General features: G+C 38.6%; 3 protein-coding genes across 5 annotated transcripts; 1 reads left to right on the plus strand and 2 right to left on the minus strand.

Annotated features, from left to right (window-relative positions):
* The first annotated feature begins 472 nt into the window (after positions 1 to 472).
* Map3k15 (mitogen-activated protein kinase kinase kinase 15) lies at positions 473 to 113,770 on the plus strand. 3 transcript variants are annotated; one of them, XM_078035058.1, is made up of 29 exons: positions 473 to 1,075; positions 21,762 to 21,901; positions 24,545 to 24,568; positions 39,805 to 39,998; positions 43,096 to 43,264; positions 45,519 to 45,625; positions 62,123 to 62,293; positions 65,412 to 65,524; positions 65,763 to 65,922; positions 67,434 to 67,584; positions 69,276 to 69,383; positions 78,637 to 78,686; positions 80,418 to 80,513; positions 85,372 to 85,459; positions 86,976 to 87,109; positions 90,351 to 90,478; positions 92,409 to 92,539; positions 92,745 to 92,850; positions 100,039 to 100,196; positions 104,291 to 104,474; positions 105,253 to 105,418; positions 106,009 to 106,183; positions 106,994 to 107,179; positions 107,774 to 107,879; positions 108,768 to 108,984; positions 111,385 to 111,497; positions 112,497 to 112,597; positions 112,676 to 112,752; positions 113,245 to 113,770. In XM_078035058.1, exons 1-29 carry the CDS (start codon positions 718 to 720, stop codon positions 113,324 to 113,326), a joined length of 3,993 nt encoding a protein of 1,330 aa, XP_077891184.1. In that variant the 5' UTR covers positions 473 to 717; the 3' UTR covers positions 113,327 to 113,770. The 3 variants fall into 3 exon arrangements, with proteins under 3 accessions (XP_077891184.1, XP_077891182.1, XP_077891183.1); XM_078035057.1 differs by lacking the exons at positions 112,676 to 112,752; positions 113,245 to 113,770 and having other exon boundaries at positions 475 to 688; positions 112,497 to 112,621; XM_078035056.1 differs by lacking the exons at positions 24,545 to 24,568; positions 112,676 to 112,752; positions 113,245 to 113,770 and having other exon boundaries at positions 474 to 1,075; positions 112,497 to 112,621.
* Positions 55,557 to 57,907, minus strand: LOC101977428 (telomeric repeat-binding factor 1). Its single transcript, XM_021720731.3, has one exon. It carries the CDS (start codon positions 57,834 to 57,836, stop codon positions 56,646 to 56,648), a length of 1,191 nt encoding a protein of 396 aa, XP_021576406.2. The 5' UTR covers positions 57,837 to 57,907; the 3' UTR covers positions 55,557 to 56,645.
* Positions 112,368 to 129,108, minus strand: Pdha1 (pyruvate dehydrogenase E1 subunit alpha 1). The gene is made up of 11 exons (XM_005341152.5): positions 128,938 to 129,108; positions 122,085 to 122,144; positions 121,409 to 121,582; positions 120,410 to 120,536; positions 119,665 to 119,756; positions 118,722 to 118,814; positions 117,930 to 118,085; positions 117,616 to 117,687; positions 115,863 to 115,930; positions 114,739 to 114,847; positions 112,368 to 114,278 (listed from the first exon to the last, which is right to left on the minus strand). The coding sequence occupies exons 1-11, from the start codon at positions 128,992 to 128,994 to the stop codon at positions 114,114 to 114,116; spliced, it is 1,173 nt and encodes a 390-aa protein (XP_005341209.1). The 5' UTR covers positions 128,995 to 129,108; the 3' UTR covers positions 112,368 to 114,113.
* Positions 129,109 to 288,358: the final 159,250 nt, after the last annotated feature.

Raw genomic sequence — 288,358 nt, forward strand, 5'->3', positions numbered from 1 at the left:
TTACAGCATTCCATAGAATCTATTTTCAACAAACAAGGTTTGTTGCTGGTGCCTCCTAGTGCTTTGTCAAGGTCACAGTGAAAGTCAGGACAAACTGGACTCTAGGACCGGGCTCAGGAAGGCCATGCATTTGGCAACTGAGGATAAAACGAAGCATCTGCTCTCACCAATGCTGAGTTCAAACTACATCTGTATTTAGTTTGGTATTGAATATTAACGTCAAATCTGTGCTTTGAAAGAGTCTTTACCCTACTTGAAAGCTTCAACTTGTTTAAGAAAAAAGTAATCGGGGCTCCTAATAGTGGTCAGACTAGAGGGATGGAAAAAAAGAAAAGAAAAGAAAAAAAAGGCTTGAAATTCCTGGCTCCGCAACTCCAGGAGCTGCCCAGGGGAGGCGGCAGGGGGCGCCCTCCTTGTTCCTGCCCCGTCGCCCGTCCCAGCCGCCCCCTCCGCTTGCCCTGACGTCCCCAGCCCCCGCCTCTTTCTCGCGGGCCTTCAAAGGGCGCTCGGGGCAGCTGGGCTGGAGCTTCAGTCCGCCTCTGAGGGGCCTTTGGCGTCACCTGGCCGCCGCCAGGCCACCTGTTGCTCTCTGGGTCCCGCGTCCCAGGAGCAGGTGCCGGGACTGCACGGACGCTGCAACTTGTGGCCCCCAGCGGACTCCCAGCCGCCAGCCACTGGCTCTGAGGAGGTATCGGGGAAGGGCACGCCGGCAGTCACATGGAGAGCGGCAACGGGACGCCCCTGGCCGGGGCACTCGGGGCGGCGGCCGAATCCCCCCAGTGCCGGTTGCCGCCTGGAGGGGAGGGCGCGACGGGGCTGGCTGAGCCCGACCGAGCCGCGGAGGACGCTGCAGCTGGCAGCTGCGGCGGGAGCGGGGGCGGGCCACCGCGGGCTCTGCGGGCAATATACGTGCGCAGCGAGAGCTCCCAAGGCGGCGCCGTCGGCGGCCCTGAGGCCGGGGCGCTGCAGTGCCTGCTTCGGGCCTGCGAGGCTGAGGGCGCCCACCTCACCTCCGTGCCCTTCGGGGAGCTAGACTTCGGGGAGACGGCGGTGCTCGATGCCTTCTACGATGCAGGTGAGGGCGGGTGCCCCCTTTGTCCCCAACCCACTCCAGCTTTCCTTATCCTCCCAGAAGCCATGGCACTCCCTCCCTGGGTCGCTACCCTTAGTTCTCCTCCCCGCTCCCCATACTCCCTGAATTTTGGACCACTAAACATAATAGAGGCCACTGGCATTTAGACCCTTTATCCTTCAATCTTTTAAAATATCCCATAACCCAAGAAGCAGCCAGTAACTCAGATGATGCTGAACATCCACACACACACACACACACACACACACACACACACACACCAGCCACAACCCCAGTTCTCCAACTTTTCTCACTCCTGGCATGCCCCATACTGGCATGGGTCCCAGTTGCAGGATTCACATTAGAACCACCTGGGGAGCTGTTAAAATTCTCCATGCCCACCCCAGGCCAGTGACAACACGGAAGCCTCAGGGGTGCTTAATGCTTGCTTCCCAGTGATTTCACCTCACAACCAAGAACTGGAATCGGTGTCTTACAAGTGGTGTGGTTTTGCCTCTTAGAAATACTCCAGTATTTTTTTGCACATTTTAATTCCTGGCGCCAACACACACTGATGGTGGGGTGTATTCTACCACAGTGCACAAGCATTCAGGGGTTCAAGGTCTCCATTGCTGGAGTGGCATACTAGGTCTCTAGGTAAGTGTGCCCTGTCAATTCAGCCTTCAAATCAGTACATCAAGTTGGAAGAAATTTCTCCAGGTGTGCAATGAATTGTTTTTTTCTTTTAATTTTTTTAAGTTGTAAATGAACACAATATTTTTATTTTGTTTATTTTTTATTTTTTTTTAATTTATTTTTTAGTTTTCGGTGGACACAACGTCTTTATTTTATTTTCATGTGGTGCTGAGAATTGAACCCAGCGCCCCGCACATGCCATGCGAGCAGCTTGAGCCACATCCCTACCCCTATTTTGTTTATTTTTATGCGGTGCTGAGGATCGAACTCAGTGCCTCACATGTGCTAGGCAAGCATTCTACCACTGAGCTACAGCCCCAGCCCCTGAATTGTTTTTTTTATGGTGCAACTTTGGTGACAAGCTTTTAGCATTTGAGTGACATTTATAAGCATTAGATGTGAGATAGTAATTACCTGGGAATCCTTGTCTTCCACTGATCAAAACAGAGTAACAGTGTCTACCTTAAACCTAAAATCATATGAGAAGATCAGTGGGGGATTGCCCTTAAATTCTGGGCTTGCAGTCCTGTCATAGTATTTAATTGTATGTGTTTCTGTGTGGTGTTGGGGATGGAACCCAGGGCTTCATGCATGGTAGGCAAGCACTCCACCACTGAGCTACACCCTCAGCCCAGATAATTCTCTTTTTACTGGTGGCAGCATGGATGTGGTTCTTCTGCAGAGCAAATCCTCCCCAACTGTAAGGGGTTGGGGTGTCAGGCTTGTTTAAACAAGTGGCAGCTGGACCCATTGAGAAAACAGACATTTTTGACTGTACTGAGTATACCTTTCAGCACCTCATCTTTTTGAGAAGTTGTTCAGGAGGCCATTCACCTAGAACCATTTGGTTTTCTCCACTTCTGTTCATTCTGCTCTAAGGATAAAGCTTGAACAGACCCTTCTCTGAATGTCCCTTTTGCCATTAGGCACAACTCTGTCCTCCTGCCTCCTGTGCAATGGCTTTACTTTTGTGGGACTCTGTGTGTGTGGACACATGCATGTGTACCAGGTCTTCACCTGCTAATAGTGTCCCTTCTAACAGGTTCGGTGTGAAGGCTCAGATATCAAATCTCAGGCTTTCAATTCCAGAGCTACTGAACAAGGACATCAGCTTTGCTTGCTTGTGGTCTAGAGTGCCTTGAATTTTTGATAACATCATGTATCTCTTTTTGGTTAACCTTGTCCTGGTCTTGAATAAATTACTTCTCAATACCTTGTTATAATCAAATTATTTTTAAAAATATTTTTTGTAGTTGTAGATGGACAGAATGATCTATTTGTTTATTTTTATGTGGTGCTAAGGATCAAACCCAGTGCCTCACACATGCTAGGCAAGTGCTTTGCCACTGAGCTACAGCCCCAACCCCAAATTATTTTCATGGTTTTGAAAAAGGATACGTAGTAACTGTGATGAGTGCATTTATGAATTAAATAGATGATCTCCCCACACCCACACCCACTCCTGGCTTTTTTTTTTTTAAAGCATTCTCCTTTTTTTAACCTTTATTTTATTTATTTATTTTTTAAGAGAGAGAATTTTTTTAAAGAGGGGAGAGAGAGAGAGAATTTTTTTTTAATGTTTATTTTTTAGTTTTCGGTGGACACAACATCTTTATTTTATTTTTATGTGGTGCTGAGGATCGAACCCAGCGCCCCGTGCATGCCAGGTGAGCACTCTACTGCTTGAGCCACATCCCCAGCCCCTATTTATTTTTATGTGGTGCTGAGGATTGAGCCCAGTGTCTCCCATGTGCTAGGCAAGCGCTCTACCACTAAGCCACAACCACAGCCCCATTCCTGGCTTCTTGATCTCTATCCTCACAGCTTTTTTTAAAAAAATATTTGTTTTTTAGTTGTAGTTGGGCACAATACCTTTATTTTATTTATTTATTTTTATGTGATGCAGCACATAAAACGGAGTGACAGTGTCTACCTTAAACCTAAAAGCATATGAGAAGATAAGTGGGGGCTTGCCCTCAAATTCCGGGCATGCAGTCCTGTCATAGTAGTTTAATTGTGTGTGTTTCTACATGGGGTTGGGGATGGAACAGTCGAACCCAGGACCTTGCACGTGCTAGGCAAGCACTCCACCACTGAGCCACAACCCTAGCCCCATCCTCACAGCTTTTTGATATTTCCACCAAAAAGATATAAATCTGCCACTTTGGCTGTTGTATAAAATCCTTAAACTGGGGTTTTAGCATTTGGGTTGCTTCTACCTAGAGGTTCCAGTTTGGTAACCTCTAGCCATATGTGGCTCTTTACATTTAAATTAGTTGAAATGCAATAAAATAGAATAGTTCTTTAGTTAGACTAGTCCCGTTTTAAGTGTTTCATAGGCATAGGTGGTTACTGTGTGGAACAGCAAAGAGGTAATGTATTCCTCGTTGCCAAGGTACCCTTAGAAAATGTTTTTCTAGAAAAAGGAGGGGAGGGCAACTATTGAGCCATCCCAGGTGTGTTTTGAAGGGTCATAGAAGTGACACTTAAGCACTTCTTATCTCCTGTTCTCATAGCAAGTCAAGGCTGAGTTTGATTGTATCTTTCCATCTCCTTGTTCTGTCATATGTGGTTCAGTCTGGGATTGATTGAATGAGCTGAAGAACGTCACAGGCACCTAAGCAAGAACAAGTGGACACTGTTGGGGAAGAAAACTATCCAGCACCTTTTAAAAATCGTGGCAGTATGTGTGTGTGTGTGTGTATATATAAATATATAACAAAATTTACCAATTTAACTGTTTTTAAAGTGTGTGTTTAAGTGGCACACTTAAAATGTTATGCAATCTTACTATTTTAAGACTTTATTTTTCAGCCAGGCTTGGTGGTGCACGCCTGTAATCCCAGCAGCTCAGAATGCTGAGGCAGGAGGATTGTGAGTTCAAAACCAGCCTTAGCAATTCAGTGAGGCCCTAAGCAACATAGCAAGACCCTGTCTCAAATATTTGATAATATTTAGATAAATAAAATAAATAAATAAATAAATTAGATGAATAAATAAAAGGGCTGGGATGTGGCTCAGTGGTTAAACATCCCTGGGTTCAATCCCTGGTACCAAAAAAAAAAAAAAAAGAAAAAAGAAAAAAGAAAAGAAAAAAGAAACAAAACAAAACAAAGAAGGAACACTCTGAGGCTCACAGTAAAATTGAGAGGAAAGTACAGAAATTTCCCAAGGCCTCCTGCATTGCTCTGCTACCCACAATGAGCTCCTCCACTCTCAGCATCCTCCAACACAGTAGTACACGTACAATGACAGGTCATTATCACTCCAAGTCTTTAAATTATACTCTTGGTGTTGTATGTTCTGTATGTTTGGACAAATGTGTAAACATATGTATATGCCATTATCATATCATGGAGAGTATGAGAAAATCCTCTTATGCATATTGAACAATTTGGGTTTTATCATCTCAGATTGAAACTCTGTACCCATTAAATAATAACTCCCTATTATTCAGTTTCCCCCAACCCCTAGTAACCACTATTTTACTTTGTTTTTATGAATTTTTGCCTGCTTTAGATACTGCATATAAGTGGAATCATAGAATATTTGTTATTTTGTGACTGACTTATCTCACTTAACATAATGTCTTCAGGGTTCCCCCATATTTCAGTTTGTAGAAATTTTTTTTAAAGAGAGGAGGAGAGAGAGAGAATTTTTAATATTTATTTTTTAGTTTTCGGCGGACACAACATCTTTGTATGTGGTGCTGAGGATCGAACCCAGGCCGCACGCATGCCAGGCGAGCATGCTACTGCTTGAGCCACATCTCCAGCCCCAGTTTGTAGAATTGTTCTTAGAATTTAGTTCCTTTTTTGAGCTGGGGTTGTAGCTCAGTGGTAGAGCGTTCGCCTAGCTTGCGTGGGGCCCTGGGTTCGATCCTCAGCACCACATAAAAATAAAATAAAGGTATTGGTGTCCAACTACAACTAAAACAAAATATTTTTAAAAAGAATTTAGTTCCTTTTTAAGGCTAAATAATAATGTCACTGTATATATACACATTGTTTATCCATCAATGAGCATTTGGGTTGCTTCTACCTTTGATTATTGTGGATAATGCTGCTTTGAATATGGGTTGTACATTTATCTGTTTGAATCCCTAGTTTTGTTTCTTTTGGGTATATACTCACAAGTGGAGTTGCTAGGGCATATGATAATTCTGTTTAATTTTTTTGAGGAGCATCCCATTTACTTTTAGCAGAGCTGGTGGCCATCTCTTTGTATCCTTAGCTCCTAGAAAGATCATATTTGATTGGATTAATCTAGCATCTATCATCCATTGCAAAAAGGAGTCCTGAAAACTGTAAAACCTGTCGATTCAAGTGTCAATTGCCTGGTTATTTCCAGTATTACAGAACAAAGGATGTCCCTCTTTTCCTAAGACAAACTGCTTCAGGATATGCCTTTGGTTTGCCTATCTTGTCATTTTACTAGAATCCCTAGTTATGACCTCAGCTCGTGCAGTGTGTGCAGTGTGTTTGGTCTGTATTTTCCAGAGCAGCCTTCAATGCTTGTGAACATAAGACTGAGACATCCTGCAGTGAGGAACCCTATGTGATTTGGTTTCATACTTTCCAGCCATTTTGACCATGGAGACTAGTTCCCCTGGATGCTATAATTGAATATATTTATTATAGTAGCACATGTTGAAGTGAGCTCTGAACTGGTAGAATTCAACTTATTATCTCCCGGGAGTCCACCAAGTTATTGATGTAGCTTTACTCTCCAGTTAGTTTGGTGGTTAATGTCCAATCTAAGTGAAGGCCTCCACCTAGATACTAATTGGAAGCCTCCTTGAGTTAGCTATTAACTGCTCAAATGACAAGAACAGCCTTGTCCATAACTGCCTGAGGCACAAGTAATCTTCCATACCTATTGGGTCTGACTTTGCCTCACTTCTTTCCTCTTGGAACCTCATTTATTTAAAAATTATTATTATTATTTTTAGTACTGGAGATGTAACCCAGGGGTGCTTTACTACTGAGCTACATCCCCAGTCCTTTGTTTTATTTTATTATTTAAAAAAAATTTTTGAGACACGGTCTCACTAAGTTGCTTAGGGCCTTGCTGAATTTCTGAGGTTGGCCTCAAACTTGCAGTCCTCCTGCTTCATCCTCCGAGTCATTGGGATTATAGGCATGTACCACTGTGCCCAGCAGAACCTCATTATAAATGCCTTGCTTCTGATTTTTTTCTTCAATTATGCTTACAGTGATTTTTGTTGTTATTTGTTGGTACAGGAGATTGAACCCAGGGGCACTTAACCACTGAACCACATCCTCAGCCCTTTTTATTCTTCATTTTGAGACAGGGTCTCACTAACTTGCTTAGGACCTTGCTAAGTTGCTGAGGCTGGCTTTGAACTTGTGATCCTCCTGCCTCAGCCTCCCAGGCCACTAGGATTACAGGTGTGTACCACAGTGCCTGACTTTACAGTGATTTTTAAAAAAGTTGTGAAGTATTACTGTTTACAATGTAATGCTTGCATTTTTTAAACATAGATAAAAACCAAGACTAGGACTTTAATCTGCACATTAATCATTTGACTTTCCTCTATGCTGATACCCCCCCCTTTTTTTTTGATTCTGGCTGGCTTGTATAGAATCAGGGGATAAAAATTGTGGTGGACACATTCTATGATCATGTATATCTATCTAAAAAGAATAAATTAAAAAAAGAAATTGTGGAGAGAGCTGGGTGGCTCCCACATATTTGTGCTGCTAAAGTGACCATTACATTCCCTACCTAGGGAGATGTACCACTACTTCTGACCAATGGAATGTAAGTAGAAGTGGTGTTTGTCACTTTTTGGCCAAAGTGTTGCTGCATGTAGTAGGCCTCCCCAAATTCTCCCATCCTTTTTCATGGTCTGCATGGTGACCTTGGAGGCTTCATGTAGAAGACAGTGGTGGCACAAGATGGAAGGTGCTTAAATCCTTGGGTCACCTTTTGAAGGACAGCAGTTGCAACAGGAACATCCATTTTGGATTTTACATAAACAAGAGAGAAACTTTTTGTCTGTCAGTGTACTAAAACATAGATTATTTGTTATAGTGATAAGGTTGTGAAAATCCAGCCTAACTGCTAGACAATTGTCTGCCAAGACATACTTTGTCAAGAGAGAGCCATGGATTATCTCATGTCACGGATCCTTACTGTTGTAGTAGCGCCTCCATATGGGCTAAGAAAATACAAATGATATGCTTGAGGCATTAGGTTAATAACAGCCATGTGAGGGGAGGCATTTTATTTCCTTTCACAGTTTCATCAGTTTTGGAGGCTGAGTAAAAATTTCTTTTTTATATTAAATGATTCTGTAGTGACTGTTGGTTTTTAATCCAATAGTGATATTGGCTTTCTATAAAAATAGACATGTTGCCAGGCACGGTGGTGCACACCAGCTCAGGAGACTGAGGCAGGAGGATGATAAGCTCAAAGCCAACTTTAGCAATTTAGTTAGGTCCTAAGCAACTTATTGAGACCCTGTCTCAAAATAAGAAGAATAAAAAGGTCTGGGGATGTGGCTCAGTGGTTGAGTGTCCCTGGGTTCAATGCTTAGGACCAAAAAGAAAAAAAAAAAGAAAGAAAAAGAAAACCCAGGAGTTAGTCTTGACTCTATCATTGCTCATTGCTAAATCTGGTTTATTATTTCCAAACTGATTCTCAAATCTGCCCATTTCCCTTTGTGCCCTACTACCATCATCTGTCATCTAGGTTACTACCAACAGCTTTTTAACTGGTCTCTCAAAGCTGGGCTAGTCTTTTTGGGAGATGGGAGGTGGGATACCAGGGATTGAACTCAGGGGGACTTAACCACTGAGCAACATCCCCAGCCCTTTTTATACTTGGAGACAGGGTCTCACTGAGTTGCTTAGGGCCTCGCTAAATTGTTGAAGCTGGCTTTGAACTCACGATCTTCCTGCCTCAGCCTCTGAGCAGCTGGGATTACAGGTGTGCACCACCACACCTGGATCCTAGCCCTTTTAAAAAAATTTGAGATAGGGTCTCGCTAAGTTCCTTAGGCTGGTTTTGAACTTGCAATCCTCCTGCCTCAGTTTCCTAAGTGGCTGGAATTACAGGCATGTGCCACAGCACCCAGCCCTGGGCCGGTCTTGATATATTCAAATCCATGTTGTCTGCCTAGAAGCCACTGTAGCTAAGCCCCCCTCCTTTACCCTGCAGTCTTCCTCTGGCCAGTAGCTATTCAGCATTCACAGTTGAGTTCTTCAGGAAACCTTCTCAGACTCCTCTACTCCTCCCTGCTAGCTTTTGCATGCTGAGGGGTTCTTTCCTAGCAGATAAGACAATTGCAATTAAATGATTACTGATTTAATGATTGATCTTCTGCCAGAGAGCAAACTCTTCAATGGAACAGATGCAGTTTTCTTGATCCTGGGACTTTCTATCCTTTTTTTTTTTTTTTTTTTTTTTTTTTTGTACCAGGGATTGAACCCTGAGGTGCTTAACCACTGAGCCACATTCCCAGCCCTTTTTATATTTTATTTTTGAAACAGGGTCTTGCTAAGTTGCTTAGGGCCCTTACTAAGTTGCTGAGGCTGGTGTTGAACTTGGGATCCTCCACTCTTAACCTCCAGGGTGGCTAGGATTATAGGCATGTCACCATACTTGGCTTAAAAGAAATTCAGAATAGAGTTTCTGTTGGTGACCTTGTTGAAAATGGTGGCCAAGACATAGGCATTCTGCACTTATGCCTTTATTAAGAAATAAAGTATGTCGTAATGCTGTTTCTGAGTCTGAACCTTCCTCAGTAGTACATGTCTGATAGAAGAGACTAACAGAACTTACTGGACACACCGGAATGAAACACTGGCTGCATGTGTATGCTGGACATGCTGGTTCTTTATCTTTTTGTCCACATTTTTTATACTGTGTTATTTTCTATGATATGATTATGGTTTTACTTTAAACAAATATAATGGGAATTATAACTCAGAAGCTTTCTTGCTCTCTTCCTCCCTGCTTCAAAAAGTGACCTGGTACACAGCAATAATTTCACTCTCAGGGACCAGGCTGCAAGATCCCCTATCCAGACCTCAGCTATGTTCTGCCAGACCTGGGTACTGGCTGGACCACAGGGGTTGGGAGGGGTGGGGGGGTGCTTCCTTTCCATGCCACTGCTACTCCCACATTAAGCTGGGAACTTTCCTCAACTTTTAGTCACGTGGGCCAACTTTGATGAAAGAAGCATTTTACTTGCAGCATTTAGTTGATTCATTGCCAATCACCTTGAGCACATTTTAGAACTGACATTTGTGGGCTGGCCCGCTGCTTTATTAGCTATTATTTGTTACTAGGGCAAAAAATGTTTTCTTTTCAGTGGTCAGCTGGCATAGTTTTGGAATATAAGCCATAAGCTTTTTAAATTATTATTTAAAAGCCTTCTACATAACAGGTTTGGAGATGGGTGGTATTCAACTCTTAGTCAAATAATAGCTGGGATAGGACTGAACTTCTACAGAGTAGCCTGGAAAAATTCATGTTTCTCAATACTTTGTGCAGATTTTGAGCTATTGGGTGTGGCAGAACTTGGCAGGAATGCCTGATTGTTGTTGGGGTTTGGTTGTTGATGGTTGTGAGTTGGGGGGTGGTTGCACAGCAGAATGGAGTGGTGGGCCTTGGCAGGAAGTAGCGCTCATTTGGAAATCAGGGTCTGCAGGAGGGCAGCCCAGGGGCCAGGCAGAATTGAAGGGGAGGGAAAGAGAAGGTGGTGAGAAGTAGGAGCATTTGATGTAGATAAGTTTTTCCCTCTTAAATGTTTTATTTATTATGGAAAATTTCAAGCATGTATATTACCCAGCTTCAGCAATTATTAACATTCTGTTATTCTTTTCTCTTCCTCTACCCATTCACCACCCCTACTTGACTATTATACTTAAGTGTTTTTTTTTTTTAAAGAGAGAGTGAGAGATGAGGGAGAGAGAGAGAGAATTTTTAATATTTATTTATTTATTTTTAGTTCTCGGCGGACACAACATCTTTGTTGGTATGTGGTGCTGAGGATCGAACCCGGGCCGCACGCATGCCAGGCTAGCGCGCTACCGCTTGAGCCATATCCCCAGCCCCTATACTTAAGTGTTTTAATGCAAAATGTATATACATTGAAATACTCATCTCATCTGACTTTGAAAAATGATTAACCATTTGTAAACCAAACCCCATAACAATACAGAACATTTCTATCTTCCCAGAAAGTTCCCTCATGTCCCCTCTGATGCATTCCTTCCTTTACCCCCATTGTTGACCTCAAGAAATGATTCATCTATCACTATAGATTAGATCAGCCTTTTCTAGAGTTTATATAACTAGATTCACACAGTGTGTATTCACAAAGTGTGCCTGGCTTTATTTGCTTAGTATGATGTTTTTGAGATTCATCCATATTATCGCAGGTATCATAGTTTGAGTTTTTTAAAATGTGAAGTACTATTCCATTGTAATAATATACCACAATTGGTTTCAGCATTCTCCTATTTGATGGACATTGGGGTTGCTTCTAGTTTGGAGCTGATACAAATAAAACCGCTAGGAACATTTATGTGTAGGTCTTTTTGTGGGCTAATATTTTTTATTTCTCTTAAGTAAATACCTAGGAGTAGAATGGCTAGATCAAAGTATAGGTATATATAGGAAACTCTGTCCTCCCATTTATCTAAAGTGGTTGTACCATTTTATATTCCTAGCACCCATGTGTGACAGTTTCAGTGGCTTTACATCCTCACCAACATTTTGTATTATTGATCTGTTCAATTTTGGCCTTTCCAGTAAAGGAGGTAGAGATTTCTCATTATGGTTTTAATTGCCTTTCCCTGATGATTAATGATGTTGAGCACCTTTCCATGCACTTTTTTGACATGCAGATGTCTTCCTTTGTGAGGTGTCCGCTTGAGTCACCTACCCATCTAATTGGGTTGTCATCTTATTATTGAATTATGAATTCTTTATATTTCTAGATTTAAATGCTTTGTCAAAAGTATATTTTGTGAGCATTTGCTCCCAGACTGTGGCTTGCTTATTCATATACTCAGTGGTGACTTTTGATGAGCAGAAGTTTTTATTTTTGATGTAGTCTAATTTAGCATATTAATCTTTCATGATTGCATACTCTATCTGTCTTATGAAACCTCCCAGGTGATGGCTGTGCAAATAGTCTTCTGTGTACTTCTGAAAGCTTTATAATTTTATCTTTTACATTTACATCTGTGATTCCTCTCAAATGAAATTTGACACTGGAGACTTTGATAAACCAAGCCTGAAACCTTGCTTCAAACATATTGGGAGACAAGGCTTGGCCAGGATGAGCTTTCAAGGCACTTGGATTCCAGATCGTAGGACCACAGCTACCTCCTTTTCATCTCATCATCCCAAAAAGTTCTGGAGGCTCAGGTTGCCCTTTAGGCCAATGGCCCATCTGCCTTTTGGAGAAAAAACTTCCAAAACAAAACAACACATGTACTATCATTGTGTCCCACTGGCTCTGATAATACAAGTGGTACACGACAAAGGACATTGGTATTAAGCACCAGAGTTTGAATTTCTACCCTATCCTTTATCATTTATTGACTGGATGAGCTGGATAACTTAAAATATCTGAGTCTCATTTTTAAAATCTCCTATGTAGTGAATTAAGCTCAGTGTCTTGAACTTGGTAAGTGCTCCATAAATGCTGGTTATCCTTACACCCTTACCTTCTGCCCCCATCAATAAGTGTACCAGAGCTTCAGTTTATAGAATGAAAGATGCTTTGGGCAATAAAGATTAAGGGCTCAGCGGGCATGGTTGCACATACCTGTAATTTCAGCTCGGGAGGCTAAAGCAGGAGGATTCAAGTTCAAAGCAGCCTCAACAACATAGTGAAACCCTGTCTCAAAAAAAAAAAAAAAAAAAAAAAGATTCAGGGCTTGAATCCCTTGGACAGATGGCCCGTCATCAGGAAGTTGTGTCATATTATACTCCTGCAGTTTGTAAGAAAAGTTTAGAGGTTGGAGATTACATCCTAACTCCATTCTTTGTCCTGTGCTAAAGAATGGAGGTGAGGAAAAAGCATAAAACCCTACTTTGAATACGCCTCTTAATTTATCTTTCTATCGAGGTATATATATATATGTGTGTGTGTATGTATATATATATATACACACACACACACACACATATATGTATATAGTCTTGAGTGTACTTCTGAGTTTTCACTTACTGAACACATTGTATACCTAGCACCCAGATCAAGAAAGTGGATGCCAACAGCATCCCAGCATGTGATTGTTGCCCTTTTCTAGCCTTACCCCTGGCTAAGAGCAACCACTATACTGATTTTACAGCAGCATGGGTTAGTTTTGCCTGTTTCTATACTTTCTATTAATGAAATAATAGAGTTTGTACCATTTTAGTGTTTGGATCCTTTCATTCACTTATGTTTGTGGGATATCTCTATAATATCAATATAACAATAATTTGTTCAGTGTCATTCTGTATAGCATTGTGTAAGAGGATGCCACAATTTGTTTCTTTTGTAAATGAACATTAGAGTTGGTCCCAGTTTGAGACTTATAAATGGTGCTGCTATGAATATTCTAGTACTTGGTTCTTATTGGTTTTGACAGCTTTATTGAGATGTAGTCCAGTCATCTAAAGTATATAGTTCCATGGGTTTTAATATATTCAGAGTTCTGTAATCATTACCACTATCTAACTTATTATTATCCCCAAACAATAACCCATTCATGCAGGAACTACCTGGAGTCTCACAGAACTGTATTAATCCCTTTCAAGGGCAGCAGCTACAATGACCTAACCACCTTATACTAAGGTGCCCCCCTTAAAGGTTTCACTACCTCATCACCACTGCACTGGAGAGCAGTCCTCCAGCATATGAACCTTTTGGGGGCCACATGCCAACTGTATCTAAACCATAGCAGATGCTTAATTGGCCTCCAATGTATCCCATCAAATATTTTGTTATGAGCTTGCAGCAAAGACAAATTTTGATGTTTAGAATGATTCTTAGATTGGCATTGGATTTCACAAGGCTAAAGCTTCAAAACTTGTTGGATGAGTTTGTTAAAATGTGTTTTATGTCTTTAAGAATGAGACTCCTGTATCCAAAAGTGCTTCTGCTTTCTCAGAAGTAAATAATTACTGCAAAGTCTCTGGTTATTGAGGCATGCTTGATGCAAATCATAAATTTTGCACATTCACTGTCAAACGACCACCTAAGAAAAAGGAAATTGGTATGTGAAAAAAATTTAAGAAAACTTGAAGGGGTAAGGACAACAACTGATGGCCCCATATCCCATATCATGAGTCACCACCACTACCTGAACTCAGTTCCCCCCACAGTTGGTGGGGACAGACATCAATGAGGAAACACAGGACACAGAATAGGTGAAATCAGCATTCATGCAAATGTCTTGATTGGTTTATGATAATCTTTAAGGAGCAGTTGGTTTTATTAAGAATAAAAGGGTATTGTTGGAGAAGTAAATGTAAAAGCAAGCCATGAGTCTTCTGGTGTTGACTGATGTTCGTTTTAATGAGTCAGAGAACAACTTAAAGCAAAGTCCCTTTTCTTTCTTTCTTTTTTTTTTTTCAAGGACTCTTTTCTACAATTTTGTCACTATGAAAGAAAAACTCAGTGGTACGTTTTTCATGGTTTGCAGTGTGTGGTAGCACTACATCAAACTCTGCTGGGCTCTAAAATTGCATGTAGCTCAAAGGTGAGATAAAGAAGAGGTGGAAAGAAGAGCTTGTTATCTGCTGGTCAGAAAAGGTTTATAAGAAACTTGTCTCAAAAATTTGCCAAAGACATTTTTTGCTTTTGCACAGAAAATAAAACAATTAAAAGCATGAGGAGAGATCCTACTGAATGAGATCTACAGATCTTTGCCATCTACTCCTCAGATAGGGGATTAATAACTAGAATATTTAAAGAACTCAAAAAACTTAACACCCCCCCAAATAATTTGATTAATAAATGGGCAATATAACTACAGAGAGACTTTCTCTCCTCAAAAGAAGAAATAAATATACATGGCCAATAAATATATTAAAAACGTTCAACATCTCTAGCAATCAGGGAAATGCAAATCAAAACTAAGTACTGAGATTTCATCTCACTCCAATCAGAATGGCAGTGATCAAGATAGTGTTGGTGAGAATGTGGAGAAAAAGGTACATTTAATATGTTGTTGATGAGACTGCAAATCAGTACAACCACTCTGGAAAGCAGTAAGGAGATTCCTCAAAAATCTAAGAATGGAACTACCATATGACCCCGCTATCCCACTTTTCAGTATATATTCAAAAGATCTAATATTGGCATACTGTAGACATGCAGCCACATCAATGTTTATAGCAGTGCAGTTCACAATAACCAAGCTATGTAACCAGCCAGGTGCCCATCAACAAGCAAATGGATAAAGAAATTGTGGTATATATACACAATGGAGTTTTTATTATTTATCATTTTTATGAATTATGCATAACCAATATTTTGTATAACCATAATTCATTAAAAATTTGCCCAAGAAATGCATGGCAAAGTGATCCTGTTATAAAATGGTTGAAGAAACCTGAGAACAAGTCTTTGGGTGATGAAGATGAAAATTTGAGGTGGTGTGTTCAAAGGCTGCTGGGGAACCAAAGTTGGATCTGGGAGGTGTGAAAACATGGATAATATTGCTGTCATTTAAAGCAATGAACGCAACCTAGCTTGCAGTATAATGCAGCTCATTTTTTTTTGCATTGTTGGGTGAAAGACAAACGTGTTTGTGTGAAAGATAAAGCACCTGAAATCATACAATACTGTGTTTTACAATTATTTCACTGGGAGTGGTTTGAAATTAAGAGCCCACTAAGTCCATTTACCTCAATGAGTAAATATAGTTTGCTTATATATGCCATGTCTCTTTTGGAAAACCTAGTGGTGGATACATGTTGATCACACCTATATAGCTACAAAAATGATTTATATTGGTCATTCTTATAAGAAAAAATAGATACTTGGAAGCAAAAGATGGACCAGATATAGTTTTCTGGTGTCCCCACTCTTCCCCTTCCTCCTCCTAGTTAAACATCAATAGTCAAAGCAACTATTACCCATCTATTGTGGCACTAGGTAAGGACTTGCTGACCTCTTAACACTGAATTGGTAGGTTGACACATTTTCACAAGATTAGAAGATGAGATTTAAATGATAAAAAAATTCCAGACCACTGTTAAATTAGTGTCTTAGAAATTCTAAACCATGATAGATAGAGCATTCTTTCAATTGGCCTAACTTGAAAGAGTGTTAGCAATGAACAGTAATGGATAAAGTCAGATCTTTTTTGGTACTGGGGATTGAACCCAGGGATGCTTAACCCACTGAGCCATATCCCCAACTCTTTTTCTATTTTATTTTATTTCATTGTTATTATAATTTTGGTTTGTTTCTGGGGATTAAACTCAGGGCCACTTGACCACTGAGCCACATCCTCAGTCCTATTTTGTATTTTATTTAGAGACGGGGTCTCACTGAGTAGCTTAGCGCCTCACTTTTTGCTGAGGCTGGCGTTGAATTTGTGATCATCCTGCTTCAGCCTCCCAAGCCACTGGGATTATAGGCATTTGCCACCATGCCTGAATCTATTTTATTTTGACATGGGGTCTTGTTGAGTTGTTGAGGGCCTTGCTGAGTTGCTGAGACAGGCCTCAAACTTGTGGTCCTCCTCCCAAGTCATGACCAAGTCAGACCTAAATTATGGTAGGAGTTAGTCAATATATCTTCTGTCCAGTAAATTTGAGCTTTTTTAAAAGGGAGTTTTCAGATGTCCAATGTTGTAATTAAGTCCAATCAGATTTTTTAGAAGTGTCTTTGGTAGGAAACTTATTCTAAACCCCAGCTATTTACATTTAGACAAAACCAGTCTTACTTATATTCTTTATTTATTTTAGTCTGCTGGGAGGAAGATCGTCTTATGGGTAAGCTGGAGTATATTTAAAGATTGGCATGAACCAGTATGATTACAGAACTTCTCTGGTAAATCATTCACTAGTGACTATTGTATCATTTTGTTGACTAATGCTTTACTACAGAAATCCAATACTTATAAACCACACTAAAAATTATAGTCTTATAAAATATGTAACAAAAATTATGTTCAAGATGGTGTTCAAAATATTTTTTGTTGATTTTTTTTGTTTTTTTGTTTTTGCATGGTGCTGGGGTTTGAATTCAGAGACTCATGCATGCTAGACAAGTGAGTTGAGCTAACCCCAAGCCCCCCAAATTTGAATGAACTAAAAGCCCGTATATATTTGATCTTATTTTATATTAGCATGTTTTGACATGATTATAATTGATAAATTGAGGGGTGCTTCAATGTAAAATTTAAATGCTTTCCAGCTAAAGTGTACATTTTACTGGACTTGGCTTTTTGTAGTCCCCCATGGTATATCACTTTTTAAAGTGTGTTAAACCTTGGTAGATAGGGATGTGTTCATGCCTGCCTCATGATCAAGGAAGCTGGGTTATACTATGCAGGCTTCTTTGCCAAGGCTGGCCTATATCACTGGGAACTAACTGGAAAGTAATGACTGCTAGGAACATAGGGTATATATGGGAATGAATATCTGAATTTTATCTCTTCCTTTTAATCTGTGATCTTTTGCCTAGTATTTAGCCTGATATATCCATTGTCTTCCTCCTCAGTGGCTTGATTTTAGAAAGTGAGTCAGGATAGCAGTAAGTCTTATCCATGCACTGGGGAGAATAGGACTTGGGGTCAGGAAAGTGAATTTGAGTCCTGTCCTAGCTGAGTGAACTTGAGCAAGTCTGTTAACCAGTTTGCATTTAATTTGCCCACCTGCAAAATGAAGCCAGTATTTGCCCTGCCTGCCTCTCAGTGAGGTGCTTTTGAAATTCACCTGAGGTGTTTGGAAGGATTTAGTAAATGACAGACCATGTGACCATTGTGATCATTAAAGCTTTGAATGAATTGGTAGTCTCTTTAGGAAAACAAACCTGGAGGCTTTATATATGATTAAAAAAATTCAGACCACTGTTAAATTAGTGTCTTAGAAATTCTAAAAGCAAGCCAGTTGAATATTGTCTGGATATAAATTGCTTAAAATAGGGCTTGGTTTATGGCTCAGCGGTAGAGCGCTTGCCTAGCACAGGTGAGGCCCTGGGTTCGATCCCCAACACCACATAAAAATAAATACATTGTGTCCAACTACAACTAAAAAAATTAAATAAAAATAAGTAAGTAAGTAAGTAAGTAAATAAATAAATAAATAAATAAATAAATAAATAAATTGCTTAAAATCAATTCATGCTAGTAGCCTGTGTGACAAATGTCAAGCAAAAAAATTAAGTGTTAAATTTCAGACAGTTTTCCTACTGAACATGAATTGTTCTGACTTTTTATTTTAAGTAGCAGCATTGACCTATTTTAATTGGCACTGGAAAGTCACTACCTCTGGAGTGGAGACATAGAAGAACTTCTGGAGGTAGTAAGGTCCTAGAAGTACAGGTCTGGAGGTACTACAGGTCCCAGTATAGAATGTTGAGAAGGCATAAAGAGGAAGGTTTTTTGTGTTGCCAGATAAAAACTTAATTAACTTGGCAAAAAGCTACTCCACCAAGCTCCAGACTGCCTATAAGTCTATGGGAGTTGGAGGCTGCTGTCCTGCGACCCTGCACTCTGCCCTTCCCTACCACTTTCCTTTGTTTCCTCTCCTTTATTAACTAAAGATAGCAATCATTGTGGCCTTGGAATTGGTATCTTATGTTGCCACTTTTAAAATAGCATCAGTATGAAATTCTTCATTTTTAATTTTGAGTAGGTAATGGAGTCCAGGGAACAATCATATAGGCAGAATGTCTAATTTACTCAGCTGCAGTGTTATTTTTGACTCTGAGCAAACCTCTGTGGGGAGCAGAATTATCCATTTGAGATAAATTAGCCGAGCTGTCTTGTCAAGTGTTTCCTCAGCATATGCATTTGTCCTATCATTAGCAACAACCTCTAAAGGGTGAATTTGAATGTGATTGTCTCCTGTTTAAAACTTCTCTTGATTATTTAAAAAATAGTTTTGGGTGAGGCATGGATACTATGACTATTTTATTCTCTGAGTTCTCATATTGTAGCAATGCATCCTAAAATATTTGGGAATAAAAGGATATGGTAACTGGTATTTGCTTCAAAATAATATGGAAGGGGGTGATATGGATAGCACTGGAGTTATAACAGAGCTTATCATGAGATGATAATTGTTGAGGGTGAGGGACTCTTATGTGGGTTTCCTACTCTTCTGTCAACTTTTATATATATTTGTAGTTCTCCATTAAAAAAAAACAACCAACCTACCATTGTTTTCCATTGCCTCAAGGTAGAGTCCAGCCCTCTTAACATGCTTGGAAGGTACTTGCTAGCCCAGATTCATCTCCTAGGGTGTTCTGGCCAGGAAATTAACATACACAACCTAACTTGTCTCTGACCTTTTGCACTTGCTGGTCTTCCTACAGCATTCTTTCCTTCCCTTTCCATTCCTCCATTCTGCCCTCATTTACCTTCCTAACTCTTATAGATCCTCTGGCCACAGACAGCATCACTTCCTCCAGACTTTCTCTGACTGCTCTCCGTGCTTGAGTGGTTAGGCACCCTCCTGGGAGTTCCTCTCTCCCAGTTTCCTTCACTTTAGCCCCCTTCACAGTAGCTCTGTGTGCACTTCCTTCTAGTTCCCTGCATAGTACTGTACTTTTTTTTTTTTAAGAAAAGGATTATGCCCCATTCACACTTATGCCTGGTATATAGTAGGCAATCCATATATAAGAATAAAAGTGTCAATTGGTGACACTTGGCCTCAAGTCTCCCAGTGTCTCTGCAGAACCTGTGGAGCCTGGTGCTGATGTGGTTTCTACCTACCTTCTTTTTTTTAAATATTTTTTTTCAGTTGTAGTTGGACACAATACCTTTATTTTATTTATTCATTTCTTTTCTTTTAAAGAGAGAAAGAGAGAGAGAGAATTTTTTTAATATTTATTTTTTTTTTAGTTTTCGGCGGACACAATATCTTTGTTTGTATGTGGTGCTGAGGATTGAACCTGGGCTGCACGCATGCCAGGCAAGCGTGCTACCGCTTGAGCCACATCCCCAGTCCTTATTTATTCATTTCTATGTGGTGCTGAGGATCAAACCCTGGGCCTTGCATGTGCTAGGCGAGCGCTCCACCACTGAGCCACAACCCCAGCCCTCTCTCTACCTTCTTGTTTCCTCACACTCATACACTTGACACCCACAACTCACCTCTATTCCATTTCATCAGAATTTTCATTGACTTGCTGTAAGTCACAGTAATGTGAGCAGAAGTTTGGACATTATATTTCTGTATCTCTAGTGCACATAGTGGGGAACCTCCCATGAAATTTGGAGCTCTTGCATCATCTCAAAAAATTACAAATTTTGAAATGGTGTCTAATACTACTAAGCAAATTTAAATGTTTGTGATTGATACAATAATTTGCTCCTTTTTGAATAAGTTTTCATGACAGGACACAACTTTAGGAGACATTTTATATTGTCAAGTTGATGATGGATATGTGAATGAGGAGCTATGGCACAGAAATGTTTATTGTAGCATCTGGACATAGAAAAATAAAAATGAATAAAATCTCCAGATAGGATGGATAAAAAATTGTGATCTAATTGTGATTCAATGGAAAGCTATATAGAAGTGAAACTGAAGGAACTGGAGCTAGATGAACAAGTTGGTTGAATCACATCAAAAAGTAGCAAGTCAGGGCTGGGAGTGTAGCTCAGTGGATACAGTACTCACCTACTACACATGAGGCCCTGGGTTCAATCCTCAGCACCCCCCCACACACAGAAAATACACCTATCCTGAAACACATTAAACCTTTAAAAAGATTGCTTTAAAAAAATAGCAAGTCAAGGGGTTGGAGTTGTGGCTCAGAGGTAGAGCACTCACCTTGCATGTGCAAGGCCCTGGGTTTGAACCTCGGCACCACATAAAAATAAATTAAAAAAAAAAAAGTATTGTGTCCAACTACAAATAAAAATAAATAAATAAATAGCAAGCGAAAGAAAATACAAAAGGTACTATTTATATAAAATTCAAAGACATATAAAGATGAACAACATATTATTTAGGAGTTCATAAATAGAATATACCTATACATGTCTTTACATACTGTCTTAGCCTGTTCAGACTGCTATAACTGAATACCATAGCCTGAATGGCCTATAAACAACAGAATTTTACTTCTCATAATTCTGGAGGCTGGGAAGTCTAAGATCAAGGTACCATCAAATCCACTGTCTGATGAGAGCCCACTTGCTGGTTCATAGCCTGGATCTTCTCACTGTGTTCTCACATGGCAGAAGGGAAAAGTCAACTCTCTGGGGCCTCTTATAAGAACATTAAACCTATTCATGAGAGTTCTTCCCAAAGGCACCATCTCCAAATATTATCACATTGGGGATTAGATTACCACACACAAATTTAGAGGGGGACACAAACACATGTGCAGGGAAATGATAAATCCAGAAATGAGGATAGAGATCTCCTCTGGGCAAGAGGGAGGAGATGTGATCAGGGAAGTGTATATGTAATGACTTGGGCTTACCTGGGTTTTCATTTCATTATACAATATGCTTCATAAATAGGCAAACTATATTTGATATATATTTCATAAGAATAACATTAAAGATAAATTCATTAGCTGATTTTGAGACTATATTCCTATCACTTTAAAAAAGGAAGAGAGTTTTTGTTGTTTTTTTAAAAATGCTTACTTCTTTTCTCCCACAGTTCATGGGTTAAGTGAAATCAAATCATTCCCCAACTCTACCTAAAAGGTTAATGGTAGAAATACAAATTGCCATGGCTCCCTGTTAGTTATCAGTAACAAGTAGATTAAGTAGACAGATCATCTGTCCTCTCACTCCCATCCCTCTCTTGTTCATTTCAGATGTTGCTTTTGTAGACATGAGTGACTTCTCCAGACAGCCTTCCCTCTTCTACCATCTTGGAGTCCGTGAAAGCTTTGACATGGCCAATAATGTGATCCTGTACCATGATACCGATGCCGACACAGCACTGTCACTGAAGGTAAAGAACATCGTTCACTTTCCTCTGAGTGCATCATTTTGGAAAAGCAGAATTTTATGTCAAGCTGAAATGTAACATAGCACAGGAATTATATGTGAGAAAAGTAATAAAAATTGCTTTTGCAATACCTTTTTTCCTACCACTGGTTCTACCTCACACTTATAAATTTCTGGCTGCTCTGTGAGCATCGTTGCTACATTATGCTTTTGCAGGCAACCTGAGCACTTCCAGGCTCATTAGAGAAAAAGCAAAAAATATTCACTTCCATTGACACAAACATACTACTCTGAATCCCTTTGTGGACAATTTGATCCAAACTTACATGTTATAAAAATTAGTTCTTGACTTGGATAATGACAGGGATATATTTAACAGTTACCAAAATAAGCAGAAAATTTTACCATAGATATAATCGACATTTAATTTGTTATTATACTCTAATCTGAAAACCTAGCAAAACTGAAAACAAGTGTATTCCTATACATTTCAGTAATATTGAGAATTTCTGAAACATATTTTGGCAAGATTGAAACAAACATTTTTTGATAATATAGAACATTTTAAAAATATCTTTATTTATTATTTACGTGGTGCTGAGGATTGAACCCAGTGCCTCACACATGCAAGGCGGGTGCTTTACCACTGAGCTCCAGTCCCAGCCCATATAGAACATTTTTAAATGCTTATATTTGCAAAATATAAATGTCTGATGTGCGTTATTCTAAAATTCTGCTAATATTGTTGAATATCTTAGAAAATCCTGCTTTATGTTAAATTATTTAAAAATTAATAGTTTGTTTACAGCACTGTTTCTCAACCTTGATTGCACTTTAGAATTACCCAGAGAGCTTGTAAATATCCCAGGAGCCAGGCCACACCCCAAACAATCACGTCACAGTCTCTGGGGTGTGCTGCACAGGCATGGGACTTTTTTAAACCTCCCAAATGTGCAATCAGGTATGAGAACTAGTGGGTTTAGAGATTGGTCTTTATAGACATCCTTTTTAAGTGTCCAACTCCCTCAGTACTGTAACAAGACAATTTTATGCCATACTTGGGCTGTGTGTGTGTGTGTGTGTGTGTGTGTGTGTGTATGTATGTATGTATGTGTATGTGTTTCTTGTTATTTAATATTAACCAAATTTTTCTGGGTTCTATATTGGTTTGAGATTATTTCCTGATAGAAACACCACCTAACACCACCTGCTTCTGTTGTATAATCTGTATGTGTTAAACCTCACATGCATTTTATGTAGATAGGTGCTCTGTAGTTATAACACATAGTGTATTTGAAGTCATTTGTATGACAGTGAAAAAAAAGAAACTTTTATCAGTGTGCTTTATGTTGTAGAATAGTTTCTACAGTTTAGAAACATATTTATAGTCTATAAGCCAACCTAAATAACTTTAGAGATTTAGATATTAACTGCTGCTTTTACTGATTTTTCACTGTGCTTAGAAGTATTTAGAATACTTAGAATTTAGAAAATATGAAAGTATATAGATTATTAATCTGTACTTTGATGGGAAACATGAAATTTTAACATTTTTTCCTAATTCAATACATTTTTCCTCAGCTGTGCTTTAGAAAAGCCCTCTGGAAAGTTCTATGATCTAGATAATTTTAAAATTATTTTACAGGGCTAGAGATTGAAAATTTTTAATTTTTAACGAATCAGACAAATATTTCCTAGAATGGAAATGGGTAGTTAGTCATTCCAGAGGAAGCAATCTGAACTTCTTATCAAAAATAGAAATCTTGGGCTAGGGATGTGGCTTAGTGGCACAGTGCTTGCCTAGCATGTGTGAGGCCCTGGGTTTGACCCCCATCGATGAAAAAAAAGATTCTCTGATTATATAAAACTTGTTTTACAGGGCAGATATTTAATTATGTTTTCTCTTGCAGAAATGTTGGTTTCTAGCATATAAATAAATGATATATACTCAAGGTCTGCATAACCATCCTGTTGTTAACTGGCTAAAATGGACATGAATTTGAACCTGCCTAGACAGTTCTAATAGGGTGTCAGGAATACTTCCAGTAGTACTCTTTCTGTAGGAAGAGTGACCATGGTGTTTCTGCAGCCTTTGCATTGATCTATTCAAACCCCAGGATGGCACAGTGTTTCCCAAGTGCTTTCTTACTGTCACTGTCATTCTTCTCTGGGAAGGTGGGATGCAGAGCACTCGGTGCCCCAAATATGAGTCTCAAAATATCTTTTGGGGGGTTAGAGCTTTAGCTCAGTGGCAGAGCATTTGCCTAGCACATGTGAGGCACTGGGTTGGATCCTTAGCACTACACAAAAATAAACAAATAAAATAAAGACATGTTGTTCACCTACAACTACAAAAAGTAAAATAAATCTTTTGGATAAAAGTATTGTCACTGATATGGGAAAACCATCATAAGCAGAAATGCCCTCCAGTACTTCCAAAGCTAAACAATTATGATTGGTTTTCCATAGAATGTGAATTTTTTGATTATCAGAGGTTCATTTCTATTTGAAGCTTTCAGATGGTGGGGGTTCAAATGATTAATTCTTGTTTTAAGGTGGGCACTATATGATGTGGGGAATATTGACTAATGCTTATGAAAATTAACTGTTTAGAAAAACTATGTTCATCTTTTGTTTTTCTTTTCAGGATATGGTAACTCAAAAAAACACAGTAAGTATTACATTTTCAAATTTTTAGCCTCAAAAGTGTAAATTTTTTTTAAAATATAATTTTGTAGTTGTAGATATACACAATACCTTTATTTTATTTGTTCATTTTTATGTGGTGCTGAGGATCAAACCCATTGCCTCACACATGCCAGGTGAGTGCTCTGCCACTGAGCTACAACCCCAGCCCATAAGTATAAATTTATAAAATATTTGCCTGAAAATATCACAGGTAGCAAGGTGATTTCTAATCACGTGTTTGTTGTTTCTAAGGAGGACAGTTGGAAACCCTCAATCCACCAGTTAGCTTAGGCCCCACTTGGCCCTTTGAAAGTGTGGGACAGGAGGCAAGGTCAGACAAGTGTATATTCTTTATTACTTCATAGGGCTTTGAGCTTGGAACCACCTAGGTATATCCTGAGCTGGACCTGCACTCCCATGGACCACCAAGAGTCTTTTTACTGGAGTCAATACCTCCCATACTTCCTCACCAAAGTCGCCCTGATGATGAAGGAACATGAACTTATACCCCAGTTAACAAGGGGATCAAGCCTGAATTTCCCTGCTATAAGCTGAAAAGAAGTGGGATGAAATTCTACTTCCTTCTGCTCCTTCCTATTCCTTTATTATGTACTGAAGTTTCCTGATTCAGCTTATAAGTTCTTGTGATTACCTAGTCTTATTGCCATGTTGGTTTAGATAGTATAATGAAACTAGAAACTACCATCCTAAAAAAATATTTGAATAAGATCATGTCCTCAGAAATTGTGCCAGGGTTATCCTATACCATTGTATGTACCCCAAGCTTCCTATTCCCCTAGATCTGTGGTGGTGTAATTTGAGAATCCATGACCTAGACACTAGACAGGGCCTTGGTCCCCTTCCTTTGGATCTCAACATCCCTCTTACTAGCACTTCTACAAGGGAAGGGTCTCTCAGTACTTTTCCTATTCTAGTTGGAGTTCCTAGAGTGACCCAAGAAAAGGACACAGGAGGCGAAGCTCTCCCCAGGTTGCCCTCTGCAGGGGAGTAGGAGCTTTGCATGACTTTACCCCTCACAAAAGGCCCCTAGCAGGGGAGGGGGGGCTCCCCAGTACTCCACCTAACAAAAATACCCACCTAAGGGGGAAACTTGGACCCTCCTTCCCCACCAGAGGATGAAATTCTAGAAACAAAGCAAGTGAGGTAGTTCAATTAGCATTGGAATGTGGATTTATAAGCTGGTTTGTAAAATAAGGCAAGAGGTTCTGGTTTCAAGTTCCTCTTGGAAAAGAACAGGACAATGTGTCATTTTGTTTTGTCCCATTGACGTACTGATGTTTTTCCATTTATGGGAGTCTGTCCTATTCTTTCCAGATCTTGATTTTTCATTTTACCTCCTTCATGGAGAAATGGGGGAACAATCAAAGGAGATTGGGCTTGAGGCCCAGGAGGTGTAGTTGGAGTCGCATCCGTCTCTTAAGTCACATTGGGCAGTTGTTCTACCCTTGTCTGGGTCATATCAGTAAAATGAGAAATGTTGACCTCTGTCCTTTTGTTTGTGGATGCCTTCCAGTATTCAACATCTGTGGTTCCATATTTATTGCACAAGCAAAAAGTTGTAACTTGGATTTAATGCAAGAAATGCCTATGAAACACTATTCCTTAAAACAAAATGAGGTACATGAAGGCAAGAAGCTATCTTTTTTCATTTCTTACTGTTGGGTGTATATATATACTTCTATCTATCTGGATTTTCTTTTGTACTGAGTATTGAACCCAGAAGTGCTTAAACACTGAGCCACATCCCCAGCCCTTTTTTGTATTTTGTTTAGAGAGGGTCTTGCTGAGTTGCTTAGGGCCTTGCTAAATTGATGATGCTGGCTTTGAACTCACAATCCTCCTGCATCAGCCTCCTGAGTCACTGGGATTATAGGTGTCCGCCACCATGGCTGGCCTGCACTTTGAAATATTAAAGACTTAGTGTTATAATAAATGTTAAGTAGTGTTATAATTCTAGTGTTAGAATACTATGTAGTGAATTCAGTTATAATTCCACTATGTATTCTCCTTCTGGCAAATACTCCCTTCTGAAATACCCAGGAATTCCTTTAATATTAATAGTAATTCTAAGCACACTTTGGCACCATTCTTCCTAGGTGTTTTGATTGTTTGTTAGGAATTAATTTATTCTACAGGATTTGACAACTAACGTCTCTAAATTTCATTAGAATTCAGTGCCCAATATTGGTTATCATGCTTGGAAGGTGTGAAAAATTACAGCATTCAAAAGAATTTTATTTTATTTTTATTTTTATTTATTTATTTATTTATTTATTTTTTAAAGAGAGAGTGAGGGGGAAAGAGAGAGAGAGAGAGAGGGGGAGAGAGAGAGAATTTTTAACATTTATTGTTTAGTTCTCGGCGGACACAACATCTTTGTTGGTATGTGGTGCTGAGGATCGAACCCGGGCCGCACGCATGCCAGGCGAGCGCGTTACCGCTTGAGCCACATCCCCAGCCCTTATTTTTATTTTTTAAAAATATTTTTAATTGGGGGGATGGGGTTGTAGCTCAGTGGTGTAGAGTATTTGCCTAGCACACGTGAGATGCACTGGATTTGATCATCACCACCACATAAAATAAATAGATGTCTACAGCTAAAAAAATTTTTTTAAATATTTTTAATTGGCACATAGTAATTGTATGCTTTTATGGGTACAGTGTGACATTTCAATACATGTATACAATATGTATGAACAGATCAGGGTAATTGGCATGTTCATAACCTCAAGCATCATTTCTTTGTGTTGGGAACATTCAAAATCCTCTGTACTACCTATTTTGAAATATTCAATTAATAATTGTCAACTATAGTTACCTACTGTGCTATAGAACATTGGAAGTTATTCTTTCTATCCTGCTGCATCTCTATACTTTCTACTCTTCCTCTAAAGCTCCATTCCTCCTTTTTCACACCCTTCCTGAGTGCTGGTAACCACTCTTCAGAAGAATTTTGAAAGGGACCTGAGATAACTTGAAGGCTAGAAAATAGTACCAAAGAGTAAATGCTGAAGGGATGTAAACCTTGGAAGATACCATTAATGGTTATCCTTAAATGTTATCCTCTTTCTGAAAGTAAGGAGACAGTTATTTTTTCCGCTCCAGATGGAGTGGAAATAGGGCAAATAGAAAAATGGTTTGGATCAGCAGAATGAACAGCTTGCAGTTAATGGCGATTAAACATTAAAACAGAATGTCAAAGTAAATTGGGTGACTTTTAAGGAGAGTTTGCTTAGTTGTCTCTTGCATGTGGATTGGGATAACACTGGAATCAGGGAGCCTTTATGACTCCAGACGTTTCTGGAGACAATCTGATAAAATCATTGGTGATCATTTTGGAAAGATTTTGGTAAAACACACATAGATATAATGTAGCCAGAGTGAACTTTAAAGTTCTTTCAGTCAGGGGTACAGCTTACATGCTACTGCCTGAACATGTAGCCAGATATTTGTGTGATTGTGAATATATGAAAACCAAGGTGCTTTGAGATCTGTCTTTAGGGAGTTATGTGCCTGATGCCACATTGAATACACCTTTATTTGGCAGAAGGTTGGGCACATTCATTTCCGTTTCTAGAAGTAGTTGCTTAGCAGAGATGGAAAGGCTGGGAAGCTGATCTCAGGGCTTCAGGCTGGGCTGCCCATAGCCATTCTGTGTGCCTTTGCTCTTTGGAAACATGACATCACCTTTTGTGCTCACCTCTTTTTCAAATGATGCTCATATTCTTATGTACCAGGTTTTGTTTTTTTAAAAAAACTGCTTGGGGCTGAGGCTGTAGCTCAGTGGTAAAGTGCTTGCCTCCCATGTGTAAGGCACTGGGTTCAATCCTCAGAACCACATAAAAATAAATAAAGATACTTTGTGCTCATCTTCAACTAAATAAATATTTTTTTTAAAAAAACTGCTTTACAGCCAGGCATGGTGGCGCACGCCTATAATCCCAGCAGCTCAGGTGGCTGAGGCAGTTCAAAGCCAGTCTCAGCAAAAGCAGGCCACTAAGCAACTTAGTGAGACCCTGTCTCTTAATAAAACACAAGGACTGGGATGTGACTCAGTGGTAGAGCACTTGCCTAACATGCATGAGGCACTGGGTTTGTTCCCCAGCACCACATTAAAAAAAAAATACAACAATAACTTTACAAAATAAGGCTGGGGATGTGGCTCAGTGGCTGAGTGCCCTTGAGTTCAATCCCTGGTACCAAAAAACTGCTTTACTTAGGTATAACTTGCATACCTACAAATTCACCTGTTTTAAACACACATAATTCAATGACTTTTAAAAAAATTCTTTTAAAGAAAGAGTGAGAGAGAGAGAGTGAGAATTTTTTAATATATATATTTTAGTTCTTGGTGGACACAACATCTTTGTTGGTATGTGGTGCTGAGGATCGAACCCTGGGCCGCATGCATGCCAGGTGAGCGCGCTACCACTTGAGCCACATCCCCAGCTGAACTTTTTAAATTTTTACATAAACTTTTTTTGTAGTTGTAGATGGACAACATGTCTTTATTTTATGTGTTTATTTTTATATAGTGCTAAGAATTAAACCCAGGGCCTTACAAGTGCTAGGCAAGTGCTCTGCCACTGAACTAAAGCCCCCGTCCTAATTCAATGACATTTATTTATTGATTAATTTATTAAAGTTTTTCATGCCTCTTTTTTTTTTGAGAGAGAGAGAATTTTAATATTTATTTTTTAGTTTTCGGCGGACACAACATCTTTGTTTGTATGTGGTGCTGAGGATCGAACCCGGGCCGCACACATGCCAGGCAAGCGCGCTACCGCTTGAGCCACATCCCCAGCCCCAATGACTTTTAATAATCTGGTTTTGGAGCGTTTCCATTACCTCCTCAAATACCTTTTTACAGACCATGCCTGTTCCTACCTCCAAACCCAAACAACTTCTAATCTGTTTTATGTCTTATAGATTTACCTTTTTGGGCTTTTCAGGTGAATGGAACCATACCATATGAGGTTTCTTTCAATTAGCATGTTTTTGAAGTTTTTCTATGATGTAGTGTATATCAGTAGTTTTATCCTTTTTATTGCTAAATGACATTCTACTGTATGGATAGTCCACATTTTACTGGTCCTCTCCCCAGTGATGGGCTTTTGGGTTGTTTCCACTTTGGGGATACTATGAATAATGCTGCTCTGAACATATGTGTACATAAAGACGTACACATATTCATTCCTCTTGGGTATATACTTAAGAATGGAATTGTTGGATCATATGGTCTATACATGTTTACTTCTTAAGAAACTGCCAAAATGATTCCAAAGGAACTGTTCCATTCTAAATTTCCACCAGCACTGAGAGGTCCAGTTTCTTTACATCATCATCAATACTTGGTTGTGTCCATCTTTTTATGATAGCCATTCTAGTGAGTATGAAGTGATATCTTAGTGTAGTTTTAATTTGCATTTCCCTAGTGACTAGTGATGTTGAGCATCTTTTAATATTCTTATTAGTCATTCATGATCATCTTTGGTGAAATGTCTACTCATATATTTTCCCCATTTTAATTGGTTGTGTACTCACTGTAGAGTTGAAAGAGTTCTGGAAGCAAGATTTTTTATCAGAGGCTTCAGTTACTCAATTCAGTTATCAGTTATTACTTTTATGGATCAGGCCCTTTTTGTATCTAAGAACTTTTAGCTCAACTCAAGGTCAAGAAATATTACTCCTATATTTTTTAAAAAACTGTTAAACCTCCATTTAGGTCTCAGATCCATTTTGAATTCATTTTTATATTTGGTATGAGATAGGTATCCAAGTTCATTCTTTTGCGTGTGGATATTCAGTTGTCCCACCACCATTTTTTTTTTTTGAGAGGGCTATCTTTTTCCCTATTGAATTGTCTTGGCACCCTTGCTGAAATCAACTAAACCTATATGTAAGGTTTATTTCTGGATTTTCAGTCCTGTTCCATTGATATGTATGTCTAACCTTATATACAAGGCACACGGTTTTGATTACTGTTGCTTTGAAGTAATTTTTTAAATTGGGAAGTCTGAGTCCTCCAACTTTTTCTTTTTCATCCTTTCTTGGGACATTTTGGCTCCCTGCAATTCCATATGAATTTAAGAATTGGCTTTTCCATTTCTGCAACAGCAATAATAAAAACCCTCACCGTTGACAGGGATCGCATTGTATCTGTAGATTGCTTATTGATAACAATATTAAGTCTTACAATTTATGAATATGGACTGTCTTTCCATTTATTTAGATCTTCCGTAATTTCTGTCAACAATTTTTATAATTTTCAGCAAACAAGTCTTCACCTCCTTGACTTAAACTTATTCCTGGATATTTTTTCCTTTTGGATGCTCTTGTAAATGGAACTGTTTTTTAAATTTTCTTTTCAGGATTAAAAAGTGTTACAAAAATCTTGTGAATACTCATCACATTTTAATTCATAATTCAATATTTGATTGAGTTGAAATGTAATTCAGTTTTCAGCCAGAGCTTTACAAAAATGACTTTTTGCTTTTCCTGTATTTTTATCCATTTCTATTTTTATGCTGTTGCTTCAGACATAACAAAGGTAGTCAATCTTAGCATTTCAACAATTCAGAAAACTTGTTTATACAATGACAGATCAAGGTTGCACCTTCATGAAAGCAAAAGAATGAAAATGCAGCCAACCATGAGGCTACTTTATTGGTTAAACCTTGGAACTTCCTGATGGTTTGCCACTAGTGTACATAGTTCATAGGTATTCTGTAACTTCCTTTGTTTTCACTTTCCTTTGCAAGAATAACCAGTTTTGAATTTGTAGCATATTTCACAGATTGATTTCCCCTGAAGCAGAGTCTGAGATTGAATTTAAGGTCCAGGAGGTTCATTAAGGAGTGCCTTTGGGATTGACACTGGGCAAGGGGAGGGAATGAAACAGCACTGGGCAGAGGGAGAAATGGAGCTGTGATGCAAGACCAATGACAGCCTTGGCAAACCCCTAAAGGAAGTCAAGCTTGACTGGCCTTTCTGAGCTGTCCTGTGTGAGGATGAGATGGCCAGGGTTTTATACCCCTGCATCCATCCATCATCAAAAAGAGTGTAACCTTGGATAAGGTGCTTTCTGCAACTAAGGCAGTTCCAGAAGGGGCTGACAGTAGGGACTGCGGGTTAAAGAACTTCCAGTAGCTAGGGCAATATATCCTTCCCTGAAAGGGGGTCTTGGTAGCACACCTGAGTATCTATCACACATAATAATTTCATATGGAGAATATATAAATCATATATACCCCAGGACTAAAAAAATAGATCTTCAAGGCTGATAGGCACAGGAATAATATTTTCCTGTTGAATTGGTTGGTAATTACCTGAAAACTGCCTAATCTTGCCAGAGAGGAAACATGGGGACACGCGCATTCCCTGTCCCCAGGAGACTTACTGAGAGAAAATGAGGTGTTCCACCCAATACTTACAGTTGGAATTGTTAGAAGTATACTAGATCACATTTTCATTTGTCATGTCCTGAAGCCAGAGTTCACAGTTTTTTTTTTTTAAAGCAATGTTTCCAAGCTTGGATCACATTATTAAAAAGTACTTTATTAAAAACCATGTTATTAAAAAACTAATCTGGTTCCTGACCTCTGGACTAGGTGATTTTCTTTTTCTGGAAAATTGGTGAGATTTAAGAGAAACTTGTTCCCATTAAAATGGTTATCTTTATAATCCCAATAAATTGGAAATTCTTTGAGAAACACACATTGGCAATACTGAGGGCATTGTGTTCAATACTGAAGTCTTCCTCCTGGCTTGTGAACATGGTTAGGGGGTAACAGAATTTCTCCTGTTCTTTCTTTCTTGCTTTCCACAAGTCTAAAGTTTTCTATGAACTGGGCTCCAAAATTATTAAACATATAGAGTGTTTAGGGACAGTTTGGTAAAAAGTCAATTAAATTTCTTCTTTCTATGTCTTTTGGGTTTTCTGAGTTGAAAATTAAGTTTTCTACCACTTTTATTATTAAAGACTCCATTTCAAACGGGAAGGCTTCATCCCACAGAGATGGAAAGGAAGAATTTTATTTTATCCACAGAATATGAATCATGTAAAAATCTCTGCTCTTTGAGTATTTATTTAGCTTGTGTGGCTATTTTCTATCATTTCTACCTCATCTTAAATTCCCTATTACAGTCTTTTCGTTTTTTCCTGCGTGGCTATGTTTTCGCTTCTGTTTGTTCTCTTAAATTGAAGTACTCTAGAGGTGTGAAATATAAAACTTTGCACTGTACGTCTTGAATATCACAGGGGTAACATCAGATGTCACAGGACCAATGTCAGAACCACGTTATTGATATTAAATTCTGCCTACCAACTAACTGAACAAGTCCTTGGAATTCAGGACACCCATTTGTTTTCTTTAAATTAAGATATAATTCACATATCTTAAAATTCACTATTCCCTCATATATTTGTGTTGCAAATTTTGTGTAGCTTAATTTATTTAAGGGCATTTCAGAATTAAGTTGAAGTGACAAGAGTCCTAGGAAGGGAGAGGAAAGGCCTGAGATTTGTCCAGCTCTGTAAGTCATCTGTGTGCCAGTTGCTTAACATTCTTGGGTCTCAGATTCCTCCTCTATAAAATGAGACAATGGGGCTGGAGTTGTGGCTCAGTGGTAGAGTGTTTGCCTAGCATGTGTGAGGCACTGGGTTTGATTCTTAGCACCTCATATAAATAAATTAATTAAATAAACATCCAACAACTAAAAACTAAAAAAAATGAGACAATAGGGTGCTTTCTGAGATTTGTGCCAGCTTTGAAATAATTGTCATGTTATGAGAATCATTCAGTTGTTTGAACAAAGTGGATCAACTATTGCAATAGGTCAGTTAGCACTCCATGGTTTACAGCAGGGATATTTTCATTTACTTTTAAGTGGTACAGTAGCCTGATTTTGCTATTGAAATCATTATACAGCTTCTGTATATTTATTCCTCCTATGACCAGATAAATATGGAAAGGTAACAATGTGGAATGTTCTTTGCATTGATCATGAAAAACAAAAACCAACCTACATTTTTCTGGACATGCATATGTGCTGATTTTTTTTGGAGGGGGTACTGGGGGTACTGGGGATCGAACTCGGGGACACTCAACCAGTAAGCCACATCCCAGCCCTATTTTGTGTTTTATTTAGAGACAGGGTTTCATTGAGTTGCTTAGCACTTCGTTGTTGCTGAGGCTGGCTTTGAACTCGCAATCCTCCTGCCTCAGCCTCCCAAGCTGCTGAGATTACAAGCATGCCCCACTATGCCTGGCCATATGTGCTGATTTTTAAACTTCTCTCCTAACTGGCTAGACAAAGATATGTTTATGAAACTTAATTTTTTTGTGTGTGAAAAGTATTGCCCCATATTTGTTCCTTAGCTTGCTAAATTTTCTTAGACAGAATCTTCTGGGCTTTTTCAGTTTTGGTCTTCATTAAAGATTTGTGACTTATTTGCATTACAAGATCCAAAGAACCACATCCTGCCAGCAGGCAAGATGTGCATTCTTCTGCAAGTGCTCAGAACTTAGTTCATCTTGGCTGATATTAAACCACTGTCCATCTGCCATTAATGCTTTCCCCTCTCTTCTGATGAGGCCATGTGTTGACTGATTAAATGTTTGTATCAGTATAAAAAAATGTTCTCTGAAAGGTCAACCTGAAAGTCTCATTATGAAGTTCATCAGGAATAAACTCTAACCTATCATATTTTCTCCAAAGAATTAATTTATAAACCCTGTGCTGCTATTAACCAGCTATGCCACCAGCAACTAGCCATAAATAAAAAAATAAAAATAAAAAAATAAAAAAGTGCTGCTCTAACTAGGTCCCTTGGTTTGTGTTTCCATCTTGGCCTCCTTGGTTAGTGGCCATGATAGAACCTGATGGACAAGAGGAGGTTCCAACATACTCTGGTCTCCTGAGCTGTCCTGGATAATCCAGGCAGCTATTTGTGGATGAGAAATATGCTGAATTACTAGAAAGCTTTATTTGTGTATCCAATGAAGGAACATTGACATTTTTTGGCTACAGCTGGGATGTTCCATATGATGCCTCTGCAAAGAGTCCTGAGAGGCAGTGCTTAGCCTTTTGGGAACGTGGGATCCCTTTTTCATTCTGGAGGAGCCTATGCATTACTTTTGAGAATATGTTTGAATATGCTTAAATACAAAGGATTACAGGAAGACTATGTTGAGATAGATAAGTACATCTAGGTTGGAGTGGTACTAGGATTTAATCCTTGGCCCCCTGAATCCTTTGAGTTGGGATGAGACTGACTTCTTATTTCAATGCTAATAGGGTCTTTCTTGTTCACCTAATCTAACATATGTGAAAAAACAAAACACTGCTCAGTTCTGTTTAGAGGGTGATGAAATTGCTGGTGGGAGTGTAAATAAATTGCTTCATCTTTTATGACACCTAAGCCACACACATCAAGAACTTTATACTTGTTTTAGTAATTTCACTCCTGGGAAGCTATCTTTAGGAAAACACCATGGTACAAAGATGCTATATGCAAAGATGTTCATCTTAGTGGTACTTAGAAGGAAAATTTCAAATCAAACTGAAAGTAAAGCAATAGGAGAATGGTTAAGTGTATATAGTTAATATCATAACGTTTAAGACTATGTAATTAAGCTTTTTTTTAGTGATGATATAGGATGGTTTGTTCATGGTAGTGATATTTATAGATGGTATTAGTTCTGGGAAATTGCAATTGCTAGATTAGGAACTCAAAACTTTACAGTATCTTCCACTTTCTACCCCCACAGTGTCAGAGATCAGTGGTTTTTACTCTGCTCTCTGACCTCACTTACTATATGAGAATCATCCTTTTAGAAATATTTGGAGAGTGTTTAGAATAAGAGTTTACATATTAATGTGGCTAGAACACTGGTTCTAATGCTTCTTTATGTAGGAAACTAAGCTGCCTTTGTTAAATTTGTTTTAATGAGCTGGATTCTTGAGATATTTTCATTTAAAAATGTAACAATTAAAAATAGCTGATCCTCGTTCACTATTGAACATGTATTATGTTAATCATTGTTTTTCTTTTAAGTTTCTGGTCTCTCCACCAACAAAAGTTTGAATGTGGTCCATCATTTGGAGATGTTTGGGCCCATTCTTCCTCTTTTTAAGAATAAAAGTACTTGCACTCAAAAGCCTGTGCTTTCATTTGGAAGTTTATGAATTGCTTTTTAAAATGTAGTCATTAGTTCCAATTTCTTTCTGTCAGATTTCTTAAACTTTAATACAGTTTCTGAAAGATTTTTTCAAAGGAAGTATTTTTACCTTCCCAAGTCTCTAGATTCCTGCTGTCTCCTCAGTCCTGTTTATTAAACTCTCAGCTGGTTTCAGAGTTCATGCATTTCCTCTCTTTCTTCTCATTTTTCTCTAACTATGGCTAAAAATTGGCTCCAAAGATCACCTCCTATCCTAACTGCAGGGTCTCTGCTGCTGCTGCTCTGCCTCCTTGAACAACAACTTGTCACAGCACATATCTTATAGCTGTCAAAATCCTATTTTTCACACCTCATTATTTAGGGTTTGAGCAGGACTGGGACAAAGTTTATTCTTGTGCTGTTTGGGAAGACTAGGTTTGCTAAAGGAATAATGTAAACAAGATTTCAGTAGAAACATTTGTTTTGGAAACAGTTGAAGATATAATAATTCTTTACAAATAGATTTGATCGTTCACTTTCAATGTACCTATCTACCATACAGAGGCTTATGATTATTTATTTGTAATGTTTATGAATACTTTTGTTATAATTCTTTTGTGTGTGTGTTGTGCTGGGGATTGAACCCAGAGCCTTGTGCTTGTGAGGCAAACACTCTTGTCAACTGAGCTATATCCCCAGCCCACAATTATGTCTTTTAAAAAAATATATCTTTAAAAAAATACATATATATTTTTATTTGTAGTTGGACACAACACCTCCATTCCATTCATTTATTTTTATGTGGTGCTGAGGATCAAACCCAGGGCCCTGCGCATGCTAGGCGAGCTCTACCACTGAGCCACAACCCCAGGCCCCCCACCACCACAAAAAATCTTTTATTTTATTTATTTATTTTATGTGGTGCTGAGAATCGAACCTAGGGCCTCACATGTGCTATGCGATCGCTCTACCATTGAGCTACAACTCCAGCCGCACAATTATGTATTTTAATGAAACTAAGAAAAGGAAAGAGAATTAGGAGAGAGAGAGAGAAGGAGAGTAAGAGTATATGTGTGGTATCTATTTTTTATTTACCATTTTTTGTTTTTTTCATTTGTTCTTGTGGATTTGAATTACCATTTGGTGTCATTTCCTTATTCCAAAGCAATTTTATTCCCACTTGTGTGCTATGCTTTTTATTGTTATTGTCAAATAGCTTACATCTCTCTATATGTTATAAACTCCAAAATATGGATTATATACATCCTTTTCTACATTTAATTTTTAAGTTGGTTAAGAGAAGAAAGGAAAAGAAATTTATGATCATACTGCATTTTATAATTGCCTACGTAACTACTTTTATTAGAATTTTTTGACTACTCTCAATTTCTTCCATTCTAAAGAACTTCCTTTAGTATTTTTGTAAGATAGATCTACTAGCATAAATTTATCTCAGATTTTGTTTATCTGGAAATGTCTTTTTTTGATCTTCACTTTTTCAGCCTTAATCTTTTGGAGGGGGTACCAGGGATTAAGCTCAACCACTGAGCCACATCCCCAGCCCTATTTTGTATTTTATTTAGAAACAGGGTCTCACTGAGTTGCTTAGTGCCTCCGTTTTTGCTGAGACTATCTTTGAACTTGCCATCCTCCTGCCTCAGCCTCCCGAGCTGTGTGTCACTGCACCCAGCTGAGACTTTACATTTTTAAATGTCTTTATTAAAAAGAATTTTTACTAGTTATGGTTTTTTTGGGGGGGATAGAATTTGAGAAGCTTTTCACACCTCCAGCCCAGCTTAGTTAGGATTGTTTCTTCAAAGGTATTTTACCTTCTGTACCTCACTGATCCACACAGCCCTTTCTTTCCTCCCTCTCAATCTGAAATAGGAGGGCTTTTACCATGGACTTAACCAATTTCAGATAGAAGAAAAATATTTTCACTTCTGAATTTATAAATGGCATGTAATTTAGCAACATGGTTTTCCTGGCATGGATGAGGGAGAAACTTCTCTAACCTACCAAAACCTACTAGTTTGCTGGCTAGTTTGAGTCTCTTTGAGAATTCAAAAGTGTTGCAGGGAGGGGAAGGGTCTTTGTTCTTTTGGTACAGGCAGTTCCTGCTGATGAAGAAGTAGATCTGAGCCACCTTCCTCAGCAATCACCCCCACACACCTTAATTCTTGAGCCTTCTATTTATAACACTGGCATTTGTATTTTGAGGGGGTTAATGCCAATAGCTGGTACCCACAGGGATGGTCACCCAGCTGCTGCTTTGCAGCAGGTTCAATATTCGCAGAAAACCCTCTTTTCAGGGATAATGCAATACAAGAAAGTTTAGTCTAAAATGTTGACCCATCACCTGCTTTTGTATGGGTTGGGAGCTAAGAATAGATTTTTACTTTTTCATTTTTATTTTTTTTACCCTTTTAAATGGTTGGGAAATATGAAAAAAGAAGATTATTTCAGGACATGTAAAGACGTGAAGTTTGAATTTGTGTCCATATATAAAGTTTTGTGGACACATGGCCTCGCTTGTGTATTTGTGTATGGTCTGAGTCTGCTTTTGTGCTACAACAGCAGAGTGAAAGAGTTGCAAAAGACACTGAGATATGAAAGGCCAAAATATTGATCATCTGGCCCTTACAGGAAGTTAGCTGACCTGGTCTAAAAATGTGTTTTAGTGGAATAATACCAGTAATTTCTTTTAACAAAATATTTTAGGATTCAAAATGTGTCATAACAGGGCTGTAGAAGCCCACTAACATCCAAAAGAAAGAGGTTTCAATACAATTATTTATGTCTTAAATTAGGATAGAAATGTCTTCCTCTAAGCAGATCTTATTCAAAAGTAAAATTTCTTAAATATATATTTCATGTCATTGAAACTAATTCCTCCATATTGTAAGTTTTCTAACGTGGGCTGTTTGATCTGAGATCATGATATTCAGACAGTTTTCTGTGTAGCTAATGAATTGGTTTTTAATTTAGAAGAAAATTTAGTTCTTATTCTATGTCCCATTCTTGGAAAAAATATATCTGTCTATATTATGTCAAAACTACCTAGATACCTCCGTTAATTCATCTGACTTCTTACATTTTTTAAACTGAACTATTTCTGGCATCATATAAATTCTTCATGTAGAAATACAGGGATTTAAAAGTCTGAAATTTTAACTTAGTTGCATTTTATGATAGTGTAGGCAAAAGATTGATGATGATATAAGAGTGTTGTTAGAGAATTATATTTCAACCTTCAAATGTGCTAAAAAATTGAGCATAGATATAATGCTATTTAAAGATGTTTGTGCTTTATAAAGAATTATAATTTTTAGTCAAACTATAATTATTCCATAGAAAAAGTATACTGTTTTACCTACTATTAAAGGTAATTTGAATTTTTTATAAAAAAAATTTCAGTGGATCTTTTCAAAAGATCTCTAAGACTAATCATAGTTATTAATATATGCTTCCCCAGGGCTGGAGTTGTGGTCTCAGTGGTAGAGCACTTGGCTGGCATATGTGAGGCATTGGGTTTGATTCTCAGCACCACATATAAATCAACAATTTTAAAAAAATATATGCTTCACCTAAATTTTTATTAAACAAAGTTTATATTTCACCTGTATCAAATTATCAAATAATACATTTTCATATATGTTGAAAGAAAAATGATATGCCATATTGTAATCCTTGGTTCTCACTGGGTTCAAGTCCTGGTTTGAGGGCCATAAAAAGAATCGATTGATTTTTTTTTTTTTTTTTTTTTTTTTAAGACTTCCGACTCTTAACATTTCTGCCAGTGAAATTCATAGACATTTACAGGTCAGCTCAGCATTTGAAACCAAATGATAGAGCTTTTGAAATTGAGAGGTTTCCTTTTTTATGCCTAATAGACTTGTAGTGATATTGCATAATTTGTTGTTCATATTGAAATATCTTTTTCTTCATATCCCACCAGGTCCTACCTGCTCAAAGTCACAGCTGTGCTTCTGCAACAAGTACTTTCTGGATCATTTTTGTTTCTTTTTTTTTCCAGGCATCTAGTGGAAATTATTATTTCATCCCCTACATTGTGACACCATGTGCTGATTATTTTTGCTGTGAGAGTGACGCCCAGAGGCGAGCCTCGGAGTACATGCAGCCCAACTGGGATACCATTCTGGGCCCGCTGTGCATGCCCCTGGTGGACAGGTTCATTAGCCTCCTCAAGGACATCCATGTGACCTCATGGTAATTCTTACCATCCACCAACAGCCCTGGGAGCCTTGTAAAAATTTCCCTTTCCTTTCAGAGAGGTGGTACACCTTGAAATTACCAGTATGCCCAGAGAATAAGGAGCATTGGTCAATCATTTAAAAATCATCCTGGAATCCAGCCTCACTAATCTGAGTCACTGAGGTAAAGCCAAAAGAGAATAGAACTGGAATTAGGAGGTCAGAATTGGGCCTGTGTCTGCTCCTGACTCCCTGTGTGACCTTGACATATACCTTCTCTTCTCTGTGGCTGTTTTCTCCTCTAGGAAACAGGGAAGTTAAATCAGTGATTTTTTTTTTTTTTAACTATCTATTTCAACTTGGAGATTCTGTTTCATGATCACTTCTGAGCACAATTTTACATTCCCTTAGTTATGGGGGTTCTTAAAATGCCCCAGCAAGGTCATTCTGACCTTGAGTTCTCATATTCTTGAGAACCTACATATTTTCCTGACTTCAGGAGATGTACTGTGACATGTTCTCTTTGAGATTTATATCAGAGGTAGTATGCACTACTCAGGTAGAAAGGTTTGAATGTAAGTCCTGCTAAGATGATTCCTAGCTGTGTAGCCTGGGAAAGGTCACTTCCCTTCTTTGAGTCTCAGTGCTCAAGAAACTGTACCTTCAGTGTTCTTACTCTAAAAATTAAAGGCAGAAAAATTATTCTTAATCAAGCAATCCAGTTGTTTTGCTTGAAGCCAATTTAAAGGATTTATTCCTGTAAGTTGTGTCACAAGGAGGAGGATTTGTACTTCCAAAACAAATGAAAATCCAAAGGACTGGCAGAACTGGCTTATAATGAAATGTCAAGGACCTCATGTCATGTTTTGGCCCAAATCATGGCACCTTGAACCATGGAGGGTTACTACTGAAATATTGGCATGAAGTTCATACTTTGTTCTCCTTTTCTATGCCATTGCCTCTTTTCTGGATACAGACTTTCTTTTAGAGACCTTAGTGGGGAAGACGACTGGAAACCTAGACATATGTGACCATATGCCAACACAAAAAGCAAATGGCAAACTTTTTGTGACACAGTCCTAGCAAACCTCATTCAGTTTTACTTTGCTAACTTTTGTCTAATTGCAAAACAAACATTTTAGTGATGTTTAGGGAGAAAGTTCTCCCAATATCATATTTTCAGGTCTGACAAGGAGGTCGGCTAACTTGAATCTTCCAGATAAGTCATATCTTTGCAAGAAATGGGTTCAAGTTTGTTTCTCATTCGGTGTATGTATGTATTGGGAGGAAAAGAACTTTTTTGATTTGTTTTAATTTCCAAGGGCTTGAAATGTATATTAGTGGATTCCACCCCACAGTTGGCTGGGGTCTTGACAATAATGAGACAGTAAATGGTACTTGTGATTGCAAACATCTGTAATCAGGATGGCAGGTAAGTTTTAAGCTCATGAGCCAATTCTGATAGATTTATAAAGTATCTTGAGTCCTGTGCTATAAAGGGCTTTGAAGCCATTTCCAAGTTCATATTGATTAGCAACATCTTCCCTGGTTGCCAGAGGCAGAAATGGCTGCATGATTATTACATATCTGGAGTCCCCAAACCATAATCAAGTCAGTGTTTTATTTACCTAAAAAGTTACTGTTCTTATTAGATTTCTTCATTTATTAAAACTATTTTTCAGAATTACCCTTGAAAACAAGACTGAAGTATAACTTTTTACCATCAGGCCAAACTAATAACACTTTAATAGCTTTCATGCCTTTATAGTCTACCAAATGGGCAATGGCTGTCACCCAGTTTAATGACTCATTCAATTAATGACAGAATTTTAAACACTGGCAGAGTTTGCTGATTTGCTCATCATTGGGGTAATAGCAGTTGACAAATAAGGAAATAAAAATGAAAGCATTGCACTAATATTTTTACATCAAAACCCTTTCTGTGGGATATCACTTCATTCTTTAAATGTTAATTGAGGTCTTATTATAAGCATTGGACCAGGCTGTGTAATGTATGCACATTTTTATGGCATAGTTTTATAATTATTCAAAATAAGTATGATTTGTTCTTATTCTCTCTTGTGTTGTTTCTCTAGGAAAGATGATTTATCCTACTGTCTTTTTAAAGAAACAGCTTAATTTTTCTCTCTACAATTAAATCATTTCAGCTTCTTAATGGGTTGGCAGCATTACTGCTTGGCAGTGCTCATTCTCTGTTTAAAAATTAATTGGAAAATAGGCAAAATGTTTAAATCAATCTGTGGTCATTGTAAGTTGGCCTCTGTACACCAAATTAGGTTGTTTTTCAAGGTTTTATTCCAAGTATCAGATACTAGCATTGACTTGTAAGAGGCTATGGGCACATTTAAGTGTGGATTTAAACTGTTTTAAATGTTCTTACATATCCACATTATTATCTAGACACCCTCATAAAGGAGATTTTTATATTTTACATTAGGTTTTTATATTTTACATTATGGCAGTCAAATAAGACAAGGGAAGTGTGTGTGTGGTGGGGGGGGGGTGAAAGGCAACGTTTTCTGTAAGCTTCCTAGCATGGCTTCTGTGTACCCCCTTTGGATTGCTTGGGGACATGACACCAGTTTCCAGCTCTCCTTCAACTGGTGAAACCTTCATGACTACTAGGGACACTTAATAAATGAGAATATTTTTAAAATGAATTTCTGTGTATTTCATAGCTCTGGGAGTTTTGTTTGGCTTTGTGATTATCTGTTGCTGGTAGGGAAAAATAAATATTCAAGTAAGGTACCATCTTGCCTTCTATGTGGTTCAAAATACCAGAGGAAATAGATTGAGCTGTATAGAAAGTTCTGTATATTGTTTGAATATTTCAGCCTTGAAAATATTTTTAAGGTTGTAATGAGCTGGTTTTTATTTGTTAACATTATTGGCTCATTTTAGCAAAATATGAATAACAAGTTGAAGTGTCTTTAGTTTGCTGCATGAGGAGGCTCGGGTCTGGGCCAAGGTCTCCATGTGTTAGCCTCAGTCACATAAATAAGAACCATATTTGTTTGAGTGCCAAGGAGGAGGGTCCTGGATGCACATAGTCATATCTATATGACTGGAGGTTTTCCTGTTCCTCTGTCTAGTGTTTATTACAAAGAAACCTTGTTGAATGACATCCGGAAAGCCAGAGAGAAATACCAGGGTGATGAACTGGCAAAGGAGCTGGCTCGGATCAAACTCCGCATGGATAATATTGAAGTTCTGACATCAGACATCATCATTAATTTACTCCTGTCCTACCGTGATATCCAGGTATGAAATGTGCCTAACTGAGGCTAGCATATAGCAAAATTTCTCTTGGCATGAGGAACTCCTCAGGTGAGTGTATTCTCACTAGGTGTATGGTGTATTCTCACTAGGTGTATTATTTTACTAGGTGTATGGTGAAGTAGCTATTTTATATAAATGGATCTGTGACCAGGTCAGAGGTCATCCAGCTTATCCATCAGGGTGAGAATTTTAGAGAAGAGTTTTTCATATTAGGGCTGGTGTGAATGCTCCAACAAGAGACCACATATATGGCACTGCTTAGTATAAATAATTAATAATTTAACACTTTATGCTATGCATAGTTCCAAGCCTTTTGCTAATCCTAAATTAATTCACTATTCTTAACAAACCTATGGTGTAGGTTTATTTTGTTGATCCCCATTTTTTGGAGGGGGGATACTGGGGATTAAACTCAGGGGCACTCAACCACTGAGCCACATCCCTAGCCCATGGTACCACATCCCACAAGTCCTGTCTCTAGAACTCTTCAGTAGCTTCTAAGGTCTGTTTTAGACTAAATATCTATATTCTCTGAAATATAGATTCTCTGAAAACACAGTAGCCATTTCCTGGTTGCTAGGCTTAATTTTTTCTGCCTTTGGATGAGTGATGGTAAATAAGAAAAGTAACAAAGGCCTAAAGGACATAGCAGAGCAGAGAAGATAAGAAGGACAATGGAGTCAGTCAGCCTCAGTCTAAATCCTGACTTCACTAACTGCTGTGTGACTTTGGGCAAGTTATTTAATTTCTCTGTGCCTCATTTTTAAAATATTTAGTCTAAAACAGGCCTCAGAAGCTATTGGAGAGTTCTCAAGATGGGGCTTGTGGGATGTGGTACCATGGAGGAAAATCAACATTTCCTCTTCTGAATTTAATGCCTTTGAGACATTCCTAAGGGAGTCTGCCTCCCTTTCCTGTGGCACACGGGGTAATGTACAATACTTATAGACTCCTATAAAGCTACATTGGAAGTTGTTGGCCATGTTTCTTTAAATCTAAATAATGGAGATATCCATTTATGCCTTGGACCAAGAAGAGTCAACTGCTAAGGAACTCATACTCCTAGTGATGAACAGATGCAACTAACTGATTTTAGTAGCAGGTGCCATTAGGGATTGTGATAATGATTAAAGCATGCACCATGACCAAGGATTAACCTTTCTTGAAGGTTTTCTTCCCTTGAGTTCCTGGCTTCTGGTTTCCTTCTGCCCTTGCCTTCATGTATTATCGCTTTCTTTCTTTTTTTTTTTTTTTGTATCCTTTCATTTCTTAACCTTTCATTGATGGGCCTCTTGGGCTCAAATGTGAGCCAAGAGATCTGTGGAATCCACTACTGTCATCTCTTTCCTAGGCCAGTAGTATCAAATGCAGAGCCATAAGACAGGTTTGGGATTTTAGTAGGAAACCCTCCTCTTCAACCATAGCTGGCAGCAAGTTGGCTAATACCAATGATTGTAAGCCTGGCTAAAATGTTAACTGGTAGCGCTACTAAGAGGGGACCCAACTGAGACACACATGGTAGCAATTTTTCCCTAGATGATTATGTAGCATTTAGACCAGTGGTTCTCAACCAGGAAGCATCTGATAGCATCTAAACACATTTTAGTTGTCAAAACTCTGTGTGTGTGTGTGTATGTGTGTGTGTGTGTGTGTGTGTGTGTGTTTGTATATGTATGTATGTTTTGCTAGCTTCTAATGAGTAGAGGCCAGAAATGCTACTGCCTTTCCTATAGTGCACAAGTCAGCATCCCACAATTAAGAATATTCTGGTTTAGATTAATTTTACTGATTATGATAAACCAAGAAGGGCTAAGATATTTTTTCCCTTTACATGGGAAGTTAACTGTAGATTTTCTTATGTGTATGTCTAGCTCATTTTAAAATAGCTTTTCTGGGTGGTTTTAATCCTTTTCCACTGAAAACATAGTAGCCATTTCCTGGTTGCTAGGCTCACTTTTTTTTTCTGCCTTTGGATTTAACAGTTTTTCTTCAATCCCTTTGTCCTCTTTGGTAACAGGAATTTCTTTTCTGCCCTCTCTCTCATTTATCTTATTTTCTGTTTTTTGTTGTTGTTGTTGTTGTTCTAGTGAAGGTTACAAGTAACTTCACTAAACACTCTATGCAAGGAAAGGTTTGTCTTAAAATCTGGAGACTGGCTTATGTTTATAACTATTCAGAAAAATCTACAAAGACCTGTATTTCTTCTCTTTTTCACCTTGAGATCTCTCGCCAACAGGACTATGATGCGATGGTCAAGCTGGTAGAAACTCTGGAGATGCTGCCTACATGTGATTTGGCTGATCAGCATAACATTAAATTCCACTATGCATTTGCAATGAATCGGTAAGAATGATAATGTATGTGTAGGGTCCCGTGTCCCCCCCCCCCCCCCCCCCCGCATACCAGTGATTGAACCCAGGGCACTTAACTACTGAGCCACATCCCAGCCCTTTTTTGTATTTTATTTACAGACAGGGTCTCACTGAATTGCTTAGGGCCTATGCTAAGTTGCTGAGGCTGACTTTGAACTTGCAATTCTCCTGCCTCAGCCTCTTGAGCCACTGGGATTATAGGAGTATGCTACCATGCCTGGCTGTGTAGGGTTTTGAAACATGCTACCTATTGAATTCTGCTTCCTTCTTTTGTTTAACATTCAAGTATAAGCCAGGTCATGTGCTAAATGCCAAGGTCACGGAGATAGACAAGGCACAATCTTCCTTCAGGGACTTAGTCTTTGGAACATGTATTCTAGCTGTGAGATCAGACATGTAAAAAAATCCTAATAGCTCAAGGTGGTACATTGTTTAATGAAAGTTTGCCCAAAGTGATAAGGAAGTATAGTAGAGGGAGGGAACCATTCTACTTGGGGGTTTTAGAGAAGCTTATTCATGGGGACAGTGAAAACATTATTTCATTTGGCCAGACCAGAATATGAGCATAGAGTTCTTCACACACAAAGTGCTTTCAAGGAACATCCATTGAAACTAGAACACAAGATACAGTGTGGCAAATGCAGGTGATGAAGCTGAGACCATGGATGGAGGATGGGACCACGTCTTGAGAGGACTTTGCATGCGTGAATAAGGAGTTGATATTATCTTGTAGACTGTGGATGACTAGTTTAAGTGACCGGATTGATGTTGTATGTAAGGAGAAAGAACTTGGGAATTCAAACTTCTGGGCTAAGCAGAGTGTGAAACTTGGAAATTCATGCTTGGAGATCATAAGCCTCAGAAACTTCACTGGTAAGGTATTAGCTAAGATTATATAACAAAAAAGCCACAAATGCAGTAATTTAAATTAGATTGAAATTTCCCTTTCACATGGCAGGCTAGAGTGAACCAGCCTAGCACCCAGCCTTGCTTCAGGAGTTGTTGAAGCACTTAGCATCCAACTACTGTAGCTCTTTTCATCCCCTGGAATGTTGGTCTTTTCTGCGTAGTTGAAGCTAAGTTACCGCCACTCAGTGTTCCACCCCGACTCCATTCCATAGGTAGGAGAGGAAACCCAGGGCAAGTCATTTCCTTTAAAGCAAGTAGAATTTACACATGTCACTTCTATCACATTCCATTGGTGAGCACTCAGTCATATGACTCCATTTAATTACAGCGGAAGCTGGTAAGTGTAGTTTGTAGCAAGGTAGTCATATACCCAGCCAAACTTGGCTACTATGGATTTGCAGGATAACTAGAAGTTTACCACATTCAACCTCACAAGGCTCTAGATGCACTTAAATGTCTTAGTTCTGCCTTCTCCCTTTCTCTGTTGATAATCTATAGGAAGAGAAGCAGCATTAGGTGAATATCATGAGAACCATTCCCTGATACACTCCTTACTGGGCCTGAGCTGGGAATTAATTATGTCAAATCATACAGCAGAGTACTCTGGGAGGTTTTCAGACTTATCTTGAGAGCCAGAGAGTTCTGGCACCTCCTTATCAACCTTCCATAACTGATATCTTCAATAGGGAGTGAACGAGATGAGGGTTGAGGATGAACTAAGTTAGAGGACTGCTGTATTGGATTTCCCAGTTTCAGAGGCTCTGCTTTGCCTCAGCAGTTAGATTGGGCTATAGGTTGTTGACCTGCCATTGGCTGTTTCTGCAGGACATTAGCAAAATAAGAGCTTATGGCTTTTTGAACCTTGTAATAACATGTGAGGTCACACTTCTCTCTCTTAAATCAAGGCAAAATTTATAATCAGTGAAATGCATAGATCTGAAGTGTATAATTTGATGAGTCTGACAAATGAATACACACATGTAAACAACACCCCAATCAAAATAGAAAATATTTCCATCACTCCAGAAAGAAGTTCCTAGAGTTCTTTGCCAGCAGCCCTCACACTTTTATAGGTCAACCACTGTTGTACCTTCTATCTTCATAGGTTAGTTTTGCTTGTCCTTGAACTGTTATCACTTATGAGGTCCTTGGAAGAAAGCTTAGCACACTGTAAGTGCTATAAAAATTGTCTTATTAAATAAAAACTGAGAGCCGTGTAAGTTATTCATTGCCATGTATTTTCCCCAGACAGAGTAGAGGTTAACTGTTGTCAGAGAATGAAACAATTGATTACCATCCTCTCAAGGGAATAAAAGAGTAAAACAGATATGTTAGTCAGCTTTCTGTCACTGTGACAAAACACCTGAGAAAAACAACTTAAAAGAGGGAAAATTTATTTTGGCTGTTTCAATCCACTTGTCTTCATCACAGGTGGGCTTGTGGTGAGTCAGAATATCACGGTGAGGAGCACATGGTGGAGCAAAACTGCTCACTTCATGGTATCCAGGAAGCAGAGAGCTAAGAGACAAAATATCTCCTTCAAGGACATCCTCCCAGTAACCTGCTTCCTCCAACTAGGCCCTGCTTTCTATAGGTCATATCACCTCCTAATAGCACCACAGGTTGACAACCAAGTTTTTAGCACATGGCCTTTGGGGAAAATTTCACATGAAAACCATAACAACACGGCTTGAAATGGAAAAATGGATATCTAAGAGAAGTGGGTGTAACAGGATGAGGTGATCCTAAGATGAATGTGCATCCAATTTAGAAGCTGAATGGCCAGGACTGCATGCCAAAAAGCTATCTTTCTCTTGACCTTCTAGCCTTCTTTGCCTTCTGTTAGACAGAAGCTCTATATTGTAAGCCAGGCAGGATACTTGATGCTGAGAACCCCCTGCACCAGACTAAGAATTTTCTATAGAATTGCAACATTTGCTTTATTGATATAGGCAATCCAGTTCTGATTTTTTCACTTTTTTCTTTAGATTCAACTTGGACATCTGTCAGGATAGTTTCAGTAGGGTTTAGCATTGTGTACAGTTTGGGGGAATTTTATGGCGTTTCCCATAGGGGGAAAATAGTCATGGGTAAAAAAAAAAATGAGTCTTCCTGCATTACTGTTGACCTTTAACTCTTAGGAAGTGGAGCAAATCATTGTCATGAATTAGTTACTAGAGGTTGGGAGGAATGAATGACGTTTGACACTCAGATGACAAGGTAAGGTCTCCCTGTCAGTGGGAAAGCTGGTTTGAGCCAGCCAGCTTTTCCTGGTATCTTCCACTTCACTGCATTCAGAAGCTCATTCAAAGCTACTTCAGGTTTCCACTGAACAGTTAAACTACTGCCTCTCAATGGCATGGAATCCTTTGTGAGCAATTGTTGTTTGCTGTTGCTTTTACAGGTAGGACTTTATTACTTACACTAATGCATGCAGAATATTCTGACCAGAGATCCCGTCAGTAGGCACAATGGTCCAAAAGAGAATATCAGAATCAGGCTTAGATTTAAAACAAAATAAAGTTTGCCTGTTGCAAAATAGAAGGCATATACTCATATTTTCCGTCCTGCATCTTTTGATCAAGACCACCAATTCCAGCAAAAGTTACCTCTGAATTGCTTAGCACCTGGAGGGGAAACTGAATGTATATTGCATTTATTGGAATAAGTAAGTTAAACTGAGTGGTAGAGGAAAATGCTCTTTGGGCCCTAGAAATAAATGTGGGGGAGAATAGATGAAAGTGACTGAATCCACCCCACATCAGAGGGTCTCTGTGCTTGCTCCAGAACCTATGGCTGGCATCTGTGTCTCCTCCTCTGAGCTTGCCAAAACATTGCTTGGGTGAAGGGACAGTTTCCCTAAGAGGCAGTGTAGGTTCATCACCTCTTCAATAGCCATCAGTCTCCTTTTGTCTCTTTGTTTATTTTCACTGTTCAATATCACCATCTTCATTTCTAGATTTGTATAAAATTCTTTATTCTATGTTTATCCAAAGTAGAAAAATGAGATCTACCCCTTGTTACATAGTGCATTGTTTCCAGGCACTTAAAAACATTACAAAAGGAGATAAATTTGTTGTTGCTTTCTCAATAGCAAAGATAACCAAAAAAATCTGTTGACTTAGAATTATGTAGTCCTAACTCTGTTTAGAGAGGATGGAGAAAGAAATAAAAGTAGAGGCCCCAAATATAATTGCTGGTCAGTAAGAGATCTGGAACCAGAACTAATTTTGGCCCAGCATGCTACAGACACTGATTCTTAAAGCTAAGGTTAATAATTCTATGCCATAATTATACTCTTCCCAGCAGACTTTAGCTTACATTTTATCTGCCTGCAGAACAACCAAAATAAGCCATTGACTTCCACTTGAAATATTAGGCCCATCCCTTTCTATGTTTTGGTTAGTCATATGTTGTTTCACTCATTTTTTTTTTCTGGTCACTGTGACCAAAAGACCTGACAAGAACAATGTAGAGGAGGAAAAATTTATTTTGGCTCATGGTTTCAAAGGTTCAGTCCCTGGTGGGCTGACTCCATTATCTCTGGGCCTATGGTGAGGCAGAATATCATGGTGGAAGGAAAAACAACAAAGTTGTTGCCGTGTGCTGAGCTGTTTTCCTCCATCATGATATTCTGCCTCACCCCAAGCCCAGAACTAATGGAGTCAGCCTACCATGGACTGAACCTTTGAAACTGAGCGAAAATAAACAACATAAAATTAGTCATCTTAACCATTTTTAAGCACACCATTCAAAAGTGTAAAATAGATGTAAATTATTGTGAAACATCTCTAAAACTTTTTTTTTTTATCATGTACATCTGGAACTCTGTAGCCGTTACATAATTCTCCACTTTCCTGTCCCTCAAGTTGCTGACAACCACCATTCTACTTTCTGTCCCTGAATTTGACCACTTTAGATACCTCAGATAAGTAGAGTAACACAATATTTGTCTTTTGTATGTGCCTTATTTGACTTAGCATTATGCCTTTAAGGTTCATCTGAGTTGGAGTATATATTAGAATTGTCTTTGTTTTTAAAGCTGACTATATTCTGTTGCATGGATAGATCACATCTATCCTTTCATCCACCAATGGACATTTAGATTGCTTTTTAAAAAATTTTTTTTTAGTTGTTGATAGACCTTTATTATTTATTTATATGTGGTGCTGAGAACTGAGAATCAAACCCAGTGCCTCACACATGCCAGGCAAGTGTGCTACCGCTGAGCCCCAGCCCCAGCCCTAGATTGCCTTTGTCTCCTCACTATTATGAATAATTCTTCAATGAACATGAATGTGCAATTATCTCTTTGAGATTCTGCTTTTAATTCCTCAGATACATGCCTAGAAGTAGGTTGCTGGATCATATACTAGTGCTATTTTAAATGTTTTACAGAAAATCCATACTGTTTCCCATAGTGGCCAGATGGTGTATAATATCTCCAGATATCTCATACTCATTATTTAAAAAAACAGGAAATAAATGCTTTTCAGTATTTATTCAAAAAATTTTTTAGTTGTTGATATATCTTTATTTATATGTGGTACTAAGAATCGAACCCAGTGTCTCGCACATGCCAGGCAAGTGTGCTACTGCTAAGGCACAGCCACAGCCCTCTTGCCAGTATTTTTATAGTAACATCCTAATGAATATGGGATGATAGCTTATTGTAGTTTCAATTTATATTTCTGTGATGATCAGTGATGTTGAGCATCTTTTCATATTCTTGGCTATTAGCATATTCATCTTTGGATAAATGTCTTTTCAAGTCCTTTGCCTGTTTTAAAAGCAAATTATTTGGTTTTGTCATTGTTAAGTTGTAGGAGTTCTATGTTCTAGATATTCTGATCACTTGCATGAGTTTTAAAAATTTTCTCCCATTGCATAGGATGTCTTTTCCCCTTGTTGGTTGTATTCCCTGATGCACAAAAAGTTTTTATTTTTAAGATTGATATAGTCTCACTTATCTATTTTTACTTTTGTTTCCTGTGTTTTTGGTGTCATATCCATTACTTAATAGTATATACTTTTGGTAGCAAAAAGCCAGTTACATTATTTCTCTGAGAAATGAACCATCTTCTTATCTTCTGAGTGGGTAGCCCTGCCAATAGTACATATTTTCTTCTTTAAGAGGATTTATCCCTTCTCTCTGGCCTCCTTGAGCCTGATAATATCCCTTTTTTCTCCTTCCTGCGTTAGTTCCCTTCTTTTTTGTCCTTCTTTCTTTATTATAGACTTATTTGTGTGTAAGCAGAAGGACCATGTGTAAAGGAGGAGAGAGCTCATGAGGGGTGACTGAAGTTAATGAGTGATTTAAAATATATAATCACACGTGTGCATTATTATTACACACACACACAAACACTTTTATAGATAAGACAACTTGTTCTCTTCAAACTATTGTAGTGCTCTACATTTTCTTGGACAGTGCTGCCATTACTCAAAATAGTATGATGTCAGTGGGGAGAGAGGATTTTTTTTCCTTTGGAATGACTTAAGAGACAATTTATGGGGCTGGGGTTGTAGCTCAGTGGCAGAGCACTTGCCTAGCACATGTGAGTCACTGGGTTCAAATATTTTAATAATTCATGTTTGATGACATGGGAAGGCAATGTGGGCTTACCTGGATGAAGGTTTGGTTTAGAATAGAACAGATGGCTGAGGAGGGAGATTAGTCCCAGTGGTTGAAGACCTTGATTGGTAAGCTAAGGAATTTGGATTTTGTTCTGTAGACACTGGAGAGTGTTACTGAAGGTTATGTAAGCAGACCGACATGAGCTAGGTGCCCAACTCTACAGTTACTGCATGGCCTTGGCCTTAAGCAGTCCACTTAACTTTTCTAGACTCTATAGTCCTCTTTTTTTAAAAAAAGAATTGGACCAGATGATCTTGAATATTGCTTTCCTTTCAAAAGTTCTATAAGTCTGTAACTTAAAGCAGTATTTTATTAGTTAAATGATCATAGACAAATTTCTTGAGCCCCTTTCTTTATAATGTATCCTTTGTCCTATCAGCAATCTTAGTCCCGTTAGGTAGATATAAGTTAAGCTATATCACCATTTCAGGAAGAGTAAAATCTCCTCCATATGCTTTCTAGTAGCACATGTATTAAAAAATGTTTAACTTAAACAATAAAGAATTTGTCAGAACAACACAGGTTTACCAGAAGGCATATTTATGATTTTTTGATGGTGCTGGGGATCGGCTCCAATGCCTCACAAATGCTAGGCAAGTACTCTACCACTGCATTACATCCCCAGCCCCTAAAGTCCATACTTACTAAATGCCAGATTTTTCTCAAATCATTTGCCTGTCACCTTACGTAGACTCTGTCTGCTTTTGTTGTTGTTCCTGTTGTTAGGGAATTAATTTCAAAGCAATTTATGATTGTTATTTTTATCATGAGTTTTTCTAAGAACTTTCTGTGTACTTCTAGAGTCATAGTCTAGGTTCTGCTCAGAAGCAGCATCTGAAATAAGAATTTGGGGTCAAATATTGTATTTGGGAGGTGATCCTAGGACACTTTAGAAGGGGAAGTGAAAGAAAAGTAGTAGAGAATATGGTAGGGAGCAGATTGCCTCTGTGGGAAACTAAGTGTACTATTCTCTCAGGGAACTTGGGAGACTCTATAGAACATGCTTCAGTTGTCTCACCCAAGGGGAGAAGCTGGGGACTTATCTGCTAACTCCCTTCCACCACTGGTTGCAGGCTGCTCTGGAGGTTGGAGAATGGCAAGAGCCACAATACCCATAAAGTATGTGTGCCCAGGAAAATGCATGTGCATGCCCTCATTGTCTGCTACCTTCACTATTAACATTGGAGTTGACATTTTTATCTTTAATGCTTTCTTTATCTCATCAGTCGTTTTTCCTGAAATACTAATTTCTGGTGAACTTCTGAGTCTTTCTGCTTTCTCTTTGATGTAGAACCATGGGAGAATTTCATTTTAGTTTCTCATAGTGGTTTGTTCTGCTCAGCAGAAGACACCAGAAACCATCTGCAATATGCTTTAATGGGCTCTGATTTTGAGAGGTATTGATGCCTTAGTTGCTTGGCTACTCTAAGATTTTTATTTGCTGAGATATATTTCTCTATTCAAAAGTGTTTTAAGCCAGGTGCAGTAGCATGCACCTGTAGTTCCAGCTAGTTGAGAGGCTGAGGCCTCTGGAAAAAAAAAAAAGAGAGACTGGGCTTGTAGCTCAGTGATAGAATGCTAGGCATGTGTGAGGCACTGGGTTTGATCCTCAGTACCACATAAAAATAAAAAAGGTATTATGTCCATCTACAACTAAAAAAATTTTTTTAAAGTTTTATTTCTTTAAGTATATTATTGACCAGAAAACTTTTAGAAGTACCTCTCTGAATTATGCACACACTGGGCTTCTCAGAGCAGCTTGAAAGAATCGTTGTATAGAGAAAATTCCCACATGATCCCTCCTTTAAGAACAGATGGAAAATGTTGCCTCTTTCATTGATCCAAAGAAAACATCAATGCTAATCACCAGAGGACTTCTCTAAGGTGAGAAAATACCTATTATTAGTTACCTGTTACCCATTCTTTTAGCAGTGTGTTAGTGTAGATCCTGTAGAGTGACCTCAGATGACACACTATTATTTTTAACAATATTGCTATTTTTGTAGTTTTGAGAATAGCTGCCCTGCAAGTCAGATGAAAGGAAGTTGTGACCAGTGGCTAGCCCATTAGGGGATTATTAACTGCATGCAGGGGTACATAGGAAAAGACTCAGGGAACATGTTCTGGTTGTCTTATACATTTGGGAGGGGGGTGTGAGGATGCACAGTGGATAGTGCATGCCTATCAGGAGATAGCTGCTGTTTAGATGTTTAGGGGAAGGTGTATTGGAAGGCACTAGGCTCTGGAAAGCCACTTGGAATAAAAGAGGAAACTTGAAGAAGAGCTTCTAAGTTCTTCTGGGTAGGAGGTCCTTGGTTAGGCAGAGCCTTTGAGAAACTTTGCAGAAGAGGAAGAGAAATGGCTCAGTGTGGCTTGGCCTCACTCCCACCCCAACTCTGCTCCTCCAGGTTTGCCATTCTCTAACTACCCTCACCTTCTTTTAGTCTGAAGAGTGGTAAGATATTTGCATCTGTAGGTATTTGAATATGCTGTTTCATCTGCCAGGAATACTCTTTCCTTCATTGCTTACCTGATTGCAATGATCATTCAGGGTCTAGTATTAGTGTCCTTTTCTGAGAGAAGTGGCCATTGCAAAGAATACTGTACCTGAAAATGATATTCCTGTCATTAATCATTCTCTTAGCATTCATGTTTTTGTGTATACTTGTTTAATATCTATCATCCCTCCCACTAGACAATGGTAAATTGTGGTGTAGAGTTGGGAGATACCCATATAATGAGTGTCTGGGTGTTATGGTTAAATTCAGAGTTTGGCAGTAGAAGGTTTTTATCTTGATTATTGGGTCACAGTTTCTTGCTTCTTTTGCAACTCATAATTTTATGGTAGTGTGTACATTTTAATGAAAAGAACTGGAGACTGAAGTATGATTTTGTTTTGCTATTCTGAGTACTGGAACCCTTTCACAGGCTTGGTGATTAGCATATGAGTTTTTTTAATATTTTATTTTTTTTTAGTCATAGTTGGACACAATGCCTTTATTCCATTCGTTTATTTTTTTATGTGGTGCTGAGGATCAAACCCAGAGCCCTGTGCGCATACTAGGCGAGCACTCTACTGCTGAGCCACAATCCCAGTCCAGCATATATGATTTTTAATAATTCTTTTATTTATTTATTTTTTTAATTGATGGTGATTTTTCTTTTTAAGTATATGAAGTAACAAAGCATCATACAATTAATGGCAATTTAGATTTGATGGTTTATGGTACATGTTTGGAATGAGGTGGTTGACTTATAAGTTTTGACTTAAGGTACTTTAGCATTAATCATTGATGTCTTAGATAAACACAATATTTTCGTTATAATAGGACAGACTGAGTCAGGAACCATACAGTAATTATTCATGTTTCTGTTTATACATAAAGGACAACATAATTTCACAAACAATCAGAAAATAGTATAAAAAACTTTAATAAGAAATGAACAAGATCATAAAATATTACATATGATTTTAATGCAACTACCTCAATATTTCAATACTTGTTTACTAAACAAATCACATAACACAAAATGCTAAATAATTCTATTAATATTTGACTAGGACATCTAAATAAATTAATGGAAATTCAAATTGTCTAGTAAGGTATGTTTAACCTTATTTATTAATACTATGTAAAGTATTGGTGAATTCATGGTGAATACAACTTAAGCATTTACAGAATACTATTTATGTCCAATATTGACATATTAAATCAAAGCATCCCAGAGAACTCAGTATCAGGTTATAAAGAAGCTTTATTTAGCTCGGTGTGGTGGCACATGCCTGTAATTTCAGCGACTCAGAAGGCTGAGGCATGAGGATTGCAAGTTCAAAGCCAGCCTCAGAGATTTAGCAAGGCTCTGATCAACTTATCAAGACCTTATATCAAAAGTTAAAAAAAAAAAAAAAAGGTGGAAGGGAGCTGGGGATGTGTCTTGACAGTTAACTGCCCCTGAATTCAATCCTTAGTATCAAAAAAGAAAACAAAAACAGCTTTATTTATCACTCTATTAACAAATGCTTTAGTAATTAAGTAGAATATTAAGGCCATAGATCAAGTTTCATATAAAAGGACTATTACTGTTCACTTAGTGAGAAAATTCATTTTCATGCTGTGTCTTAGGAGGCTGAAGGTACCTTATAGACACAAAATAGGTAAATTAAAAAACTGCTTTTTTCCTCTTCAGGTTTCATTTTTTTACTGGAACGAGATTTGGGGATGGAGTACTGAATTTGGTTGGAGTTAACATATTTACACTAAAATTAAAAAATTTTGAAGAACAAAATGAGGCATATAATTTTACTCTATAGCACAAATCTTTGCTAAACTAAAAATAATGCTTTAAACAAAAAATTTGAAATACATCAACGACCAATAAGTTTCAAACAAAATGTAGTTATCAAAATATTTAACTGTCCTTTATCAAGCTTCAACAAATACATTCAGTTTTCAGTGTCTGAGCAAATCAATTTTAGTTTCTTCATAGTCCTCCATCTGTCTTTTAACATGACACTTGTTCGGTTGTTGAATTTATAATGTGATAGTATTTTAGACCAGTTTCCCTCTCCATACTTCCTCACACCAGATCTCAAATTCTTGTCTTCTTCCCAAAGCCATGCCTGTTTCCTAGGTCGCTGTTTTTTAGGAGTTTTGGGTTGTTTGTTTGAAACATATACTCTCTTGCTTTCAGTGATTCTTCTGTTTTCTTCTTTTTCCTTTCCACTTTGAAGAGTTTCTACTCTCTCCTTTTTCTCATTAAAGTTTTGCTGCCAGCTTCCATGTTTCAATTTGGATATGAAGAGATTCTTGTGAGACCTCAATAAGGATATTGTACCCTCTGAGGATTCAGTTACCGCAGACTGTTTGTCACTAACACTTTTTACTTTATCCAAATTGACTTCAGTTTCCATTTCAATATCATTACCATTAAGTTTATCTTGAGAAGTTATTTTTCTCGATTTTTCACTTTCCACTACTTTTGCTGCTGCCTTCATTAGAAAAGTTGATGATTTTTCATTAAGCACATAATTCACATAACTCTTAATTTTCTTCATCATGTGGTTGTAGCTGAACGTGTGAGAATTTGCGTCAAATATTCTTTCAAAGACTTCTTTTGCTTCCTTAAAACTGCCATTTTCCATACAAACAGCTATAGCCTGAATTTTAATTAAATTCTCTATTTCTTCATGAAGTTTGTCATGTTCTTTTTCAATTGAAGCCCAAATCATCAGGGCTGATTCCAAGGGTGTAATTCGCTCATCATTTTCAAACTGTGCGTCAAGGGATTTTCCTGCTGCAATTCTTGTCAAAAACTGACATATGTATACAGTTTTCAATTGATAAGTTGTAAGACTGGATAATCCATGAATTATGGCTTCGGCGCTGTCGCGGGTCCGGTGGAAGTCCTCCGAGCGGCCGTCGCGGAAGGCCTGGCAAAGAGAAAGGCAGAGGAAATCGAGCATCCAGCCAGCAGCCACTGCCTCGCCCTCCGCCACCAGGTCCGCGTCTTCCCCCTCTTCTTCCTCCTCCTCCTCCGCCTCCCCCCCCTCTTCCTCAGGGGCCCCCAACTGCATCTGACAGTCGGTCAGTTCCTGGCACTCAAACTGTTCTAGTTCCTCTCTGGCCCTCTCCATCCCTTCTCGATGGGAGGACTCTTCATCCTCCCCGTCCGCACAGCCCCGCGGGCTCGGAGCCGCTGAGGAAGCGGACTTTAATAATTCTTTTAGAGACTGCACTGTACTCTTTTTTTTTTTAAGAGAGAATTTATTTTTTAGTTTTTGGAGGACAACAACATATTTGTATGTGGTGCTGAGGATCAAACCTAGGCCTCACGCATGCCAGGTGAGTGCGCTACTGCTTGAGCCACATCCCCAGCCCAAGCACTGTACTCCTAACTAGATTTAGTTCACCTGTGATTAGCTCAACCCCCAACCTCCTGTCCCTCTGCCACCTTTTCAGTCTTGTCAATATTTGAGCTATTTCTGATATCTTTGGATTCACTTCTTGCAGGGCCTGTAGTCCAGGTGCTGTGGTGGTGCCTGCGATGACTTTCTGGTTTTGAGCATCTCCTTCCCTGTGGTTTTCTTGGCAAAATGCAGGGGGTGAATATGGGGAAACAGCATTGTTAGGCCAAGTGATTTGTTGTTGCTTAGGGATGCTTCAGATGGTGTCCCATGCTGTTGTCTAAAGATAGGATAATTTTATCCTTGTCCTTGCAAAGTATCTCTTTCTATCAAAGGCTCCCTCTTCCAGTCATAAGTACCCAGAATGATAAGCAAGTATGGAAACTTTTGTAGCACTGGAATTTAGTACTTCAAGCTTCCTTCCTTCTCCTTGGTGTGATTGTTGTATTGTCTTGAGTTTTTATTGTTACCACAGGAGTGAAGGCATTTCATATCTCCTATATCCTAATTGAATCTCTTACAAGGTTTTTGGGAGTGATCCAAGACAAAATTTGTTCTAGAAAGGAGACTGATCTAGTGAGACATCTTACTTGTTAGTCTCGGGACTGGCTTGGAAGAAGGTTTATTGGAAGTGTGGTTCCTGTGGTATGGACTTCCTCTTATGGACACATAGTATAAAAAAAGGTAGACAGGAAGACAGGATGGTAAGTGGCAAATCAATGTTCTGGCAGACCTAAAGCTCACCCTAATTCTGTGAGGTGAGCAAAGTCAAGCCTACTTTTCAGATGAAGAGGTGAGGCACCAAAAGGGAAAGGGACCTGCTCAAAATTCACATGGGTAGTAAATGGCATAAAAATAACCAAGATCTAGCATTAGGTAATTCCAAAATAAAGTGTTCTGGTTTTATTCTGTTCATTTTGTTACATAAATAATAGGTGAGTATTTACATAGTCTTGTGAAAAGAAAAAGAAACACTTGAAGCAGTCATTCCTCTTAACTCTAGTTTCTGCTGCCACTCATATTCCAGAAGTAACCACTTTTGTCAGTTTGATGTATGTCAGTTCAGACAATTTGCTATGCACTTAACATGCAGTTAAAAGTGTCATACTGTAGGGTTTTTAAAATATAGGACCATATAGGAAGTATTTTGTTATTATTCTTTTTCACTTAGCAATCAATAGTTGGAGATCTTTCTACATTGGTACATTTAGTTCTGCTCAGTTTGTCATTCATTTAATAAACATCTATTGAGCATCTACTGTGTGGCAGATCCAGTTTGCACTGGCACACAGTAATAAATAGAGTAGACCAAAAAAATAATCTCATCCTCTTGGAGCTTACCTTCTGAAATGAGGAGAGACGTAAAATTATTAAAATAGGCTAGGGTGATAGGGAGGGCTGGTGGGCAGGAGAGGTTGTAATTTTAAGTTGGGTGCTTAGAGAAGGCCTTATTTATTATAAAGTGACATGGAGAGAAGATCAGAAAACAGCAAGGAACATGACATGTAAATATATGGGGAAAGAATAGTCCAGGTAGAGGGATGAGTATGTGGAATAGTAAGGAGGCTTGTGCAGCTGAGGCAGAGTAGGTGATGGGAAAGTGGATGGTAAGAGAGGTGAGAAATAAGACTGGAGGAAATAACTGGGAGCCAGATCTTGTAAAGCCTTGTAAGCCATTGAAAAAAAAATGGTATGTGTTCTAAGATAGGAGCCACTAGAAAGTTTTGAGTAGAGAAATGACCTGACCTGACATATAGTGGAGAGGATCAGTCACTTCTGTATTGAGATTAGATTGTAGAGAGGTAAGGGTGGAAGCAGGAAACAATGGTGGCTTGGACCAGGGTGGTAATTGTGGGCATCATGAGAAGTGGACCAGTTTGAGAGATGGTTTGAAATAAAAGCCAGCTGTGTCTGCTGATTGGATATAGGGTGTTAGGGAAAAATCCAAACATGGCTCTAAAGTTTTTTGATCTGAATAAAAGGAAAAATGGACTGCCTGCTAAACCAGGTGGAGAAGGCTGTGAGAAGAGCAGGTTTGGTAGGGTGATTGTTTGATTTTGTACATGTTAAGTTGAAGGTGTTAGATCTGCAGGGGAGATGCTGAGAAGGCATTTTTGTATGTAAGTCTGGAGTTTAGGGGAGAGGTGTGGGCTGGAGATAGAAAACTGGAAGTCATCAGAATATAGATGGTTTGAAAAATCATGGCACTGGATTATATCACCAAGGGATCTGGTATAGTTACCAATAAAAGAAAAGGTCCAAAGGTTGTACCTGGGAATACTCCAATGTTAAAAGATCAGAGAGATGGGCAGGAACCAAAAAATTGAACTAAGGAAGGAGGAAATTCAGGCAAATGTGGTGTCCTGCAAATCAAATGAAGATAGTCCTAGGAGAAGGGATTATACAGATGTTAACTGCACAGTTTGATTAAATACACGTAGATGAAATGCATATGTAGGTCAATTAGGACAAAGACTGAGAATTGACCAGTGGATTTAGCAGTGATGCAGGCATACTGAATTAGAGAGTGCAACATAAGAGACTCAGATTTGTTTGGTCCAGGATGTACCCCAGACCCCAGGGGTTTTAAAGCTCCCCAGGTGATTATAATATGCAGCCAAGGTTCAGACCACTGTCATCATTTCTTTCTCTTCATTGTGAAATGACCTTATTGCCAGAAACAGATGTTGCTGACTGATTAAACACAGGAGTCTTTATCTATAGGTTTGTTCTTGGATACCTTGGGATCTGAAAATGATAAGCAGATCTGAAAGCTGATTATTAACTACTAAAGCGATTAGCTGTTTAGCACCTGTCTTAAAAGTGGCTTTTAAGCAGAAAATCTCTTTTTGCTTTTCATTTTATTAGATGTTTGATTTTTGTTTTGTTTATACTCAAAAAGATCTTTTATTTGAGAAACAAGGGTAAGTTTCAAGTTAATGAAAAATGTTAAGGGAAATCTTGATATAACTTGTCAAAAAAAAAAAACCTAGAAAACAAAAATAAAACTCAACCTGAACTCACATCAGTAATTAAGCATTTGAGTTATACATTTTTTTGCAGAATCATGTGTATTTCAAATCCCCAAATGAGGTTATACCAGGTATAGAAAATTTGTAACTCATTAGAATTTTAATATTTTTCATATTCTTGACATAGACATTAGAAGTTATTTAAGTGCTTTAGCAAATTTGAATTGGGTTGGTATTGTTAGCACTTCAAAAATTAAATACCATAGATGGGCTATGCAAAAAGAGATCTAGTTTGCAGGCTCATTAAATTAGATTCTATATGACAAACAGAAGGAAGATCACATATATCAAAACAGGACCAAGGCTGTGGCTGTGGCTCGGAGGTAATGCACTTATCTGGCATGTGTGAGGCACTGGGTTCAATTCTCAGCACCACATGTAAATAAATAAAATAAAGGTCTGTCAACAACTTAAAAAAAACAGGACCAAGGTATAAAATGGAAAAAATTCAGAGACAAAATAAAGGCTTAATTATTGCACTTGTGCAAGTATCATTGCATGATTAGTTTTGGTTCTCCTTTACCCCCATTTCTTTGTACTCTATCACTGGATTTTTTATGAATTAGAGGTACACCATTTTACCTATAGATGTTTCAGCATGTCTTTCTAAAAGTCAAGGACACTTTTATAAAATAATCATGATTAAGGTGTCATACCTAAAAATCAACAAAAATTCCTCATTGTCTGTGTTCATACTTTGCCAGTTGTTCTGGGGTTTATTACATCACTTTCCTCTTCTCTTATTTTGTCTTACAATTTATTTGTTGAAGATAGGATCAAGTAGGAACTAAGTATACTTATATGAGATTTACTAATATATATCCTAAGCAGTTGCTGCTTTTGAAAATGAAAAAGAATCAAAGTATTACTTTGATTCTTTTTTCTATTAAAGCACATCATCCTCACCTCCAATCTTCCAGTAGGATGAGTGCACATATACTCTTGGTCTTGATTGGGCTGTTTGTGATCTTACGTATCTTTCAGGAGAAACAGTGCAGGTGACCGTGAGAAGGCTCTTCAGGTCATGCTCCAGGTTCTGCAGAGCTGTGACCACCCAGCTCCTGACATGTTTTGCCTGTGTGGGAGGATCTACAAGGATATCTTCTTGGATTCAGACTGTAAAGATGCTGCCAGCAGAGACAGTGCCATTGAGTGGTAAGTAGCATATGCATCTCTGCACAGAATCACATAGGCCAAGCATCTAGGTCTTTTCCCTATGTGCATATGTGTGTCCATCCACTGGCAGTGAAAAAAAACCTTGCAATAAATGTGGTCTGGGAATTTTCAGATTCCCTCTTCTGAGAGAAAGCCATGAAAACAGGGTTTTCTCTTGAAAACACACTTCCTGTAAGTTCACTCATTTATGAGGCAGGAAGAAGGCTCAACACACTTCTTCCCAGCTACCCCTTCTAGAATATTTTTTAACCTTTATTTATTTGTTTTTATGTGGTGCTGATGAATGAACCCATTGCCTCACCAAGGCTAGGCAAATGCTTTACCACTGAGCTACAACCCCAACCTTCCTTCCAGAATCTTATCCACCACTGTCAAGGTATTATTTTCCCAGTGAACAGTTCATTATTTGTTTATTCAACAAATATTTATTGAGGGCTTACATTGTGCCAGAAATTTTCTAAATGGTAGAAATGTGGAATGAATCCTGCCCTCAGGCACCTTGCTGTTAAGGGAAGTCAGAAAAGTAAATAAGGCAAAATGTATGGGATGTTAGCTGATGGCAAGGGCTATGGGGGAAAGTTAAGCAGGGAAAAGAAAAGGAGAGTTGAGAGGGTAGTCTGTAATTTTAAATAGGTTGGGTAGTAAAGGTAAGTAAAAACGTGAAGGTGGTGAGGGAGTGGGCTTTGCAGATAACTGTGGAGAAATATGTGAGGTGGAGGGAACAGCACAGGCAAAGACTCCAAGGAGGAAGCATGCTGGACACACTTATGGATGGTGAGGAGTAAGCAGAAGAGTAGCAGGGAAGCTAAAATAGTAAGCTGGGTTCCCATTTTGGTGGCTAAAAATTCAACCCCCAGATCAGGAAATCATTGCTTGTAACTCCTTCAGAAAAGTCAGAGGAGTTTTTTTTCCCCAGCTACTTAAGAAAGTAGTGGTGGTAGGTACAGGAATAAATGCAGCTTAGTCTTTTGATCAGGGCATGTATGCCCTGGATAAGACCTTGGAGATCATCTAACCCAAACCCTAAAGTATGGATGTGAAGCATGTGGCCCAGGGAGATAGGTGACTGGTCCAAGGTCATGGGGCTGGCTAAAGATCACAGGGATGATTAGTGGCAAATCTGGGACTGCAGTCCTCTGATTGGAGTCCAAATCATCTCTGCCCCTGAGTAAGGCCTGTTTTAATTTGGGAAAAGGAAAACTTCTCTGCCCTCTTCTTTTTTTTTTTTTTTTTTTTTTTAAAGAGAGAGTGAGAGAGAGGGGGACAGAGAGAGAGAGAGAGAATTTTAACATTTATTAATTTTTTCTTAGTTCTCGGCGGACACAACATCTTTGTTGGTATGCGGTGCTGAGGATCGAACCCGGGCCGCACGCACGCCAGGCGAGCGCGCTACCACTTGAGCCACATCCCCAGCCCCACTGCCCTCTTCTTAATTAACTTGCTTTTTAAATGATTTTTTTTTTGAGACAGAGTTTTATTAAGTTGCTGAGGCTGGCCTTGAACTTGCAATCCTCCTCAACCTCCTGAATAGCTGGGTGCACAGGTGTGCACCACCACACCCACCTCAGTATAACATTTAATTGTAAAAGAAAATTTTTTAAAGGCAAACTAGGTAGGATATGAAATTTTAAATTCCCAAGATATGTGGGGCAAAAAAGGTTGAAATTTTGTTGACTGGGATAGGAAGGACTTTCCTGGTGTCCTCTGGTTGGTCTGAAGTTACTTGTATTATTCTCTAAAGTTCATAAAGCCATATTTTTTTTAATTTTTTAATATTTATTTTTTAGTTGTCGGCAGACACAACATCTTTGTATGTGGTGCTGAGGATCGAACCCGGGCCACACGCATGCCAGGCGAGCGCGCTACCGCTTGAGCCACATCCCCAGCCCAATAAAGCCATATTTTAACTTATAGAAATAATAATTTCTCCCTTTAAGAAGTAATGTTTTATTGATGAATTCTCTTGTTACCCCTGGTTTATAAGTCCTTGGTATTAACAGTGCCACTTAAAGATATGTTTGTGTTATTACATCATTGATTGAATATCTTTTTTCCTGATCATAGTAGTCATACTTGCTCATGGGAAAGAAAGAAACTTTATGTATAGAAAAGAATAAGATTTGGACTATTACAAATAAATCTGCTATGAAAGTTTGTGCAAAGAGAAAAGAATGAAGATAGTTGAAATGGAACTTTTTTCTTTTGTGCTGGGAAAACTGGAAATCCATATGCAACAAAATGAAATTATACCCCTATCTCTCACCATGCACAAAACTCAACTCAAAGTGGATCAAGGACCTAGGAATTAAACCAGAGACTCTGCTTCTAATAGAAGAAAAATTAGGCCCTAATCTCCATCATGTTGGATTAGGCCCCAACTTCCTTAATAAGACTCCTATAGTGCAAGAATTAAAACCCAGAATCAATAAATGGGATGGACTCAAACTAAAAAGTTTCTTCTCAGCAAAAGGAACTTAACTTTTTGTATAAAAATAGTATTTCTAGTTTTGTATCTTATTCCTTATTCTAATGTGATAGATCCTTGCCCCTCCTGTCCCTTTTTGTTGCTGCCCTGATAACCATCCAGGATTCTGGCATCATGACTTTATATATGAAAAAACAATTCCATGTCATGATAAAGAAAACAAACAAATGGCATACAGAAAAATAGCCTATGATTGATGCTATTTTGATATCACAAAATATTGAATGTACAACTGGAGTCGAACCTTAAAAAGAAAATTTTAACATCAAATTGTGGTCATCTTTTGAGGATAGGATTATAATAGACTTTAAATTTCTTTTGTCTGTTTTAAAGTGACTTCCCTGTTTATATGATCATTAAGGCTTTCATTACAAAAACATAAGCCTTTTGAAGAAAAATTTCAAACTCCCTAGTGTAAGTTACAGCACTGCTATTACAACATCTTGAAAAAGTCATTGGAGAGCTGCATGTTCATCAAGGTGAAAGAGAGAACCATGAAATAACAAAGTAATAAATATTTTCATAAGAAGGTAGTTTATATCATTATCTATACATTTTTGTTCTAATAGAATAAGATGATATAATAAGAATTTGGTGCTTCTATAATTATAGGTATCGCAAGGGGTTTGAACTGCAGTCATCTCTTTATTCGGGAATTAACCTTGCAGTTTTGCTGATTGTTGCTGGACAACAATTTGAAACTTCCATGGAACTAAGGAAAATAGGTAATGCTGTTTATTATTGCAGATGTTGATGTTTCAGTTATACAAGTTTAGCATTAAAAATTATGTTCAAATAACTAGCAATATATTTCAAAAGAAACAATCAGTTACTACCTGATAGCATACCTGAGACACAGCAGCCAAAGTAAAATGTCCACATGTCCTCTGCTCAAAGGCTTGTGTGATGTGACCGAAACTAGGAAGATTTTTTTCATGACTATTAAAAATTCAAATTCTGAAGGTGTTCGACTGAATAGTTTGTTGGGAAGAAAAGGGAGCTTGGAGAAAATGAACAATTACTGGGATGTTGGCCAGTTCTTCACTGTCAGCATGTTGGCCAATGATGTCGGGAAGGCGGTGCAAGCAGCAGAGAGGCTATTCAAGCTGAAACCTCCAGTCTGGTAAGTCCAATCTGTGCTTTGTCATCACTCTTCTTAATATCTGATTCACTAGAAGGACTCACAGAACTCAGAAATGCTGTTATACTAAGTTATGGTTTGCTACGATGAGAGAATATAGATTAAATCAGCAACGGCAAAAAGCACATGGGGAGACCATGTACAAGCTTCCAGTGGAATCATATGGACAGTGCTTAATTCTCCCAGCAGCAATAGAGACAGCATGCTTGCAGCATATCCAGCCAGGAAAACTTACTGAGTCTTGATGTACAGGGTTTTTATTGGAGGTGAATCATGTAGGCATTGAATGTTCATGTGATTGATCTTAAGACCTCAGTGTCCAACCCCTCCAGTATTCAAACTCATATAGTGAGTGGCCCAAGGCCTCCACCATGACTCATATTTTTAGCAGAAACTGTGTGACATGGCCTAAGGCTTCAGGGAAACAGGCAGAATACTCCAGAGATTTAGAAGTAATGCCTCAGTATTCAGTCAAAGGCCAGATCTTTTTTTGGAATGAGTAAAATTTGGACAATTGAGGCCTGGTGAGTACCCAAACAAATTGGTTGGAGTCTAGCTGGCTTGCCTTTCTAGGATAGCTCCAGACTTTATCCTCAGAGAGAAAAATAATACTATGATGCTTTCAGCTGAACCATCTCCATTTAGTACTTTGTGAAATATAGTTAATGTTACTGCCTGATCACTATACTTCAAAAAGTTCACTTTGCCTGAAGACAGCAAAGGTATAGGCAGAGTCAAGACTTCATAGCATCAAAATCTACCTGGTCAGAGTCTTAAGTTTTTAAAAAATGAGTTTCAGATTGGTGATTATTAGTGGTAAAGGGGAGGATGGGGATGGGAGGGAAGTAGGCATACCTATTAGAGGACAACATGAGGGATCCTTGTGGTGATGGAAATCTCTATCTTGACCGTTTGGATGGCAACATTCTGGTTGTGATATTGTACTACAGATTTGCAAGATGTTGCCATTGAGGTAAACTGGGCCAAGAATTTATGGGTTCTGTCTGTATTATTTCTTACAACTCCACCTAGATCTAAAATAAAAAGTTTAATTAAAAACAAAAGACAATGGGTTTGAAAGTTTGCTATTTTGTAATTTTAACTTAAGAACTGCTTGCCTTTTTTTTTTTTTTTAACTTGAGGGGATTTCCAGCAATAGCCAGAAAGCTTGATAGCTGAAACACTTTGGCTTTTTGTTGTTTAAGAGTTATAGCATGCTTTCCAGTCACTATGCCTTGGATGCTATGTACTAAAATTGAGGTTTAGGCCAATGTTGGTAAAAAGCCATGTTTTATGATTTTGTTGGACTTACTTATTTTGCCTATTGTTTGGGCTTCTTTTTATTAGTTATATGGTTGCCAAATGATTGTGTATGATGTACTGTGACAGAATATGCATTTAAGTAAATAAAGCTTTGGGGTAGATAGTTTTAAAGGGAGTACACGTGAATTCAGTTCTGATTTATGGGGTTTTGTGATTTTTTTTTTCCCCAGGTATCTGCGATCATTAGTTCAGAACTTGTTATTAATTCGGCGCTTCAAGAAACCCATTATTGAACATTCACCTAGGCAAGAACGGCTCACCTTCTGGTTAGATATAATTTTTGAAGCAACAAATGAAGTTAGTAATGGACTCAGATTTCCAGTAAGTTATGCTAAATTCAATTTTCTTCCTGTCTTCCTTCCTTTCTTCCTTTCTTCCTTTCTTTTCCTGATGCTGGGGATGGAACCCAGGGCCTTGCACATGCTAGGCAAGTTCCCTACCACTGAGCTATGTCCCCAGAACTAAATTCACTTTATAAGATAGACAAAAGAAACTTGGGATTATTACTACCTTAATTATTGAATACTCTAAAGGGAAGAAAACTGTAATTTCATATGTTAGAATAAATACTCTAAAGGGAAGAAAACTGTAATTTCATATGTTAGAATAACTACCAATCCTATGCAGAATCATCAAGTGATAGATCAACTCCCTGGGGAAAAGTTGGCTATATCCTCTCAAGTAATGGCTCTCAACTTAGAGTAATTATGTCCTCAAGGGATATTGGCAATGTATGGAGACATTTTGGGTTGTCACAACCGGGGGAAGAGGTTGTTCTACTGGTCACCAGCATGCTAGAGACCAGGGAGGTTGCTACCCATTCTACAATATACAAGACAGCCCCCACAATAAAAAAAATATATTTATATCTAGCCCAAACTATCAATAAGGCCAAGGCGGAGAAATCCTGCTCTCAAAAAATATAGTCCTAACAATAGAAACATGGAATTTAAAACTGTCTCCTATTAAGCTTTGGTTTGCCTCCAGTGCCACTGAGTTTTAATTTAAAACTTTATTGAAAAATCAGAATTGCTTTTAGCTTTTGTTTCAATTCTATAGCCATTTATAAAGGTTCATAAGTAAGATATCTAAGTGTCCTGGAAATTGCACTTCAGTAATTATGTTTCATATTTATGCCATGAGATTTTGTGAACATGTTTTTAAGAATTTCATTAAGTGCCTAATAAAAGATGGAGTTGTTGGAAAGGACTGTGATAATTATTTTGTTCCTGCGTAATACATTTTAAAATCTTCTTTTAATTATGAAAATTTCAAATCTGAAAGGTACAAACCCATAATGAAATGGACACTTGTGAAAGCTTTTTGGGGGTTTAGCTGTCTTAAACATATTGCTTTATTTGTTTTGAAGATGTATTCCTACTCCCCCACAACTCTCTCCTTTTCCCTCTCTCCCCACTTCTCCACCTGCCCCCTTTTCTCTCCCTCCTCCTCCTCCTCCTCCTCCTCCTCCCTCTCCTTTACTCTCTTTTTAAGAAAAATATTTATTTTTTAGTTGTAGTTGGACACAGTATCTTTATGTGGTACTGAGGATGGAACCCAGGGCCTCGCACGTGCTAGGCGAGCGCTCTACCACTGAGCCACAACCCCAGCTCTCCTTTACTCTCTTAACCAAATAACACCTTACCAATGAAAATGTCACTCACTTTTCATCTCCTTTACAGACTTGGGACCTGCCATCCATTCCTTCTGCTTCTTTATTTCTCTCAAAAGCTGCAACCTCCTCCCTCTTTCTTTTGTCATCTCTTCAGACAGGCCTTTCTTGGCTGTCATGTCTGAAGAAGTGCCCCTCCCCCTTCTGCCTTATTCTCTTTAAGACTGGTGCTCTGTCACCCCATTGAATCATAGCCCAGCTATACCCTTGGCTCCTTAAGCCATGCTTAGCATAGTTGGTTTTTGAAGACTATTTGTTGAGTATAAATCTTCCCACTTCCTTTCTGGGTAGGGTCACCTGTTTTAGATTCATGTGTCTTACAAGAATCTTCTTATCTTAGGTTCTGGTGATAGAGCCAACCAAAGTCTACCAGCCTTCTTATGTTTCTATCAACAGTGAAGCTGAGGAGAGAACAGTTTCTTTATGGCATGTATCACCCACAGAAATGGTAAGGGAAAAAGTCACAAGCAGTTCTCTTTCTTCTCTATTATTTAATCAAAGATTCAATTTTCAACTAGGAAGAATTTGTGTGTTACAGTTGGAAAGTATAGTTCACCCATGCTCAACTTCTGAAATATAGAACTGTATGAGAAGATATAATCACAGATGAAAGAAAAGAAGCAGATTTTTCCCCTTTTTATTTTTAAATATTTTATATTAATTGTAATTGGACACAATACCTTTATTTTATTTTTATGTGGTGCTAAGGATCAAACCCAGTGCCCCACACGTGCTAGGTGAGTACTCTACCGATGAGCCACAACCCCAGCCCCTGGATTTTTTCCATTTTTATGTATTGTGTATATGCATATATGGGGGAGCATATGTGGGTTTGTAAGTGGACATATATGTGTTTATATGTAATATTTTCAAATATATGTCAAGTACAGGTTTTTAAATAGTGAAATCATAAGGAAGTAGATAGGACATATGCAGAGAAAATCCCTCCATGTTTCTCAGACCTTGTTTCCATTTCTATCCCCATCCCCACCCCCAGTGATTGAGTGGATAACCCTTATCTTTTCTCTAAACTCACTTATATATGTATAATATATATTATACGAGTTTTATTCACAAAGGCATTTTACATTACAGTGTGATCATATAAGCATATACTTATTGCTTTGTAACTTTTAAACTCATGCAAACATCATGGGAAGTTTTTCAGGTAGCACACACAGATCCATCTTGATTCTTTAAGTGTCATATTCCCTGGTTTCATGTCATATTGTATATTTTGTGGTCTAGATGAACCTGTTATTTCACTTCATTCTTACTGATGCATATTTAGGTCCCTGATTTTTAACTCTTCTGATGGTATGCTAGTGTGCATCCTATGCTCATGGAAGCATTTCAGAAGCAGAGATTTCCTAGAATTGGACTTTCTGGACCCAAGGGTACATGTATTTAAAACTTTGATAGTTGCTATCAAATTATACCATTCTAGTTTGTACTTGTACCAATAGTACACAAGATTACAGAAATGCTGGCTGGGCTTGATGTTTTGTGGTAATGGTGATATTTTCATATCTTTATCTAAAGTACTTCATCAGTTTGTTCTTTCATAAATTTTGCATTTAATAAAGAAACATAGCACCTTTGACAAACACTTTAGATAGATTTATTTGCTGTGCATGTGTTTCCATGGAGCGTGAAAAGACTTCTGCCATTAACTTGGCAAAGAGGCTTATTTTTCTTCCTGGAAGCAAGAGTGTGAATGATAATGTTGTAATCAGGTAAAAATAACCAATATCTTCACAAATAACTTGCAACATTAAACAATAAGCAGAGGCTCAATTCATATTAAAAACTCCTTATCAGATCTATTCATGATATCTCAAGTGAGGGCCAATAACCTTGTCCAATATTTAACATTAGACTAATCTTCTTATCATTGAAAATAGTCAGCAGCCATTAGTGAGGACAAGCTAGCATGATGTGCTTGTGTTTTTATCCTGCACTCTGTACATTAAATATCTGAGTACAAAAAAAGCATATATTTTTTCAACCTATGATAAAGTGCACATATGGCATTCATACAGATAAATCTCATTTGAAGAATGCACACATCTTTTATTTAATTTGCCTCTTCTTTGGGTATTTTTTCTCTTTTTTATAATATACTAGGGATTGAACCCAGAGGTGGTCTACCACTGACCTGCATCCCCAGCCCTTTTTTATTTTTTATAAGGTCTTGAGATAGGGTCTTGCTCACTGAGGTGGGCCTCAAACTTGTGATCCTCCTGCCTCAGTCTTTCCTGAGTCACTGGGATTATAGGCATGCACCAGCAAGCCTGGCTTCTTTGGGTATTTTTTTTAAAACCTGTTATTGAAGTTGAGCCTCCCTAATCCAAAAACCTGAAATGCTCCAAAATCTGAAGCTTTTTTAACATCTATATTCAGAAAGTCTCAGGTTTGGGAACATTTCAGATTTCAGATTTTCAGATCAGGGATGCTCAACCAGTAAAAATCTATGCAAATATTCCAAAATATGAAAAACTGCAAAATCTAAAACACTTCTGGTTTCAAACATTTCAAATAAGAGATTTGGTCTGTGTAACTTATACACACAAAAAGTGCATAAATCATAAATGTATAGCTTGATAGAGTTTTTACAAAGTGATCACACCTTAGTAGCCCCTGCTCCTGCTGTCTTTGTGCAGACCTCTAAGTGCCATCTCCATGAAGCACCCTGTTCTCAGTTCAGAAAATCCTTTACCAGACACCAACCTTGCTTATTTTCTTTGTATCATTGATACTACTCTCATAAAAGAGAATTTCTAAAATAGGAGTCTGTAATCTCACTCTTTCTTTATATAGATGTAAAATACCAGATATTTAGATAAATGGTTCCAGAAAAAAAAACTGATGCTATTAAAGTAACTCTTTATACTTATAAAGCTGAAATGGTTTTGATTTCAAGGAATTCTACCAACTCAGCCCACCTCATTTGAAACCTATAATGGTTGCTGACTCAATAGAAATTTCCATTGGTACATATAATATCTCACTGGTTGTAAATGTTTTGCTTTGCATATAGTCTGTAATAAGAAATGGAAAAGAATTATATACATAGCAAATGTTAGTTTTCCTTGACTGATGAAATGTTTTCCATAAGTGCTCCTAGTTGTCTGAGAGAAATATAAATTGCCTTTTTCTCTGAGAGGAATCCTTTGAAACGTTTGCCTTCATTTACAATTTTGAAATTGTATGGATTGTGAAAAGCAAGCTAGATTTGCCTAGAGTGAGATGACATTTTCTACATAGTGTATTCTACATTGCATTTTTTCTCCTGGTAGGCTATGTATGGATAATAAAAAGAGAACACATATACATATATACAACTCCTTGTACCATTGCTTTTAAATTAGATTAAGTTCCTGGTTTATTTGCCAAGAATTCAGAAATTCACTGGAAGCAGGAAGGCAGTAATATGCTAGTAAATGTTGAACAGCCAACTTTCTGGGGATAAAGGCTAATTTTTAGTGTTTATTGATTCCTGTAGTGTAAATACTACTAGGGATCAATTTTAAGCAACCTCAGGCCAACAAAATGGATTTTCCTGTTTAATATTATTTTTTTACACTTGTGATGTATTCATATTGTAGCCTATGGTTTTTCTGAAACCAGAGTTTAGACATTCCATCCAAGGCTTAACCTTGTACAGTTTAAGGGCAAGAAATGGTAATAAAGTAAGAGGATGAAGTTGGTTTTTTTTTTTAAAGTGTGCTTTGGAGTTTCTGGGAAGATGGCAGAGTAAAGGAGATGACTTTCCAAGTTGCTCTGTGGCATGAGACCAAGGTAGTAGATGCATAGCTTCTCAACAAGGTGGGCAAAAGAGGGTTATGGGAGCCAACCCACCATGGGCAAAGGAGGGGGACTAGAGGAAGCAGCGTTTCAGGTGGTTTGGTGGTGTGTCTTGGTGTGGAGAAATCTAAGATCAAAAACCCTCCCTGAACTTATCTGAACCAAGGGGTGGCAAACTATGCAGGTCCTTGAGAAGGACTCTTGGGTGTTAAATAAGTGAGTACCGGTGGTATCTCAGGGAAAGAGGAGCCAGGAGCCACTTTGGGGCAAGCACGCCCACTGTGACATAAATGGGACTCGGTAGATCAGGAAAAACACACACAGAGAAAGCCATAGTGTCCTGGCAGGTGCCTAACAAGGAACCTCGGCAGTGTCTGGCATAACAGAAGAGAAACTGGCTTGGAGTGGAGTGGACTGTACCTAGGGGGACTTCAGTTATAAGGGCTAAGGGGTGCCTTTGTGTCTGGTGGCTCATATGCTGGCCTGGAAGTCAGAGTAGGTATGAGGTGAATACACTCAGAAACTACACCTGGGAGAGCTGAACTCCTGGGCAAAAGTGAGTACAATCATGGTCACCCTGATCCATGATTGGATTTCTAGGGAAGTAATCAAGTACTAAACCCATGGAAATAATCAAGCTAAAGTCTAGGCTTAGGGGCAGGTCCACCTAGTCTCTCCAAAGAAGGCATCTTTCAACCTAGCCAGGCAAGATCTGAAGGCCAAGTAGGTCCCAGCACCACCTGCTGGATCTCCCCTCACAGAATGCACTGCAGAAGCAGTACCTTGGGTGTTCACAGAAGGGTCAAAATGCAAACTGACTGTACAACTTACCCATCCCATCTCATGCTGGTGAGAAGGGAAATTGAGTCTTATATCAAACAGCTTCAATCTTAGGCCACTATAACTAGTAACTCAGCCACACAATAACAGGAAGGGGTTAACATCCCCATACCTTGTTCTTTCTATCAGTACTTTACACAAGATTAATTGATAAGACTATTAAAGATAGATATTGACCACCCATTCTAGTCAAATATTTTGACTACTTCAATGGAGCCTTCTAGTCTACACCAAGATATTTTTTTACATATACATATTCTTAAATTAGTTTTTTTAATTCTTTCAATGTGTGTATGTGTGTGTATTCCCCAAATGTCAATGCACCCAATTACATGGAAGAAATACTCCATGATGTTAAATTCCAAATAGACCCCAACATAATAAATAATACTGGGAGATTTCAAAACAACCTTATCACCAATAGATAGGTCATCAAAACAAACAAAAAAATCAACAAAGATATCTCCAACATAAACAACACTATAAATCAAGTAGACCTAACAGACATCTACAGAATATTCCACCCTAAAACAGCTTAAATATACCTTCTTCTTAGCTGCACTTGGAACTTTTTTATATAGGCCATGAAGCAAATCTTAGCAAATACAAAAAAGACTGATATAATCCCATGTATCATATCAGATCATAATGGAATGAAGCTAGAAATCAACAGCAAGCAAAATAATAAAAGCCACATAAATGCATGGAGATTGAAAAATATTCTATTAAGTGAAGAATGGATCAAAGAAGAAATGAGAACAGAAATCAAATTCTTAGAAATGAACAAGAACGAAGACATATCAAAGTCTCTGGGACAGTATGAAAGCAGTTCTAACGAAAATTTATAGCACTGAGTATCTACATTAAAAAATTGGAGAGATTCCAAATAAATAAGATAATGTTCCACCTCAAGGCCTTAGAAAAAGAAGAACAAACTAACCCCCAAACCAGTAGAAGACAGGAAATAATTAAGATTTGAGCTGAAATCAATGAAAATAAAAATAAGAAAATGATATACAAGATCAATGTAGCAAAGAGTTGGTTCTTGGAAAAGATAAATAAAATTGACATAATCATAGCCAAACTAACCAAAAGAAAGAATGAGAAGAAGCAAATCAATAAGATTAGGGATGAAAAAGGAGATATCCCACATATCCCTCTGAAATCCTGAGGATTATCAGATCCTATTTTGAAAATTTATATTCCAATAGACTGGAGAGTCTGGAAGACATGGACAAATTTCTTGACACACATGACCTGCCCAAATTGAACAGGAAGATATAGAAATCCAATATAAAGTAATGAAACAGACCAATATAAAGTAATGAAATAGAAACAGCAATTAAAATCTTTCCAAAAAGGAAAAGCCCTGGACCTGATGGCTTATCAGCTGAGTTCTACTAGACCTTTGTGAAAGACTGGTGTCAGTTCTTCTATAAGTTATTCCATGAAGTTGAAGGAGAGGGAACACTCCCAAATACTTTTTATGAAGCTAATATAACCATACCAAAACCAGGCAAAGACATTTCAAGGAAAGAAAACTATAGACTGATATCCCTGATGAACATAGATGCAAAAATCCTAAATAAAATATTAGCAAACCACATTCAAAAACACATCAAGAAGATAATATACCATGATCAAGTGGGTTTCATTCCAGAGTTGCAAGTTTGGTTCAACATATGCAAATCAATAAGTGTGACTCATCACTTAAACAGAATTAAGAACAAAAAGCACATGATCATCTCAGTAGTTACAAAAAAGACCTCTGATAAAATCCACCACCCATTCATGTTAAAAAATGTTGGAGAAACTAGGGATCAAAGGAACTTACTTCAACATCATAAGGGCCACTTATGACAAACCCAAAGCCAACATCAAACTAAATGGAGAAAAACTAAAAGCATTTCCAAGTAAATCCAGGAACAAGCTAAGGCTGTCCACTTTCACCACTCCTATTCAATATAGTCCTTGAAACATTAGATAGAGCAATCAGGCAAGAAAAGGAAATCAAAGGTATACAAAGAAGAAAAGAAGAAGTCAAAGTATCTCTGTTTTCCAATGATATGATCCTCTATCTAGAAGATCTAAAAAAACTCCACCAGAAGACTTTTAGAGTTTATACATGAATTTAACAAAGTAGCAGGGTACAAGATCAACACCCATTAATCAATTGCTTTTCTATACTCCAACAGTGATTCAGTCAAAGAAGAAATCAGAAAAACCATCCCACTCACAATAACCTTAAAATAAAAGACTTGGGAATTAATTTAACCAATGAGCTAAAAGAGCTCTACAGTGAAAAATCATAGAACACCAAAGAAATAAATTAAAGAAGACCTTAGAAAATGGAAAGATATCTCATGTTCTTGCATAGGCAGAATTAATATTGTCAAAATGGCCATAATACCAAAAGCAATATACAGATTCAATGCAATCCCCATTAAAATACCAATGACATTCTTCACCGAATTAGAAAAAAATCTTAAATTCATTTGGAATAAAAAAGGATCAAGAATAGCCAAAGTAATACTAAGCAAGAAAAGTGAAGCAGGACTTCACTTCACAATATATGATCTGAAATCATACTACAGAGTATGAAATAACAAAAACAGCATGGTATTGGCACCAAAATAGAAATGAAGACCAATGGAATAAAATAGAAGACACAGAGACAAACCCATAAACCCATAGCCATCTGATATTTGACAAGGATGTCAAAAATATGTCTTGGAGAAAAGACTGCCTTTTAACAAATGGTGCTGGGAAAACTGGATAGCTATATGTAGAAAAATGAAATCAGACCCCTATCTTTCACCCTGCACAAAACTCAAATCAAAATGGAATTAGGCCAGAAACCTTAAAACTGCTAGAAGAAAACATAGGGTCAACACTCCATCATATAGGTGCTGGTGCAGACATCCTTAACAAGACCCCTCAAAGCACAAGAAAAAAAACAACAATCAATAAGTGGGATGCCATTAAACTAAAAGTTTCTGCACAGCTAAGGAAATGATTAAAAGCATGGAGAGAGAGCCTAGAGAATGGAGAAAGTCTGGCCAGCTACTCCTACAAAAGGAGATGAATATCCAGAATATGCAAAGAACTCAAAAACCTTACCATGCCCCTTGCAAATAACCCAATCAATAAATGGACAAAGAAACTGAACAGGAACTTCTCAATAGAAGAAACACAAAAGGCCAATAAATACATGAAAAAAATATTCAACATCTCTAGTAATCAGGAAACGCAAATCAAAAACTACACTGATTTCTTCTTACTCCAGTCAGAATGGCAATGATCAAGAATACAAACAACAATATATGCTGGTGAGATTGTGGGGAGAAAAAACACTTGTACATTGTTGGTGGGACTACAGACTAGTATAACCACTCTGGAAAGCAGTTTGGAGTTTTCTCAAAAAACTAGGGATGGAACCCTCATATGACCCAACTATCCCACTCCTGAGTATTTTCCCCAAAGATCTAAAATTGGCATGCTATAGTGACACAGCCACATCATTGTGTATAGTAGCACAATTCACAATAGCGAATGCATAGTATCAATCCAGATGTCTGTCAATAGATGAATAGATTATGAAATTGCAATCTCACACACACACACACACACACACACAATGGAGTTCTACTTGGCCACTAAAAAGAACAAAATTATCACATTTACCCATAAATGGATAGAAAGGGAGAATATCATACTAAGTGAAATTAGCCAAACTCAGAAACTCAAAAGGTTTTCTCATATGTGGAAGCTAGAGTAAAATAAAGGAAAGGTGGAGGGAAGGACAAAGTTACAGAATGAACCAATAAAATACAAATTAATAGATGAGCAAAAAGAAGTCTAGCATATAGACTAGAGGAAGAAGAGGGGGAGGGGCAGGACGGGAGGGAAAAGGGAGAAGGAAAAGTGGGGGTCATGAACAGAAATTGATTTCTATGCATGAATGAGTTGTTGGGATGAACCCAGCTACTATGTATGACCATAAAGCTCTAATAAAAATAAATAAATAGATAATAAAGTGCACTTTGGACGTGAGCATGGGTGGTGCATGTCAGCAACTTGGGAAATTGAGGATTGCAAGTTCAAGCCCAGCCTCAGCAATTAAGCAAGGTCCTAAGCAATTTTAGCAAAACCCTGTCTAAAAATAAAAAGTAAAAACAAAGACTGGGGATGTTGCTCGGTGGTTAAACACCCCTGGGTTCAATCCCTGGTACCTACCTCCCAAGAAAGTACATTTTGATACAGTTTTTCTATTAGTCATGATAGGCCAGATGCTAAAACAAATAGCTCCTAAACCTCAACATCTTGATAAAAGTTTGTCTATGCCTCATGTCATGTCTGGGTTGGCAGGGTCCCCATTCCATCTTGAAGTGGCTGGGGAAAGAGAAAGTAGAGGATTTTTGTGGAGGTTTTTATGCGTCACACCTACAAGTAGTACTCTTACTCCTGCTCACATCTCATTGGTCAGAACTCTGCCACATGGCCCCATGTACCTGCAAGGGAGGGTGGGAAATGTTGTTTAGCTGTGTGCCCAGGGAGAAAAGGAAATGAAGATTAATGAACACTGAACAATGTTTACCATAGTCTTACTTCTCCAAACGTTTTTGCAAGACTCAACTTAGATGATTCTCAAACCTGTTAGAGTTTGCCTGCTATGTTAATAGAATATGAAAGACCATTTATTATGTATTTATTGTATGCTTATTATTTATATCTCAAATTATTTATTTCAAGTTTGTATTTCACTAAACTGGATTAGAGATACAGATAGATTTTTTTTCACAGCTCTCAAAAGTTTATTTCCCATTTACACAACTATGCAAAGTTGGAGCTGAGTTGGTTCCAAGCACAGATAGATTTTTATAATACATTAGAAAATATTTCAGGTGTTCCAAGTTATGCAAAGTATATTGCTCTAAACTCTAACCACTATTGAAAATAAAGTAGTAGAAATGATTGACTATAGTATGAAGCTAAAACTGATCTTTTAATTTGGAAAAAACCAAGCTATGGACTTCTGTCTTTGATACTTGCAGAAACAAATCCACGAATGGAATTTTGCAGCCTCTTCAATTAAAGGAATAAGGTAAGAACATAAAAGAAAATGTAACTATTATTTTAATGCACGTAATAGTGAATGTTTGATGCACTTTAAGGTTACCACTTATTCATGAGTTGTGATGTTCTTATTTTTAACTGAATCCAAAATAAACTATTTTCTATTTTGTTACCCTGCCTGAGGTCCATAATGTGCTGCTAGTAAAAATCTCTTGGATTATTATAGTGGCTTTTCTCCTATCCAGCAGAAGAAACTCTTGTCTCAAACTTAAGTTATATTCAAGTACTCAGATCAATTCAGGAGTTATTTGCTAATAGCACTTGGGTGGGATCTCCTGGACAGAGCAATGGAACCAGGGATATTGTTATTAGGGAGGGAGTGAGGTAGTGTACTCCAGGGAGAAGTGTGGCTCTTGCTTTTTTATTCAGGAATGGTGACCATTTGTGTTTTTTTTCCAAGCAGCAATAACACACCTCTGCTGCATTTATCACCCTGCCAGCATTTTCAAGGGTGGGAATAGTTCTGAAGTGGATATAAGTTCTAGTCCCTTTGTTGTGTGATGTTGGGAAATCACCCAACCTCTTTAGGTTCCATTTTCTTCACTATTTTTACCAAATCCAAGAACTTGGACTAGAACTTTTTGTCCTCTCTTTGATTCTATGACTACCTCAGGCCACTAAATAAGTCTCCAGTTATCTCTGGTCACACTATAATTCTGTCCTGAGCACATTAGGGCTTCATCTGGAATAATGATTACATCACTTTTGAGGGAGGGAAATAATTTAAATACACAGTAGTACATTTGGATAATATTACCCAGAAAACCCAATGTAACCCAAATATGTTAAAGATTTTCAAAACTATATTACTCAGTAATGAAGCTGTAGAAGAATATGTAGGTGAGGACCTTCTGTTTGTACCTTTTTTTTAGTCACTCTGGACTGATGCTGTTTCAACCCATTATTTATCATGTCATCTATATCATGAAAAATAGTCTAAGTTCTGTACTCAGTAGGAATTGGCTTAGAAGGGACCAGATGAAGTGGCTTTATTTGAAGAGCTAATTGTGGAAGAGAATCTAGCCTGATTCTTCATAGTGCCACCTGGCAGGGTGAGAGCCATTTTGGAGGCTTTGGCCCAATGTGGGTAATGAACTTTCTAACAGTGAGATCTGTCAGCAAATGGAGTGTAGTGACATTCTGTTGCTGGATATGTTCAGGCAAGCTGAATATTATGTTTGAGGTGCTGTGGAGTTGGATCCACACTTGGTTGGAAATGAACCAGAGAATATTTAGAGACCTTTCTTGAACTAAGATGAAATGTTTATTTCTGTTAACCTTGTGTGACCACTAATACTGTGTCCTGATATTTTCCAAGTTTAGAAATTCCTTTGATACCACAGTAAATGACTTTATAAATACCTTGCCTGTCTTTGTGTGTGTGATTCTAAACTCCTAGAGGACAAGGGACGATGGTTTTTACCCTTTTCTGCTCTGCTTAGCACTGAGTATAGAAGAAGTTTTTGATACACATTGGTAAAAGTCAGTTGTAAATGCGAACTCAAACACAAACAAGATAAAGTTCTCTGGTATTTAAATTTCATAGAGAAATAAAAGGCAAAATGTGGGGTTTGTGTTAAAAGATTAATGAATCAGGAATTTGTGAAGTAAAAGAAAATCTGTTATTAGATTTTCTCAAAAGTTTAAAATTGGTGTCACAACTTACATACAAGCATTCTTATGTTTTGCAATTTTACAGCCTATCTAAGTTTGATGAACGGTGTTGTTTTCTTTATGTCCATGATAACTCTGATGACTTTCAAATCTACTTTTCCACTGAAGACCAGTGTAGTAGGTGAGTTATAGCTGACTCAGCTATTTGCAATCTATTGATGGTAAATAATTGTTGAAGGGCCTTTGCTGTGATGATGTTTGCTCTACTGTCTTCTTGAAATTTTAATTTACAGAAAATGATCATACTGCTTTGAGATGTAATATACATACCTCACAACCATTTATTTAAAGTGTACAACTCAATTTTTAGTATATTTATAATTTGACAACCACCATCACAATGTATTTTTAGAATTTTTCATCACCCCCAAAAGAAGCCCAGTATGCATTAGCAATCACTCCCCATTTTCTCCCCAACCTCACCCACATAACCCTAGCCCTATGCAACCTTTCTTTCTAACTCTGTGAATTTGCCTGTTTTGGACATTTCATATACATTGAGTCATATAATATATGGTCTTTGGTGACTGACTTCTTCCATTTAGCATAGTGTTTCCAAGGTTCATTGATATTGTAGCATATATCATTACTTTGTTGTTTGTGTCTGAATAATATTTCATTGTATGAATATGCCACATTTTATTTATCTGTTCATCAGTTGACAGGCATTTGGTTTGCTTCCACTTTGGGGCTATTATGAATTTTGCTTCTATGAACATTCATGTTCAAGTTTTTGTGTGGACATATCAAAATGTTGGATCTTATGGGAATTTTGTGTTTAACCTTTTGAGGAACTTCCAGACTGTTTCCCTGTTAACATTCTCATCAGTAGTGTATGATGGTTCCAATTCCTCCACATCCTTGCCAATGCTTGTTATTGTCTGTGCTTTTGATTATGGCCATTCTGGTGGGTGTGACGTAGAATCTCATTGTGGTTTTAATTTGCATTTCTCTAATGACTAGTGATATGAGTATATTTTCTTGTGCTTTTGGACCATTTACATATCTCCTTTGAAGAAATAGCTATTCAAATCATTTGCCCAATTTTTAAAGCTCACTTTTTTTTGTTTTTTTTTTTTTTTTTTTAGTTGAAACCAGGGGGCAGTTTACCACTGAGCTACATCCCTGGCCCTTTTTTTATTTTTTATTTTGAGACAGGGTCTCACTAAGTTGCTTAGGGTCTCACAAAGTTACTGAGGCTAGCCTTGAACTTGCAATCCTCCTACCTCAGACTCCCAAGTTGCTAGGATTACAGGTGTGTGCCACTACGTCTGGCAAAGTTCACGTCTTTTACTTATATGTATGTTTTGCCCAGAATTCCCCAGTGTAACCCTTTACTACATTTGTTTTACATTTTCTCTATATGCATATGATGTTTTTTACTGAACTGGTCAGGAGCAAGTTGTAGACATAATGCTGCATTACCTCTAAATACTTCAGCATATTTCCTTAAAAAAAGGAGGGGGAATGTTTACTTATGTAATTATAGTAGTTACCTAATCATACTGTATAAGATTGATATGGTACTATAATCTAGAAGCCATTTTCAAGTTTTATTTATTGTCTCCCTAATACCTTTTTTGGTAAAATAAGACTTTTTCCTGGCTCACATTCTAATCCACAATCATATAACATTTACTTGCCATGTCTGTATACTCTCCTTTCATCTGAAAGAGATTATCATTAGTCTTTGTCTTTCTTAATACTTTCAAAGAGTGCAGGTAATATGTTTGCAGTCCTTTGATTTGAATTTGTTTGCTGTTTGCTTATCAGTATATTCATGTTATGTATTTGGGGCAGGAATACCACAAAAGTAATGCTGTGTCTTTCCCAGTGCCTCATATCAGGGGATACACAATATCTTTGTGTCATTTCTGGTGATGGTAATTCGGGTCAACAGCTAAAAGTGATGTTTGCCATGTTTCTCCAAATTTTGTCTATTTTTAATTGGGCTATTTGTCTCTAAATTATTGAATTTTAAGAGTTTTTTTTATATACAATCCATACAAGTCCCTTTTTAGATATGGTTTGCAAATACTTGATTCCATTGTGTGGATTGTCTTGTTGAAAAACTTGCAGCACAAAAGTTTTTAATTTTGAAGTTCATTTTATCATTTTTTCTTTTGTCAGTTGTACTTTTAGTTCATATTTAGGAATGCTTTGCCTAACACAAGGTGTTCTATGATTTTTGTATTTTCTTCCAAGAGGTTTATAGTTTTAGTTGTTACATTTAGAGATAATCCATTTTAATATAGTGTGAGGTAGGGGACCCAGCTTCATTCTTTTGCTTGTGGATATGTGATTCTCCAAGTACTATTGGTTGAACATACTATTTGTCCTCCTTTAAGTGGTCTTGGCACTCTTAGAAAATCAGTTGGCTATAAATGTTTAATTCTATTCCACTAATCTATGTATCATTCCTTTGGCAAGTACCACACTTTCTTGATTAGTATAGTTTTGTAGGAAGCTGTAAAATCAGAAAAAATGAGTCCTTCAACTTTATTCTTATTTTTTAAGATTGTTTTGTTATCCTTTTATTAGAAAATTTACCCTTATAACTGTCATTCAGTACTCAGTGCCTTTTTTGTTTTACTTTTTTTTTTTTTTAAGATCACACATCTTGATTGATTGATTTTGGATTATTTTTTCTCCTTTATTCCCATTTACTTACATTTTTTTCTTTTTCCATATTTTTGTTGGTTCATTATAATTACATATAAGGGTGGATTCCTTGTTACATATTCATATATGCACATGATGCAACAATATAATTTGGTCAGTATCATTCCCCAATGTTTCTCCTTTCCGTTCCTTCTTCCTTTCCCTGGTTTGTCATTTTAATAATTTTTAATTGGGGTATAATATACAGTAAGTAAAGTGTATAAAGTGCACTTAAGTATACGGTTAGATAAATTTTTACATATATCTACACCCATGTATCCATCTCCCATATCAGTGCCCCAAAAGGTGCCTTGTGCCCCTTTCTAGCCATTAAACCCCCTTCAGTGATAAGTATTTTTGATTTCTGTCATCAGTTTTGCCCATTCATGACCTTCAAATAAATAAAATTATTCATACTCTTTTTATTTCTCCCTTCTTTTTCTTAATAGCCATGAGATTCAACCATGATGTATGTATCTGTTCATTCTTTTTATTTCTCATGGTGTTCCATTATGTGAATGTACAACCATTTATTTGTTCTCCTATTGATGAACATTTGGATTATTTCTAGTTGTGACTCTTATGAATAAAACTTGAATGAATATTCTTACACATGCCTTTTGGTGAAAATATACATTAAATTCTGTTGGGCATATACCCTAGGAGTGGATTACTTGGTTTTAGGATAGCTTTATATTTAGCTTTGATTAATTAGTTTTCCAAAATGGTCTCATGAATTTATACTCCCCAAAGTAAGGTATGAGAGTTGCTTAACAACAATTAACAATAAATATAATTCTGAGAATTTTGGTTATTATGGCGAGTACATAGCATGTGTCTCCTAAGAAGCCTGACTTTGGGTTTCCTCATATTCAAATACTAGAAGAAAAGGTGACATGTTAGTTATAAAAATGAATGTTTTATGGTCTTGCAGAAATTCTCCTGAAGCATGTACTGTTCCTCCTTACCATCTTTTTTAAAAAATATCTTTATTTTATTTATTTATTTTTATGTAGTGCTGAGGATCAAACCCAGGACTCACACTTGCTAGGCAATTGCTGTACCACTGAGCCACAACCCCAGCCCCTCCTTACCATCTTATGAGAGAATTATGAATAAAAATGTTCTACTGGATCAAGATCACTTTTATGCAAATAAACTATTACACAAGTCTAAGTGGCTGATATGGTTCTACAGCATTTGTGAGAAAAACATGGGTAGTAGTTGATCTTAGGCTTAATCTTTGTCAATGAATATTATGGCATTTTCTTCCCTTGTTCAAGATCTTATATCTTATTGAGAATTGGCTTGTCTACAATTTGGAAGGGGTTGATTTTGCTGTCCTTAGCACTGATTAAGTCACCTCTGCAATACTGATTGTAGAACCAAATATTAAAAGAGTAATACAGGGACATATTTGAAGGATGTCCAGTTAGTGGAGAAACTCCCAAATGAGTCGTAGGGGAAACCATAAGAGAATAAAAAGGAAAGTCTTATAGGGATATGATAGAAGTAATGTAGAAAATAATTTTTTTAAATGTTTTTCTAATTTTATTTTTAACTGATACATAAAAAATATATTTATTTGTGGGCTACCATGTGATGTTTTGATAATGTATGCATTTTGTAATGTTCAAATCAGAGTAAATGAATATATCTCCTCAAACAATTATCATTTATTTATGATAAAAACATTCCAAATCCTTTCTTCTAGCTTTAAAGAAAATAAAGGGCTTCTATCTAACAGTAACTTAGTACCCATAATTAGCTTTCCCTATCCCTCCCTCCCTGATGCTCTCCCTATCCTCTGGTAATTATCACTGTACCCTCAACTGACATCAATTTGTCAGAGACATCTGCACTATTCACAGTAACCAAGAAATGGAAACAACCTAAGTGTCCATACGCTGATAAGTGGCTAAAGATATGTGGTACATATACCCAAAGGGGGTTAACTCTAATCTGTGGAGGGTACCCACATAAAAGTAGTCTTCAGGTCAATAAAAGGGGAATATTTCTCATTGAGTTCTCAGATTGAGCTGCCTTTGGGAGATAATGGGTTCTCTGTTGCTAGATAATGGCTACTCTGATGCTCAAGCATCAGTTGACTAACCAGTTGGTAGAGGTACTGTATAGAGAGCATTCAAGTATCACATGGGATAACCTATACAGTACCATGTCAAATCAAGGAGTAGATTGATTGTTCCATGACTTATTATATAAGTTTGTTTTATATTTAAGTACAGCTTAATATAATGAGACTAAGTTAAACAATATGGTCCTTACTGGCAGCATCTTTGTGACATTTGTTGTTCTAGGTTTTGCTTTTTGGTGAAAGAGATGCTAACCAATGCAGCAGGCAGTACAGTGGAGCTGGAAGGAGAGGCTGATGGAGACACCTTAGAGGTGAGTCACAGAAGGCCTAGAACTTGGGAAAAGTTCTTTACTATGTCTTTGATGCTTAAAAAAAGTCACAATTTTTAATGTAAAAATTCTTTAATCCCAGTCAGAATGCTTAAGAAAATTTGGTTATGAAATAAACCAAAATTTCCTTTTAAGCACAATCTATAAAAAGGGTTTTTTTTCTAAGTGAGTTAATAATATTTATGAGATTCCAAGAGAAAAAGTTAGGCCACTGGAAGCAGGCTTTTGCATTTATGTCTAAAATTACTTGAGTAATATCTACTTGCATACAGTATGTTAAATATAACAATTTTTCATTTTTAAGAAAATAAAATCATCATAAGCTCTTCCAGACTGCATAGTTGTAGTCCACAATTACTACACCACTTTACATATGTTTAAATCTTACACAGTTATTCAGATTTGCCATTAATTCTGGTCCTCCCAGTAATTACAATTTAATGAGATTTTATTATACTTTTAAGTTAGACTGAAATGAATTCCTCGAGATTTCCTTCAGAAAATATCAAAGGAATTCGTTTTAATAATTGAATCAGGTACTAGAGTTATTAGCTTAGAATGTAAGTTTGTAATAGAAATGAACTGAGTGATATGCTTTGAAGGCAACAGATGTGGGGGGTAGAGAAAGGTGTGAGTTATAAATCTTTTATGGAGCAGGCTGATTTCTAGTTATATCAGACAATGATATAGACACTTAATGTTAATCCACGTGAGCATCCATAGAAGTAGATGAGAAGGGACACACACACACACACACACACACACACACACACACACACACACACACACACATGCTCACTCTCTCACTCTCTCACACTCTAATTTGTATATAAGCTGTACTTCTGTAAGTAGACATAGCGGAGTGTGCAAAACAACAGAAATGGCCATTGCTTCCTGTGTGCTTTAAATCCTGCTCAGCCTGTAGTTACCTTTGTTTTAATAATTGAGAAGGATCAACTCAAATGCAGCTGTGTGCAATAGCTTTTGATGATAAGATTGGGAGCACAAAATACCAATGCTAATTGGGAATTGAGGTTTTGCAGTATGTCCTAGATTCGTTATGACTGAAAGGGGCAGGGACCCCAGCATATGCACTCTGTATTAAGACAATTTTAACTTTATTGACTGTCAGTTCTTTCCTGGGCTATTGAAAGAGATTTGTTTTCTGACTTGCAGATAGGGAACCTGTTTGGGATACTTAACATGATTAGAAGCAGGTTTTAATTGTAGCATTAAAATAGTTGGAAAACTCCAAAAAGTGAGCCAGGTAAGTTATATGTGAGCCATATTTTTAATTTTCTTAGATTCTGATTCCTAAGGTCATGCTATAAATAACTGAATATCTGAGAGTTGATATTGAACAAAAAGTATATAACTTATATACTTGCTTAGCAATTAAATAATGTTTATAAATTTTTTAAAAACTGATGGACAAGTTTTGGGCTTCTGAGGGGCTTCTCCACTACAAGTTGTGTGTCCTGTTTTTTTCCCTCTGTAGTATGAGTATGACTACGATGCAAATGGGGAGAGAGTTGTTTTGGGGAAAGGAACCTACGGGATTGTGTATGCTGGCCGAGACCTAAGCAATCAAGTGCGAATAGCCATCAAAGAAATCCCAGAGAAAGACAGCAGGCAAGTTGGCACTGACCTTCCACATTCTGTACTTGCCATCTCAACACCCCAACACCCCAAATCCCAGGCCCACCATGCATAGTACAGAAGATTTAAGAACAAAAGGATTGGGCTGGGGATGTGGCTCAAGTGGTAGTGCGCTCGCCTGGCATGCGTGCGGCCCGGGTTCTATCCTCAGCACCACATACAAACAAAAATGTTGTATCTGCCGATAACTAAAAAATAAATATTAAAATTCTCTCTCTTTAAAAAAAAAAGAACAAAAGGATTATGTGATCATAAAACTTGTAATTTTCTTGTAATAAAAATAATTTGCTTTTGTTCTCTGTGTAATCTAAATAGATTGAGAAATGGACTAATTTCATTTAGACCTTTGCGGATTATAGAGTCATGTCTTAAAAGAAAGTTGCATTTGCATGCATCAACTCCATCTAAAGTTTTGCATTTTGAGGGGTGGGTACTGGGGATTGGATCCAGGCCTTCATGAATGTTTCCAAAATGCTCTTAATACTCAGATACACCCCCAATCCCTTTTATAAAATTTTATTTTGAAACAGGGTCTCACTAAGTTACTGAGGCTGGCCTGAATTTGCCACCCTCTTGCCTCACCTCCTGAGTTGCTAGGAATACAGGCATGCACCACCATGCCCAGCTCTAAGCTTAACATTTTTACATAATCATTTGCAGATAAAAAGAATGTGACAAAAGTGTGACTGAGGTCTTTTTTTTTCCCTCTTTTTGATGCTAGGAATGAAACTCAGGAACTTGAGCATGCTAGGCAAATGCTTGACCACTGAACAACAACCTCAGCCCTGACAAGAGTGCTTTTAAACTTATGTTGTCATAATTGAAATCAGCTATGATTTGTTTGGATATGACATTACAGAAAACTAAATGTAGTTGAAAGATCAGATTTTTATGATATAGACTTTTTTTTTTCAACATTCTCCCCTTTAATCTGACCCATGAATTTCAGGCTATTTTTCTACTGTCAATACAGCTAATTTATTTTCTCGACATTTCTTAGTCTTATTAAATGTTCACTTCTTTTTGAATTTACCTAATCCTAATCTTAAACAAAAGCATAGCAGTGTTTACTGTCAAATGTTTCTGTAGAGAAGCTACATATTCAACCATGGCCACAGCATAGAAGATAATTATCCCATGTCAGCCCACAGTTGCAGCATTGCCCCCAGCACTGGGTCTTGATGGATATGTGCAAAAATTTCTCTATCTGGGTGATCACTATTGATTGGGGATGGGTTAAACATGATTTTCTACCCACTGTAAGACCCTTCATTCATTCATCCATTCAATTGTTGGTTTTCAGTGGGATAGCATGTGATAATTATGTGAATTAAAGGTCTGAAATGAATTAGTTCAAATTCTTCCTTTTATACCAATCTGAAAACCCAGGTTGAAGAAGACTAAATGAATTCCCCAAGACTGTATGTACAGACAAGGCTAGGATCCAGGTCCCCTGAGTTCCTCATCCAGTATTGTGTCCCTTATTCTCATGATGAATAAGTTGTTGCATTCTTATAGATTTGGGGAATTCCTGGTATGGACTGCCTCCTTCTGTGGTAGCACTAGCAGTTCTAGGTTTTGTTTTGTTTGGTAATTTTTTTTTTTTTTTTTGGTACTGGGGATTAAATTCAGGGGCATTCAATCACTGAACCACATCCCCAGCCCTATATTTAGAGACAGGGTCTCACTAAGTTGCTTAGCACCTCCGTTTTTGCTGAGGCTGTCTTTAAACTCTCAATCCTCCTGCCTCCACCTCCCAAGCCTCTGGGATTACAGGCATACACCTGTGCCCAGCTTGTTCTAGTTTTTTGTGTGCATAACAGTTCCTGGATTTTTAGAGCTAAAAGGGGCCTTAGAGATCATTTTGTCTAACTCCCTGAATTTATGGCTGAACCTATGATGATCAGATACCTTCTGTGTGCCAGCTTCTGGGCTTGTGCTGGAGACCGAAAGATAACTATGATACTGTCCTGATATCAGGGTGCTACCAGTTTAGTGGGGATTGCAGATACTTTGCCCATGAGTCAAAGTGACAAGTGCCATAATAGAAGGGTACACAGAGTGTATTCAGGACATAGATGAGAAGTGAATTTTCCTGGGTGAGTTGTGGCAATTTTGAGAAAATAAATCATCTTTAAGCTGATCTTTGAGGGATGAGTAGGAGTTTGACAGAAAAGAAGGCCTACCTGAGGGAGAAACAAAGATGTTAATACACAAAATCTATTCAGAGAATAACAAATTTCTGATATGGCTTGAATGCAAGATGTGGGGCAGTGGAGAACTTTTGAGATAAAAACTTTAAAATGGTGTCATCTGGCATGATTTTGAAGGTCCTTGTGTCCGTGTGAAAGAATATAGTCTCTGGAATTTATGGAGGGGAGTGATATGGTGAAGTGTGCATTTTAAGCAAATCCCAAGAATGAGGGATGAACTAAAAAGGCCAGACCCTAAAGCTGGGTTGATCATTAGGTGGCTACTGTTGTGGTCTGGGATGAGTGTGTAGAATGACTAGAAGGCAGCTGAGGACAAAATCTTTCAGAGCACCACCCTGCACAGCAGACAGAGAAAGGCATTTCTGAGAGTTCAGGCCCTATCAATAGTGACAGTAACAGTAGAAATCACTGAGTGCTTACCACACACCAGATATTCTACTAGGTGCCTGAGAAACTTATCACACTTAGTCCCCAGCAGCTCTAAATGGCTGGTATTATTATAGGTTAAATATTCCTTGTCTGGAAAACTTAGGGCCAGAAGTGTTTCAGATTTGGGATTTTTGTCAGATTTTGAAATATTTGCATATACACCATGAGGCCTGTTGGGGATGTGACCTAAGTCTAAACACAAAATTCATTTACATTTCATACACACCTTATATCACATAGCCTAAGGTAATTTGATACATTACTATAGTAGTCCTATGTTTTGATTGTGACCCATCACACAAGGTCATGTTTGGAATTTCCTGCTTGTGGTATTATGTTGGCACCTAAAAAGTTTCAGATTTTGAAGCATTTTGGATTTTTGGACTAGGGATGCTCAGCCTGTATCCTATATTTTACAGATGAGAAGCTGAGTAGTCTTACAGGAAGGGAAGAGAAAGTTTCCATAAGGAAGGGATGGCCAGCAGTAGGGTGGATGCTGGTGAGGTGCCACAAGGGTCTAGAGCCCCCAGGATTTTGCAGGTGATGCTGGCTTTTTAAATTTTTCATGATAGGTACTCTCAGCCTCTGCATGAGGAGATAGCCCTGCATAAATACCTCAAGCACCGCAATATTGTCCAGTACCTGGGCTCGGTTTCAGAGGATGGCTACATCAAGATATTTATGGAGCAGGTGCCTGGAGGTGAGTAGTTGCTGTATTCTGGCAAATTCTGAAAATCACTCTTGAAAATACAATATGGACATCATTAATTGTCCTGCCATTTTAAAAAATGACAGACATTGTAGATGTTGGTAAACATTGGTTTCTCAGAAGAGTTGGATACAGACTTTCCAAATGTCACATAAACAGACTATTTCTGGTTTGTTTATTCAACTCACAAATACTCATTGAATATCTAATGAGTGCCAGCATTGGAGACAAAGAGATGAAGAGAGCAGTCTCCTACCTCTAGGCCTTCATAGTCTAGGGAGTTTAAAGGTGGTTTGGAGAAAAGAGAACACAGGTTTTAAAAGTGACATTACAAAATAACATCAGTAACAAAATCAAACATCAGTGCTTTGTCCACAAAGTCCCCAAATGTAGGCAATAGAATATAGGAGAAAGAGTTTCTTGGATCTGGATTCAACTATCTAGTTTGAATCGGTCCAACAATCTATAGGCTGTGTGGCCTTGGGCAAATTATTTTACTACTTTGTGCCCTCAGTTATTTGGTAGAATAAATAAATTGTAAAATTAGAATATAATAATTACTGTAATAATTGTAGTAGTAATTATTGGAATAATAATAACTATCTTAGTGGGTTGTTGGGTGGGTTAAATGAGATGATGCATATATAGCTCTAGAACAGAGCCTGGCAGCAAGCTCACTGAAATAATTATAAAATTTATGAAAGTTTTAAATATTAATTATTATCTGAATACAAATGTAAAAACTTTGGTTAGAAACTTGTATTTGCTCCTTTATTCATTCTACCAGAAACCAAGAGTCTATTATTATTAAGAGTCTAATTTTATACATTAAGATCTAGGCAGTGGGCTCAATTTTGAGGGTTATGTTAAGGATACAGTACAGTGTCTTTTTCCTCAGGTAACTCATAGCCTCATAGAAAAACGTGTCCATTGCTGTTCACATTTGTTACTGTTCCAGGTTTTGCGATGAAGGGTAACAACAGAATTAGAGATGGAAGCCAGACACAGTGGCACATGTCTGTAATCCCAGCTACTCAGGAGACTGAGACAAGTGGATCACAAGTTCAAAGCCAGCCTTGGCAACACAGGGAAATTCAGTCTTGAAAAAAAATATTTATTCCCTTTTATAGATGGGGGACCGAAGTATAGTAAGGTCGCATAGCCCTATATGAGTGGCACAGTTGAGACCGGCTGATACCCAGGAGCCTGTTCTTTCCAGCAGGCAAGCCACCTTCTCTGGGACATGTGGTCAGAAAGTCTGAAGGCGGGGGGGGGGGGTGGTGGTTTTTTTCTGGCCTAAGTGTTCAGTGTTCAATAGAATAATGGGGAAGGCTTGTTAATCAGGATGGTCCTACCCCTCTACCATTGGGGTCGGTGACCTACCATTGGGGCCTTTTCACAATGAGGACAAAGAGGCCTAGCCTTCTCTAATCCTAGTCCTTGTCACCTCCAAAAACCACTCATTCTAGACCTGTCCACTTTTGATGTGATTACAGCAAGAGGTGTAAAATCTGGCTTTGACTCAAACAGAATGGTTGTCCAGCAAACAAATGTCATGGGATCCGAGTCATTTATGACATTGGATCATGCCTCTTTAGTTCAAGGAGCCATATTTCACTATTCTCCTGACTTCATGTAGCTGAACAGAGCTAATCCCAAAGTTGGCCCAACTGAATTTCAAGGATCACAAGGGACTCTTCTTTGTCCTCTACTTTAATCTGGCCAACAGGCTGATTTGCTTCCAGTCTATTCTCTGGCTGTGACTGTAGAGAGGCAAGACTCATTGCATTTAGCAATATACAATGGTGTAGGTATGAAGTGCTTATGTCAGGTTAGAGATGTCACTTCACTACGTTTCCCTAAACTCGTTACAACTGAATCTTTGTCATCCTTATGAATGTTTTACTGTGTCCATTTCTAGGAAGCCTCTCTGCTCTTTTGCGATCCAAATGGGGGCCAATGAAGGAGCCCACTATCAAGTTTTATACCAAACAGATCCTGGAAGGCCTTAAGTATCTCCATGAAAACCAGATAGTGCACAGAGACATAAAGGTACAGGCTTTTCTAAACCAACAAAGTGTCATTTTGCTCATATCTAGTCATGATAACTGTCAGCGCAGCATGTGCTGAGTGACTTGCTCATGGGAAGGTTGGGAGGGCTTTTTTTTTTTTGAGACCATTTTTCAAGGTTTGAACCATTAAATGTCAGTTTGTTTAAATCTGTCTTTAAGCATTTTGTACTATTCTTCTCCTGAAGGGTGATAATGTTCTGGTAAACACCTACAGTGGAGTGGTGAAAATCTCTGATTTTGGAACCTCTAAACGACTCGCAGGAGTGAACCCATGCACAGAAACCTTTACTGGTAAGCATAGCAGAGTAGGGCTATGGTGTCCATTTTAGTGTTAAACTTTCTTCACAAGCTATAGTCATTGGAAGGGTATCTTCTCAGTGCAGATGCATGATGTATTGTCCCCAACTTCAAATCACCAGTTAGTTGTACATTACCAGACCAAAGGTAGAATGCCACTCACAAGTGACCTGTGTCTTTTTGAAATTCCTGCTTAAAAGCAACAGTAGCCCAAACCTTGATCCTTGGAAAGAAGTACTGATTTTGAGTAAATAAAGATTTATGGTCTCCTAAGGAGGAACATAAAGGTCACAAAGGTCTTGCTTTATAGTGTTATGAAACAGCTCTCATATCTCATAGCTCTGAAATAAGCTATAAAAGGGACATGGCTGGGGATGGGGCTGTAGCTCAGTGGCAGAACGCTTGCCTAGCATGGGTGACGCACTGGGTTCGAGCCTTAGCATCACATAAAAATAAACAAAATAAAAGCATGCTGTCCATCTACAATTACAAAAAAAAAATTTTTTTTAAAGAGTCATGGCTGTTTTCTATCTCTGTAGTCACCAAAGCTGTAGAATGGACAGCTTGAGCCTTATTTTGAATAAAGTCTCAGCTTTGAAGGACTTTTCTTCAACAAGAGACTTGTTGTATGTTAGTTGCTGGACACCCACAGTGGAGACACATTCTCCATCAAAAGGGAATTTTAATGCCTCAAAAATGACTTTTAAGTTTGTAACACAAGGGGAAGTGTGTGAGTTTCAAAATGGGAAAATATGGCACCAGGGCTTCATCAGAATCACCCATAGAAAGAGCATGTTGAATCTTCATTTTTTGTTTCTGGTACAAATATACATATGCTACATATATCATATGTGTATGAATATGTATGTAGGACTGGCCCTTTTTTCTCTCTTAGCACTTTACTACCCTAATTGAAAATGACTTATATCCTCCTCTTTGGAAGCCACCAATTAGCTTAGCAATACATAGCAAGAGGGGCTCTGATATGACAAGGAGTAATTTCAAAAACATAAAACCCCTCAACAATTTATCTCATAATTAGCATCCCTAAGGAGAAAAAAAAATCTCAAAGAAAACACATGTATAATTCATTATCACATATCACATTTCCCAAGTAATTGGTTTGAGGAAGCATGAATTTTGCATTGCAAAATAATGCATGGGTGTTTGGGGGATAATAAAGAAGGGGTCTCATTTTGGTTAGGAAATTCCCTTGCATGTAATTAGTCTTTGCAAAACAGAGCAGTTCTGTAAAGAAATCTGAGTTAGTTGGTACAGAACTCTGGGTTGGATGGATCTGATGGAGCTTTTTCCTGATAGTACTCAGAGGTCTTCTGAGTCTTGGCAGGAGAACCAAGGGCTTCAGGCAACTTCTTGGCCTGGATCCCTCCCCTCCTGTGTCCCTCTCAAGGGCTCTCATCACAGGTGTAAATGGACTAGAACAGGCTCCCCCCCATACTGGGGATCCAACCCAGGTCCTCAGGCATGCTAGGCAAGTGCTCTATCACTGAGCTACAATGCAGCCCTCTTGTTCTTGTTCTGGTAGTTAACAGCTTTATTGAAGTATAACTTGCATATCATAAAAGCACCCATTTAAAATGCACAATTCAATGGTTTCTGGTAAACTTACTATATCATGTAGCCATTATCACAATACATTTTTTGTTTGTTTATTTTTAGTGCTGGCTTTGAACCCAGGGACACTCTACCACTGACCTATACCCCTAGCCCTTTTTATTTTTTATTTTGAGACAGGGTCTTGCTAAGTTTCTGAGGCTGGCCTCAAACTTGTAATCCTCCTGCCTCAGCCTTCTGAGTCATTGGGATTACGGGTGTAAAGCACTGTCCCTGGCTACAATGCAGGTTTTGAACATTTCTACCACCCCTAGAAGATCCTTATGCCCCTTTGCATTAATCCCTGTTCCCACTGCAGCTCCAGGCCATCACTGATCAACTTTGTTTGCTGATTTGCACGTTCTGGGTTATTTCATACATGTGGAATGATAAAATATGTGATTTGCAGCATCTAGCTGCTTTTACTTAGTGTGATATTTTTCAAGGCTCATGCATGCTCTAGCATGTATCAGCCCTTCATTCCTCTCAGGCTGAATAGTATTCCATGGTGTGGATGGACCACATTTGCCAGTTAATGGTCATTTGGGTGGTTTCTACTTTTGACTGTCACAAATAGTGCTGCTATGATCATTCACATGCAAGCTTTTGTGTGAATGTATGTTTTCATCCCTCTTGAGTAGATACCTAGGGACAGAACTCAGAATAGGAACTCTAGTCTATGGCTATAAATGTCCTTGGTTCAAGGATGAGCAGGTTCAAGTCCTGGCTCAACCACTTGCTAGCTGGAAGACCTTGGACATGTTACCCACCCTGTGTGTACCTTAGGTTTTTCATAAGTAAAATGGAAATGCTCACATTACTTACCTTATAGGGTTTTTAAAGAATTAAATGTGTTAATATTGATAAAGTACTTTGATCGCTATCTGGCTTACAGCAAGTAAACTTGGAAGTATTTATTAATTTAAAAAGAAATACCTATTTTCATATAGAAATTGCAGGCTATTAGAGCTGGAAGGAGCCTTTGAGAGAATTGAGTTCCTGTGTGTATCTAGTGTGTTGAACCTGTGGGACTCAAAGGTTGTCATGATAAAAGCCATTGTATTTTTTTCCCCACTGCCCCATAATATCCTGCCCAGAGCAGTGGGCCTTTCCCATGACTTTTCCAGCCACCCTCAGAAGACAGAGTAAAGAGCAAACAGGTTGAAATGAGTGATAAAAAGAATGGGCTCATATACTCATCAATGGTCTGGTCCTCATTCCCAGGGCCAACTCCTCTCCCCTCGCCCTCCCACCTACAGCAGTAGGCAGTGATCTCTGCTCAGGTGACTCAGTGTTGTTTCTCTTCTGTCACCTCTTTTTTCACTCAATAGCTACAGAAAGGCAAGGCAAGGGGCTTGACATATTGTCACTTGACTAGTACTGCTATAAGCTGAGTTTGTGTGCTAGGGACCTGGGTGATGTTTCCTGTTAATTGCTCCTGATGGATCCCCTTGAATGTGACCCTCCACATCGTGGGCAGGGGCCTGCCTTTGGTTGACTAACCCCTGCCCCTCCCCAACTCTTGCCCCTCACATTCTACCCACCCCTTTTCAACTTTCCATGGAGGAATTCAGGTCTTGGAAGACTGCCTTTAAGCTAGATTCCTCTGGGGGAAACAAACAAAACCCCTAAACCAATGGGCCTCACTTTTTAAGAGTTAAGGGTTTCTGCTCTTCAAGCTATTGTTGAGAGGTAATGACAATATTCCCAGACTTTACAATCCTCTGTCTCTGCTGCTATAAGTGGCTTTTGCTCCCTTGAGAACCAGTCCTCTGTGCACCTTACCTCTAGGGGATGTGCATGTATTGAGCTCTGAGTAGTTTGAAGACCTTGGGTTGGGAAGAAGTGGTCTCCTCCAGGGACCATCCCTTGGGTTGGGCAACTAGGGAAGCCCCCACCACCATGGGAGGCTGCACCTTCTTTAATATTAAAGTTTGAAACATCAGGTTCTAACAGTATCTGAAAGACTGTGCTAGTCAGCTCTTTGTTGCTATGACAAAATACCTGAGGAAAACAACTTAAAAGGAGAAAGACTTTATTTTGACTCATGGTTTCAGAGGTCTCAGTCCATGGTCATCTGGCTCCATTATTTCTGGGCCCATGGTAAGGCAGAATGTCATGCCAGATAGCAAAGTTGTTCCCCTTATGGTGTCTGGGAAGTAGAGAGTGGGAGGAAGGTGTTAAGGACAAGATATTATCCCCAAAGGCACATCCCCAAGGATATACTTCCTCCAATTAGGTCCCATATCCTACAGTTTCCACCAGCTCCTACTCAGCTATGAATCCATTAGTGCATTAATCCATTGATGCATTGATGAAATGAGAGCTCTCTCTCCAAAGAGGCTGCCTTCAATACCCTGCTATTGTATCTCCCCTCTCTAAACACTCTGAACCCCTTGGTCTGGATGGGATGCCTCTGAGCAAATAGGCCCAAGACTTGTGTACCCAGAGATCTGAGGTGCCCTTAGAAAATGTGTACCTTGTGGCCCCAGTCTCTCACCTTGTCCTGGTATCTGTATTATGTCTTGGTGCCTTTGTCAAAAAGCATTACCTTGGGCTGCAGTTGTAGTTCAGTGGTAGAGTGCTTGCTTAGCATGTATGAGCCACTGGGTTAGATCCTCAGCACCACATAAAAATAAATAAGAGTATAAAAAACACAATAACATTATTTTAAAAAGTATCTCCTTATGCCATGTATTTTCCCTGCTGATAATTTGAAAATCCTGTTTGGGCAATTGTCCAGGAGCTGCTAACAAATTTTATGTTCCAAGGGGGCTGGGTTAGTGTTTGTGGGTCTTCTGGACACCTTTTTCTGCATTCAGCACCACCACCCTGGTGTAGGTGCTGAGCCAGTGACAGTGAGGTGGGGCACCCGTTGGAGGAAATGGAGTTTATGAAGGATATGAACCCCCTATAGATGTAAGGCAGGCCAGTTTCCCAGGATTTGTGCATGATTCAGATGCCCCACAATGCCATCTTTGCTTGGGGGTGCAAATAGGAGGGTAGGATTAAAACTTTGAGGGGAGTGTCATTGAGCTGGAGCAAGTCCCTTGGAAGGGCAAGATGAAGATGGTTCTGGGGAGTAATAGAGTGACAAGAAGGTAGGGACTGGAGTCACCTGAGGGTCCAGAGTAAGCTTCCTCCCAGGAACAAGGAAGAATAAGTCCCCTTTCCATCCTTCTGGGATCTCTTTAGCACTGCATAATTGCAAAGCCTAACAGGGAACCTCAGGCAAAGCAGAAATGTTTTTGGGTTTTTTTTTTTTTTGGTTTGGTTTGGTTTGGTGTTTTTTTTGTTTGTTTGTTTGTTTGTTTTTGAGTTCCAGACCCAGCAGCACAGAGCAGAGCTGGGAGATGATAGCTTAAGAAACAACACAGTGTCAAATCATAATTAATGAATTTTGGATTCATTAGAAGGCACATTCCCTACCAACACCTCTCCCTTTGTTATTCACAGCAGCAACTGCCTGCAGGGGATATTGTATCACCGGAAGTTCCTTTCCTGTGGCTCTGGGGTTTCCTAATAGTGCATCAAGAGTGATGCACCTCCATCTTGCTCAACTCTGCAACTGACTGAACACTTCCCCACCAGTTTATTAGCTCTGGAGACCAAAGCCATCATTTGTCGCACTGATGAGTTGTGCACACTAATTTTATATTTAACTTTAGATCAATTGAAATGAAATCAAATCAAGTTAAAACAATTTAAAATTAATTTCTTCTGCCTCACTAGCCACATATCCACAGCCAATATGTGGCTAATGGCTACCATATTAGATGGCATAGAATAGAGCATCCCCATCATTAAAGAAAATTATTCTGGTCACAGCTGTTCTAGAGTCTTTAAAATGTTCATGGGAAGGAAAAATGCTGGTAAGACATTGGATCTTTAAGAGAAGGACATAGCAGTAGCTTATTCAAACTTTTAAAAAATTTTTTATAGGTTGCTCAAAACATTACAATGATCTTCACATATCATACATTTGATTCAAACTTTTTATTTTATTTTTTTAACTGAAAATGAGCCATTTTTATTGAGTAAAACTCAGGAAACCTGTTTTGGTTGAATGATCTTGAGACGGGACCTTTCATTTCTCTGGACATTAGTGTTCCTGTAACACCTTGGCTAAGGTCATCTCTGAATTTGATGTTTTCTTCTAAACCTCTTTGCCAGCCTATAACATCTGCTAATGTCCCAGCCACATTTTCCCTTTCCTCTTGCTTAATTTCAAGGAAAACCAAAGATTTTACTCCTAGAGCCCTTGATTGAGCTCTCTGCTTCCCATCTTTCTATTCAATAATCCCTTCGTCTTCCTGCTACCATGTCCAATCAGTGCCTTCCCTGGGGTAACCTCTGGTAGCTCATGAACCACAGGAGAAAGTCCAAAGCCAGTCTTTTTTTAACATTTATTTTTTAGTTATAGGTGGACACAATATTTTATTTTTATTGGTGTTGAGTATCGAACCCAATACCTCATGCATGCTAGGCGAGCACTCTACCTCTGAGCCACAACCCCAGCCCACAAAGCCAGTCTTCAGAACATACAACTTGCCATTTAGACTGTGCCCTTGCTGCTCTCCTTAATCCTTTTTATACCCTGCCCCTAGTGAAATATCACTTGTTGTTCCCTGGACTCTATACTTTATACCCATGTTCTTGCTCAAGTTCTTCCCTATACCTGAACACCCTCCTATCCCTTTGACCACCTCTTCAACCATAGTAGCAGGAACCTACTTCATTGGCAGTGCCAGCTGATGCCCCTTTGGATCACATTCTTGGTAAGGTGACACTTTACCCAGGCTGCTCCTTGACAATGTCTGAACCTGGTTAAGATTCTAGAGCCAATATGGGACTCTGCCAATGGGCAAATTATGGCCAAGTTCTCCTTGGTGACCTGGCTGAAGCCCTCAGTGCTGAGACTCTTCTACCTAATTCTTCCTCCCTCCATTTCCCCCAGGGCTCAGGCCTGCTTTGTAGTATGGCACTCTCCCTGCCAATCCTGCCCTCCCCTTTATCCTTCATAGACCTTCTCCCCAGTAAATCTCTTATATGTCTAATCTTATTTTGGCATTTGCCTCTCAGAGACCGAAAGAAATTGACAGTCATAGATTTCCCTGATTCAGACCAGACAGAATCAAGCACTTTTTCATCCACATTCTTCCAGTCCTCTGTGTACACCTCTGTTACAGCACTTAGCACATTTTACCATCACAGCTGCTGCTACCACCACCATTATATATGTCTCCTCCCCTGGGAAGCTTTTTGTGATCAGGCTGTTTCTCCCATTCCAGTTTCCCTGTATTTGGCATGTGCTAAAACATGCTAATTGAATTGGGCCCCTTTATCCTTTGAGGGAGTAAGCAATCCTCTCTCAATATGCCTAGTATTGAAAGAAGCTATGTTGCATGTTTCGGGTTAAAAAGTGATGAAGGCATATTATTTATGCATAGAACAAGGCTCCTTCCACTATTAATGAGACAATTAAGCCCCCAGACTTGTTTTTACTAATGGTCCAGTTCATTTATAAGCAATATAGTGCTCTGGTTTTTGCATTTATTTTCTATATAGGTACTCTGCAGTATATGGCACCTGAGATTATTGATCAAGGACCTCGTGGGTATGGTGCCCCAGCTGATATCTGGTCCCTGGGCTGCACCATCATTGAGATGGCCACCAGCAAGCCTCCATTCCATGAGCTTGGTGAACCACAGGCAGCAATGTTCAAAGTAAGACACATTTGGTCATTTGGGTGGTTTAGATGTTGGGGAAACAATTTAAAACAAGATCTCTTCTCAATCTTGAAAACTTATACACAAAGGAGAGAAGGAAAACAGTTTTATTATTTAATAAGTATTAAACTAGAATGCAAGGCACATCACAGATAATCTGCTAAGATTTCAAAGACTGAAGGAAATCTCACCCCTTTATATTGCTAAGTAGATAAATTTCGTTATAACCACATTCTCAAGATAAATAACTAGACCTCAAGTGAGAGGACTTGACAACACATGGCTCCTCTTAGATTCACCTGGTAATTGAGGTGACCTTTTATGTTAGGAAATTGGCTTTTTGCAGAGAAAAAATAATAAACCTGTTTTATCTTAAGACAGGAGGTAGTTTTGGAGTGAGGCACCACCAAAGTTGGCCCCCTTCCCTCCTACAGAAACTGGGAGACAGAGGCACTGTCTTCCTCAATGATTTCATTTCAAAGCAATGGCTCCTGAGTCTTGGGAAAGATGTTTCTGGTAAGAGGCTTATCTAGCTGTTAAAAAGATTTACATGCACTAGGTGCAGTGGCATGTGCCTGTAGTCTCAGCAGCTCGGGAGGCTGAGGCAGGAGGATCACAAGTTCAGAGCCAGCCTCAGCAACTTAGTGAAGCTCTGAGCAACTCAGTGAGACCCTGTCTCTAAATAAGATATTAAAAAGGGCTGGGGATGTGGCTCAGTGGTTAAGTGCCCCTGGGTTCAATCCCTAGTAACAACAGCAATAACAACAACAAAAACATCTCAAGAGAGAAAGAACAAAAAATTTTAAGTTCTCTAAAGTAAATGCTCTAAGAATCCTCTTCCTTTATGTTGGAAGGGGATAATTAAGCCTCTTATTTTTCATTTGCATTTGCCCTTTCTCTGGGTAAGGCTCAAAGGCCATGGTGTGGTATGCGTCTTTGAAGGAATGGATTTTGGAGAGGCAGAACTGCAACAACCTTCTATGGCTAATGGAAGGCCACTCCGTGTGTGGAGGCTAACATATCGGTGGTGGTTTTACTGCTGGGCAAGTGGGACCTTGAAAGGGGATATACTTGCTTATGACCCCACAGGAAGCTGATGCCAGGACAACCCTGTGTGCCCAAGGTCAGGTCTGCAGTTTCTAATTCTTGAGTATCTTTGGAAACATTTAAGGGGCTCCAGCCCTGAGAGTCCATTATCAACAGTGACCTTCCTTTTTTCTAGTTGTGGGTGGACAGAATGTCTTTATCTTTTTTTTTTGTTTATTTTTATGTGGTGCTAGGGATCAAACCCAGTGCCTCACATATGCTAGGTAAGTGCTCTGCCTCTGAGCTACAGCCCCAGCCCCTATGGAAGATTTTTATTCATCCCAAAAGGGTGGGGGGGGGTCTCAAAAAGTCAAATGGCCATTGTTTGTAGATAATGAAGCTACGGTACATTGACATAGCTTCATAGTACATGTCCAGAGGCCTTTTAGTAGCTTTTCTGCCACATTTGGCAGCCTCCATCATGGCCTGCATCATTGCTGGACCCTCTGGCTCAGCCCCTTGGGTAGAAAGACCTCAAAAATATGAATGTGGGATTGTGTGCTCTGGGTACCTTGGCTGCTCCCCTCAGCCTGACTGGGCCCCAGCAGAAGATTCTCAGAGCTTCCTTCCATTATATCAGCTACCCAGGTAGCTTCAAGGCCAACACCTCAAGTCCACCAAAGTTTTCTGGTCCCTACAGTGCTAACAGAACCCTGAAGACAAGGACTAGAAGACAGCAGCAACCTTCTTGAACATATCAGTGACCATTCACTTTAACCAGTGAAGTTAAAGATCTCACCTGCAGCTTCCATCACAGGCCTTAGAATAAATAGCAGCTGGTGCTTGGAAAAACATGGTGCCCACTGGAGAGCCATGTCTGTCTGTTTTCTGATCTGTTGACTTTCTGTAATCCAGAAACCCAGCCGAAGGCTGTGACTTTCTCAATTCATCCACCGGGCATGAACAACTCCCAGGATCTTCTTCCTGCCTCCTGTTTTTGGTTCGCTCATTATCTGTACAAATTCTTTGCAAAAATGTTGATTTGTTTGGGTCACACATGAAGTCACTTTATGTTGCCAACAAAAAAGTTAGTATTGAGCAAATAATGTCCACTGTGTTATTCATTTCTTGGATAGTAGAATCCTTCAACAAAAATTTTAAAAGCTTCTGGGCAGTGTCTGAAACAAAGGGAATTATTCTTCCCCCAAGGGGAGTGTTATGGGTTTAATTGTGTCACCCAAAATGATATATGGAAGTCCTTATCCCCAGAAACTCAGAACATGACCTTATTTGGAAGTAGGGTTTTCACAGAAAAAAATCACATTAAAATGGTATCAGAGTGGACCCCAAGGCAGCAATGACAGGTGTCCTTATTAAAAAGGGATATTTGGACTCCAAGACAGACATGCACAGAGAGAAGACTGTGTGAAAGCAGGGGATTGGGGTGATGCATCTTAAGAGACTGGCCTCAGGGGGAGACCTTGGTCTCAGCCTCCCAGATTCCAGAACTAGAAGACAATACATTTCTGGTGTTTAAGCCCCCCAGTTTGTGATACTTTGTTACAGTAGCCCTGGTGGACCCTTAAGGGAGCTTTTAAGTCATAGCAGAGCACTCTAATAAAAGTGATGTATTTGCAAGGTGGTAGGGTGTGCTGTCCACGAGTAGCAGTGTCCTGGGAATGGGATGTGTCCACCTCATCAAGGGCCTTTGGGAGGTGAAGTCAGAAGGTCTGCAGCACCCAGGTCTTTGCTCCCACATGTTGTGCAGGAAACGAGCCCAAGCCAGCCCTCAGGATTGCTGAGGGGCTGGCCATGAGCGTGGATTGGGAAGACAGAACAGCTTCCTCCACTGAATTGAGTGGGCTTGGAAAAGACACAGGGAAGGCTGTAAACTTTAAGATGACAATGCCTAAGAAAACTAGAGAGCCACTCCTGATGGGAACAATTATGCAAGAAGAGGTTATTCAAGGTTTGTCGGAAACATTTCCATGTCATAGTGAGATGTGACAGCTGAGAACTGACTCTGGTCACAGAAACAGGGAACCTTTGGCAGGATAGCAGTTGACTATCCAAAAGTGGGCCCTGAAACAGCCATTCTAGCAAGAACTATGAAATGAAGGAGCAGTTCACTTCCCTCAACTGCTGTATCCCTAGGGAGGAGGTCCTGGCTTGGCTGTGGATGACAACTTGTCTGTGAGGTTAGCAGCCTCAGGTTTTGTATGCTTATGGCTTAGAGCTGGAGGATGGGGACCTGGGCTGTGGATGCATAGGGACTGAGAGGTGTGGTGAGGTGTCTCTTGGGAACAGATAGTAGAAGCCTTTGAATAACCTCAGAATGTGGCTCTCCTGCCCCAGGCTTTGGCCCAGTTCCCTCTCAAGTCTCTTGTGCTATGTAACTAATAACTATGTGACTTGTTATTCCTCACAGCTCTGTGAGTGGACTGTTGGCTGGCTTTCCTGCAGGCCTTGCCTGGACTCACACCTGTGGTTGTATCCAGGTGGCAGCTTGGCTGGGGCAGGATCCTCTGAGAGGTCCTTTTGCAGGTGACTGAGGGTGTGGCAGTGAGGGTCGGACCCTTCTGTCCACACAGTTGTCCATCCTGGACTCCTTCCCTGTGTGGTGGTCTCAGGGCTCCAAGAGGACCAGGGCAGGGACTACAAGACATCTTAAGGCCTAAGCTATGAAACCCTCACATAGAACTTTCACCTCAGTCTCTTTGAAAGGAAAGTCACAAAAGGCCAGCTGATTTCTGTTTGTTTTTATTTTTTCAGTGCTGGGGATCAAATCCAGGGCCTCACCCATGCTAGGCAAGCACTCTACCACTGAGCCACATCACAGCCTTCAAAAGGCCAGCTGAGACTCCAGGGATAGGGAAATAGAGACCACCTGTGGATAGGAGGAGCAGGAACATAGCATTGCAAAGGGGCATGGACAGAACTGAGCATCTTTGGGGCATTCCCAGCCCCTCATAGGATGGACGTGTAGGAGCTTTCTGTTGAAAATTCATTCCCCTGAATCACCTGAGGCTTCACTGACACATTGGTTACCTCTCCCTTAAATGCAGGTGGGAATGTTTAAGATCCACCCTGAGATTCCAGAAGCTCTTTCAACTGAAGCCAGAACCTTCATCTTATTCTGTTTTGAGCCTGACCCTCAAAAACGGGCCACTGCCACTGATCTACTCAGAGAGAGTTTCTTAAGGCAGGTGAACAAGGGCAAGAAGAACCGAATTGCTTTCAAGCCCTCAGGTGAGGCCTACCTGGACAGCTGGGGAGATGCCCTGGGCCTGGGGCTTCTCTGCTGCTTACAAAGAGTGCTAGCTCTCCATAGCATTGAGCTTCCATGTTGTGCCTATTTATGTGAAGAGTGGCAGGGATGGTGCTGTAGGTTTGAAGGTTGTCAAAGTCCATCTAGCAAACATCCCTCCATTTCCTGACAGGCACAGGGAGCCTGGAGGGTGACTGTGAGGTCCACTCCCCCAACTTCCTTAAAGTCTTTCTTTTGGGAATGTGTGGAGGTGGGAGATGAGAGGTACCTGTCTGGGGTTTGTGTCTCCCCTAAGTGTAGAGCCTGATGTTTCATCTTTGGAGCCTGGCCTGCCATCCTGGCCTTGATTAAAGGATGTGTTAGGGATGCTTGCCTGTGGTAGCTTTCCCACAGGCCTCCAAAGCCCAGTGACACCTTCTAGAATAGTAGCCTGTAACTAGCAGTGACAAAGAGCAGCCTGTGAAAAGGAAGCCATTTGCCATTTTCCCTCCAGGGTGGATGGAATCAGAAGGCATGGCAGAATGACTCTAAACTTGCTCCATAGAATGTGACCCTAGACCACCTGTTTATGATGAGGCCCATCTCAGACCTACATTTCTCACCATGGTCTCAGGTGACTCTTCACACCACCTAAGTCAGAGCTGTGCAGGCTTAGCAAGCCCCCAGGTGGGCACCTGGGTCTGAGAGGCTGCCAGAAGCTCAACTTCCACCTGGTCCTTCTCTGAGCCTCTCCATTCCCTGTCTGGCTGACCCCCACAGAAGGAACCCGCATTGTCACCAGTGCCCTGGCCCTGCCGTCACCAGGGGAACCTCTGGGCAGTAGCAGCAGCGAGCATGGCTCCATCTCCCCAGACTCTGATGCCCAGCCTGACACATTCTTTGAGAGGACACAAGTGCCCAAGCACCAGCTCAGTCACTTTCTCAGGTACTGCCCGTTTCCCTTGTCCCCCTGTTGTGGTCCTGTGAGGGGTGCTGGTGTTCCTCAGTGATGCAATACTTGCTGGGTCATAACCAGAGGGCTGGGAAGGGCTTTTGCTTTCCTGCAGGGCAGCAGAATGTCTGGGGACAAGCCAGGAGAGCACTTTGCTTACTCCCTGCCCTCTGTTCCACTGTCTTATTTCCTTCCTCCTCTGCACTTCCCTCTCCTGGCTCTTCTTCCCCTCATTTTCCCCTGTTTTCCCTCCCACATACCCCCTTATTTTCTCCCCCTTCCCTCTCTCAACTTGCCTTCACTTCTACTCCCCTTCTTTCCTCTCCCTTCCTCTGCTCCCCCCCCTCAACCCCACTTCTTTTCCCCCTTCTCCCCGTGAACTTGACTACTATGGGGGAAGCAAAGGGGAGAGGGGGACATGGCCTCCCTCCTCCTTCAGCCTTGTTCCCTGCAGCTTCCTCTTCTTGAGCCTGGGGACTGCAGTGTATTCCTCTTAGCCCCGCCCCCACAGCATATGGTGGTACACTTCCTGGTGATAGTGTTCCAGGACAAATACAGGATTGTCACATGTGTTTCGTCTGCAGCGTTCCAGACGAGAGCTCAGCCTCAGAAGACCGGAATGCACCTTCTTCCCCAGATGACAGGGACCAGGGCCTCTTTCTGCTGCGCAAGGACAGTGAGCGCCGTGCCATCTTGTACAAAATCCTTTGGGAAGAGCAGAACCAGGTGGTTTCTAACTTGCAGGAGTGTGTGACCCAGGTACTGGGAATGGCATCTGCTAATCTAATCCCATCCCACCTGGGTCCAAGTCCCTGGACAGATTTGAAGAGGAACCACTCCTCTCTGTAGCCTGGAACATTTGCATAGTTAGAGTGAGCACCATAAGTATTTCCTAACATCCTTCCCTTCCCCAACAAAACAAAAGAATATACAAAGAAAAAAACTCCGCTAAAATGTGAATTTGCAGATCACTGCAGTGCTTCTAGGCATTTGCAGGGTGGTGCTACCACCTGGTGGAGAAAGAGCCACATGGCAGCAGAAACACCAGGAAGCTGAAGGGCTTCCAGCCTCTGGCCTCTTATCATCTTGGTTTTGAGGCCTAGGGTGGAGTTAACCCCCAGCTGTAGGACATGGTAAAGCTGCCCTCAGAATCTGGGAGAACAGCCACTTTATGGAGAATGGTTATGGATGAAAAGATTTGAGTTTTAACTAGGACACAGCAGTAGTATACTGATCCCCCTATCCCCTATCTTTATTTTGGATGGGGAAGGTCATTTTAGGAAGAGGTCACTGCCACATTGTAAACTAGGCCTTTTGATGAGGGGTCAAACAGGAGGTAGAATCATTCAGTGGGACTTAATGGTGAGGATGTGTGCTTGCCAGAAGACCCCCCACCCCAGGAAGGATATAGAGGGAATTCTAAGAACAAAGGCTCCTTCTTCCCCAAGGGATTCCACAATTCTGTTAGCAAATGGGCAGTCTAGTTTCCCACAATACATTTTGAATTTTCTATCCCACTTCTCTTATTCAATGAAAATGATTCATATGTTTGTGTGTATGTGTGGTCAGAGCTCAGAGGAGTTGCATCTCTCAGTTGGTCATATCAAGCAAATAATCGGGATCTTGAGAGACTTCATTCGCTCCCCAGAGCACAGGGTGATGGCATCCACAATATCAAAGTTGAAGGTGGACCTGGATTTTGACAGCTCATCCATCAATCAGATTCACCTGGTACTGTTTGGATTTCAGGATGCTGTAAGTGTTCCATCTGACCCTGGAGAACATGATAATCACCATCTTCTCCCATAGCCCCCATTTCTTCTCATCTGTTTACACCTGAATGCTGAAATTTAGCAGCTCCTCCTAAACATTGAGGATGTAGGTAGGTATAGGAAATGTCACCTGAGTGAGTGGGCTGATTGCCTTTGGCCACAGAGAACATAAGAATACGATTTAGGAGCATATGGCATCTGGCAGCAAGTAGGTGTAGACTTTAAGCTTATGTGTCTGCCCAAACAGATATGAGTTCTTTCAGGCCCGAGACTATCTGGTTCATCTTCGTGTCCCCAACCCCCAGTGCAATCTGTCATTTCCTAGGTGTTCAATAAATGTTTGTTGAATAAACAATGAAGAGGTCCTGTGATGTCAATCCCATTGCTGTACACATCTTCTAGACTCCAACGTGACTTAGGGCAGCCTAGAGGAAGACTGGGTTCAGAAGAAATGTGTCAGACAAAGCTCCAAGGCAGCATTGCCAATACTCAGTCTCAGAGTAAAGGCAAATTAGAATTAGAACTTGACTTTCTTAAAGCACAACAGACTAGAAATCTGGATTTTTGTGATTTTTAGGTAAATAAAATTTTGAGGAACCACTTAATTAGGCCCCACTGGATGTTTGCAATGGATAACATCATCCGCAGAGCAGTGCAAGCTGCGATCACCATTCTCATCCCAGGTAAGTGCCCTCTGAGGTCAAGGTCAGCATCAGGCTTTAACAAAGACCAGAATTATTCTCTGCATTCAACAATCATTTTTCCCCCCTGTGGCTTTATACAATCCTGCAGTAAAGTGAATGCTGTCATAGATCCCATCAAAGTTGAACAGTCTACGATAAGAACATATGGTACTTACTTATGTGTCCCCTGAGTGTAATGAAAGTGACTACTTACAAATGCATCATGTAAAAAGGCAGGGATCTTCCAGTGCTGTGGTACCCATTTCAGTGTGTGTGCTCACAAATGCTTGCTAGATAGTTGAAAAGAAAACGGCTCCATTTCTTTTTCCTCTCTCTGAATTATCTTCTAGTAGCTATAGGAATTTGGGGTGTTTTCCCCCCCTGCTGGGGATCAAACCCAAGGCCCCATTCCTATCAAGCATGCCTTCTACCTGAGCTATTGAGCTATGCCCCCAGCCCATAATGTTAGAGCAGCTTCATGGCAAAGTCACTTCCTCTTCTGTGATTCTTCTTCCTGAAATGGGAGGCTTTAGAAGGGTTCTATGGACCTGGCCTCTTCCTCTCTTTACTCTGGGACTTTGCTGTTCTTCTTCTGTCTGCTCTCCTGAATGCTCTGTAGCCTATGCTCAACTGGCAGGAGGGGCATGTGAACCCCATGTTCCTGCTCTAAGCAAGTATTTGCCTGGTTGTATCTTTGTAAAGCCTCCTTGACTAACCTCCTTACATCTTTGTGTAAACTGGGGGGGGATCATCTTTATGGTGGAGGGAACCAAACAGAATTGTCTTCTCTCCTTTTATAAAAGCTAGCACACTCCCCTTGAGTAGCCTCATTTGGTGGCACAGTACGTGAGCTAAATGCCATGATAACCATGGTCTATGATTTCACAGAGCTCCGAGCTCACTTTGAGCCTACGTCTGAGACCGAAGGGGTAGATAAGGACACAGATGAAGTGGAAGACGACTATCCCTTAGCAGACCTGCCCGGAAGTGAAGCACATGTGGCATCGGGAGGGAGAAGACCTGGTGCAGCTGTTGCAGAGGAGGCCCAGCCCCACCAGCAGCACCTGAGCCTCCAGCTGAGCAAGCTCAGGCAGGAGAGCAACAGGTGATGACCTTCCAGGCCCTCAGTCTGGAATGAGTTGTTTGGGGCCTCACCCAGGTCTCAGGTCTTTACCATCAATGAACTGGGCAAGGTTTTATGTGCAGTTTCAGCTGAGGAACTAGAATGCCTTCCTTTAATGTTAGGAATCAGATAAGTACAGGGCCTTGCCACAGGCCATGAGGAACTTTGCCATACTAAAGACAGCAGTACCTTAACGCTTTTCTGTATCTTTACCAAGATGGGACTCCTGGCATGGCATATGGCCTGGCATGCTCAGTAGACATCTGTAGTAGCAGAGTTTGGGGGTGTTTGCACTTCATTATGGATGATGGACTCTGATCCCAAGGAAGTCTGCCCTCTCGTGTCTTCCTGGTAATTTGTCACGTTCCTCAGGCAGGTATCAATGAACTGCCTTCCCAACCAGGGTACCCTGGCATCATCATAATGTTCCTCCAATGCCCAGGTCTATTTTGTTTACTTCCTGGTATCCAACAGGTGTTTCATAAGCATTTGTTAAATGAACAAAATGATCCCTTTTTATTTTGAAGGTTCACATCAATCAAAATCAAAATGCAAAAATCAATGAGCTTTTAAAACAATTAGAATCTACAGCTATGGCAAACTGTTATTGGGAGAGAAGGTGCTGGATGTATATACTTTGGATGAAAAATTGTGCAAACCCCCAGGATATTTCAGATTTAATTTCTAGACATTTCTTTTAACAGACCTGAAATCTTAAGTAAATGGTAGTGGTGGCAAAATTTTAAGAAGATGACAAACATGAAATTGGTAGTAAAACTTAGTGTTCTTCAAAACTTTTTTTCCCAATTCAGTTATATGTGGGATCGAAGGTCATTCCTCTCCACTGTTCAGTCATGCCATTATTTTCTATTCTTAGTAGACTTAGGAATTGGTTAAACAGCATTCAGCACATTAATGTGAATGGCTAACTAACAAAGCGGCTCTTGGGCAGCCTGCCCATCCTGTGGCAAATGCCTTGACCATGCAGCAATTGGGCAGAGCTGTAGCAGGATGGTCTGTGATGTGACTGGGGATAACTAGTCTGTCCCAATGACAGGCCTGAAAACACTTTGCACTGAAGGGGCCCAGGCACGGGCTAAAATTGTCTCCTTCACTCTGGTAGGAAGAAGACTGCTTGACAAAGATGTAGGCAAGGCCAGGGGAAGGGGGTTGAAATTCCTCACTAGAAAAATTTCCTCCTTGCTGGGGCAGGAGTGTTTGCCTCTCCCCATGCCATTTTGTCACTGAATCATCCAGGGGTACCTGTGTTCTCATCTGTTTACACATTGTTGCAGTAACTTCTCAGAGTTAGACATCAATGATTAACTTTTACTAATCCAAATAAAGCTTAGTTCTATATCGCTAGTTCACCAGCATGGGTAATATATATAAAGAACACGCAGTTAAAACTAATCTCGTGTTTTAGGTACATAAGCAAACAAAAGAAGGTAAACATGGCTCCAGTCTACCAGTCCTGCTTCCCTTCTCCCAGGCATATGATCCAAGCTGGCATGGAAAGGACCCAGAAGCAAACTCTTTCTTGTCCCAGGGAGACCGTCCTGATGGGAAAAGCCCAGTTTCTGTGACTCTGGGTGAATTACTTAGTGACTCAGTGCCTCAATACTTCAGCTCTGAGTGGTATTAAGGCCTAAATGACCTAATCCACTAAGTGTTGTGCAGTCCTGGATTCTGCAGAGAGATTCAGTGTTACTAGTTCTGCCCTGTGGAACTCTGGCTCTCCTCAGCCAGCAGCTGTTCCCTTGCTTCAGCTCCCTCCAAAGAAGGAGGATAACCTATTTTCAGCTACTGTATCTTAGGGAGACAAGCTTAAGGAATCAGGTAATCCTTCTGGCTTAGTTGTACTGATCGACATCAGATTAACTTCTAGTTCATGATATACTTTGAGACAAAACTGTCTAAGTCTGGTTCAGGCTGCTATTACAAAATCCATCAACTGGTGGTTTACAAACAACAAATTTACTTCTCCCAGTTCTGGAGGCTGAAGTCCAAGATGAAGGGCTAGCAACTTCATAGACGACTGGCTACTCACTGTATTATTGCATGGTGGGAGGGGCGAGGGAATCTCTGGGATCTTCTTCCAAAAGGGCCCACCCTTCTAAAATACCTTGGTGGCTAGGGTTTCAATAATATAAAATGTACCCACGCTCCAAGTGCTGGTCTTTGTTGTTAAATGAGAAAAGGTAGATTCCCCTGCATAAGCTGAAACCTGGTTAACAGAACTCTGAAGAAACAAATCTGCTACCCCTGAGCTGACTGAAAAAAAAAAATTTAAAGGCATAATCCCAACAATCTCTTAATTTTAAACAAATGTTTGAGTTGAATTGGATAGCACTGGGCTAATGATGCTTTTTTTTAAACCAGACTCTTGGAACACCTAGTCCAAAAAGAGAGAGAGTACCAGAATCTTCTACGGCAAACGCTAGAACAGAAAACTCAAGAATTATATCACCTTCAATTACAATTCAATTGTAATGGTGAGTCATTGTTCATGTAACTCTAACTAAGGTGTGTCAGACAGAAAGACAAACTAAAAATCTGCTGAGCTGGGCACGGTGGCGCACGCCTGTAATCCCAGAGGCTCAGGGGGCTAAGACAGGAGGATCACGAGTTCAAAGCAGCCTCAGCAACTCAATTCAGTGAGACTCTGTCTCTAAATATACAAAATAGGACTGAGGATGTGGCTTAGTGGCCTAGTGTCCCCGAGTTCAATCCCTGATTACCCACTTCCCCCTCAAAAAAAACCTGCCTAATATTTTAGCCAGCCTTGAAAAAAATTTGAGATTACCTTCTATTAAACCAGGACTCTAGTAGATTCTGGAATACTATTCAATAATAAAAAGGGAACTGCTGATACTTGCAGTATGCATTCCATTCACACAGTTCTCTGGAAAAGACAAGAGCTTCAGGGGCAAAAAACAAATCAGAATGGATAGGAGAGGGGATGGATTATGTGAGAACACATGAAAACTTTGTGGAGTAATGGAAATACCTGTATCTCACTGTATCTCAATTGTGGTAGTAGTTACATGACCGAGTTTGTCAAAAGTAAACCTAAAAAGGGTGGTTTACTGCCCAAATTATGTCAATATATCTGACTTTCTCCTTTTGTGGGCTATAGCTACCTCTTGGGGTGTGGAGCCGATGTAAAAATCTCAACACTACTACCTATTTCACCTGATTTTCAGTGTAGTTAGGTCTGTGCACCTGAAGAAAGGTCATTTTTTAAACAGGGAAATAAGCATTTAAAGTAAGACAACATCAGATTACAAACATAAGGTGCTGAGGTAAGGGTAATTCTCTCTGGAAAGTCAGTTTAAGAACTAGGAATTGTATAAAACATTAGAGCAGATCAATGACACAGGTTTAATACATCTTTTCATACCACATTTTATATCATGGATAGTTACTTTTTAAGAGTTTTATGGTTACATTACAATTAATATACAATGAAACAAATTTCTTAATTGTTACAGGTATGACAAAGAACCTAACACCCCCTCCCAGGCAGGGAACAGATAAAGAGCTTATAGACTGGCTACAACTGCAAGGAACAGATGCAAATACAATTGAAAAGGTAAATTTATAACCAAAAACTATTCCTATGATATTGTTAAAAGCTGCTTATTTCTTATGTATTTGATCTTTGTTTCAGATTGTTGAAGAAAATTATACACTTTCTGATATTCTTAACAATATCACTAAGGAAGACTTACGATGCCTTAGACTACGGTAAGAGCTTCAAAACGGCTTATTAGAACCTTTTCTAATAAGTAGGCAATAGTACTGATAACTTTCCCTCCTTGAAATTCATTCCCTTTCCAGTGTCTTTAAAAACATACTACCTCTTCTCCCTCCAAAATCCTGGCAGGTTTGGGCTGGGCATGAGGTACCAGTGCACTAGACCCAACCCCTCCCGTGGTCTTGTTCCCATGTCATTTAAAATAGCCACCTCTACACCAATCCATCAGCGCTCCTATGCACACTTCTAATACCAAGTCCTAGCAATGCTGGCACTCAAGGATTATATTCACACAGGAAGAGAATATTTTTTGGTTTTGTTCATTATCTAAATTAAAATGGGACTGCATTTTTAAGAGTAGATGGCCAATCTTAAAACAAAAACTAGAATTATCTTTTGCCATAAGTAGGCCTATCCTAGATTAGTTTTGGGGTTGTCAGTTGGAACTTTGCCTTTCTTATGGTAACTCCTTTGTTCCGCAGTGGTGGTGTCCTCTGTCGGCTGTGGCACGCAGTCTCCCAGTACAGAAGGCAGGCTCAGGAGTCCTCAGCGACAGAGGACTAGGCTTAATCACACTCAGCTAAGCCGGGAGGACACAGTGAGCACATACCCTCCTGCTTGTGGTTAAAGCTTCTTCTGTACATGTATACACAAATTCTGCTCAGTTTACACAAGAAAAAGATGTGTTCAATTAATTCAAGTTTGTCATTTTTTTGTGTCATTTTTTTAAACCTATTATTTATGAATGTTTTAAAGATTATATAGAATTGTATGTAATGTGAATAGTGAGCTTTAGTTTTGATATCCTAGAGTATTAGGAGAATCTCAGAAAAAGAGACTCAGCATTCTGTTATTTTAAATACAATGGTAGTTTAGGGTAAGCATTATTAACTAGTATAGAACCTAAATGTGATAGGACTGTAACCACTGATGTGTAAATGGAGAAAACTAGTTGTGTGGCCTTTCACCTGTTGCCTGGTTATAATAATAAAAAAAAATATGAAGAAATGATGGCTTTAGCTGTGCAATGCCAGAATTGCGTCTTCTCAGGGCATAGCCAAAACAGGTTGGCAGGGTTGGAACAGGTACACAAGGAAGTGTTCTTCCTTCTAGTGACCAAACAACTATTTGGGAGAAGATTAAACTCTATTAGACTTGTAGATCTGAAATAGGTAATACAATAATATAATAATCACAAAACACTCAAGCACTCAACATCTTCTAACACAACAATATACAAAACTGCATGCACTTACTCTCCCTTCAATTTAATTTACATGCTATTTATTAAAGTTGACAATGCTGTTCCTTATAGTTGCTGCAAACAGCCCATCATTACACACGTCTCCCATTAACTGACTGACTTAAACTTGATCCACTGGTTGGCACCACGCACTTCAAAGGGTGGATCACTGCTGTAGATGTGGTAGCCTAGTTCCTCCAAAGGTGGTTCTGGATCAGCTGTGGCAAACTGGGCAGCGTCCTCAATTTCTTTCCTTACTTCAACATCAATTTCCTAAACATTGGATTGCAGTGCAAGAAATTTTTAAATTAACAGCAGCTTGGGTAGCACCTAGAGTTCTACTTAAAACCCACTGCTCATGAAACTCTTCTAGTTTTAGAAGTACCAACAGTTGCTAATTTGAAATTTTTTAAATTATTTATCTCCACAGGAAGATAACAATCCAGGGACTGTACAAACTATGCTACCGGGGAAAAGTTGTAAAAAAAAAAAAGGCTTTTTGCCAATATGATCTATAATAATGCATACTTTCACTACTTAGTTTGCTGCCCACCCCACCTAATCTTAATAAAGAACAGCCCTATGAGATTTCAGAATTATTCCCTGTCATATCACTTTCCCAGGTTTGAACAAATCAAGACTCTATGGTTACCCAGAGGTGGCAATTTTTTGTGGGAGGGAGGAAAGAGAGCCACCTTTAAAGCCAGACTTAAACCACTAAGAGTGAATGTACCTTTAATTCTTCAACACTGGCAAGATTGCTGTTCACCATTCTATCCTTAAGAAGCATTATAGGGTCACTCTTACTTCTTACTTCCTGAATTTCTTCTCGTGTGCGGTAACTGTATGAGGAAAGAAACACAGTGATAGGTGTAAGAACAATTCCAGTAGGGCAGATAGCTAGGTGAAATCTGAGTACATTCCTGAGAGGAAGGGACACACCAACACTAATGTTACTATGAGAAGAGCAGAGTTATACTTCCAAAACACAAGAAAGCAGCCTGTAAGAGCTGCTTCTATCTTCTATAGCAAACAGTATGCTGAAACTCATAGGGCTTCTCTAGCATTCTCACAATGGGGGCCAAGTTCTGGTTTGCTTCTTTGACCTAAAAGAGTACAAAAGAAGTATCACCTGTCCCACTCCTTTAGGCTATTATATTTTACATGGGTTGGGGTATCAATGCCAATCACTTTGCCTTTCTCCCTTACAACCCCAAACAAAGCATGGCCAGCAATTACTTAAAGACACCAGGTTTTCTGCTTCTTGATTCTATGATATAGGAAAAAGATATATCTGAAATAACACTAAAAGCAAGTGTTCTATCTTTTTTAAAAAAAAAAAAAATCAAAGTAATTTGTACAATAGACTTTGACTTTTAATTGTGTTGAGTCTGTGACTGCAGAATTATATGAGATATCTACTAAGTGAAAAAGGAAAACTCACACCTTCCTAATGTAACCTAGCTCTTTTGATATTTCAACCTATTGAACACCTCCCTCCCAGCCAGAATATATCCAAATCCTGATTCTCTTCAGGTACAGTATGCCATGAGTGAATTTGGGATAATGCCTACATAAGCTAAATGCCTCCAAATACATTACTCTCCCATCAGACCTGTTTTATCTAACAATTTCCCTCTACAATTTAGTTATATGCTTTAAAAAAAAAAAAAACAAAACTTACTGCTTTTGCTAACATCCAGGGACTTTCTGAATGCTTTCTATATTGGAACCAATTTATTAGTAGTACTGCTTTCAGACTAAGACTCAAATAACTACTTAATGTCAACAAAAGTAATTTCACTAATCCAAGCCCATCCTCTTTGAAAACCACACCCAGATCTCCCATGACTATACCTGACTCCAGGGTCACTCATACTGTGTCCATGATAACGGTAAGTCTGCAGCTCCATCAGGATGGGACCCTAAAATGGGACCCATAAATTGTTAGGTAAGATAAGGGGACCAGGACCAGTAATGCCACAATTCACAGCCTCAAATAGAGACCCTTGCAGCATACAATATATTCTCATCCAATCTTCTATAAATCAGCTGTCAAGGATTTCTTATTATTTATGGCACATTTCATCATTTTTTTTTTTAAGAAAGAGTGAGAGAGAGAGAGAGAGAGAGAGAGAGAGAGAGAGAGAGAATTTTTAATCTTTTATTTTTTAGTTCTCAGCGGACACAACATCTTTGTTGGTATGCGGTGCTGAGGATCGAACCCGGGCCGCACGCATGCCAGGCGAGCGCGCTACCGCTTGAGCCACATCCCCAGCCCTCATCCTCATTTTTAATAGGAACTTAAAGCCAGGTACAGTGTGGACTGTATAAGCTTAAGGCCAGCCTCAGTAACTTGGTCTCTGAGGGTATAGCTTAGGGGTACAGAACTTAAAGCAGTCTGCCAACAATTTGTTTTTAATCACTGAACATGTCATAGAGCCCATGGACATTAAGTAGATTTCCACTTGCACCTTAACAACTTTGCTCATTTTATGATGCAGTGTTTCTTACAGGGACCAGCCACCAATCCAGCTTCACCTAGACTTTGCTGGTTTAACAGAAAGCTGGCAGGCACCAATGACCTTTGATATCTAAAGCTTGCAACTCTGCTAGGAGTCTGGCTGGCCCAGCTGTACATCACACCAAGCAGCTTGTGCATGCTACACTAGCCTACTTTGGCAAGACTGTGAACACTGATACGGGAGGGTGGATTCATTTTGGCATTTATTCATTTAGTCTTTTAGTAATGTCATCTTGTAGTCATTTGGAATCACAGTGCATTGGGCCAGGGGTGATAAAGGGGATTTCTAGGCCCTCCCATAGTTCCAAGATCAGGCGAACTGACCATGTTTTCACCCAGGGTTGGACTCCACATGGTCTTCTCAGGAATTGGAAGAGATGGGGAAACACACCTGAGGATCTGGCTCCTAGTCTTCCAGTCTTCATGTGAACTGCTCAGCCCACTGCAGTCAATCTATCACCTTAGTCCTGCTCACCTTAGTCCTCCTCTAGCTCATCACTTCATCTCCCTCCTAGTTTACTTTCCCTCCATCCTGACTTTTTCATCATTACTATCCACATATGATTTACACTACTGCCCAAATATACACATGGCACACCACTAAAAGGTAACCATAGGGCTGTGCTTTCTCAGCTGTGGAACACTGATTTAAGGAGAGCAACTAAGGTACTTAAACCTCTTTTTAGGCCAATTTCATTGTTTTCTTTCTCACAGCCATACACTGAAAGATAGATTATGCACTATTTGCATAGAAGAAACTTAATAAGCAAAATCCTATGCTGGGCATTGTGGCAATCCCTGATCTGGTCACTCAAGGGGCTTATAATTAATGGGTGGGTAGGTGAGCAATTAACCAAAACAAAAATAGATCATCTAGAAGACTGACCTCAAATGGGGAAAAGTGGAATGTTTCCCAGGATGTGAGCTACCAAGACCATGCTATTCATAGGACTCCATTCACCTGCCTGGACTCTGCTTCTACTTCATACACTTCAATTAGCAACTAGTCCAAGAGAGCTACCAGAGGCACATGGGAAGTCTTAACTTTAGATTTTTAGCTAAGACAAAGTTATTGGGGAGTCTTACCTTCCCAGATCTACAATAGGCAGCCGCAAACCTTGTTGCCTCTCGGACACACAGGATATCCATTCCATCCACCTGTTAATAGCAATAGAACATAAATAAATACAACGGTCCAAACCAATTTTACCTATTTCTTTCTTTAAAGAGTGCTGGGAATAGAACCCAGGGCTTCACACATGCTGGGCAAGCACTCTAGCCCCCCATTTTACTTTTATATGACCTGCTCATATCTAAGAAAGTCTAAGATCACCAAGAGTATACATGAGGGTATCTAGCTGAGAGGATGTGGCCCCGGCTCTACAAACAGATGTCCTTACCCTCAGCCCAGGAATAAAATCGCCTCTTTTGTAGTAATCAGTGCTGGCTGCTGCTCTCTCAACAGATGTTCCCATTCCATAGCGGTTATTCTCACAGATGAAAATACAAGGTAATTTCCACAATGCTGCCATATTGTAAGCTTCAAATATCTGACCCTGTAAGTAATTATAAAAAGTTGAAAATGGTTTAATTTTACTCATTTCTCTAGGCTTCATCATCATCCCAATAGTTGTTGCTCTGCCTGACATAGAGTGCTTTCATAAAGACTGAAAAGCCTCATCATCTAAAACCAAGTTTCTGGTGGTGAGGGAAAGGAGTGTGTGTGTGTGTGTTGGGATGGTGGGGAAAAGCAGCAGGCATCATACTCTTGCAACTAAGGGGAGAAAATACCATTACTTGTTTCTCTGGGGCCTCACTACTAATACAGAATACACTGGAAAGATCAACATGTAAAAACTACCTAGTTTTATGCTTTGTTAATCTATACAACCCACTGGATAACCAGAGTGATACAGCATCTATAATACCAGCCCGTCACCACAGAACATTTGAGAAGCACTAATGTACAGCATAGAAGAGCTCTTTCACAAGAATGTGCCCCTGTAAGGTTTGGGGTAAAATGTGCCCAGGAGTAAATCTCTTATCTTGGTCAGAAAATCAAAGGCTAATTTGACATATGAAATACTATTTTAACCAATAAGTCATATACTATTTCTTTACAAACTCAACTTTAAACATTCAACACTTTGGAACCGAAACTAATTGTTGTTACAAAGTTAATAGACACATACCTGGTTAGCAGCACCATCGCCATATAAAGTCAAACAGACCTCATCTTTTCCATTGTACTTGCAGGCCAGAGCAATCCCAGCTCCCAGGGGCACCTAATAACATTAAGGATGACCAAGAAAGGAACCACAGAAATCCATGAGAGGAGTAATGCTCTAAATTTTAACTCCTGGACAGAATTTGAGACAGAAATAACACTATTGCTACACACTATTCCTACCCCAACCCTGTCTCTGTTCACTCACCCTGATATATAGCATATTCTATTTTGGCCAGTAGGCAATGACTTATCTGTATCTAAAGATTCAACTACTGGGCTGGGGTTGTAGCTCAGTGGTAGAGCATTCGCCCAGCATGTGCGAGGCCCTGGGTTCGATCCTCAGCACCACATAAAAATAAATAAAGGTATTGTATTCAACTACAACTAAAAAATAAATTTAAAAAAAGATTCAGCTACTAACCGTAAAGAATTTAAAAAATGAAACATAGGTTTAAAATATATGTAACAGAATATTGCATGCTATTAATTTTTCATCATTCAATAACTGATGAGGGCAAGGACTCCCTACTGATAGAGGCTGGCTTTGGATCATTAGTAGGCCCCTAAAATCCTGACTGCCCACCTCTTTTAGTGTTAGGAGCTAGGACAAGGCAGAGGCAGGTGAAGTTGATGTGATGAAGTAATTAATGTGCTGAAATATAGAGGAAAGTGAAGGGATAGTTATGCTAGAGGCTCTTTGCCTACTTGTTAAACATATAAATTTTAAATCACTATCCAAATCTACTTATTAACTGTTCAAATGGCAACTTAAGAAGCAATAGGGATTTAAAAGCAAACCAAGCCCCCACAGTACTAAAATCCTTCAGAGAGAAGTTCTCTGGGGTGTCAAAAGTTCCTGAAGACATGGCCAGGACCATATCTACATGATCCTCATCTTTGACTACCTGAGCTCCGACAATGCCATTGCCCCCATAGAAGTTCTTGGCATACATGTGCATAGATCCTCCTTTCCCTTTAGCACAGCCTCCTCTTCGTCCTAGAAAGGGCAGAACACACACATGAAAAAACAAAAGTCATAAAACCACACCCAAGTGTTTACTCTGAGGCCAGTTCAATCCCCAAAAGCCTCTGTCCCTCCATGTAAACATGTTCCTCCTTGTCTCCCTGCCCTTTGATAAGGAAGTTCAGACTAATTCCATGTCTTTGACCATTCATTCCAATCACACCTGTTCTCTGTGCCTTCAGATGTTCAGTATAGTAGTCAGGACTTCTTTTTTGGCCAGTCAAAATGTATCTCCTGACTTTTCTACACTGGTAAACAATTCAAGAGTCAAGGGGACAAAGAAAACAGGAATATTAAAGATTGCTAGAATCTATACCGTATACCAGGGAGTGCTTCAACCCAACTTACTTTACACATGACTGCTTTACTTCTACTGGCAGGCTTGACGATGATAACTGCACTCTGATTTATAAAATTTTCATTTAAGGGACTAGATGACTTTACAAATGGCTAGTTTACTCCCAAGGACAACAAATGTACCAAAACATCAAACCAGAGGATTTTGGGGGGTTTTTAATTTTAAATTCAAAAAGGTTTTAGCACTAATTTACAAAGGTTAGCACCTTAATGGTGAAATATCTGAAAATTTAATTCATTCTCTTCCCTTCTATAAATCCATAGCAAACCTGTTAGCTCTGCAAGAATTTCTCGGACAGAAAGGCCTCGAGTAAAGGTGAAACCATGAGCCCGGTAGGCTGTGATGAGGTGGTCCGTGGGATTTATGCCAGCCTCCAGGCCCACACAGCAGGCTTCCTGCATTAAAGGAAGAAGAAACCAACATGATACTTCATACTCATTTCTGGATAAAAAGATTTCTATTAGACCAAATATTATGAAACATTATGTTATGTGGGCTAAAACTCATTACAGAAAGTTGACTTTTAGAAGCCATAAACAATCCACAGATATGCCTGTACAATGAAAGATCCTAAGTCAGATGTGAATGTTAAAATACTAAGGGGATGTAAAATGAAAACTGAGACTTGTTTTCTCTCAGAGAAATAAAACACTATGAAGCCTTAGCCCCTTATTTCCATTTGGTACCAACTAGCTGAAACCATAGCATGGTATCCTTCTGGACAGGCATACTGCCCCATTCAACCCTGGTCTGTCACCATTCCCCATGTTTTGTATATCCAATCATTTTCATTCATTGATCCTATCTAACTGGCCCCTATAGACATTTGAGTTTGTAACCTTTGGCCTAAACCCACAAAACAACAAAATAACATCTTTTCTCCTAGGAGTATACACAGTACAGGTGATTGCAATGTCAGAAAGTTTTGTTTTATTTTAAACAATACCTTTATTTTATTTATTTTTTGTATGTGGTACTGAGGATAGAACCCAGTACCTCACACATGCTAGACAAGTGATCTACCACTGAGTAGCCCCTGTCAGAATGTTTTAAATTAGGAAAATTCTAAGAATGCATATAGGAAATTGGCAATGTTTTATGTGAATGAATGCTTAACCTAAGCTTCACAGCAGGAATCTGGTATTCTACTTTTAATTTTAAATACCAACTTCAAGTCCTTCTGGAAAAAAAAAAAAAAAGAGTGAAAAATCAAAAAATAGGAACCTTACCTAAATAAACATGGTTTTATTAGAAACCTACCACTTACCTGACCATCACACAAGTGACAGAAACCACGAATGATTTTCTGTTTATAAAGCTGATCAGCCTTTAACTCCATTCGGCGCACAGTCTGCATCATCCTATAGTATTTGAGCCCATCCTCCCTGGTGAGCACTGTCGTGACAGGAGGGCCCTCTTCCAGCCGGTGAAGGTCACATTTCTGAAATGGAGCAAGGCAGTCATCCCCTAGTTACTATATCACAAACACTGCTGACTCATTCTAAGATCCAACTTGGTTACAAATAATACTGAACTCAAAAACCAGCAAAGGAGCATATCATCAATGCTTTATATTATTTCTGACTCTTTAAATCTATAAGCCACACAAGGCAAAGGGATGGGGCTTTATCCAAGATTTTTTTTTTTAATGAAAAACTCCTAGACGTCAACTGAGTTATACATTAAAAAATCAATTCTCAAAGAATCATCTAAGAACCTTCTTATTCGAATGTTTTACTGAGTCACATCCTAAAGTTTGAAATAAGTTTTATTATTTAAGCCTCCCTTCCCTGAAACATCAACAAACTGCTAAGAATAAATTCTTATTTTTGCCCAACTTCCCTGAGCCTTTGATTCTGGAACATTTGGGAGAAAATGTAAAAAAAACATAGTATCAGAGTATATCTGTGGAAAAACTTATCACAAAGTAAAATACCTCTTACCTTAATTTCAAATGTAGCATCATTTGCAAAATTACGGGATGCCACTAGCACTCTGCTTGCCTAGAAGACAAAAATACACAAATCAGTACTTTTTTTAGTGTCAGTATTTTAGAAAGTCATTATTATCATTGATCAATTATCAGGATGTAGTCTGAAATATAAGGGGACCCAACATGTTCATGGGCTTCTCTTCCATTCTATTCACTATGCTGGAATCCTCATCTTCCAAAATAAATCCATGCTTTGGCCAATCAAACATGATCATACCCCTCTCTGAAGACAAAGTGAAAGATGACAAAAACCAAACCCATACATTTGATCACTTTGTTTTTTAAAAAAAAAAAAAAATTACAGTGGGAATATAATTAAATTAATGGCCAAAATAAAGAGACTGTGGGCTTTATACTATTTTAAGTCATAACCTCATATCCTCATCTGGAGGTTAACTGTTAAAATTATACTTCAAATAAAACTACTGGCACTATTCAAAGTATGAAATGAGTACATTAGTGAGAAATATACAAGATGGAACCAAATCCATTTAGGCACTGACTTAAAAACAATAGACTTGAGCCAGCAGTTTTATAATTTGAACAGCCTAAATCTTGGGTAGGCTCCTCCTGAGGCCCAAGAAGGGAGAAATGTTCTCTAGAACAGTGTTTCTTTCTTGATGTTTGGGTAGCTGTCACCGCTTGGGGATAATGATTTCTTCCTACTTTTACAAGGGAACAGAGCTGTTCACAGCAAAAGTATTCTATGTGGTAGCTAACATTCAGGTTAGATTTCAAAGATACTGTACTATATTAAACAGCCACTTTCTACCACATTTTCACACACTTACATGTAAACCAGCATACATTCTTTTTATGGAGATCTTAAGCACATTCATCAGATCCCATAAAACACACACCTGACATGTAATACAACATTTGTTTTTTACTGTCTAACTCTATACCACTGGACTTCTTTTGGTAAGAAGAGTTAAGAATGATGTGCTATGTGTACCTCCAAATGAACAAGCCAAGAGGCAGAAAGCTATTATCCATTCATCTTTTTACTTGTCAATATATAGCAGTTCCTCCTTATCTGCAGGGGTTACACATTCCAAGACCCAGAATAGATGCCTAAAACCACAGGTAGTACTGAACCCTACATACAGCACTGTAATAGTGAGACAGATTTTATAAGCAAGAGGGCTCCTAAGTGACTAACAGGCATGTAGCATATACTAAGTGTATCTTGGACAAAGGGATGATTCACATCCTGAACTGCATGAAATTTCATCATACTACTCATAGATTAAAACTTCTGAACTGCTTATTTTTGGAACTTTCTGTTTAATATTTTTTCAGGCTACAGTTGACCACAGATAACTAAAATCAATAAAAGCAAAAACACAGACAAGGAGGGACTACTGTACCACTATCTGATAAAGCAACAAACAAACAGGCCAATGACACATACAAAAAACTCTAAATACTAGAAATAAATGCTTCAGTTAAACAGAGGTAGAGTCCATTAATATATCTCAAAATGAAGAAAATTTAGAAATTAGTGAAAAAGTAAAGCTGAGGGATGAGGCAGCAAAAAAAAGTTGATGTTTGACAGTCATGAAATAGATATGGATTTTGGGTCATTAAATTATTTTTCAGAGCCAAAACTATCTATTGTATTGAAAAATAAATCTCCAGATAAAACTACAGGAACTACAGTTTTGGGAACAATTTAAAAAGTAGAGATCAAACCAGGTGGCAATGGTAACAAAAAGCAAATTCCTTCTCCATCATAAAGTCAAAACAATGAAAAATGATAAACTGTGCTACATAAAATAAAGAACAGGAAGGGCAAAAACTGTAATTGCCAGAAAGCTAATTTATCCCCCTTTTTCAATATTAAGAATCTCAAAAATAAGCAGGACCACTGATACAATGGGTGAAAGGGGCAAACATATGGCTAAAAGCCATATCAGAAATGTGAGTGTATCATATTTTTAACTGAGATTTCTTTTTTTAATATTTTTTTAGTCGTAGTTGGACACAATATAATTTATTTTTTATGTGATGCTGAGGATCGAACCCTTGCATGTTCTAGGCGAGCGCTGAGCCACAGCTTAACTGAGATTTAAAGACAACTACCATTCATTTTCTCTAGAGAGCCATAAAAATATTGTCTTTTAAATGAGACTCTTTTTTTGGGGGGGGGGGGGTGGCAGGTACTGAGGATTGAATCCGGGGCCTCAAGTATGCCAAGCATATGCCTTTCCACTGAGTTGCACCCCCAACCCCTAAAGGGATTCCTCTTTGACATAGACCCAACCTATTCAATAAAATGAAAACTAAGTTCCTAAATGCATAGGATTCATTTAAGTGAAGGTCGAAATATAGTTCAAAAATTTCAGATTCTACCAGTGTAAATTTAAAATGTTTCCTACTTCTCCAAGAAGCCAAAAGAATGTTGGCAATATACATCTCACAATGCACACCTGTAATCCCAGCAGCTCGGGAGGCTGAGACAGGAGAATCACAAGTTCAAAGCCAGCAATAGCGAGGCGCTAAGCAACTCAGTGAGATCCCGTCTCTAAGTAAGATACAAAATAGGGCTGGGGGGGCTGGGGATGTGGCTCAAGCGGTAGCGCGCTCGCCTAGCATGCGTGCGGCCCGGGTTCAATCCTCAGCACCACATACCAACAAAGATGTTGTGTCCGCCGAGAACTAAGAAAAAAAATAAATAAATGTTAAAATTCTCTCTCTCTCTCTGTCCCCCTCTCTCTCTCACTCTCTCTTTAAAAAAAAAAAAAATAGGGCTGGGGTTGTGGCTCAGTGGTCAAGCGCCCCTGAGTTTAATCCCTGATACAAAAAAAAAAAGAAAAAAGAAATGCAAACAATAAGACAAAGAATAAAAAATTTAATGCAATTCAGTCTTCTTCAGGAAATTATAACTTCAACTATGAATCTCATTAAAAAAATAAAATCAGGATCTTCTAATTCATTTCAAAGTTTCATGCCAAACACTATGAGACGATGGTAATCTATAAGCCTGAGATAAATCTCCATAGCTCCCTATTTCAAGAGGGAATAGCAAACAAAGAGAAGAAAAAGTGAAAAGATGAAAGAAACATGCAGAGTCCTGGGAGGGAAGACAAGGGAATTAGTTTTAGGCAGAGTGTCACAGCTATCATATCAATTGCCTAACCTTTCTCCCTCCCTTCAAGGGGTAGATGATATGACTCTAGTTACACAAGTTTGCCGAATTTGGGCAAGCCACTACTTACCATTTGTCAGTTCTTTGGGGGGAAAGGCTTCTTACATGTATAATATAAAAAAGTAAACCTTAATCTATTTTGTATTATTTATACTGAAATGAAAAAGACATTCACTCATATGAAGAATTACAGAATGTAATAAAAGCCTACATAGTAAGAATTTATTGCTCTAACCTTTAAAAAGATAAGGGCAAAACTTTAGTTCTTGCTAAATTTAGAAGCTCTAGGAATGGTTCCTAATTAGTCAGCGCAGGACAAGTACAGCTAACAGAGAAAACTAATTATCTAAAGAGTTGACACCACCAAATGGGAAGATAACTGAGCACTTTCTAAGGTGACTTCATCTCTGGAATTAAACTTTCTTACCCTAAGTTTAGGAGAAAAAACCTGCAAATAAGAGAAACAATAAATTTTACTTTCAGAATACTAAACCTCCATCAAGCATCTAACAGCAAAGAGTTAAGGATATTTCTGAGCTTCTACTGCTAGTATTGCCCTCTATCAACAGATATCCCCAAAGAGGATGACACTTCTTAAAAGCAGAAACTCTTGTAGAAAGGTATGAAATTTAGCATTTATTAGTTTGAAGTTCCAATTCAACTTCTTAAAACCTTTTAAGAAGGTTATCATGGTCCTTGGCCCATTTGTTGATTGGATTATTTGTTATCTTATTGTTTAATTTTTTGAGTTCTTTGTACATTCTGGATATTAGGGCTCTGTCTGAGGTGTGAGGGGTAAAAATTTGTTCCCAGGATGTAGGCTCAGAGGAGGACATACAATCAATCCACAAGCACATGAGAAAATGCTCAACATCTCTAGCAATCAGAGAAATGCAAATCAAAACCACCCTAAGATACCATTTCACTCCTGTAAGATTGGCAGCCATTATGAAGTCAAACAACAATAAGTGTTGGCGAGGATGTGGGGAAAAGGGCACACTTGTTCACTGCTGGTGGGACTGCAAAATGGTGAGGCCAATTTGGAAAGCAGTATGGAGATTCCTGGGAAAGCTGGGAATGGATCCACCATTTGACCCAGCTATTGCCCTTCTTGGACTATTCCCTGAGGACCTTAAAAGAGCACACTATACGGATACGGCCACATCAATGATTATAGCAGCACAATTCACAATAGCTAGACTGTGGAACCAACCTAGATGCCCTTCAATAAATGAGTGGATAAAAAAATTGTGGCAGCTATACACAATGGAGTATTATGCAGCACTAAGAAACGACAAAATCATAGAATTTGCAGGGAAATGGATGGCATTAGAGCAGATTATGCTAAGTGAAGCTAGCCAAGCCCTAAAAAACAAATGTCAAATGTCTTCTTTGATATAAAGAGAGCCACTAAGAATAGAACAGGAAGGAAGAGCATGAGGAAAAGACTAACAGTAAACAAAGACGAATGGGGGGAGAGAAAGGAAGAGAGAAGGGAAAACATATGGAAATGGTAGGAGACCTTCAGTGATACACAAAATAATAAGAGGTTATGAGGGGCAAGGGGGTGGGGGGAAAAAAGGGGGAGAGAATTGAACAACAGCAGAGGAGGGGAGGGGAGGGGAGGGGGGATAGTAGGGGATAGGAAAGGTAGCAGAATACAACAGTCACTAATATGCCATTATGTAAAAATGTGAGTATGTAACAGAAGTGAGTCTGTATTATGTATTTGGGGAGTTCAAAACCCAATTGAGTCGAATGTATGAAAGATGATATGTCTTGAGCTCTGTAATGTTTTGAACAACCAATAAAAAAAAAAAAAAAGGTTATCATGGGGTTATCGTGAGGATATAGAAGTAGGAAGGATAGTAGAATGAATCTGACATTATTACTCTATATACATATATGATTACTTGACCGGTGTGATTCTACATCATGCACAACCAGAAGAATGAGAAGTTATACTCCATTTATGTATGATGTGTCAAAATGCATTCTACTGTCATGTATAACTAATTAGAACAACAAAAATATCAATAAACACTGAATATATCACACATAACATTAACAGGAAGGTGGGCTTCCAGTTATAATTCAAATGCTAATACAGTATCTGATTAACTCATTTTGTCCCATCAGCCCAGTTGTGGAACACTTATAAAAATACAGTATGCAATATATAGCTACATGATAAGATCATATTAAAATATAACAATTATGTTAACAATACGTATAAGCTCTAGATTGATATTTAACCTATTGTAATGCACCTGTGTCAATTTTGTTGAAATAATCTCAGACCTGAAAACCTGGGACTTAATGGGTTAATCAAATCGTGTTTGTCATTTCTCAATGGGATTCCTAGAGCAGCCCACTTCCTACATTTTGACAATCTTTGCCCATAAGGCCCAGAGCAGCATTTAGTCCTGGGGAAATTACTAGAACCAGAATTACAAGTCAAAGCTTGGGACAGTTATATCAACAAACACTATCTTACTTTGCCTAAGGGTCAAAACGCTTAGGTATGAGGAACATGTAAAAGCTGGGGCCATAAATAGTCTTAACTTTAACACCTACCCTCTTAAGATCACTTCTGTTAGCTACTTTTACTCTAAGCCTCTGTGTGTTTAAGGGTAAAGGCAGTTTCCTCTCTGGGCTCTCCCTGACCGCTCTCAAGTAAAAGCTCCAACTTAGAGAGAAAGGGAGGAAAATTTGTTTTTGGAGAGTCTGACCCTGTTTGAACCCTCATCAGAGCCGAGTGCATGTGTCTAACAAATGTATACCAAATTGGGCACTCCATAAAATAACAACTGTATTCAACACATATGGCACTACACATTCGGAAAGGTTTAGAAGGTTCATTCCTTGAATCCTCCCGATGACCCCACGAGGAAAGTACTCTTTTGTTGTCGTTCTTTTTAGTTATTCATGACAGTAAAATCCACTTTGATATAATTATACAAGCATGGAATATATCATATTCTAATTAGGATGCTAGTCTTGTGGATGTACACGCTGGTGAGATTCACTATGGGGAAAAGACTCTTATTATCTCCTTTTTAAATAAAGAAATCAGCCGCCAGGACGTCGGGGGAGAAAAAAAAAGTTTTTTGTGCTTCCCTAAGGTCACAAGAGTTAGTAAACGGTGAGAACGATATTCGAACCGAACAACTCAAGTCTCCGCATTCCATGCTCTTTACTATTACGCACTGCACAGCCTATCGATCAAGAACAATGAAATTACTAAAACTTGAAATGAGAGGAGTCAACTGGCGACCAGAAGTCCTAGGCTCCCCATTTCCACGTCCTGTAAACAGGGGCTGGCAATCCTCCAGCACTCCTCCTGCTCAGCAGGCGGAGCCGGGCCAACGGGGGAGCGGGAGAGGAGGCGCAGCCAAACTGCACGAGAATCTCGTAGGGGTACCCCTTCTCCCTACTCCGCGCCGCAGGAGGGGCACCTGCTCCACGCCTCTCATCCCGGGGCCCGGAACAGAAGGTACCTCAAGGAGTCAAAACAAAGGTCCTCGGTTCCCCTCAGGTCCCCCTTCCGGCGCCGGGCCCCAAACGGCGAACAGCCGGGCGCTTGGAGGTCCAGTTCACCCTCCTCCAACACCGTCTCGGCCCCACCTAGGCCTTGCTCAGGCCGCCTTACCGGCTTCTGGGCAGCGCCAGCCAACACGCGGGAGACTGCCGCGAGCATCTTCCTCATGGAGCAGGAGCAGCGACAGCAGCGGCGGCGACTCCAACGACTTAGGATGAGCCGACCGTCTCCAAGTCTCCTTCAAGCGCCCCGAGACGACGCCACGCCTTAAACGCAACACGACGTGACGGAGTCCGAATGACGTCAGGCGCCGCGCCGGTCTGCGAACCAACCAGAACGGCTCCCAGACGTTCTGCTCCGCCCACCCAGAAGGCTCGAGGCCGCTCGTTAAATATCAGCACCAGAACGGGCGGGGCTGTGGGCTCCTCCGGTCACCACGCGGCGGATGGTTGAGGCGGCGGGGACCCAAAGGCGCCTGCGTGGAAAAGTGCCCGCTCCCCGGAGGCGGAACCTTCTCCTCGCGATCTTCACTACCTTCTGAGGGGTGGTAGTTGTGCAGGCTAGTGCTACGGTACTCTTAGTCCTGCCAGTGATGCAACTTTGCAGCCTTGACTCAGTACACAAGATGATGAAAGTTAGCCACATGGGGCCAAATGACAGAACATCTGGTTTCTATAAATGGTTATGCCACTGACTTGCTTTTAAAGATCATGTGACAGTTTTAAAATGCTGCCCCGTTTACTTGAGGATCCAAAAATCAATTCCCCAGCTATATGATGCGAGTTGACCACATATTATAGGAACAAGAGTTCAGTCTTAGTGCTTATTCTGAATTTGTTAGCTTTTGCTTCTTTTGGTGGGACTCTGAATTGTGGACAACAGCAGATTGGATATGTGCATTAAGCTTGGAAAAAGCAGAAGCCTATATTTTTGTGTTGTGGTTACCCAAACGCTATAAAGATTTAAAACATAGGATTTAATGAAAACAATGAAGGGAAATGTGTGGATCATTTGAGCTTAGACCAATGTGTTAGGATAGGCTGGGTTATGTTGTAGTATCAATTAACCTCAAATTATCAGAGGTTGATTTTCCACTCGTGTGTCAAACATGGATTGGGCAGGAACTCTTTCCATGATATCACTCAGGAAACCAGGATGGAAAGTGCTGTCGTGAAATAGCTCAGTGAACTATGTCATCCAGGGAGCCATGCTGTCTTCAACAAGCTAGGTCTCTAGTAGGGGTAGAGGAGGGCTCTTTGGGGATTCTGTCTCAGGCCAAGGGGCAGGGACCGCTTCTGAGATCTTCTGTTCCAATCTCCTTCAGTGTTCTCTTTCTCTCTTCTCCCTCTCTTTTCCAATGCTCTATTATTTGAAAGATAAAATAAAAGCAGATAGTTGTTGGTTTTAGAATAAAATAAACAGCTACAAATCCTTTGCAAAAACATAATTGAATAAATAAATTGGGAAGAAGGAATAACTTTTCATTACAAAATTCCAACTAAAATTAATGTAAAAAGATGCTGGAAATAGAAAATCAGCATTTGGCAAAGATCACAGTTGCTGTTGCAGACAAGAATTAACATGGATAGAGGCTAAAATTAGTGGATGAAAGTATGATGAAAAAACAAGACATTTGCATAATCTCAAAATATCTCCTGACAGGAAATTTATTCATTACAAAGGTTAAAATAGTTATTTTGCAGTGGAAAAACAAGGGAATCCATTTTTTTTTTTAATAATGACCAAGACATTTTCTTTGTGCTCTTTCTTTGCAGAAATTGCAAAGCCAAACTTGGAAGCAACCTTGAAAGTGAGGGTGCTTTAGGAAATTGTGTCAGGTGGTGACAGGTTAAGGTTGTAGTTATTAACTATAGGCTAGAAGTAAAGTTATACGAGCTAGAATATTCACAAAGGTTTCCTGCATCTGGAGGGGAGGCCAGGGAGATGAAGAAAGAATTGCATAAGGCACAGACCTGAGGAAGAGAAAGTCTTTTAAGAGGACTCCTTATCTTGAGTGAAATTGGAGACAAAGGACTCTGCTTCACCCCCACCCCAGAACTCACTAGTTTACATTGTGCTTCTCTGGGTGAAGCTCGGATTTAGATTAGAGATCCTGAAATGTGCCTTTGACCCTTTCCTTTGCAAATTACCCAAAAAGATATTCAATCAAGCCGAACTTCAAGGCAAATTCTGATCCTTAACGTGCATTTGGTTTTCTGGTTCCAATCACTCCAGTGAATGAATTAAAATAAAACAGTCACATACATGTCATAAAAGTCTGCAAGTATTTGTGAATGTCTTTGATGTGCTAGGCACCATACTGGTGGAAGGATTATGCCTAGGGGCCTTTTCATCTTTGGAACCATATAAATGCTTTACATATATATATGGAGAGAGACATATATAGTGACATATATCTATAGTGACATATCTATAGTGATAAGTGATATATATCTATAATGACATATATGTGTGTATGTATATATATATATATGTGTGTGTGTGTGTGTGTGTGTGTGTGAATATTACTATATATATCTCCTAACTCTCTCCTCTGAAAATGTTATAGAGCTGGGGACTTCTGGGAAACTGAGGCAACGTGAAGCCCTCCCTTTAAATTCTGATTCTTGCAGTCTACTCAGATTTCAGACATGCCACTCGGAGTAACAGGAATGAATTTATGGATAAGACAAGGGAAAAGGGAGAGAGTGGGTCCTCTCAGAGAATAGAGGGACAGTGTGCCTCTCCTGTACTTCAGTTTTATTGGGGATCCCAAGGAAGTTTCTAGAGATTCCCACCCAGATCCACTTGTTGACATTTGATTGACAGCAGAATGACTTTTAAGTACCCACTGATATGGCAACTCTAGGTCACCTTGGTATGCTGACTGGTTCTAAATGGATTACAAGCATGGATTTGTATAGTTTTTATGGTTAGGAGGAACTATCCTTACCTTCCAGGATCTGGTCTGTGAAAAGAGCCACAAAATCTCTCCCTTCAAAGTAATTGTGTTCAACTTTATTTCCTGCCTGCATTTCCTTGAAGTTAACAGGTAGTTTGCTAGGGAATGGGACATATTTTATCCACCTAGGCCAGGCAGGGCTGCAGGTAAATTGTTTTTTTGACAAAGAAAGCATGTGGGAGTCAGCACAGTTGGCCCATTTTATAGAATGATTCTCTTAACTTCATGTTTCCACCGTCCTCATCTGTCTGTCCCCTAACATTTCCCCCTCAAGGACTTTGGGCCTCTAAATTCTTTTAGGGTATTTGGGCACTGACTCATCCTTGCTACTCCCTGCTGAAAGGGGGCTATGTCTGGAAACTAAGTTCTTGTTCTTTATCAGGTGGTGCATGAAATTATGGGTATTTAGGACCAGGGCACTCTAGAGGTCCATGGTGGCAGTTGGTGGGTCACTGGATAATGTGTACATAGGTGAGGGATCATGCTAAGACAACAATAAATAAGACAGAAAAGCACTATTTTTTTTGCAAACAATTATCACAAAAGCAATCAGTATTATTGGTTGATCTCTGAAAACCATGAAGATGGTAACTCCTTAAAGATTTAGGTGGGATCCACATGCCACTGATTTCCTGATTTGTTATGGAGACCAGTTAAGGCTTTAGAAACACTAGTAGAGTTGTTAGAAACATATACGCAACATTAATTTTTATAATGTCACGGATGTCCCCATGAGCTGTAGTTAAAATACCTAATGCCATCTGACTTTTGTAAAATACCTTTATATTGGCATTACTTCTGTGTTTAGTAAAGATCCCTTTATCTGTGTCATTTAGGGCTTTCTTGGTAAAGTTAAGACTTGGATTCCTCTTCCTTCAAAGTAACTTGGGTTCCTCTTATCAACTTTATTTCCTGCCTGCATTTCCTTGAAGTTAACAGGTAGTTTGCTAGGGAATGTAACATATCCTGTCCACTTAGGCCAGGGAGGGCTGCGGGTAAATTGCTTTTTGGCAAAGAAAGCATATGGGGGTCAGCACAGTGGTAAAATAATTTTATAGAATGATTCTCTTAACTTCATGTTTCCACCATCCTCATCTGTCTGTCCACATCACATCTTTTAGACCAATATGAGGGATAAATATTGGGGCTAGATAATCATACTAGCAAACAGAGAAACACATATCAAACTTGTCTATGCAGGAGGTTAGGAAGATTTGTATCATGTTGACTCCAAAAATAAAAAAACAAAAACAAAAACAAAAAAAACCCTTGTGATACTGAAAGTCTTTTGTGATAGTTATCAGGCACTCCCATCTAAGAACTCTTCCTTTATAGCCTCCAGCTTTACTTACTTTTGGTGGGGCAGACACAAGTATACATATTAAGTTACATTAAAAGTAAAAGAGTCATAGTCTTTCCTATTAAATATCCATGTATAGATGTGCTTTGGTTATAACTCTCCTGCCAAGTGTTTAAGAACAAGTTGGTCAAAATTGTCTTTGTTTCTACCTACTGTTAAGAGTCAGTTGAGATTCCTCAGGGGGTCACTTTTGGGGACATGTATGAAGCCTCTTGGCTCCTTTAGCTTTTCTCTACCAGTGGTGTCATGTGCCAGGATGGGTCAAGGTCTTGCTGACCACATGTGGCTTCTCTTAGAAGCATCAGAGACATTTCCCCCTCCAGTGACACTCTTCTTTGAAGCATGTACACTGGTTGGCTTCCTGTTCACAAGGCCCAAGGCCCATACAGGAGTTCTAGCTGACCTTAAAGAGCAAGTGCCAAAATATTGGCTACCTTTTCCTTGGCCCTTTTGCTTCCTTGAATTTGGTCTCCAAGTTTTGGTTTTAAATACCCAGCAGGCCAGTTTCACCAGTCTTGAAGTAGGAGTACTGGGTTTTAACTTTATTTTATTTTTTTTTATATATTTATTTATTTTAATTTTTGGCGACACAACATCTTTGTTTTTTTTAACATTTTTTTTTTTAGAGAGAGAGAGAGAATTTTAATATTTATTTTTTATTTATTGGCGGACACAACATCTTTGTATGTGGTGCTGAGGATCGAACCCGGGCCGCACGCATGCCAGATGAGCGTGCTACCGCTTGAGCCACATCCCCAGCCCCAAGGGTTTTAACTTTAATGTCTATAATTTTTACAGTTACTTACCCCTTCCATTTAATTGGGATAAGTATTAGTATTGGAAGTCAGCCTTATATCCTCTGTCCTATGAGTAATGGCCTATTATATCAAATTAACTCAAGTTGTTATATTAGAAGTTGTACTTCTGGGCTGTACTTCTGCAAAGCAGACAGACAGCAGTTATAAGATTTATAAGGAAAATACAAAAATGGAATTAACAAGAGCAAAAACATTCAGTTTGTATAATAGCTATGAACCAAGAAATATAATTGTTATAATCCCAAACCTTTACTTAGTTATATATCATATCCCCTGTTTATTTTAAGATCACAGCAATCTTTACAACAAGAATCTAACTTTTGAACTTAACTTTAAATGAACTTAAGTCTAGCCTACTTTGGAGTCATCCTAACATGGAATAAGGTAAGAGGCAGAGTCTTAACTTAGGTGAGGTAGCCTCTTGACAAATTTTTAAAAAGTCTTTTATTTTTGAAGCTGATCTTTGCTTCTTTCTTAAAGACAATTTTACAAAGTTCTCATATATTTTTCCCAAGTTTATATGAATATCAGTCAACAATGCAACATTACATCTGAAAGATGAATCAAACAAAAGCTAAGAGAGCTCCTAACTTCTTTTTATATAAAAGTGGCAAAATGTTTTCATGTTCCACATTGTCAACCTTTAAATAAACCAGGCTCTCCTTATTACCTTCCAAAAATACATTTAAATTTCCTTCTCAGTGTAAAGAGTAACACAAACTTTTATACATATCACTTATTTGATGACAGGTTATTTTATCTAATTACAAAACATTAAATAGCATAAATAAATCCCCAACTAAATTTTTTATTTCTATATAAGTCTGAAAGGGACTTATATAGAAATATTGCTACAAAAAACTTTAGTTTGGAGAACACCAGCTTGGTAAAGTGCTCTCCTAAGCTTTACATTTTAAAAGACTTATATACTAGGAGGCCAGGAAAACTTCTAATATACAAAAAGAGCCAGCAATAGTTAACATCACAATTACATTTATATCCTTATATTAACCAAGTTTAACTCTTTTAAAAATATTTTTTAGTTATAGTTGGGCACAACACCTTTATTTTTTTTTATTTGTTTATTTTTATGTGGTGCTGAAGATCGAACCCAGCACCTTGCATATGCTAGGTGAGCGCTCTACCACTGAGCTACAACCCCAGCCCAAGTTTAACTTTTAAAGAAAAACTTGGAATCCATAGTGTAGCATAATAATCTAAAAGGACAGTTGTTTGTTTATTCAGAATTGTACAAGCCCTAATTGCTTTAAGACTAGTTCCTCTAGGGCTGGGGATGTGGCTCAAGTGGTAGCGCGCTCGCCTGGTATGCGTGTGGCCCAGGTTCGATCCTCAGCACCACATACCAACAAAGATGTTGTGTCCGCTGAGAACTAAAAATAATAAATATTAAAAATTCTCTCTCTCCTCTCTCACTCTCTCTTTAAAAAAAAAAAAAAAAAAAAGACTAGTTCCTCTAAACAATAAAACCTAACAGACACAAGAAATTATCTTGATAGATATCAGGTTAATGTTTTAAAAAACCTTGTTACTTCAAGTCATATAGAATTAAATTCTGGTTTATGTCAGTACATTAATATTCGACCTTAGGAAAAAAGGCTTAAATAACTTCAATTGATTGTGTTAATTATAGTCAATCACACACAAACTTTTAGAGATTTATCCTCCATAAACTTTGTATAACTTAATTAGACATGCTATAACTTCTTTACTTTATCATATAAAATACTTTCTCATCTAGATATATTTTAGTATGGAAATTAGAAGGAAAATATATTTCCAAACCTGTAATTTTCTTATGTCTATTTTGTCCAGTTGCTGACTCTTTCTTAAATTTACATTCTGAATCAATCCTTATGAAGTTTCTGAATTTAGATAAATTACCCCATAAGATAAAATACTTTGTTTTTTATAGTATTTTAATTGAAACAGAGCTGAAACTTTTTGTACTATTTGCATATAGAATTATGCTTATTAGAATTTTAAGTCTTAGTAAGCTTGCTTTTAGTGAAGACCCAGAAATAAAACAATCTTAAACTTTTTTCATTTACCAATTTATAAAAACACAGTTAATAAACCAAAATAAATATATCTTCTGAAATTCAAGAAATTAAGAGTACTTGATTTTATATTTAGCAGTTGATGTTTTAGCATTTGAATTGGAAAATTAGTCAGATATCTCCTCTAACAAACATGTTTATGAGAATTAATCCCATTTATGCCAAATATAATTTAGTCATTTTTAAATGTAAAAACCAAGATATCAGACAAGTATAGTTAACAGTATAAGCCATCTCTTTTTTCTGAAGAAAAATCCTAGAAGCAATGGTTATTACACTCTAAACATGTTTATAGAAACCAACACTCTGTTAATTGCCTGACCACCTATACAAATATGTGTGTTAGTAATTTTGAAGACATCTGTACTCTTATCCATTTACCCAATTTAGATGAACTAAAAGGCATTTGGATTCATTCCTTTTTTTTCTTCTTCTTCTTGTAAAATTTAATTTATGAGTGTTTATTTGTCTATATGCCAATTTTGGTACCACATAAGTGATATATAGACGAGGAAATGTATATAGACACACATACAATACACAGGTGCACAAAATTTACATGAAAAAATAAGAAACAAAGATTTTTGAGCTTTCCCTTGAGTAATTTGACCTCTGAATGAAGAAAGCAGGAAAAACAGGTAGAGGGGTTTAAAAAAAACAAACCCTATAGTTAGATAAAACAAGACTGATCAAAACAAATATATTAATTTAGGTGTGCAGGATTCAATTGTGAAAAAAAAAAACTGAGCTGAAAAACACGGAAGTTCTATTAAAAAAAAAAAGTCACAGCTGTAATTACTCTAGTAAAGGAGCACATAGGACATCTTTATCAGACCAGAGTATACTTTGGGATTAGAGTCAGTGCAAATATTTAAAGAATGTGGGAGGCTGTGAAATCCTCTGGTAAATGTTCTCAAGGTAAAGATGACTTGTATGTGTGGGATGGGTCCATTTTCCTTTCTTTTTTTTTTTTTTTTTTTTTTTTTGAGAGAGTGAGAGAGGAGAGAGAGAAAGAGAGAATTTTTAATATTTATTTATTTATTTTTTAGTTCTCGGCGGACACAACATCTTTGTTTGTATGTGGTGCTGAGGATTGAACCCGGGCCGCACGCATGCCAGGCGAGCGCGCTACCGCTTGAGCCACATCCCCAGCCCCCATTTTCCTTTCTTATACCCAATTGGAAAGAAGAGGACAACTTCAGGAAGTAGCATGTCCCCTGATATTCCTGGGTCCATCACACTCCATTACAAAGCTGGTCTATCAGGCTCCCTTGCAGGGCTGACCCCTGCAGCTTGGGGCAATGCCTGCATGATTTCAGGGCAGAATGCAGACCTCTTAAGCATCCTTCAAAGGTTCAGGACCTAGTCTAGCTGGTCTTTCCAGGTCCCCTCCATCTATCTCTCCTATTCTCTAGAATTAGGGAGGAATTTAGCAGAATCCCAGAGAAAGAACGGATAAAACAGTCATTTATGTCCCTCAGCAGCTTGGATTTAAAAATGACACTTTTCCCCCCTCTGGTCTCAACCTGATTTGGGCACCTGCTCATGTGGCTTCCATTTTTAGATGGGTAGCAGGCAGCTAAAGAGTAGGAAAAGCTGCCACAGGAAGCAAAATCTCATAGGACACTTCCGACCATTTTTTCTTCTCCCTTTTGTAACAGTCTCATATGGTGTAGTGTTATAGCTGTTTTTCCCTCTAGGGACCATTTTTCTATTCTTCCAACTGGTAATCAGGCCAGGTTTAGATGCAGAAAATTATCAGGCATCTTCTTTTTTCTCAACTGTAATTAGGTCATCCCCTGGTATCATTTTTGAGGATGAGGCTCTCCTCTGAATAAAAATAAATAAATGAGAGAGAACAGAACATGGGTGCCTGCACTAAGGAAACTGTCTCTTTGGCTAGGGGACATCTCCCTGATCCTGGAACCTCTAGTGGTCCCTCTCTTCCTTCCATGACCTCTGGCTGGTGCCTCACTCAGAATGGAGGATACTAACTTCTTGATAACTCTTTAATTTAGTGGAGGACATTTGCAAGGTAGTTGTCTCTTTAAAATTTGTCTTACATGTTTTATTTGTCCTTTTGGACACTCATACTCACAGGACCATGATTTTATACTATGCTCTTCAATTTGAAGTGGGAGGCAAGCCTACTAGTGCTCTGGGTGATGTCCCCACTAGAGAATATAAATAATTTGGCTCTTTGAACCAGGAGACATAAGGGATAGTTTAATTGAGTGAGACAGAGCTTCTGGTCTTTTTCTTGCCAGATGAGGAGGGTACAGAAGAACTGTCTTGTCAGAGTCTAGAGAAAACAGTCTAATTTAAAAGCTGGGGATCTCCATCTTGAGAATCTCTCATACTGAGTCCCTGTTTAACGAGGTTGATAGAAGGGACAGACATGAGATAGAAGCATTGCTGAAGAGGGAGAGATTGCTTGGCTCACGCTCTAGGGATCAGTGGGTCACCTCTTTCTGAAAGAACTCAGATCAGACTAAGACTTCATCTCAGGATCCAAAATTTCATTAGGTGGTGCCCTCCACCATTGGGCCAAGTTAACCAGAAAGAGACAGACAGAGAGTGATCCATATTTGGTACCCTTGAGGGCTTTCGGGGGTCAGACTCGGGATATGCTGCACTGGGCAGTGGCTCCAGCCAGCCACCTCCAGTTGACTCAAGCCTTCCCCTGTTCCACACACCAAATTTCTAAGAAACCCAAGCAAATCAGGACCCACATTCCCAACACCTGGGTAAAGGGGGATTGGACCCACCTGTCCAATAAGCCTGTGACCTGAGTCTTAAGATGGCCAGCCTTCCTAATCATGTTTAATTGGCTGACAGGTGCTCAATGTTTAAAGAGAGTTTGTCCACTAAGAATAAAGCACAGAGAAGAGAAATGAGAACTCCCTTGTCCTTATAACTTGCCCTTTTGTAGATCCTATACAGTGCAGGATACAGCACATGAGGTGATGGGTTCAAACCTTAGCACCACATAAAATAAATAAATAAAAGTTTCAACAATTTCCTTCTGGGTTCTTACCTCGTAAATTTGAAGAATAAAATCCAAGGAGGATGATGAAGAGGAAGAGTGAACAGCACCAAGAATCAGAGGTGGAGAACAGAGTTTCAGAAAAGGCCAAATAGAAAAAGCAACCAGAAAAGAATTGGGGAAACTGAAGATAATAACCAATGATAACCATTAAAAAGTAGGCAGAAACACCAAATATTACAGAGCTGGGGCCTTCCAAGAAAGGAAGGTAATACAAAGACCACCCCTTCCAAACCTGGATTCTTGTGATCAAGTCAGAAAAATTTCAGACATGTTGCTTAGAGTAACAGGAATGAGTTTATTGAAGGAATAGGAAAAGGGAAAGGGGACACTCTCAAAGGAGAGAGTGGGTTCTCTCAGAGAGGTGAGGGACAGTGTGCCCCTCCTGCACTCTAGTTTTACTGGGGATTCCAGAGAAATTTCCAGAAAAATCCTACCCAGGTTCACCTGTTGACATTTGACTGACAGCAGAATGATGGCACACCCACTGCTTCAACCTTGCCCATGCTGACCAGTTCTAATTGGATTCTTTTTTTAACTGTGTTTTGAAACTTTTATTTATTTATTTTATGTGGTGCTAAGGTTTGAACCCATCACCTCATGTGTACTAGGCAAGCGCTCTACCACTGAGCCACAACTCCAATTGGATTCTCAATCATGCATTCTTACGGGTTTCATTGTTAGGAGGAATTATCCTTATTTTATGGGATCTGGTCTGTGAAAAGGGCCACAAAATTTCTCCCTTCAAAGTAACTTGGGTTCCTCTTATCAACTTTATTCCCCTGCATTTCCTTGAAGTTAACAGGTAGTTTGCTAAGGAATGTGACATATCCTGTCCACTTAGGCCAGGCAGGGCTGCAGGTAAATTGCTTTTTTGGCAGTGGGCCCAATTTATAGAATTATTCTCTTAAACTCATTTTCCCACCGTCCTCATCTGTCTTTCCCCTAATAGAAAGACCTAGAAGCAAAGACCAGCCCATTCCAATAGCAATTATTCTGAAAACTCAGCACCACATAAAATTCAAACCTCAGCACCACATAAAATAAATAAATAAAAGTTTCAAAACACAGTTAAAAAAAAAAGAATCCAATTAGAACTGGTCAGCATGGGCAAGGTTGAAGCAGTGGGTGTGCCATCATTCTGCTGTCAATCAAATGCTAAAGGAAAATGAAGAATTAATGCTGCCTTTTCTGTACAGTCTGAATTTCAAGGTAAACAAGTAGTTGATGAGAGAGAGAGAGTTCTTTACGGGACAGTTGCCACTAGTAAGTATAAAAAAAAGAATCATGGGGCTGGGGTTTTGGCTCAGTGGTAGAGCGTTTGCCTCACATATGTGAGGCACTGGGTTCAATTCTCAGCACTGCATATAAATAAATGAATAAAATAAGAGTCTATCAACAACTAAAAAATATATATTTTTAAAAAAGAATCATGGAATGTGCTGAGGGCCATTGCCAAGTAGGAATGACGCATCGAAATCCTTGCCAGCGTACCCCATGTTAAATGGACTTGCCTTGGAAATTTGCTGTGACCTTGCATGTGTGTTTGAGAAAGGTGACCCTGCTCAATGACCAGGGTGGATCCAGGATTAGGGTGTATCCTGGTCCTTGGGTTTAGGGCGTTCCTGGTTTAAGAAAATAGGAGTTTTAGGGAAGTTGGAGGTTGAAGATTATTGCTGCTGGGAGTAGGGCGTGCCTGCTGCCTGAGTTCCCGCCGAGTTCTCAAGGAGAGAAAGTATTTAGGACGTGAATTGTGCGGGAGATTGGGATTGTCCCTGTACCTGCGTGGAGGCGGTGTGAGATCGGGAATAAAGAATTGCTGTTTGAACCTACAAAGCTGTGTGGTGGCTCGTGATCTTGTGCCAAGCTGAGACATTGGCATTTGGCAGGAATGTTAATAATTTTCTCTTGTAACCCCTAAGAAGATCATGGATCCAACTTGTGCCTTCTGCCCCAATAGAAGATGAAGTGGCTTTATATCCTGTGAAATGTTCTTATCTCAGGATCAGACTAGCATCCCCTCAACCCTGTTTCCTGCCAGCTTACAGGGATGCAATAATTATGATAAAAAATGGAGGAAACATTACAGGAACAGATGACTTTGTGTCTTTAATTAAAAAATGATAAGATTTGGGGAAAAAAAAGAGGAAGGGGGAACTGTCATGTTAAAGGAGATTTATTAACCAAATACAATGGTTGTATCTTGGTTGGATCCTGACTCAAACAAAGCAAATGTAAAACACAGATTTATCAGGTAATTTGGGCAATTTTAACACTGACTGGATGTTTGATGGTATGAAAAATGTTCTTAGTGTCCAAATGGCATTAAATTCCTCTTCTTATACAGATACATACTGAAAGTTTTTTGTTTTCTTTTTTTAAATTTTTTAAAATGTTTTTAGTTGGAGATGAACAAAATACCTTTAGTGATTTATTTATGTGGTGCTGAGGATCGAACTCATGCTAGGCGAGAAGAGAGCTCCACCACTGAGCCACAAACCCAGTCCCTGGTTTTTATTTTTGTGGTGCTGGGGGTGAAACCCAGGGTATCACCTGGGCCAGGTGCTCTACTACTAAGCTACACCCCAGATCCCACATATATAAGAGTAACTTTAAAGCCACCCAGCAGTAAGGGTGGCAGTGCTTGGGTAGTTTGTAGGATTCATACAGAAGCAACAAGATAGACCATAAGCTGTTAAAACTGGGTGATGCCAACATAGGAATCCTTTGTACTCTGTTGTATATATTTGAAAATTTCTCTTAACGTAGAATATCAGACATCAATGATTAAATCTTCAATATTAACCTATTAAGTTGATTTAAGAAAATCCACATTCTGACTTTTTGGCATTTGCTTACATAGAGCACATGGAAGCTACTGAAGGACTTGCTTAGGTTGGGCAGTTGCAAGCAATTCATTAACATTCAACTGTCGATCAATATGTATCCAGCACATCCTCTGAGCTAAGCTCTGGAGAGAGAGGAGTCTATAGTGTTGTGCTGTTGTGGAGCCTGTGGTTTGATGGGCAGGGGAGGTGGGGGCAGTCATTAAACAGAGTAACTACCTACATAATTAGCACAATTACATAATGTAATGAACATAATTAACCCTTTTCAATTGTATTATGGACAGTCAGGGGCTGGGGGTGGTCCAGAAAAGTGGAGTATCTCAATCTGTGCTGGGTAATGTAGAAATGAGAGACATTCATTTTTCACAGTCCGGAGGCTGGGAAGTCCAAGTTCAAGGCGCCAGCACTTCTTGCTGTGTCCTCATGTGGTACAATGGGTGAAAAGGGTAGAAGTGACAAATTCTACATCCTCACACGGTAGAAAAACAGAAAGGCATACGAGAGCCTGGGATGCTCCCTCTAATCTCTTTGATCAGGGCATTAATCTTGTAACCTCCTCTATGTCTCACCTTTTAGTACTATCACATTGGTGATCAGGTTTCAACACATGAATTTGGGGGAGGCACATTCAGACCGTAGCACTAAGGAAGAGCCCTTTGTGACGGGATCTGAGAGCAGAGTACTGCTGACTGCCTACAGTAGGAGGGCATGAACGACCCACATTCCAGTCAAGGAGCAGCAAGATGATTTTGAGGATTGGGTACAAGGTTGGCAGCAGGTCATCCTGGTCCTGTTAGATCTCATTAATGACATTTTTCCTAAGAAGAGTGGGAAGCCAAAGAAGGATTTTATCATTTGCTTTGCATTCTATAAAAATGGAAGATGACATGTATCCTCCCAAGGGAAATCAATGGGGAAAAGTGCCATTGTGTTTTCAGGAGGGCACGAAGTTTCTGAATCCAAGATACAACCTGTGCATGTGTCATCCACGGGGTGGAGGTTGGGTAACGATCATCCCTTTTGATTAGTCGATGTAGAAATGTGGGGAAAAGGGTTGCAAAACCTCCCCTACCGCGCCATGGGTGTGCTCAAGCCAGAGAGAATGCAAACATGGAATGCTGGGGCCAACAGATCTGTGTTTCAGACATAGTGCCACTTGTGACCCATTCTATGTTGCTGCCAAGAGCAGGGCAGACCCCTTCTTTTTGTGAGTGGTTGCATCACCCTGGGCTGCCTTTAGGACAGACCGCACATTGTATCAAGTTGCACATCCTTGTCTGACCTAATTGTTTAACCATCACACAGACCAATTGTTTTCTGGGCCAAACTCCAAACAGAAGTAGCCTTTGGAAACCTATGGAGAGGCAGCCCAGCCTTGGTACTCTGGAACTTGTCTGCCTATCTCAAATCCTGGCTCAATCACTCACTAGCTGTGTGATCTTGGGCAAGTTGCCTAACCTCTCTGGGTTTCCATTTCCTCATCTTTAAACTTCAAAGACAGTATTCATAGGCTGGGGCTGTAGCTCAGTGGAAGAGTACTTGCATAGCAAGAGTGAGGCACTGGAGTACCTGCAGACTGTCCCCAGAGGGACTGAAATGTTAATTCCTTCAGAGCCCTACCTCCACCCTTATCAAGAATTTGCCCCTGCTCCAACCTAGGCCCAGGAATTGTCCCTCCCCACTGGGAGCTATAAGGTTGTTAATTAGTGTGTCCTTGTCTGCTCCATCCTGCCCTTCCCCCTTAAGCCCACCTGTTACTCACCTTTTGACCACCCCACTGAGCATTCCTGGGCCTAGTCACAAACACAGAAAGGAGAGAGATAAGGGGAAGAGGGCAGGAGAAAGAAAGAAAGAAAATAAAGGCATGCTGTCCATATACAACTACAAACAACAACAACAAAAAAGACAGTATTCATTTCATAGGCCTGTTGAAGCTTGTATGGGTTAATATTTGTCAAGCTAAATGCTTGACCCTTAATGAGCACTCTACTAGAATTGTGTAACTATAAATATGTCAATCTTTTAACCTCTTGGTGCCTTGGTGTGGATCTTCAATACAAAGACTAGGAACTCAGGAACCCGAGGCCTAAGCTCTGGGCCTGTTTTTCATGTTTGGTTCCCTGAACCACTGGACTGGCTGTCCCACCCCTCAGCTTCAAGGTTCTCTTTCAGATATGCTTTGAGAGTGAATCAGTTGGGCACTTGGCAGATTTAAGGGTTAACACCCATCTTTTTGGGGACACAGTCAAGTGCTGCTACATAAAGGGAGGCACAGGACATTGTTACTTAAATGAGAGGCTAAAAAGTAGGAGCTGGCACAACAGCTGATCACCTGCTGTGTGCCCAGGGCCCCCATCTGTAGGACTGCTGGGGTCCTTCTCAGAGCCTTGGTGTTTCTTTTCTCTCCTCTCTGGCCTTTACTCCTTCCAGCCCACAGCTTTTTAATGGCAGCAGTGCCATCCCTCTTAGTTCACAATGGCCACTTCTGCAGGTGGTGGTGGGGTTAGCTGTCACAACGATTGGGGACACTTTTAGATTCAATAGGCAGGGCCAGAGAGGCCATGCAATCTGGGCAAAGAAAATCGCTCCTATTTCTCACCTGATTTTCGAATATCCTCCTGGACATTCATCAGTGAAATCCTGTGTTTAACCATCTGAACTTAGATGCGGCCCCTTTGCTGGGAATACAAAAGAAAACTGAAGAAAGATTATGTTAAGAATGTGTTTTGCTCTGGAATTTTTTAAAAATATATTTTTAGATGTCGATGGATTCTTTATTTTATTCATTTATTTATATGCAGTGCATATGGATCAAACCCAGTGCCTCACACATACTAGGCAAGTGCTCTACCACTGGGCCACAACTCCAGCCCTTGTTCTGAGTTTTTTTAGGCATTATTTTACCACTATGGAAAAAGCCTATTACCAATGGGAATGCTTCTAGTGGTATTTGAGTCACAGATTTAACACCCTAATTCAGTCTACACTTGCAGCTTTTGTACTTAAAGCAATTCTATGACAAACAACCCGACTACATGGTGGCTGTGGTAGCTTGGTCACATCCAAGCCTTTTGAAAAACCTTGATGTGTGCAGGTAGATTATCTTATCTCTTCCAGCTCGCTAGTGACTCCTAGTGGTATGTATGAGTATCGCTTCACTTAGTGACTGGTTTTTGAATTTAAGTGTGGTGGCCCCAAAATTTGATAAGGAAATGATCCTTTTATGCAAGACTCAAGGCAAAATCCTGCTTGAGTGTCCCATAGCCATCTTTCCCATCTGTTGTCACTCAGAATATACCCAGGCCACCAGCTTCCATTCTCTAAAGAGAATCTGGTCATTACTGTGGGAGGAGGGACTACCCTTGAAAAAGGGCTAGGCCTTATTAGTGTGACAGAGTTTCTGACTCATAGATCTGGGGGGGGGGTGGCCTCTACCTTTATGAGGATCTCTCAGGTGACACCGATGTGGCTTGTTTGGGGACTAGTTCTCATACTGTCTTGAATACTTGTCAGCCTTCTAAAGGTGGTAGAGCCCAGTGTGCGGCCATAGTTTAGAAAGTGGCCCTTGTGAATCCTTTCCTGGGTAGGGGGATCAGCTACCATGAAGACCCCAAAGGGAAGCGAGGTTTCCTACAGGACGCCATTTCCTCCCAAATGAGCCTCAGTGCCTTTGAAGAAAACACTCAATTGAGAAAGCTAATGTTCACCTCTTGGTGACTTGAAACATCTGTTTTAAAAGAACTGTGTCTCATGGCATCTTTTTTTTTTTTTTTTTAATGTACATTTTTTTTTTTTTTTAAAGAGAGAGTGAGAGAGAAAAATTTTAATCTTTAGTTCTCGGCAGACACAACATCTTTGTTTGTATGTGGTGCTGAGGATCGAACCCGGGCCACACACATGTCAGGCAAGTGCACTACCGCTTGAGCCACATCCCCAGCCCTCTCATGGGATCTTAAGCAGGCGCCTTTGAAGCCAGAATTAGGCAGTCAGTGTAGATAGGTGAATTGAGTCAGGTCGGATCAGAGAGGCCAATTTTGAGTGAGTCAGGGAAGTTGGAGACTGTCCCCTGAGGGATTGAAATGTTAATTACTTCAGAGCCCTTCCCCACCCTTATCAAGAACCTGCCCCTGCTCCAACCTGTTGCCAAGGTAACCTGTCTCAGGAATTTCCCCTCCCCACAGGGAGCTGTAAGGTTGTTAATTAATGTGTCCTGGGCTGCTCCATCCTGCCCTTCCCCCTTCAGCCCACCTGTTTCCCACCTTTTGGCCACCCCACTTGAGCATTTCTGGGCCTAGTCACCTGCACAGGAAGGAGAGAGATAAGGGGAAGAGGGCAGGAGAACACAGGAAGCCTAGGACATATAAAAAGGGCAGAACACCTCGCCTCTTGGGATACCAGGGTACCAGCTATGGCCCCCTTCTCCCTCTATGTTACCCTTTTTAAATAAACTCTGCTTCATATGCTTGCCTCTGCGTGCTTCTCTAATGTTCAAACTGCAACATGTGGGGAAGCAAATGCTGGAGGTATCACCTTTACAGAGAGAACTGGAGTCTCAAGTTGCCAGAGTACACCAGCATTTGTGTGTTCTCTTGGACTTGTCCCTGTTAATTATTTGGAAAATAAAAATCCTTGTGGGTTTGCTCAAAAATGAAGAAGAGAGAGAAAGGCAAATGGAGGGAAGAACGGAATTAAGAAAAAAGGATGGGGGAGAGTGAGAGAAAGGAAGAAAGAGAGAGAGGCCTTGTTGGGAGAACTGGCCTTGGTGTCTGGTGAGCCTGAGAGGAGGTCAAGTGGAGCCATCAAATGCTGCTTCCTGCAGTGACAGGAGGGAGTGAGCTTGGTATGTATTACTTTCTAGAACACAGATGGCTAAGCTGCTAAGAGGAAGTGGAGGGAAACCAGTTTGGACTCTCCTGCTTCATTTGGGTGCTGGGTGTGCAAGCGTTTCTCACTTTAGCAGATAGCTGAGTGCAACCAATCCGCTTCCCTACAGGGGTTCCAGCCCCAACAGAAGTTAAGGACAGTAGCATTTTTGCAACCTTGGAGTTGGTTTGTGGCACTCCAAGTAGAAAGCTGTGTGTCCAATGCCCTTTAGAGTATTTTGCAGCCTTTCTCACCAGATTCCTCATCTGAACTGCAGAAATTCATGTACCTGGTGATCGTCTCAATTCTCCCCAAGAGATTACGTGACTTCCACTGTAGGGACATAGAGAGAAGTTCATTCATTACCTAGATGGATGCTTGGGGGAATTTGGGGCCTCATCCTCATTTTGGGATCAGAAAGGCTGAAGGGAAATTGGAATCACAACTTTTGTTCATCCATTTGTCCACTTGCTTGATGAAAAGCCTAGCATGGCCTGGTGAGTTGGGGCACGCCTGTAATCCCAGAGGCTCCAGAGGCTGAGGCAGGAAGATTGTGAGTTCAAAGGCAGCCTCTCGGCAACTCAGCGAGGCCCAATTCAGTGAGACCCTGTCTTTAAACAAAATATTTAAAAAAGTGCTGGGGATGTGGCTCCGTGGGTAAGCACTCCCCTGGGTTTGATCCTTGTTACCAAAAACAAAGAAGTCTAGCATGATGGGACTTTAGGCTGAAACTCAGGAACCCCGAGTTCTAGTCTCAGCTCTGTCACCTACTAGCTGTGTGACCTCAGACAAATTACATCCCTGGGCCTGAAAGAATGAAACATGACTCTGTACATCTGGGGGTGGCTTTAGTGACAGTTCAGCCCTCTTGTTCACAATGAAAAATCTAAGGTTCCTGAGTTTCAGCCTAAATTCCCATCATACTAGAGTGCGTGGATAAATGCATGAATAAAACTTGTGATTATAATATAATGATCTGATAGGCCCAATGTCAAGCACCTTCAGAGTAGTGACCTTGTGTCTGCCCTTGATGGGGGATTCTTATCTGAGACTGCCTTGGATCAACACTTCATTGAAGAAAAGGAGCTTGTCATGGCATGCACAAGCTTAGGGGAACAGAATGTGTGGCAGGTTTTACATCTACCTAACTGAATGATTTTGATGGCATTCTGTCTGCAACTTCTTTTACTGAAATGTGATACTGAAGTTGTGGAAAAGAAAGATGATAAAAAGCTTTGGTCTACTTTGTGGGAAGCCACCATATGTATCCAAACAACCTGAGCCATATTTATTCATTCTTCCAACAGATATTTTGGGAGTGCCTATTCTGGGATTTGGAGATATAAAACCAGACAAAACCTCACGTTGTTAAGTGGCTTAAATCAGTTTGCTAAAAACTGGTAAAACAAACACCCCCCCCCCAACTGTTACATCTAGACAAAAGTACCTTGTGTTCTTTGGAGGGACTCCAGAAAGCAAAGTTTCCAAAATCTCTATAGCTCTTCAAAAATGAAACAATTATACAGGAATAACCTCAGTATGCGTGAAGCTAAAATTTAAGGAGTGGGTACTTAGTGGTTTTGATTAGCAGCATCAGCATAAACGGAGACACATTTTAGGAATTCAAATTCTGGGACCCTAGCCCAATCCTCCTGAATAAGAAACACTGACAAGGGACCTGCAATCTTTATTTTAAAAAAGGTCTCCATGTGATTTGGATGCCAAGTTTGAGGACCACTGGTGTACTTTATAACAAAGGACAATTTCCCCAGGTGATGCTCTCATGTAAATACTGTAATAGAAAAATATTTCTTCTGCAATTTCTGGGTATTATGAGAATATATCCATTTTGCAATTATAGAAAGATTCCACCAGGTGACACTTTAGAGTACAGAAAGTCCCTTTTACTTCATAATGGTGTAAAAACAATATGTACTCAGTAGAAACCAATCTTTGAATTTGGATTCTTTCCTGGGCCAGCAGTATGCATCTCACGATGCTGGGCAATGACATTGACCACAGCTCTCAGTAAGTCACACAATCACAAGGGGAAACAACCTGTACTCTATAGCATACTATCTTGCTAAGCTAGGATATTCAGTAGGTTATGGTATTAAATACATTTTTGGACTTATAGTCAACTTTTGGGTATACTGAGACATAACTACATTGTATATCAAGAAGCACCTGTAGTAGGAAAAACAACGGTTCTGCAATTACATGATAAATCCTCCCTATGGCATTCTAACCTGAGTAGTAGGAAAAGAATGTGGAATATGTAATTACAGGTATATTCCACTAGGTGGCACTTGAACTTGAGTTATGGGAAAAACAACTGATTTGCAATTACAGAACACTGCCAGGTGGCACGCTAACTCAAATAATAGGAAAAAAAGTCCCATATATAATTGCAGGAAAATTCTATCCCAAGACATTATGACAAGAGTAAGAATAAAAAGGTCTGTGTACAATTGTATGAAATTTATACTTGGGTACTATAACCAGATTAACAGTAATAATAATAATAATTTTTTTTTGCTCTGCAATTATATGAACATTGCACTAAGGGTAATCTAAATTAGAAAATTATGTCCTGCAATTACACAAAAAAATTCCATAGGATGGTACTCTAACATAAGAAATAGAGAAACTTGGTCATGTAATTACCCCCAAATTCCATAGGATGGAGCTATCACATAAAAAAGAAAGATAGCTGGGCACAGTGGTGCATGCCTGTAATCCCAGTGGTTTGGGAGGCTGAGACAGGAGGATTGCAAGTTCAAAGCCAGCCTCAGCAAAGGCAAGGTTCTAAGCAACTCAGTGAAACCCTGTCTCTAAATAAAATACAAAACAAGGTTGGGGATGTGGCTCAGTTATGGAGTGACCCTGAGTTCAATCCCTGGTACCAAGATAAATAAATAAATAAATAAGAAAAAAAAATTGGCTATGCAAATACCCTCAAATTCCACAGGATGGCTCTCTAACAAAATAAAAACTTGAACATGCCATTACCCCCAAATTCCACAGGACGATGCTCTAAAAAAGAAACTAGGCTATGCAAATACCCCAAATTCCACAGGATGGCACTCTAACAGGATAAATAGAAACTTGAACATGCAGTTACCCCCAAATTCCACAGGACAGCGCTCTAACATAATAGAAACTTGGCTATGCAAATACCCCCAAATTCCACAGGACGGTGCTCTAACATAATAAATAGAAACTTGAACGTGCAATTACTCTCCAATTCCACAAGACGGCACTCTAAAAAAACCAGAAACTTGAACGTGCAATTGCCTCCAAATTCCACAGGACGGCGCTCTAACATAAGAAATAGACGAGAAATCCGAACATGCAGTTACCCACAAAATTCCACAGGATGGCACTATAACACAAGAAATAGAAAAAACGTTGTCCTGCAATTACACAAAAGAGCCACATGATGGCAGCATAACACAAGAAATAGAAAAGTTGGCACTGCAATTACAACAAATTGCCACAAGATGGGACTCCAACATAAGAAATAGATAAAGTCAGCATTGTCTGAAAATTTCCATAGAGTTTCAGTCTAATTTAAGGAAAGTTTGCTTCTTGGTGTGGAATTTTTTTTTCCAGGAACTTAAGCAAAAATTATATTAATATGATAAACTTATTAGATTTACTTATTAAATTAAAATTTCGTACATTTATTTTTCTGTACTTTGAATTTATCATGATTATAGTGTTTACTCTTTGAATTTTTAATAACTTGTTTGTGCATTCTTCCCACTGGTAGCAGATTCTCTTGGATAGAAACAAAATAACTTAATTTTTTCAATTTGTCCAGCCTCTACTGCAGAAGCTGATGCTACTATAATAGGAATTAAATAAATGTATATTAAATGAATTAAAGAATAAACTGTAATAGGTCAGTATCAAATGAATAGGAGGAGAAAAATATGAATAGAATAAGACACTGGATTTTTTTTTTTAATCTCTTTTCCCAAGGCTTCTGTATCTTGCTATGAGATATGTAGAGTGAAATGTAGAGGAAAATGTAGTTGAGTCCAAAATAAATGTTGTTAAATGCCTCTGAGATTAAATTCATTTAATTAATATATATGAAGAGTTAGAAGTTTTAAAAGAAGGAAGAAATTTGTGGAAATTAGGTTTGGTCATGTTTTCAAAAAACACTATTTTGACAACTTTTCTGGAACTTGATGTTTGAATTAAATGGTTTGATTGCCCAAAGGAGCATGGGAAAGCTGCCCTGAAGCTCATCGTCACATTGCTCCTTTGGACCTGTCTCCATCACAATCTTGTAATTTGCCCTTGGGAAGGGAATTTGAATTTTATCCTGAATTAAAAATCTAAACCAAAAGAAATCTCCAATGGTGGTGTGGTAGGCATCTGCCACTGATTAGGGATTTTAAAAAAGGAATATGGAGATCTTGGCCCCTAAAGGCTGTGCTTTGGCCTGTGGGCTGTGTCACTTACACAGCTGGGAGCTCCTGGGGTTGCTTGGCTTTGACTCCTAAGGATGTTACAAAATGCCCTACTTCCTGGCTGTTAGCCTACTTAAAATTAAAAATGGGTGTACAAGCCTTGGCAATTTGTGGTCTGTCATTAGTCACTGTGACATTCCCTGGAGCATCTGGCAGCCTCAAAGGCATCTTGAACATAGGGTTCACCTAAGTATCCTTAGAGCTTAGAACATTGCTGGGCATATAGTAGGTGCTCAATAGATACACCCAGGCTAATCTCATATGACAAAACCCTTGGAGAATTTCTTGCATCTGATGTATCAGAATACTATATGTACACAAAACCAAAATTGATCACTAAAAATTATGGTACTTAGAAAAATTTCTGAAATGGATCATTTTGGGGGTCCTGTCTACCTCACATTCCTTGTGCAATGTGAGGACTCATGGGCAATGAATGCACCAAGGCTGACCTGACTTCAGCTTTGGAGAGTTTAAACATGTTAGAAACTGAACAGGGAAAACTTCCTTCTGTGTCTTGCAACCTCTTATTTGCTGTTCTACACATTTGAGCAAATGGCTTCATCTTCTGGAAGCTTCTGGAGTAAATATTACTTTAGGTTAAATGTTGATATAACATTGTTTTCTTCAAAGTGAAAACCAAAACCATGCAAATCTGAAACTAATTCTGAATAATCTTATTTCACTTTGTGGTCATTAACTAGTATGTTTTGCGAGTTTAGGTCCTCTGAGAACTGTGCTTCTCAACTGGGAATGATTTTGTCTCCAGGCAACATTTGGAAGTGTCTAGAGGCAGTTTGGGTTGTCTCTTCTTGAAGGGAAAAAGTTGGCCAAGGTCCTAGATGCTACTAAATATCCTACAAGGTACAGGAAAGCCAATGGTGAAGGTCTTCCTGGGCTTATACGTGGGGTCATGGATTTGACCTTCTGATTATTCCATCCTCTTTGTGTTCCAGGAGGCAGACCTGCAGAAACTGCTCTCTGGCTCCCTCTCAGGTTCAACCATTGGGCAACCCCAGCAAGAAGTGGGAGCCAAGGAGAAAAGTTCCTTGCCATAGAATCTGGAAATGTTTGTACAATCTTGGCAAACAAAACCTTTATTCCCTGTGCCTTGACTGATACGATTATTTCGTATATTTAAGACTCAGATATTCAGGTTGGCACCTGTTTATTTTCAAGGCCTTTTATACAGACATTTGAAATGATGTCATGCAAAGACTCCTGTTTCTCTTTTTCCTTTCTTGAAGCTCAAGTTTCTCTACCTCCTTTTTTTTCCATGTGACCTTTAAAAACTTCATCCAGGTTGACATGCCCTATCAGACCACCTTCCTGCCCTGTGCCCTATGGGCCTCAGAGGATGGGAATCATTTGAGTTTTCTGAATGCCAGGAAGGTAGACATGTGGACTGTGTGCTAATCTTCTAAGAAATTGCAGTTATGAAATGTCAGTAGTCCTTACTTTTAAAAACCTGGAAATGACCTTTAGGTGAGAATCTGTTAGTCTCTAAGGACATTAAGTATGAGGAAAGGGCTCTGAATGAGAGGTTGAGATTTCCTACCGGTTACCTTACTTCCTGATTCCTTTCTCCCATCCCCAAAGAATAAGTTTTTGATAATTCATACTATGTGTGCCACAGGAGCTGCTCAGTGTTAGAAAAATAAAAGTGGATTTGACTTACTGATGTTCTATTTCAAGAAATATGAAAGTCTCCCCTCCATGACTTGTTATCACAAGGCAAGAGGGAGTGGGCAGGATTTTCAGACCCTAAGATTTTGAAAGTGCTTCTCCAGATGGCTCTGGCATTCCCAGATGTATCAGTTCCTAATTGTCCTCCATCGTGGGCACACTTAGGCTCATGAGCTCTGAATCCTCACTGCAGCCCCAGAAATTATTTTGCTCCTCCAACAACATTTATTGATCATTTATATTAACCCAGGCCCTGGAAATAGAACAATGTACATGAAAGAGGCACAATTTTGATAAGCTGCTCAAAGCTCAATAGACAGATGAGGAACCCAACATAGGGAGCCAATTCTGATTGAGGTACTTGGGGAAGGTTCAATAAGGAAGTGATAATTGTGGTAGGTATTAAAGGAACCACAGAAATTCACAGGGTAGGGAGGAGGGGAAAGACCATTCCAGGAAGAGGGAGTAACATGTACAAAGGCTCACTGAAAGCTGACAAGACATGGAGGGTTCAAAGCATAATAGCTCTGTGTAGCTGCAGAGTAGAGGTCTTATGGGGGAGCAGGGGGCAGAATAAGATAATGGAACAGGGTGGCATCAAATGATGAGGGACTTTCTGCCATGCTCAAGAGTTTGGACTTCATTCCATAAAGATGCAGAACCAGTTGGTGGATTTTTAAACAAGGCATAACATGGCTGGATATCCATTTTAGATTCACTTTGGTGACAGTGTGGAGTGGGGGCAAGAAAGGAATAGGGGGTGGGAGAGTGTTTAGCATGATGAAAAGGTCTGACGCAAAGTTGAAATGATGCCTTTTTTTAAAAAAAAATATAAAGAATACAGACAAATGTGTAATACACAAAGGAAAAGAAGAAGAAGAAAAAAAGGAAATGACAATTGCTACTAAATATCCTACAAGGCCCAAGAGAGCCAATGATGAAGATCATTGTTCATTACTATGCTATATCTTTTCTATCTTTTCATATGTTTTCATAACTTTCATTTTCCTTCTTTTGGGTTTTTTTTTTTTACTCATAAATGTTTAAGTATTTTTAAATTACACAAGTGTGGATGAAATCTCTATTTTAAAAATGCAGATTAAGCCTAGCATGCATTAGGCCCTGGTTCAATCCCTGATGCCGCCTGTTTCCCCACCAAAAATGCAAATTCAAGTTTCTTTAGAGCAGTAGAGAACTTTCGCTGTAAAGGTTCAGATAATGCATATATAGGCCTTGGGGGCCATATGATCTCTATCTCTATACTCAAAATCAGCCACCATAGTGCATAAATGGCCATAGTTACTATGGAAGCAAATGGGTCTAGCTGTGTTCCAAGAAAACTTGATTTAGAAAAAGCAGCTGGCTGGATTTGGTCCAAAGGCTGGTGTTTGCTGAGCTCAGCTCTTCGCCTCTCTGGTTGCCTTGTGTAGAGGATCTGTGAAGACTACAAAGCTCTTGAATTTTCACATTTTGCTTCTGTCACAAAAGCCACACTTATAATCTGATGCTTGAAGGCAAGGCCACCCAGAAGGGACCCATATGCAGGTGGGTTCCTGCTGGTGCTTTTCGCTTGGTCAGTGGTGGCTAAAGAGACAGTTACTACCAGGTAAGTAGTGTGTGTGTATAAAATACCTTTGTTTGAATCCCTGTATTAGCTCCTTATGTAACTTAAGATGTACTGATTTTATATCAGAATATTTAACTATTATGAACTTCACATCATAGTATTTAAATTATGGGATTCGAATAAACATTAGACTTTACCTTTCCTGAGCAAAGGAGTATTGAGTTTTCAATTGTACACAATACAGTTGTGTCATTAGTAAATCTTAAGATCTTAATATCTGTAGGTGTATGTGTGCACATGCACACACATACACACATCCTGTTGATTCAGTTTGTCTAGAGAACCCTGATACTTAAGGCCAAAATACTTTGTCTTTTAAAACTCAGGGAGATAAATTTTCTTATTTGCAACCAAAAGCATCATAACCGGAAACAATACAAGTGTCCATCCCCAGTAAAAGGGATAAATATTGCAAAATATGCAAATGAAATACTATGCAGCAATCAAGAAAATAATCAGACTACCACCACACACTATAATATGGAAGAATCTAAGCAACAGTGTTGAGAAGAAGTCACACACAAGAATCTACACACAGGGCTGCGGTTGTGGCTCAGTGGTAGAGTGCCTGTCTACCACGTGCGACACACTGGGTTTGATCCTCAGCAGTGCGTATAAATAAATAAAGGTCCATTGACAACTAAAAAAAAAAAAAAAAAAAGAATCTATAGTGCTTCAAGAACAGACAAGCAAGGATACAACAGCGTATCAGAATAACACTTTCTCTTAGGGTAAGAAGGGGTATGGGGAAGCCTTTTAAGGTGATAAACATTTGTTAAGATCTGTGTATTTTACAGTGAGATTTATACCTCAATTTTTTTGGGGGGGTGGGGCAGGGGAAGACTGTAGAAACAAGATCACAGATTCTTAGAGCTTTTAGATAGACCTTCTCAATGAAACAAACAAAAACAACAAAAAAGAATTGACATCTGAGAAACAGGAAGACTCCTAAAATTCTAAAGGGACTTTTGTGAGGGCATTAGTTGTGCCATGATCTCTGTCAGATTTAGCTGTTGACACTTTTTTTTTTTTTTTGGCCTTGGCCTCACACCTTCCCATTCCTTCAGGAATGGAAATTTTATAATAAAGACCTAGGAGATTAGCTGGCAATGAATGTGTGGGCAAGTCCTGCACATTTGCATAGTGCTTTTCTATTCAGAAATGATAGAGAGCATCATTGGATCCTTTGCAGCAACCTTGGGAGAAAATGCAGGGGTGCACATTTATCTTCATTACCAAGATGAAGGGTCTGGAGTTCTGAGAGGTTCAAAGGTCATTTAAACTCAAAGCTTCTACCTTCTAATCAAGTGCTATTCTAGTGGCATTCATAAGCACCGATTTCCATATAACAACTAAATATAGCAAGTGATCCTTGAAGGAGAAAAAATTGCTACAAAATGTTATTAGGACGATTGTTAAAATTTGAATATAGATTATATAGTGAGAATAACATTGTATTTACCACTGTTGAATTTCTTGACCTTGATAATTATTGTTTCTTAAGGGAGTGTCTTTGTTCATAAGAAATGCATGCTTGAAGTATTTAGAGTAAAAGGTCATGTGTCTACAACTTATTGTCCAATGGTTCATTAAAAGTTATGTATATACAGAGAGCACAAGCAAATATGGCAAAATGTTAACAATATGTGAATCCAGATGAGTGGTGTACAAATGTTTGTTGTATTGTTCTTATAACTTTTCGGTAGGTATTACATTTTTTTTCTGAAAAAAGAAGTTTTAAAAATAAAGAAAAATAGGACTTTCAGATAAAACCATGTTGTGCCTGTGTTGCACACATCACACCAAACTATAGTTATCTTGGGCAGTGTAAGAAAACGACAGAATTTTAATTCCTAACAGATTTATTAGCTATTTCATTTCATCACAACACTGGCAAAATATCCCATCTTGTTTTTACTTAACATGTCCCAGGAGGGTGGCAAGACATTGGAGGGTTTAGCTACATGGTATAGGAGGGACACTGGACTTGAAAGTTAAGACCTTGTCCACTGTAGGGAAATGGTCAACAACCATGAAACAATCACACAGCTCTGGGATGGAAAAGACTCAATAACCGAGTTCAAATTTCCCTCCAGTATGGCAATATCGGTGCACCAAATGGAAGTAAATAACAAAACTTATTAATGTTTGAATTTTTGGACTATCATTCTTATTATATTAAACAGCATGTATTGCAAAGTATGATAAGCTAAGCGCTTTATTATTTCATTTTGTCGACATGACAACTCTAGGACTTAGTGTAAAATAATTCCCACGTTGTAAATGAGGCAATGAAGCTCAGAGGAGTTACTAACTACTTACCTGAAGTCATACTGCAATTACATGGTAGAGCCAGCATTTGAACCCAGGCAGCTGACTCCAGAGTCTAGGCTCTTAGCCTCTCTACCATGTTTGTGGGAGGCTACCCACTCACCCTTAAGGCCATTCTCCCCAGGCCATTCCATCTCTAACTCCCAGCCTGCAGAACAGGACCTGATGTTAATGTTAATCAACATTCAAGGAAGATGCTACTCTGTGGTGTAACAGCTATGTCAAAAGCCTAGCCCAGCTCAACAGAGCACAAGAAAAAACACTCATTCCATCCCTTTCACCAGGCAGCCAAACTTTCCATATTGCCGATGACTAAAAGATGAGTTGATTGTGCCCAGGAGGGTGTGACTCTACTGCCAAATGTCCTGGCTGGTGATGCTCTCATCTCCTGCAAAGAGTGAGGTTCTTCCAAACGACACTGGTGTTCTCCATTCCCCCCATGGATGTGTAACTCAGTCAGGTAAGCCTGCCAAGGTCACACACGGTGCCTGAGCCAGCGCCCGAAAAGAGCAGGTCCTGCACTAACAGCAATTTGTGAAACATAATGAATTGCAGATTCCTTCTGGAGCTGTTTAAGCTCCTTGATGTCTCAGATGCGTGGCCAGCATGGATCCTTCCACCTCCAGCTGGAGAGGAGATCCAGATGATGGAAATCAAGGGTACCCCTCAGATCAAGCTTGGCTTTCCCAAGGCTTGGTGGGGCAGGTTCACATGTGTGAATGGGGCTTTGGGGAGCCGACCCTTTCAGCAGATTCAAACCACACAGATCACACACACACACACACACACACACACACACAAAAAAAAAAAAAAAAAAAATCTATGGAAAATAACGCCTTTCCCATGAGCTGACCAATGTTGGCAATAGTCTCCATTCAGCTCAATAGCACTCCGAGTGAGAAACTGTGAAGACTTTTCTCCCAGAAAAAAGGGGTAATGTGATCAGCAAAGGACATGCCCAGTGACCTAAAGGAAAAGTTTTCTGGAGATAACATTTTCATTCTGACAAGAGAAGCCCTGGACACTTTAGTTCTGCTTTTGTTGCGGTTCCAATTATATTTGTCATCTATTATCATCAAATCACAAAACTAATATGGATTCAGCTATCTATAAATTTTATTATTCCCCAGACTCTAAGAGGTAGCTGTCATATATCTCATTTTCGGATGAATAACCAAGTTAATATAGCCCCAAATTATTTTAAGTTTGATCAAGGTCAAATCCAAGTTAGAAGTAGAGGACGTTGAATAACAGATGAATCTCATAGATACCAACTCAAGTGAAAGAAGCCAGATAAGAAAGAGCACAAAGAAAAGGCAAAACTAATCATAACATAGAGCATATAACATACATACACTCTATAACCAAGCTATACACATGCTCAGCCCAGAAATCTTTAAAAAAAATTTCAGGAGCTATTTTGAAGATGCAAAGTCCCAAATTAACAACTAGACTTTATTCAGAGATAATGTGAGCAAATGGTTTTGTAGCAATTATCACTAAAAAATCAGTCTATACTTACTCTGTATGTTGACACCATAAAGTTGCCCTTAAAAAGAAAAATCCAAAGGAGCTTCCTAAAACCTTGAGAGATTTGCCTTAATAGTTCCAACGTCTGTTGACTGTAAGCTTAGAACTATGCATCGTTAAGTTTGATAGGATGTTCATTTAAACTTGTAGCTTCTGATTGCCATAAGGGGGTTGATTTTATTCAACCAATTTTGATGACCCAGATGGACATGACCCCAATCTAATTCAAAATAATGCAGTCAGTCCAGAAAAGAGTATATACCTCTGGGAATTAAGAACATAGTTAAAGGCATTTCTTCTTGAAAAGATGTTTAGAAGGAAAATATGATAAATCAGATTAACTTAAAACGCAAAAGAGAATCTTGAAGCTGAAGGGTAAGAAGTCCAGGGTTACAGGGTACCAAATGTGAGAAACAGGCCCAGAGCTCAGGCTTCTGGTTCCTGAGTTTAGAGTCTTTCTATCATCTCAGGGATTCTCTGATTAAAAAAAAAAATCCTATTTTACATTTAGAATGGATATGTACATAGAAAAAGATCTGCTCCCACGTAATGAAATTAAATATTAACAAGAAAATGGTGCCCCATCTTCACCCCCCAAATTTTCTCATCTGGATGCTTAAAAACACATTTCTCATTAATTCCTGGGTTAGAAAAGACCTCAAAGTAGAAACAGTCTCTTTTTAAGTGAACAGGAATGTTATAGAGCAAACTCTGTGGGATGTGGTCAAGTTCATAGACTACATAAGACAATATTAAAAAGGAGAAATATAGACGGTATAGTACATTCTCAATTCTGGAAGAAAGAAAATGAAAACAAGACTGAAGAAAAACAGAAGGAACAAGTTGAATCTAGTAAAGGAGGAAATAAACTAAAAATCAGAACAACCCCAAACCTGGGTCTTTGTAAATCTAAATACACGTTTGGTAAATACGTCATAAGCCTACAGACAATATCATATTCCAGTGGTGATATATTATAAGAATTCCCATTTCATTGGTTATTGGAATCACTTCCTCATAGAAGCAGCTGCCTTCAGGTTGGCTCTGAAACATCAGCCATGACCTATTTACTGTGCACTTCAAATCTATATCAAAATGCCAATAGAACTCAGTGAGGCTCACTACATACCCACCAGAATGGCTCAAACATAAAAGGAAGACTGAATACCTAGTAGTAGAAAACTAGGACTCATATCTTGTTAGTGGAAGTAAAATGGGTGCAGTCACTTTGGAAAAGCTGAATTTATGTTCACTCTATAAGCAATTTTACTCCTAGTATAAAATTAACAGCAATGAATTTTTATGTCTACCAGAACACATGTACAGAAGTATTAATGGCATTATCATTCACAATAGACAATAGACTCTTTGTTGGAGCAGACCAACAATGGTTTGGGCAATGGTCCTGGTTGCTTTGCATTTAATCAGAGTCCCTTAATCCCACTTCCCTAGGTTTTTATTAATTTTCTTCTTCAAAACCACTTTTTTAAAATTTGAAAATCACTTTAAACTGGGCTGGGGTTGTGGCTTAGCGGAAGAGTGCTCGCCTAGTGTGTGTGAGGCCTTGGGTTTGATCCTCAGCATCACATAAAAATAAACAAATAAAACAAAGGTATTATGTCCAACTACAATTAGAAAAATATTGAAAAAACCAGAAAACCACTTTAAACTTATAGACATGTTCAGTGCATGTCTGAAAAGAAAAAAAGTACCTCAGTAAAGACTGCTTATTTGTTGAAAGGGGGAAAACAGTAACTATACAGTAGAGAAATCTGATGATGCTCTGCCTGGGTGATCAAAATTAATGTTCATGCTGAGAAGCAAATGAACATATGGACCTCCAAATGTGATACTTCCAAATGTAAGGAGGACACATCATTTGTGAAATGCACTCATGGAGAACACATGACCCTAATCTAGGTATGAGGGAACACGAGACAAAGGCAAAATGGAGAACATTTTACTTAAAGAAGACTATTATGAATTTTTAATGTTATAGGACAAAGACTGTGGGAAATGTTCCTAGTATTCTCTGATAAATTCTTTTTTAAGCTGGCCAGAGAAGATTTTGTTGTGTTCCTTCATAAAATGCAAATAGCATAAGAACTGATAATATTGACCCATTATTAGTCAGATCCCTTCTAATAGGATATATAGCTATAGAGAGAAATCTGAAAAAGATTTTGGCTCCTAAACCCTACCTGCCTCCTTCTGTAAATATTTATATACAGATAAAATCAGACTAAAATCAGTCATCAAGATAGTGGTGAATTTAAAAAAATGTATAAAAAGTTTCTCTCAGGGAAAATGTGCCTATATGTGAAGATTGGGAAAGTAGAGGGAATATAGGGACTGATATGAAACTTTAAAAATTAATTTGCTGATAGAAATAGCTTAAATAGCCTTAAATAGCCTCCTAGGTCTACGTTAACCTATAATATGAGCAGCGGTTTGCCTGAGGATACAGAACATGGGCTAGGTTGGTTCTGAGAGACTGGAGTATGTATTTTGTTAGGTTGTAGATTCAGCTACTAGTAAGATTCCAAAATAAGGGTAGAACAAACTAGAAGATGCATTTTCTTAGGATGAACAGGCTAGTATGCCTCAGTGTTGGGGGCCTAGTCTCCTCCTTTTTGTTGTTCTGGGACCTCAGAGGTCCAAATGGTCAAAGGTAGCTCACTATTGCCTCATCATTCAGCCAGTAGAAAGGAAATCAAGGGAAGGACATAACCTTTCTCTTTAGGGAGCCTAAAATTTGTAGTATTACTTCTTTTCACTTCCCATTAGCCAGAACTTAGAGATATGGTCACATTTAGTTGCAAAGGAGGCTGGGAAATGTTGTCTTCATTTTGGGCATCCATGTGCTCAGCTGAAAATAACATTACCAGGAGGAAAGGAGAAATAAATACTTAGGTCAATAGAATTTACTGAAATAGGGGAAAACTCATGGGTGGGGGGACAGAATCTGGGAAACTGAGGCAAGTAGGGGTAGGTTAATGGGACACAAGGTAGAGGAAGAGGCTGCCAAAGACCAAGATAACTAATTTTTATCATCTTGTTTCAGTCTGGATAATTCCATTTGCAACCTCAGGAACAGAGGATAATATACACACATATTTTTCACGGAGGAATTGATGTTATGCCTCTTTCCACATTTGGGTTATTATATAAGTTCACACAATTACAGCTTACAGAACAGAACAGTTCAGAGGGAGGGAGGAAGGGAGGAAATGTTACCACCAATACAATTATATACCAACAAATTGGGGACTTAGAAGAAATGGATAAATGCCTAGAAATGTACAAAATACTTACACTGAAATAGTCTTAAGCCACTCTAACTGGCAACTCAGAGAGCAACACAAAAAAAGAAATATAACCCCACTCTTATTCTTCCTCTTGGTGCATAGCTCAGAAGAAACTGAATTGAAGGAAAGACAGGTGAGCACACAGACCTTCATTTTTCATTTTTCGTTAAGAATCTTCTCTCTCTCTCTCTCTCTCTCTCTCTCTCTCTCTCTCTCTGTGTGTGTGTGTGTGTGTGTGTGTGTGTGTGTGTGTAAATTCTTACTGTGCTGATTGGTTCAAGGGCATATATACATAAACATATTTGCTTCTTTTTCTCATTTTTAGCATTTTAAAAATGTGGTTATTTTTCTTTGCCTTTTCTTTTGAAGGTTAGGGGTTTGGGTTTCTATCTTTTTGTTTTATTTTGAATTGATTTCATTTGTTCTCTTATTTCTCATTCTCCTTTTTCTTCTATTATCAAATTCGATTGTTCTCTCTTCCTCTCTCCCTTCACTTTGTTTCTCATATTTTTCCTCCTCCTTCCTTATAACCATTACCTGCTACATCTCTTCTGCATTCTGTTCATTTTTTAAAATTGTGAACTTTTCTACCTTCCTATCATATTTTCTCTTAATTAACTGTATTTTTACCATCTTTTAAACTAATTGGTTTCTATAATTCCTGTCCCCACCATTAGTGCTGATGAAATTATTACTGCTATGAACGACATAGTTGACTCCTGTTATTTGCTTTGAAGCCAGATATAGTTCATGGTCACCTATTGTTTTTGCTGTTGGCAATTGCTGACCCCACCATTTCTAATTTTTTTTTTGTGTGTGGTAATTAACATTATAAATGTCATAGTATGAACCAGGTATTTATTTTAATGCTGTATATTGTTTGCACTGGTTTTTGCAATTGTTTGTTTCTCTCTATTCTGTGAAGTGCTGGGAATCTACAGGGACACTACAAGTTCAAAGATCAGAGACTCTGCTGATAAACTAAACCAAAAGACACACACTTTGCTCCACACACAAATTAATGACACTCAATCTTCTGCTATACTTTAATACAAAGAATAGGAGAGAGAAAAACCAAAACTAATGACCAGGCCCCAAGTAGAAATGGCTAGGGGTGGGCCCCTAAGTCCCGCCTATTGACATCTACTGCCACAGCAAAAACAAATAATTAACACAAAGGCTGTGGATATCACACCTGTGGGTGTGTGTGTCTCAATTCTAGATCACTCTAGGATACTTTGACAAGTGAAGGCTATGCCCTAAAAAATCCCACACATAAGAAGAGAAATACCTACTAATGGGTGCATAAAACCCAACACAGGAGTACAAGAAATATGAAAAAACAAGCTAACACAACACCTCCTAAAGTTCATGATTTGCCAGCACCTGACCCCAAAGATAATGAAGTGGATGAAGTATCAGATAAAGAATTCAAAAGAATCTTTATAAAAATGACCAAGGAATTCCAAGAGAACACAGAAAAACAACTTAATGAATTAAGGAAGTCAGTATAGGATATGAATGAGAAAATCAATAAGGAGATAAAATGTTGAAAAAGAATCAAACAGAAATCTTGGAAACTAAAGACACAATCAATCAAATAAAGTGTTCAGCTGAAAGTCTCTCTAATAGAGCAGACCAAGCTGAAGACAGAATTTCAGAGCTGGAAGACAAAATGGCCAGCCTTGAATATTCAGATAGCATTAAAGAAAAGAAAAAAAGTAACCATGACCACAATGTACAAGAACACTGGGACAACATTAAGAGACCAAATTTAAGAATCAAAAGGGAATTGAGGAGGGTTGTGAAGTGCAGGCTAATGGAATGGATAACCTCTTCAGGGGAATAATAATAGAAAAATTTCTAAACCTTCAGAATGAGAAAGACATCCAAATATAGCAGGTATACAGAACCCCAAATAGAAAAGTTCAATAAAGAACATCTCTACAACACAGAATACCTAACATACTGAACTAGGATAGAATTTTATTTATTTATTTATTTTTTTAATTTTTTTTTTTTTTTTTGGATAGAATTTTAAAAGCCTCAAGAGGAAAAAAAAAATGTCAGGTCACAGAGGCAAGCTAATCAGAATCACTTCTGATTTCTCAGCACAATTCTAAAAGTCAGAAGGGCTTGGAATAATGTGTTCCAAGTCCTGAAAGAAAATAACTGTCAACCAAGACTACTGTATCCAGCAAAGCTATCCTTCAAAATTAAAGACAAAATAAAAATCTTTCCAAGACAAGCAGTAACTTAAAGAAATACTTCCTACAGAAGGAAAAAAAAAAAAAAACCCAGAACTCACAAATGAACAAATCTTATTTGAAGAGTAGCTAAGCAAATGAGAAATAGGACCAAATGAAACACTATAAATAAATCACAATGTCAGGAATGAATAAACATCTCTCTATAACAACACTGAATGTAAATGATCTCAACTCTCTAATTAAAAGACATAGGCTGGCAGAACAGATTAAAAGAAACAAGACACAATTATATGTTTGTAAGAGATGCATTACAGGCAAAGACATCCAAAGATTGAAAGTGAAAGGATGGGAATTGATGTACCATGTGAATGGAGCCCCAAAACAGGAGGAGCTGCTCTCATATCTGACAAAGCTGATGTCAAACCAAAATTAACCAAAAGATATAAAGAAGGTCACTTCATACTGGTAAAGGGAACAATCCAACAAGAATATATAACAATAAATATTTATGCCGCAAACGTAGAATCAACTAATTACATAAAAGAGACACTAATCAAATCGAAGCCTCAGATAGACCCCAGTACAATAATACTGGGTAAATTCAACACAATTCTCTTACCGTTAGATAGGTCATCCAGACGTAAACTTGGTAAAGAATCTTTGGACTTGAAAAATATAAATCCAATGGGCTTAACATACATCTACAGAATATTTCATCCAATGATATCTAAATACACTTTCTTCTCAGCAGCTCATGGAATCTTCTCTAAAATAGACCATATTTTATGCCACAAAGTAACTCTTAGCAAATACAAAAAAATTGTTTTAATTCCTTGCATCTTAGAGGATCATGATGAAATGAAATTAGAAATCAATATGACAAACCACTACAGAAATCATATAAACACATGGAGATTGAACAGTATACTTTTGAAAAATGAATGGGTTATAGAAGAAATCAAGGGAGAAATTGAAACATTCTGAGGCTCCAATGAGAATAGTAATACAACACACTAGAACCTCTGGGACACTATGAAGGCAGTACTAAGAGGAAAGTTTATACCTATGAATGTTGACATAAGAAAGTCAGAAAGATCCCTAATAAGCTACCTAATGATGCATCTCAAGACCTTTGAAAAAGCAGAACAAATTAATTCCAAACCAGTAGAAGGAAAGAATCAATAAACTTGAGAAAAAAAAATACAAATGATCAATGAAACAAAGAGTTGGTTCTTTGAAAAGATAAACAAGGTTGAAAAATCCTCACTAAAACTAACCAAAAGAAAAATAGGAAAAAAAAAAACCCAAGTTAATAAAATTAGAGATGAAAAAGGAGAAATCATCACCAACATCACAGAAATCCAGTGGATCATTAGGGACTATTTTGAAAACTTATGCTCCAATAAATTGGAAAATCTAGAAGAAATTGATGTATTTCTACACAAATATGATCGTCAAAACTGAATCGAGAAGTCATAGAAAATCTAAATAGACTGATAATTTATAATGAGATAGAAGCAATAATAAAAAGCCTTTGGCCAAAGAAAAACCCAGGACCAGATGGACTCTTAGCTGAATTCTACCAAACCTTTAAAGAAGAAGTAATGCCAATAACTCTCAAATTATTCCATGAAATAGAAAAGGATGAAACACTTCCAAATTCATTCTATGAAACCAGCATCACACTCATACCCAAATTAGATAGGGATACATCAAGGAAAGAAAACTACAAACCAATATCCCTAATAAAGTTAGATGCAAAAGTACTTAATAAGGGGCTAAGATTGTGGCTTAACGGTAGAGCACTTGCCTAGCATGTGCGGGGCACTGGGTTTGATCCTTAGCACCACATAAAAATAAAATAAAGGTATTGTGTCCAACTACAACTAAAACAAAACAAAACAAAACCCTACAAAATATTAAAAAACATACTTAATAAAACATTAGCAAATTGAGTTCAATAAGATAAGAAGATTGTATACCATGACCAAGTTTGTTTTATTCCTGATATACTAGGATGGTTTAATATAAATAAATCAATAAATGCAATTCATTGCATAAATAGAATTAAGGACAAAAATCATTTAGCTATCTCTCTCCCTTTTTTTTTGCAGGGGGGGGGAACGACTGGAGATTGAACCCAGGGTCACTTAACCACTGAGCCACATCCCCAGCCCTTTTTAATATTTTATTAGAGACAGAGTCTTGCTGAGTTGGTTAGGGTTTTGCTAAGTTGCTGAGGCTGGCTTCGAACTCAAAATCTTCCTGCCTCAGCTTCTTAAGGTGCTGGGATTACAGGTGTGTGTTACCATGTCCAGCTCATTTAGTCATCTCAATAGATGCATAGAAGGCCCTCAGCAAAATTCAGCACCCATTCATAATAATAACCCTAGGATAGAAGGAACTTACCTCAATTTTATAAAGGCTATATATGAAAAACTAAAGCCAACCTCATGGTAAATGAAGAAAAACTTTAGAATCTGAGACAAGATAAGGATACCTACTCTCCCTACTCCTGTTCAGTATAGTGCTAGAAATTCTAGTCAGAGCAATTAGGCAAGAGAAGGAAATAAAATAAGGACAGAAAGAAGTCACATTATCACTGTTTGCAGAGGAAATGACCCTATACTTAGAAGATCCAAAAACTCCACCAAAAGATTACTAGAGCTAATAAACAATTTTGGCAAAGTAGCAAGTTACAAAACCAACATACAAAATCAAAAGCTTTCCTATTTACCAACAATGAATCTACTGAGAAAGAAATCAGGACGACAATGCCATTCATGTTAGCCTAAAACAACAACAACAACATGGAGCTGGGGCTGTAGCTCAGTGGAAGAGCACTTGGCTAGCATGTGTGAGGCACTGGGTTCAAGTCTCAGCACTGCATATAAATAAATGAACAAAATAAAGGCCAATCAATGTCTAAAAAAATTAAAACAGGGCTGGGGATGTGGCTCAAGCGGTAGCGCGCTTGCCTGGCATGCGTGCGGCCCGGGTTCGATCCTCAGCACCACATACCAACAAAGATGTTGTGTCTGCCGAGAACTAAAAAATAAATATTAAAAAAAAATTCTCTCTCCTCTCTCACTCTCTCTTAAAAAAAAAAAAATTAAAACAACAACAACAACAACACAAAACCTAAGAATAAATCTAACCAGTGAGATGAAAGACTTCTATAATGAAAGCTATAGAACACTGAAGAAAGAAGAAGACCTCAGAAGATAGAAAGACCTCCCATGCTCATGGATAGGCAGAATAAATTTTGTTAAAATGGCCATACTACCAAAAGCAATATACAGATTCAATGCAATCCCCATCAAAATACCAATGATATTTTTCACAGAACTAGGGTAAAAAAAGTCCTAAAATTAATTTCAAAGAAAAGCAAATAAGGGCTGGGGTTGTGGTTCAGTGATAACGCGCTTGCCTAGCATGCATGAGGCACTGGGTTTGGTTCTCAGCACCACATACAAATAAATAAAATAAAGGTCCATCAACAACTAAAAAAAAAAAAAAAAAAAAAAAAGAAAGAAAAAGAAAAGCAAAAAAGCAAAAAAAGCAATGATGGAAGCATAACAATACCTGATTATATCACAGAGCTATAGTAACAAAAACTACATGGTACTGGCATGAAAACAGACACATAGACCAATGGTACAGAATAGAAGTCATAGAAAGAAACCCACATATCAGATGACTGTAGAGTCATCTGATCCTTGACAAAGGTGCCAAAAACATATAATGGAGAAAAAAAGAGTCTTTTTAGCAAATGGTTCTGGGACAACTAGTTATTCATATGTTGAGGAATAAAACTAAAAATCAACTCAAAATGTATCAAAGACCTAGGAATCAGAACAGAAACTATGCAAATCCTAGAAGAAAATGTAGGGTCAACACTCCAATATATAGCCATAGGCAATGACTTTCTCAATAGGACCCCCTAAAGCTCAGGAAATAATGCCAAGAGTTGACAACTGGGATGGCATCAAATTGAAAAGTTTCTGCACAGCAAAGGAAATAATTAGGAGTGTGAAGAGAGAACCTACAGCATGGAAGAAAATCTTTGCTAGCTACTATTCTGACAGAGGATTAATATCTAGAATAAAGATCTCAAAAAAACTTTACACCAAAAACAATTACCCAATTAATAAATGCAAAAATGAATTAATGAATTAAAGACAAGAAGAGATACAAATGGCCAACAAATATGTAAAAACAATGTGCAACATCATTAGCAATTAGGGAAATACACTAAGATTTCATCCCATACCAGTCAGAATGGCAGTCATCAAGAATACAAATAATAAGGGCTGGGGTTATAGCTCAGTGGCAGAGTCCTTGCTAGCATGCATGAGGCACTGGGTTTGATCGTCATGACCACATAAAAATAAATAAAATAAAGGCATTCTTTCCATCTACAACTACAAAAAATGGATTCAACAAGTAAACATAAGACCTGAAACTATAAAACTACTAGAAGAAAATATAGGGAAAAATCTTCATATTGGTCTCAGCAATATTTTTTGAATATGAACACAAAATACAGTTAACAAAAGCAAAAATAGACAAGTGGGATTACAATAAACCAAAAAGCTTCTACACAGAAAAAGGAAATGATTAACAGAGTGAAGAGACAACTACAGAATGGGAAAAAATATCTGCAAACCATATATGTGATAAGAGGTTTGAAACTCAAACAACTCAATAGAGAAAAATAACCCAACCAAAACAATAAGCAAAGGACCTGAATAGACAATTCTTCAATGAAGACATAAAATGGTCCTTGACTACATGAAAAGGTTATCAACATCACCAATTATTGGGGAAATGAAAGTCAAAACCATAAGAAGATATCACCTCCCACTGTTAGAATAGCTATTATCAAAAAGACAAAAGTAAGTATTGACAAAAATTTTGGAAAAAGAGAACTCTTAGACACTGTTGGTAAATTGGTTCAGCCATTCTAGAAAACAGAATGAAAGTTCCTAAAAAAATAAAAAATAGAAGTATCATATTATCCAGCAATCCCATTTTTTTTGGGTACATATTTGAAGAAAGTGAAATCAGAATCTCAAAGAGATATCTGTACTCCCATGTTCGTTGCAGCATTATTCACAATAGCCAAGATATTGAAACATCTGAGCGTCCATCATAGATGAATGGATAAAGAAAATGTCACAGACACACAACACACACACACACACAACACACACAAATTATTATTCTGCCTAAAAAAAGAAATCATGTCATTTGCAACAATATGGATAAAACCAAGACATTATGCTAGGTGAAATTAGCCAAGCACAGAAAAACAAATACTGCCTGTTCTCACTAGAATCTGAAAAAGAATCTAAAAAAGTCAAATTTATAAAAACAAAGAGTAGAATGGTGGTTGCCAGAGACTGGAAGGTGAGGCAGTGGGGGAAATGTTAGTCTAAGCATACAAAGTTTCCTTTATGCAGGATTAATAAGCTCTGGAGATCTGATGCACAGCATGGTGACTATAGTTAATGTTGGGTTGAATATTCAGTAGTTGGCAAGATATTTAAGGACAAGAAAGTCTTCTCAATATGCTTCAAGTTTTCCCTTGTAGACAGCTAGCATCATTTTTTGCTTAGATTATTTCTAGAGCCTCTCTACTTTAAACCCTGCCCTTTCATCATATATTTTCCAAAGAGCCACTAGAATGATATGCTCAAGTTAAATCATATCATTCCTCTGCTTATAATCCTCCATTAGTATTTCCTCCTGCTCAGGAAAAACTCCAAAGCGTTCCCATGTCTACAAGGCCCAGAATGATCTAGATTTTGCCTCTGCTTCTGTATTTAGACCAACCACATTGGCATTCTTGCTATATTTTAAAAATATATCACCTCAGGGCCTTTGCACTTGCCACTTCCTCTGCTGGGAATATCCTCTAGATATTTTCGTGGCTTGCTTCCTGACTTTGTTCTGATATATGCTTAAACATCACCTCCTCTGGGAGGCCTTTTCTGATTATACTGTTTAGACAGCCATGCTGGGCTCGTGGTGCACACCTGTAATCCCAGCGACTCTGGAGGCTGAGGCAGGAGAATTTTGAGTTCAAAGCCAGCCTCATCAACTTAGCAAGGTCCGAAGCAATTCAGCAAGACTGTGTCTCTAAATAAAAAACATATATATTTTTAAAAGGGCTAGGGATGTGGCTCAGTGGCTAAGCAACCCTGGGTTCAATCCCCAGTCAAAAAAAAAATTTCTAGTTTCTGGCAGAGTTTTGGTTCCTTAAATCCATCCTATCAGCTCTGCCAGAAACTAGAAATTTATAGTACATTCTGAAGAATATTGGGGGTTAGCAGATTTTGTGTCAACTTCAGGTGTGGTAGTGAATTCAAGTCTTTTTTTTTTAATGTCATTTCAGAGCATGATTTTAATTTTCTCAAAGCCAAAACAGGAGCTACATTATTACCTGTTTGTCCATATCAATCATACATATAAATGTAATGGTTAATACTGAGAATAGAAGCAATACAACATTCAGAAATTATTTCTGTTTACTTCTGTTTTAAAAGCTGATTACTTATAAATTTGAATCACTTTAAAATGACATTCTTTTAAATTTAAATTAATTGAATTTGGTTAAACTTGGCTTGTTACTGTATATACAATAGTTGTGAAATTCAAATATGCTTTTGAGATAAATGGTTTACTTGTAAAGTACCCTAATGGCTTATCTAGATGTAACCATCACAAACTAAGTACCTTTGTGAATTTAAATACAAACTGGAGAGTAATTCATACAACCCCTAATTGTTATTCTCTATTGTGTTTTGATGATAAACAGTAATTTCCCATATTCATTTTCTTTGTGAGAATTACTTATTTTTCTATTCAAGATTATTAAATTAGTTTATAATTATACCCTATAAACTCTCCCAGGAGTCAATCAGAAACTACTTTGTCATTGATATTTCTGAATGGTGGGAGATGCTTTTCAAATTTAGGTGGGTAGACAGAGTGGAATTCCTCTGTTTTTCAGGGTTTCATGTTTTTGTACTGCTATTATTTTGAGATAATAAGATTGTTCTAGAGGACAATATGACTTTGTGTACTTGTAAGAAAAAAGCCAAATACACTCCCTCCAAACCAACCACCATCACCAACAAAAACCCAGAAGTCTACGCCAAGTTTGTCCAAGTGCTAATGAGGCTCACACTTTTTGAAGAAGCAGGATAAGACAGTGAAAGTGGTCGCTCCTTGCTTTGACTTCCACCTACTCCAATTATAAGTGTCACTTAGCCCATCTTTCACTCTGAAAGTCTTAGTCCCTAAAGCCTATCTGAGAAGCACTTTACAAATATTCATGACTTCCACCGTGAAGTGAAATGTTATTTGCCAATGATACCTCAATAAAGGTGAAAAGAGATCTGCTTTATATAAAATTATTATATGGAATTGAAGAGGTTATAAACCCCAAGTCAGGAGAAAACAGATTGGTAAATGATTTTCCTTTGAACTCCTGTACAAACCAGAATAGTGGGTTAGTGAAAAAGGCACAGGATGGAATGGCGAGTGTAGAAGGTGGGTTTGTTTCTGGGTGGTTCAGCAATGGAACCCTCTGGAGAGGATTAGGGAGCTTTGAAAAAAATTCATCATGCTTTAAGACAGCTGGTCTCACCCCCAAGAAACAGAAGGGAATTACAGGGGAGAATTCCCAAACGCTGCTCTTCCTTACTCTGAGCAATTTTAGAGGAGGAGAAGTTTATTTGGGGGTTCATGGTTTCAGAGGTCTCAATTCATAGACAGCCAGCTCCATTCTTCAGGGCCTGAGGTGAGGCAGAGCATGATGGCGCAAGAGTGTGGCACAGGGAAGCAGCTCACATGATGACATGATGATCAGAAAGCAGACTAAGCTCAGCTCACCAAGGATGTACCCCAAAGTCACTCCTCCAATGACCCACTTCCTCCAGCCACACCCTACCAGCCTGCAGTTACCAGTTAATTCCTGTTAGAGGATTAAGTCATTAATTGGGTTAAGGATCTCATAACACAATCATTTCTCCTCTAAATATTTTTGCATTGTCTCACACATGAGTCTTTGAGGGACACCTAACATCTAAACCATAATATTCCTTCATCTTCCTTCTGGTTTGGTTTGGCCAATAAGAGCTTGTGGTAGTTGTAATCTCGGGGACTTTGGAAGCTGAGGCAGAAGGATTGAAAGCTGGAGGCCAGCCTCAGCTACTTGGCCAGACCCTGTCTCAAAAATAAAAAAAATAATAATAATAAAAAATAAAAAGGACTTAGTACATATATGAATACACCACAGTGAATCCCACCATCATGTACATCTACAAAATGGGGTCCTACTTAGGATAAGATATATTCCATGCTTGCATAATTATATCAAAATGGATTCTACTGTCATATATAACTAAGAACCACCAATAAAAAAAGACTCAGGATGTAGCTTGGTGGTAAAGCACTCCTGGGTTCAATCCCCACTACCTCCCCCTCCAAGAAAAGGAAATAGTAGTCAGAAGTTGGAGTTCAGGGGAGAGTGAAGTTGGGTTATTCATTCTCTAAGTCCCTTCCTTGCTAGGTCAACATGAATTTCTGGTTTGTGTGGTATAAGAAACAGATCTGAGTTCTGGTTACCACTCTTTCCTTTGCCTTTCCAGGCTTAGGGCTGGTACCAGGTCCCTCCTATTACTTGTTCTATGGGACTGCATTCTCCTTTGGGATTTCCTGAAACTCTGACAACAGCTCTGCAAGTAGATAACCTCTTAGTTTATCCTGAGTGTGCCATTTGTTTCTGTCTGGAACCCTGTTGGTGGGTGTGGGGTGGGGAGTGGATGGGGTGGTTGGCTGGTCTGTATGGGGTCAATTGCAAACACTGGACAGCAAAGATCAAACTTGCCAATCTGTAAAACCAACTTGGTTGCAGTTACTCGTTAGACTACCATGTATTATGTTTTAAAAGAGAAAACAGTACACAGGAAACGTGACACTCCTTTTCCCCTCTCTGACTATTTCAACTAATAGGCCTGTGGATTAGTCACTTTGCTAATGAGTAGTTTTACCCTGGCCCTCAGTGAACTAGGGCACAGAGGGGCCCTGCAAACTCTTGGAAAACCTCATGAAAAGTTCTATTCTTGTTGACCCATTAGTAGGGAGGTGAGACCTGCCAGTGACCAATGTTTATATATCATAACTATATTTGGAAATTTAATTGTCTTTCTAAAATTCTCAAGTGAGAAAAATAAAGAATTTTATAATAATAGAATCAAAATAGTACATTCCAGAACCTAATGTGTTCTTAGTTTTCACTGGCCTCTAAGACTTTTATAGTCCAGAAAAGCAAGCAAGGAAAATACAGCAGTCTGTCTCAACCAGGGGTGGTTGTGTCCCCCAGGGGACATTTGGCAATGTCTGGAGACATTTTTGGCTATCACACTGGAATTAGAATTCTACTGGCATCTAGTGGGTAGGGATCAGGGATGCTGCTAAACATCTCCAAAGTACAGAGCAGCCCCTCACCCATCACCTAACAAAGAATTATGCTGAGGTTAAGAAATGCTTCTCTGGATGAAATTACAGCTTCATCAGTGAGGAAAACTGGTGTTAAATAATGTTCCCAACTTTGCAATTTAAAAACCATACTCCAATTTAGTTAGGTACCCCTAGTTAATTGATATCACTATAAATCACTCACTAAACATTTTGCCTTAGAGTTTAGAGCATTCTGAAAATGGCAAGTTAAATGCAGTGCATAATCGATGTTTTTCAAAATAGAAACCAGGCTAGTTGGTTGGATGGAATAAAATAGTTTTGGAGCACATGGAGTCTTCTTTTAATTGCCTCTCTAATCAAAAGCATTTTCCCTTCAGATTGTGGTTCTAATTAAAGTAGTGCCCAGCTCAAAAAAAAAAAAAAAAGTCTCAGGTTCAAGAGGGGGAAGGAAGGCAAGTACAGTGTAATTAGCATCTTAACCATTAGAAATTGCAAAGAAGAGAATCTAGTGCTACTTGGGAAGGATTTTACCAGACACAAAGGTATCAAATGTTCTGTCTCCTTTCTGTTCAAAATAGTTCTGGCTTGAATATGAGATCCTCAAGGTGTCTTTGAATAAGGAGGAAAAAGTCTGTCTGGGAATTGACTACTGTATGCTCCCAGTCTCCACCCCAACTATTGAGGTTTGCTGGAGAAAGAAGGGGTCAAGATATTGTGTTACCTATCATGTTTGTCATTAAAGGATATGGTGTGCTTGTAAAACTCCCTATTGTTAAGCCTTATTCTGTGTTGGAGAAGCAGGTCCAAGAGGAATCAATGAACTATTAAAGACTAAAAACTTTTATGGCAAAGAAAAATCAGCCTGGTATTAAACTTAACAAAAATGCTGGAAAAGAATATATGAAGTTTCTAGAAAGATGGAGGTAGGCATCTTAAGGTCAGTCTCCAAGAAAACAGAGAAAACAGATGTGGCCAGGTAGAAGGAAATGTCAATTTTTCCAGATCAATTATCCCAAGGAAAGACTACATTTCTTGGAAAAACTGAACTTATACAAATTTGCAGCTCCAAATACTGCTCTGAGTTTATTAGAAGAATCAGCTCAATGGCCTCATTAATTTGACAGTTTGAAAGAGCACTTGAGAGTTTGATGAAATTTCTGCTCTTCTCCAAAGGAATGTTCCTAGAAGCAGAAATTGGTTTACTCAGGCTGACAATACTGGAATGAAGAGTTCAGATAGGCCCAAGCTGCAGGAATTTAACCAGGTTTTCCAAATAATGGCTAAATAGTGCACAAAGCTTGCTGCCAAAGTTATGCAACTTAGATTTTTGTGGACCACCCAAACCCAGCTCCTTGCCAGGTGAGGGTGTCAGGGAATATATGGCTGTCATGAGTAGCCCCTACTAGTCACTTCGAGCCTGTCAGAAGTGGGCTCTCCCACTGACATTTTAAGAACATTCTCGTTTCCAAGCCAATAAGGCCCCATAAGGATACAATGGTGAGTTGGGGTCCATATACTCCAGCAATACCAATAATAACCCTGGACAATATTCACTAAAAATGCTAACTGTTATGGAGTCTACTTTTTAAGGAATCATTGCTTTATTCTAATCAATGAGATGATAACAAATGGTAGCAGAAAAATATTTTTTTTCAGATATTAAGATAGCAGAAAGCAATCAAGTACTATTTGAAAGAAAGAGAGTAAATCAAAGAAAAAAGAATTTAATATGATAGAAACAATTCCAACAAAGATCAGTAATAAAGATGGCTATGCCCCAAGGGGAATAAAGCTGATGACAATAATACCTAATGCTTATTTATCTCTTTCCACAGTCCAGAGACTGCTAGGAGCTTTCATTAATTTTATTGCATTGAATACTACTCCCAACTCTATGAAGTAGATACCATCACCTCCAGTTTGCATTTGATCTGAAATGCAAAGACTTGAAGTAACATGCCCAAGTTCTCAGAGCTAAAAAGTAGGAGAGCTGGTGTTTGAATCCATGTCTGTCTGACTCCAGAATCCAGGCTCTAAAACACTATATTCTATTGGCATGAGCTTTCTGGCTCTGTGGTAGAGTAGGATGCCCCACGGGAACAGCTGAAGTTTCATCACTTGGGCTTTTAGAATGAGCAAAATATTAGTATGTGTGTCATAGGAAGTCGACTCTAATGGCTCAGGGGTGGGTTAAAATCAGATCTGGAACTTCCATTTCTGAGTGTTAACGACCCTTAATGAACAGCATTAGCCGTATTAGTGTAGCCCATTGCATTTTTCCACAGTTTCCTCACACACACTTTCTCATCTGATCCTCGTGGAAACCTAGTGAGGCAGGCAGGCAGGCAGGCCATGTATTACCATGCCCCCTTCTCAAAGAAGTGATGGGCAGTCCCATCCGAAATAAAGCATTGCCAAGTTACTTATCATCAAAAATATGTGGGAGGAGGGAGAAATGTGATTCCAAAAAGTTGCTTTTTTCAATCCTGAGCAGTTCATAGGAGTTTATAATTTATTTCCATAACAGTGTGATTGCTTCCTTTTCAACAAGGCTTTGACTCACTCGGAGGAATGTATTCCATTACATGTCTGCTGGCTTCAGGCTTCATGTAGAGGCAGTTGGTTGCCATGATGACTGGAACTAACAAAATACAAACCATGAACTCTTTCAATACCAGTTACTAACTTGCTTCTAAAATCCCACCTCAGAACTGTGGAAGCTGATGGTGTTTCTGAGGTCGGATATGTTTATATCCTTATCCATTCAGGGGGTACCTCCTTCTAGTTTGAAAATAATCTCAAGACCTCTGCTTTGGAATCAGGGAAAACTTGGACATACGACTTCATTGCTGTGGCTAAAGAGTGGTTGGACAGCAGTGTTTTCAGCCGTGTCACTTTATTCTTTAAAACCTTGCATTTCTCATACCAAATGCATTTTATCTCTGGTTTAGGCAAATTAAAATATAACAAACTTCACAAGTGGTCTCATATAGACCAACCCATTTGGCATTTACTATTTTAGTACCTAACTCTTATCAGAGGATGTTCACTCACGAAACCAAAGGAATATAGGATAATGTGTTTGAATTTTGAAAAACAAAATGATTTCTAACATATTATAAAGCTTCATTGGTTACAGCTAAATGGGAAGTTAGAAGAGAGGTAGGGAAATTTAAAATTTTTCGAAATTGTGGTGAACCTCTGTTTTTCCTTGATAAGCATCCATTCCCAAATTTTCTGATAGCTATCTCTCTTTGGATAACCACTCTCTCCCCCATCCTCAGGCATATAATTCAGGTACAGTTGACCCCAACCCAGTTCCAGGGATGGGCATGTGACCCAAGCCTGACCAGAATATTGGACCTGTGTCGATATGAGGGTTAATTCAAGGAGGGGCATATGACCACAACCCGGCCAATCTGAGCCAGTAAGGCTCAATACAATGATTTTTGTTGGAGCTCTTGAGATGGAAGAATATTCTACTAGGTTTGCTGATTAGTTGTGTGAAAGCTTAGAGGTACTGTTAGCCATCTTGCTACCATGGGGAGATAATCTGCTTGAGAATGAAGTTTACTTAGAAGGAAAACAATAGAGAGATGGAAAGAACAAGAACAACTTCTGATAATATTGTTTGAGCCTCTACATCCAGCCATGTCTGAAGTCAGTCTCTGAACTTTTCAGTTATTGGACCCAATACATTCCTTTTTTCTTAACTTTAGTTTAACTAGATTTATTTGTAACCAGAACAGTCCTGATTACCATAGAAAATTATATTATTTTAAATATACTTAATAATTAAATCTAATTTGAAAGGAAGAAGAGATTTTTGGAATCCAGCTTCAGCGAGTAGAAAATTATAATATCTACTAAGTCTATGAATTCCCTTTTAATCAAGAACTTTTGGGGAAGTCTGTTTGTTTAAATATTTTCAAGGTCTCTCCTTACAATACTATTTATGATTTTAATTTGTGCTCCTGAGAAATAGTTTGCTCTGAAATGATAAATCTCGACTCCCATATTAACTAGAACACATCCATGGATTTTATTCTAGAAGGCTCCCTCAGCTTGATGAATAAGGGACATGCTGATGTCCTGATCATAGATGATCCTGAAGTTCCAAAAGAAAAACTGAGAATATACTATTTTTTAATATGCAACTTCAAACTATGAGTATATTTAATATTTTTTTTTTGCTCCATAAGTCATTGCGTAAGTCTTTAAAAAATTATAAAATATTTGGAGGCTCAGTCAAAAAAAAGCCTTAATAACATTATGATTATTATCTCATTGTCTTTAAACATCTCCAGGAACTTCACAAATTTCCCTATTTATTACCATCTTAGAGGGCTAATATATTCACTTTAGTAGATTCTCTAGAATATTAATAAAATGCTAAATGTTACATTATGGTGGGGATTTTCAACCTTGGCTGCCAATTAGAATCACCTGGGGAGCTTTTCAAACCTCCCAATGGCATGGTCCCACCCTAAGCCTGTTCAATCAGAACTTTTTGGAATAAGGTCCTGATGTTGGTGTTTTTAAAAGCTCACTAGGTGATTTCAATTTCCAGACAGGGTTGAGATCAACTGCATTATTGGAAATATTGACTAGAATCTATAATGTGATCCAGTAAAAAAATCATTTAATAAATAATACTTTAAAAATTATATCTAATATATATGAAATAAATTATATATATTTGAGCAACTCACATGCTCTTGGGTATACTAAGGTACCTTTTGCCAAACCCTACCCTCCAAAGTTTTCATTTTAAATTTATTTAAAATGAAGATAGTAAATTCTCAAAAATCATCACTTTCTAACTGTTTAATGTCATTTCAATATTATCTATGTTCTTGAGGTTATTTATTTCTACTGTAACTATTTGGAGAAAATACTACATGACAATGAGCTATGTTATATAACGATGTGTGTTCCAATACCACATTTAATAACAAACATCACATTGGCAGCTTGAAATAGGCTACAGTGGGGGTATTTATTGTCAGCTCCTACATGTTAGGGATTTCTATTTTTGAGAGCCAGTTATAAAACATTTACTACTATACCACTGCTCACCCCTCATTCCTTCACCCACTCCTCTGTCTGTAGTCACTTGAAGTTGTACTGGGAGAGAAAAAAACTGAGTTGATCAAAACCCAAATTCTCACTAGTACTCTCAATTTAGAGGGAAGTGACTCAATGAGGAAAGTAAGCAACTCTAGGAAGACCAAGGAAAAGTCCTGAGAATTTCATTAGAGACAGAAAAATAAAATCTGAACTGTGCCATTTACCATGGATTCATAAAAATATTGGGGGCATAAATTCCAAGCAATATTTTAGGAGTAAGATATATCCTCAAGTATGAGATTGAACTCCTAGTGTAGAACATGATAGAAATTTTGTAAAGAGAGTTCATGTCCTTAACAAAGAGGACACACAACTCTCTACCTCTTTCCCTGTGACTATATCATCAGGGTACAGAAAGTGCTTAGAATACCTTATTTAGACCTCAAACTCTAGCTCTAAGAGAAATAAATGTTAGGTAAGTTAGAAGAGGATCAAGAATTCACCACACCATATCAGAAAAAAATAGAAGGTCCAAGTAGCCACTAACACTGAGAATGAGAAAATAACAGTGAGACAAAAGTCAAGATAGACTACCGAAACAACAGATGTATCTAAAGGGGAAGATGTCAGAATTAAGGAAATAAATTGAAGGCCAGAACAATGCTGTTGAAGGTTGGTAAGTTAATTAGAAGCAGCAAGAAGAATGAGCACAAGATGCAATCAAATTAATGACAAAAACGCTTGAGTTTATATAGTCAGAACAGAGGAAAAAGACAAATGTTAAAATCTTAGGATATTAATAACTAAATAGAATTGGGCAACATTAACTAGGGGATCAGAATTAACATCATAAATGAGAGTCAGATGGACATCAAATGAATGTGAAACCCCAACAAAACAACACTTATATAGTATTTTGGCTGGGAATATATAACTTGAGTCTAAGGAACATTCTATTTAAAAAATTAAAAAGTCTGAATTCTCTTAAAATGTCAATGTCATAAGAAACAAATGCTGATCAGAGGGGAGTAAAGAACATGACAATGCAATACATAAATTTCTAGATGTTGCGTTACAGGGTCTCTCAAAGTTGCTGAGGATGGCTTTGAACTTGGGATCCTCCTGCCTCAGCCTCCCAAGTTGCTGAGATTACAGGGGTATACTACCATATGTAATGTGCAGCTCCATAAGAATTGTAGGGTCAGCTCGTCTATTTCTGCAAAGAAGATAGCTAGAGCCAGGCATGGTGGTACATGCCTATAGTCCCAGCAACTTGGGAGGGGGCTGAGGCAGAGGATCACAAATTTGAGGCCAGCCTCAGCAACTTAGTGAGGCCCTAAACAATGTAGGGAGACCCTGTCTCAAAATAACAACATACATAGGAGAAATATATTTAATAAAAGGAATACAAAACATATACTCTAAAAAACTACCAAACAGTGCTGAAAGAAATTTTATAAGGCCAAAATAAATGGAAAGACATCTCATGTTTATGAGTATTATGGTTTAGATATTAGGTGTCTGCCAAAAACTCATGTGTGAAACAATGTAAGAAGGTTTAGAGGTGAAATGACTGGGTTATGAGAGGAGGTGGGTCATGGTGAGGAGGGCCCCCTCTGCTTCTTAATGGCCATTTCCATACCTGCTTTCTTCTACTACACCCTTCCACCTTGATGTTCTGCATCACCTCAGGTCCCAAGGAATGGAGTTGTCCATCTGTGAACTGAGACCTCTGAAACTGTGATCCTCAAATCAACTTTTCCTCCTTAAAATTTTCAAGAGAAATGAATGTTAGGTAAGTTAGAAGAGGATCAAGGGATCAAGAGTTCACCACACCACATATATCAAACCGTGTACTTTCTTGGGCTGGGGATACAGCTCAGTTGGTAGAGTGCTTCCCTTGCATGCACAAGGCCCTGGGTTCAATCCCCAGAACCACAAAGAACGGAAGCAGACAAGCAAGAAAAAAAAAAAAAAAGAATTCACCACACCACACATCATATCAGGAGGAAAAAAAAAAAAAAAGGAGGTCCAGATAGCTGCCAATATTGAGAATAAGAAAATAAAAGTATGACAAAAACTAAGATAGAATGCTGAGACAAACAACAGATAAACTTGGAGGACTTGCGCTGTGTAATTCCAAAACTTACTAAAAAACTACAGCAATCAGGACAGGGTGATACTGGTATACCATAAGAACAGACATACAGATCAATGGAATAAAGATGAGAGTCTAGAAATAAATCATGCTTACAATTAATTGATTTTTGACAAGGGTGACAAAATAACTCAATGGGAGAAAGAGGGGTTTTTTTCAGCAAACAGGACTAGACAACTGGATACCCACATGCAAAAAAAATGAAGCTGAAGCTCTTCCTCACACTCTACACACAGATTACTCAAAATAGAACAAAAACAATATCATAAAACTCTTTTTTTTAAAGAGAGAGAGAATATGAATTTTAATATTTATTTTTTAGTTTTTGGCGGACACAACATCTTTGTTGGTATGTGGTGCTGAGGATCGAACCTGGGCCGCACGCATGCCAGGCGAGTGCGCTTGAGCCACATCCCCAGCCCCATCATAAAACTCTTAAAAAAAAAAAAAAAACAAACTAAATCTTATGACCTTGGATTGAGCAAAGGTTTCTTATATATGATACCAAAAGTATAAGTAATGAAATAAAAAGTAGATGCATTTGATTATACCAATATTTGAGACTTTTGTGTTTCAAGGAACCATCAACATACTGAAAGATAACCCACAGAATGGGAGAAAAAGTTTTTGCAAGTGTGATAAGGAGTTCATATTTTGTTTTTGAGATGGACTCTCACTATATTGTCCAGGCTTGTCTTGAACTCCTGGGCTCAGGTGATCCTCTTGCCTCAGCTCCTGTGTAGTTAAAACTATAGGTGCACTTCACAACATCTGCTCAGGGGTTCACATATAGAATGTAAAAAGAACCCAACAATAAAAAAATTTTTTAAATGAAAAGAGGATTTCAATAGATATCTTTCCAAAAAAGATATACAAATAGCCAATAAGAACATGGAGAAAAGATGCTCAACATGAACTACCAAGGAAATGAAAATCAAAATTACAATGAAATACCATTTCACACCCACTGACATGGTTAAAATAAAAGAGTCAGATCATATTCCAGTGGCTTGGGATACTGAGGCAGGACGATCACAAGTTCAAGGCAAGCCTCAGCAACTTGAGAGGCCCTAAGTAACTTAGTGAGACTCTGTGTCCAAAAAAAAAAAAAAAGTTTTGAAAAGGGCTGGGGATGTGACTCGGTGGTTAAGTGCCCCTGGGTTAAATCCCCAGTACCCTCATCAAAAACAAAAACCAAAAACAAAAAACAAAAAAACAACAGATCGTAACAAATGCTGGTGAGGAAGTGGAGAAATTGAACTACTCCCATAATTCTGGTGAGGACATGAAATGATGAAGCTGCTTGAAAAGAATCAATTTGGCAGTTCGTCAAACATTACACAGAGTTACCATAAGACTTAGGAATTTTACATCTATGCATTTACTATAATATTAAAAACCTATGTCCATACAAAAAATGTACATCTATGTATGAATAGCAGCATTATTCATCATAGCAAAACACAAAAACGACCCAAGTGTCCATCAACTAATAGAGTGTAATATATACATGGAATGTAATATTATTTAGCAATAACATGAAATGAAGTATCAATGCATACTGCAATCTTGAAACATTATGCCACGTGAGGAAGCCAGTCACAAATGGCCTTAGATTGAATGATTCCATTTATATGAAATGTCCAAATTAGAAAATAGATTAATGGTTGCTTAGGGCTGGGAAAAAATGGGGAACATTTGCTGATGAGTATGGGGATTTCCTTATGGGGTGATGAAAATGTTCTAAAGTCGATTGTGGTGGGGATTGCACGACTCTGAATATGCTAAAAATTATTGGATTGTGTGCTTTCAATGGGTTCATTGTATGGTATGTGAATTAGCTCTCAAACATTTAAGAAGTTTTTGAACAGGGGGAAAATAGTATGGAATTTAACTAGCAGAAGAAAAAACTTTTGAGCTATAATAGTACCTAGCCGATCAAAATTTAGAATTCACCTCCATTTTAGCTCAAATAGAGATAAGAAATGGCAATTCATTCAGGGATTCTGTCACTCTCTTAGTAACATACTTACTAGTTACTATGTGCCAGGCACTGGGTTGGGTGCTGAGGATAGTGAATCAGACAAGCATGTTACCACAATCATAGTATTCAGAGTGTTCTAGAAAAACACAAAGAACTCAATTGAGTAGATGCTCTAGGAGAAAAATGCAGATAAGTAGGAAAAGGTAAAATAAAGGATCCTAATCTAATCTAGAAAGGGAGGGGAGACTTCACTGAGGAGGTGACATTTGATGTGAGCTCTTCAGGATTATTAAGACTAAACTAGGTGATGACTGGGTGTGAGGTAGAGAGGATTCCAGACACAGGAAACTGGGCCTCTGTTGCCAAGGAACCCAGAGGACAATGAAGAGTAGGAAGCAGCATGGAGGACACTGAAGGGGGCTGACAGACATTGCAAAGTCTCATAAGCCATGTTAGGAATTTGGCCTTTATTTCAAAGGCCATGGAAACCGATGACAGATTTTTAAGGAGAATTTTCAATTGATAACTCCAAAAATGTTTTGCGTGTTCGTCAGCTTTTTGTCACTGTGACAAAATACCTGAGATAATCACAGGAGGAAAGTTTTTACTTTGTTTTACAATTTTAGAGGTTTCAGCCTATTGTCACTTAGCCCTGTTGCCTTTGGGCCTATGAGGCGGCAGCACATCATGGTGGGAATGTGTGGTGGAGCAAAGCTGCTCACCTCATGGCAGTCAGGAAGGGGCTGGGGTTCCAACATTCCCTTCAAGAGCGTATTCCCAATAATTTAACTTCCTTCCTCTAGGCCTCACCACCTAAAGGTTCCACCACCTCCCAATAGCACCACATCTGGGACCAAGCTTTCAACACATGGGCCTTTGGGGGACATTCAAGATCTAAACTACAGTCATTTGCTATTAAATTTCTCATTGAGTAACACAAAAATGAAACCACCAGACTATGCCAGTAGAGATGATGTGGTTCCTTCACTTCTAACCAAACCTCCTAGTATATGGTTCTTATATTTTGGTCCCTTGGAAACAGTTTATGCAATTCCCAGATGGAGAAGGGAGGGGAGAATGTACAGAGGAGCCCTTAGGCAATAAAGCTGGGCCACATGAGTTTTGGTGAGCTCAGCAACATCCATAACACCACACTGGTTTTCTTTATGCTTCAGATGTATGTCAGAGAATGAGGTCACTCTTTATGACTCTGGGGTCTTGTTATTTACAGCTATAATGTTAAAATTGGCACCATGGACACTTTATGAAATAAGGGTGGAGTAGCCCTTGGCCTCTTTCATATATTGTCTGGGCCATGATCTGGTATTCTCAATTGAATACAGGTGAAAACAGATGGAAAATAAATTATCTTGCAATTCTCAGTGTGTTTTCATTAACTTAGCATCTGTTGGAAAATTTGTTCTGAGAATAGCATCAAGGAACTGATCTACATAGTGGGTTACAGCCAACTGAGGCCTCTGAGAGATGGCTTCTCCATTGGCCAAGGATTGCTTTGCCAAAGTTTTCAAAGCTATGGGGCTGCCTTGACAACACTAAGTAAAAGACACTAAAGTTCTTTAAATTTGCCATAAGTCACAAGTTATAGTTGCTGAGAAGTCTGGATCTTTGGAATATGTGTTCTCTGGTTAATCAATTTTAACCATTTTTTTCTTGGCTAGGTAAGGTGATGGGGTGTCTTCTGTGTTGTTAATAGCAACTCAAGAAACTTCTTTTTGTTTCTCCTTGCTTTTGACTTTCTCTTCATTTTTTAAATTTTAATACCAGGATCCTCTTTGTTTCTCTTGATCACTTTCCTTGGAGTGACCTGCTAGAATTTTGAACTGTTATATAACATGGTTCCAGCTGCATAAGGCTAATTAATTATGGTTAAACAATATGTTTTACTAAAAATAATTCAATTCTACTATGTACTGTCGTATTTGCCTCTGCTGGCCACCATATTTTCTCTTTTTGGCTTCTCTGACATCTAACATTTCTGCTTCTTTTCTGTTATGATTCACATGATTGACACCTCAGCATTTATACAATCCTGAATTAGTCTAAGCCAGTAATAGTGGTTCTGTTCTCCCTGACAATGAATGATTGAAGCCATCACTATTTTTGATAAGTTGATGTGCTATATACAAAGTCTATGTTAGTGAACTTCTTGTTGTGTGAAACATAATTAGTTTCCTGATTATTTAAGCTGAAGTGAGCTAGGGTATTCTGTTACTTGCTAAGAGCACACTTATTTTTTTTCTTTATTTATTTTATAGTACAATGCATTTTGACATATAGTACACAAATGGAGCACAACTTCTCATTCCTCTGGCTGTACATGTTTCAGAGTCACTCCACTAGTGTAATTGTACATGTATATAAGGTAATAATGTCTGTATCTTTCTATCATCCTTCCCATCCCCACAACCTCACCACTCCCCTGAATTCCCTCTACATAAACCAAAGTACCTTCATTCTTCCCTAGCCCCCACCCCACTATGGATCAGCATTTGCTTATTAGAGAAAACATATGGCTTTTGGTTTTTGGGGATTGGCTTATTTCACTTAGATGATATTCTCTAGTTCCATCCATTGCCTGCAGATGCTATAATTTCATTCTTTTTTAAGGCTAAGTAATATTCCATTGTGTATGTGTACCACATTTTCTTTTTCCATTCCTCTGTTGAAGGGCATCTAGTTTGATTCCATAGCTTAGCTATTGTTAATTGAGCTTCTATCAACATTGATGTGGCTGCATCACTATAGTATGCTGATTTTAAGTCCTTTGGGTATAGACGGGAGTGGGATAGCTGGGTCAAAAGGTGAATCCATTCCCAGTTTTCTGAGATATTTCCATACTGAAAAGCACACTTATTGATGTTTATTCTTAGTTCTCTGATTCCCTGCTTCTCAGTCTCCTTCATTTATTTGCTTCTTTCTATTTTAGGTTTTATGTTCAGCTCTCTTTTCTCCCATTCAAGTACTAACCAGGCCCAACCCTGCTTAGCTTCCGAAATCAGATGAGATTGTGCACGTTCAGGGTGGGTATGGCCATAGACTAGCTCTCTTTTCTTACTCTTCAATCTCCATCAGTGAACTCACCAATTTTGGGGCTGGGGTTGTGGCTCAGTGGGAGTTCACTAGCATAGCTTGTGCAATGACCTGGGTTTGATTCTCAGCACTGCATTTAAAAAAAATTAGTAAACAAAACAAAGGTACTGTGTCCAACTAAAAAAATAAATATTAAATAAAAGAACTCACCAATTTTTCTTACTTCAACTAAAGTTTCCCTATTGATGACTTCTAGGTAGAAATTGCAGCTTTACCTCTTTATTTAACTTTATATTTATAATTTTGCTACTTGGCATCAATAATGAAATCAACCTTAACTCCACTTCATAATACCCTGTAGAATTTTTAAAAATACATAACTGTGCATGTCCCATCCCTGGGCATTCTGGTCCACTAGATTTAGAGCAAGACCCATGCATTTATATAGTTTTTTTTTTTAGTTGTCAATGCACCTTCATTTTATTTATTGATACATGGTGCTGAGAATCGAACCCAGTGACTTACACATTCTAGGCAAGTGCTCTGCCACTGAGTCATAATCCCAGCCCTGTGTAGTTTTTTAAATTAAAAAAAAAAAAAAAGAATTTGTAGTGCTGAGGACGAAACCCAGGTCCTTACACATGCTAGGCAAGTGCTCTGCCATTGAGCTATACCCCAGCCCCATCTTCATATTTTTAAAAAATATTTATTTTTTAGCTGTAGTTGGACATAATACCTGTATTTATTTTTTTAATTTATATGTGGTGTGAGGATTGAGCCCAGGGCCTTGCATGTACTAGGTGAGCTCTCTATCACTGAGCCACAACCCCAGCACCCATCTTCATATTTTTAAAACTCCACAGTGATTTCTGACACATAACCCGGGTTAAGGATCATTGGCCTAGGAGCACCCATTCCTGGATATCTCTTGTGTATTTAAAACATATCTAAAACTGAACTCTTCACCTGCTTTCAGTCCCCCAAACTTTTTCTTATAAACAAAGATGAGTCAGCTATGCATCCAGCTCTAAGCCTTACAATCTAGTTAGGCTTGGAACAGGAGTGGAAAAATAGGTAGTGTATTGTTTCTTGAGGTTTCTCAGGCCTCATCTGTCTGTGGGTATAGGCAGAAGCCCAGATAACAATAAATATACACATTTCCCTAACTTTTGCATCTTCCTGCTTATGTAGAACTTCTAGTCTAGAGCTGTCCAATAGAAATTTCTGAGATATTAGAAATGTTGTATATCTTCACTATCCAGTGCAGAAACTACTAGCCACGTGTCTTTTTTTGAGTATTAGAAATGTGGTTGGTACTAATTAAGAATGGAATTTTTACTATTAACTTTAATTAAATAGCCACATGCACTAGTGGCTATCAAAATGCATAGTGCGACTTGTCTTTGCAAACCCTACTTGGTTAAATCTGGAAATCTTTATTAAAGACAAGACAACACCATTTCTACCAGATACTACTTGTGCTACTACTTTGTGATTTTGACCATGGTCCACAGGAAGGGATATATTTTACATAATGTATATTGTACATATACATGTATATACATATACCTGCATATACATATATGCCTACTTACATAAAACTTACTATTTGTGAGGAACTCTGACTTTTATATTATTATAGTTCATTAAAAAACTGCTGTCTATGAGCCACCAAATTAATGTCATGATTCAGTAATTCATTATGCTGCAGAAGTTAGCAAGCGCTATCCCAGGGAGCTATCTTGTCCCACTGGGCGTTTGTCTTTCTACCTGTAGCATTGAGGTCTTTTCTGGGTGCCACTGCTAGGTGGCCAGGGTTCAGTCCAGACTCATCAAAGACCCTGTAGCACCAAGCTGTGGTCTGCAGTGAGTTAAAAGGGAAGGCTGCCTCTTTGTGTTTCAGTATTTCAGAGGGCTTTCAAAGCATGCAGCTGATATTTGAATCCTTGAAAGTTTCTGTGTTAGTCAGTTTTTCAGTGCTGTGACCAAAATACCTAAGAAAAATTACTTAAAGGAGGGAAGATTAATTTTGGCTCATAATTTCAGATGTTTCAGTCAGTGGTTGATCAGCTTCATTGCCTTGGGCCTGAGGTGAAACAGAACATCATGGCAGAAGGGCATGGCAGTTGGGAGGGAGGGAGGGAGGGAAGAGGGAAGGGGGGAGGAGGGGGGGAGGGGGGAGGGGGAGGGAGGGAGGGAGGGGGGAGGGGGGAGGGGGAGAGATAGAGGGAGGCAAGAGGACAGAGACAAGATGTAATCCCCAAGGTCTTATGCCCTCCAACTAGGTTCTAACTTCTACAGTTTCTACCATCTCCCAATAATGCTGTCAGCTATGAATCCCTCACTAGATTAATCCATTGATAAGATCAGAGACTTCATGATGCAATTACTTCCTAAAGTCTCCACCTCTGAACATTACTGCATTTGGGACCAAGCCTTCAATATATGAGTCTTTAGGAGACACTTCATATTCAAACTATAACAAGTTCTTAGTGAAATGGCTCTTTTGGCTTCCACTTATCACCCACCAGCTTAGAGGTTTAAAAAAAATCTGAACGACACACACCATGCTGTCCTCAGAATTGCTTTTCCTCCTTTAGCTCTTAGGTGGCCTCTTCTGCCTGATGACCAAGGTTTTGCATTGGGTCAAGCTCTTCATGTCTGGGATTAAGTTGTCTCTTAGGAGATTCCTTGGCCCACATGTATTAGGCATCTGATGGGCTCAATTCCCTCTTTGTCTTACTTTCAGAAGTTTCCTGAGATTCAAGGAACTTGATAGGCATTGTAAAAGAAGCATGCTGTGAGATCCTGGTTGCATTTGTTTTGTGTAGGGCTGAAGGAGCCTCAGAAAAGGATAGAGAGAAGAAAAAGGAAGAGGTAACAGATTAGTCTTAAAAGATGAGTAGGAGTTTGCAGGAAGACAAAAGGGACTTGCTATGGTGCCTTTTTCAATTTCTGCAAATTGAGTCAGCAGCTTTTCTTCTCTGCTTCCACAATATTTTGTTCATACATTCATTACAGATTTCTCACACATTAGAGTTGTTGTTTCTATCTAGATTTTGAGATCTTTTTGGTACAAAGATAATGTTTTCCTCATCTTTGTATCCTTTTTTTTTTTTTTTTTAAAGCAAATTTGAGAGTCTTTATTATCTGGCCTGAGACTATTCTTCACATAGGTCCAAGTGACCCTATGGGAGAATAGCCTCAAACTGTCTGTGACCAGAGTATTTAGGGAAGAAAACCACATCCTATGGAATCTGCAAGTTGCAAGCAAGCAGGACGCAAGGACTGAGAAAGCAGTTAGCAGACCAAAACCAGAAAACCGCATCCTGCGTGCAAATACAGAAACACAAATTTTTTTAAAAACAGCAGATATGACAAGTTCACAGGGGGATTATAAAAATGGAGTCACTATGATTATACCAATCTGTATTTGCTCATGGCTATATTGATTTAACCTTATTTATGCCTAGGTTAACCTATTAGCCTATATTTATCTATAACTATATTGGCCTACTGACTTATACTTATCACCTTACTCTGCTCTACATCTTATTTCCTACAGCTTAAATCCTATGTCTTACAGTTACAGGGCTATCCTGCTACTACTTATGCTTACGCCTGATGAACCTATTATGTTCTAGGCTTCCTTCTAACTTATCACTAGGGCAGTTTAACATTCCTCATCACATAGTAGTTATTTTTATCATCCTATTTATCTTATCTTACTTATTCTACTTACCAATATCTTATACCTATAATCTCTATTGATTAGACTCAGACCATAACAGTGGAATCTGGCAGGACTGTGGGGGACCAGATTATTAACAGCAAGGAACAGCATTAGCACACACACTGAGAAAAGGCGGCAGGATACAACAGCGAGGAGACATCTGCAGAGAATAAAGCAGTTTTTATTTTGAGCAGGTGGTCGACTCCCCACGTTCAGCATGGCCAGAGCAGAGCTTTGAGATCATTCCTCTCAATCCTCAGTCACGCCAGTGGGTTTGGCTTTGACAGCACTGGGGTGGTTGATGTTACAGTGTGGGGCCATCTCCACACTGGTTTTAAGGGCTCCTTTTTCCAGTCTTCTCTAAACCTGGTCCCCAGGTTCGTAGGGGTGAGCAGTCATGCCCAAGATATGGACTTTCTCTCTGTGATCCACTGATGAACCTGTGAGATGGAGGGCCCCAGTCCTCGTAGCTGCTTAGGTAAATCTAAGTCTCCTTTAAGCTGACCATCAGGGTGGACACCCAGACAGGATTTCAAATGGTAAAAATCCTATGCCTGCCTGGGGAGACCATCTCACTTTTAAGAGGGTAACAGTCAGCATGCCTCCCCAGGGCAGACAGGCTCCTGATGTAGTTGATCTCGTGTTTGAGGGTTCGGCTCTCACGCTCTACTTGCCCTGAGCTCTGAGGGCGACAGGCAGAAGGCAGTTGCCACTGAAGTATCCTGTGCTCAAGGTGATGTCAGTGAGGTCCGCTTCCACGTCTTCAAACAGGGACGGTCCACAGTGCTGTGTTCTGCCAGTATACCAGGTCCTTGGCAAGCACTGTTTGTTTTGTAAGCAGGCCATGCGACACTGGGAGACAGGAGCAGAGGGCAGGCGGATGAGCAGCAAGGCCCCCTGGCCTGGCCAGGTCTCAGGACAGCTCTGCCCGGCTGCTTGGCTCCTACGGCTGGCGGGCCAGTCTCTAACCTAAAGTCAGGAGAGTTGGGTGAGATGCCAACCTGTCTCCGCCTTGGTCTCCCCTTCCTTTTTTATCCATTCTTCTTCCTCAGGAGAGGACCTGGGCACAGCCAGCATCTCTGGGACTAGCAGGCATTTGAGTTGTCTGAGAGCTGCCTCTGGACAGCCTGACAGGCAGCACAGCAGCATGGCGGTTCCCTTTGGCCACCCTGTGGTACCTCTATGGTAGCCTTTGAAGTGGACAACTGCTACCTCCTTTGGTTCTCAAACTGCTTCCAGAAGTTTCAAGATTTGGTCTTGGTTCTTGGTCCTGTTTCCTTGTATGAGGCTGCGTGGACACATACAGCATCCAAGGCCTACCGTGGGCTGGTACAGAGGGTGGCTGGCTGGTCTTGGCTGAGTTCCAGTGGTCATAATTCTGCTCTGTGCTGACCACCCTCAGGGAGGTGCCTCTGCTTCCACCACCCCAGAGTGGGACACCACAGCACATCTGGCCATACTCTGGCCATCTACCATGAAACTGCTTCATCGGCATACAGGGACCAGGGCTGGGTTTCGGAGTGGCTCGTCGGTCGCTTGCTGGGAAATATGTCACCCAGTATTTCTAAACAGTTGTGGCCTGGGGACCCACCTTCATCTGGCAGGAAGGTAACTGGGTTTAGAGCTTGTACAGCTTCCAGTTTTACCTGCGGACTTTCACAGAGTAACCCTTGATAGCGAGCCAACCGAGCAGGCGTGAGCCAGTGATGAGCTCCGCTGTTCATCAAGGTGATGAACGAGTGTGGGACCTTAACCTCCAGGCCTTCTCCCAGTGTTAGCTTCTTAGCCTCCTCCACCAGCAAGGCAGTGGCATCCAGAGCTCTGAGGCAGGGTGGCCACTTGGCTGCCACAGAGTCAATGTTTTTAGACAGATATGCCACTGGCCACTGCAGAGGTCCAAGTTCTTGGGTCAGGACCCCCAAGGCCGTTCCATTCTTCTCATGAACAAAGAGGCTGAAACCCCTGGATACATCGGGAAGCCCTAGGGCTGGAGCCTCAGAGATTTTGTCCTTGATTGTTTGAAAGGCCACTTTTTGGCTTGTTCCCCACTTAAGGGGAGCCTTCTTTTGTCCTTTTAGACTCTCGTACAGGGGTCTGGCCAGGCCTGAGAATCCAGGAATCCACCTTCTGCAGAACTCTATCTTTCCTAGGAATTCTTGGACTTCCCGACGAGTGGCAGGGGTGGGGATGGCGCAAATTTCCTGTTTCCTTTCAATCCCCAGCATTCACTGTCCCTGCATGATATCCATGCCTAGGTACCTCACCTGCCTCTGGCAGATCTGTGCCTTTTTCTTTGATACTCGATATCCAGACTCTGTTAGTAGGGAAAGGAGGGCCTTTGTTCCTTCTCGGCATTGGGCCTGCGTTGGGCTGGCCAGCAGAAGGTCATCCACATACTGTAACAAGACACAGTTTAGTTCCTGTGCAGGGAATTCAGCCAAGTCATCAGCTAAGGCTCTGCTTAAGAGTGTAAGGGTGTTCTTGAACCCCTGAGGGAGTCTGGTCCAAGTGAGCTGTTCCTTAGTTCCTGTGTGTGGGTTTTCCCACTGGAAGGCAAACAGTGGCTGACTGACAGGTGCGACCCAGAGGCAAAAGGCAGCGTCCTTTAAGTCCAGGTAAGCAAACCACGCGGCAGTAGAGGGGATCCGGCTAAGCAAGGCGAACTTATCTGGCACTGCCGAGGGTAATGGAACTACTACCTTATTTATGGCTTTTAGGACTAGAACTGGACGGTACTCCTGGGTCCCTGGTTTCTTTACAAGCTTCAATGGAGCATTCCAGGGAGACTGACATTTAACCAAAATTCCATGTTGACGCCATCTATCCACAGGAGTCTGGATTCCTAGCAGGGCCTCCGGGGGAATGCAGTGCGGTGGTAACTTCACAGGCCTAGCTCCTGGTTTTAGGTCAATCACAATGGGAGCGTGGTTTTTGGCTAGGCCTGGGGGGTTCCCCTTGGCCCACACTAGTGGATATTCGGCCTCTAATTCAGCAAGAATGATGCTCTCTTTGGCAGGGGTCATAGTCAAAGAGGAGGGCCGTCCTGCTGATTGTAGCTGGGATGACCCATCAGCAGAGAAGGAGATTTGGTTCTCCGTCAAGGGAGCAGGGCAGTCAGGTGGGTAAGGAAATTCATGCGCTCCTAACTGGCACTGTTGAGGGCCATAGAAGGGCCTATGGGTCTGAGTGCCTGTGGCCCTGATGTCAGTGATTTCCTTTCCAGAGAAAGGGGCTAGTTGTTGAGTGACCACTGAATGTTCAGTGCTACCATCTACCATAAAGTCCTTTGGTTGGCCCCCTACTCGGATTCTGACTGGAGGCTCCAACTGGAGAGAGCCGGGTTCTTCCTGGTGGGGCCCTGCCCCATCTGGGCTGGTCAGGTTTGTGCTGGGTGGCTGTGGTTGATAGTGCCCTGGTGGGCCTGCAGCTTCATCTTTGTATCCTTAGCAACTAACATGAGGCCTTCTCTATTGTAGATAGAAATAACCACTGACAAAATAGATGACGATGCTGGGAGCTTTTGCCCTGAGAACTGGTATGTTAAGATGGAATTCATTTGTTTACCTCTCAGGATGATGTATCAGAGAAGGCAATGTTATAGGTCCTAAAGTTGAATTATTAGGTATTATTGTTTTTCAAGATACTTCAGGCCAAGGGTAATGGTCGGTTCACTACATCTGGTAAGCATGTCAGTAAGAATGTGTTCAGGTGCCTAGATTAATTGGTGACAAACACACACATTTCCTACATCTGTGGAGCTCTGTGTCTAGTGGGGAAGATAAACAACCAACCAAGCAGTGATAAGGTGGTGTGACTAAGGGCACACCGATGGCTATAAAAGAATATAAACCACCTTACAGCAATTAGGGAGGCTCCATGGAAAGGAAAGATGAGGGGTGATCCCAAAGATGACCTTGGAAAAGGAGAAAGAAAAGTATTCCAGAAAAGGGAGTAGCAGGCACAGAGGCTAGAAGACATGGCGCCACAAAAATACCAAAGAAAATTCTGTAGAGAATATTTACATGCTCATGAAAAACTAGTAAGAGAGGAGGAGGCCAAAGAGATAAGTATAGGCCAGATTTAAATGGCTTGTCCACCATGGAAAGATGCATGGAGTCTAACTCAATGGTAATGGGAAGGCACCAATGTTCATTTAGTTGGGCCACAGGGATGGAATCCTCTGGTGCACCCAGGTGCCCTATGAGTGTATTAAGCACCTGCAAGGAAGAAAGAGAAAAAACAAAATGGGAGATGTGGACCCTAAAAGGGAATATTGAGCAATAAAGGCAAATCTACTTGATCATCTTTGCCAGCCCCGAATGACTTAAAGACTGAAGTGGATTACAATGAGGGGAATAGGGCCCTGCCAGTAATTGCTTTCAGAGGTTTCAGGTCAACTCCACTGTCCTATCTATATTCCAGAGAGAGAATGATTAGACAAATTCTTATGGAGATTTCCAAGGTAGGTTTGGGATCATCAATACAATCTCAAACCATCCCAGGATTTCTTCCCCAATACTAGGTTTTTGCCTCTACCTGTGAAGTAGACCACATCTCTCAAGGGACCCCACAACTAACCATATCCTTTGAAACCAAGGTCAGCAGCCAAGCTCATCTCTTGCTATTGGAGCCCAACATGATGTTGATTGGTGTATTATACCCTTTTCCCAGTCCAGATCTAAATCTCACTCAAGTGTGCAGGCAACAAGTTAAGCAGACTATAAACCTAAAGAAGTCCTCCAATCAAATTCCTTTCCGATTCTTCTGGGTTTCCATGGAAATCTGTGATGAAAGGATGATCAATTTCTGCTTCCTGTGAGTATTCATGTTCTCACCTCTTAGTAACGTCTCCTGGGAATACTGGAAGTGAGGAAACCCAGGAGACAGAGGTGTGGACAGAGTTGGTGCTAGTTTTAGGGACTGAATCTGAACTCTGAGGGCACATTTGGAGGCTGGCAGGGACCCTCATTGATACAACTCACTGTATGCTCAGGGCTTCTGATGAACACTACAATCATGGAACACTGAGATCCTGTGGGCTGTTGGAAGCTGGAGTAGAGGTTGAAGAATCATGGAAGAGAAGTTGTGGCCCTGAGGCTGACCCTGGAAGAGCACACTGCAAATCCATTGTTGCTTTTGCTTTACTTCACTTTGCAAAAATTTTTCAAGCTAATCTTGGACATTTGGAAACAGCACGATCCAGGGGGGAACAGGAACATTGGCTTCATAGTCTAGCAGCATTTGTCTGCAGCTGCACTGCCCTCATAGCACAGGTGTACAGAGCATGATTAAGTGACCCCAGAAATCTGACCGCCTGGGGTGTGGTGCTCATTTTTCCAGCCTGATGTAATGATCTCAGGGTGTGGGTACACTCTGCCTCACTCCCCTTTTTTCCCCGCCCCCACACTCTGGATTTCAGTTAACTGTGAAAAATAGCAGCATAAGAAGGCAGACTTCATGCTGCTGTTGTTGATTTGCTTTTTAAGCAACTCTGGCCCCCTTTTAGAAGTCTGTCCCCAAAAGCAGAAAAAAAGGCAAGATGAATGTTTAAAAAATCTTTCAGCACCTTCATTGATTCAAATTTTAGTGTGATTTGGCAGGCAAAGCAGAGTAACATGTTCCAGTGTTTTAACTTGCACAGAATTGCCAGATTAATAATTGTACAAGTCAAACAATAGCTAATGAATTATGGGGGAAAAGGGTGGTAACTGTGAAGACTGCTGCAATGTCTAGACACGAAGGTGGGGGTGGGGAGGTGGAGCACCAAGGGAGACACAGAATTTCCTTGCCTATGGTTTTCCTAAGACTTAGTATTTTTGTGTTAGCATAACACTTGGGATAAGATATTGATAGGTGAGAGATAATGTTTTGGTTAAAATGAAAGATTAAGGGAGGTGGCACACACCTATAATCCCAGTGGTTTGGGAGACTGAGGATTGCAAGTTCAAAGTCAACCTCAGCAATATAGCAATGCCCTAAGCAACTTAGTGAGACCCAGTCTCAAAATAAAAAACAAAAAGGGCTGGGGATGTGGCTCAGTGGTTAAGTGCTAAGCCCTTTTGGTACCTGGGTTCAATCCTGGTACCCCAAAATAGGAAAGATCAAATTTTAGGCTGTATGCTGAAGACATTTTTCACTTAAGTGTGTTAAAAGAAAAAATGTGATCTCTTAACCTGTAGTATAAATGTATACATATGAACAAATATACACTGACTTTAACGTTTAAGAACTACAGTCAGATCAGGTATGGTGGCAGTATTCCAAGCCACTTGGGAGGCTAAGACAAGAAGATTGTGAGTTTGAGAATATCCTGGGTAATAGAGTGAGACTCATATCAAAAAAAAAAAAAAAGATAAATAAATAGCTACAACCATGCCAATTCAGCTAGGAGAGAGATGCTGGGGGAAACTAGGTTTTGGAGCAAGCAGATTTGGGCTTCAGAAGAGTTTGTGAATGTCACTCACAGTTTTGTGATCTCATGTCTAGGTCATATGCAGGGTGGGTGTAGTAGCAAGCAGGATTAGAGGATAAATATGCCCACTGACTCATGAGAACTGGGAGGATGAACAATATATAGGATTATGAAGTAACTTCTACTTTTATTATCTTGGAATCTCCACTGCCCAGCGAACCCCCTTCACAGCCCACAATATGGGGAGGAAACCTGAGAGTGGGAACTAGACAAACACCCAAGGGTTTTAGGGAAGAATCCCAGAGGCAAATATATAAAAAGAAATCACATATGTTGGGTGTTTAGTTGTTTGGGTGTAAGTATAGCTCTACAAATTATGTATAATTCTGCATATAATGGATGATAATGTATATACATGCAATTACTTATGCTCTGCCTCATTTGCATAAATATACATTAAAATATGAAATGGACAGAAGGACTGCTTTTTATGCATGCTGGGAAAGGCTTTATATTTGCCTTTATTCAAAACTAAGTCAAACATGTCCTTCCTCCAGTCTCTCAACCCACCAGGACCCTCCTTATGGACAGACCCATGTTAGAAGCAAGCACACAAGCCCTGGTTCTCAAAGAATAAATAGGCTCCTGCAGCATGGAAGAGGCAGCAGAATCTTATCTTTCCCCTACCCTGACCTGGCCACAGTAGCTTGAATCCTCAGTATCACTTCACTCCTTTAAGTGAAGGAACTGTTATTCAGGGAGGGACATCTATAATTACAATGGCTCTGAGAAAATGGGAGATGCAAGAGTAAGTTTCTACTAGTGTCCCTGGGAAAGGCGCTGTTGCCTACAATAGGCAGATACCCAGAATAACCCTGGGCAGTGGGGAAGAGGCAACAGGAGTAGGCTAGAAGCCTGGAATAGAGAAAGGAGGTGTAGGAATCAAAAAAAAAAAAAAAAAAAAAGCCATAGGAAAAAGAAAAGTGGAGCCACAGTATTTAGAGGTAGAAAAACTCTTTGAGAATATTTTAGTCCAATGCCTTCATATTACAGATGAGGAAACCGAAGTTCAGAGAGGTTAAGTGATTTATCCAAAGACACAAGGTATATAATAATAAATCTATAATTGGAATACAGATTTCTTTTCTCTGACAGGCTTCCCACTGTAATAAAATATGAAATACATAATTAAGCCAATATTGTTAATTTGTGATTCAGAGGAACAGTTGTTTCTCAGCCAACTAAATGCCCTATTCTTCATTAAGAAATCAGATAATTCTGAATCCTGACCATTTCATGTTTCTCTTATAGATTCTGCATTTCAATGGAGTTTTATTGTAATCATGCCAAATATTATGGGCAGGTAATGAATATACCAGCTACTTTTAAATTATTTCATTATACACTAATTTGTTTTATAGGATCAGATTCAACTTTTTGAATGTGATTTTTTTTAAAAAAAAAACAAACACTGAGATAAATTCTGTTTCTAGTACTTCCAGCTAAGACTTGAAAAATCAAAGGGCTGGAAATTGTATGAAAGAGTCAGGTGGTTCTGTTAAGGCTTCTAACATGTCTTGGCACTTGTCATAGCTTAAGCCTTGTTTGGACCACATGGAGTCTCATGTTATTTTTGCTCTGCTAGGAAGAAGGATTTTCTAACACTATACAAAAGCAACATCCTCTTTCCTGCTGGTCTAACAATTCTAAAAGGATGGTCTGACCAAAGTCCTTTCCAAATGTAAATCTTTAGTAGTAGTTCTAACATAATATAATTTATCTTCATCTCTGTGATTTATAACTTAATAACTTGGAAGGTGCTTCTTGCTGAGAACAAGACAAAATAACAAGTTTTATTTCCTCTATCAAAAATTCTTATGGATAACTAGGAGCTCTCAGGCAGAAAATGACAATTAAGATTTTCATTTCTAAAATCTCTCATTTATTCTTCTTTCTATCCAATCCCCATTTTTCCTAAGTCTTTCAGGGGCTCCTATTTTTTTTTTTTTTTTTAGCAGTGATGTGTTATTTTCAAAACTGTGTGTATATATCTTTTCTGTCATCTCAACAGCTTTGAGACTGGAAGCGGGAGGCTGGACGTGGGTTCAGTCTGCCATCTTGGTTTAATCATTAGATATAAAATTGTTTTCTTGAATGACAATCTTCAGGGGTCCAGAAAACTGAACTGAGTTAATCTGATATACACTGTGCTAAAGTCTGTGGTCTTTACCTGCAGGACCAAAGGATCCATTCCTGGGTCCTTGATCCTCTAACAAGGTAGATCCAGTGACAGCAATTGCCAGCTAAGACTCTCTTCCAGGGACGATTATTAATTGACCCCACTAGAAACCATTATAGAAATATTTTTGTAGCACAGTGAACCACCAGATATATCTTATCATCCATTTCTGTGGTGAATATGAGAAGATTATGTGACTGGAAACAAAAATACCACATGGAGCTAGGTCTAGTTCACAGTGATTACCCTAAATAGCATGTGGTCCAGGGACACACCAGGAGACTGGACCATATAACCTTAGTCTTCCTTAGTAACCACACAGGAGCTAATTTTATACCTAAAAACAAGTGGGATTTTGGATGAACTATATTATTGTGTGAATATGCTCTACTTCTCTTTGTTTTTCTCCTCTCAGTGCCCCCTCACTGAAAAATCTTGGTGCATTCAACTGATAGTAGGAGATTGATCCTTGGCTTGTTTTAACCTCTTGGTGATACTGCTAGATATCTACCCAACGGCTGTTTTCTCTTATGAGACACATAATTTGTTCTGGAAGGCAATATGCCTAGCTAAAAATATCCTTCCAGATTCCCTTGAAGCTAAGTAAGACCAGGTGACACAGTCTAGCTGATGCAATATATGCAGATGTCACTAAGGAATTTCTGGGAATATGTTTGATTTTCTGATATGGATGCTGTCCCCGTTTCCCTGTCTTTCTGGCTGGACTGCAGTCTTCAAGCTAATGGTAGAGTAGCCATCACACATCCATTGGGTAACAAGCATAGCTTGCAAAAATATACTCTAAAGATGGTAGGGTTGAAAGTGAAAGGAGCCTAGGATTTTGCTTGTAGGTTATGCTGCCAATCTCTGGACTCCTACAATATGAAAACAATATAAACCCCTATTGGATAAGTTGCTATAGTAAAGTTATAGGAAGCTAAACACAATCTTAACCAATATTAGTCAATTTACCTACAGAATTTGAAATTTACTACCTATCCCCTAAGCTTTATCACAGAGGTATTTAAAATTACACTGAATTCACTTTAAGAAGTCTTAAACATAATTTGTTAATAATAAGAGGCATTAAAATATCTTTAACAGTTCCAAAATTGTAATTCATATTAAAGAAAACTTGCCAGTCTTTAGGCTAAAAAGTTGTGATATGGTTGTCATCATCTGTGCCATCTATAGAAATTATTTATTTAAATGCTACTTTGGTGGTATTTGCATTTGTAATATCACACACAGTTGAATTTTCACTTAACGTTTGATTTCCTGGTTGTCATGAAAGTATTTTTAAAAAGATAACATATGATGCAATTTTAAAGTGAAAAACTTGGTACACAAGAAAATTGCCTGATAAATGGCATACAATAAAATTAGACAGGTAGATGCTGCTAAATCTCTTGGAGAAGATCATGGAATTTTACAAGCTATGAAATGATAGAATTGATTCATGAATCATAAATATTACTCAGATGATAATATCTGTCAGTAAATAAGCTTCTTACTGATTTTTAAAAAGGTTCTTTAACCTCTGGCAATGTATCATTCAATTAAAGAACAACTAGTGAAATTTCAAGTTCAACTGAATAGGACAGGCAGATACAACGCTGATGTACCTTCAGATTGCAAAAGGTTGGTGAATAATCTCAACTCCAATGGGATAAAAATGTGATGAAAAGAAGAATTATATTTCCAGTAACTCTTTCCATTGACTGATTTCCCCTTTTGTCGCAGGGTAGCATGGGCTCTTAATATCTCAGTTGAATTCCAGGACTTTTCAGTGACTTTTTAGTTATTAAATCTGTCTTATTTCATTCACTCAGACTTGGTCTTGTTCATTTGCAAGTATAAAGACTTTTGTCTGCTTTCTATCCCCAACCTCCATGAGCCCTTGCCTCTCCCTTTTTGAATAACCCTCTCTGTTGGGTGAAGTTCCTGAGGTATGAGCCTGTTCTCAGGTACACTTCCCTGAAGGAGACATCCCCGGAGCCCATGGAGTCACAATTTCTAGCAAGCCAACATCCCTCACTCATCTCTCCCCTTCTACATCACCTGACCCTTGGGCCTATAAGCATAATTGGAATCTATCTTCCATTCTTTTTGGGACAAGGGACCAGAAGAGTGGTCCCTACCTCTTCTGCCTACCCCATGCCACTATGCCATCTCTTCCCAGCTCCACTTCTCCTATTGCAGTGATGCCAAATGGAGTTTCCAAGCCTGGTAGGGAAGAAGATGCCAGACTAGAGAATAACACGTCAGGTTGTTCTTTTTGTAGACATTTAAACTTGACAAGCCATTTGCTTATTTCCCTCACCCTCTTCTTCGCTAGGAAGAACCTTTCCAGCTCACTAGCTATGTGCTCGAAATCATACCCTTCCCACACCTAGTGCTCTGGGTACACTTTTATGGTAAAAGGCAGGGGTGGTGGTAGTGGCAAATGGTTGGGCTTTTCTTACCCCCAGAGTATGGGAGTATCATTGACCTAATCCTGGATAATTTAGTAACTGTGTTCCCAATATTGTACCCTCTGCATTTTAACAATAGAAGGGCTGCAAAATAAATCAATCAATACATTCTTTATGCTGTCCCAAGTGATACTGCTCATCCCAAACACTGAAAATGCCCAGATTATGCACCCAGGCATGAAAAGAAGCAGATCTTAGGGATGGGACTATCTGGGACCAAGCATGTCAGAGGAAATCTACCACACTAAGTGGGAAGAGTTAGCCTCAAACTCTGATATTGAAAAACAAAGTACCATGTAATTATTTGGGTAGAGCTTCTTATTTCCACTGGTAAGCTTTTTATTTATTTATATATATATATATATATATATATATACACACACACACACACATATACACACACAAATATATGTATACATATATACACACATATATATGCATATATATACACATATATACACACATATACACACGCATACAGATGCACGCATACACACATGCACGCATACACACACATATACACACGCGCACACACACATACACACATGAACACGCACATGCATATACACACGCACATGCATATACACACGCACATACACACACATACACACGCATATATATACATATATAACTTTTTTCCTTTTTAAAATTTAAGTTTTTAAGTTTTTGAATAGGTATTATATTTTCGTGAATGTTTGTATCCTTTATATAGAAGTCTCCTTCCCATTCCCACCTCATATCCAGTTTTCACTCTGACAAATATTATCATCTTTATGAAAACAAACGTAGCATGTACAAATACTGTTCTGTACCTTGCCTCTATTGTTTAACAACATATCCTGGATGGAGATATATATATATGGATATATATATGGATATATATATATATGGATATATATTTATATATATGGATATATATTTTATATATATATATATATATATATATATTTTTTTTTTTTTTTTTTTTACATGTCAGGATGTACTGAGCCTCCTCAGTGTCTTACTTCTGCTGCATGGGCTGCATTGTACAGCTGTCCCATAATTTATGTAACCAGTCTGCAATCAATGGGCACTTATGTGGTTTCCATTTACTTTCTGTTATAAACAATGCTTGAATAATGCTGCACATAAATTATTTTATGCATGAACTGCTATTCTTTAGGTGAAGTTCCCAAAAGTGGGATTACTGGGTCAAATGGTCATATGCATTTGCATTTATAGATCATATTAACTTGCCCTCCATAGAAGTCATACACATTTAAACCTGTAAAGTGTGAGGATGTCTATTTTCCCATCCTCACTGATAGAGGGAGCTGCAGACATTTTTGCCAATCTGACAGGTAAAAATGGTGTTTCAGCATAATTCTAATTCATATCATATAATGAGTGAGGCTGAGCATCTTATTTTATTAAAGAGTCATCTGCCATTCTTTTTCCCTTAGCATCTCTTTATGTACATAGTCTGTTTTGCTATTGTAGTGTGGCTTTTCCCCCTGAGATTGTGGAATAACTTATGCAAAAAGTACTAGGAAATATAATGTGGGTAAAGTGAGCAACTAATACTAATATTGAATTTTCCTTAATACTGAATAAACTGTACTTAGTCAAGTAGTATTAATTTGTTTAATATGCTGCTGAATATGTTTGGTGAATATTTTACTTAGAATTTTTGTCTCAAAATACATAATTGAGATTGGTGTGTAATACCATGTATGTGCTATATTCATCAAATTTTAGGAATAATTTTATATACAAAACAGAATTTTAATTTTTTCCTTTTCTATAGTCTAGAACAATGTAAATAGCATTGGCATTATCAAGACTTTAAAAAAGAGTTAGTGTCCTTTATTTTTGGTTTAACTGAAAGTATAGGGTACAAATAAGTTGCACATATTTCAAAAGTATAATTTGATGGATTTTAATATAAACACTCATGAAACCATTAGCACAACTGAAATAACAAATGTATCCTCATGGTCTTTTGTGATTTCTCCATTTGCCCTCCTTACCCTATCTACTCACAACCACTGATCTCTTTTCCCTAATAGTAGTTTGTATTTTCTAGAATTTTATCTTATGTGGCTGGATTATTTCCCTGAGGTTATAAATTAGTTTGAAATCCATTCATGTTGTTATATTAATAGTTTATTCTTTGTTGCTGTTTACATAATTTGTCTATCCACTCACCTATTGTGGGACATTTGGGTCAGATTGGAGGTATTAAGAACATTACTATATTACTCTTTGCATAGACATATACTTTCATTTCTTTTGGGTAAGCATCTAAGAATAGAATTTCTGTGCAGTTTTCTTGGTGTATGTTTAACTTTATAAGAAACCACCAAACTGTTTTCCAAAATTGTTGCACTATTTTTCATTTCCACTAGGAATCTGAAAGTTCCTGATGCTCTGCATCCTTGCCAACACTTCTCTTAAGATTTAGCTGTTCTATTATATATGCAGTGATGTTATGGGTTGAATTATATACTCCCTCCAAACTGATGTTATATCTCAGAATGTAGCCATATTTGGAGATAGAAGTCCCTTGTCAGTTATACATTTTGTAAATATTTTCTTCTAGATTGTGACTTGCCATTTTGTATTTACAGCTGCAGTTTTAAATTTTAAGTTCAATTAATCAAAATATTTTGTGATTATAATGTCTTATTAAGCAATTTTTATCTACAATCATATTTTCTTCCACAAGTTATATAATTTTAGCTCTTACATTTTTTACTTAATTTTTGTATATGGTGTTATGGTTTAGATATGAGGTATCCCACAAAAGTACATGTTAAACAAAGCAAGAAAGCTTAGAGGTGAAATGATTGGGTTATAAGAGTTTGAACCTAATCAATGTATTAATGCCCTGATATGGATTACCTGGGTGGTAACTGTAGGCGGGTGGGGTGTGGCTGAAGGAGGTGGTCAGGTCTTTGGGGTATATATTTTGTCTGTGAAGAGTAAAAATCAATCAATCAATCAATCAATCAATCAATCTCTCTCTCTCTCTCTCTCTCTCTCTCTCTCTCTCTCTCTCTCTCTGTACTAGGGATTAAACCCAGGGACACTTTACCACTGAGCTACATCCCTGGTCCTTTTTATATTTTATTTTTTTAAGACAGGGTCTCACTAACTTACTGAGGCTGGCCTCAAACTTGCAGTCCTCCTGCTTTAGCCTCCCAAGTCGATGGGATGATATGCACCACAGTGCCCAGCTCAATTGCTTGATTTTTAAATGTTAAATCAATATTACTTTCTTGGGATAAATACCACTTATTCATGCAATATTTATCCTTTATATATATATTATTGGTTTCAACTTGTTCAAATTGTAATTTTTTTCTATATTCATATGAGATAATGGTCTATTGTTACCTTTTTTGGTAATGATTTGTCTGATTTGGGTATCAGAGTAATGCTGGACTCACAGAATAAATCAGAAAGTGTTTCTCTTCTTCATTTTCTGAAATATTTTATTTAATGCCCCATTATTACCATCTGGACCTGAAGTTTTCTTTGTGGGAAGGGTTTTAATTACAAATTTAATGTCTTTAATTGATATAGTGAAATTCAGGCTATCTACTTCTTGATTGAGCTTTAGTAGTTCGGTTTCTGAAGGAGTTTGCTCATTACATCTTAGTTGTCTAATTTCTTTGGATAAAGTTGTTTTAAATATTCCCTTATTAACTGTTTCATGTTTATAGATTCTGTAGTTATTCCTGGTTCCAATAATTTGTGTTTTCTCTTTTTTCCTGGTCATTCTAGCTAGAAGTTTATCAATCTTATTGATGTTTAAAAAAATAGCTTTTAGTTTAAGTGATTTTTCTCTTTATGCCATTTAATTAGTTTTTGCTCTTTATTATAGTTCCTTGAGGTAGACACTTAACTCATTTAAGGGAAAATCTTCTAATATGCACATTAAATGCTATAAATTTCTCTCCAAGAACTGTTTTGCCTGCATGCCACAAACTTTGATAGGTTGGATTTTTATTTTCATTCAATTCAAAGTATGTTTTAACATGCTTTTTCTCTTAGCCATTAGTTACATGGAAAAATATTGTTTAATTTCTAAATATTTGGAGATTTTCTAGATGTGTTATTGATTTCTAATTTAATTCCTTTGTAGTCAGAGAACATGCTTTGAATGATAGTAATCCTGTTAATTTTATTGAGATTTGTTTTGTGGCCTTTTTTTTTTCTTTAAGATGAACACAGTAACTTTATTTTATTTTACTTATTTTTACATGGTGCTGAGGATTGAACCCAGTGCCTCACATGGGCGAGGCAAGCGCTCTACTGCTGAGCTATAATCCCAGCCTCTTGTGGCCCTGTCTTAATTTTGACTTTTAATTCTGTATTGTTGATGCTTTGAAATCTTGGGTCCTTTCTGACTATAGGGACAGCTCCTCTCAGGACTAGTTAATTCCTAGGGACAACATACCTCACCTGGAAGTTGTGCCTTTCATATGCACACCAACCAATCTAGAACACCCCCCCCCCCATCTCCTTTATTGAACTCTTTTGCTCAGGCCACTTTCTCTGTCTACCCTGATTACCCAGGGCCAGGTACCAGAAAACTAGAGACGGCCCTTATGCCCCAGAGCCCACTAAAATTATTCAAACTGGTTAGTCCTAAACCTGCTTACCCTGCCTCACCTGTTTGTTCCTTCTGGAAGGCTCTTGCCTATATTTCCCCTTCTCCTTCTGTTTCCTGATCAATCCTAACACTTCCCTGTCTTGTCCTCTGTGGCATGTCATGCCACTACCTCTTGGAATCTGTGAGTAATAAACTATCTCCTAATCTGTTGGCCTCACCATATGGTGAATAATAATAAAGCCTTCTTTTAAAAATAGTGCCAGAATAGGGTTCTTTTTGCTAAACATCTTTTCATAGACACCTGAAAAGAATGTGTGTTCTGTGTTGTTGAGTAGAATGTTTTATAAATGCCAATTAGGTCAAGTGGATTGACAGTGTTACTCAATTTTGTATTCTTATTGATTTCATGTCTACTAGTTCTCTCAACTATTGACGGAGGTATGTTGAAATTTCTCACCATAATTGTGGATTTTTCTATTTTTCCTCTCAGCTCTGTAAGTTTTTACTTTATGCATTTTGAAGCTCTGTTGTGAGGTCTATAAACATTCAGGATTGTTATGTACTCTGGATGAATTGACTCTTATCATTATAAAAAGACCCTCTTTATATTTACTAGTAGTTTTTGCTTTAAAGTCAACTTTGATAGTAATACAGTAACTCTGGTGATTATTTTACCTTTCTGTTATGTTTTACTAATGAGGCATCTCCCAAAAGCTTACACAATGCAAGAATATTTACAGGTGAAATGATTAGGTTATGAGAGCTGTAAGCTAATCAATGCCTTTAGGGTTTATATTTTGTCCCTGGTGAGCAGAGCTCTCTCTCTCTGCTTCCTGGCTTCATGAACTAAAAATAGCCTCCTTCCACCATGATGTTCTCGCTCATCTCATACAGAGCTATGTAGTCAGCTGACCATGGACTGAACCTCTGAAACCATGAGCCAAATAAACTTTTAAGTCATTTTTGTCAGGTATTTTGGTCACAGCAATGAAAAGCTAACTAAAACACTGTCCCTTCTCTGGCTCTTTCTCTTGCCTTATATGGTCCCTTTACACATATGCACTTATTAGCACTTAGCTGAAGCGTTAAAGAGAACTCTCTACACATCTCTGGAGGTGTCTCTCCATGTAGTTTTCTCTTTTATGGTACTCTAGTCTATCTACCCTGGCTTCCCTACACTCAAATTTATCTTCTCAAATTGGGAAGACTTCCAGAAAGAACTGGCTATCTAATTGCAGGGCCCAGAACAAAATAAAATGCCTTTGTAAATAAATTATTAAGAATTTCAAGACAGTGACAGTGAAGAATTAAACTAAGCTTGGGGCCCTTCTGAACATGGAGACCTGTGTGACTGCACAGGTTGTGCCACTATGTAGCTGGTCCTGCTGCTGAGTTCTGTTTGGGTTCTCCTTCCTAATAAAGAAATGGGTATTAAAATGTATTACAAACCCGCAATGGGTTGGTGTATAAAACATACAAAAATAGTTCTTCCCTTTGTGGAATTTACAAGACCACTGAGGAGACAAGATATTCCAGTAAAAAGTTAAATAGCAATGTGAGGCAATATGGTATCTAGGGCCAATAGAGTGGCAAAAGGGTGGTTTGACTTGGTTTCAAGACGTAGGACTTGAGTTATACCCTGAAGAAGGATAAGATTTAGAGAAATTCAAGACAGAAATGAGGGTGAAACATGATAAGAAAGTAATATTTACTATGTATGGTATATTAGGAATATCAACCACCTCATTTAATATGCAAAACACAGTACTAAAATATCACAATAGAGGTACGTACTAGCATTATTAGTTTACAGATAAGAAAATTGATGTTAAGGAAGGTTGAGAAATGTACCCAAGCCCATGTGGTTAATGAGTGGATTACTAGCTAATAAGTAACCGTGTGGGGAGGGCGAATTCGCTCAATTCATGCTCTTTCTACTTTAGCACACTATCAGGAATAGTCTCAGGAACAAAATTTGAAAGTGAGAATCACTAAGTTACTTTGCAGTCATCAAGTAAACAGAGTTGACTAGACCAAAGAGAAAGTACAGAAAAGTAGAAGTTCAAGGTTAGATATTTTGGATCAGATTAGAAGGAGCTTCAAATAATAGGCTTAAAGTTTAGACTTTCTTTTATGAATAAGAGAGAAGTACTGGCAATTGAGAGTAAAGAATTTTTAAGAGATTCTTTCCAAAAGATATCATATAAATATGGAATGATAGTAAAAAGTAAATCTTTGAAATCATGGATATCTTTTTGCACTAAATCAAAGTGCTAACGGCCACATCCACATAGTCAACAAATAGAGAGATAATAGAGTCAGTCACTCCCCAAAAGCCTTTCATCTTCTACATGTATCTCTTAAGAAAACCTAAATTCATTTTTTTCCTGAACACTTTGTTTTTCTCCTTCAAATAGCAACTTCTGTTTTATAGATTATTCTTGTTCTATTCTTCATTTGGCTTTAAAAAATGAACATCTGGAATTTTCCTGGATTGTTATATTCTTGAAATAAAATTCTATTAAAAGATTTGTTGTGGTTTGAAGGATAATTTATTATTTTGTTTCAAGTTGGTGGAAAGCTTATCGTTGTCATATGTAAATTTAAGATTGAAATTCCAATTTAAACCCTTTAACTGGCAAATACAATCTTGTTAATAGAAGATTCATCAAGTATTTATGTAGAAATACTTTCTTCATTGTTTTGTTAAACTGGATGGGTATTACCATCATTTTCAAGGCAAACTAATGGGAAAACTATTAGTCCACCTAGAAATGAAAATTCCTTAAAAGTTCCTGCCATTAAAATGCCTGAAATGCTTGTTTTTAAAAGGATTTGATAAGAAATTTTGTAGAGTTGCATTTGGTTCCTAGGATTATTTAGTAATTCATGGTGAAGTCTATTCTTCTAAGTGTTTTAGGCACAACCATTACACAGCAGGACTCAAATATTAATTCCTACATTTTACTCTGTGGTTGTAAAAACCTCACTTTAAGGTCCAAATGTATTCTAACAGGTTATATTTTGGGTGGGATATTTTTCTGCTCAAAAGAGTGACATATACAGTACCCCCCCGCCGCCAATTTTCAGGGGATACCTTCTAAGACCAGTAGTGGATGCCCCAAACTGCAGATAGTATTGAGCCCTATACATACTATGCTTTCCCTATATGTGCATACCTATGCTAGAGTTAAAGTTATAAATTAGGCATAGTAAGAGTTTAACAATAATACTGAAATAGAATAATTATAACGGTATACTGTAAAAAAGTTTTGTGAACCCAGTGTCTCTCTTTCAACTGCCAGGGTGTCGATAGTGAATACAGCATGGATATGCTGGACAGAGGGATGATTTAGGTCTCAAGAGGGACAGAGTGGGATGACATAAGATTTTGTCATGCTGCTTGGGATGAAATTCAAAAGTTATGAATTATTTATTTCTTGAATTTATCATCAATAATTTTCAGACCAAGGCTATCTATGGATAACTGAAATAAAGAGAGCAAAACCACAGATAAGGAGACAGGAGTATAATTTACATATAATAAAATGCATAGTTTATAAATGCACTGTTGGATGAGTTTTTTATTTAACTGTGTTCATGCCTGTAACCACCACCAAGCACAAGATACAGAAATTTTCTCTGATCTCACTTTCTTGCTTTTTTTTTTTAAGAGAGAGTGAGAGAAAGAGGGAAAGAGAGAGAATTTTTTAATATTTATTTTTTAGTTCTTGGCAGACACAACATCTTTGTTTGTATGTGGTGCTGAGGATCGAACCCGGGCCGCACGCATGCCAGGGGAGCACGCTACCGCTTGAGCCACATCCCCAGTCCTCACTTTCTTACTTCTATCATAAGATTATTTTTTGTCTATTCTAAGATTTCATATACATATTATTATACCAAATGTACTCGAGTTCAGTTATTTATTTATTTAACCTTGGCATAATGTAAGATTCATCCATATTATAGATGTAAGTAGTATTTCACTGAATGTATATAGCTCAATTTGTTTATCTGTTTTTCTCTTAACAGACATACAAATACGGCTGCTATAATCATTCCTGTACAAATCTTTCTGGGGACTTTTTTTTTTTTTCTAGTAAATGCTCAACAGTACAATTGGTGGGTCATGAGAGAGAGAGATGCGTGTTAAACTTTACTGAAACTGCAAAGACAGGTTTCCAACATGGTTGCATCTTTCTACGCTTCCACCAGCGGCTATGAGAGTTCTAGTTGCTCCAGTCTTGTCAATACTTAAAACTATTGGTTGTTTTGGTTTCAGCCATTTTAGTTTTCTTTTTCTGGAAGCACTGGGGATCAGACTGGCTCTACCACAGAGATACACTCCTAGCCCTCCTAGCATGTTCTAACACAAAGGATGCCTAAATCTGTGCAGTGGGTTGAACAAAAATATGCTTTCCAACTAGAATTCAAGTTTTTCTGAAAGATGGAACTGTCTTTGAGGAAAGCTTTAATAAGCTAGCTTGAGTGCACAGGGACACCCTGAAGTTATAGCTATAGCCCCAACATGGCAAACTGCCCTCTGTAAGAAAGGGATAAACATTTAGGAGTGAACAGAGAACTCAAGAAGAAAGAAAAGAAATAGATAGGAAATATGATAAAGATCGGAATCCTGGGCTGGGGTTGTGGCTTAGAGGTAGAGCGCTCACCTAGTATGCGTGAGGCACTAGGTTCCATCATTAGCACCACATAAAGTAAAATAAAGACATTAAAAAAAAAAAAAGAAAAAGATTGGAATCCTGTGCAGTAGAAATGGCTGAGGGACTTTTCAGGAATGTTTTTAGTCATTTTTTTGTTTGTTTGTTTTTTGTTTTGGTCACTGTGACCAAAAGACCTGACAAGGAGGAGGAAAAGTTTATTTGGCTCATGTTTTCAGAGGTCTCAGTCCATAGACAGCTGATTCCATAACTCTAGGCTTGAGGTGAAGCAGAGCATCATGGTAGAAGATTGTGGCAGAGGAATGAAGCTCAGGACATGGCAACAAGGAAGCAAAGAGAGCTCTGCTCACAGGAATAAAATATAAATCCACAAGCATGCTTTTGGGATTCTTCTCCTAACTACACCCTACCTGCTTGTGGTTACTACCTAGTCAATCCATTTCATCGGATTAATGTACTGATTGGGTTAAGGTGGTTTTTTGTTTTTCTGTTTTTTTTTTTTTTTTTTTTTTTTTATAACCTCTAAACCTTCTTGTATTGTCTCATGTATGAGCTTTTGGGGGATACCTCGTATCCAAACCATATCAAAGAACAAGAACATTAAATATCATATTTTCAATGATCTCTTCTGTGGTCCTTCTAGATGAGCTTCTAGCTAGATCTAGTCACTCTTAAGTGCCTCAAGGGTTTTATTTTAGGGAGTAGGGCAGAGATCTAGGAGAAGGGCCTAGGTCCCCCATTTGGGTTATTCTCAGGGTGGACATGAGTAAAAATCTCTAAGAGGCTGAACAGAGAATGATAATTCAATTGAAGTTAGAATTAGAGATAATTAAAAAGATTTTCATGGGATTCCAGAAGCATTGAGATTTTTCCAAGGGTTATGGAGCTTTCATATGAGTCTTTTAAAAATTTAAGGTAGAATGTGACATTAGCAGATAGCCCAAACTAGAGTGACTATTGTGTCCCAGTGTAGTCAGGACTTAGCTGGCTTTCTCTGTTGCCCAGAGTAAATCAGTAAGTATGTGTCACCTTTCACTCTTAAAGGTGTTCTGGTTTAGGCAACAAATTAATATAGTCACTCTATCTCAGATGTTTCACCTTGACATATTTAAATCACCTAGGGATCATTAAAAAATTCTGAGGCCTGGATCAAATCCTCAGAGATTCTGATTCATTTATCTGCTACATGGGGTCTGGGACTCATAAAAGCCCTCAAGAGATTCTAATGGGATGTCAACCTTGAGAATCACTGCTCTAACTGTAAGCCATGGAAATAGGATCTGCTGGAGTTGAAATTATACTTTTGGGAAAACCAATCAAATATGCATTAGCATTAAGAGGTGTTTCTTTGTTTCCAGTAAAGTTTACAGTGACATCCCCAACTTTTGGATCTGAAGGAAAGGAATATAAAATTCAGCCTTTAATTAAATACCATCTCCAATATACCAGTGCCTTCAAACTCTGTTAAGGACCTGGCATCTAGCAAGTCCAAGTACTTAGGGCCAGACATCATAAATATTTAAGGTGATAAATGACCAACATAAGAAACAAAACAAAATGATGATTTTGAAGCAGCAGCAGCCCATTTCTGAAGTAAAAATATCAAAATGTTTTATGATGTTAAAAGAATAATACATTTTGATTTCAGAGAGGATGGAAAGTGCAGAAATTCCCAGAAATAATCACTATCACTATATTTGGTATATTGGGGATATATTCTTGCATTCTTTTTTCTCTTTTGTATACACACAGATGTTACATAGGAAGGTACATGTATATTGGAATCACACCATATGTGTTGTTTGTAATTTATTTATTTATTTGGTACCAGGGCTTGAACCCAGGAGTGCTTACCCATTGAGCCACATCCCCAGCACTTTTTATTTTTTATTTTGAGAAAGAGTCTTGTTAAGTTGCTAAGGGCCTTGCTAAGTTGTTGAGGCTGGCTTTGAACTTGTGATCCTCCTGACTAAGCCTCCCAAGCTGCCACCCCACATAGCCTGTAATTTATCTTTTAACTCAATACTGTATCTTAAATCTTTTAAACCAAATTCTCCTAAAACATTTTAAATAACTAATGTATCCTGTAATATGGATCTATGTTATACTTTAATCAATTCTCTATTTTTAGATGAGTTGTTTTTAATATTATAAGTAATGTTGGGATAAATCTCTCTACAAAAGTACATATTTTCCTGTACCTTTGTTAGAATAAATTTCAAGAAATGGACTTTATGCACTAAAAGTGATGTGTATCTTTAAGGCTTCATCAGAAGTATCTAGGGCTCATTTTATGTTCTTACTACTTACAGGTTTTATCATTTAAAAAATATGAGGTTTTTTTTTAGTTGCATACTTCTAAACACATGTCAGCTAAAAAAAAAAATATGGTATTGTTATAAAACAATGGTGACATGAAAAAGGTACAAATTCTTCAATATTCACAGCATTGAAAAATGCTTTCTATTTTAGCCAAGGGCTTAAGTGTGTGATCCAGTTAAATTAAATACATTTCTGGGACATAACTTTTAGGTACTATTTTATAAGTTGTTTTTTCTTAAATATTTATTTTTTAGTTGTACACAATACCTTTATTTTATTTATTTATTTTTATGTGGTGTTGAGGATCGAACCCAGAGCCTTGTATGTGCTAGGTGAGTGCTCTACCGCTGAACCACAACCCCAGCCCCTATAAGTTAGTTTTGATAAGCAAATCACCAAACCTGTTGATGCAGACCTAAATAGGTTGGTGAAGTAGTTGATAGCTACTTCACTCATTTGTGACCTTTCTTAATTTTGTTGCTCTTATATTTTTAAAAGACAAATAAACAGTAGCCTATCTCCAAGTTCTCTGGAAGTCTAGAAGCTGCTTTCAAAGACCTTTCACTTACCAAAAACAGTGGTCATCTTGCATTTAGTTTGACTGGTGGAGGAATCTTGGCTGGTCACTGCAGGAAATATTCACATTGTGGAAAGGATCTGAAGGAAGAAAGGAAAAGAAGTTACAGTTAATCATGGGGCACATGAGTCAGCTTCATTTTAAGGATTTACTCCTAAGTAGAGAATTCAAAAAACATGGCAAGCCCTAGGGATGGAGAAGGAGAAAGCTGTTAGTCCTCAGGATAATTTTCTTCAAAGCAAATAATTCCTTTCTATATGAACTGCCACAAAAAAACCATGTTAATGTTAAGATGAGTTAAGTATTTGAGGATTTTTTTCATTCCAGATGCTCTTCTGGGTAAATACAAAATAGGTATGTATCTGGAACACTTGGAGGGCTTTGGAATTCGATATTGACAGACCACAGAAGAGTGACTCAGATGTGATATGTCAATATTTCTCCTGAGATTATGGAAGTTCTCTATGAGGGAATGGTTTGTTTTCATTCAGTGCTACAAATGAGTATATTAGTAGTTGAGGCATCAATTGGGATTTAGGATTCCTTTCTCTAGTTTGCAGTGAGCTTTGTTTGTGGCCCGGGGCAACTAACTTTTGCCCCTCTTTTTTTTAATGTTCTGACAAAATGCAAAAATAAAAATATGATGAGATGCCAAGAAGACATTTAAGAATACTCTTCTGGCAGAAGGACATGTATGATGCACCAAAGAGTTGAAAATTTGCTTATTGAAAACATCTGATGATTGACTCTCAAAATGAGAAAAATAATTCTTGCTTTCATATTTGAAAAAGCTTTATTCCATACCCTGGCTAAAGCAATTTAATACCATTTCTTAAGACTATAAAAGTTGCTGCATTTATTGAATGGCTTTCCAACATCTATTTTTAACATATGACGAGTGCTGTTCTTGGCAAGCCCTCAGCAGTGTCCCTAGTGAATGGTCTGCCAGAGTAATTTGAGAGTAAATATTTTGAGGTATTATCATTCCCAGAAGGTTTTTATTAACTAGGTGCTTATATATAGTGCTATTTTAAGGTGGTCTAAATGTTGCTTTTGACTTCATAATTAGGACCCAATTATAATGCTATAGTGGGGGTAGAATCTGAATTTGCTTTGCAGGGAAATTAGGCCATAGCATGCTTTCTCCATTTGGCAGTTATATTCAAAGGGACATGATTCAACTCTAAGTAGAATGGCATAGTTTTGCAGAAACAGCATTAATGATGGGCTAGGTATTGGGTTAGTTGGTTCCCACTTGTTATCTCATTTAATATGTACAATGAGGGCTATTATTCCCATTAGATACACAAGGAAACTGATGCCACAAAGCAGGTAATGGATTCTATGTCCCCATAAATGTGGGAGCAGGGATCTGAATCACTAGACTCTAGAGTCCACGCTTTCAGATGTTCTATGCAGCTTCTTCAGTGTACCATGATATATGCTGATGCACACCTGGTCCTCTGGATCACAGTGAACTAATTGTCTTGCTTTTAAAACCAGGAGTGGTATTCTTCCAGTGCTAATATATTCTCATCTTTGCTGATGACATAAGCTAACTACCAAGAATAAGCAAAACCTTACCAGTGTGTGATTAGTGAATGGAGTGTTTCCTGTGAGACCCTGTGGTAGACAGAATAATGTCACCCCTCAAAGATTTTCATGTTTTTCCAATCTCTGGAACCTATGAATATGTAACATTACATGGCAGACGTTGAGATGGAATTAAGATTGCTAATCAGGTGACTAATATGAGGAGATAAGCTCTGTGGACCTGATGCTATGTGAAAGAGAGTGAGTCAGAAGAGGTCAGAGTGATGTAACATGAGAAGGATTCAGATGGCCTTTGCCAGTTTTGAATATGGAGGAAGGGACCATAAACCAAGGAATGCTGGCAGGTCACAGGAATTGGAGAAGGCAAAGAAAAAAGAGAAAAAGATTCTTTCCTGGACCCTCCAGAAAAAACAAAATAGCTTTCCTGCCACCTTAATTTTAACTAAGAGATCCATTTCAGATTTCCAACTTCCAGAACTGTAAGACAATATATTTATGTTGTTTTAAGCCATTAAATTTATGATAAGTAGTTAAATACAGCCTCTTTATTGATAAAATTTTATTATCAGGGGTCAGCAACAATGGTCTGAAAATATGGCCTGCCACGTTTTTTAAAAATATATATATTTTAGTTGTATTTAGTTTTTTAAATATATATTTTATATTTATATATAAATATATATTTTAATATATTTTTAAATATATATTTTATTTATATATATATATATATATATATTTAGAATACCTTTATTTTATTTTTATGTGGTTCTGAGGATTGAACCCAGTGTCTCACAAGCCCTAGGTGAGTGCTCTACCACTAAGCCACAACCTCAGCTCCCTACCAGTCATGCCCATTTGTTCATATATTGTTCACGACCACTGTGGCAGTTGAGTAGCTGAGGATGAGACCATTGGACCTACAAAGCCTAAAATATTTACTGTTTGACTCCTTATAGAAACAGTTTGCTGACTCCTAACCTACATTATAGTTACAAATACAATACTTAAGCCATGGGTGCAAATTCAATGTAAAAATGTACAGAATTTCTTTGAGAAAAATAAATCCTCCTGTTTAACTATTAGTCTAAATTTTCTCTGAACAAAGAATGTAGCAAAATCCTGATCAATTTCATATTAGTTGAAATTCCAAGGCCAAACTACATGAATATAATGTTAAGAAACAAAAGATTTCATGATAGAGGATATTTATGTTGTTAAATATTTAATTTTAATTTTTATCCTTATCCCCCCAAAATTTCCCCAGAATAATTTCCATCTTTTTAAGAAAAAAAAAAAAAAGGCTGTTTTTCCATTCTTAAGTCCCTCCTTCCTGCTCTCAGCTGGGGAACTCCTGGGATTGGCAGCATGTGCAGTTCCAAGAGGAAGCCAGTCCAGTACTCTGTTGTGCCCTGCATCAGCCAGCCAGCTAGCTAGCTACTCCCAATTAGCTTCAGCTGGGCCACTTCCTATTTGGTCACCTCCCTTCTGAAATGGGTGACAGAGGTAGACATTATTGGAATACTGTTGTTCACTTGAACTTGATTATAGAGTGTCATTTCCATTCATGTTTGGCTGTAGTTCTTTTATGACAAATAATATTATAGAATTGTATTTTGTAAAGTGTTTTACTTCTCCTGAGCTCCTTTTTAGCATCCTTGGCTATGGGTCCCAGTGTTTGTTCTGAATGTTTTTTTAAAAAATCTGTTTTCTTGAAATGTTTAAGCTTTTTATTATGGAAAACATTTATAGAAGTAGAAAAGTATAATGAACCTCTTTGGATCTCTCACTTGATTCAATAATTAACTACCAGTGGTCCAATTGCTACATTCTCTACACCCACCTCCTCTCTTCTTGCCTATTTTTTTTTAAGCAAATCCTTAGTATAATATTGTTTTATCCATATACACTCCACTATGTAACTCACACAGATAAGGTCTCTATTTTAGAAATATAGGGTTGGGGTATAGTCAGTGGTACAGTATATGCTTAGCATGTAAGAGGCCTTGAGTTCCATCCCAGCCTTAAAAATAAATGCAAATTAAAACTGCTTAAAAATAATCATAATTCGGGGCTGGGGTTGTGGCTCAGCAGTAGAGCACTTGCCTAGCACAAGTGAGGCACTGGGTTCGATCCTCAGCACCACATAAAAATAAATAAGTAAAATAAAGGTATTGTGTCCAACTACATCTAAAAAATAAAAAAAAATTTTAAAAATAATCATAATTCATGCCACTTCTTACAAATAATGTAATCATTATACCAGTATCATTTCTTTAAAATTAATTTGTTATTAAATGTCCAGTGTTAGTTGTTTTTTTTTTTTTAAATATTTGAGCACTTTCAGTGGTTTGTTTTCATTCTCTCCCTGAGGCAAGCTACAATAAAAGTGATAAGAAGGTACAAATATGTTAGTTCCACATTTAAACACCAGTCTCCCCTTAAACTACCTCTCCCTAGAAACAAATCCTCCTGCATCCCAAAGACCAGCTAACCTTCCTCACCACAACATACTAGAATCCCAAAGGTAGCAATTGGAACTTTTTGCAAGTTTTGTTCAGACTGAAGAGTAGGATCCTTTTTGCTCCTTTTTGTCTTCATTTTACTCCTAGGAAATTTTTTGGAGTCTTTGTAGAATTGTTCCTCATTCATACACAAACTTCTAACACTTAAAATATATTTTTCAACTTTCTAATAGTCATCCTTAATGATCAATGACACACTGAAACTTGCTCAAGCAGAAGCATGGACGAAAGGTGTATGAGGTAAGACTTTATGACTCATGTTTCTGAAGGGACTAACAGACTTTTGCTTTTGGTGTTGAAACAATGTGTGTGGTGACTGGAAAATAAGAATTTCCTCACAAATGGAAGCAATAATGATGTAAATTTCCTGTTTGGATTTTCAGTTGATCTTGAAGCGGGCTTGTTCTTTCCATTTGGGCCATCCCAGGGGATTCCTACATCTGTCCTGCTTTTTGGAGGCTGGTTGGTAAGCAGGGAGACAGGAAAGACACACATATAGGTGTGCGTGTGCATGGGGTGGGGGAGTTGCCTTGACACTCCCAAGCTTTGCTTAAAGCCAGTGAAGCCAGTCATAATTCACATTTTTCTTTCTTTCTTTCTTTTTTTTTTTTTTTAGTTGTAGATGGACAGCATGCCTGTATTTCATTTGCTTTATTTTTATGTGGTGCTAAGGATTAAACCCAATGCCTCATGCATGCTAGGCAAGGACTCTGCCACTGAGCTACAGCCCCAGCCCTTTTTTTTCTTTCTTTTTTTAAAAACATCTTATTTTACCTTCATTTATTTCATTTTATTTTTATGTGGTGCCGAAGATTGAACCCAGGACCTCACATATGCTAGGCGAGCACTTTGCCACTGAGCCACAACCCCAGCCCCTTCTTTCATTTCTTTAAAAATATTTTTTAATTCTCAATGGATCTTTTATTTTATTTATTTGTTTATATGCAATGCTGAGGATTGAGCTCAGGGCCTCACACATGCCAGGCAAGCACTCTACCACTAAGCCACAACCCCAGCCTGCTTTCATTTTTTTTTTTAAGTTGTTGATAGACCTTTATTTTATTTATTTATATGTGGTGCTGAGAATCAAACCTAGTGCTTCACACATGCCAGGCAAGTGAGCTACCAGTGAGCCACAACCCCAGCCTCCCTCACTTTCATTTTTTGATATTGTTGTTCATACTTTTCTTAAAATAACAGCTTTATTGAGAAATAATTCATATACCATATAATTCACCCATTTAAAGCACATAATTCAATGTCTTTTAGTATATTCACAGACTTGTACAATCATCACCTCAATTTCCTTTCAGAACATTTCATCTATCCAAAAAAAGGTCTTTTACCTCTTAGTAGTCACACCTACCTCCAAGCTGTAGGTAAGGACTAATCTACTTTCTGTTTCTATAGATTTAAACATCTGGACATTTCTTGATTACTGCCTCCCCACTCCACCCTCCATGGTTCAACTGTCATGTGTAAATGGAGACTTGACTTCCCATTGGTGGCTAACACGCAGCCTGTGCCAACCCAAATTTACACTGAAGTGTGAAAAGGAAACTAGAAAGTCAAAAATGGTAATTGTGTTTCCAGGGAGGAAAAGAGAGACATCTAATAGATATTCAATAGAAGTCATGAATTTTTTCCTTTTAGAATAATCTTAAATTTTTAACTAAACGAGGAACTGATGTAAAATGCTTTTGCTTAGATCTGGGGATGCCTAGCAGGCTCTGCCTTCAGCTCCCGCAAATTGGGGAGTATTAATCAGGGCCTTCAAGAAACTCAAACATAAGGAGAACGCAAATGAAACAATATTCTCATGCAAGAATATAAATCTCTTAAAAAAAAATCTGAAAAACAGGGGCTGGGGTTGGGGCTCAGTGGTAAAGCGCTCACCTAGCACGTGCAAGGCCCTGGGTTTGATCCTCAGCACCACATAAAAAAATAAATAAGATAAAGGTATAAAAAAAGTTTTTAAAAAATCTGAAAAACAGATTAGAAATAATAGATACTATTAGATAACAAACAAGCATAACATAAGAACAGGATAATCGTTTGGAAGTAGGTGAAACCAGACATTAACCACAGATAATGGGTCTACTAAAGGATGTGTGTGTAATTTCCTCTTTCTTTTAAAACCTCTGTCTTAAATCTCTTTCCATTTAGTTGCTTTCCTGTCTAATATTTTTATTCAGTGCCCTAGAATATTCAACAAGGGAAGCATATAAATTAAAACATCAATGACTTAAAACAGTTTTAGGGAATTTACCTTGTTTCAAGAGATCTAAACAAAAAAGTTTTAGAACATGGATAAGAACCTTAGCATCATTTCCAAAAACAAACATGGCTTTACAGCAATTGGTCTTCTTACTAAAATGGATTCTGCACCAGAACTCATTAACATATTGTGACTTAGCAACAGATTCTCTGAATGTAGGATGGTGCCTCAATCTGGCTATATTTATAAAAATCACTTAGAGAGGTTTGTAGTTTCATTCTTTGCACTTCAAGGTATGAAGAGCAAAACAAAAAATTTTAAAACCCAAATACCTCACTATTATTTGTGACAAGTGACTTTAGCCAATTTTAGAGCTTATTTCTTTGGGCTTTGAATTCAGCAATAAAATAACACCCACCAAGAATTTTAGTACACATTTTAGCTAAAGATGGTTAAGACACAAAACTCACAGCCTTCATTTTGTTCCATTGCTATGTTGAAGTTGAAAATGGTGTTGGGATTTTTTCTCTTTCTCCAGAAGGAAGGAAACTTTTTTCCTGTTCCTGGGCTTCATGGTTATTTCCTCTCTTCCACTGTTGGAACCCAGCAGAGCCAACCCTTACATCAGAGGTGTCTGTTTGCACTAGGAAACTTTTGGTAAAATACCACTGGTCCTCTGAGCTTGATACAAGGAGCTTTGGGTTACTTGGTAAGTCTTTAAAAGCTACATTTTGACTATTTGGAGGTAACCCTGTGAGAGTATGTTCTATCTGGGAAGGGAGTGAGTTGAGGTAGGGTTCTGTCTGCCAAGGGGAAGGAAGAGAATGTGAGACACAGGAACTCAAGGTCACAGACTATCGGAGGCTCTCTGGGGCCACTTAATGGTCCAAGCTCTTTGGACTCATTTAATTCTGGCTATTTGGAGCAAGTATCCCCCACAGTTAGGGACAGGGAACTTATTTCCAAATCTATTAGGAAACATGGAACAGATAAGGATTTCAACCTACTGCCCTTTATTGATGAAAAAAAATCTCCTGATTCCTGCCATCTTGAATCACTGCAGGGCATAATCCTAGAACTCCCTACTGAACCAGAAAAACCTCTGCCTGGGAGAATCCTTCTCTTCACATGGCCAAGGTCATCTTTCAATATATAGGGAACTTTTTGTGGAACTGCTTTTATATTATGCTAGTGGATATAGAATTTGCAACTATCTCACGATTGAGATGCAATAAAGTGCAGACTCAGTCAGTCCCCTTTTCTCCGAAGGAAGGATTCCAATGAGCTCTCAGATAACAGTCAAAAAAAAAAAAAAAAAAAAGTCAGTGCCAGGTTGTCTTAGGGGAAATACGTTTGCTGCTGTTAACCCCAGACCAGAAGAAAAGTCTTCACAGCCACAGTTCCTTCATTTATTCAACAAACATTTATTGAGCTCTTTTAATATGCCAGGCACTATTCTGAATACTCAGATTACAGAAGTGAATAAGACTCAAAAATTTTCACCCTTATAGAGCTCCTGTTTGCATGGAGAGAAGGGATACAGATGATAAATGTTAATATTTGTCCACTAAAAATCCATTTTCCTTGGAAAATGGATGCTCAGGTAAATTATATTTCCCTGCCTCCCTTAGTTAGCTGTGGTCATGGAACTGAGCTCTCGTTAATGAATGTGAATGGAAGCACTAATTCCTGGGCCAGGCTTTCACATGTTGCTTTTGCTTCTTCCATATTCTCTTCTTTTTTGCCAGCTGGATCCTGGACCTGGCAGTGACCCAGCTTCAACTAGGAAGTAGTAGAGCAACACAATGGAAAGACCACAAATCTTTGGAAGAGAGAGCAGAAATACTCTGTTGGCCTAGACTGCTCACATCTATATTCTTCAAGCCGTGGTTTTCAGGCTTTTTAATAGTCATTTAGCAATATGATAAACAATATGTAAACAAATATTGTTTTGATAACAAAAATTGTTTGATAACAACATATAAACAAATTTGTAAAACATGTCAAATGGGATAACTGTAATCAAGAAAAATAAAAGTAATGAGAATGGAGAGTATTACAAGATGGGGGAGGAATGCTCACAGTTTTAAATATGCAAGTCAATAAAGGTCTTGCTGGGATAACTTTTGAGAAAAGATGTGAAGGAGTTGTAGGAATCAAGCAGTGCAGATATATAGGGGGAGAGTATTCCTACTAGAAGGAATGGTAAGTGCAAAGGCCCTAAGGTAGGAGTATGCCAGACATATTTGAGGAGCAGAAAAGGAAGTCAGTGTATAGGAACAGAGCAGGTGAGGAGAGACTAACAGGAGACAAAGTCAGAGTTTGTGAGGGAAGAGATGAGACAAGGGAGTAGATGGTATATGGCTTTTGGTGGGTTCTTGTGAGGACACTGGCTTTTAATCTAAATGGAAAGGAGAACCATGGAAGTGCTTTCAGCCACAGGAGCAATATGATCTAGCTTCTGTTTTAATAGGAGTCTTCTAGCTTCTGTGTTAAGGAAATCAAGGGTAGAAGTGGGAGACCTATTACAAAGCTATAGCAATAATCTAGTTGGGAAGTGATGGTGGCTTGGTCCAAGATTATACCAATAGCAGTGATGAGAGATGGTCAGATTTCAGCTATATTTTGAAGGTAGAGCCAACAGAAGTTGCTGATGCAATGGATGTGGGGTGTAAGAGAAATAGAAAAGTCAAAGGTAACTTGAAAAATTAGAAGACCGGAGTTTTCATTTATTGAATCAGGGAAGATTCTGTGAAGAGCAGGTTTGAGAGCAAAGGAAAAAAAAACTAATTTGGGGGCATGTTAAGCTTGAGGTGCCTCTTAGACATCCAAATAGAGATGCTGGGTAGGCAGATGGATATAAAGATCTGTACTGAAACATGATCACCTTTATGAATATTAGATATTCACAAGGCAGGGAATGCAATATGGCTGATTAGAGCACCCCGTATATGCCTGCTTCTCCACAAGAAAGCATCAGTACATACATGAGAATTAAATTTAATTATATGGAATTAAATGAGAATTAAATTATATGAGATTTAAATTGAATTATATGACTTATATGGAATCACCAATGAAGGGAGAGCAAATGGAAAAGCAGTGTAAAAATGGAGACCTGGGGCCTGCCAATCTTTACAGTTTGGATTTTTGAAAAAGAACAAGCAAGGGTGACTGAGAAAGAGGTATCAATGAGGTAGGAAGAAGGCCAAGTGAGTCTGGCATCCTGAAAACTTGAGGAAAAAAATCAGTTTCAAGGAGATGTTTACCAAGGGACACTAAAGAACAGACAGGGAACATTGCTGGGAAAACAAACAAAAAACCCCAAAACCAAAAAAATGCAGATGCTATGTCCATCATTTGTCAACTCTGACACCTTGAGTGAGTCTCTTAATAAAACTGAAGTCCAGAGAGTTGATCTGAAGAAGGGAAGGGGACAAGTAAACTTAATGATCCAAAAGCTTTCTTCAAGCTATATATTTTGAGGGAAGGAAGAAAAAAAAAAAAGGCAAAAACTTCAGTGTGAATTTGTTTTCATTCCTTTCCTAGATTGTAAAGTTGTTTCCCTACCCTTAAAAAAACAAAAACAAAAACAAGTCCTATACACCTGCATCCCCCACAGTGCCTTATGGCCAGTATATAGCCAACACAAAGATTTGATAATTCCACAAGGAACTCTTCAGCCTTACCTTTGTCTGAATACTGAGAGGATTAAAGATGAAACTGGTAGATGAAACAGAGCTATGTTCCCCTGAGAATGGAGTCCAGGAGGACACAGACCTGCCAGTTCCATATGAAGTGCACAGACATCACCCATCTCTTGCCACCCTCTTTTGAAGCAAATCTTTCACTCATCCCTTTGAAGTTTACTCAAAGATAAGTCTCACTTTTTCCTTTCCTTTTTCTGGTACATTTCATCCATCACAGATGCTAAAGGGGAAAGAAAAGCAGGCAGGTAAAGAGGAAAAGATTTTTTAGAGAGACAAAAGACAAATGTACAAATAGAGCCATGAACTCCCAAGCAAAACTTATTGGGCATAATTACTTTTTTACTTCATTAATAGGAAATATTCATTCTAGTAGTTATTTCCAATTAGTTTTAGCTATCCTTTTCCAAAGGTATTAAATACTGACTAAGGTTTTGAATTGACTCATTTTCTTTTTTGAGTTTGTATCATGTCGCTTGATTGCTTTTATGAACACTAGATATTCACAAGGCAGGGGATTCAAGATGGAGGATTGGAGGTACCTAGCACTCACTTGCTTCTCCCATGAGATAGAATTAAAATAACTTGAGAGCAGCTGCTTACTTAGGTGGGTGATTGTGGGAGAATGCTGGAGTTTAATAGTAGACAGACAGACTTGGAGAAACCTAAAGATTTTCCAAGTGGAATAAAGGGTGAAACAGCATCCATCTCATGGAAGAGGAGTACAGGGAGGGGAAGTGCCTCTTTGGGGATGGGGTAGAAGTAAAAGAGGAAGAGACTCAGTAAGCACCACTGGTATAGGCTTCAGCACTCTGCAGAAATATAGTCTAAACAGATAGAATACCTGGGATTTGTGTTGTGAACTGGATCTAGAAAAGTTCTTTGTACTTCTCAGCATATTATCATGGTATTATTACTAGGAGCCATTTTGAGAAAGGTCCTATTGTCTAAGCTTTCTGCTCTAAAGGTAAAGAGACCCTAAATTGTCCTCTCTGGAACCCCAAGGAAGTATTAGTACATTGACTCAGTCAAGTTGTGGGGTTATAGGGGTGGGGTTTTGACATAAACTAAGAATTCTATGATTTGGGAGACCAGACAACAATGAGGGAGGGAATAGAAGGCACTTCTCTTTGGAATTGGCAGTTTGGCAGGCTAGTTGATGAGACCTAGCGGAACAAGCAAGTCATGTGTGACTACATACACTTGGGAGCCAGGACTGAGAACACCAGAATCCTGGGCAACAGATTACACAGATTCTGCCATCTCTCTGATCCCAGTACTACAGATCTTTGAGACTCCATATCATTTCACCGTCCTAGGGAGCATACTGGGTCATGTAGCAGAGCTGATATTACCCTCACGCTCCAAGCATGTAGCATGAAAAGCTCCAGAGAGAACAACTGGAGAGTTCCGCATGCTGCCTTGGCTTACTGACATACTGCAGCCTCTGAAAAAATTTTTACCTGGCAAGCTCTGCATTCTGCCCAAACTTGTCCAGCATGCAAAGCAGTTGGGAGGGAGTCAAACTGATTCTAGCCACAAATAAATCCTGATGGTCACCTGACAAGCACCACAAAGGGAAAAAAGGAGGTGAATGACCCTCTGCCTTTGCTCTGACCAAGGGGTGCACAGCTCAAGAAGACACAGAGAAGCTTTGATTGGCACAGGCAATATCCACTCTTGACTGCTCAGTTGAGCACTTCAGTGGGGAGGAAATTTTTATTAATTCTTTTTATTTTTTTAGATTGCTGTTTTGTGGTCTTTATGTCTTGCTCCTCTTCTTTTTAAAATTTGATTTTTTTCTTTCCCCCTTTTAGAAAATGGTTTTCCTACATTCCCTCTCCCTTTCCTCTTTAATTTTTAACTTTTTCTTTCTTCTTTTCTCCTATTTTCCCACTTTTGTACTTTTTTCCTACTATCTTTTTTACTTTTTCAAATGTTTATTTATTTTATTTTTCTTGTTTTTTAACTTTTTATTCTGGTATTGTCCCTTTTCTATTTGTTGTTGATGGTGTTGCTATTGTTTTTATTTGTTTTTTCTTTCTTTCTTTGTCTGGGTTTTCTTTCCTTTCCATTCCCCTCTCTTCTCTCCTTCCTTCCTACCTTATTCATAGCACTGGGGATTGAGCTAGGAACTTCATGCTATATAATAGGTAGGTACTCTGCTGCTGGGCTACACTCTCAACATAGTTCCCAGAAAGGAACTGTCCTTGCTCTAGCCATGAACCAGTCCTGTTTGAAAGTTGGTAGATAGTTCAACTTAAAGAATAGGGGGAATAAATGCTCTCAGCTGACAACCCATCCCCAAGCAAGCACAGCTGGAAGGGTGGGGGTTAAAGTCCTACTTCTGGACACTCATCCCCATAAACACATCAGAGAATAACAGCCATTAAGGGCACAACGCCTATGAGGGACCTTGGCATAGACCATACCTATATCCTATCAGATGGCACAGTGCTGACAAGATTGATTGGAAGTGAGTGCCATAGAGGGAGAGCTGTGATCCCAATGCCTGTCTCTCCTAGAAACAACTGAAGCTGCACCAGTGTCATGCCCATAACCACATTTGGGACAGTTAGTAACAGAAATGTTTTCAAGCAACAGAGCTAATATCAACAGAGCCCAAGAAAACGCCTAACACCTGATAGAAGCTTCCATTCCCATTGTATAAGAAACCACAAAGAGTGTACCCCAAATATTCTGCTATCTACACCACACCTACTGAACTAACAGAGGACCTTATTCATGTGAGACCTACCGAAAAAGCAGACCCTCAAGCTCTGACACAGTACACATTGTGTAAAAATCCACTAACCACAGCCAAAGAAGCCACTGAGAAACTACATTACAAAGTCCAACTAGAATTGAATTCCATACTACACAACAAATTGATATCCCAGGACACATCAAAGAGAGATAGCTGCTTACTATGAGGGACCTCACATAAAAGTGAAAAAGATATTCATTCTGACAAATGTGCAAATCTCAAACAGAAACATGAAAAAAATGAAAAAAAAAAAAAAAAAGCACTATGACACCTCTTAGAGTTCACAACTCTTTAGTGATCAAAGTAGAGGAAATTCCAGATATAAAAAAATCATTCTTGTGAATTCTTTAAAAGCTTAAAATGTGAGAGAATACAAAGAAACAGCTGAATATATCAAGGAAAACAATATAAGATATGAATGAGCACTTCAATAGATTGTGAAAAAGAATCAAATAGGAATTTTGGAAATGAAAATCTCAATAAGTCAGCTTAAAAAAACTCAGTTGAAAGCTTAACAACAGATCAAGCAGAAGAAGGAATATTAGCTTTTGAGGACAATTCTGCTGAAACAGTACCTTTAGATAGCAACAAAGAAAAGAAAGAAGCAAACATATAAACTCTCTGGGACACCATTAAAAGATCAAACATCTGAATAAGCATACTGGAGGGAGAATAGTTATATGTTGAGGGCATAGAAAACCAAACCTATTCAGTAAAATAATAGCATAAGATCTCCCATATCTTGGGAAAGACATGCACAACTGGGGACAGGAGGCATTTAGAACCCCAAATAGACATGATAAGAAAAGAACCTCTTCATGACACATTAAATTGCCAAAAGTACAGGCATGGTGATGAAGCCTATAATTCCAGCAGCCTAGGAGGCCAAGGTAGGAGGATTAAATTCAAATGCAAATTTAAAGCCAGTTTCAGCAATTTAGTGAAGCCCTTCAAAATAAAAAATAAAAAGGACTGGACATGTGGCTTAGTGGTTAAGTACTCCTGGGTTCAATCCCTGGCGCCAAAAATTAAAAAAAAAATTTAAAAAGAAAGAAAGAAGTACAGACTAGCTGGATGTATTAAAAAATAAGACCCAACAATATGCTGCCTGCAAGAAACTTACCTCACCTTCAAAGACATACATAGACTGAAAATGAAAGGATGAAAAATTATGTTACAAGCAAATGGAATCTGAAAGCAAGCAGGAGTAGTTACATTCCACAAAATAGACATTAAGCCAAAATCAGAAGAGACAAAGAAGGTCACTTCATATTGATCAAAAGAACAATTCATCAAGAAGATATAATGATTGTAAATATATGTACAACAAATAGTGGAGACTCAACTTTATAAATCAAATCCTTCTGGATTTAAAGGGAAAGATAGGACCCAATACAATAATAGTGGGTGACTTCAGTACTCCACTCTCACCAACAGATAAATCATTCAGAACCCCCTCCAAAAAAAAAAAAAAAAGAATCAATAAAGCAGCATGAGAGTTGAATTATACTATAAATCAAACAGACCTAACATACATTTACAGAATATTCCATCCAACTGCAGAACACACATTCTTTACATCAGCACATGGAACATTTTCCAAAATAAATCATATATTAGGCCATAAAGCAAGTCTTAGCAAACTTAAAATAATTGAAATAATTTCTGGTATCTCATCAGATCATAATGAAATTAAACTAGAAATCAACAGTAAGAGAAACTACTGAAGTTATATAAACACATAAAGATTGAACAATACACTATTGAAAGAACAATGGGTCACTGAAGAAATCAGGGGGGAAATTTAAAAAATTCTAGACTTAAATGAAAATGGAAACACAACATATCAGAACTAAGGGAAACAGTAAAAGCTGTACTAAGATGTTTATAGCAATGAGTGTGTACATAAAAAAAAGAGATTATAAATAACTTAATGATGCATCTCAATGTCTTAGAAAAACAAAACCAAACCAAACTCCAAATCAGTAGAAGAAATAATAAAAGTCAAAGCAGAAATAGAGACTAAAAGAACAATACAAAAGGATCAATGAAACAGAACTGATTCTTTGAAAAGATAAAAAAAAATTTATAAACCTTTAGTTAAATTAACCAAAAGAAAGAATATACAAGTAAATAATATTAGAGATGAAAAAAGAGACATGACAATAGGTACCATTGAAATTCAAAGGATCATTAGGGAGTATTTTGAAAAACTATAAGCCAATAAATTGATGAACAATAAATGAACAATAAATTTATGAACACATATGACCTGCCAATATTGAACCAAGAGGATATAAAAAACCTAAATACATCAAAAAGAAGTAGTGAGATTGAAGCATTAATAAAAAGGTCTCACAACAAAGAAAAGCCATGTCCATATGGATTTACTGTGGAATTTTACCAGATTTTTAGAAAAGAACTAACACTAATTCTCCTCAAACTCTTTCATAAAATAGGAAGGGAAGGAAGCCTTCGAAACTCATTCTCTGAAGTCAGTATTATCCTGATTTCAAAACCTGATAAGGACATAACAACAGTGGGTGGGGGACTGACTACATACCAATATCCCTGATGAATATAGATGCAAAAATTCTCAATAAATTACTTTCAAATCAAACTCAACAGCACATTAAAAAGATCTGATCAAGTTGGTTTTATTCCAGGGATGCAAAGATGTTTTAATATATGCAAATCAATAAATGTAATACAACACATAAATATGAATCAAGGATAAAAATCACACTGTCATCTCAAAAGATGCAGAAAAGTCTTTGATAAAAATTCAAATTCCTTCCTGATAAAAGTCCTGAATAATTTTTTTTTTTTTTTTGGTGGTGCTGAGGATTGAACCCATGGCCTTGTGCATGGGAGCTGAATAAATTAGGTATAGAATGATCAATATAATACAGGCTAATAAATTGGAAAATCTAGAAGAAAGAGCAAATTTTTGGACACATATGACCTACCAAATAATAAAAGTTATATATGAGAAGCCTATAGCTAGCATAATATTGATGGGGGGAAACTGAAAGCTTTTCCTCTAATATCAGGATCAAGACAAGAGTATCTGCTGTCATCACTCCTATTCAATATTGTACCAGAAATTTTAGCCAGAGAAATTACGCAAGAGAAAGAAGGAAAAGGGATACAAAAGGAAAGAAAGAAGCTGAATTCTCTGTTTGCTGATGATATGGTTCTATACTTAGAAATAATCCTCTAGAACTATAGGATTCTTATAGCTCAGGAAACAAGAGTTAAGAATTGACAGATGGGATTGAATTAAGTTAAAAAGCTTCTGCACAGCAGAGAAAACAGGAGAATGAAAAGAGACACCCTATAGAATTGGAGCAAATCTTTGCCAGCTATTCTTCTGACAGAGGATCAACACCCAGGATATATAGAATACTAAAAAAAAAAAAAAAAAAAAAAAAAAAAAAACCCTTAATAACAAAAGAAAAAGTAATCAATAAAAAATGGGCAAATGATCAGAACAGACATTCTCAAAAGAAGTGGTGAATAAAACTATGAAAAAAATGCTCAATATCTTTAGCCACCAGGGAAATGCAAATCAAAACTACTTTGAGATTTCATCTCAGCCTAACTGGAATGACTATTATTAAAAAACAAAACAAAACAAAAAACAAAGGCTGGCAAGGCTGTGGAGATAAAGAAACCCTTATATACTATCGGTGGGAATGTAAATTAGTACATCCACTATAGAAAACAGTATGGAGGTTCCTCAAAAAAAACTTAAAATAGGACCACCATATGATCCAACTATATCACTGTGTTTGTGTATAAGAGGGAAGAGATACCTATGTATCCATGTTTATTGCAGCACTCTTCACAATAGAGTATCATTGTATCAAAATGGAGTATTCAACCATAAAGAAGAATAAAATTCTGTCATTTATAACAAAATGGATGGAACTGGAAAATATGTTAAGCAAAACAGACATAGAAAGTTATCACATTTTCTTTCATATGTGGAAACAAAAAAAAAGACCTAAAAGTAGAAGAGGGACTCAGAACAGAAAGGGGAAAGGGAATAAGACTGAGATGAGGGAAAGAAGGACAAGAGAGGGAAGAAGGGAAGGTGACCATGACAAAGGCATTATTTATTCATATATATATAAATGTTGCAGTGAAACCCATTAATTTGTACAATTTATGTAAATGAAGACTGTAGAATAGCATATCTCCACATTTTCTTCCTATTATTCTGTAGTATAAAAATAATGATTTCATAGGGTAAAATGCCAGTGAAAGTTGAGAACCAAAGGCCTTAAATTTAAAAAAAAAAAGACATTTTAGTGTGAATTTATTTAGTTAAAATTTTAAATAGGATTATCCCTAAATAATACATTGGCTTAAAGCAATCCTTATCGAGAAAAGTTAAATTATACTATAGAGCTATAGTAACAAAAACAGCATGGTATTAGCATCAAAACAAACAGATATGATGACCAATGTGACAGAAGACAGAGACATAACCACATAAATACAGTTATCTCATACTAGACAAAGTTACCATAAACATACATTGGAGAAAATATAGCCTTTTCAACAAGTGTGCTGGGAAAACTGAAAATCCATATGTAGCAGAATGAAATTGAACCCTTATCTCTCACCCTGCACAAACTCAACTCAAAGTGGATCAAGAACCTAGGCATCAGACTAGAGACCCTGTGCCTACTAGAAGAAAATGTAGGCCCAACTCTCCATCCTGTCAGCTGAGGAACTGACTTCCTCAACAAGCTTGTAGAGCAAAGAAGTAAAATCAATAATCAATAAATGGGATGGTATCAAACTAAAAAGCTTTTTCACATCAAAGGAAACAATAAAGAATGTGAAGAGAGATCCTACAGAATGGGAGAAAATCTTTACCACCTGCATGCACTTCAGATAGAATAATCTCCAGGATATATAAAGAACTCAGAAAACACCAAAAAAAAAACCCCCAAATAACCCAATCAATAAATGGGCAAAGGAACTGAACAGACACTTCACAAAAGAAGAAATACAAATGGTCAACAAATATATGAAAAAAATGTTTAACATCTCTAGTGATTAGAGAAATGTGAATTAAAACTATACTGATGCTGGGTGCAGTGGCACACACCTGCAATCCCAGCGGCTCAGGAGGCTAAGGCAGGAGGATTGTGAGTTTAAAGCCAGCTTCAGCAAAAGTGAGGCACTAAGCAATTCAGTGAGACCTTGCCTCTAAATAAAATACAAAATAGGGCTGGGGATATGGCTCAGTGGTTAAGTACCCCTGAGTTCAATTGCCAGTACCAAAATAAACAAACAAACAAAAAAACTACACTGAGATTTCATCTCACTCCAGTCAGAATGGCAATTATCAAGAATACAAGTAACAATAAGTAATGGCGAGGATATGGGGGAAAAGGTACACTCATACATTGCTGGTGGGACTGCAAATTGTTACAACCAGTCTGGAAGGCAGTATGTCGATTCCTCTGAAAACCTGGAATGGAATCACCATTTGACCCAACTATCCCACTCCTTGGTATATACTCAAAGGGCTTAAAAATCAGCATACTATAGTGACATGGCTACATAATGCTTATATCAGCTCAATTCACAATAGTTAAACTATGGACCCAAACTAGGTGCCCTTCAGCAGATGAATGAATAAAGAAAATGTGGCATATATACACAATGGAATATTATTCAGTCATAAAGAATGAAATTATGGCATTTGCCGGTAAATGGATGGAACTAGAGACTATCATGCTATGTGAAATAAGCCAATCCCCAAAAACCAAAGGCTGCAGGGGCTGGGCTGTGGCTCAGTGGTAGCGCACTTGCCTGGCATGTGAGAGTCACTGGGTTTGATTCTCAGCACCACATATAAATAAATAAAATAAAGGTCTATCAACAACTAAAAAAATATTTTAAATAAACCACAAAAAAAACCAAAGGCTAAATGGTCTCTCTGATATGTGGATGCTAACATATAATAATGGGGTGGGGGTGTAGGGAAGAATAGAAATTCATTGGATTAGACAAAGGGGAATGAAAGGGGGGAAGGGAATAGGAAAGACAGTAGAATGAATTGAACATAATTTTCGTAGTTCGTATATGAATACACCACCACTGTGACTTCACATCATGTTCAACCACAAGAATGGGATCCTAATTAGAATAAGTTATACTCCATATATGCATAATATGTCAAAATATACTGTACTGTCATATATATCTAAAAAGAATTAAAAATTTTTTAAAAATACATTGGCTTAACATTTAATCCCCTAGCATAATTTTTCTTCACCTGTTTATTTTTCAAATATAATGATTGAGATTTCAGAAGTGCAGACTGGTGATGAAATACATTTTTTTTTTTTTTTTTGGTGTTAAGAATTGAACCCAGGGCTTCATTTATGCTAGGAAAGTGCTTTACCACTGAGCCACATCCCCAGCCCTTTATATATATTTTTTTAAATTTTGAGACAGGGTCTTGCTAACTTGCTGAGGCTGTTCTCAAACTTGCAATGCTTCTTCCTCAACCTCCCGAATAGCTAGGATTACAGGGGTAACAGGCCACTGCACTAGGCTTGAAATGATCAGTAATGACTGTTTTTTATCATAAGCACCAACCTAAAAGATTTCTCAATAGCTTTTGTCAAAAGAGAATCAAAACACAACAGTGACGCTTCCTTTGGGGCGGGGGGAAGCAAGCTCCAGATTTTTTTGTTTGTTGAAATTGGGTTTGGTTAAGAGTCTACTGATAGATCATTAAGTAATCATACTTAGTGACCTCTTATAACAGTTGCTTAAACTCAGTATAAACACAGAATTCCTTATGAAATCGTCTCATTTGGGCAACCTCAAGAAACTCGAGTTGTCTTTTCAGGAATAACAATCCTGTGAGAGAATTGTGTTCTTATGACAACACGGTATTATTTTCATTTTGTGTCATTAATATCTTTGCAATCTGGATGAGCACCACAATTACTCTTGAGTAACTAGATTTATAAGGAAATCTGAGATGTCTTACTGATTTAAACCAAGTAAACACTTTAGAGCCTCCCACCTTTATTGGTTCCTCATTTTCTATTTTTTGTTTACCTGGAAATGTCCACTCAAGAGAAATCACATACAGCTTGCAGTTTTAATGCGCTTAAGAACTGTTAATAACTGTTTGCACTACTAAAGCCAAAAAAAGTGCACTCACTGTGTGATTATAGGTTATTTCCTCTTTATTTGGAAATAAAGCAGTACAAAGAGCCAGGGAACTATTCTCATAGGTCCAAAAGAATTGCATAAGTAGAAACACTATTGTCTTCTCCTTGCATCCTGTTCTTGGTGGTAATATGAAAACAAGATCTTTGCCATCAGTTTGTAAGAGAAGGTATCAGTTTGCTTTCTAGTTGCCAACACCAGAAGACCTAACTAGAAACAGCTTAAAACAGAATGATCCAGACTTTAAAGTGGCTATGAACCACCTGGAGCATTTGCCAAAATGCAGATTCTGATTCAATAGGTCTAGGACAGGCTGAGATCCTGAGTTTCTAACAAGTTCCCAGGCAGGCAGATGCTACAGAAAAGCATACTGTGCCTTGAGTGGCAGGGACTTCAACAGGAAGATCATTTACCACCTCATGGAATGAGTTCAGAGCAAGGAAGTTCTAGAGTTAGTTCATTCAACAGTTTAACGAGATCATCCAGAATCTAGATTCTGCCTATTCTTCAATCCTCAGCATGTTGGCACTGGTCTGTATACTTGTTCCCTCATGGCTGCAATATGGACAGAGCAGCTCCTACATCCACAATTTCATCAACAAAGGTGGGAAGGCCAGTTTCTCCTTCTGTCTCTGAGTAAAGAAAACCCTTTTCCAGAAGATTTCCTTTCATGTCCCATTGACTGGAATTGTGTGTCACAAGTTCTTTCCCAAACCAATCACCAGCAAGAAGAATTGTTCTGATTGCCTTTGACTTCTCAATATTCATACTGGGAAGCAGCAGGGTGGTGTCCTGAATTTTCTTGAAATACATCTGATACCTGTGCAAAAATCAGGGTTCTATTCGTTAGGATGAAAGTGGATGCCTGAGCTACTGGGCAAGCAGCCAACAGTGTCTGCCACAGAAAATGTCTAGCACTAGACTTCCAAGTACAAGGGCAATGAAAGAATTCAAATTATATCACCACAAATGGTGCTGTGATAACAAATTCTCTATAACTTCGTGTTTAATCTTCAGCCAACTGATAACACAATCTAAACCACATTCAATGCCACATTCAGAGCCAATTCTAGTGAAACTAATGAAATCAGTTGTTTGTTTTTAGCATGTTGATCTATTTTAGTCGCCTCCCACCAATCCATCCCCCAGGCTTGGGAATCCAGTATCTACTTATTGACTCTCCTCTCTTCCCAAGGGCCTCTTTTCAACTACTGTACTGCTCCACACTGAGCTCCAAATTCAGAAAGTGTGACAGTAGCAGCCTACCCTTCAGGGCACTAATTAGTGCCAATGTAATAATGGCTTGCAATGGATTCACTTTCTACCCTTTTAAATTAACATCCATATTTTAAGAAAGGCAAAGACTGAATAATCCAATCTGAATTGTGTCTAGTCTCAAGCACTGGCGTGGTGCATGAGGGAAGGTAGCCAAGTAGAACCTGCAGGTAAATTAGTCATTTTAATATTGCAAAAGGAAAGTTCAAAACTCAATGATAGGGCTGGGGATATGGCTCAGTAGGTAGAGTTGGTACAGTGCTTGCCTCGCATGGACAAGGTCCTGGGTTCAATCCCCAGCACCAAAAAAAAAAAAAAAAAAAAGAAAGAAAGAAATTAAAACTCAATAATTATATCTAGATCTCACAATCAAATGAGCAAACAACTTCCAAGTAGCTAAAAGACTAAAATTAAAGTAGAAAGAATGTGCAATTTATGCATTCTTTTCAGAGCAGCACTTCCTCCCTCTTGATACTCCTTGCTCCTGTGACTTTCAGCAGAGCAGGTACTCATTCATTCCCCCAAATATATATCAAATTCCCACTACCTGGCCAAAACACACCAGACTTCCATTTGTCCTTAAAAATTCTGCTGCCAAATCAAAGTCATTAAATAAAAAATTTTTCCTTTAATTTCAATAGAAAGAATCATGCTATGTCCCATCCCAATCCCTGACACTGAAACAATTTTTGCAGGTAGGAAACTATAGAAACATGTTTTCATTGTTCAACACATACATGTAATAGCAATTGGAAAGTAAAGCAACTGAAATCTATCATATAAGGAAAGTTTAGTGAACTCACCAAAGGACAGAAGAGTTGGTGGGGTAGGGAGGTATATAAGGAAGTCATTCGTTGGGAGGTATGGAGAGCTGTGACTGACTTATAGGCCGACACTCAATATCAGAAGTGGATGCACAGATTGATCATTTTCATTTACTTGACACCTGGACACAGAGACCCATTGAAAGTGGATGACTTTGGCATCATATAAAAGAAGTAGAATCTCTGGGTTGGAAAAAAGGCCAAGTAGAAATTCATTTATTTTCTTTTATCATTCAATAGAATTCCAAGCTGGGCGCAGTGTCGCACGCCTGTAATCCCCAGCAGCTCGGGAGGCTGAAGCAGGAGGATCATGAGTTCAAAGCCATCCTCAGCAATGGCGAGGTGCTAAGAACTCAGCGAGACCCTGTCTCTAAATAAAATACAAAATAGGGCTGGAGGATGTGGCTCAGTGGTTGAGTGCCTCTGAGTTCAATTATCAGTACCAAAATAATAATAATAATAATAATAATAATAATAATAATAATAAAAAGAAATCCAAGATCTGGTTGACTCTCTATCCACTGTTTCAAATTTCTTAAATATCTCATGATAACTTCTTGAGTGGTGGTATATAATTTCTTAGAATATAAAACCAATTGAGAATTTATCTTTTCATGATTCACAAAAATCATATGTAGTACAGTAAGCTCTGCCCACTAACTTGCAGTTGGTTACCAAGTTAGCTTGTTAGGCTAACTCTTTACATAGCTTCTTTTCAGTAGTTGGGCACTACATTAGTCCAGGTGTACCTGTTGGCTCATATGATTTCCCCATTGACCTTTCTAAAAGGCCTGATTACAGGCCACATACATAGTGATCAAGACTGAGGGTTCTAGAACCAAGGCTGCTGTGCTCAAATTCTTGCTCCATAGCTCATCAGCTGTGTGATCTTGAAAAAGTTACTTAATGAGTTCCTCACCTATATCATGAGGATAATAGAACATGCCTTGGAGAGTTGTTGTGGGACTTAAAGTACTCAAAAGTGTACTTTTCCCTACTAACTATTCTCTCATGCTACTGTAGAACTGTCTTCCTGAATTGTGTTTCCAAACACTACCATGTACTAAGTCTCTACCATATGCCAGGTACTATATACTAGGTACTTTAAGCACACTTAATCTTTGCATGCTATCCCTAGTTTAAAGATGAAAATGAAACTCAGGGGCCATTTAGAAGCATTTCCTAAATCACCTTGCTGGTAAATGACAAGTGTTGGGTAGGTACCCAGGTCTGACTCCAAAACCCACTTTCTTAATCCCTCTGTTGAGTACCTCAGCCACATGTCACTGTTCCATCATGTCACTGTCCTACTCAAACATTTTCCAAGTTTCCAGATCTTATGGTGAATTAAGTACAAAATTTTTGTTCTTGGTGACTAATGGACTTTACTAGTACCATTCAGTATGGCTTCTAATTGTTATATGTGTATTTTGGTCTTCGTGTTAAATGAACTTCAGTAAGGCCATTTGCCCCTGGTGGGATAAACAAATGCTCCTGGCAGTCAGCAAATAGCTGACACTCTAAATAAGCTGGCCCTCCATTAGTGTTATTGATTGCCACAGTTCTTCCATTTAGATAGCTCTCAAATTGAAAGATGGAACAGAGACAAAGATCTGGGATTAGGACATGCACAATTAAAAGTTTAGGATTTTAGAACAGCATGGTACTGGTACCAAAACAGGCGGGTGGACCAATGGTACAGACAGAATAGAGGACACAGAAACCAATCCACAAAACTACAATTATCTTATATTTGATAAAGGGGCCAAAAGCATGAAATGGAGGAAGGATAGCATCTTCAACAAATGGTGCTGGGAAAACTGGAAATCCATATGCAACAAAATGAAACTGAATCCCTTTCTCTCGCCATGCACAAAAGTTAACTCAAAATGGATCAAGGAGCTTGATATCAAAACAGAGACACAGCATCTGATACAAGAAAAAGTTGGCTACGATCTACATACTGTGGGGTCGGGCTCCAAATTCCTCAATAGGACACCCATAGCACAAGAGTTAATAACTAGAATCAACAAATGGGACTTAATCAAACTAAAAAGTTTTTTCTCAGCAAAAGAAACAATAAGAGAGGTAAATAGGGAGCCTACATCTTGGGAACAAATCTTTACTCCTCACACTTCAGATAGAGCCCTAATATCCAGAGTATACAAAGAACTCAAAAAATTAAACAATAAGAAAATGAATAACCCAATCAACAAATGGGCCAAGGACCTGAACAGACACTTCTCAGAGGAGGACATACAATCAATCACAAGTACATGAAAAAATGCTCACCATCTCTAGCAGTCAGAGAAATGCAAATCAAAACCACCCTAAGATACCATCTCACTCCAGTAAGATTGGCAGCCATTATGAAGTCAAACAACAACCAGTGCTGGCGAGGATGTGGGGAAAAGGGTACACTTGTACATTGCTGGTGGGACTGCAAATTGGTGCAGCCAATTTGGAAAGCAGTATGGAGATTTCTTGGAAAGCTGGGAATGGAACCACTATTTGACCCAGCTATACCCCTTCTCGGTCTATTCTCTAAAGACCTAAAAAGAGTATTTTTTTGCTATAGGGACACTGCTACATCGATGTTCATAGCAGCACAATTCATAATAGCAAGACTGTGGAACCAACCTAGATGCCCTTCAATAGACGAATGGATAAAGAAAATGTGGCATTTATACACAATGGAGTATTACTCTGCATTAAGGAACGACAAAATCATAGAATTTGCAGGGAAATGGATGGCATTAGAACAGATTATGCTAAGTGAATCTAGCCAATCCCTAAAAAACAAATGCCAAATGTTTTCTTTGATATAAGGAGAGTAACTAAGAACAGAGTTGGGAGGAAGAGCATGAGAAGATGATTAACATTAAACAGGGGTGAGAGGTGGGAGGAAAAAGGAAAGAGAAGGGAAATTGCATGGAAATGGAAGGAGACCCTCATGGTTATACAAAATTACATACAAGATGAAGTGAGGGGAAAGGGGGGAAAAAACAAGGGGGAGAAATGAATTACAGTAGATGGGGTAGAGAAAGAAGATGGGAGGGTAGGGGATGGGGGATAGTAGAGGATAGGAAAGATAGCAGAATACAACAGTTACTATTATGGCATTATGTAAAAATGTGGATGTGTAACCGATGTGATGCTGCAATCTGTATACGGGGTAAAAATGGGAGTTCATAACCCACTTGAATCAAAGTGTGAAATATGATATGTCAAGAACTATGTAATGTTTTGAACAATCAACAATAAAAATTAAAGGAAAAAAAAAGTATAGGATTTTAGTAGTTAAAAAAAATGGTGTGGAGATATATGGAGGGGCTCTTTTGCTTGGTTGGTCTAGTCCTGGAAATGTTAGTCAGTTATTAATAATTCTCTAGAACAAGCAAACCCCAATTTTCAATGGTTTACTACAAAAATGATTGCAGATTGGCTATACTTTTCCTGAGCTTGACTTGAATCAGCAGAACTTGCCTCTGGATTGTAGAGTCACATATACTTTCATATTTCTTCATTGTGAGAGCAGTAGCTACCCAGGGTATGTTTGTCTCATGAAGGACAAGGACACAAGCCAAACATCTAGAACAATGAAAGCCTTCATTATGTCACATATGCTAACACATCCTTAATCAAAGCAAATCACATGTCCAAGTTCAGTCAATTGTTCTATTCTACTGTTAGGCACTGTAAGGTCATTGGCAGTAAAGGGAGTGAAGAATTGAGAATCACTGATGCTAATACTTGAGGTGGAACTGAAAAACCAGCCTCTACCTCAGAGCAAAGCCTGTCCAAGGAAGGGGCATCACCTTTGTCCTTGGAAAGACCCACAGAGCACTCCTAGGCACATTCCCACCCTGCTAAGTAGTTTATCTACAAATAACAGGAGCGATCTGCTGCGCCAGGTGTCCCTGACTCAGTCAGGCTAGGTGGGGATCCATAGCAGCCCCCTAGCAGCCACCAATCAGCATGAGACAGGGAAATACCTGGGATGCCAGATGACCCTCCCAGTAGTTTATGGTGGTTGATAACATGTTGGGAAACCATGTAGTTCAGCACGTACACCCCTCTTGGCTTAGACCAATCAGTTCAAATGAATCCCCCTCTTGTAGTAACCAATCACCCCTACCCAACTTGTTCCCGCCAGTGAATGTGCTAATCATGTTTTAGAGTAATTTGATTTTTCCACGGGGTGTGATGATTTGCTAAGAGATGCTATGATGTATGTGGGGGTCCCTGCCTTCTCCAAAGAGTGTATAAAACTGCTGCAAACCCTGGGCTCGGGGCCTCTCAGTGTCACCAGTTGCTGGGTGTGCGCGCAGAGGACTGAGCTAGCTCGCAATAAACACCTCTTTGCTGTTTACATCGATCTTGGTCTCTGGTGGTCTTTTGGGGGTCCTGAATTCGAGCATAACAGAACCAGACTTGTTCCTGGTGGTAATAGGCACAGAAAGATATTGATCATATAATTTTTAGCACAGTGGCTGTCGCAAATAAATTTATGTTGGATGAATGGGTGGGTAGGTAGGTAGAAGGACAGAAGGATACGAGTTAAAAGCCAATTGCTATTACAAGTCAGATAAGGGAGCCATAAGGGACAGAAGCTAGAGATGGCACATACAAGAATATGCTAACCTTTTGGTCTAGAGTGGGTTATTATCTAAGAATAAAGAGATTTTTTTGGTCCATATAGTTCCTTCTATTAGGATGTGGGACAAGAAAATTGGGACTTGTGAAGCCAGAATTAGACAGGTGTCAGTGTAGATAGGTAAATCGAGTCAGGTCGGATCTAGGAGGACAATTTTGAGTGAGTCTGGGAAGTTGGAGACTGTCCCCTGAGGGATCTTATCAAGAACCTGCCCCTGCTCCAACCTGTTGCCAAGGTAACCTGTCCCAGGAATTGTCCCTCCTACAGGGAGCTGTAAGGTTGTTAATTAATGTGTCCGGGGCTGCTCCATCCTGCCCTTCCCCCTTCAGCCCACCTGTTTCCCACTTTTTGGCCACCCCACTGAGCATTCCTGGGCCTAGTCACCTGCACAGGAAGGAGAGAGAGAAGGGGAAGAGGGCAGGAGAACACAGGAAGCCTAGGACATATAAAAAGGGCAGAACACCTCGCCTCTTGGGATACCAGGATACCAGCTATGGCCCTCTTCTCCCTCGAGGGAGAAGTCTATGTTGCCCCTTTCTAAATAAACCCTGCTTCATATGCTTGCCTCTGCCTGCTTCTCTAATGTTCAAACTTCAGCATGTGGGGAAGCTGGACTCGTCATGGTATCACTTGGAAATTTGACTGTCACTATACTTGCATAATATTATTTAAACATACTATTTTCCTTTTCTTCTTCCTTATCAGAGTTCTTCAAAGTGATAGCATGTCTCAACTTGCCAAAAAACAGCAAAGGAGAGGCTTTTCTCCATATTTGACTGGAATTCTTAAAGGGAGAAGGGGTACAGATGGGGTTGGGAGAGGGGCAGGTATTAACATGACAAAACTGCAAAAGGAAAGGAAAATTCCCTTCGCACCAGGGAACCCCTCCGGAGCTTAGGTGTGTGTGTGTGTGTGTGTGTGTGTGTGTGTGTGTGTGTGTGTGTGAGTGAGAGAGAGAGAGAGAGAGAGAGAGAGAGAGAGAGAGAGAGAGAGAGAGAGAGAGAGAGGAGAGAGAGAGAGAGAGAGAGAGAGAGAGAGAAAATATAAGAATGAACACCTGGATGTACAGTAGTGAGGTGTGAGAGGGCCCCACCCAGTGATTCAACTGCCCCATAAAACAAGGCCTCAGGCTCTCTCCACCTGTCCTTGGAGCCCTTATTCCCATCCATCTGTGTTTCTCTTACAGCATCTTTTTTTTTTTTTTTTTTCTGTTGTTGTTGTTGTGTGCGTGCTTAAAGCCAGGGCCTCACACATGCTAGGAAGGGTTCAGACCACTGAGCCACAGCACTTACCCTATTCTAATTCTTGGTGGTGTTCTTTGTGGCTTTGCCTTATTCCTTCTTACAATCCTGTTAGCTCCTGGAATCAGAGGTCTGGCTCATCCCTGGTCTCCAGCTGTGCCCACAGGGTGCCCGCTTAAGTCTCAAGAAACAGGCATCAAATTACCTTCTCCCTCCCCCTTCTCATTCATAGAATCTGCTGTAAAGGTAAGGTGCAGTGTGGGGGTTAAAAGTGCAGGCTCTAGGAATCTGGGTTCAAATCTCAACTTAGTTTGATCTTGGACAATATTCTGACCCTCTCTGTGCCTCCTCTTCCTCATCTGTGAAATGAGATTATGTTGAGGATTACATAAATTATCACATGTAAAGCATTTGGAATAGTACCAAGCACTTAGTAAACTCTCAATCTGTGCTAGTGACAACTATATGTAATCTTATTTTTTGAAATTTAATTCATTTCAACTCCACTAATGAGAGAAAAGCACAGGCGTTGAGTTTACATGTGCTCAGTGCTTGGTATACATTCTGCAGTTGACTTTGGCATTCATACTGGTAGCCAATGGCCTAGCTGTCATCATCTGACGGTCTCAACACAGCTGTGAATCTTTGAACAAAAATGGGAGCTCCATCTTTTTTTATTTCTTTTGTTCTAACTTGAATATTTTCACATCTTGTAAATTCAGTTAGATACCTTCTGCCAAATGGACATTTAAACTTTTTTTTCTACAGTGAAACAAAGGTATAAGTGTCAGCAGTATGACTTGAAGGCATTGCTTCCCTATCCTGTCTGCACATTAAAAGCAACAGAGATTTGAAAAATCCTGATGCTTAAGCTGCACCCCTGATCAATAGCCTCTCCAGGGATTAGGTCCAGGCACTAGACCTTGCTATAACTCTCCAAGAAATTCCAATGTGCATACAACACCCACCCCCCTTGCAGGCCCCTTTTAAAGGGATGAGGCTCACTTTAAGGAAATCCTTTAACAGGTAGATTGGCTCTTCAAAACCTCACTGAAGGTTGTCAAATGTAACATGAATTAATAAGGACGCTAACATGCTCTACAGACCCTCTATATCCCATAATATGTAACTATAACTTTGTAAGCTCCATTTTCTTTTTTTTTTTTTTTTTTTTTTAAGTGATCCAACCAGACACCAGCACTTTAAGGTGCTGTTTATTTTACCCTTCTGTCCCTCTTCACTTTCTGGACGTGGATTTTGGTTTCTTAAATGACTTGGGAGGTGAATAGATGGTCCCAAGAGCATGAGGCAAATCTGGTCATGGTGTTCTCTGCTGCTGTTTTTCTAGGAAATCCACTTGTGTTCTAAGAAGATGATTACAATCACCTCTGCCCTGGTCAAGTCACTGAAAAGCTGAGTTTAAGGCCAAAGCTTGTCTGAAACACTTCTGTAGCGATTCAAAAGCATAAAATAAACAATGTCCCAGTCCCCAAAGACTCTTACACACTCTTGATGGACAAGCTCCTGACTAATGTAATTCAGTCCCTGCAAAAGTCACGTTCCCATTGCAGCAATTCCTTTTTTCTCCGATTGAAGGGATGAGGAAATCCACATTCCGTGATTTTGTGGAAATTTGAAGGTAGTTCCTTTGGATGCTCAAATCTTTCATCTTATATTTTGTAAAAAAAAAAAAAAAAAAAAAAAAAAATCGAAATAATTTCAAAGTGTGATATATACTGGCTGAGAAGATATCCCAATAGAGAATATGAAAAATTACTTTATCCAGTAGAATGATAATCTCAAACCTCCAGTTTATCATGACTCACTTTGAATGCATCTTCCCCTCTGTTATAGTTTAAATCTAGAATGTTCTCCAAAGGCTCATGTGTTGAAGGCTTGGTCCTCAGCTACTGACATTTTTGGAAGGTGGTGGAAACTGTAGGAGGTGGGACCTAATTGGAGGAATTGGATCCTTGGAGGGGTACCTTTAGGACTATAGCTTGTCCATAGCCATCTTCCTCCCTCATCTGCTTTCTGGCTGCTACAAGGTGAGCAGCTTTCTTCCACCATGCCCTTCCTCCATGGTATTCTGCCTCACTTCAACCCAGAGCAATGGAGCCAGCCAACCATGGTCTGAGACTTCTGAAACCACAGGCCCAAATAAACCTTTTCTCCTTTAAGTTGTTTTTCTCAGGCAATTTGGCACAATAATGAAAAGCTAACATACCCTCTGAACAAGCTTTGGCTTCTATTCCCCGCCACCTCAGATAGAGGTGCCATCAACAACATAGGGCTCCATCTTCTTCCCAGCTACCTACCCCAATCAGTTCCCAAGCCCTGCAGATTTTGTCTCCCGAGTATTTCCTGAATCCTTCTCCTCATTGCCTCCATCCCTACTACCACCCCCATTGCCAGAGCTTACCACCATTTTGGCCTGGACTACCAGAAAAACCACACTATCCTTCCTCACATTCACAATGGTCTGTTTAAAATGTACAACTGCTCATGTCATATTATTGTTTAAATATCATCAATGGCTTCCCATCATTTGCTGAATAAAGTCCAAGCTTGGGAAGAAACCCCAAGAGGCCCTCTGTGACATAGCCTCCAACTGTCACACATCTGTTTGATGCTCTGATGGAAGTATAGCTCTATGTATGGACCTGCAGCAGCCTCTGGACCTTTGTTCCTGCTGATCCCTAAACTTGGAATACCCTTTCCCTTTATTCTTTACCTGCTCAATGCCAGCTCTCCTCTAGGATGCATTAGAAATTCAGATCCCTTCTTGCTGAAGGTCTTTAATCTTCTCTGCCACACCCATTTGCTGAGGTGGATTCCCTCCTTAGAAGTCCCATAATGCCCTTGCATGATGAAATCTAAGTGAAGAACAGGCTCAATTTTGTCACATGGTGAAATAGTCCAGTGTTCGCTCACAGTTTCCTCTTCTTGCATTTACTCTCAGCTGCTACTTAGCAAGGCCATTTGGGGAACATTTTTAATTTCCCCCTAACTCCATGACATTCTAGATAGCAGCTTCTAATCTGCGGTGCCCTAGGGACTTGGATAATTAGATTTATTAGGAATTACAGAGCCAACAAAATGTTGCATGGCTGGCTCTGGATGTTGGATTGTGGCTGATGTATTTATTTGTCTTCCTACTTTTCGTTTTTAAAGCAAATTTCCTCCAATATGTTCAATTTTTAAGATAATGATTTTAAGAATGCATACATTTGAAACTGTAAAATTGTTAGAGAAGTTCAGTGCCTAAAGCTAATTCCTTGAAATTCTTGGAGCCTAAATATGGTCCCAGACCAAGACCAGCAGCCTTATCTGAGAACTTGGTATTAATGAAGATTCTTAGGCACTGCCCCAGACTTACTGAATCAGAAACTCCGAAGGTGGGGCCAGCCATCTGTGTTTTCACAAGCCCTCCAGGGGATTCTGAGGCAAGCTTAAGTTTGAAGACCACTAGCTTAAGAAACAAACTCCAGAGTGTTGATGTAGGACTTTGTGACAACTGCTATTTTAGGTGCTTTGGACAGTTTTTTTTTTTTTTTTAAGATGTTGATGGACTTTTATTTTATTCATTAATATGCGGTGTCAAGAATTGAACCCAGTGCCTTACACATGCTAGGCCAACACTCTACCACTGAGCCACAATCCCAGCTCCCAGACTTTTTTAAATTGATGCTTATTTCCAAGATTAGAGCCCTATATTCTAGAAGGGTATGGGCCTGTCCTCTGCTAGAGTCTGCCTGTGAATGTCATCACCTCATTGGAGTTTGTTACAACTCTGGAAAACAAAACGCTTAAACACACTGATTTCATGGAGAAGGAAAATAGGAACAGAATTTAATCGTTTCTCAACCTGGGGGTGGTGAGGAGAGCTATTGGGTGGATGAGGGATTAATTTTACATTTTTTCTTTTGAGGCAGAGACTCCCTAAGTTGCCAAAGCTATCTTTAAGTCTCAGCTATTTAAATCGCTGGGATTATAGGCATGCACTAGAATTTTTTAATGATTCCAATCATGGTGCCCTTAATTCCTACAGGCATTTAAAACATTGTTCAAAGTAATTGAATGGAAAGGAGAAAAATGCTTCTCACAAAGCATAGTCCCAGGTGTCATTGTGGCAATTGATTATGGCCTTGTGGGCTGGGTGTCATCAGGCAAGGAATGTGCCACAGAGAATAAGATAGAGAACAAGAGGCTTTTTTTCCCCTCTTTAATTTTTTTTCCTTTTATTCCAGAAAGACCCTAGACACTGTTTTGCTCCAAGTTCTGAATTAAACTTTCAATTTATTATTATTATTTTTCACATAAGAATTATTATTTTCACATAATCTAACCGCAATTAGATAAAAACATAAGCATATCCAAGGTAACGTGTGCAAACAGTTCACAAGGATATATGATAAAAAGTAATCCTTCCTTCTTAGACTACTAAACTCTCTTCTCAAAAGTAACCACTCATTTATCCTTCCAGAATATTCTATGCATAGTCAAGGATACGTAAGTTCATATATTCCTCCTTTTTACACAAAAAGCATCTTTTTCATTCTCTTATGTCTAATAGGTTGTTTCATCTAAGACATATAGAGCAGGCTCCTCTTTCACAGCTGCAGGCTATTCCATTATGTGAATGAGATGTACTTTAACAAATTTATTACTCCTGGGTTGGTGGGGGCTAACCTACCTTTTAAAGAGCATATTTAATTTGAGTGGGTGTCAGCTGCAGTTAAACAATTTTTGCTTCTATATACTATGTATGATTTCTACCTGTGTTATTCCAGATAATCTGGTATTTGGTGGTTGCACAGTTCTAATTCCTCCCTTCCTCTCAGGAAGGCACTACCCCTATTTATAAAAATCATTTTTGAGGGCTGGGGCTGTAGCTCAGTGGTAGAGTGCTTGCCTTACCATGTGTGAGACACTGGGTTCAATCCTCAGCACCACATAAAAATAAACAAATAAAAAGGCATGTTGTCCATTTTCAACTACAAAAAAAAATTAAAAGCATTTTTGAGAATGTAGAGTCTTCTTTAAGATAAAAACAATGCTAGTCACACAACAAACTGTGTGGCAGAGGTTAGCATACAGAAAAGAAATATTAGAAATTGTATGCAGTTTTCCATAGTTTTTGAAGGCTTTATTTGGAAAAAAAAGGATATGCCTTGGTATTTCCTACCATTTCTTTAAAAAGATGAACAGTACACCCTATAATCACTTCCTCTCAAAGAGCAGAGCCCCTGTATGAGTTTGCAAGAGCTGCCAGCACATACTATAGACCAGGTGGATTTAAACAATGGAAACTTATTTCCTTACAGTTCTGAAGTCTAGAAGTCAAGATCAAGATGTTCACAGGCTGGTTTTTCTTACTGCCTCTCTCCTTGGCTTCGAGATGGCCATCCACCTTCTCACTGTGTTCTCAAATGAGCTTTTCTCTGCGCATGTGCATCCCTTTTATACAAATCCCAGCCATGTTGGCTTAGCCCACCCATAGGTCTGCATTTAACCTTAATTGCCTTCTTAAAGGCCCTCTGTTTAAATACAGTGTGTGTCGGGGGTTAGGGTTTCAAGATGTGAATTTTGGGGAGATAATTCATCCCATAACAGGCCCCAATCCAGGAAGTCTCTTTAAGTAACACTTCATGAACTTTTAATAGACATATGAGTCACAAGGATCATGAGGAAATGCAGACGTCGACTTACAGAGTCAGGGTAGAGCCCCAAGATTCTGCATTTCTTCAAGTTCCAGGTAATGCTGATACTGCCCATCCATGGACTACATTCAGTGACAAGAAAAAGCCTTCCCCCAGAAATATTAAGACATTTTTGGAAAACCTTTCCTAAGTGGACTGTCACCAGCTTTATTAAAACAAGGAAAAATTCTTCCCACTAATTTATTGTTCTGGATGCTAACAGACAGGGGCTTTCCAGATGGTCATCTCTGCAAGCTCAATAGGTCACATCGATTCATTGGAGATGTCAGTTCTCAGCAGCCAGGCAGCCCTTTCATTCCCAGATACTGACCAGGGGATTGCTTCAGACCTTGTCCCTTGGGGTGCTTCTCCTCAGTTACCAGCACTAACAAGAGATTTAGGATGAAGCACTGGGGTCGCCTCCAGTTGGTGTCCCCAAGCTTGTTAGAGCTGAAAGATGCCCTAAGATCATTGGCAACTGGCTTCCCAATGCCTTTTGAGAGAAGAAAGAATAGAGGCACAGACACATGAAGTGGCTGAGGTCACAGAGAACGCAGACCTATGCTCACACTCCTGATGGAATCCGTGCCTTGGCTGCACATTGGAATCACCTGGGGAACCTTTTGAAGGTACACATGTCTAGGCCCCACTCCTGCCCAATTAAATCAGAATGTCTCAGAGATGGGGCCAGGTACTGACTTTTTTCCAAAAGACCCCATGGTGCAAGCCTAATATACAAAGAGCTGAGAACTCCTATCTGAAATCATGTATCAGAATCACCTGCAGGGCTGGTTACACCAAAGATAGCCCAACCCAATTCCAACCCCAGACTGTCTGATTTGCCAAGTCTGGGGTAAGGCCTAAGAATTTGCATGTTTAACAAGCTCATGGATGAGGCTGTCAATGTTATTCTGTCCTGGAGTCTATCCATGTTGTCACCCCAAAGGCAAAGGTCTGAGGTGTTACCACTTTTGATTCTCACCACTTTGCACCCTGTTCTTGATTTCATTATTCTCCCAAGGCTAATTTCCATGATCACTGCAGATTTGAACTTGATTTTACCTCTATGTGCTATTGCTACATTGGGGGCCTAAGGGGAAAACCCTATATTTTCTCTAAGCTTCTTGCTTATTCTGAACACATATATCCATTTTAAGATTTTTACCGCCACCCACCCTCCCAACACATACACATTTTCCTGAGCTGTGTAAACGAATAGGAACACAACAGTTTCATTTTCTTGAAAACACTGATTCAATTCCAAACTCATGACTAGGGTCTGGAATGTACCAACCCCAAACACTTGAAAGGTCTCCTAGATGTTTGTAAATACAAAGTTCACCATGTTCCTTCAGCTGAACCAAAAGACCATTTCCACAGGAGTGGACTGAGGGGGACTGGCGACCTTTCTGAAGAGGAGGGCTGTGGTAGAGAAATGCTCCCAAGCACCAGGAAAGGCTATGGCAGCATGACAGGTTCACACAACAGTGGAAGAGCTTTATGCTACCTCTAGTACAGTCTCAGAATGTCCAGCCCTTGCCTCAGTAGCACGCATAGGCAGAAAATTCTGTCTATATGAACTGCAGGTTGGGAAGGACATGGCCTAGGAACCAGACCTGGCTCAAACAGATTCATTGTAAAGATTTAAACCTAACATGTAAGTAGCATACCATGTAGCACCTGGCACATAGTAGGCACTCAGTAAGTGGTAGTTGTTTTGTTTTTATTGTTTTATTACATCAAAATCAAGAGTGGATTGAGTCAGGGGATAGGTACACCAGATAGATAAAATATAGCTTTGATAAGTTTTTCCCCCCAAAATTCAGACAGTCTGAAGAATATACACAAAGGCAGTGGAAAGAATAAAAGGGACCATATAGACACTTAGGTTCTAGTTCTAGCAGACCACATAACTTTGGAAAATTAGTTACTTCTGTTTTCTCATCTGTGAAAGTGAGTGATTGTGACCTATAAAGCCCCCTCCATTCCAGTGGTACATATGTATCTATGAGGCCATCAGATTGGCTCAAAACCTCATGGTTTATGTCCACCACTCCATAAAACAGCAGTTTCCAAACTTACTTGGTAAGAAGTGCCTGAGATGCTTTTAACCCTACAGATCTTTAGGGCTATTCGTTAGAGCTGAACTGTCCAGAACAGTAACCACTAGACATATGGGCCTAATAAGCACTTTCTCTCTTTTTTTTAAATACCTTTTTTTAAAAAAAATATTTTTTAGTTCTTGATGGACCTTTATTTTATTTATTTGATGTGGTGCTGAGAATCAAACCCAGTGTCTCACCCATGCTAGGCAAGCAGCTCTACCACTGAGCCACAACTCCAGCCCTTTTTTATACCTTTATTTTATTTATTTACTTATTTATTTTTTAATGTGGTGCTGGGGATCGAACCCAGGGCCTCACACATGCTAGGTGAGCACTCTACTGCTGAGCCAAAACCCCACTCCCTAATAAGCACTTTCAATGTGGCTAGTTCAAACTGAGAAGTGCCATGGGTATAAAATACAGAGAGAACCCAGTGCAGTGGTGCATACCTGTTATCCCAGCAGCTCCAGAGGCAGAGGCAGGAGGATCACAATTTTGAGCCCAGCCTAAGTAACTTAGCAAAGCCCTGTCCAAAAATAAAAAATAAAAAGGACTGGGGATGTGGCTTAGTGGTAAAGCACCCCTAGATTTAATCCCTAGTACCAAGAAAAAATTTTGAAAATAAAGTAAATAAAATACAGAGAGAATTTTAAGACACCTCATTAGTAAAATTTTTTTATTGCTCATGCACTGAAATGGTGTTTGGTGTATGTAAGCAAAATATATTACTTTATTTCAAATAATAGCTATTTAATTAAAATTAATATAGTTAAATACAATCTATTATTATAATCAGTATTTTTAAAAAATAATATATATTATTAAAATTATTTTCACATGTTTCTCTCTTTCTTGTGTGTGTTTACTAGGGATGGAACCTAGGGCCTTGTGCATGCTAGGCAAGTAGTCTACCACTGAGTCACATGCCCACTCAAGCCCCTTCTTTGTTTTTAATGTGATGACTAAGATCACACATGTGCCTGCATATTTTTATTGGCTAACCTACCCCAGATATAAGAATTCAGTATGAACACTAAAGTTGACATAATCTATAATTTTAACATATATCCCAGGTGAGATGTGGATACATCTTCATTTGCAAAACAGTCTTTTTGTGAGGTGAAACAAAACTCACAGCTTTCATCAAGAACATGGAAGCTTCAGATGGATACAGAAATTATTTTGGACCAGGATTGGTCTGAGTAGGCCTTCTTTCCCCTGACTTTGCCTTCAAGAACTCTGCCAGTGACCTGGTCTTGGCATGGAAATTATTATACATAATTCTTAAAAATGGAGACAAATCACACTGAAGAGATTAGGAAAGGGAGATATTTTACCTTCTCCTGTGGTCTTGGTATTCCTATTGCTTCTTAATACCATAATCGGCTTTTTTCAGGACCACAGGACAACAGGACCTTGTTTTTGGATGATAGCTGGTTAAAGCTAGGTGGCAGCAACAGCGTAAGTTGACAAGGCAAGAGGCCAGATCCAGGAGATAATGAAAATCTTGTGTCACATCTCTAGACTTCACCCATCAGCTCTTGTTAGCAATGGCTAATTGCCTAGAAGTCTGGCCCCTGAGCAGGTGAATGAGAGAAACCAAAGTCATGCAATGCTAAAGCTCAAAGGGCTTGGTGGGAAATTCTAGTTCTTCCCTTCCAGGTGAAGCACAATGGAGTCTGACCACACCCCTGGCATAGACAATCCTTCCCCACTCTCCAGTGGCTGGGCCACCTGATTCAGCATAGAGCAATCTTGCTTTCAGCAACACTAGGCTCCTGACCTGTCATGGAGCTATTTGAGGGATAAAGTCTTGTCTCCTCTCCACCTGATGCCTGCCTTGTGTTGAGGAAAAAACAAAGGGTTCTTGGACAAGCCTCCACTTCCCTATGCTAACAGGAAATTTGTTCCTAGAAGTATATTCATGAAGATCTCGTTTTATCCTGATTTCGTTGCATTTGATTTTCCGTGAATTTTAAGATGGCTAATTGATTTCCCTGTCCCAAGAAAGACTACAGGCAAAATAAAGAAATTTCCAAATATTGAGAATTTGGCACCCACAGAGTTCCCCATAAACAGGCTTGTACTAAATGTACTGTGAACAGAAAAGATATGATCTCAGATGGAAGGTTGGAGACATAAGAAGAGAAAATGAGCAAATAAAGTAGTAAATATGTAGGTAATCTAAATCATGGAGTACAAAAGCAATAAGATAATGTTAAAAAAATAATATCTGGTAGCAGTAGTGTGTGAGGCAGATGATGATTAAAATCAAAGCACTCAAAAGTTCTTGTATTTTTCAACAGGAAAATAAATATCTTTACTTAAATGTTGATGTTATTTTAAAAAATTTTTATTAGTGCATTACAGTTATATTGATGCTGTTTTTGCATATCAAATTTCACTAACTAAAGCAAAAGATGTTGTCTTAGAATAGACTAACTGCTCCAAAAAAGTGATGCAAAACTATAAAATGGCTGAAACACAGTGAAAATATATTTCCTGCCCATGTGACAGCACTGGGAAAGCAAATGGTTCTTGGAGTGTTTCTTCCTCCACAGAGATTTTGTCTTCTGGATTCTCTATTCTTCCACTGGGGTATATACGCTATCTTAATTATTATAGGCTTCAAATAGTTCTTGATAATAGTAAAATGAGTCCTTGCTCTTAGTTTTTCTGTATTGAAAATGTCTTGGCGTGGAGGGGGGATAGTAGAGGATAGGAAAGGTAGCAGAATACAACAGTTACTAATAGGGCATTATGTAAAAATGTGGATATGTAACCGATGTGATTCTGCAATCTGTATTTGGGGTAAAATTGGGAGTTCATAACCAACTTGAATCTAATGTATGAAATATGATATGTCAAGAGTTTTGTAATGTTTTGAACAACCAATAAAAAAAAAAAAAAGAAAATGTCTTGGCTATTTTTGCTTCTCTGATCATCAACAAATACTTTAGCTGCTTTTTGAGTTTCACAAAAAAATACCTTTATGAGATTTTCCTTGGAATTGCATTGACCTATGTATCAATATGTTTACAATATAGAATTTGCTTCCCCATAAACATGGTATTTCTCCTCAATTATTTAAATTTCCTGTGCTTATTTGCAATGCTAAATATTTTACTTTCTCATCAAAAGCCTGACATATTCTTTGTCCTGTTTATTTTACAGTCTGTTATACTTTCAGGAATGATAATTGTTTTACATTCTCTGTTGATTGCTACTATATATAAATGTAATTGCTTTCTGTAGGTTGATTATTTTTATACTGCAAACCTACTAGATTTTTTGAGTTTTTCATTCAAATCATAACATCATCTGTAAACAAGAAATTTTGTTTCTTTCTTTCAAATTCTTATACCCTTCATTTCTCTCTCTTCCCTTATAACACTGGTTAGAATATGTAGGACAATATTGAGTACACTTTTTATGTATGTATGTATATATGTATGTATGTATGTATGTATATATGTATGTATTTATTTTTGGTATGGGGGATTGAACCCGGGAGCATTTAACCACTAAGCCACATCCCTGGCCTTTTTTTTTTTTTTTTTTTTGTATTTTATTTAGAGATAGGGTCTTGCTGAGTTGCTTAGGGCCTTGTTAAATTGCTAAATGGATTTGAACTTGCAATCCTCCTGCCTCAGCCTCCTGAGCTGCTAGGATTACAGGCATGTGCCACTGCGCTCAGCCTGTAGAAAGCATTGGGAAAAAAAATGGTTATAGAAGCCCTTTTTGGTGTTCCTAATCTTAAGCGGGCAGGTAATTTCAATGTTTCACCATTAATTATGATATTTGTGTGCATTTTTGTGAATACTCTGTATCAGGCAAAGAAAATTTCCTTCTGTACTTAGCTTGCTAAGAATTTTTATAATTAATGAATGATGTCTTTAACAAATGTTTTTCTGCATCAGTAGAGATTACCATGCCTTTTCTTCTCATCTATTTTAGTACTATAAAAAATTTTATTCATTAATTATCTAATAAATTAAACCCTGTATGGCTGAGAAAAGCTTGTCTTGGTCATTTTATCATATTTATATATTGCTAGATTTTGTTTAGTACTTTTGCAGCTACATTTTTTGTAAGAGAATGAGGCTTATAATTTTCCTTTGTTATATTCTCTCCATCAAGTTTTAGTATGAAGGTTATGCTAACCTCAAGAAATAGGTTGGTGAATGTTTTCTCTATGTACATAGCCCAGAATAGTTTGTATGTGATTAGAATTAGTAGTTCCTTGATTACTTAGCAAAACTCATTTGTAAAATAAGGAGCTAAATATCCAACTTAAATAGTGCGAGGGGGCAGGGATAAAAACAAAGAAGCCAAGAGGAAAAAATAATAAACATAATCGCAAAAATAATGAAATGAAAAACATAAAACAGGAAGTTTTGAACAAAAGAAAATTTAGTTATTTGAAAAAACGAATAAATTGGACAAACATAAAACAAGATTAATGATAAGGAAGAAAAATGTTAAGAACGAAGCTAGATGCAGTGGCCTGCACCTATAATCCCAGAAGCTGGGAAGGCTGAGCCAAGAAGATTGTGAGTTCAAAGCCAGCTTCAGCAACTTAGCGAGGCCCTAAGGAACTTCAGCAAGACTGTCTGAAAATAAAAATAAAAAAGGGTTGGGGATGCAGCTCAGTGGTTAAGTGCCTTTAGGGTCGATCCCTGATACAAAAAACAAAACAACAACAACAAAAACGAACCATATCAGGAATGTAACCACAGATCCTATGGGGTTTTCAAAGGTAACAAAAGAATACTGTAAATTAAGGTGATACATTTTGAAATGTAGATGAAAAGGACAAAAACCTAGAAATATGTGATTTATCAAATCTGATTAAAGAAGAATTAATATCCTTATAATAATTAAACTAATTTAATTATTAATTAAGTTTTTTCCACAAAGAAAACATACTAAATCCAGATAGTTTTCCATATAGAAAAAAATAAAAATTAATTCTAGATGGATTAAAGACTCAAATGCAAAAGGCAGTACACAAAAACTTTTAGAAAATAACATATATCTGTATGACTTTAGAATAGAGTGTAATTTCTTTTTTTTAAAAAAAAAATTTTTGTAGTTGTACAGAATGCCTTTATTTTATTTGTTAATTTTTATGTGGTGCTGAGAATGGAACCCAGTGCCTCACGCATGCTAGGCAAGCGCTTTGCCACTGAGCTACAGCCCCAACCCATAGAGTAGAATTTCTTAAATGAAACCAAAACTACATTAAGATTAAGATCCTTTGTTCAATAAAATTAAATAACACAAAAAGACAAGCCACAAACTGGGAAAAAATATTTGCAACATAAGCAACAGAAAAAAGATTAGTCTTCAGAATATATAATTAACTCTGGATGTAAATAAGAGAAAAGACAATCTGATATTTTTTAAATGGGCATTAGACTTGAAAAGAAGAAGAAATATAAATTTTATAATTTTTTAATAAACATGAAAAGAATGATGACTTTGTTTGTAATTAGAGAATGCAAACCAAGCTATAATATGATCTGACTTCCCATACCCCTAATTAACAGTAATTGAAATGAGGATGAAATTAAGTGTTGGCAAGAATGTGAAGCAATAGGAAGTCTTCTATATGAGCAGTGGGAATGTAAGTTGCCATAACTACTAGTAAAATCAAAAATGCATTCAATTTCTGATTTAGCAATCTCTTTCCTAGGTATGTATGTTAGAACTAGGAAATTTATTGATGAATATTCATAGGAGCACTAATATTTTTTTATAATAGTAAAAAAAGTGAGAAAAGCCCAAATGTTCATTAATAAACTATGGCTTATGCATAAACAAATGAAAATTAACAAACTATTGTTTTGTACAGCAGCATAGATGAATCTCAGGCATTCAGTATAAATGAAAGAAAGCAAGTCTCAGAAATCACACATTATAATTCCATTCATATAAAATTGAAAAGCATTAAAAACAATATGCTCTTCAGAGATACAGAAATATGTGATAAAACTACAAAGAAAAGTGCACTGTAAACGCAAAATTCAGGGTAGCGGTGACCTCTAAGGTAGGACAGAAGGCATCTGGGCCTGGAAAGGTGACATGATGGCTTGAAAGTTATTAAAGTTGATGGTGGTACTGTTTGTATTGTTATTCTTTTGACTTGCCCATGTTTTACAAAGATGATTTTTACTCTATTCAGTATTTAATGAAATACATTCATGGGGGCTGGGGATGTGGCTCAAGCGGTAGCGCGCTCGCCTGGCATGCGTGCGGCCCGGGTTCGATCCTAAGCACCACATACCAACAAAGATGTTGTGTCCGCCAAGAACTAAAAAATAAAAATATTAAAAATCCTCAAAAAAAAAAAAAAAAAAAAAAAAAAAAAAAAAGAAATACATTCATGGGATTAAAAAGAAAGAAAGAAAAAAGAAAAGACTGGAAACTCAAGTCAGAAGCCAAATAGTTAACTAAGAGTTACAGAAAGAGAGAACAGACAAAATATACTGTTAGAAGAAATTGTCAAAGACATAAAATAAGCATATCACCCAAGAATAAAGGGTGTAAATTTCTAGATTGAATGGGTATTGCCAAGGCCTATAAACATAAAATTTCAGGATGCTAAAACACAGAGAATATTTCAAAAGTATGTATAAAGTATTGAGAAACAAAATGCTTGATATAGCATTACCAAAAGCTAGACCACAGGAAGACATCATCTTCAAATTTCTGAGAGAAAGTGATATTCAACCTAGAATGCCATAGCCACACAAATAATCATAGAATATGATGATAGAATAAACATCTACATAATCTAGATCTTGTGAAGTTTGCCTCTCATAATTTTCCAGTTCAAAAAATTACTGCAGGATATGTTCCAGCAAAAGGAAGGAAAAAAACCATGAGGAAGATGTGGGATTCAGAAACAGGCAATATTTCATAGGAGAGAGATGAAGGGGATCTCTGGGGGCAGCCCTGCTGCAGGCCTAGGACATGAATAACAGATTGAAGTGATGCCTCCAAGAGGAAATGGAACTGATGCATTGTTGGATTGAACCACATTGAAAGGAATTTTAAAGTTTTCTTGGAAAGTTTAGAGATGAATTTGTGAGTGGTATGTTTAAAAAGCAAATGCAAAACAAGTGATTACTAACTGGGAAAAACCAAAGTTAGGATACATAAATGGAATCAATATCTCCTGTCTACTATGAATAATATTTACATAGTTAAAATAATGTAAACACCGAATCTTAATTGAACAGAAAGCTATGTTATAAATATTTGGGGAGTTGGGGAAGGAAATGGATATGCGCCGAGAATTTGAGATAGCTTAATCCTATTTTTCCATAGTAACTAACCAATAAATAATACTAAAATAGAAAACGTAAGAAATAGCAATAATAACATTCTAACAGAAATGTATTTTTTAGTTACCAGAAGAAGCATGTAAAATTTGAAAGTGGTAACCTTTGCAAAGCAGAAAAAATGTGATGGGGAGGAAGGGGCAGGTGACTATGATCTTCCATTTTTTAAGAGCAGTCAAATTCACTGTTTCATTTTTGGACACAATGTATTTATATAAAAAATTAAGTTAAAAAACAAATGCAATATCCACTACCTTGATAGGAGTTTGGATTATCCACAGGTATGCACTTGTCAAAACTCAATGATATGTACACTTTAAGATTTGTGTTTCATTGTATGAAAGTTTTACAAAAGAAAAATCAGCAAGCAAATATTAAACTCTAGGTAATGATATGTATGCTGACATCTTTAATTTACTCTGAAATTCTTTTAAAAAATAAGATAGCTCAATGGATAAATAGAAGGATAGCTAAATATGTGACAAAGCAAAGTTTCATTGGGCTGGGGTTATAGCTCAGTGGTAAAGTGCTTGCCTAACATGAATGAGGCCTTGGGTTCGATTCTCAGCACCATATAAAAACAAATAATAAAATAAAGGTTAAATTATTAAAAAAAAAAAAAAAGAAAAGTTTCATAATTGGGAAAGTGCTGGGGAGTTATATTGGCTAAATTATATTGGTATATTGTATGAATATGTAATGACAAATCCCAGCATCCATGCATATTGTATGCATGTATGAATATGTAATGACAAATCTCAGCATTATGTATAAATATAATGCACCAATTAAAACGTGGAAAGAAAAAAAAAGAAGTTTTATAAGAAAATGTTGGCACAAATAAAAGTAAAGGCAACACTAAAAATAAATTCAAGAGAGAAAATTCTGGCTGGTGTAATAGATAGGATTGCTTTCATCTTAAAGTGCTGCTTACTTGCCAGAAGTGTTCTGTAGTCATTTAACCTGCAGATGACTGATCAAATCAAAGATGACAGTGATTCATGAAGAGTGGGGCAAGCTGATATTTCTTGTTGGCATTTTTACCAGTTTCCCTGCAGGGTATGTGTGTAGTTCAATGTTGAATAGTCTCTCTCTTCTGACAAAATTGATCTTTTGGTTATGAATATCCTTGTTGTCACATGCTCATTTCTTTCTTTCTTTTTTTTTTTTTTGGTACTGGGGAGTAAGCTCAGGGGCACTCGACCACTGAGCCACATCCCCAGTCCTATTTTGTATTTTATTTAGAGACAGGGTCTCACTGAGTTGCTTAGTGCCTCACTATTGCTGAGGCAGGCTTTGAACTCATGATCTTCCTGCCTCAGCCTCCTGAGCTGCTGGGATTACAGGCATGTGCCACTGTGCTAGGCCTCATGCTGATTTCTCTTAGCACCAACTGAATTGTACGCTCATCCAAGCTGCAGTTTGTAACCTTTACGGTCATCCCCCAGTGGTTCATCAATATCAATTTTACTCTAATAAACCCCAGAGGGAAAGTAGTTCTTTGGAATAACAGATTTCAGAAAAGCATAAGCTGGTTTGTCTGGGGAATTGAGTCAGACAGTTTTCATTACAATAGCTCTTACAGCTTGAATCCAGCTGGTCATTTTGTAGATGAAGAAACTGTTCATTTTATGTTATGTAAATTTCACCTCAATTCAAAAAAATATGTATCTCTAGTGAGAAAGAGAAAGCAAATGTGGCAAATTGTTAACAATTTGGTAGATCTATGCAGAAGCCATTCAGGAGTTTCTCACACTAATTTAGCAACTTCCCTGTTAAGTTTAACATTTTTCAAAACAAAAAGTTGAGGAAAAATAAAGGATCTTTAGAAAGCTAAGAATCAATTTTATGAGATTGCTAAATTGAGGTCAATAGCTACAGTCTAAAATTCATACAGATTTAAGGTGAATTGCTTGATCACTGGCATGTCAAAAACAGGACCAATGATTACTTCATTAGCCAGCAAGTTTTCTGGCCATAAAAATCATTTTTAGGAGAGTCACCATTCAATATTAACAGGTGCCTAATAAGATTCAAGTTTCTGCACAACAATACCTACAAAACATTTACCTCATCTCTCTGAATAGGTGGTACTAACATTTGGTTTAACTGAATGATCTGAGATTTTGAAACCAGGTGTATATATTTTGACTTTGTCACCATCAGATGAGTCTTACATCTACTAATGGGTAAGCAAAGAGCTGCAAGCTGCCAGTGTCACATGAGAAGCATTAGGGGCCCAGGTGACCAGGCAGACCCTTGCACAGAGTGTTCTGAAACCCAAGCAGTAATGTAGAAAATACAACAATATATCCTGTGGCCTCCTAGTGATGAGAGGATGGCTTCTCTGCCTTGATTACACGTAGTGTCAAATGGAATTAATGCCTCCCTCGTTCTTTATGGGCACATGATGTAATTCTAAATTCCAGATACAACAATCTCTGAGGCTTGACAACAAATAGGCCTGTCCATACAGAGTAAGAAGTTATTTATTTCTCTAAGGTGCAGGGTAAGAAGTTATTTATTTCTCTAAGGTACATTTAAAAATTACAGACACATAAGATTCCATGATGATGTGAATATCCTTAGCACCGTTGAACCATACACTTAAAATGGTTAAAATGACAGATTTAATGTTATGTGTTTTTGACCACAATTAAAAAAAAAAAAGATACATACAGCTCAAGTTTTAGTTTTTCATGTACCAGGCCTGAGAATTAAATTCCCTTTTATCTAAAACTGAGGTACATTGCCAACCTTTAAATTCTGATATGACTTAGACTCCAAAAGAAATATAATCTGCTCCTAGAGGGGGTAAAAACCCTAGAGAAACACTCAGATCTCTGCACAAATCTTATTGAGCAAGAAAAATGGACATAAGAATGGATTAATGGCAGAAGGGCATTAAAAATAGAAAAGAACTATTGATTTGAAGGTGTTACTTCAAAAGATAAGTACCAATAAATATTGGAGAGCAGTGGTCTCCATACTTCCGAAGATGATGTGAACCAATTTGTTCTCCACTGGGATTTATTCATGCTTTTGAGATGCAATTTATTGCTAATCTGGATACTGCTTTGGGACTTAACAAATAATTAAAGGGAATGGGAGGTTCTGTTTATAAGTATAACTTCTGTAGAGTGATGAATATAAGAATACTCAACTTGAATTAGAGTTCTTTTTTTCTGCAAAATTCTGTATTAATTTTGATCAAACACATAAGAAAAAAAATCCATGTTCAATTAATAACACCTAATAAGAATAACTTTAGTATTCATAATATTATAAGATTATTACCGAGACTCTTTTTTTAAAATATCTTTATTTCTTCATTTTTTTTTAATGTGGTGCTGAGGATCAAACCCAGTGCCTCGTGTGTGTGAGGCAAGTACTCTGTCCCTGAGCCCCAGCCCCAGCCCCTATTACTGAGACTCTTGAGAATTTGAAATGTGTCTAGTCTGAATCAGAATTTGCCATAATATACATATCAGATTTGAAAGATTCTACATGAAAAAAGAATATAAAATATTTAATTAATAATTTTATATTGAATGCATATTAAAATGATAATATTTTGAACACTTTAGGTTAAATAAAATATATCATTGTTCTTTATAACTTTTTAAATGTGGCTGCTAGAAAAACTTAAAATTATGTATTTAGCATCATATTTCTTATTGGATAGCATCATAAAGACCATTTAAATCTTCTGTACCACTCTCTTAGTCTTTAAATGTGTGTGTGTTGTAAGTGAACATATACATGTGTAGATGATATATTTTGATTATCAAAGTAATATATGTTCTCTTTTTAAAGGTGGAATATATAAAAACCACCAAGAAATAAGTCCCCAGCATTAAACATTCTTCTCTCTAAATTAAAACAGCTATTTAAGTATGACTTTTCTGAACATACTACAGTTTATATTAAACATTTCACTGGTAAATGAGTCTATGAAAATAGTTTTGTCACTAGAGGTGGTTCAGAGGCCACCTGAAAATTGCTTTTGTTCCTAGGAATTTGATTCCCAGTGGATTTCTCCATAGATTAATTTGGTTAGAGTAAAAAAAGAAAGAAAGAAAGAAAGAAAAATGTAAATCACTATATCTCAAGGATGCCTTGGAAATGACTGTTTCAGTTACACAATGAAATGTGATCTCTGGTTTAAAAATTGCCAAGGATCACAGGAAAATTATACTGACTCTCAGCATATTGATAGGACTGAGCTGAAGAAGCAAAAACCTTAAATAACATTGAGCTTGGTAAAAAGATGACGAAGATTTTTTTCTTGAATGCAGGAAATATGATTTTTTAAAAAATAAACTTTTGTTCTGTTAATACAACAGTATCAACTATGTAACAGTCAGTTAGAATGAAACTTTTTCTGCCTTGTTCCAGCTGAGGTGTGATTACCAGATACAGACACCAAAGTGAGCAAGAGTCAAACTGCCACAGGCAGAAACTATAGGAGACGTGTTCAAGACTGGCATCCATGACTCTGGGACCCTCAGTGGGAACAAGGGCATCAAAAGAGATCAGGACATGGAGAAAGGAGGGGATTTGTGAAGTTTCTTTGGAGAAAACTCTTGCTGTGCTTCAAGGATGGAGGAGCCACAACCTCTTCCACTTTCAGTCTTGTGAGGGAAACTTCTGGAAAGCTAACACCAGAGGACTGGTCAGTTGCTCAGGGGGCCAGATAAGGAAGAGGCTATTGTGTGGAATGGGCTTGAAACCCAGACTTGGTCAAGCCATGGGAGTGCCCCTTGGAAATCAGATGGGGCCCTTGTGGCTTATCTTCGGTATTGTCCATCAGGACCGCTCCAGAGGAAAGAGAAGAGCTTTTTGCAGTTTTTTTAATGGGAAAGATTAAGCAGCTCCTTCTAGCTATTGCAGAGGTTGACTGCTGCATTCTTTTAAGCCAAAAGATTTGTAAAATTTTTGTCCCTAATCATTCCTGTATATGCTACAACCAACATGGCTGACACCTCTTATAAGTTTATTTTCTTATAAGTCCCTTTTCTCAGTACCCAAAGTTCAAAAAATAAACTCACTACTCCACCACCTCACTCCTGTGCCACCCAGTACATCCAACATTTCCTCTGCCAGGTTCACTTTCCTAATTGCACATTTCGAATCACTTGGTGTTCCAGCTGTAAAATCTCAAATGCAATATTTTGTGACCCCAGGGATTGGTAGGGCATATGTTACTTGGGGTGGGAGGGAGGGGGAATGAGAGGAGGTGGGGTCTGGACTGTGGGAAACTTTAAAATTGTACATATTCCTTTCCTAAGAGATTCTTCTGCAGCTCTCCTCCTCTTCCTGTTTCTTCCCACACTTGAAGAATGGCTGCATCTGACAAGAGCCATTACCCATGGGGATATGTTGTCTATGTGACTTGGTGGACAAGCAGAATTAACTAAGGTTGTATGAATTAGCATTGATTTTTCTGACAATTAAACTGAATATTCGGCAGGTTTATTTTCCACTCACATCACTCTAATGTCAGTGCTTCTGCTTGAACAGCCTCCTATGTGGCTATTCAGAGCCCCAGAGTCCTTCCACATGGTGGCTCTGCCCCTCTCATCTGGAGAATAGTACTATACTAATATCCTGGTGAAGGGTTGTTTTAATGATTACAAATGTGAATGTAGGTCAAGGACTCAGCACACTGCCTGATACATAGGAAGTGGTCTATATTTCTTCTTCCCTCCTCTTTATTAGGAGTTTTCCTGTAGTTCGGGATAAACTGTACTGATAACTTGTCTATGCACCATAGCAAGCTCACTATAGGCATTTTGAAACATGAAATTAACCTTGAGAATTTTTTAACCATCCCACTAAATTTCATCTTCCCATCTCTAGCCTGTCCTATATCATATTCCTGGGATAAGGAGGCCCTTGTTTTTAGCCACTGAAGTTAGAAAAGTTCTAGTATCTTCCCTATCTCCCACTACCCAATATTTGCAATTTCCCCTCTCTCTGACTCTTTCCTACCAGAATCTGACATGTACAAAAACTAATATATTATCTTTCAACAAGTGGCATCTGTGTCACCAAGTGACTTTCAAATACAGAAATTCCTCAAGACTGAATAGAAGGAAAAGCCTTTTTTTTTTTTTGGAGGGATTTCAGGCATATAAATTGGTGAAAGGGGATATTTTAGAAGTAGAATACTTGCCAGATGGGTAGATGCCAGCTCTGCCTCTCATTCTATTCCTTTTCTTCTTTTTTTTTTTTAATTTATCTTATGCCAAAACATTAATGTAAGTAGAACCTTTCTCATGATAAAATCACTGTCTTAATTTTGGATTAAGAATATAGAAGAAATGCATTTTTACTTAAACAGCAGGAATTTTTTAGGACAGGTCCTCCAGGTATCATTCCTCTCACTCATTCAATCACTCATGTGTCCATTGTTAACCTTGTTGTGGCAGTTTTAAAAGATGTCTGCAAATTCTTTGACACTCCTTCCACAAATTAGTAGCTTCTAATTCTCCCCTTCCACCATCTTAAATATGGGCTGGTTTTACTTGGAACCAATAGAATGTTATGGAAGTGATTCTGTGAGACTTCCAAGACCTTGTCAGAAGAAGCCTTGTAACTTCCGCCTAGGTCTCTTTGACCTAGCATCTTGTTATCCACATGCTTCCCACTTGGAATGAAGCCACCTGGACGTGAAAAGCCCAGGCCACCTGGAAAGACCTGATGTTGGTGCTCCAGTGGACCATGATCAACGGCCAGACTTATCAGCAAGTTATTGTGGGGATGCCCAGCAATAATAGTTATAGAAGACATCAGATTGCAATCACCTCAGTGACAACTGTTTAACTGAGCCTTCTCTAAATTCCTGATCAACAAAATGGTGAGCAAAATTAAATAATTATGTTAAGTCCCTATCGTTGGGGGTAATTTGTTATGCAGCAATAGATAACTGGAATATTTATGATTTTTAAAATAATCCTGTCTTTTGAAAAGCTCAGAAGTTTTGTTTTTAGCAGTTGCTGTCTGATAAGATGTTAACATCCTTTGAAAACTTTCTCTTCAAGAAAAAGAGAAGAGCAGGTTCCAGTGGGTCTTTCAAAACCATAGGCCTTGATTTCAAATTTTTACCTTTCAACATCTCAAAGTAGTGACTATGAAGCAACTCAACAACCTCATATTCTCTCAGAAGTCATACTTTTGGAGTGGTAAGGGAATACTTAACTTCAACTGAATAAAATAATATTTGAGTATTCTAGCAAAACCTGTTGTAAGAGAAGCAAATTGGTTTTTCATTGAGCCATCAATCTAAAGTGTTACATTTTTCACACATTTTGAATATACCTGACCTGTGATGAAGCACAGTGTGTGCTGGCCACAAAGAAATTTCTCTAAGAATAAAGTTTTTCTTGATTAAGGGAGCCTAGAAGGTGTATGTAACAATTTTGAAAGCAAAATGCGGGGTGGGGTGGGGTGGGGGAGGAAACAGTGTTATGGATTAGATATGAGGTGTTTCTCCAAAAGCTCCTGTGTTAGACAATGCAAACATTTTTGGAGGAGAAATGATTGGGTTATGAGAGCCTTAACCTAATCCAAGGATGATTAATCCACTGGTATGGATTAAGTGGACTATAGCTGTAGGTAGGTAGGGTGTGGGTGGAGGAGGTAGAACACAAGGAGCATGTCTTTGGAGTTTATATTTTGTCCCTGGTGAGCCATGCCATGTTCTGAGCTGCTTTCCTCATCCACACCCTTCCACCATGATGGTCTGCTTCATCTCAGGCACAGAGCAATGGAGTTGGCTGTCAAAGGACTGAGAACACTGAAACCATGAACCCCAAATAAACCTTTCCTCTTCTAATACAAAAATACAGCATCTTTTGAAGTCCCATGGTCCACATGACTTACAATTGGCTGTTGAAGTACTTTCTGAGGATGTTCTTTTTTAAAAAAATTGATTTATTTATTCTAATTTGTTATACATGATGGCAGAATGCAATTCCTTTTATATTGCACATATAAAGCACAAATTTTCAAGTCACTGGTTGTACAGAAAGTATTTTCAAACCATTCGTGTCTTCATATATGTACTTAGGGTAATGATGTCTCATTCCACGGCATCATTTCTATTCCCTTGCCCCCTCCTTTCCCCTCCTTTCCTTTTGCCCTATCTAAAGTTCCTCCATTCCTCCCATGCTCCCCCACCCATCGCCATTATGAATCAGCATCCTCTGAGGATGTTCTTTATTTTACATTTTTCAAAATAAGTCTAACCCAAAACAAAGATATAGTGAAAATAGAGAGAGTTCAATAAAAGGAAAGAAAAGAGCATAAAACTTAGCAGCAGTAGAAATGTTTATGCAAGAGAACCAAATTGAAATAATTTGATCATGATGCATCCCATTTAAATGTGAGAATTTTCAAATAAGGGACCAGCCCCCTATCCTAATTAAAAAGTATGACTTCTCATGTTGCTTCTAATACAAAGATATAAATTCAAAGATAATGACTTCAACAAGCAATTGAAACTATAGGTGTTGTCATGTAATCAATATGCATTTATTGTCAAACATTATATAAGAGACAAGCATAATCTGATCTCAAGAAACATGAGATAGTAGGGGAAAGGCAAATTTTAAAAATTGAATTAATTTAATATGTATAAAATCCTTACATTGTAAGTGTCACATAACTGCCAAGTAAGTAAATATTTGTCCATTTATTCAATAAATATTTATTGACTACTTTCTACACATCAGGTACCAAGCCTCATGTTGGCACTAGTAGTGAATAAGGGGCACATATTAGAGGACAGAACAAGTGTTAAGCAAGAACCAAGCAGCAAGCAGCAGCATCCTGACAAAATTCTCAGGTTGCTTGGGAAGCAAGAGAAGGCTGCTTGTCCCAGTGGCCAAAGGCAAGGCTAGGCCAAGTAAGACCCAGCCCAATGGACTCAGAAGCATGCCTATTGGCTATGTGACAAGAAAAGTAGTTTGCCCCAAGCCAAAATCAAAATCTAGCGTATAAAGTCAACTTGGGTAGGTATGGAAAGTCAGCAGAACAATCAAGATCTGCTCCCAAAATTCCAAACTGAATCAGAGAGAAAGTCCAAGCACAGAGACAAGCACTGGACTTCACAATTGGACCACACATGGCAGTGTAAGTGGACAGTGTAACTGAATAGGAATACTGGGCATCATGCTTGAGACTGTAGTACTCTGATACCACAAGTGGGCTATACCACCTAGTCAGGGGCCCAGAGCCCAAGCAGGTCTGAACATATTGCATATTGGAGTTCATGGCAGACTATTTTTTTACGGTGTTTCTGATGATAGCCTTTCATCATGAATGCAGCAGTTATTTAGTGAAAGAGCAGAGCTGACACCAACAGAATGTTTTTATTTCTACTGTGTACTTGGCTGGAGTTAGAACCAATTTAGATTTTGGTGGTTACACAAAGGACACCTGAATTAAATGGTACTATATTTCTGATATCCATTGAGGACATCATTGCCTTTGTAGGTTGGTGCTTAGAGCACTTATTCAATTGGCCCTCCTTTTAAACTGGCTCTGAACTTGAAGGATTCCAGAATGGAGGTGACTGCTGACTAGGCTGGTGTGAATAATCAAGGACTATTTTGTGTGTGCATACGTATAAAAGTATGTGTGTCCTCCTAAACAAGTAGATTGTGAAGGGTTTAGAAATGCTGCAGAAGGATTGGTCCTGTGGTTATTATTTAAATTCACCACTTGACAGAGAGCATAGAGCACAATAATTTTTACATGTTCGTTTCCCTTTTTCTTCAAAACACAGAGCTTTGGTTTAGGAGCCTGCAGATGTTGTAAAGCCATGTCTCTGTTCTTTAATGGCTGTGAGATTCTGGGTAGGTTACTTGACACCTAAATGGCCAAATGATAGTTTTCTGTTCTATAAAATGGGGATAATGATATTGAATAGTCTGTAGACTTAACTAAACCAAACTCATTTAAAATGGCCCATCATTTGCTACTTTACAAGGTACTCAATAACTAGTCAATTATCTTCCGGATAAACAGATAGCCTTTCCTCATCTTAAAATAGGCACAATGGCTTTGTAGACCAAAGCAGATCTAGCTTAAAAACACAAGCATTTTTTTTTATTTCTACATAAATTAATAATTCAAAACAGAATTTCTAAATAACAAACTTCCATTTCGCTAAGAACAAGAGTCCACTAATGGATGCCTCTAAACTTAGCAAGCACTCCAGATGTATAATCGGTGGGCTTTTGTCGTCTCCCTCATAATGTATACTGATGGCTAGGCACTGGCAGCTGTGGATGGCGTCAGATGCAACCAGGCAACCATCCAGACCAACTTCTTCCTGGGCCATAGATTCTAACACTGTTAGAGTGGACTTTGAATCCATTAATTCTCGATGAAAAAGTAAGAGTGATGTGTTCTGACATCAACAGTTTCAAACAGCTAATGAGACATACTAGGATGCCTTCCAAAACTGATGAGCTCAACCGTTGATGGGAGTAACTGAAGAAAATGTTCAGCACGGCTGAGATAACCCAACAGTTCATTTCTGAGCTACTCATGAATTTTGAGACTGGAGTTCATTTGGAGTTTATTTTAATTCATTTTACTTTTTAAAATTGGAATGGGAAATTCTTCTAACTTCCTCAAAGTAGAAAGCTTTTTTTTTCCTCCCACTGCCTGACCTCATCAGGTTTTGTTCAGGCTTGTCCACTAAAGTGTGTATTTTGATTAATTATTGGATTAATTGCTGGGCTCCCATTTTAACACTTGAAGCAAAAAAAAAAAAAAAAGTAGTAACTGAAAATGATCTTACAAACATGTTGCTTTTCCCTTCTGCCACCACTAAACATTGCTATTTGGGAAAGTCCCATGAACACTTCTTTCCTATAGGTGCCCACCTGTGAGGCAAAATCATTTGAAACAAGAAAGTCTTGCCTGATTCTGAATGTTAGTGGGTGTGTCTCAGTTTGGAAGGCAGGCAAGCACGGCACATAAATGCTTAAAGGCAGGAGGGCCAAAGGAAGCTGGAGAGGGTCCCACATGATTTAAATGCCAAATGATGAGCTTTAGACTTTCAATCACGACCAACAGCAAGTACAGCTCCAAATTCTTGCTCTCAGATCTTATAGCAGGCAACAACATGTGGGTCCATGGTCATTAGACATAAAAGCAAACTATGTAAGAAGGGAGGAATGAGAGAAGCCACTATTTGCTTCCTGGGTAGTTACATAGACCAATGGGAGCTGTCTTACTCCCCAGGATAACTCAAGGCAAAATTGTGGATATAATTCCTTTTTCTTTAGTTGTAACTATTGAAGATATATTCTATGTCCAATTGATTGAGACCATCATGCTTTATGAGTCCTAGTGTCAAATGAAAATGGAGACTCCCTTCTTCAAAAAGCATGAAAAGAATGCTATTAAATGTACTAAATATAAAATGTTTGAAAATGTAAAATGTTTCTCTCTCCCCCACTCTCTGTTATGGTGTTATTTTAGTTCCTATTTCGTGCTACACAAAACCTTCAGAAGTACCTGGCTGGGGTGGGGGGTAGGGGGTGGGAGGGTGATGTCCCATGATGTGATAATGTGCACATTTTCCACTGCCTGCCACGTTCCTCCCACCAGCCACTGACTGGATCAAGAAGCAGTGCCCTGGCTCTAGTGGGGAAGTCAATTCCCTCTTCCCATGGCCTGCTGCCACAATCATGACAGAGAGCCAACCCTCAAAGGATTACAACTTCCATACCTAGATTGGGGTGGGCTATAGGCTCACACCTACCAAGATGCCCACAGAACACACTATGGTCCCACCAGCCCAAGGCAGTGACTGTTGTGACCATGTTCTACCAGAGACTCCATAGGGCATATGCCCAACCCTAACACCCACTGTGACATTTCTGGCACTTATGCCAGTAGAACATGAGTTACCCTTCACCCTGCAACTCCCTGTTCTGCCTTCCCCATACCACTTCACTCTTCTCCCCAGTGCTACCTGGATACTGTCTCTGGTAGATCATGGCAGTGTCACAGGGCAGAGAGGAAGATCAGGCAGGGCTAGGGCTCCAGTGGGTGAGGAAGAAGGGATGGTTAAGAACCCATTTAGGAGAAGAGATAGAGCCAAGGTGGTCTAGGCACCAAAACCCCAACCCCCATTCTTCATTGTCCCATAGAACTTCCCTTACAAAACATAAATTTATGTTGGGTATGGTGGTGCACACCTGTAATCCCAGCAACTCAGAAGGCTGAGGTAGGAGGATAACAAGTTTAAGGCCAGCCTGAACAATTTAGTAAGGCCCTCAGCAACTGTCTCAAAAATACAAAATAAAAGGACTGGGAATGTAGGGCCCTGGATTCAAGTACCAAATAAAAGGGCTGGCAATGTAGTGCCCCAGTACCAAAACCAAATGAAAAAAACCACAAATTCAGCCAGGCACAGTGACACATAACTATAGTTCCAGCTACTTGGGAAACTGAAGCAGGACGATTGTTTTGAATCCAGGAGTTCCAAGCCAGCCTGGGCAACATAGGGAAACTCTATCTCAAGGAAACAAACTCACAAATTTTAGGATAAAAATATTAAGAATTTCAACACAACAACATGAGAGCATCAGACCCTACACAGTGACTTTCTGAGTATAGGGTCCTGTATCACTATTTCAGTCAGACAATCATGAAGCCACTCATGCTGTGGTTTCCAAAAAGTGTTCCCAAAGGAAGCTCTCCAGAGATGACACTCACCAGCTTCTCTTAAAACTCCTGGCTCCTCAACTGGTAGCCACAGCTGATAGTTAATGTTGAAAATATCAGGTCTTGGCATGGCTCCATTTTATTTATACTTATTTTTATGTTTTGTCTGTTCCTGAGTTTCTCCATAAGTGTTTTCCCCACCTATCTAATGCAGGATAAACTAGCAAATAAGGATTGTGTCTTTCACCGAATAATTTTGGAAATCAGCACACCCCAAATTCTTACTTTTGACTCCAAACTCACTCCCATTAACTTGACAAGAGCAAAAGGAAGAAATCATCTGCTGACAAACTATTAAAGGTTTTGGGTACTTTTTGTGAAGGATTTCCTACATCTTGATTAACCTTGTTCATAGGCCTTTGAAGTGGGGAGCTTGGGTTTTGACTGCTTTGGATCTAGAAAGTTTTGATAATGCAAAGCCTCCTGCACATCTACTGTTTCCCACTTTAGTATTATGAGGAAGGGGTGGTGCTAGGTCCCTGGTGGCTGCTGCTTTTACTTCTGTCGTGTCCCCCAACCTAGTCTCAGCACAAAGGCCCTAGCAGATTCTTAAACCTCTTTGTCATCATCAAAGGCATTTAAAAAGCATTGATTGAATTCTAGGATAAGTAAATTATTGACTAAAATAAGCCCAATGTTGTTTATTGACTAGCTGACTCTTCTCTCTGCACTTGGCAGTCGATTGTCCCAGCTTTCAAAGACAATGAACTTGACAGAAAGAAAACCTATAACATTTGTGAAATACATCACATTACATAGAGTGCATTTGAAATAGTGAGACAGAATAAATTCATTTCCTGCCTTATAAAAATCATTTAAGCTTAGCAATATTGTACTTATTTTCCTGATACTTGTTTAATTATTATTAACATGGTAATGAGACGCTTGGTACTATTTAGCCAAATTACCATGGAAGTTGTTTCCTACAACACTCCCCAGGCATAGGGTGCCCTCACTAATATATCCAATCATAGTGAAAAACTAAAATGGGTTAGAGGGCCTTTGGCCCTTATGTGATGTTTCTCTGAAATTGTGTGTGTGACCCCAATGGAGTAACCTAACTTTTCTGAACCTCAGTTTCTTTATCTATAAAACAAAGATAAGACTTACCCATTCCACAGATTTATTTTCAGGATCCAAGGAAAAAATATGAGTTAAGGCACATTGCAAACTTTAAAGCCCAGTTTGAATTTAAATGATCCTCTTTGCCCAAGGTCACACATGGTATTTACATCAAACCAGTTCTACACCTGAAGAGCCTGACTCTGGATCCAGTGCTCTTTGTGCCATGTTTATAGAGGTCCTGAGCCATGAAGAGGCACAGCTCCTTATCACTCACTGCTTCATGTACCCATCCATTCATCCATCTGCCCTTTTGACTTATGAATATTTATTGAGTGTCCCTGCATTCATGGAGCTTACCAAGTTAATACATATATCAATCTTAGAAAGTGATAAAGATATAATTTGGAAACACAGAGAAAAATAAATGAGATTGAGAGTATAGAGGGGTGTGTGTGTGATTTTAAATTGAGAGAGTAGGGAAGACCTCAGTGAGTAGGTTCACATTTGGACAATGATTTAAGAGAGTAAGCTATGCATGTCTGAGAGGAGAATGTTCCAGATAAAAAGCACATGAAAAAGCTGGGGGTGTGCTTTGGGAGCTGGAGGAAAAGAAGGGAGGCTTATGATAACTCCACAGTCCTGTCTGGGAGACAGAATCCCCAAAGGTCTTCCACATTGTGTTATTCTGGGTGCCCTAGAAAACAAATCCTGATGTCCACCCTGTGGAGGGATTTCAAGTCTGGAAATTGTGGGAGGTGGCAGAAACTCCAGGGGGTGTGGCAGGCAGCAGAAGCTCATTGAGAAGATCTCTAGAGGGGCAACTGGAAATAAAAAGGCCAGAAGACCATCGAGGCCCAGAGAACCTGTGGCCGTGCATAAAATATGTCCACTATGGATGCATATCTGACTTGGCAACTAGTGACATTTACAACTTCAGGCTTCCAGAGGAATCAAACCCAGCAGTGTTTATATTTAGGACAACGGTTATGTGTGGCTAATAATGGGTCTACATTCAAAAAGAAGGAGGCACAACTGAAGGAGGCCTGGTTCCCAGAGCTGGTACTTCCTTCTTCAGGTCCCCCTCCTTCCAAATAAAACTCCTTCTGATCATCCATCCTGCTCAGTTCTTTCTGGTACAGAACTTTCCATACAAAGTTCCTCAGGACACTGTGCTCCACTGCATTTAATGACTGGTTCACTGAAATATACTTCATGGTTGGACAGGCTGGGAACATCTTCCTTTCCAGAACTCCCTTATTTGTGACTTCTGTGAGAAGGGTCAGACCCTCAGCTTTCACTGAGTTCTAGGATTAAGTCCAAGTCACACATGACTAGGACAGAGTTTCAGTATCAATGTTTCAAACTAGTAAACTTTTTTTTTTTTTTTTTTTTGGTACTGGGGATTGAACTCAGGGACACTCGAGTACTGAGCCACATCCCCAGCCCTATTTTGTATTTTATTTAGAGACAGGGTCTCATTGAATTGCTTATCATCTGGCCCGTTGCTGAGGCTGGCTTTGAACTCACAATCCTCCTGTCTAAACCTCCCAAACTGCTGTGGCTACAGGCATACTTCACCACACCTAGACTTCAAACTAGTAAATTTTTTTAAAATTTATTTATTTGGAAATACTTTTAGAAAAGTTGCAAAAACTATACCCTTAAGCCCGTTCTACAAATTTGCCTATTGTTAAACTATTACCCAATTTGTCTTAGCATTAACTCTATCTGCATCTTCAACTCATTATCTGTGTAATTTTTTCTGAACCTTTTAAGGGTAAGTTACATACATATACATCATGGTCTTTTGCCCTTCTTAGAGAGATTTTTCTTACACAACTACAGTCCAGCTTGCAACCCCAGTACATTTAACATTGAAATTTAACTTTCTTTTGTATTCCAATTTTGGCAGTTGACCTCAATAATGCCCTTCACAGAATAATTTCCCCTCTAGGACAGGATACAGTCTAGGGTCAGATGTCATCTGTAGTTCTTAAATTGCTTTAGCTTCCATGAATCTGGAATATTTCCACAGTTTTTCTTTGTCTTCCATAACATTGCTCTTTTTGGAAAATATCCCCCAACCAATCCCCGTAGCTTTGCTTATTATTATAAAACATTTTTCATTTTTGGTTTGTCTTGCTTTCTCCTGATTTGGTTTGGATTATGCATTCTTTGCCAGAAAACTAAATAGATAGTATACCTTCCCTAAGGTATCACATCTGGAGGTACATAATGTTTACCTGACCCTCATTGGTGAGATCAATTTTAATTACCCAATTTCTCCACTCTAATATCACTGGATCCCCCATCTAATATACAGTCTATATGGAGACACTTTAAGTTTATGCAAATATCCTGCTTTTCATCAAAATATTATCCTGAATTTATAATTTGTCGATGATACTTGCTTGAGCCAATCTTTATCATGAAGGGTCCAATATAATTATTTTTTCCCAATTCCAATACTCCATCCACATTGACCTGTGGCTCTTGATATTCAATTAATTGGTAGGAGCTTTCTCTCTGCCCCATTTAGCCATCTGCCTATCATCTGTTTATCTGATCAATATGGATTCAGGAATTTCTATGTTTATTTCCAGTGATTTATAATTCATTTCTGTGCTTAATTATGTAGGTGCTCAAATTGTCCCAGATTTGACCAGCAGGAACCCCTTCAAGCCAGTTCCCATACCTTTGTGACAAGACCCCATTATTTTTTTGAGCATGTTCTTACTCTCTGGTATAACAATATATGCAGGATCCTCTTGTATGAATGGTATTAGACATGAAGATCTCAGTGCTAAATGTGCCCATTTTAGTGGGGTGTCTTTGCTTGTTGGCCCCTTCACTGGAAGAGTTAAGAGATATATGCGTGTATATATACACACAAATACACACATGTATATATGTGTATATAAACTTGCATACACACCTGTATATACATATTTGAGATATTTTGAGTTTGCACTGATACCTCTAATTCCAATTTATCTCCACATGATTATTTCTCACCTTCCTCCAATAAGTATTTTTATATCGTTTCTTCCACATTGAGAATGCTGACTCTCAATGACAGCAACACATTTCACTCACTTGTTTATCCCTATAGTATATCTAAAATAATTCAGCATTGTTTCACTTATCCTACGATAGACAATTCCAAAACACATTTGGAATTTGTTGCAGTTTTCCTGCCACCTCCCACCCGACCCTGTACAACACTGAGGGTTTATTTATAGTCAAATACTATATTCTTTAGTTACTTGGATTAGTACTTACTTTCCTCCCCCCTGCCGCCATGTAATTATGATGCTTATTTTATATAGTTAGGCTCATTTGTTTCAATTTGCTTTCATTTTAGGTTTTCACTTTCTTCCCATTCTTATCAATTTAATTTTATTTCTTGTATATGTAGAGTATTAATACACTTTCAATTACAGTATAACTTAAAATTATACCAAAAATTACACTTAGAGAAGTGTCACTCCCTCCCATATCCCTTCCTTGCCCTCCCCTCCCCAATAGGATATCAACTAAAAAGTTTTCTAGTTTATCTGGTGTTTCCTTTTGTAAAAATAGTAGAAATCTGTATTTTTCTTGCTTCCCTTCTTTCTTACACAAAGGTAAGAGAGGTAGCATACTATGTATGCTTTTATTTTTCCCTTTGCTTTCTTTCCAATAATAGCTGCCAGAAATCACTCCATATAGGTTCATAGAAGTCTTTTACTTCCTTTCTTTCTTTTTTTAAAGAGGGTTTCCTACAGGAATTTCCAAGTACTATTTTTTTAATAACTTTATTTATTTATTTATTTTTTTATGTGGCACTGAGGATTGTGCCTTACACATGCTAGACAAGTGCTCTACCACTGAGCCACAACCCCAGCCTGTCTTTTGCTTTCTTTATCATAACTGTATGCCACTGCGTGCCTGTGCCAGTTTATGCAGACATTTTCCCATGCTTGGGCACTGATGCTATTTCCAATAATTTGCCATTCAAATAAAGCTGCAATAAATGACAGATTCATAAACAATTAAAAAGTGCATTTCAAGTTCCCTATGAAAAGAAAAAGAGAGGTAAAGACATGTAATAGGAGCAGCAGTTGTAAAAGCCAACTTGCTCATGCTAGCTTGCCCAGAAGTTGGCATAGATAGGTCTCTCTAAAATGTAAGCAAAGTCTTAACTCTGACCCTGAGTTCCTAATGGTGAGGGGAGATTTTTTAAAAACTGTTTTATAGAGCTAGCAGAAGGAATCTCATCCTGTTCATTCCTAGATACCTGCCTACCAGCATCAGTTAAGCTACCCTCAGTTTTTCTTGAAGTGAGTACACCTGCACACAGCAAACCCAAAGAGGGTGCAGGGCCACTTATATATGTGTGAGCAGATAGGATAATCTTGTTTGGCATTTATTAGGTATTTTGTACAAACAGTAAATGGGAGCATGAAAGGTATTACATGGTGATGTCGAGTGGGGAAAATGCCACCAGAATGTCCTTCTTGCAGACTGAAATCAATTGTATTCCTATTTGCTAGATATTCTAGTGACCCTCCTCATGAGAGGATCATATTTCCCTGTCCTGTGGAACTTGGGAGTGGCCAAGTAACTTGCTTTAGCCAACGACACGTAGAAAGCAATAATGTGTGTCACTTCTGAACAGAAGCTTCAGGAGCCAGCTCCAAGTTCATCATGTCTATCTTTTAGACACTATTCAGAGATTTCACACAAGAAGAAAAAAAGAAAAGAATAAGTACATGAAAAGGTGCTGAACAGCATTAGTTATCAAGAAAATAAAAATTAAAGCCACAAGGAAATACTACCACACATCCACAAGAATGATGTAAGTTTGAAAAGACTGACTTGTTAACAAGGATGGGAAGCCAATGAAAATCTTGCATGCTGCTAGTAGGGATACAAGATGGTACAACCACTTTGGAGAACTGTTGGTAAGTTCCTTATAAAATGACCCAGTTATTCCACCCTTAATTGCCTGCCCCCAAAATATGAAAGCATCTGTTGACAAAAAGATAACTACAGGAATGTGTCTAATGGTTTTATCCATAGCAACCCAAATTGAAAATAATCCAAATGTCTATAAACAGGTAAATGGATAAACTGACTGTAGTATATTTACACCATGGAATACTCCTCAGCAATAAAAATGAATAAACAGTACATACAATAACATAAATAAATACCTAAATATGTAGTCTTGAGTTTAAAAAGTCAGACACCAGAACACATACTGTATAATTCCACTTATTTGAAGTTTTAAAACAGCTAAAACTGACCTAGGGTGAGAGAAATCAGGCCACTTTTTACCTCAAGCCAGGGAAGGAATTGACTGGACAGGGGACTCAGGAACTGTGAGTGACATTGGTAATACACTATATCTTGACTGGGGTGGTGGTTACACAGCTGCATACATTTGTCAAAATTCACTGAACTGGCCAGGCATGGAGACACATGCCTGTAATTCCAGGAAGGAGGCCCACAAGTTCAAGGCCAGCCTGGACAATTTAGTGAGGCCCTGTCTCAAAATAAAAAAAAGGTTTGGGGATGTAGCTCAGTGATGGAGTGCTCCTGGATTCAATCCCCAGTACTGAAAAAAAAAATTCATCAAACTGTACACATAGTGTCTATGCATTTTGTTATATGTAAACACAAAAAGTATTTTTTATAAACAAAAAGAAAAAGGAGAGTCTGTTCTTCCCATCTGAGTCCCAAAGGGCAGATGATGTTCAGTACAACATCATCATGAGAAGTTTTTCAGTAAAGAAAGATGTTTGATAGTATCTAATCCAAAATTTATCAAACTGCTTTGACTACTGACTAGACTTTACACAAAGTACTTTAACACTTTATGAAAATAGTCCTTCAAAAGACAATCTGTATACTCTTCAAGGAGAATGGGGAGCACATTCTTTAGTGAGTAATTAAAACATTTCCAGATCTTAGCAGTTTCAGGGGCAAATGATACCACATCAACACTTACACCCCAATTATGAGGACTCCTGTCTCATTACCACCATCGTAAACCCCACTGATGTCTTTACAGATATTCAGGAAAGCACTTGCTCATATTCCTCTAAGCTGTCCTTGTTGACAAAGTATCTAATTCCTGGGTTTCCAGGTAGATACCTGTCCCTCTTGAATGAAATGTCATCCTCCATTAGTGACCACTCCAAGGTCCCAAGGTGCTAATACTATGTGGTGATCTGTGGCAGAGTCTGTAGCAGGACCCTCTCTCAGTCCCAACATGTCAGACAGCCTTTGATGAATGGAACTCCTTCAGCCTTGGTCCCTTACCCCTATTTTTCTGGGGTGTCAGAACCTTTATCAGATCAGACACAAGGCAGATACCAGGCCAAGGATTCATCTTCTGTCTACCTCCAGGTGTTTTTCTTCCTCTTTTTATTCCCAAATGAAAAGCACCTCAAATCAACTCTGCAAGACAAGGGCTGCAGGTATTCTCAGCCCAGTGGTTCTGCCAACAGACTGACCTTCTGGTTCGGAAGACTCCAGCTGGGAAACGTTGCTTTGTGAGGGTCCTTCATGCTCCCTCCCGGCTCCTTGGTAAACCCAAACTTCAGTAACAGGGGACATTGGGAGCCACAACTCTGCTGTCATAAGGAGTTGAAAAGACCTTGAAAATTGGTAATCATTTCCACATCCAGCTCAAGGGCACTGAACTGCTGGGCTGAGGTAGTGACCAATATCCCCAAGCTGTAGTCCAGGGAAAGATGAGGTCATTTTGCCATTTTAAAATATCCAAATTCATCTACAGAGAAATCTTTGAAAGATTTCCCACCACTGAAGGTATGTTGTGATTTTCAGTTTTACTCCCACTGAATCCTTTTGGGAAAGACTTCAATGGCAAGTTGATAATGGAGAAAGGGGAAGGTGGACAGTAGAGCAGATGGAGAGAATAGGGAGAAATAAATCTGATTCTGGGGCTCGGATGTGCCTCAGTATCAGAGTGCTTGCCTCACATATACCAGGCACTGGGTTCGATCCTCAGCACCACATAAAAATAAATAAATAAAATAAAGGTATTGTGTCCATCTACAACTAAAATTTTTTTTTTAAAAAAAGAAACAAATCTGATTCCAAAAATAATGTGGGATTTTAAATTAAAATGGAAAGCATACCAGGAAGCAAATTTAGAAAACAAATGAAGGCCAGGCATAGTGGTGCACACCGGTAATCCTAGTGATTTGGGGGGCTGAGGCAGGAGGATTACAAGTTTGAGGACAACCTGAGCAATTTAGTAAGACCCTGTCTAAAAAATAAAAAATAAAAAAAAGTACTGGGGGTGCAGGTCAGTGATAAAGCACCCTTGAGTTCACTCTCAGTACACACACACACACAAAATTATGTGGGCTGGGGGTGTAGCTCAGCTGTAAAGCAAGTACTTAGTATGTATGAGGTCCTGGGTTCAATCCCTTCCCTCCCCCCAAAAAAGAAAGAAAACAAATGATTAATGAATTCAGTAATTAAATCAACCCAGGTCCTTTTAATATAATCCTCAATCCTGAGAATAAACAGCAAAATTCTAGAAAAAAGTATTTGCCAAAGTCACATCATATTTAATTATCATACTTTGGTGTTTTACACAGAGAAGGAGACTAAAAACATTTTCTGATTTCATGCTTCCTATTTATCCAGAAAATTTGCCTAGTTCATGGGCTGGGGCAAGGAGAGGAGCTATTGTCTTGCTTAATATAGAAGTGAATTTTGTGGCTGTTTGATTATCATTTTTGATCTGGATTCAAAAGCTCTTCCCTACTTATGCAACTCACTTGAAAGAGCATGACTGAAGGAAGGCATCTGGGGTAATCAGAGTGTTTTTGTAGGTGAGCTTCTTAAGCAAACAAGTTAGCACTTTCTCTGGCAAAGTATTGCCTTTGTGATAGTCAATGAAGTCTCTTTCTCTCTCAAGGGCAGAAGTAGATAAACAGGGCATTGTGGATTGGGCTGTATCTCTGAAATATGTAAGGAGTAGGTTACTGGATTCCACAGGAGCAGGGGTAGTAAGCCTTCTTAGGCAGGCATCTCCTACCCATTTCCATGGAATCTTTCCTAAGAGGGATTGCCTTTCAGCAGACTGCCATGCTGAATCTTCTCTCACCCCAAACATCCATTTCCTAATTTTTGAGGACGCCTACAAAAGAAAACCAGTTCCTGCTTTCACTTGCTCTCCACACCCTTGGGAGTTGGTGCTCCAGAAGAGGTGAAGGCCAGTGAACCAGAATTATTTCTTCTGATGCCTCCTTATTCTGGGGATTGAACTCAGGGACACTTGACCACTGAGCCCTATTTTGTATTTTATTTAGAGGCATTGTCTCACTGAGTTGCTAAGCACCTAGGCATTGCTGAGGTTGGCTTTGAACTTGCAATCCTCCTGCCTCAGCCTCCTGAGCCACTGGAATTACAGGGGTGTGCTACTGTACCCAGCTCTTTCACCAGGTGAAACCAGGGAAATCACTAGATATATTGGAGACTTTGATTGCCTGCAATGGCAATTTCCCTGAAATATGTATTGTTTATTTGAAGGTATTTCTCTAAATCTTCTATCCTGGTTAATATTTGATCACAGAAAATACCCTATGAAATTTTTGTCCATATACAGTACACACTCAGAAAAGTGCATCTAACTTAAATGTTCCGTTCACAGAATTTTCAAAACCTAAACACTTGCTTGGAACCAGTACCTAGATGAAGAAATAGGACTTTTGTGCATCCCTGCCCCAAGTGCTCCCTCCATTGACAATAGCAGAGATTCTTTGGTGCTTTTGTACTATACATAAGCAAAACCCTACAGCATGTCCTCTGTTTTCCTGGTCTCTCTCCATCAGCATTTAATCTGGGAGATTCATCCTTCTTGCTCCATGTAATTATAGATTGTTCATCCTCATTGCTGCATAGTGGTATAAATACTACCAAATTTATTAACTCATTTTCTTATTGATGAACATCTGGGTAATTTCCAGTTGTTATGTCATGCTCATAACATTCAAGTTCACATCTTTTCATCAACATTTTTGGTGAGTATATGCCCAGGAATTATTAGGTCATCCAGTTTTAGTAGATATGGTCAAATGAATGCTTGTAGTTGTACCAATTTGCCACTTCCATCAGCAGTGATGAGAGTAGCAGTTGTTTATATCCTCTCTTAAAGTGTACCTAAACAGGTACACTATTGGGGAGATGTGGTATATTCCAGAAGCTAAAAACCCAGATTCTGAAACTAGTCTACCTGGGTTCCATTTCCAGCCTTATCTTTGTGTGTGTGTGTGTGTGTGTGTGTGTGTGTGTGTGTGTGTGTGGTGCTGGGGATTGAACCCAGGGCCTGTGCATGCAAGGCAAGCACTCTACCAACTGAGTTATATCCCCAGTCCGGCCTTACCGTTTAATAAGAGTGATTTTGGGCACTTTATTTAATATCTCTATGCTTCAGTTGCATGTGTAAAATGGGGATAATAATTATGTGCCTCATATGGTTAAGGATTAAATGAATTAACGCATATAGAGCACTAGCAACTGTGCCTGCCCATGGAAGGTACTATGGAAATATATCAGATCACTGGCTATGCAAATCAAAACTAATTCTTAGGAACTTGAATGTGTAAATTAAGCCCAAAGGTCAGTGCTCTGGAATATTTGTAGGGAAGTGAGAACCATATATAGAAAAAATATAAATGACAATCTTTGGTATTAATTTTATTAATTTATTTTTGCTAGTGAAGCCAATGACATTTCTTCTATTAATGTAGCATACCATAGTTTTAGTAAATTCCCTTCAAACCATATGGACTTTCATAGTCTAGCCCTTGGCAATACTGTTTCAGAGGTTGAAACAAATATAGATTTCAGTAAATAAATGTGGATGTAGTAAAAAGCCAATGGAAGAAAGGAAAGTGGTAGAGAAGAAATGATAGAGTCACTTGGTCTAAAGTTCAAGGACACACAAAGATGAGTTTGCACCCATCACCAAGGTGTGGTCATTGAGTAGAACTGGGTTTTCAGGTTAAATGTCAATAAATATATTGCCTATATCTCGTCTTCCATTTTAGTGGGGCTCAACACTGACTGTATTATTAGAATCACCTGGGGAGCTTTCAAAACTACAGATGCCCAGCCTTACACCCTGAAATTTTAATTCAGTTTGTTTGGCAGCAGGGCCCAGATGGATCGATCTATCTTTCCTTCCTTCCTTCCTTCCTTCCTTCCTTCCTTCCTTCCTTCCTTCCTTCCTTCCTTCCTTCCTTCCTTCCTTTCTTTCTTTCTTTCTTTCTTTCTTTCTTTCTTTTTCTTCCCCCAAGTGATTTTACTGTGAGTTGAAGAATACTGCTCCTTCAGGCTGCCGATAGTGACAATAGTGACAGTGTCTTCTCAGTGGTTATCTCTCAGAAGTGAGGTCCTGAGTAGTGTCTGTGGCATCTGTCTACTTTGGTGAAGAAAAACTTGAAACACTGGCTCATCTAGTTTTTATCTGGTACATTTGCTCTCATATCTATAACCTCAGAATATTCCAGTCTATTTTTGAGCCTTCCTGTGGTTTCTAAAGCACAATACTTTCTGAGCTGAAAATTATCATTTCAAATCTCATGGGCTATGATTCAAGCTAGAGCAGAACTAAACAGGACTGAGTGCCCCAATTAGTAATTGGACATTTTCTTATTGATAAAAGCAGATACATGAAAGTGCATTGAAAGCTGTAAAGTACTGTAAAGCCTTTCATAAAACAGTAAGATTATTTTTTATGTGATTGTTGTTACTATTACCTGTGGTGTAAACTGCAGGAAGTTGGGTAAAAGCCATGGAAGAATCACCAATTTGGACATGGGCAGGTGTGAATTTGAATTTCTGGCTTACCACTTATTAGCTATGGGTCCTTGCCCTCTCAGAGCTGATGTTTCATGAAATATGGGAGCATTAGTAGACTTCAGAAGGAATTTTTATATATTAAGGGAGCTAATGTAAATGGTGCTTGGCAAGGAATGAGCCCCGAGTAAGTGGCAGTTAGCCTCCTGTACTAGTCATCTAATGCTATGATGCTGCTGCATAACAAACAACCCCCCGAAAATTTTAGTGGATTACCAAAATATTTTTCTCACTCATATACCAGTGGGTCAACTATGGGTGCTTTGCTGAAAGCTGTGTGTAAATCATACTTTGGCCCATTCCACAAATGTCTCATTCTAGAACTAGGAAGCTCCTGGGGCATGCTCTTCTATATGACAAGAGTACAAGGAGGGCCTGGCAGAAATTTTTAATGTCTTTCAACATCTCAGCTCAGAACTCATTTATTATCATTTCCACTCACCCTCAGAGCAAGTCATATGATAATCTTCAAGTCAATAGGACAGAGAAACATTTACAATGAAATTAATGTGGCACAGTGAAAGGAATACTTAGTAGAATTGTAAACATATAATACATTTCCCTTCTTGTCTGCCAACAGAGGAGAAAAGTGGGATAAGGAGAGAGGAAGGGCACAGTGATAGATCCCATAGGAACTCTGCCTTGTACCTCATTTGTGAAAGCCAGTCAGGCCTCATTGGTAGAAGTGGTCCAGCACTCATGCAGGGGAAGAAAAACCATTCTCTTGTGCAGCAACCTTTTTTCCTTCTCTTCTCCACTTCCAGGTGTTTGTGATGAGGGACAAACTACTCAGAAGCAGCCTAGAATTCACTAGAAGACTTCTTAAATCTCACTTGCATGAATACATCTACACTGATTTAAAAAGATAAACAGAAGCAATAGTTGAGAGAATTCAACAAAACAGATGATGCTATACTGATTGTTAGAGTAACTGCATCTTTGTCTAAATTCAACCCCTTCCCTTTGCCCTTTCAGTGTTTTTTAAATGTATGAATAGTTTATGAGTATTCTAAATGATATAATCATGACCTCCATATATAATGGTGTTAGGCTAAGAATCCTTTGTTTGAATTCTAACATTTTATTTGGATTTCAAAACAGGATGAATAAATAGGCCCATCTCTACAATCTAACCAGAATATTCTGGCAAATGTAGTATGGTTGGTTAGTAGTACATTATAGACATGTCCTTGCATATTCACTAATTGGAAGATTTTAGTGAAAAGATGGAAGACATTTAACAAAAAATAACTCATAACCTAGGATAATTCTGAATGAATTTCAAGATATCAAACTATCCACAAGTTGTCTCCCCATGTATCTTTGTTGAAGGAGATTCAGTTGATAGTGGTCTGAATGGAGACTGGCCAGTGGTGGCTGGGTCACACTATTAAATATCTCATGTCAAATTACAGAACCACTTCTTCAGGATTGGGCTTTGGTTCACCAACATCAGAATGGTCTAGGTCTGTTTATTAAAATGCAGATTCCCAGGCAAACTTCAGACTTACTCAGAATCTATGGGTATGAGATCCAAGAATCTTCATTTTCATGCATGCCAAGGGTTTCGTCAAATGTAGACAGAGGTCCAGCACATCTCTGATTCCAAATATTGGTTATGAAAAATATGAGGTTTTTATAATGCCAAATTAGTCACTGTCACTGATAAACACAGCCAAAGGACTTTTCCCATTCTTATAATTACTAAACTTTTTATAAAAACAAAGTTTGTTAAGGGCTGGGGTTGTGGCTCAGTGGTAGAGTGTTGCCTAGCACATGTGAAGCCCTAGGGTTTGATCCTCAGCACCACATAAAAATAAATAAAGTAAAGGTATTGTGTCCAACTATACCTAAAAAATAAATATTAAAACAACAAACAAACAAAAACAAACAAACAAACAAAACTATGAAGTTTGTTAAAACTTTGAACCAGGGTGTTACAGCAATAAGATTTTTGTGCCTTTTAAAAAGAAAAAAAACACTACTTAAACACTAGAAACCATATTTTTCATTAAGACCTCTACCTTGATACCAACCATTTTCCTCCCATTTTCTCAAATAGCAGTGGCCTACAAAAGTTATGTAAACATTCTGGGATAAAAGAAAAGCAAATTGAGACACAATCATTGTGAGGGACAGGGGAGAGTTTTAATTGAGTTTTAAATTTAGCACATTTTTTTTCCTTGATAAATAGATGATAAATGATCTTTTTATGGTGGTTCGGGTTCATAAATTGTCTGTATAAATGAAGATAGAGTAACTATCTAGGTTAGAATCATCTTTCCTTTTCCACTTAGTAAGTGCATTTTAATATCTTTTATCTATGTGCAAGGGATAATAAAAAGCATTAACTCCTTCAATAAATGAATTAACGGAAGGACGGTTTTGAAAGCTGAGAGAAACAGAGAAAACAATAACTAAGAACAAGTCAACAGACTGTCCTCTCCTTTGTCCAACTCCTGTTTATTTCATTTAAGGTTCAAGGCTTCCTGCTTTCAACTATGTGGAAAATGCATGAGAATCCTTTGGAAGATTCTGAAGCCTTCTGACTTCAATCACTGAACACCAAGATGCAAAAAGGTGTGGAAACATCTGTTTCTCAGATTAGGAATGTTACCAGAATATTAAAAGAAAAAAAAAAAAACTTTGCCATTATCTCGCCTTTAATCCAATTAGCAAATACAGGTCATTCTAAAAGACTCTGGCAACTGTTGCTCAGTGAAGGGAAAAATCTAGAAAAGAAATACAAAAAAGGAATTTTCATCATCATGAATATGGGTTATCAGAACTACAGTAGTAAAGGTGATGATAAGGTACATGCATTTAAGACTTTCTCTGTTTTATATGTAAGATTTTTTTTTTTTTGCGTGGCAAGGAAAAATAATATTATCTCCAAAGCAATTTCAAGAGAGAAAGGATTTCCCTGTAAAAATAGCAAGATTTTTCTTGACTAACACGGCTGAAATGTCAACAGTTCTGATATGCTCATCAAGCATTTATTTCTATTTTAAACTTTTCTAAACTGTTTGCCTTAACATATCCTCCAGCATTTTTTCAGAGTTCAGGGGGAAAACCCTGGGGTTTAAGCCAATACTTCTTGGTTCACAAACAGATTTTAATGTCAAAGGTTGAGTATGTGATGGCTGAATATAAAATGGCTCCATCTGTTCAGCTACTTGGTGATTTTACCCTTGCCAGAAACTTGGGATATCATTAGTATTCCTGATCTAATTGTAAACTGATTCTATTTTCTTCTGGTAGCTCTTAATAGGATAATAATAAAGTGAGCATCAGTGGAACAACTTGGAACATTAAAACAGGTGATTAGAAAAAAAATAGGGCATAATTCCTGGCATGCAGAATTTGTTGAGTGAATAGGGGGAAAAAAGGAAAAACAGTGGCTTTAGACTACACTGGGGCAGCAAATTTGCACATAAATGCCTGGCGCACCTGGGTGCATTTTCTTGGCCATTATAGAAGTGAACCAGAATTCTTCTTCTTTTTTTTTTTTAAAGTTTCAAAACAGTTATTTTTTAAAAAATTATCTATTTATTCTAATTTGTTACACATGACATCAGAATGCATTTAAGTTCATAGTACAGAAATGGAGCACAATTTTTCATTTCCCTTGTCCACAAAGTAGACTCACACCATTTGTGTCTTTATACATGTACCTAGGGTAATGATGTCTATCTCATTCCACCATCTTTCCTACCCCCTTACCCCCTTCCTTCCTCTTCCTCCTCTTTGCCCTATCCAAAGTTCCTCCATTCCTCCCCTGCCCACCCACCAGCCCCTATTATGGATCAGCATCCACTTATCAGACAAAACATTTGGCCTTTGATTTTTGGGGGGGATCAGCTTATTTCACTTAACATGATAATCTCCAACTCCATCCATTTACCTGCAAATGCCATGATTTTATTCTCTTTTAATGCTGAGTAATATTCCACTGTGTATGTATACCACCGTTTCTTTTTCCATCTGTTGAAAGACATGTAAGTTGGTTCCACAATTTAGCTATTGCAAACCCACATAAATACAGTTATCTCAAAGGGGCCGAAAACATATATTGGAGAAAAGATAGCTTCTTCAACAAATGATGCTGGGAAAACTGGAAATCCATATGTAGTGAAATGAAATTAAATCCCTATCTCTCACCATGCACAAAACTCAACTCAAAGTGGATCAAGGACCTAGGAATTAGACCAGACACCTTGCACCTAATAAAAAAAGTAGGACAAAACTTCATCATGTCAGATTAGGCCTCTACTTCCTTAACAAAACTCCTAAAGTGCAAGAAATAAAATCAACAATCAATAAATGAGATGGTTTTAAAAAAACTGAAAAGCTTCTTCTCAGCAAAAGAAACAATCAGTGAGGTGAAGAGAGAGCCTACAGAATGAGAGTAAATTTTTAACACATGTACACTAATCTCTAGGATATATAAAGAACTCAAATCTTTATTATCCAAAGAACAAGTAAGAAGACATGAATTGGTGTGAATATACTGTGTATACAACCAGAGAAATGAAAAATTGTGTTCTATATGTGTAATAAGAATTATAATGCATTCCGCTGTCATATATAAATTAATTAAATAAATAAATAAGAAAAAAGAAAGAACTCAAAAAAATCTATAAATGGACTAAGAAACTGAACAGACACTTCTCAGAAGAAGATACACAATTGATCAACAAATATATGAAAAAAATGGTCAACATCTCTAGTAATTAGAGAAATACAAGTTAAAACTACTCTAAGATTTCATCTTACTCCAGTCAGAATGGCAGTTATCAAGAATACAAGCAACAATAAGTGTTGGCAAGGATGTGAGGAGAAAGGCACACTCATACACTGCTGGTGAAACTGCAAATTGGTGCAACCAATCTGGAAAGCAGTATGGAAATTCCTTAGAAAACTTGGAATGGAACCACCATTTGACCCAGCTATCCCACTCCTCAGTTTATACCCAAATGACTTAAAAACAGCATTCTACAGTGATGCAGCCACATCAATGTTTATAATAGCACAATTCACAATAACTAAATTGTTGAACCAGAATTTTTTAAGATTTAAAGCTGAGTTCCAAATAGAGATGAATCCACTGATATCTCATTGTTATGATAGCATTTGGAAAACCCCCATGACTCTCTGACTCTGTACCAAAGCACCTCTTCCGGTCCTCCTACTGAATTGCAGACATTCAATTTCTCCAATATAGATTGTCAAGTCTTTAAGGGCAGAAACTTTGTCTTACATCATCTTTGAAGTTCTCATATCACCTAATTCAGAACAATGGATTTAGTACACACTTGAATATTGGTTGACTTGTACTGTATAAGGTTTTAGAAAATTAAAAATAAAATCCATGGTTGTAGCAAATTAATGTAGCTTGTAGCAATATAATAACATTATTATTGTAAATGTGGGTTTTATTTGTTTGGTGTGCAGCATTCAATTTTGAAAGCATTCTTTATCACTAAAGCTCTTATGGGTAAGGAGGGTATGGGAAAAACAATTTCATCTGCTATCCTCTGATGTTATGGGCAGATGTAGCTGTCTTGTCACACCACCAAAGCATTGATTTGGCTTAGTGTAAAATACTTTCCAGTTGTTTTAGAAATATACCAACAGAATCTGATAGTTATGCTGCAGTGAGCCATGTTGGGCATCTCATGGTTAGTTGTGTTGAATGGTATTAAAATAATAGGGACCTTTTACTGACCACTTCCTAAGTGCCACTTCTTTAAACTCCCTATAGAGTAGATACTTTCATTATCCCCATTTTTCCAATGTTGTTCCCAAGTCTCCTCATTCTAAGGTAATGTAGCAAAATGGTAGTATATGACTCTATATGTGCTGCTAAAATACCTGAGACTTGGTAATTCACAAATAATAGACATTTGTTTTTCATAGTTCTTGAGGCTGGAAGTCCACAATTAAGGTGCTGACTGGCTTTGGTATCTGATGAGGGCCCTGTTTCTCTGCTCCAAGGTGGTATCTTGTTGCTGTGCCCTCCAGAGGGTACAAATGCTATGTCCCTGTATTGTAAAAGGACAGAAGAACAAGAGAGATGAATTCTCTCTAAGGCCACTTTTTTTTTTCAGTTGTAGATGGACACAATACCTTTATTTTATTTTTATGTGGTGCCGAGGATCAAACTCAGTGCCTTCTACGTGCAAGGCAAGCACTCTACCACTGAACTACAACCCCAGCCCCTCTATGAGGTCAGTTTTACAAGGGCATTAATTCGTTTATGAAGGCAGATGCTCATAACTTAGTCACTTCCCAAAAGGCTTCACCTCTTCATATCACCACAATCAGGATTATGTTTCAACATGAATTATGGAGGAGACATACATTCAAACTATAGCAGCTAGTAACAACTTTTTTCTCATAAAAGTAAGGAAAATGGTCAACCATGAGATTACAACTCCAAAAAAACCGTAACCTATACATCTCCTACTTTAAAAAAAAATTTATTTTTTAGTTATAGGTGGACACAATATTTTTATTTTATTTTTATGTTGTGCTGAGGATCCAACCCAGTATCCAACACATGCTAGGAGACCATTCTACCGCTGAGCCACAACCCCAGCCCAATATCTCCTACCTTACTAGAGTAAGAAAAAAGAATTGGGTCCTATACCTGCAGAGACATTGGAGTAACTTAGAAATTGTGAAATCGCACTATCTCTGTCCTAGGAATGGGCTCTGACAAGATTCTGGCAAATAAATTCAACCCAAGAAAAGAGAGAAATTCAGTGGAAATCACTTGCTTTTCCCTTTCTATAGACTCTATATTCTCCTAGGGACAAGAAAGACCCAAAAGGGAACATGATCTGCTAAATTAAATAGTGCCTGTCAAACAAAGTGTGGTCAGTCCTCTGGATTTCCCAGCAGCTCTCCAGTAACTAGTAGAGGGAATTTTTTCTCTAGCCTGCTGCTACTCCTCTGAGGGCTAATGCCCAACCCCCCATCTCTCTCAGGTAGTCTGCTTCTTGAAGCTAGATGGAGCAACCTTAAAGAAATGTGGCACCTCCATCTTGCAACTTGAAATTACTGCTATTAATCAATAGGGGAAGTTTTTTGAAGTCTGTAGGACATGGGCCCATTGAGAGAGAGAGACAGAGACAGAGGAAAGGTTGATGAAATGACATTGAAAGTCCTTGAGAATTACTGGCATTAGTAAGGCTTTTAAAAGCCAATCCGTAATTCAGTATGATTAATTATTTTAAAGTAGCTTATAGAGTATTTCCTGAGTAGCACTGGTGGTCACTTCAAACGAAGTAAATAAACCACAGCTAATGTGCTGGCATTTTAAAGAGAAAAGACAGTTGCTAAAAATATCCATCCAATTTCCACTACTTACTACAAGTCATTAGGAGCAAGGAATGTGTTCATCGATCTAAAGTGGCTCAAACACTATTTTCTTTATTCAAACTGATTTAGCCAGAGGGAAATTGGAGAATTTACCCTGAGACAGACAAACAAGAAGCTCTTTAGGTGAAAAGATATTGTTTCTCAGCCCTAAAACTGCCCAAAAGGAGTAACAGTTTCTATTACAGTAAATCAATTGAGTGAGTTCTAGGGCCTTACAATTTAAAATTGGTCTGGCAACATCAGCATAATATGGAAACTCATTAGAAATGAAGAATTTCCATCCTCTACTTCAGATCGAACTGAATCAGAATCTGCATTCGACAAATGTTCTGGTGATGTTGTAGGGGACAGTTGAGGCAAGG

This window comes from Ictidomys tridecemlineatus, chromosome X (assembly GCF_052094955.1).
Source record: "Ictidomys tridecemlineatus isolate mIctTri1 chromosome X, mIctTri1.hap1, whole genome shotgun sequence".
NCBI lineage: Eukaryota > Metazoa > Chordata > Mammalia > Rodentia > Sciuridae > Ictidomys > Ictidomys tridecemlineatus.

What these genes read in the sequence shown, in the direction of transcription:
- Map3k15 (XM_078035058.1), top strand. Translation starts at nt 718, where the DNA reads ATGGAGAGCGGCAACGGGACGCCCCTGGCCGGGGCACTCGGGGCGGCG. An exon ending in CATGGAACTAAGGAAAATAG is followed by an intron (nt 65,525 to 65,762) that starts GTAATGCTGTTT and finishes CAAATTCTGAAG; the next exon opens with GTGTTCGACTGAATAGTTTG. An exon ending in CACAGGCAGCAATGTTCAAA is followed by an intron (nt 100,197 to 104,290) that starts GTAAGACACATT and finishes CCTTAAATGCAG; the next exon opens with GTGGGAATGTTTAAGATCCA.
- Pdha1 (XM_005341152.5), bottom strand. Translation starts at nt 128,994, where the DNA reads ATGAGGAAGATGCTCGCGGCAGTCTCCCGCGTGTTGGCTGGCGCTGCC. An exon ending in CTGGCGCTGCCCAGAAGCCG is followed by an intron (nt 122,145 to 128,937) that starts GTAAGGCGGCCT and finishes TTTGTCTTCTAG; the next exon opens with GCAAGCAGAGTGCTAGTGGC. An exon ending in GCGATGGTGCTGCTAACCAG is followed by an intron (nt 118,086 to 118,721) that starts GTATGTGTCTAT and finishes AATTACTTACAG; the next exon opens with GGTCAGATATTTGAAGCTTA.
- LOC101977428 (XM_021720731.3), bottom strand. Translation starts at nt 57,836, where the DNA reads ATGGAGAGGGCCAGAGAGGAACTAGAACAGTTTGAGTGCCAGGAACTG.